We start from the raw sequence: 288,358 nt of genomic DNA, 5'->3' as shown, positions 1-288,358 counted from the left end.
ATGGACTGCAGCACACCAGGCTTCCCAGCTCTTCACTGTCTCCCAGAGTTTGCTCAAACTCATGTTCATTGAGTAGGTAATGCCATCCAACCATCTCATCCTCTGTCGTCCCCTTCTCCTCCTGCCCTCAGTCTTTCCCAGCACTGTGGTCTTTTCCAGTGAGTTAGCTCTTCACATCAGGTGGCCAAAGTATTGGAGCTTCAGCTTCAGCATCAGTCCTTCCAATAAACATTCAGGGTTGATTTCCTTTAGGTTTGACTGGTTTGATCTCCTTATTGTCCAAGGAACTCTTAAGAGTCTTCTCTAACACCACAGTTTGAAAGCATCAGTTCTTCATTGGAGTAGCAACTTCAAAGTTCCTTACATACCAGATCTGAAACCAGAAGTCTTTCTAGTTCATTCTGAGTGAAAAACAAACAAAACTTTGCAAAGGTAGAAGCAGTCAAATACAAACAAATGTGACAAAAGAAGTCCTAATTCCGAAGGCCCACTTTAAGAAGAAAAACACTGAAACAAGAGGGAAAATCAGTGTTGTTCACCCACGCTCTGACATAACACTTGGCTTTTTCTCTTCTGTTTCATTCTCAAAATAAATGATTAAAAAATTATTTTGGCCACAGACTACCTACTTTTATCTATTTGTTTTCTATATATAAGTCTGGAGTTCAGGCTTTCGGTTGTCCAAACCTACACCCACTCCCATCTGACTTACACTTTTAAAATTTATTTCTCAGACCTTTCACTTTGTTCTTCCTTATTATGTATGAGAAAAAAACTAAGGCTTGAAACAAGTGCATTTCCTTCCAACAACCGAAGACCTTCCAGGATTGGGTAATTGCAGTGTATTAGAATGAAAGGCTAATAAAACCCCCAATGTAAATATTTTAGTAGTTTGCTAAAGAAAGAACCCTCAAATATTATGTAGAAGACAGTTTAGAATGAGGTTTAAAAAGCTCCATATAAAAACCTGTTTGACCTGTTAAAACAGGTGCAGACAATCACAATTCCCTATTAAAAGATATAATGAGAAAAACCTGTAAATTCAAGACAAATGCATTGGCCATGAGAACTCCAAATCAATAGATGGTGAATTATTAGCTACTTCTAGTGTTCAGAGCCAAACAGACCCCAGTCACTTTCTGTCAGTTGACAGGAAACTGGGGAATCAGTATCTATGTACCTTCCCAGGGAAGGGAGACTTCTTGGCAGAAGTTTAGGCTTTATCCTTAATCCATCATAGTTGGACCACTCATTTGCCTTTTGAGATATCACTTCCATTAATTGTAAAATGATGTAGTGCATTAAGAAATGTAGCTAAAATTTTTTAAGTAAATATGCTAATACTGACCTTTAATTTCATGTAGCAAAATGAGTTAATGTAGCAATAATGCTAAATAATTACTTGGATCAAAAGTTAAGACACAGTTCATCAAAGTACAAAATTGATACAGAAAGTACAGATTAACCTTCCACTAGTACTCCCTTGTTGGAGAAGGCAATGGCACCCCACTCCAGTACTCTTGCCTGGAAAATCCCATGGACAGAGGAGCCTGGAAGGCTGCAGTCCATGGGGTCGCTGAGGGTCGGACATGACTGAGCGACTTCACTTTTACTTTTCACTTTCATGCATTGGAGAAGGAAATGGCAACCCACTCCAGTGTTCTTGCCTGGAGAATCCCAGGGACGGGGGAGCCTGGTGGGCTGGCATCTATGGGGTCGCACAGAGTCGGACACGACTGAAGTGACTTAGCAGCAGCACTCCCTTATAGAGATTTGGTTCTATTGTTAGGATAACTGCTTTTCCTCAAAACCCCACAAATTCCAGTTACTGAAACGAACACAGACTCACACACTTATTTATTTACATAAATATGTATTAATTCTTTTTCAAATTATATTCCCAATTTGGTTGTTCCAGAATATTGAGCAGATTCTCTGTACTACATTAGGTCCCTGTTGACTATCCATTTTAAATGTAGTGGTCACACACTAATTTAAATGAATCTCTAAGACATTTTCTCCTAAAGACATAGTGAATATTGGAATTTAAGCCTAAATAATTTTGGTGTATAAACAATCCTTCAACTATGTTCTTCCCCACTCACCTTTGACACTGATGGAATAATAGAATGAATAATTTTCAACAGCAATGACAGATGTGCTGATAAACAGAACTAGAGCTGAATTGTATTTTGATTGGCAAATATTGGCACAAATGCTAAAAAAAAAAAAAAAAAATCTATCTTGCAATTAGCCCCTATGAAATTAAAGTTGTAATTTACCAAAAGTTATAAAGAGTAGGCTTTATTTGTTTTATTTTTAAAAAAAATACAGAGTAGAATGGCGGTTACCAGGGACCAAGATAAATACGGACATGTCAGTCAAAGGATGCAAACTTCCAATAATAAGATGAATAAATCTGGGCGTGTGATGTACAGCATGTTGAATACAGTTCAGTTAACAACACTGTGTTATATACTTGACAGTTGCTAGCATTGGAGAAGGAAATGGCAACCCACTCCAGTGTTCTTGCCTAGAGAATCCCAGGGATGGGGGAGGCTGGTGGGCTGCCGTCTATGGGGTCGCACAGAGTCGGACACGACTGAAGCAACTTAGCAGCAGTAGCAGCAGCAAACTAACACTATGATGGTCATCGTTTTGTAATACATAAGTATATCAAATCAACACCTTAAATTTACACAGTGCTTCATGGCAATTATATCTCAATAAAGCTGGAAATTAGATTAAGTGGTAAAAAAAAAAAATAGTTAGCCACAATACATTGCCTGACTATCATGTTTGTCAGAGTTCCGTAAGCTAACAAAAACAAGACGATTTTCAAAACAACCATCTCTTTTCCCTTCTGCCTCTTCAATGACAGCAGATACTAGGGGCTTATTAATATTCTACAGGAAAAGTTGTATAAATCAACTTGTGTTCATAAGTAATCCTCTTGTGGAGAAGAAATCTTTATTTTGTCTTGTCTCATTTAGGGCGGATGCTCCACTGTCCTTGGGGGGACCAAAAAAGCATTAGGGTGTCCTTGAACAGACTAAGCTTCTTTCCTACTAAGGAGACCTCACCAGGCATTGCATTTATACTTAGCAGTGTTGCCTGACTGTTCTCTGGCCATGGAGACACAGAGTAAAATTAAACATCCTAACCAGACATTTGATGATGATTTTACATTATCTCGTCAATTAGGTTTTTAGAAATTTTTAGAAATTTTAAATACCTATAAAAGTAGGCATTTGTTGTTGTTCAGTCGCTCAGTCGTGTCTGACTCTTTACGACCCCATGGACTGCAGCAGCACATCAAGCTTCCCTGTCCTTCACCCTCTACCTGAACTTGCTCAAACTCATGTCCATTGAGTCGATGATGCAATCCAACCATCTCATTCTCTGTCGTCCCCTTTTCCTCCTACCTTCAGTCTTTCCCAGCATTAGAGTCTTTTCTAATGAGTCAGCTCTTCACATCAGGTGGCTGAAATATTGGAACTTCAGTTTCAGCGTCAGTCCTTCCAATGAATATTCAGGTTTGATTTCCTATAGGATTGACTGGTTTGATCTCCTTGCAGTCCAAGGGACTTTTAAGCTGCTAAGTCACTTCAGTCGTGTCCGACTCTGTGCGACCCCATAGATGGCAGCCCACCAGGCTCCCCCATCCCTGGGATTCTCCAGGCAAGAACACTGGAGTGGGTTGCCATTTCCTTCTCCAGGGACTCTTAAGAGTCTTCTCAAATACTATAGTTCAAGACCATCAATTCTTCAGCATTCAGCCTTCTTTATGGTCCAGCTCTCACATATATACATGACTACTGGAAAAACCATAGCTTTGACTATACAGACCTTTGTTGGAAAAGTAATGTCTCTGCTTTTTAATATGCTGTCTAGGTTTGTCATAGCTTTCCTTCCAAGGAGCAAGCGTCTTTTAATTTCATGGCTGCAGTCACCATCTCAGTGATGTTAGAGCCCAAGAAAATAAAGTCTGTCACTGTTTCCATTGATTCTCCATCTATTTGTCATGAAGTGATGGGACCAGATGCCATGATTTTCATTTTTTGAATGTTGAAGCCAGCTTTTTCACTTTCCTCTTTCACTTTCATCACGAGGTTCTTTAGTTTCTCTTCTCTTTCTGCCATAAGGGTGGTGTCATCTGCATATCTGAGGTTATCAATGTTTCTCCCAGCAATCTTAATTCCAGCTTGTGCTTCATCCAACCAGGCATTTCTCATGATGTACTCTGCATATAAGTTCAATAAGCAGAGTGACAGTATACTGCCTTGACGTATTTCTTTCCCAATTTGGAACCAGTCCATTGTTCCATGTCCGCTTCTAACTGTTGCTTCTTGACCTGCATGCAGGTTTTGCAGGAGACAGGTCAGGTGGTCTGGTATTCCCATCTCTTTCAGAATTTTCCACAGTTTGTTGTGATCCACACAGTCAAAAGCTTTAGCATAGTCAGTGAAGCAGAAGTACATGTTTTTCTTTTGCTTTTTCTATGATCCAGCAGATGTTGGCAGTTTGATCTCTGGTTCCTCTGCCTTTTCTAAATCCAGATTGAATATCTGGGGCTTCTCAGTTCTGTACTGTTGAAGCTTGGCTTGGAGAATTTTGAACATTACTTTGTTAGCATGTGAAATGAGTGCAGTTATGCGGTAGTTTGAACATTCAGCATTGCCCTTCTGTGAACTGGAATGAAAACTGACCTTTTCCAGTCCTGTGGCCACTGCTGAGTTTTCCAAATTTGCTGGCATATTGAATGCAGCACTTTAACAGTATCGTTTTTTCAGATTTGAAGTAGCTCAACTGGAATTCCATCACCTCCACTAACTTTGATTGTAGTGATGCTTCCTAAGGCCCACTTGACTTCGCACTCCAAGATGTCTGGCTCTAGGTCAGTGATCACACCATCATGGTTATCTGGGTCATGAAGATCTTTTTTGTATAGTTCTTCTGTGTATTCTTGCCACCTCTTCTTAATATCTTCTGTTTCTGTGAGGTTCATACCATTTTTTCCCTTTATTGTGCCATCTTTACATGAAATGTTCCCTTGGTATCTCTAATTTTCTTAAAGAGATCTCTAGTCTTTCCCATTCTATTGTTTTCCTCTATTTCTTTGCATTGTTCACTTAGGAAGACTTTCTTATCTCTCCTTGCTATTTTTTGGAACTCTGCATTCAGACGGGTATATATATTTCCTTTCCTCCTTTGTTTTCCCTTCTCTTACTTTCTCAGCTATTTGTAAGGCCTTCTCAGAGAACCATTTTGCCTTTTTGCATTTCTTTTCCTTGGAGATGGTTTTGATCACCACCTCTTGTACAGTGTTATAAACCTCCATCCGTAATTCTTCAGGCACTCAGTTTATCAGATTTACTCCCTTGAATCTATGTCATTTCCACCGTATAATCATAAGGAATTTGATTTAGGTCATATCTGAATGGCCTAGAGGTTTTCCCTACATTCTTCAGTTTAAGTCTGAATTTTGCAATAAGGAGTTCGTGATCTGAGCCAGTCAGCTCCAGGTCTTGTTTTTGCTGACTGTATAGAGTTTCTCCATCTTTGGCCACAAAGAATATAATCCATCTAATTTCGTTGTTGACCATCTGGTGATGTCCATGTGCAGAATCTTCTCTTGTGTTGTTGGAAGAGTGTGTTTGCTATGACCAGTGCATTCTCTTGGCAAAGCTCTGTTAGCCTTTGTCTGGCTTCATTCTGTACTCCAAGGCCAAACTAGCCTGTTACTCCAGGTATTTCTTGATTTCTTACTTTTGCATTCCAGTCCCCTATAATGAAAAAGACATCTTTTTGGTGTCAGTTCTACAAGGTCTTGTAGGTCTTTATAGAACCATTCAACTTCAGCTTCTTCGGCATTAGTGGTTGGGGCATAGACTTGGATTACTGTGATGTTGAATGGTTTGCCTTGGAAATGAACAGAAATTATTTTGGGTTTTTTTGAGATTGCACCCAAACACTGCATTTTGGACTTTTGTTGACTATGAGGGCTACTCCATTTCTTCTAAGGGATTCTTGCCCTCAATAGTAGATATAATGGTCATCTGAATTAAATTTGTCCATTCCTTTCTATTTTAGTTCACTGATTCCTGAAATGTCATTGTTTACTCTTGGCATCTCCTATTTGACCACTTCCAATTTACCCAACATGTACTAATGTTGATCCATGTACCCAACATTCCGGGTTCCTATGCAGTATTGTTCTTAATAGCATCAGACTTTACTTTCAGCACCAGACATATCCACAACTGGGCTTTGTTTCCACTTTGGCTCAGCTTCCTCATTCCTTCTGTAGCTGTTTCTCCACCCTTCTGGGCACCTACCAACCTGAGGAGTTCATCTTTCAGTGTCATGTATTTTTGCCTTTTCATACTGTTCATGGGGTTCTCAAGACAATCCTAAAGTGGTTTTGCCATTCCATCCTCCAGTGGGCCACATTCTGTCAGAACTCTCCACCATGACCCATCTGTCTTGGGTGTCCCTACACGGCATGGCTCATAGTTTCATTTGAGTTAGACAAGGCTGTGATCCATGTGGTCAGTTTGGTTAGTTTCCTGTGACTATGGTTTTCATTCTTTCTGCCCTCTGATGAATAAGGATAAGAGGCTTGTGGAAGCTTCCTGATGGGAGGGACTGGCTCTCGGGAAAAGTGGGTCTTGCTCTGGTGGGCAGTGCCATGCTCAGTAAATCTTTAATCCAATTTTCTGCTGTGGGCTGTGTTCCCTCCCTATAGTTTGGTATATAATATAATAAACTTCACATCCCTGTCACTGAGCTTCAATAGATATCAACTCATTGCCAATCTTATTTTATCTATGCTCCCTTGAATTTCCCTCCTACATAATTTTAAGCAAAACCTAGACATCATACAACTTGAACTGTATCTATCTCTAAAAGGCAAGGATTTCCTCTCTCATTCTTTTTTTTTTTTTTTAATAAACATATCCCAATACCATTGCAACAACTAAAAAGAATAAAGTCCTTAGCATCACACTTTCCTCATCTATGTCACTAAGTTTGCCCCCAGCAAGTTCCTCTGGCTGCATATCTAGAATCTCTTAAATGGCTATTCGACATTCCCATGGTCAGCTGTTTCTTCCATAACCCTATTTACAAAGTATTGAAATTTCACTTCCATGTTATCACTTTTTGTTGCTGCTACATTTTTCTCTTTTTTGGCCAATGCCCTCTTTTCCATTTTTGTAAAGTGGTATGCGGGTTTATCCCTGAGAGACCAGGAGGCACACCACCACACACTCCACACCGTACTGTTTTCAAGTGTACTGAGTAAGAGTTGCACAGAGGCCTGTTACCAACAGACTTTAAAAGAAGGGGCATGATTGATCACTGAGCATGATGCAAATCTGCAGATATGGAGGGCTGACTGCATTCACTGTACTGCGCCATTTTGTCTTAAGGGACATGAGCAGCCATGGATTTTGGTATCCACAGGGGCTCCTGGAATGGATCCGTGTAGATACTGAGGGATGACTCAAGAGTTGTAGACAGAAGAGCTAGTAGTGATATTTGTATTTTATCCAATTATTCACCATCAATATACTGTGTCAACTGATATTTGAACCATGCTGCTGAGGGACTGTTATTATTGAACTAAACTCTTGTGAAGGAAATTTATTTGTGTCTAAATGGTATAAAAAGGACTGCCGATAGTTTGTCTGAATGAAGATCCAATTAAGGTTTACTTATTGTAATTGGTTCATGTATCTTATGAGTTCCTTTCTAGATTCTCTCTCCATTTTCTTTCTTTTTTTTTTTTTTCATGCAATTTGCTGGTTGGAGAAACCAGGTTGTTTATCTTTTACAGTTTTCCAGAGTCTGGATTTTGCTGTATTCTTCTCTACAGAGTTGTTTAACAAGTTTCTGTACTCCTCCTCATTTCATGTAAACTAGCGGTTAGATCAACAAAGGCTTTAGGCTGGCTCCTAAGCCCTTTTGAAAAACCGTAATAGGTTTTGATTTGATTTAAGTCATACCTGAATGGCCTAGTGGTTTTCCCTACTTCCTTCAATTTAAGTCTGAATTTTGCAATAAGGAGCTCGTGATCTGAGCCACAGTCTGCTCCAGGTCTCTTTTTTGCTGACTGTACATAGCTTCTCCATCTTTGGCTGCAAAGAATATAATCAATCTGATTTTGGTATTGACCATCCGATGCTGTCCATGCATAGAGTCCTCTCTTGTGTTGTTGTAAATTCCCTATGATGAAGAGGATATCTTTTTGGTATTAGTTCTAGGTCTTGTAGGCCTTCGTTAGAGCCTTTCAACTTCAGCTTCTTTGAAATTAGTGGTTGGGGCATAGACTTGGATTACTGTGATGTTGAATGGTTTGCCTTGGAAACCAACAGAGATCATTCTGTCATTTTGAGATTGCACCCAAGCACTGTGTTTCGGACTCTTGTTGATTGTGAGGGCAACTCCATTTTTTCTAAGGGATTCTTGTCCACAATAGAATATATAATGGTCATCAGAATGAAATTTGCCCATTCCTATCCACTTTAGTTCACTGATTCCTAAAATGTTGATGTTCACTCTTGCCATCTCCTGCTTGACCACATGCAATTTATTTTGATTCATGGACCTAACATTCCAGGTTCCTATTAAATATTGTTCTTAATAGCACTAGACTTTACTTTCATCATGAGACACATCCACAGCTGAGAGACATTTCCACTTTGGCCCAGCCTCTTCATTCTTTCTGGAGCTATTTTGCCTCTCTTCTCCAGTAGCATATTGGACATCTTCCTACCTGGGAGGCTCATCTTTTGGTGTCATAACTTTTTGCCTTTTATACTGTTCATACTTCCTGATGGCTCAGATGGTAAAGCGTCTGCCTACAATGCAGGAGACCCAGGTTCAATCCCTGGGTTGGGAAGATACCCTGGAGAAGGAAATGGCAACCCACTCCAGTATTCTTGCCTGGAAAATCCCATGGACGGAGGAGCCTGGTTGGCTACTGTCCATGGGGTCGCAAAGAGTTGGACATGACTGACTGAGCAACTTTACTACTTACTTACTGAGGTTTTTGAGGCAAGAATTAAGTGGTTTGCCATTCCTTGTCCAGTGGACCATGTTTTGTCTGAACTCTCCACCATGACCCACTGATCTTGGGTCCCCTGCATGGCATGGCTAGTAGATTCCTTAAGTTACACAAGGCTGTGATCCATGTGATCAGTTTGATTAGCTTTCTGTGATTATGGTTTTCCTTTTGGAGGCTGTGGGATTATGGATCTTGCTTCTTGATGGGAGAGACTGGCTGTGGGGAAAATTGGTTCTTGCTCTGGTGGGCAGGGCCATGCTCAGTAAATCTTTAATCTGATTGTCAGCTGATGGGTGGGGCTGTGCTCCCTCTCTGTTTGCTGTTTGGCCTGAGGTGATTCCATCCTGGAGTCTACAGGCTCTATGGTAAGGCTACTGGTAACCTCCAAAAAGGACTCAGGAGTGACCACAGGACTGAAAAAAGTCAGTTTTCATTTCAATCCCAAAGATAGGCAATGTCAGAGAATGTTCAAACTACCACACAATTGCACTCATTTCACATGCTAGCAAGATTATGCTAAAAATCCTTCAAGCTAGGCTTCAGCAGTATGTGAACCAAGGACTGCCAGAAGCACAAGCTGGATTTAGAAAAGGCAGAGGAACCAGAGATCAAATTGCCAACATCTGCTGGATCATAGAAAAAGCAAGGGAATTAAAAAAAAAAAAATCTACTTCTGTCTCATTGACTATGCTAAAGCCTTTGACTATGTGGATCACAACAAACTGTGGAAAATTCTTCAAGAGATGGGAATACCAGATCACATTACCTGTCTGCTAAGAACCTGTATACAGGACGGGAAGCAATAGTTAAAACCGGACATGGAACAACAGACTGGTTCAAAATTGGGAAAGGAGTACGTCAAGGCTGTATATTGTCATCCTGCTTATTTAACTTATATGCAGAGTACATCATGTGAAATGCCAAGCTGGGTGACTCATAAGCTGAAATCAAGATTGCCAGGAGAAATATCAACAACAGATATGCAGATGATACTACTTTAATGGCAGAAAGCAAAGAGGAACTAAAGAGTCTCTTGGTGAAGGTGAAAGAGGAGAATGAAAAAGCTGGTTTGAAACTCAACATTCAGGAAATGAAGATCATGGCATCTGGTCCCATCACTTCATGGCAAATAGATGGGAAAAAGTGGAAACAATGATAGATTTTATTTTCTTGGGTTCTGAAATCACTGCAGATTGTAACTGCAGCCATGAAATTAAAAGACCTTGCTCCTTGGAACAAAAGCTATGACAAACCTAGTCAACAGAGACATCACTTTGCCAACAAAGGTTTGTAAAGTCAAAGCTGTGGTTTTTCCAGCAGTCATGTATATATGTGAGTTGGACCGTAAAGAAGACTGAGTGCCAAAGAATTGATGCTTTTGAATTGTGGTACTGGAGAAGACTCTTCCCCTGGACAACAAGGAGATCAAACCAGTCAGTCCTAAAGGAAATCAGCCCTGAATATTCATTGGAATGACTGATGCTAAAGCTGGAGCTCCAAATTTCAGCCACCTGATGTGAAGAGCCAACTCACTGGAAAATACCCTGATGCTGGAAAAGATTGAGGGCAGGATAAGAAGCGGGTGACAGAGGATGAGATGGTTGGATGGCTTCACAGGCTCAATGGACATGAGTTAGCGTGAACTCTGGGAGGTAGTGAAGGACAGAGGAGCGTGGCGTGGTGCAGTTTGCGGTTGCAAAGAGTCGGACATGATTTAGTGACTGAACAACAATTGGTATGATAGTTTTCTTGCATTTTGCTGTGATGAGCTATCTTCAGCTTACTTGTACATGTTCTAAGCTCACTTGCAGACATGGGACTCACCAGTTCTTCAGAAACCCAGGTTCCTTTCAGTAGGAAATGGTATTTGAAGACCAAAATTTGGTCACTAGAGTTTCTCCTTGCTATAGAATTGGTCACTGGATTGGTTCTTTCAGTGGGTTGAGCTAAGAAATAGATACAGATAAAATACGTAATGAAGTTGAACTGAGCAAAAAAGTACATCTCTGTATACTTCTGTTTCTCTTTCTATGTTTATGTCTGTGTCTCTGTTTCTATATCTTCTATAATGAAAATATGTTATAAGGTCATACTGCTATTTCCCATCCAATTTCAGGACTGTAGGGTTTTTACTTACCTTTCTTTTATCTTCTGTTTACATTTTGTTTCTACCGTGCCAAGAATCCCGTTTCTCAAAAACACTAATAGTGATAAAAAAAATTAAGGTATTACGTAATTATTCTCTGGCTCACCATTTCAAAATAGTAGTACCAGGTGGCACAGTGGTAAAGAACCCATCTACCAGTGCTGGAGATGCAAGAGACGTGGGTTTGATCCTAGGGCGGGGAATATCCCCAGGAGTAGGAAACGGAACCCCACTCCTCTATTCTTGCCTGGAAAATCCCATGGACAGAGGAGCCTGGTGGGCTGCAGTCCATGGGGTCACAGAGTTGGTCGCAACTGAGCACGCACACAGACACACCAGCACTACTTTTAATTTCCTTTTCCTATTTATCCCTTGCAGTTTTTTTTTTTTTTTCCTCCTCGTATTAGGGTATATTCCAGAAGATAGGTGCAGGCACATTTCTTTGCTTTACAGTCACTTGGAATAATTCCTGGCTGTGTGATTATGCTGCCTGCTGGAGATACGTTTAGGTTCCTTTGGTTTTTCTTTGCTGTCTTTTTTTTTTTTTTCTGGTTCTCTCTGGTAAACTAGTCTGCCTACTTCATTGTTCTTAAGGAGCTACCAAGCTGCTCTCATTGGCTTCCCACCTAAATCTTCGATGTTTCTGAAAATGCCTTCAGGCTTGAGCTTCTGTTCCCAAAGCTTCTGTTCCTTTGGGGAGAGTTCTGTCTTGGTGATGTGGCCTCTCCATTTGGGCTAAGTCTCTGAGTCACTGCTCCAGAGCTAGGGGCAAGCAATTTCCTACTGACCCAGCTTTATAGCAAGTTATCGAGCTCAGTCTGGTCTTCTAAGCTTGCCTTGCCTGATTAAGAACCTCTGCCCTTTGAAATAGCTAGTGGGAGAGCTCTCAGGGCCAGAGGGTTCTAGGCTGCCACATCTGGGAAGCTCCTCTGCCCTAGAATGGGCACCATGCGGGGAGGGGAGCAGGGTGCCCCCTGACCTCTCCATTGCCCTCATCTCAAATTTAGCCTCTGTGACACAGACCTGCAGGCTGGCAGAGTGTGAAATGGTGCTGGCCCACACCTCTGGGTATGTGGGCCATACTGCAGGCCTAGGCTGTGAACTGGGGGGAAAGGGAACCCCAGCTTCTTGACTGCAACATGCCAGAGTATAGCTTCTGTCATACCAAGCTCAGGAAGGGATATGGGAGCAAGTTATGGCTGAATAGCTATGGACTTTTGTTGTTCTTAATAGACTGATTATATTTTCTTGAATAAATGTTTCTTCATTTGCTGTATACCATTAGTCCAGAGACTTTAAATGGTTGTTTGATCATTTTTACCAGTACCTTTTGTTTCCCTGAGAGCAGGTCCACAAGTTCATCACCTGCCTATTCCAGAAGGTGTCCTCCAGCTAAATGCTAATTCCTGTGGTTTTCAGCTTTTCTGATCTTTCTTCCCTCAGTTAACTCTTATTTTCCCACTGAATTTGTGCCAGGTGCTGTTCATAGACAGTTCTCATTTTGTTCCTCACACAATCTCTGTGGATGAGGTTCATAATTCTGTGAGGCTCAGAGGTTACAGGTCTTTCCAAAAATCACATCTGACTGGATTATGAGCCATTGGAAGTTTACATTCATTTCTAATCAGAGAGAAGTCAGCTGACAGTTTACCATAGAAAGAGAGAATCACTTTCTAGTTACAGTTTCCACTTTAGGGAGCTTACCAGCCCTGTATTTCCTTCCCACTAAGTCCCAAACTGCTGAAAATCTCTTCAGAAAAACAGAATGCTCACAGCAGGAAAAAGCTCATGTTTTCTAGCACTACCGAGATCAGACTTGTGGCTATGTTATTGATTTGTGATAGTCTTTACTAACCCTGAGGGCTTCCCTTGTGGCTCAGCTGGTAAAGAATCTGCCTGTAGTGCCGGAAACCTGGGTTCAATCCCTGGGTTGGGAAGATCCCCTGGAGAAGGGAAAGGCTACCTACTTCAGTATTCTGGCCTGGAGAATTCCATGGACTGTATAGTCCATGGGGTCCCAAAGAGTCGGATACCACTGAGCAACTTTCCCTCACTCACTCACTCATTAACACTGAACTACCTACTATAACCCAGAGTCTTCAAAGGTACTAACAAGGGCCTTGGATGGACTTGTATCCATAGTTTCTCAATCTGTTTAAGGGGATGTTGTGTGTGCGAAGTCACTTCAGTCATATCTGACTCTGCGACCCTTTGGAATTGGCCCACAAGGCTCCTCTGTCCATGGGATTCTCCATTCAGGAATATTGGAATGGGTTGCCATGCCTTCCTCCTGGGGATCTTCCTGACCCAGGGATCGAACCCATGTCTTTTATGTCTCCTGCATTGGCAGGTGGGTTATTTAACACTAGTTACTGAAGAACTTAACAAAGCTTTTAACATGCAAAGTGCATTTTCAATTAAGAGTAGAATATCATGTGCTATATTTCCCACTTTATTTGGTTGTGCAGCCCCATTTCCTTGCACCATTGACACTTGGAGGGAAGATTGGCCTAAAACATTTATTCAGTAAGAAAAGGGTATGAGAAATCCTTACCAATGGCTGGAAGATACTTGCATATCAACAGTATTTCCATCTGCCATCCTTAGAGTCTGCTTTGGATGATAGTACCTACTTTTTGTCTCAAAGGGAGAACATATGTGCAAATTTTGAGTTGCTGTGAGCAGGGTTCTGTGAGGGTATATCCAACTTCCTGTTGAAGCCTAATCTGCACTTCTGTGTGGAGAACTCTGAAATAACCTCCCAGACTTCCTGTTGATCTTAAGACATGGAGAAACTCACTTTGGGGCTGGTAGTTAACTTTGCCATGACAAGAACACCCTGTTCTATCTTCCAGTGCCAAGCATGGGTGCATTATTCATAATAGGAGTTTAATAAATATTTTAAATACCAAGTTAATGCACAATTCAAAGTCTAGCTTCCCTCCGCAAACAGGGAAATCAGTTCTGAGGAGAGAGAATGAAAGAGCCTTTGCTGTTTGGTCCCCCCATGTGAGTGCCCGGTGGATCTGACCAGGATTGCAAAAAGTTCTGTCCTTCCGAGAGCTCCAAAACCCAGTCCCCGCAAAGCTATCGGAACTGTCTCCACAGAGATGTTGTGGTTTAGTCGCTAAGTTGTGTCTGACTGTTTGTGACCCCATGGACTACAGCCCACCGGGCTTCTCTGTCTGTAGGATTTCCCAGGCAAGAATAGTGGAGTGGGCTGCCATTTCCTTCTCCAGGGGATCTTCCAGACCCAGGGATCAAAGCCAGGTCTCCTGTGCTACAGGCAGTCTCCTTTATTGCAGGCAGATTCTTTACAGACTGAACCATCAGGGAAGCCCCCATTTCTTCACAGAGATGGTAACCTGAAAGAACTAGACCACTGTTTCTCAGAATGTGGGCCTGAGGCCCGTAGCATCATACATTAACTATAAGCTTGTTAGACATTCATGTTCCACTTCCCCAACCTACTGAATTAGAATCACTGGCCCAGGAAACTGTTTTAACAAATCTTTCAGGTGACTCTTATTCACATTAAAGTTTAAAAAACACACTATCCTTTAAGGTAAAAATGATTGCTATGATCTGAATGTTTGTGTCCCCATAAATTCATATGTTGCAACTCTAATCTCAATGTGAAGCTATTAGGAGGTGGAGCCTTTGGGAGGTGATGAGGTCATGAGGGTGGAGCCTTCATGAAGAGACTTAGTACCCATATAAACAAGATCCCAGAATGCTCTCTGGTCCTTTTCTGATGAGGATGCGGTGAGAAGAGGGCTGTGTATGAACCAGAAGGCAGCTCTTGCCAGACCCCAGATCTGCTGGCACCTTATCTTAGACTTCCCAGCCTCTCGAAATGTAAGAAATAAATTTCTGTTGTGGTATTTTTTTGTATAGCTTGAACTAAGAGAATGATAATTATCAGGGTGGTGGTTGTGAAAACTGGATGAACATGAAAAAAAAATCTGGAGAATTTGAGGAAACACTGAGACAAAGCCTGTTTCAAAGCAATTAAAGAAGAATCTTGGGAGAATGGAGTTAGGTTGTTGATAGCTAAAAGGCTCCTCAGGTGATTCTAATGTGCAGCTAACTGAAAACCATTGACCTTGTATCCTGGGCGGTCAAGGAAGCAGAAGAGCTAGGATTCTCAGGAGACCAGTGGAACACCACAGCAGTGACTAGGGAGACTGAGCTTGTCAACCAAGTGACATTAGATAACCTGTAGCTGCAGCTACAGAATTTTCTACCCAAGCAATTGCAGGTTATGTCATGTTACTTATCAGATAACGTATTTCTTTCCATAGACAAAATATTGTCTCATAATCTAGCTGAGAAAACCGCTTGGCCTTCCCTTAACCCTTTCTTGAAAATTTCCTCAAAATTATCAATTCCAGAAATGAGAAATGAATCTTATCTAATTCCCTGCCTTAATTCATTCTAGAAAAGTGATGATCCATTTTCTTTAAGACTCTACTTAAGGCCTCTTTACTGAGTCTCCCTTTTGATTTGAACAATTAGCAGCCCTCATTCCATCTTAGTGTTACATATGAGGACATAAGTCTCTGCTCTGTAGGTGAGGGTGGTTTATGCCAGTGTATGTGAAAGTGTGTGTTGCCAGGGTGGGAGAGGTGGTGTCATAAATGCCTTAGATCATATCTCTATGGACTTTCATGATATTTCTGATTCCTGTGACCTGGTGACTTTGGTTGTGACTCATCTTGACTAATACTCTTTTCAAAAACACTGCACTAAAGGCCAGCTCAAAAACTCTAGGAGCCTGTCCAAGTTTTAGTTGAGGAACAATTCCCCACCCTCAGAGGCGTTCATTGAGCAATTTTTGTTAGCACTTGTTTTCCGAGTTCCCAGATTACTCATTTTGAAGTTCAACTACCCAGAAACTTTCTTCTAATCCCTCAATAAGAATCAAACAATAAAGACAATCAGTATCAAGGATAAGGGCTAGCATGTGGGGTGGTCCCATCTTAGCTGTGATGCTATAGGAAAGCAATGGGAGGAGAGAAGCCAGGCAATTGAGTAATCCTACTGGGGCATCCCAACTCCCATCTGAGTAGGTGTATTAGTTGGGCTTTTCAAGGTCAGAAGAAGGAATCCTATATGTAGCATATCACCTTCAGTAATGAGATTTTATTGTCAGAATATGTGAGAACTTAGGGTAAGATGGGAAATTTCCTCATTAGCTGCACAGTTCCTCCTGGTCCCAGGGCCTCAGTGTTGGAATGAGGAAGCACAATAGACTTCTTACCTATAATCAAAGGGCAGAGAAGTAATGTGTCTTGTCTTCACTCCTCTTGCACAATACGAGTCAGCTTTCAGCTTCTCACTGGGAGGTTCCGCAACTAGAACTGGTTCCCCATATTTCACTTCTTTGGTCAGTTTCTTCAGTATTAGGGATTTTTGACCTGAGGCTTTGGGGATTCACAAACCCTCTGGAATTATAGGCCAAAATGAAAGTCTGTCCCTATGTGCATTTTCTTGGGAAATGATAATCTATTTCCAAAGGGCCCTTAATCCTTGCTTCAGTTAACTGTGGCTGGTGGAACAGATTTGGACTTTATGCATGGCACATGACAATGTAGGCAGGAATGAGTTCATTGGAATCCTTACCCTCAATAGGGGTCCATGACATGGCAGCAACCGGAGGCTTCAGAGACCCCTCTGTAGCTGGTCACAGAACAATAGGCTGTGTGAGGTAATTCTCTCACCTCTCTAATCTGGATTCTGATGTTTCCTCTAGTCTTTCTGGTAGTCAAAGAAATCCCCCCTTCTGACTGCATGCTCTCATACACCGCCCCCTGACTCAATAAGCAGATGTAGAAAACTTTTCTTCTCTGGTTCTATCAGTTCAGTTCAGTCACTCAGTTGTGTCCAACTCAGCGACCCCATGGACTGCAGCACGCCAGGCCTCCCTGTCCATCACCAACACCCAGAGTTTACTCAAGCTCTCCATTGAATCGGTGCCATCCAACCATCTCATCCTCTGTCGTCCCCTTCTCCTCTTGCCTTCAATCTTTTCCAGCATCAGGGTCTTTTCAAATGACTCAGTTCTTCCCATCAGGTGGCCGAAGTATTGGAGTTTTAGCTTCAGCATCAGTCCTTCCAACGAATATTCGAGACTGATTTACTTCAGGATGGACTGGTTGGCTCTCCTTGCAGTCCAACGGACTGTCGAGTCTTCTCCAACACCACAGTTCAAAAGCATCAATTCTTTGGTGCTCAGCTTTCTTTAGAGTCCAACTCTCACACCCATACATGACTACTGGAAAAACCATAGCTTTGACTTGACAGACCTTTGTTGGCAAAGGAATGTCCCTGCTTTTTAATATGCTGTCTAGGTTGGTCATAACTTTTCTTCTAAGGAACAGGCATCTTTTAATTTGATGGCTGCAGTCACCATCTGCAATGATTTTGTAGCCCAAGAAAATAAAGTCTCTCACTGTTTCACTGTTTCCCCATCTATTTGCCATGAAGTAATGGGACCAGATAAGGCTGTGGTCCATGTGATCAGATAGGCTAGTTTTCTGTGATTATGGTTTCAGTGTGTCTGCCCTCTGATGCCCTCTCGCAACACCTACCATCTTACTTGGGTATCTCTTCATGGCTGCTCCAGCAAAGCACAACCATTGCTCCTTACCTTGGACAAGTCACCCCTCCTGACTTTGAACCTGGAGTAGCTCCTCTCGGCGCTCCTGCACCTGTGCAACCACCGCTCCTTGGACGTGGGGTTGCTCCTCTCAGCCGATGCCCCGACCCTGGACGTGGGGTAGCTCTTCTGGGCCACTGCCCCTGGCTTCGGCCATGGGGTAGCTCGTCTCAGCCACTGCCCCTCACCTTGAATGTGGGGTAGCTCCTCTTGGCCGCTTCTGTGCTGTTGCAGCCTGGTGCTCTTGGTTGCTGCCCCTTTCACCCATGTTTAGTCTTCATCAAGGTCCCAACATTTCCTTCAACACTTGCTCTACTGAAACCAGCTCCCCACTGAAGATCTGCTTCCTCTGAAGTACTCTCAAGTGGTGGCTGCTTTCTGAAACCATAATCACAGAAAACTAGCCAATCTGATCACACTGACCACAGCCTTGTCTAACTCAATGAAACTAAGCCATGCCGTGTGGGGCCACCTAAGACAGGAGGGTTGTGGTGGAGAGGTCTGACAGAATGTGGTCCATTGGAGAAGGGAATGGCAAACCACTTCTGTATTCTTGCCTTGAGAACCCCATGAACAGTATAAAAAGGCAAAATGATACGATACTGAAAGAGGAACTCCCCAGGTAGGTAGGTGCCCAATATGCTACTGGAGATCAGTGGAAAAATAACTCCAGAAAAAATGAAGGGATGGTGCCAAAGCATAAACAATACCCAGCTGTGGATGTGACTGGTGATAGAAGCAAGGTCTGATGCTGTAAAGAGAAATATTGCATAGGAACCTGGAATGTTAGGTCCATGAATCAAGGCAAATTGGAAGTGGTCAAACAGGAGATGGCAAGAGTGAATGTCAACATTCTAGGAATTAGCGAACTAAAATGGACTGGAATGGATGAATTTAATTCAGATGACCATTATCTCTACTACTGTGGGCAGGAATCCCTTAGGAAAAATGGAGTCGCCATCATGGTCAACAAAAGAGTCCGAAATGCAGTTCTTGGATGCAATCTCAAAAACGACAGAATGGTCTCTGTTCGTTTCCAAGGCAAACCGTGATATTGAATTCACAGTAATCCAAGTCTGTGCCCCAACCAGTAACACTGAAGAAGCTGAAGTTCAACAGTTCTATGAAGACCTACAAGACCTTTTAGAACTAACACCCAAAAAAGATGTCCTTTTCATGATAGGGGACTGGAATGCAAAAGTAGGAAGTCAAGAAACACCTGGAGTAACAGGCAAATTTGGCCTTGGAACACGGAATGAAGCAGGGCAAAGGCTAATAGAGCTTTGCCAAGAGAACTTAGCAAACACCCTCTTCCAACAACACAAGAGAAGACTCTACACATGGGCATCACCAGATGGTCAACACCGAAATTAGATTGATTATATTTTTTGCAGCCAAAGATGGAGAAGCTCTATACAGTCAGCAAAAACAAAACCGGGAGCTGACTGTGGCTCAGATCATGAACTCGTTATTGCCAAATTCAGACTTAAATAGACCATTCAGGTATGACCTAAATCAAATCCCTTATGACTATACAGTGGAAGTGAGAAACAGATTTAAGGGACCAGATCTCACAGACAGAGTGCCTGATGAACTATGGACAGAGGTTTGTGACATTGCAGGAGACAGGGATCAAGACCATCCCCATGGAAAAGAAATGCAAAAAAGCAAAATGGCTGTCTGGGGAGGCCTGACAAATAGCTGTGAAAAGAAGAGAAGCGAAAAGCAAAGGAGAAAAGGAAAGATATAAGCATCTGAATGCAGAGTTCCAAAGAACAGCAAGGAGAGTTAAGAAAGCCTTCCTCAGTGGTCAATGCAAAGAAATAGAGGAAAACAACAGAATGGGAAAGACTAGAGATCTCTTCAAGAAAATTAGAGATACCAAGGGAACATTTCATGCAAAGATGGGCTCAATAAAGGATAGAAATAGTATGCACCTAACAGAAGCAGAAGATATTAAGAAGAGGTGGCAAGAATACACAGAAGAACTGTACAGAAAAGATCTTCATAACCAAGATAATCATGATGGTGTGATCACTGACCTAGAGCCAGACATCCTGGAATGTGAAGTGAAGTGGGCCTTAGCAAGCATCACTACAAACAAAGCTAGTGGAGTTGATGGAATTCCAGTTGAGCTATTTCAAATCCTGAAAGATGATGCTGTGAAAGTGCTGCATTCAATGTGCCAGCACATTTGGAAAACTCAGCAGTGGCCACAGGACTGGAAAAGGTCAGTTTTCATTCCAATCCCAAAGAAAGGCAATGCCAAAGAATGCTCAAACTACCACACAATTGCACTCATCTCACACGCTAGTAAAGTAATGCTCAAAATTCTCCAAGCCAGGCTTCAGCAATACGTGAACCATGAACTTCCAGATGTTCAAGCTGGATTTAGAAAAGGCAGAGGAACCAGAGATCAAATGGCCAACATCTGCTGGATCATGGAAAAAGCAAGAGAGTTCCAGAAAAACATCTATTTCTGCTTTATTGACTATGCCAAAGCCTTTGACTGTGTGGATCACAATAAACTGTGGAAAACTCTGAAAGAGATGGGAATACCAGACCACCTAACCTGCCTCTTGGGAAATCTATATGTAGGTCAGGAAGCAACAGTTAGAACTGGACATGGAACAACAGACTTGTTCCAAATCAGGAAAGGAGTATGTCAAGGCTATATACTGTCACCCTGCTTATTTAACTTATATGCAGAATACATCATGAGAAACACTGGGCTGGAAGAAGCACAAGCTGGAAACATGATTGCCAGGAAAATATCAATAACCTCAGATATTCAGATGATACCACCCTTATGGCAGAAAGTGAAGAGGAACTCAAAAGCCTCTTGATGAAAGTGAAAGAGGAGAGTGAAAAAGTTGGCTTAAAGCTTAACATTCAGAAAACGAAGATCATGGCATCTGGTCCCATCACTTCATGGGAAATAGATGGGAAAACAGTGGGAGCAGTGTCAGACTTTGCTTTTTGGGCTCCAAAATCACTGCAGATGGTGATTGCAGCCATGAAATTAAAAGACGCTTACTCCTTGGAAGGAATGTTAAGACCAACCTAGATAGCATATTCAAAAGCAGAGACATTACTTTGCCAACAAAGGTTCGTCTAGTCAAGGCTATGGTTTTTCCTGTGGTCATGTATGGATGTGAGAGTTGGACTGTGAAGAAAGCTGAGTGATGAAGAATTGATGCTTTTGAACTGTGGTGTTGGAGAAGACTCTTGAGAGTCCCTTGGACTGCAAGGAGATCCAACCAATCCATCCTAAAGGAAATCAGTCCCGGGTGTTCATTGGAAGGACTGTTGCTGAGGCTGAAACTCCCAATACTTTGGCCACCTCATTGGGGGCAGGCAGAGAAGGGGATGACCGAGGATGAGATGGTTGGATGGCATCACCAACTCGATGGACATGAGTTTGGGTAAATTCCAGGAGTTGGTGATGGACAGGGAAGCATGGCGTGTTGTGATTCGTGGGGTCACAAAGAGTCGGACATGACTGAGCAACTGAACTGAACTGATTGAATGAGACCAGATGCCATGATCATAGTTTTCTGAATGTTGAGCTTTAAGCCAACTTTTCACTCTCCTCCTTCACTTTCGTCAAGAGGATCTTTTGTTCTTCTTCACTTTCTGCCGTAAGGGTGGTGTCATCTGCATATCTGAGGTTATTGATATTTCTCCCGACAATCTTGATTCCAGGTTGTGCTTCATCCAGCCCAGCATATCTCTTGATGTACTCTGCATGTAAGTTAAATAAGCAGGGTGACAATATACAGCCTTGACGTACTCCTTTCCCTATTTGGAACCAGTCTGTTGTTCCAAGTCTGGTTCTAACTGTTGCTTCTTTATGCACATACAAATTTCTCAGGAGGCAGGCCAGGTGGTCAGGTATTCCCATCTCTTGAAGAATTTTCCCAGTTTGTAGTGATCCACATAGTCAAACACTTTGGTATAGTCAATGAAACAATAGTAGATGTTTTCCTGGAAGTCTCTTGCTTTTTTAATGATCCAACAGATGTGGGCATTTTGATCTCTGGTTCCTCTGCCTTTTCTAAATCCAGCTTGAACATCTGGAATTTCACAGTTCACGTATTATTGAAGCCTGGCTTGAAGAATTTTGAGCATTACTTTACTAGCATGTGAGATGAATGCTCCAGTACATGGAGCATTCTTTGTCATTGCCTTTCTTTGGGATTGGAATGAAAACTGACCTTTTCCAGTCCTGTGGCCACTGATGAGTTTTCCATATCTGCTGGCATATTGAGTGCAGCACTTCCACAGCATCATCTTTAATATTTGAAATAGCTCAAATGGGATTCCATCACCTCCACCAGCTTTGTACATAGTTATGCTTCCTTTGGCCCACTTCACTTCATACACCAAGATATCTGGCTCTAGGTGAGTGATCACACCATCATGATTATCTGAGTCATGAAGATCTTTTTAGTATAGTTCTTCTGGGTATTCTTGCCACCTCTTCTTAATATCTTCTGCTTCTGTTAGGTCCATACCACTTCTGTCCTTTATTGTGCTCATCCTTGCATGAAATATTCTGTGGTATCTCTAATATTCTTGAAGAGATCACTAGTATTTCCCTTTCTATTATTTTTCTCTATTTCTTTGCACTGATCACTGAGGAAGGCTTTCTTATCTCTTCTTGCTATTCTTTGGAACTCTGCATTCAAATGGGTGTATCTTTCTTTATCTCCTTTGCCATTAGCTTCTCTTCTTTTCTCAGCTATTTGTAAGGCCTCCCCAGACAGCCATTTTGCATTTTTGCATTTCTTTTCCTTGGGGATGGTCCTGATCCCTGTCTCCTATACAATGTCAGGAAGCTCTGTCCATATTTCTTCAGGCACTCTGTCCATCAGATCTAATCCCTTCAATCTATTTCTCACTTCCACTGTATAATCATAAGTGAAAGTGAAGTCACTCAGTCGTGTCTGACTCTTTGTGACCCCATGGACGGTAGCCTACCAGGCTTCTCAGTCCATGGAATTTTCCAGGCACGAGTACTGGAGTGGGTGGCCATTTCCTTCTCCAGGGGATCTTCCCGACCCAGGGATTGAACCCGGGTCTCCCACATTGCAGGCAGACGCCTTACCATCTGAGCCACCAGGGAAGCCCCATATAATCATAAAGGATGTGATTTACGTCATACCTGAATGGTCTAGTGGGTTTCCCTACTTTCTTCAGTTTAAGTCTGATTTTGGCAAGAATGAATTTATGATCTTAGCCCCAGTCAGCTCTGGGTCTTGTTTTTGCTGACTGTATAGAGCTTCTCCATCTTTGGCCACAAAGAATATAATCAATGTGATTTTGTTGTTGGCCATCTGGTGATGTGTATGTGTAGAGGCTTTTCTTTTCTTGTTGGAAAAGGGTGTTTGCTATGACCAGTGCATTCTCTTCAGTTCAGTTCAGTTCAGTTGCTCAGTTGTATCTGACTCTTTGCATTTTCTTGGCAAAGCTCTATTAGCCTTTGCCCTGCTTCATTCTGTACTTTAAGGCCAAATTTGCCTTTTACTCCAGGTATTTCTTGACTTCCTACTTTTGCATTCCAGTCCCCTATAATGAAAAGGACATCTCTTTTGGGTGTTAGTTTTAGAAGGTCTTATAGGTCTTCATAGAACTGTTCAGCTTCAGCTTCTTTGGCATTAGTGGTTGGGACATAGATTTGGATTACTGTGATATTGAATGGTTTGCCTTGGAAAGAAACAGAGACCATTTTGTCATTTTTGAGATTGCATCCAAATACTGCATTTCGGACTCTTGTTAATTATGATGGCTACTCCATTTCTTCTAAGGGATTCCTGCCCATAGTAGTAGATATAATGGTCATCTGAGTTAAATTCATCTATTCCAGTCCATTTTAGTTCGTTGATTGCTAAAATGTTGATGTTCACTCTTGCCATCTCCTGTTTGACCACTTCCAATTTGCCTTGATTCATGGACCTAACATTCCAGGTTCCTATGCAATATTGCTCTTTTCAGCATCAGACTTTACTTCCCTCACCATTCACATCCACAACTGGGTGTTGTTTTTGCTTTGACTCTGTCTCTTCATTCTTTCGGGAGTTGTTTCTCCACTGATCTCCAGTAGCATATTGGGCACCTACCAACCTGGGAAGTTCATCTTTCAGTGTCCTATCTATTTGCCTTTTCATAATGTTCATGGGGTTCTCAAGGCAAGAATACTGAAGTGGTTTGCCATTGCATTCTCCAGTGGACCACATTTTGTCAGAACTCGACACCATGACCCATCTTGGGTGGCCCTACACGGCATGGCTCTTAGTTTCATTGAATTAAACAAGGCTGTGGTCCATATGATCAGATTGCTTAGTTTTCTGTGATTATGGTTTTCAGTCTGCCCTCTGATGGAGAAGGATAAGAAGCTTATGGAAGCTTCCTGATGGGAGAGACTGGCTGAGGGGGCAATCTTGTTCTGATGGGTGGGGCCATGTTCAGTAAATCTTTAATCCAGTTTTCTGTTGATGGGTGGGACCGTGTTCCCTCCCTGTTATTTACCTGGGGCCAAACTATGGTGGAGGTAATGAAAATAATTGGGATTTCCTTCAAAAGGTTCCATACATGCACTTCTACACTCAGTGCCCCAACGCTGCCGCAGGACACTGCCGACCCAGGCCTCTGCCAGAGACTATGAACACTCATGGGCAAGTCTGGGTCAGTCTCTTATGGGGTCACTGCTCCTTTCTCCTGGGTCCTTGTTTTGCTTGTGCCCTCCAAGAGTCTATTTCTCAGTCCTGTGTAAGTTCTGGCGGCTCTATGGTGGGGTTAATGGCGACCTCCTCCAAGAGGGCTTAAGCCATACCCAGGTCTGCTGCCCCAGAGCCCCTGCCCCTGCAACAGGCCACTGCTGACCCATACCTCCACAGGAGACACTCAAACACAGTTCTGGCTCAGTCTCTGTGGGGTCTCTGGGTCCTGGTGCGCACAAGGTTTGTTTGAGCCCTCCGAGCATCTCTGGTGGGTATGGGGTTTGATTCTAAACATGATTTCGCCCCTCCTACCATCTTGCTGGGGCTTCTTCTTTGCCCTTGGACATGGGGTATCTCTTCACAGTCGCTCCAGCACCACACAGTCGCCACTCCAGCACCAGGCAGCTGCCGCTCTGTGGCAGCTGTGATTCTATGGTAAATAAGTTTCACAGTGTTCAAATAGATGCTGTGTGATGACCTTAACAATGGATTCCCTAGTTGCTGCACTCAGTTCTAATTTCCTCCCAAGGATCAAGGTTGAATAAGTGAAAGCCATCCGGGATTTTCACTTTATAGAGAACAGACAGTTTAGATACCAACCTCTCACACTTTGTAGTAAAGATTTTACGGCTGTATATACAGAGAGTTCCAGGCAATCCTAAAGGTTTCTCTGGCCCATGCCTCTGTGCAGAGGTAAGTTTTTACCTCCAACAGGGTTTTCATTATATCTGGTGTTGGCTTAGGTTTCCTCAATGGCTCATTGGTAAAGAATGCACCTGCAATGCAGAAGATACAGGATATATGGATTCACCCGCTGGGTCAGGAAGATCCCCTGGAGTAGGAAATGGCAACCCCCTCCAGTATGCTTGCCTGGGAAATCCCATGGACAGAAGAGCCTGGTGGGCCACAGTCCATAGGGTCACATGGAGTTGGACATGACTGAACACGCACACATGGCTGGGTAATGTTTACTCAGACCCAATCATCAGTGTTATCAAAACAAGTGAATAGCGAGTCTAAGACGAAAGTCCAAATGCTTTTCTTCAGTTACAAAGATGACATGGATGACATGAACTCATGTTGTTTTTTTAGTCAGTTATTCTAAGTCAACTCCACTTACCTGTGGATGTAAACAATCACTTTCACAACCAGGGCTCTGCTAAAGTAAGTGGAAAGGAGATTGGGTGTTGTTTTCCTTTGGAGTGACGCAATGCTGGTTCAAATTCAATCTGATGTCATTAACTCTGTAAGTGATTTAACCAGCAGCACCTCACAAAGCTAACCGAAGCCAGGAAATAAAAATATATTCATCAGAGTTTTCAGTTCATTGATACTGAAAAGGTTTAGGACTTGATAAAATGAAAATATTATGAGGGTCTTTACAAATTTTTAAGAAAAATCTGTTGATAACAGGTATGGTCAGTGCTCAATTCCTTTGGTATCAGTGATCATTGCTAATTTTTGCAGGACCTTACTCTTGAAAGTGCTTCCCTGCTGACTTAGATGGTAAAGAATCTGTCTGGAAGGCAGGTGACCTGGGTTTGACCCCTGAGTTAGGAAGATCCCCTGGATAATGGCATGGCTACCCACTCTAATATTCTCGCCTGGAGAATTCAATGCACAGAGGGGCCTGGCAGGCTACAGTCTATGGGGTCACAAAGAGTAGAACATGACTGAATGACTGACACTTACTTTTTACTTTCTCGTGCAAAGATTAATGGAACTGTAATAAATACTCTTAACTTTTCATCCTTCAAGAAACCTGAAGTCTTTTTTAAAAAATAATGAAAATTCATTTCAGTTTAAAAGGCATTTAGGGCTTTCATTTATATTTTCTGCATATGTTTTGGAGGATGGATTATTTTTAATGTTTATTAAAATCAAATCTTTTATTACAATTTTCTATTAAGGTAAAGAAAAAAGCCAATATTTCCATAACATGCTCTACATAAATCTTGAATACAGCTGCAGAGAAGACATACATTTTACTTCTCTTCCTGAAGCTGGAAAGGGTTAGAACAATTCTTATAGTAAATCAAGAAGAAAGAAAACCCTTGAGGCAAGACAGGTCAACACAGCCAGCTGGCTTTATATTTTATCTTCTCAGCATTCTTTTAAAAACTTTTGTAGTTCTGCTGCTGATCCTACCTTTCATATTGCTGTTTGTTTAGTTTTTAAAGGGCTTGGTTCTTTTTATTTGAACACACATCCCATTTGTTGGAAGAACTTCTACTAAATTATCTCATCAGCTCCCACCAAATTTTCTTTTCATGGCTCTTGTTGTCTAGGTTATAAGAACCCATGGCAAACATGAGAGGCCCTGAAGGAATGTGTGACAATCTTCCCGAAACAGTATTTCCTGGATCCAGTGAGATCTTTGCCTCCAGGAAGCGGCAGGGAGAAGGTAGGTTGCCCTGTGCATTGTCTTGCGTAGTGGATGGGTTTTTCTTTAAAGTAGCCATGTCAAGTGCTGCCTCAGGGTCTAACTGACACCAAGCTGAGGGGTTGGCAGAATGTTCTTAATGTGATGTAAGTAACTCTCCTGCAGGCACATCTCAGATGGTATTTACCTTATGATTTCCATGCTGTTTAGTACATCCTCTCAGAGCCTAGGAAGTTGTCTGCTATTTCCCTCAGGACAAACGGGTTATTGCTTTCAAGCTTCTTTGCTCTGAAAACAAAAATCATTTTAAAAAGCCTTATTTCAGTGACTAGTTTTATTTCCTCTAATGAACAGTGCTTGCCAGCGCAACTGTGCATCACTGCATTAGGCTAACATGGCCAATGGCACGCATGAGACCCTCACCTGTCCCTAGGTTATCTGTCTTTGAAGTGCAGCCCCTCTTTTAGTTAGAGGGGAACTTGGAGAGAATAAAGAGTCTATTTTCTTGTACTTTTAAAACATAAAGTGTTGTTTTAATTTAAATACTACCATGCACTCACCGGAGAAGGCAATGGCACCCCACTCCAGTACTCTTGCCTGGAAAATCCCATGGATGGAGGAGCCTGGTGGGCTACATACAGTCCATGGGGTCATTAAGTGTCAGACACGACTGAGCGACTTCACTTTCACTTTTCACTTTCCTGCATTGGAGAAGGAAATGTCAACCCACTCCAGTGTTCTTGCCTGGAGAATCCCAGGGACGGGGGAGCCTGGTGGGCTGCTGTCTATGGGGTCGCACAGAGTCGGACACAACTGAAGCGACTTAGCAGCAGCAGCAACCATGCACTCATAATTTGTTTTTTTTTTTTTTTTTAAATGATATATAAATCAGAGGGAAAAATATAAAGAAATGCCATCTTCTAGGTTTGAATGAAGCAGGCTTTTTCCTGAAATTAAGGAAATTATTGAGTTTTGCTCATGTGTCATGGAAAGATGGAAGAGTTAAATGCCCAGGCTCTGCATCAGGGGACTTGTTTAATAATGTGATGCACCCTGGGAAAGTCTTCACTTTGAAACTCAATATGAAACTTACTCCTTGCACCAAAAGGATCAGAGAAGAAAGCTAGCTCCCCAAGAAATCTAGGTGGAATGCTTAATGAACCTTATGATATTGCTGATATTAACCACTTTTGCTCCCCCCAAAAAGAAAAATTTCATATTATTCAACACAAGAGAATCAAGCTTCTATAAGAGGTAGTGTGGCCATTTCCACTTTTTCCTTTCTCATATGCTTGAGCAGAAATTCCCAGCAAGGAGTAAAACTTGCTCTCTTCCCAGGAGAGACAAGAAATTGTTTTTCCCTTCCTCATCCTCTGCAGTATCACAAAATACCTTGAAGTATCCTATGAGATCTCAGCATTATGTCGGCTCTCTCTTAGGATCCAGCCTTCTCCATCCCAACTGGCCTCAACTTTCTCTCCTAATCAAGCCTCGTATATTTGCAGGGATAGAGGGAGGTAGGGGCAGACCTCCTGATGTTTTTCTCTACATGTACAAAATTATTTTTCCATAAGATAAGTTTATTTTTCTCAATGTTTTTTTTTTCATGCCTTGGGTTATGGAACTCCTTCAGTATTGTTAGTGATATATATCTATAACCTTAACTGTTTATTTCAGTTAAGATTGTTTTATAATGAGTGTAGGCCAAGCAAGCATCATTCCTTACATAATGCTGCTGTTTAATGAGTGTGTGCCTGTCTAGGTGTGTTACATGCTACATAAATTTTGGCTTTTCTAGAGTGTGTCTCAGGGTATATTCATCTGACTCAACTACTTCTATGTTCTTGGCTTTCTGTCAGTAAAGCTAATAGCAGTGTGTGCTTGATCCCCTCACCAGGTGTTACACTGAGCACCTATCCCCTGGCATGGGGAAATAGCTTCTCATTTCTTCAGGCAAATGTTTAGCAGGCCAAGCCAATTTGCCATTAGTTTCCACCTTGAACAATCTTGTCTTTAATAGAATCTCCAACACTCAAAATGAAAGAGCTTCTAGATCACTATCAAATTCTTCTCAAAAATTTTTAATATTGATACCATTGTATCTTTTGATTAACAGGATTTTTAAAAAGAGAGATCATGTATTATAAGTTTCCTGGGAATGCTAAAACAAAGTAACAGACTGAGTAGAACAAACAACTGAAACTTACTCTGTCACAGTTCTAGAATGCTAAAAGTCCAAAATCAAGTTGTTGGCAGGGCCATGCTCTCTCTGAAGGCTCTGGGGGGGATCATTCCTGGCCTCTTCCTAGCTTCTGGTAGGCGCCGGCAATCCTGGGTGTTCCTTGGCTTGTAAATGCATCACTCTAGTCTCTGCCACTGTTATCACATGGCGTTCTCCTTCTGTATCTTTGTGTGTGGGAATTTCCCTCTTATAAGGGCACCAGGCACTGGATTAAGTACCACCACCTTCATCCTCAACTTGAGGTGATCTCTCCTGCCAAGATACTCTTTCCAGATAAGGTCATATTCACGTGTTTGTTCACTCACATGGATGTAGACTTTGGGCGGACATAACTTTGTACAGGTAATCTTGAAGATATTCTTCTAAATATTCTAAATCCCTTTAAACTAAATGTTGTTCAGATAAATACCTAGACAGAAATGATCACTGTTACATCCCAAGCTCTGTAAGTGTCAGTTATATTCTTTTAATAAATGCTTAGAATCTGTCAGATGCCATGGACAGAAATGGACGCTAGGGAGACAATGATAAACCAGAGACATGGTATCCCTGTTTCCAAGAAGCTTATGTTATAGTTGAGGGAGAGAGATACAACTGTAATTTCACTGTGCTCACAGGCAGTATATATTGGGAAGTGACTACGTGCTGGCCTCTGAGGATGACAAAAGGGAAACGAGAATAAAAATCCATGCCCTCCTAGGACTTACCTTCTACTGGTAGAGAGACAATGCATAATAAGTAAGCAAAATCATTATAGCTAGCGATAAATTCCATGAAGAAATAAAAGGCAGAGCAAAAAAAAAAAAAAAGTGGTGTGGGGTGTCCTTTTGATCTGAGCCTGAAGGAAGCCAGGGTATGAGTCTCATGAATGTCTTAATTCAGTGTTCTAGTGGGAGGAACTGGAGGTAAAGGAAGTTCCTGGTACATTTAGGAACAGCAGGAGGCACTGTGGCCTCTGGGAGTCATTCAGGAAAGAACAGAAAGAATGGAGCCATAGCCTGGAGCTGCGATAGAGCCCAGTAAATGACCATAAGATACTATAACTCTAGGGACTTCCCCGGTGGTGCAGTGTTTAAGACTGGGCCATGGGTTTGATCCCTGGTTGGGGAGTTAAAATCCGGCAGGCTGTGCTATACAGCCAAAGTTTTTAAAAAAAGAAAAAAAAAATACTATTGCGCAGAACATAAAAGATTCTACCGGCAGTGCAGGAGACACAGGAGATGTGGGTTCCAACCCTGGCTCAGGAAAGTGCCCTGGAGGAGGAAATGTGAGCTCACTCCAGTATTCTTGCCAGGAAATTCCATGGACAGAGGAACCTGGTGGGCTACAGTTCATGGGATCTCAAACAGTGGGACATGACTAAGCACATACAGAGCACAACTAAAAGCAGTTGTGCTAGAAGCAGTCTGAGGGTTTTTGAGCAGGAGAGTGATTTGGATTTGATAGGGAAACCCCTTAGCTATTGTGTCAGTAATGGGTGGGAAAGGCAGGTGGATTTTTGACTACAAAGCCAATGGGATTCAGGTAGTGAAAATTCTGTGAGATAATCTTGACCTGAAGGAGAGGAGGGGTGTGAAGGAAGGTAATTCTGTTGGGCAACTAGTAGCCAGGGAAGGCCTCCCTGAGGATTTTATGTCTTAAGCTCTTATGTGAATAAGCTGAAGTGGCCAGCCTTCTAAAAATCTTGAGGGATCAGACATTGGAAGGCTCTAAGTCTGGTGTGTTGAAGGATAGACAAGACAGCTGGAAGCTGGAAGATGCAGCCTAGAAAGCCAGCAGATACACCCTAGGGCTCAAGGGGGAGGAGGCAGGGCAGCGGCAGGCCGGCCCTGTGGGTCCTGTCTTAGTTCCCTGAGCTTCCTCAGAGCACTAGAGGGGGCTCGAGGCTCTGCGACTGCCTCCAGGACCAGGATCCTGTCCCTGAGCCCTTGGAGTCACTGCATTGCAAGGCACAGCAGCATTCCTCAATGTAAGAAGGAGTGACCAGTTTCTGAGATAAATTCATTTAGAGGATGTCCCCCTTTAAAGCATTGTAACTCATAATTCTAAAACACCTATGTCTTTCACACAACCAAACCATTTCCAGGAATCTGTCCTGCAGAAACATCATTGGTAATACTCAAATACAGAGTATGAAGATTTTTACTGTGTCCTTGATTACATTGGGAAAAAATTTTAAGAAAAAAGTCTCCTTCATTGTTTTCTCAATTCCTGACTTTTTCTCATTAAAAAAATCTGGGTTGACTATGCATTCTAATCTCATTTTTCTAATTCTCTTGATTATATTTTCATATACTTAGTTTTGTCAAAAGCTAATTGAAATATAATAAAATATGGATCAACCTTATACCCAATACAAAAAAAGAAAACTTTTTTAAAACATAAATGAAAATAATTGAAGGTACATAGTGGTTTCTCACTGTGGTTCACTTTGACAGATAAATGGCTAGCTTCACAAAATTGTCTGTTTTCTTAGTGAATCAAGAGCTCTCTTCTTTGCTCATGAAATACAGATCTCTTCTGATTGCCGGTAATATTGTGGACTAAATGATTAAATGAACAATTGAATGATAATTCTTTCCTTGTACGCAACCCAAGAAAGTAAATGTGGGGGAAAATATACCCATGACTCAAACCCCAAATTTCATTTAAGGAAAGAGAAATCACATATTAGTAATGATTTTGGCACATACAGTAAGAGATAAAATACAGGATAAAATACAGAAGGGGAGGAGAGGAAACCCTGGAACAGTCTGAATAAAGCCCATCAATAGGAAAATATGTGAATAAATTATGGTACATATATAAGATGGACGTCTGTGAAGCTATTAAAAAGAAAGTATTGGATCTGTATTTTCTGACTTAGAAAAATGTTCACAGTACATTTTTTCAAGTGGTAGACTGGCCTGTAGAAATAATATGTAAATAGAAAGCATAGTGCTATGTAACATTCTAAAATGATTTTTTAAAAACCCATTATATGGTGATGGAAATGTTTGTATCTTAATTATAGTGCTGGTTTCATGAGTATATACAACTGTTAAAATTTGTGGAATTTTACTTTAAATGAATGCAGTTTATTTTACATAAATTATTCCTCAATAACATTGAAAAAAATTCCACTCCTAAAAAATCCTGAAATGACTAGATTTGTATAAACAAAGGAAGAAAGTAAAGTTACAGTGTTTACATAGGGATGAATTTGGAGAGGATGATGCCTATCTATAATCTTGTAGTAGCCTTAGCCTCAAGCCACTATGAAGCCAAAATATCTTAATGTGAAGATGCAGATTTGTCAACAGAGCTGACCTAGGTAAATATCCAGTAGTCATGTATGGATGTGAGAGTTGGACTATAAAGAAAGCTGAGCACCAAAGAATTGATGCTTTTGAACTGTGGTGTTGGAGAAGACTCTTGAGAGTCCCTTGGACTGCAAGGAGATCCAACCAGTCCATCCTAAAGGAAATCAGCCCTGAATATTCATTGGAAGGACTGATGCTGAAGCTGAAACTCTAATACTTTGGCTACCTGAAGTGAAGAACTGACTCATTTGAAAAGACCCTGATTCATTTGACTCATTTGACTAACTCATTTGAAAAGATTGAAGGCAGGAGGAGAAGGGGATGACAGAGGATGAGATGGTTGGATGGCATCACCAACTCAATGGACATGAGTTTGAGTAAACTCCAGGAGTTGGTGATAGACAGGGAGGCCTGGCATGCTGCAATCCATGGGGTTGCAAAGAGTCGAACATGACTGAATGACTGAACTGAACTGAAGTAAGGAAGTAGTTCCCATGTTCCTTCTACAATTTTGTGCATGAATGAGAAAGTGAGAGATGAAGAGGGCATGGTGGTGGTCAACTGCAATTAAACCTAAGCCAGAGATTGGATCATCAACCAAAGGGTCATAATCCTTTTATAGCCAGTCTTGGAACACTGTGGAAGAGCAAGATCTTTGAGGTTGTTGCTGCTGCTGCTAAGTCACCTCAGTCGTGTCCGACTCTGTGTGGCCCCATAGACGGCAGCCCACCAGGCTCCTCCGTCCCTGGGATTCTCCAAGCAAGAACACTGGAGTGGATTGCCATTTCCTTCTCCAATGCGCAAAAGTGAAAAGTGAAAGTGAAGTTGCTCAGTCATGTCCGACTCTTCAGGACCCTCTGGACTGAGGCCTACAAGGCTCCTCCGCTCATGGGATTTTCCAGGCAAGAGTACTGGAGCGGGGTGCCATCACCTTCTCTGCTTAAAATTTTTGGTAAAAATTTTAAGTAAGTAATTTTAAGTATATTGGTTGTTAACACCATGGGAGTTGAATAAGATTCTTCAGGAAAATTTTAGTGAGTAGAAGAGCAAGTGCAAAGGGAGGTTGTGCTTGAACTTTTGAGTTGAATCAATAGAGATTCCAGCAAGGGAAGCTGAGAAGCAACCACTACAGTAGAAGGAAGACCGAAAGAACTTGGTGTTTTGGGGGGACCCTGGAAGGAGAAAGTGTTTTTGTGGTGGCAGTGGTGGGGGAGGAGGAAGAGGTAGAGGAATTACCAGTAGTGACAAGTACACCATGGAAATGTAGTAATTTAAGGCTTAAAGACTGCCCATTGGTTCTGGGAGTTAGATCATAGGCAATTTGGGAAATAGCAATTTCATTAATAGAATGAACACAGAGCACACAATTAGGGGAGAAAAAAGCTGGATGAAAAGACATGGGAAGAGATGTCAGTTGCTAGAGGTGGTTCTTTTTTTTTTTTTTTAATGAGGGTTTTTTTTTTTTTTCTTGGCTTACATGTGGGATTAAGGGCAAGAACAGCAATGAAGGAATATCAAGGAGACCAAGCAGGTCATGGAAAGGAGCTAGGTTCTGGGCAGTCATATGGGTGAGAGGGAAAACCTTATTTTGTGATAAGAAGTATGTTAGTTCGGGTTCTCCAAGAATCAGACAGCAAGATGTGATTGGGTATGTAAGATCCACTGGGGAAGACACTTATTTATGAAGGATAAGGAGGAGCGAGTGGAGGTGGGGAGAGCTTTCAGACCTTGGTGATCTGACACCTGTGAAAGGAAGGAGGATTAGGTAGGAAGTGTCTCATCTCTAACACAATTCCAAGGAAGCTTTGGGCAAGCCTATGGAGTGCCAGAGTTGCTAGTTAAAGAAGTTCTGTGTCTCATAGGAACCGGCCGGTTAGTATCTCTTAGTTTACTCCCTGCCTGAGAGGCAGCATGTGGGCATTGTGACCTCAAAGCAGTGCAAGCATGGACCCCCAGGGGCAGCAGCTGGAGTCCTCAGGGATCCTGCTTGCTGCAGTGGGGAACCTGGGCGGTGCATTTTCATGGTGAAGTGTTGGTACAGCTGTGGCTGTATTGGGATGTTGAGAAAAGATAACAGGAAGATAAGGGAATTTTCATCTGGCAGCCTCATTTTTTTCTTTGAAGTGTGGAGCTTTATGGTTTAAACTGGCTAAAATGAGAAAAGAGGAGCGAACAGAGTTGGGGAAGGGACTTGTGTGCTGAAGGTTTAGAATAGCAGAAACTGGGGGAAGATAAATGATTTTGTGCCAAGTAAGGTGTCATTGAGAATGGAAATGTAATGGACTGTGCTGGGTAGTGGAACTAACAAGACATAAATGTACTTTCCTCTGGAGGGATGTAGTAGAACAAAGAAAGATGATCTTGTGAGTGATCCCTTTTCTGTTAATACCACCTCTGGTTCCAAGGCTGCTTCATGTTTAGACTTCTTAAGTTATTAGTAAGTTATCAAAGGAGAAAAAGAGAGCTCTGTAGCTCAGACGGTAAAGCGTCTGCCTACAATGTGGGAGACCCGGGTTTGATCCCTGGGTTGGGAAGATCCCCTGGAGAACGAAATGACAACCCACTCCAGTATTCTTGCCTGGAAAATCCCATGGACAGAGGAGCCTGGTAGGCTACGGTCCATGGGGTTGCAAAGAGTCCGACACGACTGAGTGACTTCACTTTCACTTTTCATCCTTCATTTAATTAAATATAAATATAAATATATATATATATATATATCTTTACAGGTGACTCAGTGGTAAAGAACCTGCTTGCCAATGCAGTTGTAGGAGATGTGGGTTCAATCCCTGAATCGGGAAGATCCCTTGGAGGAGAAAATGGCAACCCACTCCTGTATTCTTGACTGAAAAATTCCATGGACAGAGGAGCCTGGCTGGCTACAGTCCAAGGGGTCAAAAAGAGTTGCATATGATGGAGCACATGTGCACACACACACAAACACACACATATTTTTTTATATATGTACACACATATTTCCTTATATATATATATACATATTTTATATGTATGTATGTATATATACATATTTATTAAGCATTTCCTGTGTATAAAGCACAGAGGGAGACATACAGATGGTTTTCTGCCCTCAAGGAATGTGTAACATTGAACAAGGGAGACTATGAAGGTGGCCTAGGAGAGGCACAAGTCAAGTCTATGGGATTACAGAAGAGGTACAGAGCCACGTGGGTGGGAGATAATAGGGCAAGTGGGTAGATCAAGAAAGTATTTGTGGAGATGGCTTTGGGTTGGGACTCGTGGAATGCAGAGAGTTGTGGCTGGGTTGTTATCTTTGGTATCTAAAATAGTAATGGGTGCTGACCCTTCTCCCCATTTGCAGTCTTCTAATTCAGGAACTTGAGCTGGGCCAAATGGTGACCACTCATTCCTAGACTGATAATCAGCTGCTCACTCTTTAAATCTACTGTCTCATGCCCAATTTCAGCACAGTTGGGTAAATTGTTGTTCATACACCCCACAAGCTTTTGGGGATCTCTTCCACTTGCTGTTGTTGTTCAGTCACTAAGTTGTATCCAACTCTTTGTGACCCCTTGGACTGCAGCATGCCAGGCTTCCTGTCCTTCACTGTCTCCTGGAGTTTGCTCAGATTTGTGTCTACTGAGTCAGTGATGCCAACTAACCATCTCATCCTCTGCCGCCCTCTTTCTCCTTTTACATTCAGTCTTTCCCAGCATCAGGGTCTTTTCCAGTGAGTCAGCTTTTTGCATCAGGTGGCCAAACTGTTGGAGCTTCAGCTTTAGAATTAGTCCTTCCAATGAATATTCAGGGTTGATTTCCTTTAGGATTGACTGGTTTGATCTCCTTGCAGTCCAGGGACACTCAAGAGTATTCTCCAGTACCACAATTCAAAAGCATCAATTCTTTGGCTCTCAGCCTTCTTTGTGGTCCAACTCTCATATCCATATATAACTACTGGATAAACCATAGCTCTGATTATATGGGGCTTTGTCAGTAAAGTGATGTTTTTTCTTTTTAATATGCTGCCTAGGTTTGTCATAGCTTCCAAGGAGCAAGCATCTTTTAATTTAATGGCTGCAGTCACCAGTGATTTTGGAGCCCAAGAAAATAAAATCTGTCACTGCTTCCACTTTTTCCCCTTCTATTTGCCATGATATAATGGGACCAGATTCCCATCCCTTATTTCCTGAGCTTAACAGATGCTGCTGCATTTTGTACATCCTGCACATTTTCACATTTTGCATATTTGCACAATGCCATCTTCCATCGACTCGTTTCTCTCCCTTCGGCGGTGATAACTTTATGGTCAGGAAACTACCCTTGGTACCTTGTAGTCTCGGTGCAGGGCCTTAGTTATCCCCTTGGTTGTCTTACTGCCGGTGAGTCTGTAAATCACAGTCAAGGCCTGTGTTTGGAGAGGAAGGGAAGTAGGTAATCCTGCTGTATTATCGAATTCACCTTAACCAGTAAGTCCACTACCTTGAGTGTAGGTTCTTATCTTTGTCCCTTTGGGCAGCCAAAACAAAAATACCATAGAGTGGGTGATTTGTAACAACAGAAATCTGTTTATGTCAGTTTTGGAGCCTGGGAAGTCCCAGATGAAGTCACTGGCAGAATCATGTCTCATGAGGGACTAGTTTGTAGACAGCTGTTTTTTACCCCTGTGTCCTCACGTGGCAGAAGGGACAAAGGAGCACTTTGATATCTCTTATTTGAGCACTAATCCCATTCAAGAGAAACCTAACTTCAAGACCTAATCACCTCCCAAATTGCTCCCTCCTAAAACCATCACACTGGGGATTATGTTTCAACGTAAGAATCTGAGGAGACACAAATTCGGACTATAGCATTTCTTCACTTTGGGTCCTTGTGTTTGCTTCCCAGTGTCTGAGACTCCAGTTAGTTATGACTGGATTATGGCTGTATGGACTATAGCTGTATTATGATATGTGGAACTATTTGAAGTTTTTACCCCTCAGTAAAAAGCCTCTTACATTGTTTCAGTAACTTGGGATGAAAACTACTGCAAGATTCAAATATAACAGTGTATAGCCAGGGCCTCTGTCTTATAAGGTAAAAATGAATCTCCGTTTTTTTTGGGAAATGTACTTACTGATCAGAATGGAGATTGTTTAATGCTATTGCTAAGTTCTTCAGATGAAGCTTAATACAGCCCATCTGTATTAAGCTTAAGCTAGTCCAACTAGCTGTACCTAGCCTTATTATCTTCATTGTTAATGCTACACAGTAGACTGCAGTCCAGGAAACATGTTTAAGACTCTTCACACTTCATTAAAATTCACTCTAGGCATCACAATGTCATACAGAAATATTAGTAAATAGTTGTGAGTGAAATTAAAGTTATAGACCCCTTGCCAACATAAACCCCTCCAAGAGACTTTTCTGATGGCCAAGCACTCAGATGACCAGTGCTTAGATGTTTCATAATTGGTGATTTTTCATCATTTCTGAAGGTTAATATTTTGCTCTCCATTTAGAGGTAAAACCGTGAGGACCAAGATTTCAGTTCTAACAGTTCTAATTTCCACTCATTACATAGCTACCATTGGTCTATCAGGGTTCCTTTTATTCAGAGAAAAAATATTTTCTTTTAGGAAACTTTGTGAAGGTCAACAGAACACAGAGTAGATTTATTTTAATAATCCTTTTGTATTAGCAGTATTTACTTTAAGGATTATTAAGATCTCTTTTCCTCCCAGGTAGCAAGCTGGGTTGTTGCCACAGCAGAACAAAAAGTGGAGATTGTTAGTGTTGGAGAAAAGGCCGGAAACTTAATGTCATAAAGGAAAGGAAGATGCAGTCAGCTAGGACCCGAGAGGAGCTGAGGAAAGGGCTTGGAAGGAGGTTTGCTCTTCTTTCTTAGATGTGGTACATCCTTCCATGTGAGATACTTTTCCAACCCATATGAAAATTCACTTTTCATTTTTCATAGGTCTAACTCAAGTTTTTTCTTTGCACTTTATTCTTTGAGGTTTGGGGAGGTGAGCCATCCTCCCTTGGTTTAAGATTATTACCTTTTTAACTTTCAATTTGTAGAGTCTCTGACTGTCTGGGTCTACACACAGAGGCCATTCAGAGCTCCATTTCAACAAATGATGGCATCTTGGATTCAGTAATTCTCTAGAGCACCAGAATTTGACAATTCTTCTCAAAATATTTTCCAAACAGTGTTTAAAACCATCCTTTTCATTAGATTAAGTGCCAGGTAGACAGGCATGGCCAAACACTTTCCATGCAGCCTTCACAAAGAATCATCTAAGACATGGATGATTGATTAAGCCATGGTTATAGGAAGTTCACATAATATTTGACCACCTCTTGTTTGCTTGTGACTGCTAGGTTACTTGTGACATTGGGCTGGCATCCTACCTTTAGACATCATTATTCCTACCTGTAATGTATAATAAAAGGATTACTTGGTCAGTGTCTCAAAACAACCAATTTATAGACCACTGAAGCCCATTGGTGGATCATGTCCAAGTTCATCCCTGAATTTCATCATAACATAAACTTTGGTGGCTGGGTCCTCTTCCTTTTTCCTTCCTCTGAGTCACTCTTAGAAATTTTTACAGTTTATGTAAATGGCTAGTTCTCAGGCCTAGGGTTAAAAATATGCCAAAGAAATTTACCATAAGGTTTAAGTTTGAGGATATTATCTTATATTGACTCATTCCAAACCTTCAATCATTTGTCTCAGTGGTTGCAGAATATACAGTAGCTACAGCATGTGATGAGAGATATGGGATACTTATCCAGAAGCCTTCATGACCCCAGACCAGTTCTACCTCTGTACCCCTAAAATTTGACCCTAGGAGACCTTAACCAGTGTCTTTTGCCCGAAGGAGAAGAATCTGAATGAGTCACTGCTTTGCTTTCTGAGCCAGTCCACCATGGCTTAACCTATATGACCATCTTATCCATCCTACCTACAGCCAGAAGCACCACCTTAGCAAGAAATTTGCAGACGTGGCATTACCAATGAACCTGAGATGATTTAGTCTATATTGTTGTTCAGCGGAGAAAGCAATGGCAAGCCACTCCAGTACTCTTGCCTAGAAAATCCCATGGATGGAGGAGCCTGGTAGGCTGCAGTCCATGGAGTCGCTACAAGTCGGATGAGAATGAGCGACTTCACTTTCACTTTTCACTTTCACACAATGGAGAAGGCAATGGCAACTCACTCCAGTGTTCTTGCCTGGAGAATCCCAGGGATGGCAGAGCCTGGTGGGCTGCCGTCTATGGGGTCGCACAGAGTCGGACACGACTGAAGCGACTTAGCAGCAGCAGCAGCAGTTGTTGTTCAGTTGCTTAGTTGTGTCCAACTCTGCAGCCCCATGGACTGTAGCATGCCAGGCTTCCCTGTCCTTCACTATCTCCCGGAGTTTGCTCAAACTCATAGCAATCCAACCATCTTATCCTCTGTCGCCCCCTTCTCTACCTGCCCTCAATCTTTCCCAGCTTCAGAATCTTTTCCAAAGAGTTGGCTCTTTGCATCAGGTGTCCAAAGTATTGAAGCTACAGCTTCAGCATCATTCCTTCCAAAGAATATTCAGGATTGACTTCCTTTAGTATTGACTGGTCTTGGATTGATCTCCTTGAAGTCCAAGGACTCTCAAGAGTCTTCTCCAACACTACAATTCAAAAACATCAATTCCTCAGCACTCAACTTTCTTTATGGTCCCAACTCTCACATCTGTACATGACTGCTTGAAAAAACCATAGCTTTGACTATATGGACTGTTGTTGGCAAAGTGAGATCTCTGCTTTTTAATACCTATCTAGGTTGATCATAGCTTTCCTCCCAAGAAACAAGCATCTTTTAATTTCATGGCTTCAGTCACCATTCTCAGTGATTTTGGAGCCCAAGAAGATAAAGTCTGTCACTATTTCCATTGCTTCCCAATTTATTTGCCGTGAAGTGATGGGACTGGATGCCATGGTCTTCATTTTTTGAATGTTGAGTTTTAAGCCAACTTTTTCACTCTCCTCTTTCACCTTCATGAAGAGGCTCTTTAGTGTGGTGTTATCTGAATATCTGAGGTTATTGATATTTCTCCTGGCAATCTTGATTCCAGCTTGAGCTTCATCTAGCCTGGCATTTCTCATATATAAGTTCAATAAGCAGGGTGACAATATATAGTCCTGATGTACTCCTTTCCCAATTTGGACCCAGCCCATTGTTCCATGTTTAGTTCTAACTGTTGCTTCTTGACCTGCATATAGGTTTCACAGGAGGCAGATGAGGTGGTCTGGTATTCCCATCTCTTGAAGAATTTTCCACAGTTTGTTGTTATCGTCACAGTCAAAGGCTTTAGTGTAGTCAGTGAAGCAGAAGTAGATATTTTTCTGGAATTCTTTTGCTTTTTCTATGATACAATGGATGTTGGCAATTTGGTTTCTGGTTCCTCTGCCTTTTCTCAATCCAGCTTGTTTGTTTGTATTGTGAGTGTGTAGTTGCTCAGTTGTGTCCAACTCTTTGCAACCCTCTGGGCTGTAGCCATCCAGGCTTCTTTGTCCATGGGATTCTTCAGGCAAGAATACTGGAGTGGTTGCCATGCCCCTCTCCAAGGGATCTTCCCAATCCAGGAATAGAACCTGTTTCTCCTGCATTGCAGATGGATTCTTTACCCACTAGCCATTGGGGAAGGCTTAATCAAAATAAAGTTTGAAAAACTCTGGTAGAGTTAAGACTGAATTCTCTTTTTTTTTCTATATAAAAATTTATAGTATTATTGCCACATTAAAAGGAAAAAAAATGCTATATGGTCCATGAAGAGTATAATCCTTAGACTGCAACTTTTATTTCATTTTTTGGGTAACAACTTTTCTGAAGTATAATACACCTATGGCCTTCCCTGTGGCACAAGCAGTAAAGAATCTCCCTGCAATGCAGGAGACCTGGGTTCGATCCCTGGGTTGAGAAAGCTACCCACTCCAGGATGTTTCCCTGGAAAATTCCATGGACAGAGAAGCCTGGCAGACTACAGTCCATTAGACTGAGCAACTAACACTTTTACTTTCTTTCAATGCACCTATATGTAGGATAACATACAATTGTTCCATTTAAAACTATTATAATTCAGTGATTTTTAGTGCATTAATAATTGTATTGTAACCATAACCAAAATCAACTTGAGATATCTTTTTCACCTCAAAAAGAAACCCTACAACCTTCAGCTATCACCTCCCTCAATTTTCTGTCTCCCCTAGGCCTAAGCAACGGCTAATCTACTCTGTCTCTACATATTGTTGTGTTTTTTTTTTTAAGTACATAGTGTTTTGTAAGAAGATTTTAAAAATCTTTTTTAAAAAACAATTAAAAATGGTTTCTTATTATATTCTCTAGCTTGAATTTCCTTGTTTCAATTCCATGGTGTGGAGAAACAGACACTGCTTCCTGTTCTCTGCACTCCAGTTGGCCCAGCACCCGTAAGTAAACAGACTAATTTATTTCAAAATTAAGGCAAAACAGAATACAATTTTGTTCTTTCTGGCTGCAGTGGGTCTCCAATGCTGCACGCAGGCTTTCTCTAGTTCCTGCAAGCAGGGCTTCTCACTGTGGTGGCTTCTCTTGTAGAGCACAGGTTCTAGGGCACAGGTGCTTCGATAGCTGCAGCTCACGGGCTTAGATGCTGTGAGGCATGTGCGTTTCTCCTGGGCCATGGATCAAACCTGTATTCTCTGCATTGGCAGGTGGATTCTTAACCACTGGGGACCTGGGAAGTCCCTCAAATATAATTTTCAACTCTCTATATTATATCAAGCATTACACTGAAAAGGAAAGGGAGATCTGTGCAATGAGTAGAGAATGTCTGATTAGTTTTAGATAGACTTTCTTTCCTTTTTACAAAACTTGATCCTTGATTGTGTCTGGCATGGTATAGTTGCAAGTTATATTACTTAGAACTCAATCTCAAGAGACAGAAGTCTCACTCATACTGGCTTGAGGAAAATGAGAATTCACTGACTAGTGTGAGCTTACGGTTCTTAGGTGCTGCCGTATTAGGTGCTCAGACCCTATTAGCAAGGCTCAGTCTTGTGCTCTCTGCTTTTCTTTGCTGACTTCATTCTAAGGCAGACCTGCTCCTTAAGGTGGCAAGGTGGCTGCCAGTAGCTCCAGACTTAACAATATATCCTCTCAGCAACCTTAGTAGTGGGGATAATACCTCTGTGTGAACGAGAAACATTGTTCTAGAATTGAGTGTTCTTTGGCTCTGACTGGCCTGAACTGTGTCACATGCCAACTCTTGATGCTGGAGGGAGCGTCAGCTCTGCCTGGTCCACATGACAGAAAAGGGAAGGAATTATTTCCTAGGGGAAATTGTGTGCGTAAGCAGAAGTGATCAAGGGGATGCTTTTGGGGAAGATAAAATGAAAGGATAATGATTAAAGACCACTGCAGTATGATTCATAAAATCTGAGTTTTAGCCTATTTGTCGCTAAGTAGTTTTATTATCTGAAGCACATCACTTATTCTGTAAGCATTGGTTCCCAATTTTGTAAAATTATAGACGTCTATAAGTAGTCTTTAATGATCTCTGTTTAAAATTCAAATTCAGTGATGAGCTGGCTAGATATTTTGGTATTAAATGACTAACCCTGATTTTCTTTGATAAAATCAGGACAGTGACTTTCACGGAATAGAAATGTATCCTACAGCAAGCATAGTTCTGTCTGGAGTCATGAGGTTGTGTGCTGTCTTTGATACTGAATGTTAACTAGAGGAATGCAAGGTTTCTAACTCCGTTTGGAACTCTCCAGTCAGTTTAAGGAAGTTTAATCCCTTATTATTTAGAAGAAGTCATACTGGATATCATGTTACTTCCAGTGCTTTCTGTATGTTTATGTCAACCCTGTGGTGTTAAAGAATCAATAAAGTCTTAGAAGTAGCAGAAATCAATTAGAAAAATGAGATAAAAGTTGCTAGTATAAATGAACTTTCCAATATGCTTTTTTGAAAAGGAGTTATCATCATATGCTAGCAACTGCAGAAGTGAACTGGAGAAAAGAGTGAACCTAAAAGAAGGGTCTTACGATAATTGGTGTGAGCCATGATGAGCAGTCCACATCGACAACTGGGCCAGCTCAGGATGTGATGAGAGGAGCTGGGAAAGACCTTGGTGGGCTGGGGAAACAGTCTTCATGTTTGGGTGTAGCGCATGAATTCATTTTCTCAACTAGAGGTTCTAGCTTTGGGTGTTAAAGTCCTTTTTAAAATAAGTTTTCAATAAAAATGGAAATATTAGATCATTGAGATTCAGGTATCAATTAAAAGTCAAGAAAATTATAAGTCTTTAAAAAATTCCAACAAAACATGCTTCATCTGTCTGTAATACTAGCAACAAACTTCTTGGCTTTTACTTTGATATAAATGAGTCACTTGTGTGGGGCTTCAAAGAAGCACATCTTTAATTTAGGACAGGCTCTTAGCTTGGACATAAATGGCAGGTACTGGGTAGGCAGACATTTTTCACAATCCAAAGAATGCACCATTCATATGGAATTCAATATAAATGGTGTACACGGAAGCATAAGTCTGTTGAAAGTGAAAGTCACTCAGTCAAGTCCTACTATTTGTGAACTCATGGATTATACCATCCATGGAATTCACCAGACCAGAATACTGAAGTGGGTAGCTGTTCCCTTCTCCAGGGGATCTTCCCAATCCAGGGATCAAACCCTGGTCTCCCGCATTACAGGCAGATTCTTTACCAACTGAGCCACTAGGGAAGTCCATAAGTCTATTGGGGTCTTTTTAAAGACACTATATTGTCAGATTCTACAATATCCAGGTTGGCCATTCCCAAGGGGAAATACAGTTTGATTTGAAGTTAAAAAGCAGGCATTCAATCTCAGGTCTACCCTCAAAGTACAATATGCTTCCATGAATTTGGCCACGTTTTTGAAAAATCTAAAGTGGTTATAAAGTATTGATATATCAAGGAAAGTGTGAGAAGGGGCAAAATAATGATCCATGTTGCCACTGCAAGTGTCCAGTAAGTGGGGCAGTTGGTAGACATGAACCTAGATGTAGGCTTATACTGGAATGCTTATGTGTGTACAAACATACTACAAGATTTCCGTGACTGACATGAGTGCCCAGGCATGAACACTGTATGAAGAATTACTTGGTACAGTAACGTGCTTCAGGTACTTTGGGTAAACATTAGGTTTAAAGGTAAAAGTACTGTGTAAGTATTTATAGGATTAAGTGAGTTGTATATTAATATTAGCACCTCAAAGGGAGGGAGATAAGATGGTGGTATGGTCACCCCACAGAGGGTTCCACAGTTGGAACCCTCCACCCAAAATTTGGCTCGGATATCAAAACTGATGAACACACACACATCCAAGAAACTAGGAAAGGTTTATTACTTATATGATGAGGTCTTCTACGCAAAGTAGGGTGGGCTCCCATGCAAGTCCCAGAGCAAGTCCTGCTTTCAGTCAGGGAGGGCTTGTGGTTATATGGTGGTGAAGTGGTGGGGCTATGGTTAATGATTTGTTTGTATGGGTGGGGATTACATGATTTGAACTTCTCATCAGTGCTAAAGGAAGGAGAATCCAAGCTTTCTTATCAGCTTGCCCAGATGTGGGTAGGGGGAGAGGGGAGTGGTGGAGCTTGAAAGCAGCCAGCAGTCAGATTCAATGGTTAGTGCTTTATATGTCCTGAGAAATCTGTACCTAATCTAAAGTTAAAGGTTTTTGCCTAGAGTTTCTTTTAGAAGTTCTGTGCTTTTGCTTCTTAGATTTAGGTCTATACCCCATTTGAGTTGATTTTTATATATGATGTAAAGTAAGGATTGAGGTTTTTTTTTTTACCTTTTTGCGTTTTACATATTGATATGAAATTGTGTCAGTACCATTTATTGTAAAGAGGATCTTTTCCCCATTGACTTACTTTTCAAAATCAGGTTGGCTTTTTTTTTGGTCCTATTTCCATAAAAGTTTTATATTCAGTTTGTAAAATCTTAAAAACAACAATAACAACCACAACAACAATGGGGATTTTGGTGGAGATTGCTTTGAATCTGTGAGTAATCTTGGGGAGAATGGATATCTAAAAAATACTAGCTCTCTTCATCCACTGGCATAGTATATAACTCTCCATTTTTCTGAGTCCTCATTTATTTTCACATTGCTTTACAGTTTTCAGTGTACATGCCTTACATACATATTTTATTGGAGGTATTTCTAACTTTTGTTCATTTAGATGATGTTATAAATAAGGTATCTTTTAAAATTTTCATTTGCCACTATATAAAATTGCTATTGATTTTTTTCTCTTTTCTTTTTTTTTTCAAAATTGAAATATAATTGATATATAACATTATTTAGTTTTTAGGTTTAACACATAAAAAATCAATATATGTATATGTATTGATATATTGTGAAATGATGACCACAATAAATTTAGGTAACACCCATCACTATACATAATTACTTTTTTTCTTTTGATGAGCACTTTTTAAGAATTATTGGTAACTTTCAAATATATAATAGAGTATTATTAATTATAGTCCCCATGCTGTACATTACATTTCCTGGTCTTGTTTAATTTTATAGCTGGAATTTTATACCTTTTGACATCCCTAACCCGTTTCACTTCCTGACTCTGCTTATGGCAACCACTAATCTCTTTTCTATATTGATGAGAGGTTTTTTTTTGTTTGTTTGTTTTTTAAGATCCCACACATACATGATATCATACAATATTTGTCTTTCTCTATTTGACTTATTTAATTTAGCAAAATCCTCTCAAGGCCCATCCACGTTGTCACAAATGGCAGATCACCTTCGTTTTTAATGGCTGAATAGTGTGGCACTGTCTATATATGCCACAGTTTCTTTATCCATTTACTCATTAATGGTCACTTAAGTTGTCTCCCTATCTTGGTTATTATAATTAATACTTCAGTAAACATGGGGGTGCAGAAAGCTTTTTGAGATGATTTATTTTCATTCTGAGAGAATTTTAAAGCACTATTCTATTAGTAAATTTCAAATATATAGTCAAGTATCATTATAGTAGCCATACTGTACATGGCACCCCCAGCACTGACTTATTTTGTAACTGGAAATTTGTACCTTTTGGCCACCTTCACTCATGTCACCCACCTATCCCCTACCCTACCCGCCACCTCTGACAACCACCAGCCTGTTTGCTGTACCCATAAATTTTATTTTTTTATAAGATTCCCCAAGTGGAATTGCTAAATCATATGATAATTCTATTTTTAGTTTTTTGAGGAACCTTCATACTGTTTTCTATATGTACCAATTTACATTCTCATCAATAGTGAATAAGTGTTCCCTTTTCTATAATACTTGCGGTCAGAACTAAGGCAATTTGGGCACCCATCTTTTAGGTGTGTGTGCTGGTTCCCTCGAGGGTACTACTAGCTACATGGGGCAGGCAGGAAGGAGGTGGCGGGTAAGGTGTCTGCTGGGCCTCTCTCATCTCTGGGAAGGATGGCACTTACCCCTAGTGAGTAGTGAAAGGCGCTCAGTCAACATGATATATAATTTATATGTACATAAATTATTTGATGTAGTAATTCCACATTAAATAGAAAAGTGTTAGCTGATCAGTTGTGTCTGACCCTTTGTGATCCCATGGACTGTATCCCGACAAGCTCTTCTGTCCATGGAATTCTCCAGGCAAGAATACTGGGGTGGGTAGCCATTCCCTTCTCCAGGGGATCTTCCCGACCCAGGGATGGAACCCAGATCTCCTGCATTACAAGCAGGTTCGTTACTGTCTGAGTCACCAGGGAAGCCCACATTCAGCCCTACGTGTATGTTAAATTAGAATTTTGGCCCTCAGGCAGTAGCTTTTAAAGTCTGCAAATGTATTTTATTCAAGGAAAGACTAGGAAATGGGCATTTTTTGCTGCTCCCTCAGAGCTTAACCCTGGTGACAGCTACAGTGAATGCTTGTGCTGTTAGAGTCTTGTGGGTCTTGTGGACCTGAGCTGTTAGGTTTCAGAGGTAGGTATTTTGGGGGCCCACTCATGTGGGAGACTTAACATTGAAGTACTAGATTGGGGTCTAAACTCTTTGCTTCTCAGGGAGAAGCTTGGAGTTGAGGGCTCCCTCCCAACTGTATGGCAGTCTGCTGGGGGAAGGTTAATGGCACTCCCTTTTCTACCAGTTTCCATGTGGCTTTTCTCATTTGCCTGATGTGTAGGAATTGCTCAGCTAATTTCTGGATTTCTTTGGGAAGAAATTTTTCCATGTGTAGTTGTTCATTCACTGCATCCATGGGAAGAGGGGTGATAGTTTAGGAAACTCCTGTGTCCCCATTTTAAAAGGTCTCCATGGTTTTCATTTTTTTAAGTGCCTTTGTCGACTAAAAATTAGTCACAACCTGAGAACAGAGAGTTATTTTATTTAGTGGAAGTGTTTAGGATTCTGAGCCCGGGAGACAGCATCTCAGAAGCTCTGAGAAAACTGCTTCAAAGAGGCAGGGTGGGGGGTCAGCCTATATACAAGTTTGCAACAAAGGGAGCAGGCAGTTTGAACATCAAAGATCAGGTGTCAAGTTAAAGAATTTGGCATTCTGTGTATGGGAAGATGCAAGTCTCTGGGCTCACTGAATTCGTTCCTTTCATATACACCTCAGCTACCTGGGGCCAAATCCTGTTTCCTTGTTCACCTTAAGGAGTGACAGATGGCTGCTTCTTGAATCCCTCCAAGCTCCTCAGCAGTCACTGTGAGGGATGGTGACATTTGCTGGATCACAGTTTTGGGAGGCCTTATTCACATTTGGAGGCCAGAAATCAATGATGGCTGTGACATTTCTTATTTATTGATATGTCAGGAGATATTTTCATTTCACAGTCCCTCTTCATGTTCATAAAGTCAACCATATTTGGGAGACATTTCATGACCATTTTGTTTTGGCACTGGGAGGCTCATCCCAGGTCAGGGAAAGGTCCTCGTTGATGCGTCACTCCAAGTGTTAATTTCCAGATTAGGCCCATGGATAAATAATGAAAGATTCTCTGGATCTTCTACCTTTTAACCAAACAGGATCCAGGAGATAGTTTCTTTATTGCCTCTTCCCATACCTAGAATCATGCTATTACTATTATTTTATAAATGTGATCTAAGATATTTAGCTACCATTAATTTTGGCTGGAGGCCTGGTTATACATTATGTAATACAAAAAACAACAATCATAAAATAAACAGAGTACAAGTAATATAGCTAATAACTGACAAAGTTGCAAATAGGGATTTAAGCCATGAGCTTGCAGAACCAGACCGTCTTTTCTAAAATATCACCAAGACTAGGAAGTGGATCATCTAGGGCAGCAATCTGATTTTTCATGTGAGTCATTAAATGTGCTACATTAGAGGATTCATCTGGTACATAAACACAGCATTCTATTTGAATTATAGTACAGGTGCCCCCTTAAGATGTTGTAAGGATATCAAGGGCCATACAATTTTGTAAGACATCTTTTCTCATCATAGAGACCTCAGAATTTAGTAGGCTAATAGTCTGGTTGCTATCATTTAATGTGTTCTGAGTGAATTTTTTTAGGGTTTCAATGTGAGAAATAACATTTTCTAATCCTACTGAAGGCACAAAAGTAGCTGCTAAATGATCATACCAGTGAAATACACATCTCTTGGCTCATTGGGCTCATAATGGTGGTAAATTTGCTGGAGTCATATCTAAATTTGTATGTAAGTGGCTTTGAGCCCAAGAAAATCCTAAAGTACAGCTTCCTAGCTATCCTGGTCAGAGAAGGCAATGGCACCCCACTCCAGTACTCTTGCCTAGAAAATCCCATGGATGGAGGAGCCTGGTAGGCTGCAGTCCATGGGGTTGCTAAGAGTCGGACACGACTGAACGACTTCACTTTCACTTTCACTTTCATGCATTGGAGAAGGAAATGGCAACCCACTCCAGTGTTCTTGCCTGGAGAATCCCAGGGACAGAGGAGCCTGGTAGGAGGCCGTCTATGGGGTTGCACAGAGTCGGACACGACTGAAGCGACTTAGCAGCAGCAGCAGCAGCAGCAGCTATCCTGGTGGAAGCTAGGGCCAAAGACTGAACCCATGCACCTATTGAATCCCATGAAGCTATTGAATCCCATTAGGTGCCAGCCAGTATATTTCTGGATATTTGACCCAATCTGTACCATACCAGTCGCTGTCTTTAAGAGAAATGGTATATTGGTAGTTTTCATAAGGAACCCATCCTAATTTTCTGGTTATATTTGTATGATTTAATTGTTCCCAGAATAGGGGGGCCTTTAGGCTTAGATGACATAGCCTGGTGTTAACCCGGTAAATCTATCCCAAACTGAGGAAGCGTCCCTCCTAATAGTCTAGAGTTTGCATTTTTTTTTTTTTAATTGGAATTTTGTTTGTTGCTCTGATTGAGCTTGAATAACCTTAAGAGAAAATTCATATTTATGTCCAGGGTCAGAATAAGCATATTTGATTGGCCAAGTGAGTAGATCCCCTCTAGTGATATCATTGGTAGACAGACAGAAATATAATTCCTTTCTTCTAAAATAAACTTTCTAAGAGCCATCTAATCAGAGCCTTGGAGGGGAGAAACCCACCAAGGTAAAGCAGTAGTACTGACACATCAAGGTAAAATGGAAGTACTGGAAGCAGGTGACTGACCACAAACCCAACAATTTGATTGATTTCTAAAATCTGCATAAGATCATGCCCATGATAGAAACACATTTGATTTACTGGTAAGAGTCAAAGAAACCAAGAAGAAAACGTTATGAACTATCCTACAGGTCAGGTCCAGCATCTTGGGACAGCCATCTGTTTCCGATATCGTCATCGTCTTGTCCTGGCATTGCTGTTTTCTTATTATCAAAGTATTGCTTTAAGGTGAGTTTGAGGTCAGCAGGTCTCTTCACAGACCAGCCTGGTACAGGGGCCATTTTTAGTTGGGAAATACGAAGTCAAGAGTCAGTTGCTTTCAGTTTTGCTGCACATGAGCTAGTCAAAAGAACCTGATAAGGGCCCTTCCATCTAGATTGGAGGGAGTCCTTTAAAAGATCTTTTCTAATATACATAATCTCCTGATTTTAAGATATGGGACATTTGATCTTCATTTAAGGATAGATTACTACGATAAGCTTCAGAAACAACTTTAGAATGACTTGTCAATAATTTGATTAAATCCTTGCAATAATGTATCTCCCTTAAGTAATATAGGATCATATAGCCTTTCATCCTCCCGGCTGCCGCCCTTGGCCTCGGGCTTAGGGGCGTGGGGTATCTCCTCCTGGCCACCGCCCCTAACCTCTGACACGAGGTAACTCCTCTCCTCACCGCCCTTGACCTCAGATGTGGGGTAACTCCTCTCATCGCCGCCCCTGACCTCGGACATTGGGTATCTCCTCTCGGCCCAGCAACCCCATGCCTGAGGCCAGGGGCGGTGGGTGGGAGGACCAACCCCACGTCCAAGGAGCCGTGGCTGCGCAGGCGCAGGAGGGCCTAGAGGAGCTATTCCATGTTGAAGGTCAGAAGGGCGGCAGTGAGGAGATACCCCTCATCCAAGGTAAGGAGCAATGGCTGTGCTTTGCTGGAGCAGCTGTGAAGAGATACCCCATGCCCAAGGTAAGAGAAACCCAAGTAAGACGGTAGGTGTTGCAAGAGGGCATCAGAGGGCAAACACACTGAAACCATACTCACAGAAACTAGTCAATCTAATCACACTAGGACCACAGCCTTGTCTAACTCAATGAAACTAAGCTATGCCCATGGGGCAACCCAAGATTGGTGGGTCATGGTGGAGAGATCTGACAGAATGTGGTCCACTGGAGAAGGGAATGGCAAACCACTTCAGTATTCTTGCCTTGAGAACCCCATGAACAGTATGAAAAGGCAAAATGATATGATACTGAAAGAGAAACTCCCCAGGTCAGTAGGTGCCTAATATGCTACTGGAGATCAGTGGAGAAATAACTCCAGAAAGAGTGAAGGGATGGAGCCAAAGCAAAAAGAATACCCAGCTGTGGATGTGACTGGTGATAGAAGCAAGGTCCGATGCTGTAAAGAGCAATATTGCATAGGAACCTGGAATGTCAGGTCCATGAATCAAGGCAAATTGGAAGTGGTCAAACAAGAGATGGCAAGAGTGAATGTTGACATTCTAGGAATCAGTGAACTGAAATGGACTGGATGGGTGACTTTAACTCAGATGACCATTATATCTACTACTGCGGGCAGGAATCCCTCAGAAGAAATGGAGTGGCCATCATGGTCAACAAAAGAGTCTGAAATACAGTACTTGGATGCAATTTCAAAAACGACAGAATGATCTCTGTTCGTTTCCAAGGCAAACCATTCAATATCACAGTAATCCAAGTCTATGCCCCAACCAGTATCGCTGAAGAAGCTGAAGTTGAACGGTTCTATGAAGACCTACAAGACCTTTTAGAACTAACACCCAAAAAAAGATGTCCTTTTCATGATAGGGGACTGGAATGCAAAAATAGGAAGTCAAGAAACACCTGGAGTAAGAGGCAAATTTGGCCTTGGAATACGGAATGAAGCAGGGCAAAGTCTAATAGAATTTTGCCAAGAAAATGCACTGGTCATAACAAACACTCTCTTCCAACAATACAAGAGAAGACTCTATACATGGACATCACCAGATGGTCAACACCGAAATCTGATTGATTATATCCTTTGCAGCCAAAGATGGAGAAGCTCTATACAGTCAGCAAAAACAAGACCAGGAGCTGACTGTGGCTCAGACCATGAACTCCTTATTGCCAAATTCAGACTTAAATTGAAGAAAGTAGGGAAAACCACTAGACCATTCAGGTATGACCTAAATCAAATCCCTTATGATTATACAGTGGAAGTGAGAAATAGATTTAAGGGCCTAGATCTGATAGATAGAGTGCCTGATGAACTATGGAATGAGGTTCATGACATTGTACAGGAGACAGGGATCAAGACCATCCCCATGGAAAAGAAATGCAAAAAAGCGAAATGGCTGTCTGGGGAGGCCTTACAAATAGCTGTGAAAAGAGAAGTGAAAAGCAAAGGAGAAAAGGGAAGATATAAACATCTGAATGCAGAGTTCCAAAGAATAGCAAGAAGAGATAAGAAAGCCTTCTTCAGCGATCAATGCAAAGAAATAGAGGAAAACAACAGAATGGGGAAGACTAGGGATCTCTTCAAGAAAATCAGAGATACCAAAGGAACATTTCATGCAAAGATGGGCTCAATAAAGGACAGAAATGGTATGGACCTAACAGAAGCAGAAGATATTAAGAAGACATGGCAATAATACACAGAAGAACTGTACAGAAAAGATCTTCATGACCCAGATAATCACAATGGTGTGATCACTGACCTAGAGCCAGACATCCTGGAATGTGAAGTCAAATGGGCCTTAGAAAGCATCACTACAAACAAAGCTAGTGGAGGTGATGGAATTCCAGTTGAGCTATTCCAAATCCTGAAAGATGATGCTGTGAAAGTGTTGCACTCAATATGCCAGCACATTTGGAAAACTCAGCAGTGGCCACAGGACTGGAAAAGGTCAGTTTTCATTCCAATCCCAAAGAAAGGCAATGCCAAAGAATGCTCAAACTACTGCACAATTGCACTCATCTCACACGCTAGTAAAGTAATGCTCAAAATTCTCCAAGCCAGGCTTCAGCAATATGTGAACCATGAATTTCCTGATGTTCAAGCTGGTTTTAGAAAAGGCAGAAGAACCAGAGATCAAATGGCCAACATCCGCTGGATCATGGAAAAAGCAAGAGAGTTCCAGAAAAGCATCTGTTTCTGCTTTATTGACTATGCCAAAGCCTTTGACTGTGTGGATCACAAGAAACTGTGGAAAATTCTTCAAGAGATGGGAATACCAGACCACCTGACCTGCCTCTTGAGAAATTTGTATGCAGGTCAGGAAGCAACAGTTAGAACTGGACATGGAGCAACAGACTGGTTCCAAATAGGAAAAGGAGTTCATCAAGGCTGTCTATTGTCACCCTGTTTATTTAACTTATATGCAGAGTACATCATGAGAAACATTGGACTGGAAGAAACACAAGCTGGAATCAAGATTGCCAGGAGAAATATCAATAACCTCAGATATGCAGATGACACCACCCTTATGGCAGAAAGTGAAGAGGAACTCAAAAGCCTCTTGATGAAAGTGAAAGTGGAGAGTGAAAAAGTTGGCTTAAAGCTCAACATTCAGAAAACGAAGACCATGACATCCGGTCCCATCACTTCATGGGAAATAGATGGGGAAACAGTGTCAGACTTTATTTTTCTGGGCTCCAAAATCACTACAGATGGTGACTTCAGCCATGAAATTAAAAGACGCTTACTCCTTGGAAGGAAAGTTATGACCAACCTAGATAGCATATTCAAAAGCAGAGACATTACTTTGCCAACAAAGGTCCATCTAGTCAAGGCTATGGTTTTTCCTGTCATGTATGGATGTGAGAGTTGGACTGTGAAGAAGGCTGAGTGCTAAAGAATTGATGCTTTTGAACTGTGGTATTGGAGAAGACTCTTGAGAGTCCCTTGGACTGCAAGGAGATCCAACCAGTCCATTCTGAAGGAGATCAGCCCTGGGATTTCTTTGGAAGGAATGATGCTAAAGCTGAAACTCCAATACTTTGGCCACCTCATGCAAAGAGTTGACTCATTGGAAAAGACTCTGATGCTGGGAGGGATTGGGGGCAAGAGGAGAAGGGGATGACAGAGGATGAGATGGCCGGATGGCATCACTGACTCAGTGGATGTGAGTCTGGGTGAATTCCGGGAGTTGGTGATGGACAGGGAGGCCTGGCATGCTGCGATTCATGGGGTCGCAAGGAGTTGGACATGACTGAGCGACTGATCTGATCTGATCTGACCTGACTACATTTCAGACTGTTTGTTGACTGTGAGGGCTACTCCATTTCTTCAAAGGCATTCTTGCCCACAGTAGTAGATATAATGGTCATCTGATTTAAAATTTCCCATTCCAGTCTATTTTAGTTCACTGATTCCCAAAATTTGATGTTCATTCTTGCCATCTCCTGTTTGACCACTTCCAGTTTACTTTGATTCATGAACCTTGACCACTTCCAATTTACTTTGATTCGTGAACCTAATATTCCAGATTCCTATACACTATTGTTCTTTATAGCATCAGATTTTACTTTCACCACCAGACACATCCATAACTGGGCATTGTTTCCTCCTTGGCCTAGCCTCTTCATTCTTTCTGGAGCTATTTCTCTGGTCTTCTCCAGTAGCATATTGGGCACCTACTAAACTGGGGAGTTCATCTTTCACTGTCACATCTGTTTGTATAATGTGTACACAGACATAAACAAATGAGATCTAATGGCTTTACTTAAAGCTTAGATATGAGCTTTACATATATAAGGTATCTTTTTTTTTAAACAGGTATTATAATGTTGTTGTAAATTCATTAGTTAGCAGTTGGAATATCTTAAAGTTGCTTGCTCAGATGATTAAGGCTTACTATGTTAGGTTTGGCTGAGGAAACATTTTTAGCAGTTTCGATTTAATACTGGCACTTTTTTTCAGCTCAATCTTGCAGATCCTGTCAGCTTAACTGGGGCTTAGTCTAGGTCCTTGCGACCTGTATTCATATCCTGGTTTACATATTTGCGAGGCAAAGGCAATTCTTTAGTTTTTCATAGAATGATTGTGTCGCCTAAAGTTTTCAGTTCAGTTCAGTCACTCAGTCGTGTCCGACTCTCCTGACCCCATGGACTGCAGCACGCCAGGCCTCCCTGTCCATCACTAACTCCCAGAGTTTACTCAAACTCATGTCCGTTGAGTTGGTGATGCCACCCAATAATCTCATCCTGTCATCACCTTCTCCTCCTGCCTTCAATCTTTCCCAGCATCAGGATCTTTTCAAATGACTCAGTTCTTCACATAAGATGGCCAAAATATTGGAATTTCAGCTTAAGCATCAGTCCTTCCAATGAATATTCAGGACTGATTTCCTTTAGGATGGACTGGTTTGATCTCCTTGCAGTCCAAGGGACTCTCAAGAGTCTTCTCCAACACCACAGTTAAAAAGCATCAATTCTTCAGTGCTCAGCTTTCTTAATAGTCCAACTCTCACATCCATACATGACTACTGGAAAAACCATGGCTTTGACTAGACAGACTTTTGTTGACAAAGTAATGTCTGTGCTTTTTAATATGCTGTCTAGGTTGCTCATAACTTTTCTTTCAAGGAGCAAGTGTCTTTTAATTTCATGGCTGCAGTCACTATCTGCAGTGATTTTGGAGCCCCCAAAAATAAAATATCACTGTTTCCATTGTTTCCCCATCTATTTGCCATGAAGTGATGAGACTGGATGCCATGATCTTAGTTTTCTGAATGTTGAGTTTTAAGCCAACTTTTTCACTCTCCTCTTTCACTTTCATCAAGAGGCTCTTTAGTTCTTCTTTGCTTTCTGCCATAATGGTGGTGTCATCTGCCTATCTCAGGTTATTGATATTTCTCCCCTCAATCTTGATTCCAGGTTGTGCTTCATCCAGCCCAGCATTTCTCATGATGTACTCTGCATATAAGTTAAATAAGCAGGGTGACAATATACAGCCTTGACATACTCCTTTCCTGATTTTGAACCAGTCTGTTTGTTCCATATCCAGTCTAACTGTTGCTTCTTGACCTACATACAGATTTTTCAGGAGGCGGTCAGGTGGTCTGATATTCCCATCTCTTGAAAAATATTCCACAGTGTGTTGTGGTCCACACAGTCAAAGGCTTTGGCATAGTCAGTAAAGCAGAAGTGGATGTTTTTCTGGAACTCTTCTGCTTTTTTGATGATTCAAGGGATATTGGCAGTTTGATCTCTGGTTGCTCTGCCTTTTCTAAATCCAGCCTGAATATGTGGCACGGGTGGGTTTGATCCCTGGATTGGGAAGACCCCCAATGATATCATATGGTATTTGTCTTTCTCTTTCTGACTTATTTTGCTTAGTATGATAATCGGTGGGTCCATCCATGTAGCTGCAGATGGCATTATTTCATTCTTTTCAATGGCTGAGTGCTATTCCATTACATACATAATGGAATAACATAAAATATTTATGTGAAAGTGTTAGTCTCTCAGTCATGTCCAACTCTTTGAGACCCAATGAACTGGCTATTCTGTCCATGCAATTCTCCAGGCAAGAATACTAGAGTTGGTAGACATTCCCTTCTCCAAGGGATCTTCTGACCAAGGTTTGAACCCAGGTCTCCCACATTGCAGACAGATTTTTTACCATCAGAGCCACCAGGGAAGCCCAAATAGTTTTATATACTATTTATTCCATTATATAGATATATTCTATTATATGTGTGTGTATAAACACACACACACACATACACATACACATGTCTGCTAAAAAAGATGTACAACGTGAGAGTTGCAAGTTAAGTCTTATTGGGGGCAAAATGAGGACTGCAGTTGGGAGACAGCACCTCCGATACCTCTGAGAAACTGCTCCAAAGAGGTCATGGGGAAAGGTCAATATAAATGATGCTGGTGAAGGGAGAGTTCGCACAACCACTTACCTTACAAAAGGTTTTCTGTTAGTCACAAGGAGCTAATGTCGCCATGAAGGGATTTAGTGCTTTTCTAGATACAAGGAGATGAAAGGATTGGGATCATAAAATCAGTTCCTGAAAATATCTATCTAGAGACCTGTTCCACCAGTTTTCCTGGAACACAATGTGTCTCATTCTCTACCCTGAACTCCCTTCAGTGCATGTCAAAGGTCAATGGCTGCAGCAGCACCAGATTGTCTCTGTAGAGGCAGATGACAAATACCCTTGGCAAGGGCCAATGTGTAGTTCACACATACCACACAACAACACACACACATACCCCACATATTAATTATCTGTTCACCGGTTGATAGACATTTAGGTTGTTTCCATGTCTTGGCTACTGTAAATAGTGCTGCTATGAATGTACAGATGCATCTATCTTTTTGAATTAGAGTTTATCTAGGTATATGCCCAAGACGCAGGATTGCTGGATCCAAGCCAGGCTTCAGCAATATGTGAACCGTGAACTTCCTGATGTTCAAGCTGGTTTTAGAAAAGGCAGAGGAACCAGAGATCAAATTGCCAACATCTGCTGGATCATCGAAAAAGCAAGAGAATTCCAGAAAAACATCTATTTCTGCTTTATTGACTATGCCAAAGCCTTTGACTGTGTGGATCACAAGAAACTGTGGAAAATTCTTCAAGAGATGGGAATACCAGACCACCTGATCTGCCTCTTGAGAAATTTGTATGCAGGTCAGGAAGCACCAGTTAGAACTGGACATGGAGCAACAGACTGGTTCCAAATAGGAAAAGGAGTACGTCAAGGCTGTCTATTGTCACCCTGTTTATTTAACTTATATGCAGAGTACATCATGAGAAACATTGGACTGGAAGAAACACAAGCTGGAATCAAGATTGCCGGGAGAAATATCAATAACCTCAGATATGCAGATGACACCACCCTTATGGCAGAAAGTGAAGAGGAACTCAAAAGCCTCTTGATGAAAGTGAAAGTGGAGAGTGAAAAAGTTGGCTTAAAACTCAACATTCAGAAAACGAAGATCATGGCATCCGGTCCCATCACTTCATGGGAAATGGATGGGGAAACAGTGGAAACAGTGTCAGACTTTATTTTTCTGGGCTCCAAAATCACTACAGATGGTGACTGCAGCCATGACATTAAAAGGCACTTACTCCTTGGAAGGAAAGTTATGACCAACCTAGATAGCATATTCAAAAGCAGAGACATTACTTTGCCAACAAAGGTTCGTCTAGTCAAGGCTATGGTTTTTCCTGTCATGTATGGATGTGAGAGTTGGACTGTGAAGAAGGCTGAGCACCGAAGAATTGATACTTTTGAACTGTGGTGTTGGAGAAGACTCTTGAGAGTCCCTTGGACTGCAAGGAGATCCAACCAGTCCATTCTGAAGGAGATCAGCCCTGGGATTTCTTTGGAAGGAATGATGCTAAAGCTGAAACTCCAGTACTTTGGCCACCTCATGCGAAGAGTTGACTCCTTGGAAAAGACTCTGATGCTGCGAGGAATTGGGGGCAAGAGGAGAAGGGGACGACAGAGGATGAGATGGCTGGATGGCATCACTGACTCGATGGACGTGAGTCTGGGTGAACTCCGGGAGATGGTGATGGACTGGGAGGCCTTGCGTGCTGCGATTCATGGGGTCGCAAAGAGTCGAACATGACTGAGCGACTGATCTGATCTGATCTGATGGTCATACTGTTTTTAGTTTTGTGAGGAACCTCCATACTGTTTTCCATAATGGCATACCAATTTACATTCCCACCAACATCATAAGAAGGTTTCCTTCTCTTCATACCCTGTCTAATATTTATCATTTGTAGACATTTTAAGAGCTTCCTTTGTAGCTCAGTTGGTAAAGAATCTGACTACAATGCAGGAGACCCAGGTTCCATTCCTTGGTTCGGAAGATCCCCTGGAGAAGGAAATGGCAACCCACTCCAGTATTCTTGCCTGGAGAATCCCATGGACTGTAACCTGCCAGGCTCTTCTGTCCATGAGGTCACAAGAGTTGAACACGACTTAGCAACAAACCACCACCACCACCAGACATTTTAATAATGGCCATTCTAACCAGTGTGAGATGGTACATCATTTTTGTTTTGATTTGCATTTCTCTAATAATTAGTGATGATGAGCATCTTTTCATGTGCCTGTTGGCCATCTATATGTCTTTGGAGAAATGTCTATTCAGATCTTCTGCTCATTTTTCAATTAGGCTATTTGAGGTTTTTAGTTATTGGGTTTTATGAGTTGTTTGTATATTAAACGCTTGTTGGTCACATCATTTGCAAATATTTTCTTCCAGTAGGTAGATGGTCTTTTTGTTCATGGTTTCGTTTGCTGTGCAAAAGCATAAAAGTTAGATTAGGTCCCATTTGTTTGCTTTTGCTTTTATTTCTTTTACCTTGGGAGACTGATATAGGAAAATATTTGTTTTGTTGTTGTTCAGTGCTGTGTGTGACTCTTTGTGATCCCATGGACTGCAGCATGCCAGCCTTCCCTATCCTTCACTATCTCCTAGAGTTTGCTCAAATTCGTGTTCATTGAGTTGATGATGCTATCTAACTATCTCACCCTCTGCCACCCCCCTCCTTTTGCTTTCAGTCTTTCCTAGCATCAGTCTTTTCCAGTGAGTTGGCTCTTCCTATCAGGTGGCCAAAGTATTGGAGCCTCAGCCTCAGTCCTTCCAGTGAATATTCAGGGTTGATTTCCTTTAGGATTGACTGGTTTGATCTCTTTGCAGTCCAAGGGACTCTCAAGAATCTTCTCCAGCACTGCAATTTGAAGATATCAATTCTTTAGTGCTAAGCCTTCTTTATGGTCCAGCTCTAATATCCATACATGACTACTGGAAAAACCATAGCTTTGACTAGGTGGACCTTTGTCAGCAAAGTGATGTTTTTGCTTTTTAATATGCTGTCTAGGTTTTGTTACTGAATTGCAAGTCCATGTGCCTGACACACAGCGAGGCCCATCGATATGTCGACTAAATAAGATGTATAACTTGAGAGTTGCGAGTTAAGTTTTATCTGGGGCAAAATGAGGACTGCTGCCCGGGAGGCAGCATCTCAGATAGCTCTGAGAGACTGCTCCAAAGTGGCAGTGGGGGAAGGTCAATATATAAGGTTTTGGTGAAGGGGGAGTTCAATATCAGGAAGCACTTGTTTTACAAAAGTTTCTTTGTTAGTCATGAGGATCTGATGTCACCATGAAGAAATTTAGTGCCTCTCTAGATATGAGGAGATGCAAGGATTGAGATCATAAAATCTGTTCCTAAAAACATCCAACTATCTAAAGACCTGTCCCACCAGATTCCCTGGAGCACAGAGTGCCTCACTCCACCCTGACCTCCCTCAGGGGTTGTTGAAGGGCCACAGCTATAGGCACTGGTTTTAATCTCCTTAGAGGCAGGTGGCAAATGCCTTTGTTGTTCAGTCATTGTCAATGCTCTTGGTAAGTGCCAATTTGTAGTTGACAGATACTAAAACATTAGACTTTGGAACAGAAAGTTTATTACAGATTCATACAAAGAGGTGGCTCATGCCCTAAGAACCCCAAAGTTACTGCAAGCTTTCAGCAAGCCATTTTAAAAGCAAAAGGTGAGGGAGGGGCATGGTTAGTTATTGCTACCTTCATGGTGTCAGATCCTTTGATCTTGAGGTCTGGTCATGGTCAGGTAACAATGTTCCTGTAAATCTATACAAAATGAATGTTATTCTCTCTCTTGACAAGAAAGGGCATGGTTCCAATGTACAACTTTCACCCTCCAAGATCTCAGGCCTGGCTAAGAGGAGGCAAATCTCAGTTGGCAGCTCCTTCAGGACCAAGTTTCCACATTCTGCCCAGCTGACACCCCTGAGGGAGCCAGGCACGCAACCCAACTGGCCCTCAGTCTTCTCAGGATGCCCAAATGGGGAGACCAGGTCTCACAGACTGCGATCAAGGCATATGGCCACTGCTATTCAGTTGCAGAGACAGGGATGGGGGAGAGGTTCACCGCTCCTCAAGGCTAGTGGAGGGCCTCGGTGAGGTCCCTGGAGCCTTGCAGGATGTTCCCTGGAGCCTCCAGCACTGACCCAAGCCTGGGTGAGCTGAAGGGTCTTCAGGAGGAGGCCTGAATCTGCCTCTTACTTCCTTCTCTACCTGATGACCACCACACCACTAACCCTTTGCTGAATCGCTTCTCTAAATGCCCCTCATTGACAGTTACTTGTGGGGAAGGCCCACTACATCACTGACCAATAACAGAGCTGAACAGTTAATGGTTTCTCATTGACAATTGGTTGCTTGTAGGCAGGCCCCACTGAGGCAGCAACCAATGGCTGAGCAAGATTTATTGCCTGGTAACAGGGTGGGGAGTCATCAGGCACAGCAATGGCTGCCTGCTAAGGGCTGTGCTCATCCTGCTCTGTTACAGTTTGTCATAGCTTTCCTTCCAAGGAGCAAGTGTCTTTTAAAAAATTTCATGGCTGCAGTCATCATCCACAGTGATTTTGGAGCCCAGGAAAATAAAAATCTGTCACTGCTTCCACTTTTTCCCACCTGTTTGCCATGAAGGGATGGCATGCCATGATCTTAGTCTTTTCCTCGTTGAGTTTTAAGCCAGCTTTTAGTGTCTTCTTTCACCCTCATCAAGAGGCTCTTCACTTTCTGCCATTAGAGTAGTATCATCTGCATATATCTGAGGTTGTTGATATTTCTCTCAGCTATCTTGATTCCGCAGGTGATTCATCAAGCCTGGCATTTCTCATGATGTACTCTGCATATAAGTTAAATAAGCAGGGTAACAATATACAGCTTGGTCATTCTCCCTTCCCAATTTTGAACTGGTCCATTGTTACATGTAAGGCTCTAACTGTTGCTTCTAGGTAAGGCAGTTTGGTATTCCTATATCTTTAAGAACTTTTCACAGTTTGTTGTGATCCACACAGTGAAAGGTTTCAGTGTTGTCAATGAAGCAGAAGGAGATGTTTTTTGGAATTCCTTTGGTTTCTCTATGGTTCAACAAATGTTGCCAATTCAATCTCTGGTTCCTCTGCCTTTTCTAAACCCAGTTTGTGCCTTTGGAAGTTCTTGGTACACGTACTACTGAAGCTAGCTTGAAAGATTTTGAGCATAATCTTACTAGTATGTGAAACGATCCCAGTTGTATCGTAGCTTGAACATTTTTTGGCACTGCCCTTCTTTGGGATTGGAATATTAACTGACCTTTTCCAACCTTGTGGCCACTGCTGAATTTTCCAAATTTGCTGACATATTGAGTACAGCATTTCAACAGCATCATCTTTTAGGATTTGAAATAGCTCAGCTGGAATTCCATCACCTCTGTTAGCCTTGTTTGTCATAATTCTTCCTAAGACTCATTTGTTTTCAAACTTCAGGATGTCTTATTATATCTGTCCCTTTCTCCCTCTCCCCAGACAATCACCTTGCCTTCTTGCATTTCTTTTTCTTTGGGATGGTTTTCATCACCACCTCCTGTACGGTGTTATGAACTTCTGTCCATAGTTCTTTAGGCACTCTATCTACCAGATCTAACCCCTTGAATCTGTTTATCACCTCCCCTGTGTAATCATAAGAGGTTTGCTTTCCTGAATGGCCCAGTGGTTTCCCTTACTTTCTACCCTTGAAGTCTGAATTTTGCCGTAAGCAGCTCATGATCTAAGCCACAGTCAGCTCCAGGTCTTGTTTTTGCTGACTGTATAGATCTTATCCATCTTTGATGGCAAAGAATATAATCAATCTGATTTCTGTATTGACCATTTGGTGATGTCCATGTGTAGAGTTGTCTCTTGTGTTCTTAGAAAAGGGAGTTTGCTATGACCAGTATGTTCTCTTGACAAAACTCTGTTAGCTTTTGCCCTGCTTCATTTTGTACTCCAAGGCCAGAGTTCCTATTACTCCAGGTATCTCTTGGGTTTCCTAGCACCACTTGCTATAAAAACTGTCTTTTCTCCTTTGTGAATTCTTCCCTCCTTTATTAAAGATTAATTGCCCGTAGGTGTGTGGCTTTATTTCTGGGTCCTCTATTCTTTTCCATGGGTGCATATGCCTGTTTCTGTGCCAATGCCACCATGTTTTTGATTACTGTTGCCTTGTAGTATTGGAGAAGGCAATGGCACCCCACTCCAGTACTCTTGCCCGGAAAATCCCATGGATGGAGGAGCCTGGTAGGCTGCAATCCATGGGGTCGCTAAGAGACAGACACGACTGAGCGACTTCACTTTCACTTTTCACTTTCATGCATTGGAGAAGGAAATGGCAACCCACTCCAGTGTTCTTGCCTGGAGAATCCCAGGGACGGCGGAGCCTGGTGGGCTGCCGTCTCTGGGGTCGCACAGAGTCGGACACGACTGAAGTGACTTAGCAGCAGCCTTGTAGTATAGCCTGAAGTCCAGGAGAGTTATACCTCCTGCTTTGTTCTTTCTCCTCAGGATTGCTTTGGCAGTTATGAGTCTTTTATTGTTCTATATAAATTTTAGGATTATTTGTTCTAGTGAAAAGTATCATAGATAATTTGATAGGGATCACATTAAATCTGTAGATTGCTTTGGGTAGTGTGATTATTTCAACAATATTCTTTCAATACAAGAGTATGGGTTATCTTTCCATTTCTATGAATCATCTTCAATTTCCTTTATTAATGTTTTCAGTTCTTAGCATATATATCTTTCACCTCCTTGATGAAGGAGTTTATTTCTTCAAGTTTATTTCTAAGTATTTAATTTGGAAGGTGTTTAAAAAAAATTTTTTTTTAATTTTAATTGGCAGATAATTGCTTTACAATTTTGTGTAAGACAGGGTGTGCTTTTTTAAAGGATTGCTTGTTTACATTCACCTTTTGTTACTTCATTGTTAATAAAGAGATGCAACCAAGTTCTGTGTGTTAATCTTGGATCCTGCTACCTTGCTGAATTCATTTGTCAGTTTTAGTAGATTTTGTGTGAAGTCTTTAGGGTTTTCTATATATAATATCATATTGTCTACATATAATGACAATTTTACATTTTCCGTACCAGTTTGAATATCTTTTTTTTTTTTTCTTTGTGGATATGCTAGTGGAAAGTCATCTCAGATTTTGTCTGTCTGTAGTTTTTAATTTCACTGTTACTTTTTGGAGGATATTTTCACTGCATGTAGGATACTAAGTTGACAATTGTTTTGCTTTTAGCAATTTAAGGATGTCATTCCATTTATTACGGTTTACATTGTTTCTTATGAGAAACCAGCAAAAAATCTTGTCTTTATTTCCTGATATGCATGTGTCTTTTTTTTTTTTTTTTCTGGCTGTTTTTTAATACTTTCTTGATATTATTAATTTTTAGCAACTAGATTATTATATGTTTTCAAGTAGTTTATTTTGTGTTTATCCTCCTTGAGATTTGTTGAATATTTGGGACCTGTGGGTTTATAGTTTGCAAAACCTCTGGAAAACTTCAGCCGTTCTTTCTTTCAGTACGCCTGTGTGTGTACCTGCTTTGTGTCTCTAACTACACTGTTCTTAGACGGCCTGCTATTTTCCCAGAGGTCAATGAGGCTTGGTTAATTAAAAAAATTTTTTTCTTTCTGCTTCAATTTGGATGGTTTCATTTTATATACTGAATTTTCATTTCCCGAAGTTCCATTTGATTCTTTTTTTTTTTTTCTTTTTTTTTTTCTTTTTTTTTTTTAAATTTTTTATTCCTTTATTTCTCATGTGTTCCCCATCCTGAACCCTCCTCCCTCTTCCCTCCCCATACCATCCCTCTGGGTCGTCCCAGTGCACCAGCCCCAAGCATCCAGCATCGTGCATTGAACCTGGACTGGCATCTCGTTTCATACATGACATTTCACATGTTTCAATGCCATTCTCCCAAATCTTCCCACCCTCTCCCTCTCCCACAGAGTCCATAAGCCTGTTCTATACATCAGTGTCTCTTTTGCTGTCTCGTATACAGGGTTATCGTTACCATCTTTCTAAATTCCATATATATGCGTTCATATACTGTATTGGTGTTTTTCCTTCTGGCTTACTTCACTCTGTATAATAGGCTCCAGTTTCATCCCCCTCATTAGAACTGATTCAAATGTATTCTTTTTAATGGCTGAGTAATACTCCATTGTGTATATGTACCACAGCTTTCTTATCCATTCATCTGCTGATGGACATGTAGGTTGCTTCCATGTCCTGGCTATTATAAACAGTGCTGTGATGAACATTGGGGTACACGTGTCTCTTTCCCTTCTGGTTTCCTCAGTGTGTATGCCGAGCAGTGGGATTGCTGGATCATAAGGCAGTTCTATTTCCAGTTTTTTAAGGAATCTCCACACTGTTCTCCATAGTGGCTGTACTAGTTTGCATTCCCACCAACAGTGTAAGAGGGTTCCCTTTTCTCCACACCCTCTCCAGCATTTATTATTTGTAGACTTTTGGATCGCAGCCATTCTGACTGGTGTGAAATGGTATCTCATAGTGGTTTTGATTTGCATTTCTCTGATAATGAGTGATGTTGAGCATCTTTTCATGTGTTTTCTTTTTCTCATCTGATTGCTATGTCTAAGACTTTCAATACTATGTTGAGAAGTAGTGAGAACAGGCATCCTTCCCTTGTTCCAGATTTTTGGGGGAAGGTTTTCAGCTTTTCATGTTGAATATTTTATGGGCTTGTGTTTGTCATAGATTTGGTTTCCCTGGTGGCTCAGCTGGTAAAGAGTCCGCCTACAATGTGGGAGACCTGGGTTCAATCCGTGGGTTGGCAATCCCCTGGAGAAGGGAATGGCTACCCACTCCAGTATTCTGGCCTGGAGAGTTTCATGGACTGTATAGTCCATAGGGTCGCAAAGAGTTGGACATGACTGAGTGACTTTCGCTTCACTTTTGTCATAGATAGCTTTTATTATGTTGAGATATGTTCCCTCTATACCTACTTTGGTAAGAGTTTTTATTGTGAATGGATGTTGAATTTTATTGAATGTTTTCTGTATCTGTTGAGATGAATGTGTAAAAGGTTTTGGCTTTTCTTTTGTTGATGTGGTGTATCACATTGACTAATCTGCATATGTTGAACCATCCTTGTGAACTTGGGATGAGTCTCGGTTGTGGTATACGATCTTTTTTATGTGTTGTTGGATTTGAGTTTGCTGATATTTTGTTGAGAATTTTAAAATCTGTATTCATCAAAGATGTTGGTCTCTAATTTTATTTTTTTGACTTCCCTGGTGGCTCAGAGGGTAAAGCGTATGCCTACAATCCAGGAGACCTGGGTTCAATCCCTGGGTTGGGAAGATCTCCTGGAGAAGGAAATGGCAACCCACTCCAGTATTCTTGCCTGAAAAATCCCATGGACGGAGGAGCCTGCTAGGCTACAGTCCATGGGGTCGCAAAGAGTCGGACATGACCGAGCAACTTCATTTTTTAATTTTTTTAATAATATCCTTGTCTGGTTTTGGTATTGGGGTGATGGTGGCTTCATAGGATGTCTTTGAGAGTATTCCTTCCTCTTCAGCCTTTTGAAAGAATTTGAGAAGGATAGTTATAAGTTCTTTGTTGTATGAATGATAGAATTCAGCTGTGAAGCTATCAGGCCCTGGACTTTTGTTTGTAGGCAGTTTTTTTAAATTACTGATTCTGTTTCTTCTAGTGATTGTTCTTTTCAAGTTATTTAGTTATTCTTGATTCAGTTTTGGTGGGCTGTATGTTTCTAGAAAATGGTCCATTTCTTCTAAGTTGAAAATCTGTTGGCAAATAATTGTTCATAATTCTATTATGATTTTTGTATTTCTATTGTATCTTGTGATTTCTCCTCTTTCATTTAATATTTTGTTTAATTGGAACTTTTTACTTTTGGGTAAGCTTGAACAGAGGTTTGTCAGTTTTGTTTACCCTTTCAAAGAACCAGCTCTTGGTTTTATTTTTTCCTGTTGTTCTTAATCTCTATTTTATTACTTTCCTCTCTGATCTTTATGATCTCCTTTCTTCTGCTGACTTAAGATTTTCTTTGTTCTTCCTTTTCTAATTCTTTTAGGTGGTGGGTTAGGTTGTTTATTTGAGATTTTTCCTTGTTTTTTTTTTTTTTTTTTTAAAGAAGGGACTGTATCACTATGAACTTCCCTCTAAGAACTGTTTTTGCTGCATCCCATAGATCTTTTATGATTGTGTTTTCACTGTCATTTACCTCAAGGTATGTTAAAATTTCTTCTTTGATTTTGTCATTGACTCATTGATGTTTTAGTAACATGTTGTTTAGTTTCCATGTAATTTTTTTTCTCGTTTATTTTTCTATTGATTTCTAGTTTTATGCTATTGTGGTTGGAAAAGATATTTGAAATAATTTCCATATTCTTATAATTTTTGAGGCTTATTTTGTGCCCTGGTATGTGCACTTGAAAAGAATGTATATTCTACTTCTCTTGAATGTAATGTCTTGAAAATATCAATTAAGTATAACTGTTCTATTATATAATTTAGGATCTCTATTGCTTTATTGATTTTCTGTCTCAAAGATCTGTCCATTGATATAAGTGGGGTTTTAAACTCACTTACTATTGATTTATTTCGGTTCATTTCTCCCTTTATGTCATTTAATATTTGTTTTATATATTTGGGTGTTCCTGTATGGGGTGTAATTACATTGACGAGTGTAGTATCCTTGCCTTGTATCCATCCTTTTTTCATTATGTAGTGCCCTCATCTTTCTTTATAGCCTTTGTTTTACAGTTTATTTTGTTTGATATGAGTATTGCAACCCCCACTTTCTTATTTGTTTGCATGAAATATCTTTTCCCACCCTTTCACTTTTCATCAACATGTGTCCTTTGCCCTAAAGTGGGTCTCTTGTAGGCAGCGTGTTGGAGGCTCTTGCTTTTTTTATTTTTTAAATTCAATCTGCCATTCAGTGTTTTTTGATTGGAGCATTTGGTTCATTGACATTCAAGGTAATTATTGGTAGAGATGTATTTATTGTCATTTTAAACCTTGTTTGTCTGTTGATTTTATATTTCTTCTTTTGCCCTTTTCTTTTTCCTTTTGTAGTTTACTTTTCTTTTGTATTATGTTTATGTTCTTTTTGATTTCTATGAATATGTTGTATGTTTTTGATTTGTGGATAGCCTCTTTTTCAGGTATGTTTACACCTTCCTATATCTACTTGCCTTAGGCTAGTAGTTGTATAGACTCAAACACATTCTAGGAAAAAAAAATCTATATTTTCTTATTCTCCTCTTCCCTTCATTTTCTTACTTTGATGTCCTCTTTTACATCTTCATGTTCATCCTTTTGTTGCCCATTGTGGTTATCATTGCTTTCACTTCTGTCTACTGGCTTATTTAAGTGATTTACTTTCCAGTTGTATTTTTCTCTTTTCTATATAGATTCTTACTTCTTTTCTGTTTAGGGAAGACCTTTCAGCATTTCCTTTAGGATAGGTTTGGTATTACTTTATTCTTTTAGTTTCTGCATTTCTGAGAAATTCTTTCTCTTTCTCTACTCTGAATCATAATCTTGCTGGTTAGAATATCCTAGTTTGCAGATTTTCCCCTTTCAGGACATTGAATATATCTTACTACTCCCTTCTGGTCTGCAACCATTTCTGTAGGTAAATCAGCTTATAGCCTTATAGGGTTCCCTTGTATTTAAACTCTTTTTCTCTTGCTGCCTTTAGAATCCTCTCTTTTAAAAAATGTATTTATTTTTCTTTTTTTTTTTTTTTTTATTGGAGTACAATGGCTGTACAATTTATGCTGGTCTCTGCCACACATTAACATGAATCAGCCACAGGTATACATATGTCCCGTCTCTCTTGAACCTCCTTCTACCTCCCACCCCATCCCAACCCTCTAGGTTAGAATCCTCTTATTTTTAACTTTTGATATTTTTATTATAATATGTGTTGGTGTAGGTCTGTTTGGGACCCTCTGTGCTTCCTGTACCTGGATATATATTTCCTTCTTAAGGTTTAGGAAGTTGTTGGCCATAATTTCTTCAAATATGTTTTCAGTCTCCTTTTCTCTTTCTTCTGAAATCACTGTTATGCATAGATTGACGTGCTTTTTATTATCCACAGGTCTTTTATATTGCTTTCATTTTTTTCATTTGGCTTTCTGTCTACTATTCTGATTGAGTGATTTCCCTTATTCTATCTTTCAGGAACCTTATTTGTTCTTTTGCATTATTCATTCTGCTGTTCAATGCCTTTAGCTCAGCTTTCATCTCAGCTGAAATTTTTCCTGTTTTTTTTTTTTTTCTCCTAGTTTCTTTTTATAGTACTCTGCATTTCTGTTGACAGACTTTCTTAGTCCATATAGTATTTTCATTATCTCCTTTTTGAGTTCATTGAATTTTAAATTGAAGAAATCTGTTTTGTTTGTTCTTTCAGGGGAATTCTCTTGACCTTTTAATTAGGCATAGTTTCTCTGCTTCTTCATTTTACTTAAATTTCTCTTGCTGTATGAGTTTAGGAGGAACAATTTCCCACTGTGGTCCTAGAGGGCTGTTTTTATGTGGGAGTATCCTGTGTAGCCCTAGCCTGTGTGGGTTTAATATTTTTTGGTGTGAGGACTGTTTTAGTGTACTTGCCTGCCAGTTCTTTTCTCGGTGTATGCTGGACATTATCCCCTTGTAGGAGGTGTGACTGGTGTTGTGGTGATCAGAGCCTGCCCTGGTTATTGAGTGGGTCCTTCTTTGTGCTCTGTGGTTGCCTGGATCTGTTCCCTAGCTGTTGGAGTGGAAGCCCCCAGATCTGTTTCTGAGCTGCAGTGCCAGGCAGATGAGAATAGAGCACTCCCACTGGGAGAGGAGCCAGAGTGTTTCTCTGCTAGAGCTGTTTACCAGCGAGTGTGCTCTGCTGTGTCACCTGTCACTCGTTGTGCTGATACACGAGGCACACCGTTGTTGGCCCCATCGGTTGGCCCCATCTCAACCTTAGAATGCCAGTGGTTGGCCTTGGTGTCCCTCAGTTGTTGTTTTCACAAGTCTACTAGCACGGATCCACTAAAGTCATGTCCTGGGACTGTAGTAGTCGAGCACCTGGACCCACTGTGGGAGCTCTTGAGGCAGTTCAGACTCTGGCCCAGCCCAGCCCCCATGCACATGCCCTGTGGCAGCCCCCATTGTCCGCTCGGATGTCTTACAGATGTTGAATCTACAAAGCTGGTGTTGGAAGTGTAAATTTGCAACCTTCTGGGAGAGATTTTAGCCCTGCTTTCTAAGTCATGTGGCTCCTGGGGCTCACCTGTGGTTTCAGCCTCACCTCTGTGAGTGGGCAACCCATTGGCATCTGCTCCCAGAGCTGGCTGAGGTGGCAGCTGGGGTGTGAGAGCCCACAGAGGCAGGAGTGCCCCTAAAGTGGTGGCTGAGGCAAGTTCTCGGGGAGTCCACATTGTGGCAGGGGCTGGTGCTTGGAAAAAGAGGCTATAATGGCAGCCCCTCCCCTCCCTTCACACACCACTTAACAATGGTGCTTTGCTTCTGTGGTGGTTCTGGGCTTCTTCTGTGAACACCCCTAGTTGTGGCCTACACTCTCCAGCCCCTTTTGGCTGTTTCTGCACAGCCAGTAGCGGTTCTCTCCCTGGGTCTGTCCTCTAAACCCTGAGTTCCAGCACCCAGCCCTGGCCTGTACCAATGGACACACCCATCTCAAGCTGGGGCTTGCAGGGTGGTGGCAGGGACCATTTGTACAGGTCTCTCTCTGTTCTGCCTACTGTAAACCAGTTGTTGCTCTTTCCACTGAAACTTCCTGTCTATATTGACCTATATTGACCATTCTTCCTGCCAGTAAGAGGGCTTCTCAGGGTACAGGAACATTTCCTCTTTTTCAATTGTCTCCCAGAGATGCAGGTCCTATCCTTCTTCTTGTTCCTTTTTTCCTTTCATCCTACCTGATTGTGTGGAGATCTTTCTTTTCCTTTCAAATGTTTGAGGTCTTCTGCTGGTTTCAGTAGGTGTTCTGTGAGGGCTGTTCCATTTGTAAATACATTGTTGATGTATTTGTGGGAGGAGGTGAGTTCCATGTCCTTGTACCCTGCCATGTTTTCGTGCAAGACTTTAGATCCTGCAAGTGATAGAAAGCTGAGATGTCACCAAACTTCTGAAAAGGAGTTATGTGAACTCTTGGTGTTTACTTTCTAATGAAGGTTTTTTTTAAAACATGTTAAATATGAGGCACAATTTGATCTAAGATTCTTTCATAATCACCTGATAGTGAGGTTGAGGAAAGTAATTATCCCTTGAAAGTGAAAGTGAAATAAAGCAAAGTCACTCAGTTGTGTCTGACTCTTTGCAACCCCATGGACTGTAGCCTACCATGCTCCTCAGTCCATGGAATTTTCCAGGCAAGAGTACTGGAGTGGGTTGCCATTTCCTTCCTCAGGGGATCTTCCCAACCCAAGGATCAAACCCAAGTCTCCTCCATTGCAAGAGGATCCTTTACTGTCTCAGCCACCAGGGAAGCCCTGATTATCCCTTACCCACCTTTAATTGTAGGTAGCTATTGGTATTTACCAAAAAACCTAAGAGTTGTGCATGACTGATTTATAACAGGCTCCAAAGTAGTTAACAGTCTTTATAAAAATGATTATTAAAACGTACTAGATGTATAAATAGAAAATAAGATTAAAAACTATGAAATCACTCAAGTAACTTTTTTCTGTCCACAATATCCATCTTTAGAAACATCAAAAAACTTCAATCACAGCCTTAAGTCACAGAGTCAGGTAGGTCATGATTGAAAGAAACTTTCAGTGTCATTCAGGATAGTCCTTTAATTTGTTATTGTCTTTCCCTAGACCTTTGATTTAATTGTTCCAAGGATTAATCAAGATCCTCTATGAAATCTCTCTCAAGTTCTGATCAATCCTTTGTTCTCTCCATTGAACCGTAAGGTTTAATTATTACAAATTTTATCTGTGCAGATAAAATTTCATCTGTTTACCCATAGACTTTTGTTTGCTCAGCTGAATTTGTCTAGAACTTTAAGATCACACTTTCTAATGTTTTGACCATATAACAGATTCTCAGTGGTATTTACTTTTCATCAGTTCATTTGATCTTTATAAAATGCTATGAATTAAGTATTATCTCCATTATTCAGATAAGGAACTTGGAGTCAGAAATGTAAGTAATTTCCCCAACATCATTCTTGGTAAATGAAGAAGTTGTTACTCAAACCCAAGTCTATATACAGAGTCAAAACTCTTGATATTATAAACTATATGATACAATAAAATATGATACTGTTTCTCAATCTGTTAGGTGGGACAGTATATGAGATTTAACACAGTACCCATCATAAATATATTTAGATCAATAAACATCTAATTTAGTAGTAAATAATCTTTTCTTTTTTCTTTTGCCATTTTAGATGGATACTTTTTAGCTTTTGAAGTTTAAACTAATTGGCCATGAAAATTTTGCAAAATACTAAAGACTTCTCTTCTGCAAGGGAAAAGAACTTGGGTGGGCAGGAAATGATGGAAGTAGGGAAGAAAAGACCAAAGAAAGGGTGGCAGAACTCCAGAGTCCAAAAAACTGGGGGTCCACTAGGAAACATGATTGGAAAGAGAAGCCAGTGTTTAGAGGGAAGAGCCATTGCAAGGGGCCTCATTTGGATGCTTAGGAACATGGATGAGCAGGGTGTTTACAGGCTGATGGTTCACACTTTCCACTTGCCAGTTCTTTTTCTTTGGTCTTTGCCTTACTATTATCAGTCTAATCCATACCATGAACTCAAGGACCTCTAAAATCCCAAATGAAAAACATTGTTATCTATGGTGGTGGTGGTGGTGGTGAGGATAAGAAGCCATTACATACTTTCTTAAGAGGATTTTAAACTGAACTTGGCTTCCTGGTTAGTCTAGTCCACCATCATATCATCACATTTTTATCAGTTCTTGTGAAATAGTTATATGCCTATTATTGTTCTACTATACAGTAGTACTAGGTATTGGAGGTAAAAAGAAATGAGTAAGGTATGAATCATCTTTGTCTACAGGAAACAGAGTACCTTGTGTTTGGTTGATATTAAATATTTGTCACATTTCATTTTCATTCAGAGTTCCTGGACTCAGCTAGGATTAGCTGGATGAAGTATCTCTTCACCAAAACGTCAATCTTCAGCCTGTGTTTCTTTTTCACTGTCTACTTTTCTAGCTTTTGTGTATTTTCTTCTTGGATTTTTTGCTTCTTCCTCACTTCCTGTACCAGCATGGTGTCTTTGACTGTTCCCCTCCCAGCACCGGGCACCTAGGGCGTCACTTGATTTTGAGGGACCCTTGTCCTTTATCCTATCTGATAGCTTCCTTCCAACTAAATGTAGGGATTCTGGTGCCAGCCCTCAGTGTTCAGTTGAGAAGAATAAAAGAAAAACAACTAATCTGAGGTTACTTGAGGTACTTGATAAATTATAGAAGCAAAGATTTCTGGAGTTAGAAGTTACTTTCATTCCAAATCAAAAGCCTAAGCTAAGGAAAGTTAGGTGTCACAAGGCTGATGATACAGGTCACTCAAGGGGGTACAACAGGAATTTTTTTACTTCAGTTCAGGTATTCTCTTTACTAAAGCACAAAATGCCACAATATATATCACATCTTAAGACAGTTTAGAGATGAGAAAGAGTGGAGCAGGCAAAGCTTGCCTCACCTCTCAAATGACACCATGCAACTTATGCTACATCTTATGCTGGTTCCTGTTTCCTTATGTGGCCAGTCTTGAACGTTCCAGGGTAAAGTGAATAAATTGTCTGAAAGAGCTAAACAACAAGCTGATCTGACAAGACCAACTCAAGCTGCTTTTGCTTTTAAAAAATATTTTAGCTAAAATATATTTTGACGTAAACACTCCTTGAAGGATTTGTCTGGCAGAAAATAGAACATTGATTGTAAATGGCCTCTTGGCACAGAGGCCCAGAAATCAAAGGAATTTAGAGAAGAAAATTCTCCAAACCAGTGGCAGTTATTTGTATGTTGTTTCCAGGTCAGAGGGCCAAATGTATACACCAGAACTTTCCAGATTAAAAGGGCAGGTATATATTTCAAACAGCTTGTCACCTTCTCTCTCTCTCTCTCTCTCTCTCTTTATTTTTCCTGGGATTTTTTGTTTGATTGCATTATATCTATAGATTTGAGACAAACTGACTCAATGTTGTGTTCCTAGCCACTAAAATGCTGTGTCTCTACATTTATTTTACAATATTTTGTATTGTTCAGCATATATGATTTATACTTATTTGTTACATTTATCCCTATATTTTATTATATAATATATAATAAATTAATATATATTTATATATAATAAATATTATATAATTAATAATATATAACATATGTATTCTATATATTTGATGCTATAGTAAATGACATTGTTTTCCTTTTGCTTATTTGTAAAATATAAAGATACAATTGACTTTTTTGTACACTGGCCTTATATGTTGGAGCTTACTAAATTCACTTATTAGTTACAGAGGCTCTATTTTAGATTCCTTAGGATTTTCTGTGTATATGATCATGTCGTCTGCAAATAATGACAGTTTAACTTCTTCCATCTCAATATGTAGGGCTTTGTTTTGTATGTACCTATTTTCAGTAAAAGTGGTAAGAGTATCTTTACCTTCTCTTGATTTTAGGGGAGTATATGATTTTTTCACCATTAGGTGTGATATTGGCTGTTGGTTTTTCCTAAATGTCCTTTCACAGGTTGAGGTAGTTACCTTCTGTTCCTTGTCTCCTGAAAGTGTCTGTCGTGGGTCGGTGTTAAATTTTATGAGATAGTTTTCTAAATCTATTTAGATGATCTTTTGATTTTTTTTTATATTTAGTAAGTATGCTGAGTTGATTTTTTCCAGCTTTCTTGAAATACAATTTATGAAAAATATTGTGTAAATTTAATGTCATCACAATGATATATGTACACAATCTGAAACAATTACCACAATAACTTTAGTTAACGTATTTTTCATCTCACATAGTTACGTTGTGTATGTGTTAAAGAGAGAGAGATAAGAACTTTTAAGATCTACTCTCTCAGCAGCTTTCAAATATATAATACATTATTGTTAACTACAGGACCATGCTGTACATTACCTTCCCAGGGCTTATTTATATTATAACTGGAAGTTTGTACTTTTTTACCCCCTTTACTTATTTCCCCAAGGTCTCAGCTCTTATCTCTGGCAACTGCCAACCTTTTTTCTGTTTTTCTGAGTTTGACTTTGTAGATTCCACATGTAAGTTAGAGTATATAATATTTGTCTTCTCCAACTTATTTCCTTTACCAGAATGCCCTCAAGGTCCATCTATGGTGCCTTGGCAAGATTTATTTCTTTTTTTATGGCTGAATGATATTCCATTGTTATATCTACCACAATTTCTTTGATTCATTCATCCATAGATGGACACTTAGGTTATCCACAGCTTGGCTATTGTGAATAATGCTGCACTGAACATGGAGGTACAGATACTTTTTTTGAGTTAGTATTTTCTTTTCCTCCAGGTAAATACCCAGAATTGGAACTGTTGGATCATATAGGAGTTCTGCTTTTAATTAATTAATTAAAAGTATAGTTGATTTATGGAGAAGGGAATGGCAACCCACCCTAGTATTCTTGCCTGGAGAATTCCATGGACAGAGGAGCCCAGTGGGCTACAGTCTGGGGTCACAAAGAGTTGGACACGACTGAGTGGCTAACACGCACACACACATACTTGATTTAGAATGTTGTGTTAATTTCTGCTGTACAACTAAGTGATTCAGTTATACACATATACATACATATTTTCTTTTTTACTATTCGTTCACATTATGATTTACTATAGAATATTGAGAATAGTTCTCTGTACGTTAGGACCTTTTTGTTTATCCATTCTGTATATAATAATTTACATCTACTAACCCAAACCTCCCACTCTATCTTTCCCCCAAATTCCCCCTTCCTAGTCAACCACAAGTCTGTTCTGTATGTCTGTGAGTATGTGTCTAAATCACAGATAGGTTCGTTTGTGTCATAATTTAAATTTCACACATAAGTGATACATGGTATTTGTGTTTCTCTATGTGACCGGTTTTGACTTCAATTATTATGATATTTGTAGGTGCATCCATGTTGCTGCAAATGGCATTATTTCATTCTTTGTTTTGGCTGAGTAGTATTTTGTTGTATATATGGACCACATCTTCTTTATCCATTCATCTATTGATGGACATTTAGGTTGTTTCTATATCTTGGCTGTTGTGAATGTAATGAACATGGAGGTGCATGTATCTTTTTTAATTATAGTTTTGTCTGGATATATGGACAGGAATAGGATTGCTGGATCACCTAGTAATTCTATTTTTAGTTGTCTGAGGAACTTCCATACTATTTTCTGTAGTGGCTGTACCAACTTACATTCCCATATTCAGAGTAGGAAGGTTCCCATATCTCCATACCCTATCCAGCATTTTTTATTTGTAGACCTCGTGGTTGTTGTTCAGTCACTAAGTCATGTCTGACTCTTTGTGACCCCATGGACTGCACCACGCCAGGCTTCTCTGTCCTTCACTATCTCCCAGAGTTTGCTCTAACTCATGTCCATTGAGTCGGTGAAGCCATCCAACCATCTTGTCCTCTGTCACCCCCTTCTACTATTGCCTTCAATCTTTCCCAGCCTCAGGGTCTTTTTCAGTGAGTTGGATCTTTGCATCAGGTGGCCAAAGTAATAGAGCTTCAGCTTCAGCATTGGTCCTTCCAATGCATATTTGGGATTGATTTTCTTTAGGATAGACTGATTTGATCTCCTTGCTACCCAGGGGATTCTCAAGAGTCTTCTTCAGCACCGCAATTCAAAAGCATCGATTCTTTGGCCTTAGTTTTACAAATGTTTAATTTTAAATCAGCTGTTTCACTCTCCTGTTTCACCCTTATCAATAACCTCCTTAGTCCCTGTTCACTTTCTGCCATTAGAGTGGTATCATCTGCATACCCGAGGCTGTCGATATGTCTCTAGGCAATTTGATTCACTCTTGTGAGTCATCCAGCCTGGCATTTTGCATGATGTACTCTGCATGTAAGTCAAATAAACAGGGTGACAATATACAACCTTGTCTTACTCCTTTCTCAATTTTGAACCAGTCCATTGTTCTATGTCCAGTCCTAACTGTTGTGTCTTGACCTGCACACAGATGTCTCAGGAGGCAGGTAAGGTGGTCTGGTAGTCCCATCTCTTTTAAGAATTTTCCAGTTTGTTGTGGTCCACACACTCAAAGGCTTTCATGTAGTAAATGAAGCAGAAGTAGATTTTTGTGTGTGTAATTGCTTTGCTTTTTCTATGATCCAGCAGTTGTTGGCAATTTGATTCCTGGTTGCTCTGCCTTTTCTAAATCCAGCTTGTGCATCTGGAAGTTCTCAGTTCATGTACTGTTGAAGCCTAGCTTGAAGGATTTTGAGCATTACCTTGCTAGCATGTGAAATGAGCACAGGTGTATGGTAGTTAGAACTTTTTTTGGCATTGCCCTTCTTTGGGACTGGAATGAAAAACTAACTTTTGCAGTCCTGTGGTCACTGCTGAGTTTTCCAAATTTGCTGACGTATTTAATGCAGCACTTTCACAGCATCATCTTTTAAGATTTGAAATAGCTCAGCTGGAATTGTATCACCTCCACTAGCTTTGTTCGTAGTAATGTTTTCTAAGGCCCACTTGACTTCACACTCTAGGATTTTTGGTTCTAGATGAATAACCACACCATTGTGGTTATCCAGGTCATTAAGACCTTTTTGTATAGTTTTCCTGTGTACTCTTGGCACCTCTTCTTAATATCTTCTGTTTCTGTTAGGTCCTTACCCTTTCTGTCCTTTATCACTCCCATCTTTGCGTGAAAGATATATCCCCTTTGTATCTCCAATTTTCTTGAACAGATCTCTAGTCTTACCCATTCTATTGTTTTCCTATATTTCTTTTCACTGTTCACTTAGGAAGGCTTTCTTATCTCTCCTTGCTATTTTCTTGAACTCTGCATTCTGTTGGTGTATCTTTCCCTCTATCCTTTGCCTTTTGCTTCTCTTCTATTCTCAGCTATTTGTAAGGCCTCCTCAAACAACCACTTAACCTCCTTGCATTTGTTTTTCTTGGGGATGGTTTTGGTCATCACCTCCCACTCACTGTTATGAACTTCCATCCATGGTTCTTCAGGCATTCTGTCTACCAGATCTAATCTCTTGAATCTATTTGCCACCTCCACTGTAAAATAATAAGAGTTTTGATTTAGGTCATACCTTAATGGTCTAGTTGTCTCCCCTACTTTCTTTAATTTAAGGCTGAATTTTGCAATAAGGAGTTCATGATCTGAGCCACAGTCAGCTCTGGTTCTTGTTTTGCTAACTATACAGAGATTTTCTATCTTCAGCTGCAAAGAATATAATTAATCTGATTTTGGTGTTGACCATCTGTTGATGTCCATGCGTAGAGTCATCTCTTGTGTTATCGGGAGAGGGTGTTTGCTATGACCAGTGCATTCTCCTGGCCAAACTCTATTAGCCTTTGCCATGCTTCATTTTGTACTCCCAGGCCAAATTTGCCCGTTATTGTGGATATCTCTTGACTTCCTACTTTTGCATTACAACCCCCTACAATGAAGAGGACATATTTTTTGATGTTAGTTTAAGAAGGTCTTGTAAGTCTTCATAGAACCGTTCAACTTCACTTTCATTGGCATTTGTCATTGGGGCATAGACTTGGATTACTGTAATGTTGCATGGTTTCCCTTGGAAACAAACTAAGATCATTCTGTCATTTTTGAGATTGCACCCAAGTACTGCATTTTGAACTCTTCTGTTGACTGAGGGCTACTCTATTTCTTCTAAGGGATTCTTGCCCACAGTAGTAGATATAATAGTCATCTGAATTAAATTCGCCCATTACTGTCCATTTTAGTTCACTGATTCCTAAAATGTTGATGTTCACTCTTGCCATCTCCTGCTTGACCACATCCCATTTACCTTGATTTACCTAACATGAATCAAGGTTCCTATTCAGTATTGTTCTTTACAGCATCAGACTTTACTTTCACCACCAGACTCATCCACAACTGAACTTCGTTTTCACTTTGGCCTAGCCTCTTCTTTCTTTCTGGAGCTATTTCTCTGCCCTTCCCCAGTAGCATTTTGGACACCTACTGACATGGGGGGCTCATCTCTTGGTGTCACGTTTTGTTTGCCTTTTCATACTGTTCATGGGATTCTCACAGCAAGAACACTAAAATGGCTTGCCATTCCCTTCTCCAGTGGACCAAGACATTTTAATGATGGCCATCCCGACCAGGGTGAGGTGGTACCTCATTGTAGTTTTGATTTTCACTGCTCTATTATTATTTAGCAGTGTTGAACATCTTTTCATGGGCATATTGGCCATTTGTATGTCTTTTTTGGATAAATATGTATTTTGGTCTTCTGCCCATTTTTTGATTGGCTTGTTTCTTTGTTGAGCTGTAAGAGCTGTTTGTATATTTTGGAAATTAATCCCTTGTCAGTCACATCATTTGCACAATATTTTCACAATTTGTCACAATATTTTGTCCCATTCTATAGGTTGGCTTTTCATTTTGTTTATGGTTCCCTTTGCTGTGCAAAAGTTTGAAAGTTTATTTTTGCTTTTATTTCTATTGCCTTCAGAGACTGACTTAAGAAAATATTGATATGATGTATGTCAGAGAATGTTTTCCTATGGTCCCTTCTAGGAATTTTATGGTGTCATATCTTAGGTTTAAGTCTTTAAGTCATTTTGAATTTATTTTTGTGTATGGTGTGAAGGTGTGTTCTAATTTTATTGATTTACATGCAGTTGTTCAACTTTCCCAAAACCACTTGCTGAAAAGACTTTGTTTTTCCCATTATATAGTCTTGCCTCTGTTGTCAAAGATTAATTGTCCATAGGGGAGTGGGTTTCTTTCTGGGCTCTCAGAAAGTTGGTCCATACATCTGTTTTTGTGCCAATTCCATGCTGTTTTGATTATTGTGCTTTGTAGTATTGTCTGAAGTCTGGGAGGCTTATGCCTCCTGCTTTGCTCTTTTTCTTCAGGATTTCTTTGGCAATTTTGGGGGTCTTTTATGGTTTAATATAAATTTTAGGATTATTTGTTCTAGTTCACTGAAAACTGTTATGGGTAATTTGACAGAAAGAAAGTGAAAGTCGCTCAGTCATGTCCGACTATTTGTGACTGCATGGACTACACAGTCCATGGGATTCTGCAGGCCAAATCACTGGAGTGGGTAGGGATCTCATTAAATATGTGGATTGCTTTGGGTAGTATGACTATTTCAACAATATTAATTCTTCCAATCCACAAGCATGGGGTATCTTTCCATTTCTTTGAATTATCTTCAGTTTCTTTTATTAATGTTTTATAGTTCTTATAATTCTTTCACCTCTCACCTTCTTGGTTAGGTTTATTCCTAAATACTTTATTTTGGTGGGTGTGATTTTAAAAAGTATTGTTCTTTTACATTCCCTTAATGATATTTCATTGTTAGTGTAAAGAAATGCTACCAGTTTTTATGTGTTAATCTTATATCCTTCTACCTTGCTGAAATTGTTGATCATTTCTAATAGTTTTTGTGTGGAGTCTTTAGGGCTTTTTCCATATATAGTATCTCATCGTCTGCATATAATGACAATTTTATTTCTTCCCTTATAATTTGGATATCTTTTATTTTTGTTTTGTGGTCTGATTGCTGTGGCTAGGACTTTCAATACTATTGGAAGAGGTTATGAAAAAACCCAAACTAACTTTTTAGCCAACTCAATATTTTGAATAGAAGAGGTGAGAGTGGGTGTCCTTCGCTTGTTCTGTATTTTAGCAGGAAGGCTTTCAACTTTTCACCAATGAGTGTTATATTGACTGTGGTTTGTCATTGATAGTTTTTATTATGTTGACATGTGTTCCTTCTATACCCATTCAGTAAGAGTTTTCATCATGAATGGATGTTGAATTTTGTCAAGTGTTTTTTCTTTTTCTTTTTTTTTTTTATGCTGTGTCCATTATTTGTTTTCTTTCTTTTTTTTTTTTAAACTTTACAATATTGTATTAGTTTTGCCAAATATTGAAATGAATCCACCACAGGTATACCTGTGTTCCCCATCCTGAACCCTCCTCCCTCCTCCCTCCCCATACCCTCCCTCTGGGTCGTCCCAGTGCACCAGCCCCAAGCATCCAGTATCGTGCATCAAACCTGGACTGGTGACTCGTTTCATACATGATATTATACATGTTTCAATGCCATCCTCCCAAATCTCCCCACCCTCTTCCTCTCCCACAGAGTCCATAAGACTGATCTATACATCAGTGTCTCTTTTGCTGTCTCGTACACAGGGTTATTGTTACCATCTTTCTAAATTCCATATATATGCGTTAGTATACTGTATTGGTGTTTTTCTTTCTGGCTTACTTCACTCTGTATAATAGGTTCCAGTTTCATCCATCTCATTAGAACTGATTCAAATGTATTCTTTTTAATGGCTGAGTAATACTCCATTGTGTATATGTACCACAGCTTTCTTATCCATTCATCTGCTGATGGACATCTAGGTTGCTTCCATGTCCTGGCTATTACAAACAGTGCTGCGATGAACATTGGGGTGCATGTGTCTCTTTCCCTTCTGGTTTCCTCAGTGTGTATGCCCAGCAGTGGGATTGCTGGATCATACGGCAGTTCTATTTCCAGTTTTTTAAGGAATCTCCACACTGTTCTCCATAGTGGCTGTACTAGTTTGCATTCCCACCAACAGTGTAAGAGGGTTCCCTTTTCTCCATACCCTCTCCAGCATTTATTGCTTGTAGACTTTTGGATCGCAGCCATTCTGACTGGTGTGAAATGGTACCTCATAGTGGTTTTGATTTGCATTTCTCTGATAATGAGTGATGTTGAGCATCTTTTCATGTGTTTGTTAGCCCTCTGTATGTCTTCTTTGGAGAAATGTCTATTTAGTTCTTTGGCCCATTTTTTGATTGGGTCATTTATTTTTCTGGAGTTGAGCTGTAGGAGTTGCTTGTATATTTTTGAGATTAGTTGTTTGTCAGTTGCTTCATTTGCTATTATTTTCTCCCATTCTGAAGGTTGTCTTTTCACCTTGCTGATAGTTTCCTTTGTTGTGCAGAAGCTTTTAAGTTTAATTAGGTCCCATTTGTTTATTTTTGCTTTTATTTCCAATATTCTGGGAGGTGGGTCATAGAGGATCCTGCTGTGATGTATGTCGGAGAGTGTTTTGCCTATGTTCTCCTCTAGGAGTTTTATAGTTTCTGGTCTTACATTGAGATCTTTAATCCATTTTGAGTTTATTTTTGTGTATGGTGTTACAAAGTGTTCTAGTTTCATTCTTTTACAAGTGGTTGACCAGTTTTCCCAGCACCACTTGTTAAAGAGATTGTCTTTAATCCATTGTATATTCTTGCCTCCTTTGTCAAAGATAAGGTGTCCATAGGTGTGTGGATTTATCTCTGGGCTTTCTATTTTGTTCCACTGATCTATATTTCTGTCTTTGTGCCAGTACCATACTGTCTTGATAACTGTGGCTTTGTAATAGAGCCTAAAGTCAGGTAGGTTGATTCCTCCAGTTCCATTCTTCTTTCTCAAGATAGCTTTGGCTATTCGAGGTTTTTTTGTATTTCCATACAAATTGTGAAATTATTTGTTCTAGCTCTGTGAAGAATACCGTTGGTAGCTTGATAGGGATTGCATTGAATCTATAAATTGCTTTGGGTAGTATACTCATTTTCACTATATTGATTCTTCCAATCCATGAACATGGTATATTTCTCCATCTATTAGTGTCCTCTTTGATTTCTTTCACCAGTGTTTTATAGTTTTCTATATATAGGTCTTTAGTTTCTTTAGGTAGATATATTCCTAAGTATTTTATTCTTTCCTTTGCAATGGTGAATGGAATTGTTTCCTTAATTTCTCTTTCTGTTTTCTCATTATTAGTGTATAGGAATGCAAGGGATTTCTGTGTGTTGATTTTATATCCTGCAACTTTACTATAATCATTGATTAGTTATAGTAATTTTCTGGTGGAGTCTTTAGGGTTTTCTATGTAGAGGATCATGTCATCTGCAAATAGTGAGAGTTTTACTTCTTCTTTTCCAATTTGGATTCCTTTTATTTCTTTTTCTGCTCTGATTGCTGTGGCCAAAACTTCCAAAAGTATGTTGAATAGTAATGGTGAAAGTGGGCACCCTTGTCTTGTTCCTGACTTTAGAGGAAATGCTTTCAATTTTTCACCATTGAGGATAATGTTTGCTGTGGGTTTGTCATATATAGCTTTTATTATGTTGAGGTATGTTCCTTCTATTCCTGCTTTCTGGAGAGTTTTTTATCATAAATGGATGCTGGATTTTATCAAAGGCTTTCTCTGTATCTATTGAGATAATCATATGGTTTTTATTTTTCAATTTGTTAATGTGGTGTATTACATTGATTGATTTGCAGATATTGAAGAATCCTTGCATCCCTGGGAAAAACCCACTTGGTCATGGTGTATGATCTTTTTAATGTGTTGTTGGATTCTGATTGCTAGAATTTTGTTAAGGATTTTTGCATCTATGTTAACCAGTGATATTGGCCTGTAGTTTTCTTTTTTTGTGGGATCTTTGTCAGGTTTTGGTATTAGGGTGATGGTGGCCTCATAGAATGAGTTGGACATTTTAACAGTATTGAATTTTCAATCTGTGAGCACACAGAATCTCTCTTATTTGTGCCCTTTTCAGTTTCTCTCATTACTGTCTTACTTTTCAGTGTACAGGTCTTTTACCTCCTTGGTTAAATTTATTCCTAGGTATTTTGTTGTTTTTAGGGCAGTTGTAAAATAATTGATTTCTTAATTTCTCTGATACGTTCTTGATTTCCTTAAAATATAACCCAAGTAACTTTTTTCAGGGGGATTTATTTAGCTGATACTCTTATTAAAGTATCAGAATGTGTAGGAACAACTGTCAGGATTTCTGATTTTCCTATTGTGCTTTTCTTTCTGGAACAAGAATAATCCTCATTTTTTTTTTTCCCCAATGAAGTCATTGAAACCAAAGATATTACATGGTGTCTTAGCCTTCTGGCTAGAACTGCAGCTCTTGACTTGATAAGTCAATGTTATCTTCTAATATCTATTATATTAAGGACAGAATAGATAAGGTATGTATCTGATATCCGTTCTCCATGTATTTCCATAGTCCTCTTTCTCAAATTAACAATGGCATCTTGGTCTATAACAACTATTTATTTGTAGTAAAAACCAAACTAACAGGATTATCTATTCACTAATTTATTGCTTTCACATCTGTGGAATGTTCTCTTGAGAAAAATATTACAAAAGGGATCAAATTCAGAAAGTATCACATAACTTCATAGAGAAAGTTTTGTGTAATAGCTCATAGTTGTTAGGAATAAATGCCTAAATCAGGTGTTGGCTATGTCTAGTCAACTGAAGTTAATTTGCATTAAGTATTGACTGCACAGGAAAAAAAAATTATGAAAGTTCAGCCTTTTCTATAAAAATTGGCTTTTTTCATGAATAATCAGATTTTATGACGTGTACTTCTTTTTTGCAACTGCAAAATGTGTTAGGTATATTTAGAAGCTCATCATCAAGTTAACATAAAAGGAAAATACAATTTGCTAATGTGTTATAGTTATCAATTTCCAAGTAGATATTTGTTTTAATTAGGTGTTTTATACAACTCTAGTAGAATCTGATGCTCATAATACAGCTGTTAGTATTTGTGAGTTTATTACAACTTGATGGGATGTTGGAATGCCACAAAGACTTACGGGACATAATTCATTACTTTTTATGTGCGAGGAGGTAACTAGGAACATTGTATTGTTACCTCATTTTAATGCTCAAGGACAACTTGTAGGCTTGTCATGATCCTACGTAACTATTGTGGAATCTGGGTCAGAGAGTCTTAGGTCACACAGCTAATAAATGTTAGTGCTTAATTCAGTCACAAGGCTGTATAACACCAAAGACCTTTTTACCCCTGAAGCACCCTGACCGTCACCATTAATGGTATGGAGCTTCAAAGACTTGTGGCCATGACCCACAGAAAGTTATATTTGACATCACAGTCCAGTTCTTACATCCATGTATCTACACAATTAAACAAAAGCTTCACAAAAAATTCTTTTATTGACTGTGATACCATGATGTGCTCTGATATTTTCTTTTCTATTTTCAAAAAATGGTAGTTGTGATTACCTAAATTGATAAAATGACCCATTACCAGGTTTTCATGTGTATTTTGAAAACTCCTAATCTAAATGCCCTCTTTAGACATCTTGCAGTCTACTATCCAATTATGTAAGTATATGTGTTGAATTACTAACCAATCAAAACTATATGGATAGGTTACTAGATGTCATCTTAATAATGTATTGCAAATTTGTTTTTTCTCTTTTCTGGTCCTTGACTATCATAATGAGATCTATATCTTCAGAAAAATTGGCAATATAAAACAATGCCTTATCACTAAAAAAATAAAATTCAATATAATCAAAGGTGTATTTTAGCAGGACAACATGCCCCAGAGCCACCTCAGTCTGGGTATGTTGGTCTATGATATGGAGAGCATTGAGTTTTGTCCCCAAGATTAATGTCTTTCTGTGAAACACTTGAGAGTATCAAATACCACCAGGGCACCAAGAATTTAAGTCCAGCTCAAAGGCGTTATTGTGTTCAAGCCTGACTATTTCTTCCAGCCTCTCTCTCTCCTACTTACCCTCAGTCCCTTGCTCTAGTTCTATTTCCTGTTACAAGGTCCATGCTGTACACCCAAGGATGGCAGAGATGAAGCCTAGGCTGACAGGTACTGGAACTGATCTCTTCCTTGATTCTTCCTCCACTTCACTATACATTTTTTTAAAGATACTTGCAAAATGTAATATAGTTTTCATGCACATGTGTATACTTTAAATAACCATTCTGGCTAAGAAAGGACTTTAAATACTCTAAGATAAGCAAATGATTGTTGGTATATAATTATACTTTTTTTGGTAAAAGTATGAAAAATTTGTTTTCAATGAGCACTTCATTCCAAGAGCTCCACTGAAATGTTTATTCTAGTTTAAACCAACTAATACTTTGTAACAAAAGTCTTCTCTGAAGAGCTACGGAAATACAAACATGGAGGACCAGTTTAAATGGCTCTAAATTGAATACAGATATCTTTTGCATGGATAAACTACTAAAAGCAATAAAAACTACAGCCAAGTTATTTCACTAATTCAATATTTTATTTGGTGTCAAGGCATATAACTTTTAGTTATGTCATTAGTAATTTGAGAAGAAAGTCTAGAAAATATCGATTGTGCCACTAGAAGAGGGAGTTAACTTATTTATTGAAGCATTTACAGTTATTCTTTTTTATATCTACTTAGGTACAAAACTTTTGTAAGAAAGATAACACTTTTATTGCATTATATAAGTTCATATTTACAGGAGTCATAACACAAACCCATAAGCATAAATATACATGATGCAACCATTAAAAGTTTTGAAACTGAAAACTAGAGTTAAACAGGCAAAATACTTAATATGGCTTTTAAGAAAAGTAACTGTTTAGAAATGATTTGTTATTGCCCCGTTCTAGTCGTTTCTCATCAAGTGAACATAAAATTATGATCTCTTTAAAATGATACATGTTATCTAAGCCAATGCTGTACACATTTTTAATGCAGTATGCAATGATGCATAGCTTTCTTAAATGTACATATGTACATATGTATAGATATACAGTACACAGTTGTTTTAATACCCCTGAACATCTTGAGTAAAACTATTATGACTTTTCTATTATAAAACTACTTGAAAAGTGGGTATAACTTCTTGGTATTGCAGTTCAATTTGACAGAATTGAAAAAAAAAAGTTGGTTATAAATATTCTTTACAAAAAATTGAATAGTGGTCCCGCACTCATCGTTTATATTGCAGTGAAAACGTTTGATTCATTTAAAGGTATTTACATCTTGTTGTCCTTGGTTTCTGTGTGAAATATACAGAAGAATGAGAATACTGTAGGCAGGCCTATTTGCTAGATTTTTCTACTTGTTCATTTTTGCGTAGGTTCCAAATCTCTTGAGTTGTTGTTTATTTCTATTTGCCTTGTATTACTGCTGCTGCTGCTTCTTTTGGTGTTCTGGGAACACTGGGTGACTTTACTTCTAGGAACAGGAAGAAAAGATTTAACTCTTGAAACACCCAACTCAGTCTTTGATTTACTGTTGCTGCATTCGGTTGTTTGATGGCTGCTGAGAGGACTGACCTCCTGTAAGAAAGGAAAACAGAACAGCTTAATTTGACATTGTTCCCAACTTCTGTGATCGGTACTAACTTTCTCCTCTCTGTATGAGTTTCTCCCTTAACATAGGTTCTCATGGCGGGGGTGGGGGGAAGACAGGAGAGAAGTTGAATGCTTAATGTCCTGTAGACTCGCGGTCTGATCTCCACTAGGTCCTTTGTGGTGCCATAGATAGGAGTCAGTTAAACTAGTGCTTGAATCTGGAGTCTCCTCCTCAACAGAAGTTGTATGAAGTCTTAGGCCTGAGGAAATCAAACTGGACTACTCCAACCAACTATTTGTAAGCAGTTCTACAATGCAATATACCTTGAGTGTGTCACTGAATTTTTCTGCCTTTAGATCTAACTGAACTATTACTCACATATTCTGAATGTTTATCAGACAAGCACTGTTCCTGGTGCTTGGCTCACAGTAGAGAATGTAAAAGGGCACCATCCTTGTGCTAATGGAGCTTCTGCAGTAGTGAACTGTTTCCTGGTGATGCATCTGTAACTAGGGAGCTCAAGATCTTTAATTCTTGGAAACTGCATGCTAGCATTCTTCGAGTACTTCTGAACCCTTCTGATCACCTGGTCCAGGCCTCTTTTTGCCCATGAGGAAACACAGTTGGACAGGTAAGAGCGACTCATGATGCTGCAATAAGACCTTTTACTCACAGCGTTTTCCCTGATCGTGAGCTCACTTGGGTAGGTCCCCCTTCATGTTTACCAATCAGCAGAACTCAAGTGAGTGGTGAAGTAAGGAAGAAGGAAGGGTGGACATGGACATGGGGAGGTGTAGAGGATGGTCTGAAATAGTAAGTTATATGTAACATAAGTTACGTGAAGTTCAAGGACATAATTTGGAAAGAAATGGGTAGAAAATGCGAATGATGGATCAAAGGTATGTGCTACAGAACAGGTCTAAGCCCTGATTGCACATGAGAGTCACCAAGCTTTTAAAAACTCCAACGTCCAGGTTGTACTTTAGACCAATTATATCAGAACCTCTAGGGCATGTGGTCTGGGTACAAGGGATTAAAAAACAAATCCTCAAATAGTTTTCATGATGCAACCAAAATGGGAATTTCTGCTTTAGGGGACTGAATTTTCATCTCCATAAGAAGAAAACATTTATTATTATATATTCTATGGATGACTTAAATATGTATTTATGTAAATATGGGCTTTTCTGTTTAAGAAGGCTGGCTGACAAGCTGCCTGATTAACAGGCCCCTCTCTGACCACACAGGAGAAAATGATTTCAGCTAACACAGAGAGCTTTTCCTCCTAAAGGGAATTACTTCCTGATAACAGAAGAAACTGGGCATCTAACCAAGAAATGCTCATTGCCTTTATCAGGATAGAAAAGGCCTGAGCCTGTGAAGGGTTCAGGAATCTGGCAAATGCCAAATGAGTACTACGTCGCCCTCTGGTGGCAGGTTCTACGAAAACAACTGATCATCGGGGAATAGTCTTTAGAATGCTCAATGGGCAAAGAAATAGAAGGCGAGCCCAAGGAATGTGTTCTGAACCATAGTTCAGGGACAGCCCCTGAACAAAAATGTATTCCATCCAGAACCAGAGTTATCAGCAGGGACCCCAGGTGTCACCTCCTCAGTCATTCTTATCTGTTCCCAACGATGCTTTTGCTGTGCTTCTAAGCCATTCCTAATTAGGGGTGGGGGGAATCACAGAGAGGAACAAATACTATATAGAGTAAGCCACACAGGCCATGTTCTTCTTTGTAGATTGTCATGTTGTATGTTTTTATATAAGACCCCAGGCTTGTTAATATTTCCCCCAACACACACAGCTTCACAGGAAACTAGTCAGGACTGAAAGCTACTGAAGCCGGGAGCCCAGGCTGTCAGAGGAGGATTAATAATGGGATAGTCTCACCACGCTCGCTGTTTAATCCTGCTCTTGCACTCCCTCTCCCCACAGGTCTGTGTTAGCTGCCATGTGAGGGGACGTGAACCACAGTGGACATAGCTTGGTGAGCAAACCACACATTATTAAATACGTCTTACAAAATGGACCGCCTCAAAAAAGCACTACTGGGTAAGAAGTATTTTTATTGTTTCCGTTCACTCAGTAGTACCATACTGGGCCATCTCATCTTTTGGCATTTATTAACCAATCATAAAAGTTATTTCAAGAGGGTAAGGAACTCTATGGGAATCCTGGCTCATTCTGATTTGCTTGCAAAGGATATTCTGTCTCTGAAACATGCATGGTATGGGAAGTTCATGTATGTGTAGATTTTTCTGTTATCACTCAGCATTAACTCCAGTTTTTGAAAATGGTACTCAAAAGAAATTCAATGTTCCATTTTAAAATACAGCAAAGAAGAGAGACGTTACATTAGTTCTAGGTTTGGCATAAACTAGTGAAAACAAATAGAAGAGATAGTAAAAATTTTGGAATCCAATTTTTTGGCATCAAATAGAAGAGGGGGAAGTAATGCTTTTCTATGTGATTCCTTCAAGCTATTAGCCAAACAAACAGTACTTTTTTCTAACCTTGATTACCTAGTGAACACTTACACCTTTATCCTGATTATATCCCTGCTATAGTGTAAAAGTAACTTTGTAATGCACATTGAAAGATTTGTAAAGTCAATTTTACAACAATCCTTCTTTGTCCCATTTTGGAGGGAAAAGGGACACTTACCTTTTGTGACACTGGCATTCTTGGATTATTAACAGTTGCTGAAAACACAGGGTTGTTTCCTGAACTATCAAACCTCCTTAAATCATCCCTGGAATCAGCAATCTGGAAAATACACAATTTATCAAGTCATGTTTTCACAGGTAAACTGTGACATACTCAAGGTAAGATGTAAAGTCACTGTGGAAAACCCACAGTGAGAACTGTGGTCCTTGTCTGTCAGAAGCTTAGGTCCTAAAATGCTCACATAAGGACTTTAAGCTTTCATGTGAAACTAACAGCAAATGCATGAGACACAGTTTCTAAGGGAAAAAAAAAAAAGAGTCTTTTAAAGTCATAAGAAGACAACCAGATAAGCTCTATTTAAAAAAAAAAATACTTGGCACAAAATGAAAGGATATAACGTTTGCAAGCTTTTTCATTGTAACCTTATTTTTCCAGGGTTAACTATTTCAACTCACTTCCAGTAAGATTAAATAAGCTAGTGAGTTCTTTATCCCTAGTAGACTGTCCAAATACAACAGGTGAGTTTTGGGGTAGAACCTGCACAAGTTATAACTACCTTCTTTTGCTCCCTTTCAAGCAAAAGGCCCTTATCAAGGAAGCGTGGTAAAAAACTGCTGCAGATATCAGAGTGCAAAAACAGGTTGAACTTGATGCTGTTAATGCTTCAAGATTTTGGGTCACTGATTTCCATCTTTGGATCTCAAATTTCACAGTTTAAGCAAATTACACAGGCTACTTATTTTTTCTTATTTTATAAGTACAGTTGTTCCCCGCTGCAGAATGCAAGTCTGCTGCCATGCTCTTACTGATTGGTGATGGCCAAAGTTAGGGATATGGAAAGGAAAAGGTGGTATTGGTTTAATTTGTGGTAGCACACCACATGCAGCTTTCACTTTGGGTTTTTCAGAGAAGCTGTGCTAAATAGAGCTCCCTTGTTGTATAAGTGTTTTAAGCAAGGTAATGGAAGTTTTGATTTGGAGCTTTAGTCATACTATTTGATAAGGGATTTCTCTCAGGGAAAGAGCTATGATGTGGCTCCAAGAAGTCTGTCTGCTGCTGGGGGAGCCACTCAAGGCCCTCCGCACTGTGTCCTGCTTACCTTGCTTATATCAGATTCAGATTTGCTAGAGCACATGCTCTGAAGTTCCTTGACAAGATCTGCTTCATCATCCGAACCCAGAGAGAGTCTTTGATCCAGATTCAAGGTCAATGACAGATCATTCTCTAAAGACCTACCACAGATTTCAGAAAAGAGTTTTTCAAACCCAGAGCAACCATCCAACTTCCAATATGGAAACCTAGACCCCTTTCTGGGGGATTTGTGGAGCAAAAAAGTTTTTAACATCCTTTAAAGGCATCCATAAATATCACTTTATACAACAACCCATTCCCATCTGATTTTGGTAACTCCCCGTCAGAATTCTCAATAGGATAAAATGTTACTACACAAAGAAATCCACTTTGACTTACAATATTCCAGTCTCCTTACTCTTCCCTTTCCTTCGCTGTCCCCAAGGATGACACTAAACACGCTGGTGTGGGGGGCAGTGTGACAATGGAGTAAATGTCAATTTATCACTTTTTATTGGCAACGTGACCATGGGTTGGGTTTCTTTTTTGTACTCAACACCTCAGTTCCTGGGTTCCCTTCTATCAAATGCCTTGTGCTACATCATAGGGTTATTACAAATACTGTATAGGCTGTTGAATACAACAGACCTAACAGTGGGCCTGGCACAAACAAGCATGTGACAGATTCATTGACCCCCTACCCCTCTTGTAATTCTGTGAACCAGGGTCCTAAATGTCACCTGCCAAGTTACAGGGTACACAACTTATTGGCTATACAAGGCCCTATTTACAAACTAGCTAAGCATTTTTATTCTATGATAAATCTTTATTTCAGTTTATAAATTTGGAAGCATAATTGACAATTCCCTAGCAGCAGCATGAGGAAAAAAAATAAGTCATGTTATGTTTCTGTAACTCTGTCATTAAAATCATCAGTCCTCTAAAGCCTGTTTAAAAGTTCACAAATACAGGATTTTACCATATCTTTGTGAACTGTATTAATAATATCAAACTTGATACAAAATCAAATCAATGATATTTCTAATCTTTCACCAAACTAAAAGCAAAATAGGCTTTGTATTTTTTTTAGATTTCATTCATTCGATTTCAGCTTAATACTAGCATTTGAATTACCTCTATTGCTTTTTAAAAAATTATATTCACAGCATAACAGTTGCACAGACTAATGCTTCCCAGGGGGCGCTAGTGGTAAAGAACCCACCTGCCAATGCAGGAGACATAAGAGATGAGGGTTGGATTGCTGGGTCTGGAAGATCCCCTGAGGGCAGGGTGACCCACTCCAGTATTCTTGTCTGGAGAATCCGATGGAGAGAGGAGCCTTGCGGGCTACAGTCCATGGGGTGGCAAAGAGTTGGACACGACTGAGGTGACTTAGCACACACACGATGAGAATGTGTACTGTTTGTTATGAGTTAAATCTGCAGGGGAAACTTACTTTTGGTTTGACAGCGAAGCATTCCTGTTACAATTCAGCTGTAATATAGTGTTACTTTTGATACCTGTTTAAAGAAAAAAAAGCAGTCATTTCCATAGACTGTCCCTGCGGATCTTGAACTCTGTATTTAAAAGAAATAGTCTCTTCATATTGTTTTTGGATTAAATCCATTTCTTGAGGCCCTGTGGAAGCCTAGGGAATGCGCAAAGACCTCATGTATATTTATGACTAAAATCAATACAACTCACACCACCTGAGGCTCAATTCAGGAATCCTAAACTCCACTTTCATCAGTGGATCCTATTCTAATCAGGCAAGTCCCCACAACCTTAGGCCTTTGTTCTCCAAGTGCCTAAAAGAGGGTTAATACCTGCCTTTTGAAGATGGTAATCCCTTTGTTTGCCTTCCAAGGGATCCTGACTGTGTAGACCCAACACAGTTTTTGATGTGTGGGCCCCATGATGTATTACAGTGCAGGTATAGAAACAACTTTTGATTGCTTTGCATTTTACAGAAAACTAAATAGGAAAAGTAAACAAAAAGTCACAGCATTAAAACAAACGCTGCATATCATACCAATGTTTTTCTAACTGCAAATTTCAACCCATTTAAAAAAAAACAGAATAGGAAACACCGGATTGCACAGCTTGTATGTAGTAAATATATAAGTTGGTATCCATTTACAGAGACATGCAAATGCATAGGTCTGTGTGTACTGGTCCAGCTTTAAAATACATTTCTCACTGTGGCTTATGGTCAAAAGTTTGAGAAACACTAAACCATTTTAGATTCAAAATGTCTTTCTATAATATTCTACATTTTATAAATGCATTAATACAGCTGCTTCTGAGTAGATTCTAAAATTGTATGAATGGTGCTAGCATGATTAAAGAATGATTTTGAGAAGTCTGTCGAATTTGGTATATCCCGATTAAAAGCAGATCATCAGAAGGTCTGTACATTTCCTCATCCACACTTTTGTCCTTACTGTCAGAAAGCATTAATTAGTAGCTTTTCCCTAATTAGCACGGAAGTGCCTAAGCTTGGACTCTGCCCTCCAGAAGCAGTGACCATCATCTCAGGTTTAGGTTTCCCTGGTTTAGGTCAGGACAGAAAAGGGCTGTGTCTTTATCAAATTTTATGAGCTTCCCTAGTGGTCTGCATGGAATGCAAGAGAGTTCTATTTTGGTATTTTTTAAAACAATGATGTCCAAAAATATCAACCCAAACACTGTTGTAATAATTTTGTATGAAGTGCAATTATTGGACAAGGTGACTATTATAAAAAAAATTAAAACTAGAGGCATGTCCACCTTTGGTTGTTAACCAACCAGTGGTTTATTCACCTAAACCCTGGCCAACGCGTTTTGCAAATCTCTATGTTGATGTCAAACTATGGTTGTATACAGTTTTATTCACCTTTCAATTAAGTTTTTGTGTTTGAAGGAACATTTGATATATCCACTAGTTCTGCAACTAATAAATATTATAAACTTAAACTAATTTATAATTCAGCTTTTAGCCAAATATATATTTCCAAGTTAGATTTATCTCCATAATACTGTTTAAAGTTCATATTCACTTATGGATTTTGTCTGACAATCTACAGTACTGCAATATATATTGACAATGCTTACTGTTTAGGTACTCACTTAGCTCAGGAAAGCAGTTGGTCCTGAATCCTACAGGGATTCTAATGAACTTGGAAGTGACACAGTGAAGAGCCTGCATAGGTGTCCTTATTTGAGTACCAGGATTATTATGAGTGGCACAGACTGAAGAAATCAGCACTGGACTCATAAGAAACAAAAACATGGATTGCAGAAACCCCCGTTTGTAGGAGCAGTGGTTTGGAGCAGGTGATCAAAGGGATCTGAGTCTCAATTGTGCCATCTGTAAATGGAGACGACAGTCCTCACTGTCGAGCTCTTTTGGATACTTTCCAAGGATAAACAGGTATAATCCTTGTTACAGAAAGTCAGCTGAGGGAGTCTCTTTGCTCTATTGGGGGGCTACAGTCTAATGATTTTATTCCCTGGAGCAAACACTCTAACTTTAGGAAGTAAGGGCAAGCCTCGGAGATCAAAATGTATCCTATTATAAATAACACTTACCTTTACAATGAGAGTTTACATATTTTTTTCAGTGACTATCCATTCAATTACTTTAAAACTTATTACTTACGTGACTTTAAGTCATAACTTATGATCACATACTTAGGGTAATCACACAACTCTGGCATGTATTGATATAGTTAAAATCGCATTAGTTTTTATTAAAAATCAATACAATCTGCCATATGAAAAATATGGTAACAAAAGCAACTGTTTAGGATTTTAGACATCATATTCCTTTCACTTAGGAACCCCACTGCTGTAAAGCTGCCATGTGTGCGTGCCTGCTAAGTTTCTTCAGTCATGTCTGACTCTTTGTGACCCCATAGACTGCACCCCGCCAGGCTACTCTGTCCTGGGGATTCTTCAGGCAAGAATACTGGAGTGAGTTGCCATTTAGTGTGGGGTACAAGGGGCTCCTGAAGACGTAAAGTTAGTTACATGTATCAGAGATCCATAATGCATATGAGGTTGGAACATCTTTTCATTCTTACTCAAATATGATATCTTTTAGGGGAGGATATGAACAAAGCTAGTGGAGGTGATGGAATTCCAGTTAAGCTATTTTAAACACTAAAAGATGATGCTGTGAAAGTGCTGCACTCAATATGCCAGCAAATTTGGAGAACTCAGCAGTGGCCACAGAACTGGAAACGGTCACTTTTCATTCTAATCCCAAAGAAAGGCAAATGCCAAAGAATGCTCAAACTACCGCACAATTGCACTCAACTCTCACACTAGTAATGTTCAAAATTCTCCAAGCCAGGCTTCAACAATATGTGAAGCATGAACTTCCAGATGTTCAAGCTGGATTTAGAAAAGGCAGAGGAACCAGAGATCAAATTGTCAACATCCACTGGATCATCAAAAAAGCAAGAGAGTTCCAGAAAAACATCTATTTCTGTTTTATTGACTATGCCAAAGCCTTTGACTGTGTGGATCACAACAAACTGTGGAAAATTCTTCAAGAGATGGGAATACCAGACCACCTGACCTGCCTCCTGAGAAACCTATATGAAGGTTAAGAAGGAACATTTAGAACTGGACATGGATAACAGACTGGTTCCAAATCAGGAAAGGAGTACATCAAAGCTTTATATTGTCACCCTGCTTATTTAACTTATATGCAGGGTACATCATGAGAAATGCCAGACTGGATGAAGCACAAGCTGGAATCAAGATTGCCAAGAGAAATATCAATATCCTCAGATACGCAGATGACACCACCCTTATGACAGAAAGTAAAGAAGAACTAAAAAGGCTCTTGATGAAAATGAAAGAGGAGAGTGAAAAAGTTGGCTTAAAGCTCAACATTCAGAAAACTAAGATCAAGGCATCCGGTCCCATCACTTCATGGCAAATAGATGGGGAAACAGTGGAAACAGTGACAGACTTTATTTTCTTGGGCCTCAAAATCACTGCAGATGGTGACTGCAGCCATGAAATGAAAAGACACCTGCTCCTTGGAAGAAAAGTTATGACCAACCTAGACAGCATATTAAAAAGCAGAGACATTACTTTGCCAAAAAAGGTCCATCTAGTCAAACCTTTGGTTTTTCCAGTGGTCATGTATGGATGTGAGAGTTGGACTGTAAAGAAAGCTGAGCACTGAAGAACTGATGCTTTTGAACTGTGGTGTTGGAGAAGACTCTTGAGAGTCCCTTGGACTGCAAGGAGATCCAACCAGTCCATCTAAAGGAAATCAGTCCTGAATATTCATTGGAAGGACTGATGCTAAGCTCTGATTTCCATACTTTAGCCACCTGATGCAAAGAACTGAGTCATTTGAAAAGACCCTGATGCTGGGAATGATTGAAAGCGAGAGATGAAGGGGACAACAGAGGATGAGATGGTTGGATGGCATCACCAACTCAACGGACATGAGTTTGAGTAAGCTCCAGGAGTTAGTGATGGACAGGGAAGCCTGGCGTCTGCAGTCCATGGGGTGGCAAAGAGTCAGACATGACTGAACTGAACTGAGGGAGGATATTTTAAACAACTGATTATCCTAATATCAAAGCCATAAGGAACAGGTCTAATAATTTATTAGAATGAAATTCTGTCGGGGAGCGATTTTTATCTCCTGTTTTCACTGCTCTATTTCTAGTGTTTAGAAGAAAACTTGGTACACGGCATACATCTCATGTAGGAAGAAATATGTGAAGCTGACTCACTTATAAACACCTTAAACTGGTATTAAATATGTCTATAATCAAATAACACATACTTCTAAAAGTTTAAGGTTCACTTCTGAACGCACATTTGCCTATTTCTTTCTTTTTATGTGTCAGCTTTTATTACATAAATATAATTGTGTGGATCCCAAGAAAATCAAATTACTGAAAAGCAGATGATCATTAACATGGTAAAGATAAATTTAATTTCAGAATTCTAGTATGAATGGTTTTTTTCAGGTAGGGGACTCTCAACTATTTGTGGAATGTACCTACCACATGCTTTATTCCATGAAAAATACACATTGAAATCCTCAAAATTTTGCTTTGTTGAATGCATAGTAATAAACATAAAGCACACTGGCATTCAGAAACCACCTCATGGGTACACACGTCTCATGCCTGCCCCCTTACCTTCTTCACTCAAGTCTGGCTTGTTCCAGGTGGGTGAAGAGAACCGGCCAGACTTCTTGCGAGGACTGGTGCTCACCTTTCTCCAGGCACCACTCTCTTTCTTCTTGCTGCAACTGCTGTAACTTGAAACTATGGACAGAGGGAAGCTTCCTCCTTTGAAATCAGCTGTATGCTGGTCCAGCTCTGAAACAACATAAACCACATTTTGCCAGAAGGACAGAAGCAAGAGCGCAGTTACACAGAGTCAAGCAAAATCCAACATTTCTAACACTTAAAGAAATAGCCTCTTCAAAATCAGGGGCCTATCATACCCAAGCAGGGGTTTGCCAACCAGCAAACATTACTTTGAAGTCTGGTATTTAAACATGAGCCAGGAATTAAGAGAGAGCAAGTGAGTTAATTTTAAAGCAGTGCTGTGTAACATCCATTACATGGAGATAATCTCACTGGTTACAAAGAGAGAAAATAGAGTTCCCTAAAAGCCAGTTCAAGCAAGCATTACATAATAGCGAATTTCCTCTCCTCCCAGCATAAACCCACATACCTGCTCTCTGGAGGGGACAGCCATGCAGAACAGCTTTATTAAGCAAAATGCTGAGAGCAGCTCTAACTACAGCCTGCTGCCCTTGGCTGGGGTTTTTAGTTGTTTGCCCAAGGCCGGGCTGTCTTTTCACAGAGGCTCTTGACAATATTGCTTCTTGAACTCTGGGTGCAATGACAGCATTCCATAGCTTAGACATCCACCTTCCAAGAGAGGGTTCACAGTTAGGACCCAGGCTCCCAGGAATCACACACAACTCTACCCGGGACAGAGCTGAAGACCCTGAACAAAGCCTAAGGGTTTCTATGGATAGGCTACCTTTCCCAGGTTGTTTCAGAATAAGTGAAATTATCTAACACCAAAACAGTTTGAATGTGCTTTACAAATAACAATGTATTTCTAATGAAACTGTTTACCTGTTTCTGTTTTTCTTTGTAAGATCCTGGAGCACTAGAGTGCTGAATAAATGAATGCACAAATAAATACATGGAAAGGGAAAAATACATGGAAAACTTTACAGACTAAAGAAATCTGGAGGAAAAAAGATTTCCTGAAAATCTGTGTCTAAATAGCTTAAACTTATTTGCCATTTTCCTTACTAAGATACATATGTTTTTTAGTATTTCTGAAATTGGGATACATTTTATGATCACTGGCAAATTAAATCTTCCTGCTCTGCAGGGGCTTGGTGTCTACACATGGCAGGTGAGCCCTGAAGAGAGGGGATGGGGTCAACCAGCCACTGCCTCAGGTGGACTGCATTAATAGCTGTAGCTGTTGCAGGGCTTTAATTGAAATTTAGAGCACTCAATGCCAATCAAAATTCCTTCAAAAAAGATTATACTTTGTTGTAGTATTAAAAAAACAGTTAGCATTAAAAGCTGTAGACAAAACTATATCACCTAGAATAGGAACTGTTAAAACTATTACCTAGTATCAAGTTTCTCTGTTAATGTAGAGTGACATGTAATTCCGGGAAAAAAAAAAGAAAGAAAAGCAAACAGTTACTCCTAAAGGTGCTGAGGAGGTAAAGATATAAGCTTTGGCTAAAAAAAAAAAAAAAAAGTAAGAAAATTTTAGAAAGGCAGTTCCTTAATACGGCTGTTGGGAGATAAGTTTCCATGGCATTTCTGTATTCTCGTGTCAGCTGTTTTCCTGGATTGTCTTTTCAAGGATGTTAGCAGTGTACACAGACTTGGGAAGTAGAGATAATGTCTCCTTCTGGAGCAGAGGGCAGATTGTTTCCTGACCAGGATGATGAAAGTTATGGTTCCTTCCAGGGCAAAGGGTGGGCAGATTTACCAGCATCCCCCATTAGAAGATGGGGTGATTCCACATTTTGCTGCTAAAGCCAGCATCCACCTGGGCTGGTACGCATCACCCTGTGGGACCTGAGGAGCCGGGGAAACCACTGCAGACAGTTCAGATGGCTGGGCTGCGGCTGGGCTCTGAGTGATGAGGAGCGGGCCTCTGACCCAGCATCCTGCACCCAGCAGGCTAACCTGTCAGCTTGCAAAGAGGGTACAAGTCTCAGAGCCTCTAGTTTTTGACAATGACTGTGCTGCAGACAGGAAAAACCAAATATGGCTCCTAAGAATCTTGAGATTCTGGATGTCAGGGGCAAAAAAGGCTCAGATGTAATCATGATACTGAGAGAATCGGGTAATTATATGAATAAATGTACTGCTTTTTAACAAGAAATTACTATGTATTTTTTAATACAGTACTCCTCCCTCAATTAACTGTTATTAAATTGATAGTTTGTGTTACAATAGAGAAGACATTTTACTTGCATCCCTTGCTTTCCAAAATAGATTTCTGCCCAGGATGCCAGAAAGTACAGAATCAAATCTAACAGCGAATCACAGAACCCTTACTAAGGAAGTCGGACGGTGACAAATTCCTTCCTCCTTTCAACTTCCTTCTGATATTCTATGTCATTAACCTTCCTATATGTATGTCTATTTTTATAAGCTGCTACAAAGGAAAATATAGTAAGTTTATAAGTCTACTCTGTCCATGGAATTCTCCAGGCAAGAATACTTGAGTGTGTATCATTCCCTTCTCCAGGGGATCTTCCTCACCCAAGGATTGAACCCGGGCCTCGTGCATTGCAAGCAGATTCTTACCATCTGAGCTACTACTCATGTAAGTGTATAAGTATCATTAATAAAAGAGCAAGCTTTTCAATTCATCAGTAGAATGTGTTTTATTTTTTTGGTTACAGGGTACTTGACTGAATTTCTTATGTGGGCCTTCCTCAGGAGACACTGCACAGCAAGCCACATATGGATCTGATGAGAGTTTTGAAAACAGAGGAAACCTACGATCTATCTAGTCTTAGCAAAAATTGTTTCCTTAGGAACTACCCAACACACAAGTCATGGTCGTCCTCTGACAAGAGGGCAGGGCTCCACTTCCCATGTTGACGATAGCAGTGGCATAGCTTTCTCACTCTCACACACTCCCACCTGGCCAGGGCTCTACTTTAAATACTTTAAAGGCAAAGAAGGACTGATGACACTCACTTCACTGTTGCTTGGGTGTGCCCCGGGACTACAGGACAAGACAGGAAATGCTGTGGCCCGAGAAGTGCTTCCGGCGTGCCCAGGCGGGCCAGGCACGAGTTGAGCTGGCGCCACACGGCCAGGGCCCAGTCGACCGTCTTGCACACGGGGTCGCAGGGAGAGGGCACCTGACCTCTGAACTGGAGACAGAGAGGAGGAAGACAGGGCTTGGGTTAGCACAGTGCTCGTTGTCCTGTTGTTTCTAACCATTCGAAATTAAAGCTATAAAAATTTATAAAACAAAACTGTAGCCAAATCTAGTCTTACCTTCACTTGGGGTGGGTGAAGGGATTAGTTAATAATATACCCTGTTGTGTGTGTTAGTGTGAAATACAGATCTGCAGTTTGTTACATCAAATGAAAAGATGCAGACGTGACAGCGAAGCGAGACACCCTGGATGAGGTGTCTTACTTGGATGAATTCTTAAACATCAGTGCTGGAAGAAATCATTTTTCACATGTGTACAGAATATCTCACAAGGACTTGCAAATAGTAGGTGTTCAAAAAAGGATTTTGAATAAATGACATAAAAATGACATTAAATATTTTAATATGGATAAGTGATAAGATGGCATATTGCAATCTATGGCATGTTCACTTTGTCTTATTTTTAATTTCCCTAGAAGGAAAGTCTCAGCTAAAATGCTACCTTAAAATGCACACAACTATGCTAGCATGAAGACATGTTTTCTAATTTAAAAGTGAAGAGTTTAAGTAATGCTGTGTAACACACGGTGGAATGGGAGCAGGTCTTTTTAGAATTATATCTTATACAAGAGCCCCTTTTTGGTACTACAGAGGATTCACAAAAGGACAAAGATTTATATACTACGAAGAGAAATCTCTCAAATATTTAGAAGTCAGATATAGCAATTAACTATTTTTATAAGAAATACATTCATGTAAATCTCTACTTTACCAAGGAATTATGATATTAAGACTGAGGATAATATGTGAATGTTTGTATATCCTACATCAAGGGACAGAATTTGGCACAGAAAAAAATGCAAGAGTGGTTCAGTAATTCTAGCAGCTTCATTAAAGTAACATCCCTGTGTCACACGAGGATTTGGGATCTGTTATAATATCCCATTTTTTGAAAAGAGGATCATATTTCTCCCACTTTTTCTGATAGTCTTCCAGTGAAAATGAGATCATGGCTACAATTAATAGATGAATATTACTTTCCTTGGCTTTCTCTGGTGGCTCAGACAGTAAAGAATCTGCCCGCAATGCAGGAGGCCCAGGTTCAGTCCCTGGGTGGGTAAGATCCCCTGGAGAAGGGAATGGCAATCCACTCCAGTATTCTTGCCTGGAGAATTCCATGGACAGAGGATCCTGGTGGGCTACAGTCCATGGGGTTGCAAAGAGTCAGACACAAAAGAGTGACCAACACTTTCTTTTGCTTTCAATTTCCTACTAAAGGTACAATTATTTTTTATTAAATACTAGAAGCTTTGTCTCCTCCAAAAAATACGTTTATTTTTATTCCTGTGAGAAACTGGAAGAAGAAATTTTGATCACATGCCAGCGTGCTTCTAAGCACCCCCGTTATTTGGCTCCATCCTGCAGTTACACGATTTCTGTTGTTTTGCAGTTGTCTTCATTCCCACTGTACATCTACCCCAGGAATCCATTTTATTAACCTACTTGAAGTGACTCCTGGTAAATTAAACACATTGCCCTTCCTCCCCACTTTCTGTTCCTTACAGCACACCCCACTTGCCCATCCTCAAGCACAATGGAGGAAAGTGTAGAGCTTGAAGAGAACTTTCTTTTCAAAATAAGTAAAATCAATCCTTTTCAAACTATGTTTACCAGAGAGCCGGAAGAGAGAGAGGGTTAGGAAAGATTTCAAGGAAGATTAGCATGGCCCCTGCGCAAGAAAGACACAGAAATTGGTGAAGCATTCCATGTTTTTCTCTTAGATAAACCAGGCACTTTGCTGTGTCAGGGTAGGTTCCTCCTTGATGAAATAATGCAGCCTTCTGGTGAGAATGGGGGAGGCTATGCATATTTGAGGAGCAATGGGTAGAAATCTCTATATCTCCCTTTCGATTTTATTGTAAACCGAAAATTGCTCTAAAAATAATAAAGTCTTTAAGAAAAATACTGGTATCTTTTGCAGTTCTTTAGGTGAGTTTTTTAGCAGTAAGATTTAAATATTAATAGTGATGAAGTTAATGGAAGCATCACTGATGTGAAAAGCTACAAAACCCATGACTGTCTTTATCTCACCTTTCTTCTTATTGGCTGAGGTCATATAATAGATGTGCTTTGGTCAAAAGCATATATTTATGATCAGGCAACTGACTTTAGCAGAGCTTGGGGCAGACGATTTCTGATTCAATTAGGAACTTCAGGTACTAATTGAAATCACCAATGGTAGGGACTGTCACTGAATTACCAACGGCATTCCCGCTGCACCCTTCTCCCTCCACCACCCTCCCCAGCCCTCCTCTATGAATGCATGTACATTCACATGCTCTAACACAACAGACATAGCGATTTTGTTCAGGAACTTGGTGGCGCACTCTGGTGTTGGGAAGATAGCTCTAGCCAAGGTCTATGGCAGAAGGGTGGGCATGAAACCAGTTCTGGTTAATGAACCATTAAGGGGAAGTCTTCTGATTCTGGGAGTTTCAGAAAAAGATGCTGTTCCCCCTGATAAGGAGGAGGCAAAAGCAGCCTAAGTTCCCTCTCGAACAGCTCGGCATCCTGCTCCCTACCTGTGAACAAGTCTGTGTGAGGGTGTGGTGCCCGAAGCCCTGCAGAAACCAGGCAGTCCTGAAGAGAGGCCAAGAGATTCACCCAGACCTGGGACCTGGCATCACGGTGTGAATGGACATCAGCAACACCTACCGCAAGGCATCTGGTTATGTAAGGGAAAAAAGCCTTTTTTTGTGTGTGAAGCAGCTAACAGTGGGGTGTCATATTACCTACAGCTTAAACTCCTCTGCTGATACAATGAAGATCCTGTCCTCCCAGTGTGGCCCACTGTGCAGGATTAAACAATAAAATCTTGCTAAATCAAGCTCTTTTATTTCAAATCCACCCAGACACTTAGCTACTGGCCTAATTTAAGAATACGACATTAGAGAATAATGTGCTCAATTTGGTAAGTACACTAAATTAATTTTGTTACTTTGATAGAATGAAGAATATTTACTATGAAAAATCACTAAAAGTGATTATTCTTCTTAAAAATGTGTCAACAGAGATTTCTAATTTTTTCATATGACTTTTTAAAAGTTACTATAATGCAATGTAACAAATATTAAAACTAGATTGAGTAGATGGATAATGAAGGCTCCAAGGAAACAGTAGCTTTTCCTTAAGAAGAATGATTAATTTTCTAATCTAGTCTCAGCATTTAAACTCAGGGAGACCCCTTGAGAATGGTTAATTAAAACAGTAAAACCTATCTGCTTATTTTGGAGGGGGGGCCCCCATCATCTTAGTTTCCCAACGAGGATCAAACCTGCATCCCTTGCACTCAAAGCTCAGAGTCTGAACCACTGAACCATCAGGGACTTCTATTTGTTTTTTTAAAAATACTTGACATAGTATAGGTACTGCTATGAGTTTTACATGCATTATCCTATTTAACCCTTAAAGTGTTAGTCGCTCAGTTGTGTCCAACTCTTTATGACCCCATGGACTGCAGCCTGCCAGGTTCCTCTGTCCAAAGGATTTTTCCAGGCAAGAATACTGGAGTGGGTTGCCAAGCCCTCCTCCAGGGGATCTTCCTGACCCAGGGATTGAACCTGAGTCTCCTGAAAACCCAATCTCCTGCACTGCAGGCAGATTCTTTACTGTCTTAGCCACCAGGGAAGCCCCACTTGACGCTTGCCTATCCCCAGTTTTTACTTGCCAGAAGCCACACAGTAAGTGGCAGAGGTCAAGCCCAGGTTGCCTGACAGCAATGCCAGGGAATGTCAAGGACTCTCTCCCAACAATGGGCTGTGTGTGGTCTGTTACCTTATTCACAACCTTCCTCCTGAGGAACCTCTGCAGCAGCCCCTGCATGGGCTCGCCGTCCCAGCGCAGCTGCACCCAGCGGAAATGCTGCTGCACCAGCAAGTCGGAGCCCTGGAGACAGGCCTTGGCGATTGTTCCCATCAGAAAGCAGTTCTCATGAAAGTAGTAGCATTCAGACATTCCGTTTCCTAAAACAAACCAAAGCAGCAGTCCAACATCAGGAAACCATAGCAGGGAACAAGTCCAAACAAGTGAAGGAAAGACGGCCACGAAGCGTAACGTGTGCTCCAGGGGACAGAGAGATTAGAAAGCTCTTAAAGCCGCTGGCTTCTTGGGGTGGTCTCTCCACTATCTTTACCTTTTTGGAAGGTACAGGGGCTTTCAGTGCTGTGATTTTCCAGAGGTCCCAAAAAGTCCCCCAGTAACTCAGACAATGAAGATTTTTCCAAGTTCTCTAAGATGACGATGATTTTCTTGTTAGCAGGAGATTGTTTCACTGGGATCAGACACGCTGGGGTCAAAACAGAAATTCAATGATTAAAATGTATCAGTGATTAAATGATCAATGATTAAAACATAAAATGACAGAAATGTACAAACTTGTAAAAGTTTATGTGTTAGCAAAGATGTGACACGGCACTCTGACATAGCTGGGAAAGTATAAAGACTCTGGGAAACAGTTTGAAATTACTGAATACAGCTGAGGATACCCCCGCACACAATGACCCAACATTAACTAGTTCCGTAACAGATCCCAAACGGAATCAACCCAAATGTCCACCAACAACAGAGTAGAAAGTACGTTCCTACAATGGATTTGAAAATGAACAAACTGTAGCTACAAGCAGCCACACGGAAGATGGTCACAAATGGTATATTAAGAAACAAATCACACAAGGATACAAATGATATGACACCATCATTTACAGTTCATGAAACATACACTTTAAAACATGAACATATACTTTAGGAATTCGTAGACAGTAAAACTGTTTTTAAAAAGCAAAGAAATGATGACAAAAGCGAGACTAGTGGCTACCTCTAGAAGGAAGGGTTTGTGAACAAGGGTGTGGCACGTGGGCCCATTCTGGAAGCTAGAGATGTTCTATTTTGTGACCTGGTCAGTGGCTAAGTTATCATTTTATTTTAAATTATTCATTGATCTATAAAAATAGGTAGTATGTATTTTATAGATGGATATTTCAGAATACAAAGGGTCAAAATCCTTCAATGAGGATTGAACACTTTAAATTTATTTTAATAAATTTAATCCTTTAAATTACACATATGTAAAATGTTCATAAAATTATGGAGACAGGACCTCAGAGACAAGCAGATCCCTCCTTTCATTTCATAGATCTCAGAGATGTTAAGGAGATTTGACGAAGGCTTCAGAAACAGTGATAAGGAAGGACCATAATCTGGGTCTTGTGATTCTTATTTTAGGGGTCCTCACACTAAAGACGGGGGGCCTGAACTGCATAAATGGAGTATTATTATATGTATTAGACAAATCGGTAGATAAAATGTAACTGAAAGATTGCCTGGGCACCTGCTAAGCACTCAAATGTTAATACGGTAATTGAAATACATCTATAATACTTGCTAGATAGCAAAGAATAAAAAATTTATATCACTTTTTAATATTTTAGAAGATTCTAAGATGCCAGAGTCTTAGCTAAACTAACCTTGAGAAAAGATCAATTTAGAATACTCAGCAGTGATTCTGTCAAGTAGTTCCACTTTCCACAAACACTTATGATAGGACATTATAACCACTCCGCCTCTGTGTTACTCTAGACACAAATGCATTGTCAGTTTCAAGAGAACTCCTTGAACACTGTAAATTAATCTCTTCTGAGATGGAAATAACTTTTCTGGATGCTACAAAGCTTTAAAAACTAAAAGACCAGAAACAAAACCGGCTGCCTCTCCGTCGAGTTGTCTGTGGGGGTGGGTGCACTAGCACTTGGCATGTGCCACGTCCCCTCAACACAGCTCCTCAATAAAGAGCACTAACACATTCTGTGCTTCTCAGGGTCACATGTTATTTCAGAACTACACTTATTATGGAAGTATGATGGCTTTACCAGCCCAGCTGGTAAAGAATCCGCCTGCAATGCAGGAGAACCTAGTTCGATTCCTGGGTCAGGAAGATCTCCTGGAGGAGGGCATGGCAACCCACTGCAGCATTCTTGTATAGGGGCATTCTACGAACAGAGAAGCCTGGCAGGCTACAGTCCATGGGGTCGCAAAGAGTCAGACACAACTGAGCCACTAAGTACACATGATAAACCAATAGTTTTTTTAAAAAGAATAATGATAAGCTAACAAATTTTTATAACCATTGATTAAAAAAAAAAAAGGCTGAATGGCTTATGTATCTGCTTTCTGTAACTAAGGACTGAAGGTCTCCAGTTTTCCCTTGATCTGGATTAAGTGTACAGCTAGTTCCAGTGGCCTTGAAGCTGCTACATCCAGCTAGAATGTGTCTGCAGGAACACAAAATTTGTTATTTAGTTGCTCAGTCATGCCCAACTCTTCTGTGACCCTGTGGACTGTAGCCTATCAGGCTCCTCTGTCCATGGGGTTCTCCAGGCAAGAATACTGGAGTGGGGCTGCCATGCCCTCCTCCAGGGATCTTCCCGACACAGGGATCAAACCCACATTTCCTGCACTGGCAGGCGGATTCTTTACCACTGAGCCACCAGGGACGTGTTTGGCTAGTTCTAACAGCTTTGAAGCTGTGCGTCCAGCTAGAACGTGCCTACAGGAACATGTAATTGCATCTCAACAACGTCTTCCACTGCCCCTTGCCTGTGTACTGTGCTAAGCACTGTGGCACAGTGCTGGAGGTGACTGATTCTAACTGGGGGAATGCGGCATTTTAAACTGGACCCATTATGAAGAATGGCATCTTGATAGATCGGAAGAAGGCTTTCTAGGTTTAAGAAATGGCACAGGTGGGAGAATGGACTCTAGGCAGAGCTCAGTCCTTGAAGGGACTGGAACCTCAAACTAAGGTTAGAGTAGTTTCAAGAGTGGCATGAAGGCAAGCTCAAAGCTGACCCAGGCCTCCAGAATGGGCTGGGAGCTCGGGGGAAAGCCACATCAGTGTGGTGGAATCCAGGAGCCCCATCTGTGGGCAGCAGGGTGGCAGGCAGTGTCCTCATTCTGCGCCACACTCTGCAGTCACCTGGGATGCATCCCCAGAGGCCGGGATGCAGTCGATCAGTGCTGGGCCTGGGGCACTGGCGTTTCATGGGCAGCCTGCATGCAACTGGTTGAAATGAAGTCTCAGAAGCCAGCCACGAATGCAAAGTGGGAGGCCCGGGATGTCATGCTGAAAGGGAGACACTACCAGCTCTGGGAATCAGTGGAAATCTTTAAGGGCGGGGGGGAAACATGATTTGGCTCCTCCTCTGAGATCTTGCTATGGTGAGTAGAATTGATGGGAGAGTAAAGAAACAAGAGAACACATCTACAGGCTCTTACTGCTGACGTGAGGACAGCGGGTAACAGGAGCCTCCTCCAGGGCCAAGGCTCAGAACAAAAGGGTATTCTGAGATGAGTGAGCAAAGCTCAGTGGAAAAGACCCTGATGCTGGGAAAGATTGAGGGCAGGAGGAGAAGGGGGTGACAGGATGAGATGGTTGCATGGCAGCAGCAACTCAATGGACATGAGTTTGAGTAAACTCTGGGAGACAGTGAAGGACAGGGAAGCCTGGCATCCTGCAGTTATGTGGTTGCAAAGAGTTGGACACGACAGTGACTAAACAATAACAAAGCTCAGTGGTTGACCGTCTTGAGAGAGGGGCAGAGAGGGAGTATCAGAGGCAACTCAGAAGTTCTCACTGGAGGAGCAGCCATGCAGTGAATGAAGGCAGAGAGCACATGAGCGGGAGCACACTTGAGGTGGTGGTGATGGGCTATGTCTCAAGCCTGAGTGTCTGATGAGTGAGGCATCTCTCCTGAGATGTCCAGCAGGGGCTGGACCAGAGGAGGGAGGCAGCAAGGAAGGATTCAAGCTGGAGATAAATGAGTTTATAGGATTGTAGGAGATCTCCTGGAAAAAGAAGCCGACTCATTCTCCCAGGTCCATAAGCAAGGACTGTATTTATAGCGAGTGACTCAATTTGTCCCATATTTAACGCACAGCTTGTGCCCTAGACAAAAAGTACATGGGGTGCTGTTCGTAACAGTTGGCTTGGGTTTCCATCTCAATTTTGTTGATATCGGTCTCCCCTAAGGTATCGATCCCAGGTCAAACAGACTGGGTTGTTTTTTGGTGAAAACCTTTGTCTTCAACACTCCCGATTGCATATGTTCAATTTTTCCTCCTTCTCCATCTGACCACTTAAGTTCAACATCCTAAAACAAGTTCGTCCAAATGTAAATTTCACTTTAGTTGTGAATTAGCATGTCTAGTTCACAGAGAAGGCAATGGCACCCCACTCCAGTACTCTTGCTTGGAAAATCCCATGGATGGAGGAGCTTGTTAGGCTGCAATCCATGGGGTCACTAAGAGTCAGACACGACTGAGCGACTTCACTTTCATTTTTCACTTTCATGCATTGGAGAAGGAAATGGCAGTCCACTCCAGTGTTCTTGCCTGGAGAATCCCAGGGATGGGGGAGCCTGGTGGGCTGCCGTCTATGGGGTCGCACAGAGTCAGACACGACTGAAGTGACTTAGCATAGCATAGCATAGCATAGCATGTCTAGTTCAAGTTATTTAACATGGATTCATTTCTATAATATTAACCAACCACAGAAGCAAAAACTCATCACACCTTTGGGTTTGAAGGATTATTCAGCCTTTGATCAGGGTTTATGGAGACACAAGATGGCTACTCATGCCATATTATACCTGGAGATTTCTTCTGGCCTGTTGTGGGAAAGTTGACCATTTAAATTCCCTTTGTCCTCTGCTAATTCAAAACCCCATTTCTGAAACTATCTCTTTTAGTCCTTCTTTCTTCTAACTTGATAGGTGTATCATCTCTGCTCCTCCCCAGAGATCAGTATAATCTTAATCAGATATCTCCTGGGCTAGGCTCAGGGCTATAGTTCAGTTTTGCACACCTTTGTTTTCAAAGTTCTGGATAGCTAAGTCCTAGAGCAAGACTCACTGGTTTAAAAATAATGTATCACATTTATAGTTAAACCCAAATCACTCCATGTCTAAGGTGAGGCCAAGTCCACACTCTCCTCTTTGGGGATGGACGTGGCCCATGTTTTACACCGTCCATTTAAAACAAGGCTCTGTGGGGATGATGCTCTGAGTCCAGAGGAGAAGCAAGGGAAAGGTCTGCAAAGAGCCTCTAGCAATGTAGGGTCCAAGGAGGAAATCTCATTTATGTAGACTTCAATTACATATGATATTATTACAGTAATTCCATCTTTATTTCTTTGGAAGTAGAAAGTTTTCTCAGGAATTCTAAGCATTGTTTTAAAATACCAAATGAGTGTTTATTTTTTTTTTTCTTACTACTACTGTCACATGTAATTTAAAAAAATATCTGTCTTGCTAACCTAACTCAATACCTTATACTGAGGAGAAGTTTGACCCATTCTAATACACGTTCACACCCTCCTTACCAAATAACTGAGCCATGTGACATGACTGCTGCTGCTGCTGCTAAGTCACTCAGTCGTGTCCGACTCTGTGCGACCCCAGAGATGGCAGCCCACCAGGCTCCCCCGTCCCTGGGATTCTCCAGGCAAGAACACTGGAGTGGGCTGCCATTGCCTTCTCCAATGCATGAAAGTGGAAAGTGAAAAGTGAAAAGGGAAAGTGAAGTCGCTCAGTCGTGTCCGACTCTTAGCGACCCCATGGACTTCAGCCCACCAGGCTCCTCTGTCCATGGGATTTTCCAGGCAAGAGTACTGGAGTGGGGTGCCATCGCCTTCTCCATGTGACATGACAGTTTCTCACAAAGGCCAACACGAGGAGGAAGATGTTATTTAAAATGAACAAAATATCCATCGCAGGTGTAAGTGCTATGTCATTCTTCTTGGACTGATCTTCTGTTCTACATTCCTGTCTTCACTGGTACCATTTCAGAATCCATGTAAGTTTTAGATTCTTAAAACTAGTAATTTTTAAAAATCTGCTACTCTTCCTTCTTGTATTTTGTTGCTCATACACTTCTTTTATTCATTCTCTGTCTCTTTTCACTGGCTTTCTTCTACAGAATCATAGAGAGGAACATATATGGAAATGTATGTGCTATGCCCATTGGAAGAGGAAAGCTCAACGTTCTTCAGTCAGCTCAATTCAGTTCAGTCGCTCAGTCGTGTCCGACTCTTTGCGACTCCATGAATTGCAGCACGCCAGGCCTCCCTGTCCATCACCAACTCCCGGAGTTCACTCAGACTCACGTCCATCGAGTCGGTGATGCCATCCAGCCATCTCATCTTCTGTCGTCCCCTGCTCCTCCTGTCCCCAATCCCTCCCAGCATCAGAGTCTTTTCCAATGAGTCAATTCTTCGCATGAGGTGGCCAAAATACTGGAGTTTCAGCTTTAGCATCATTCCTTCCAGGACCAATCTCCTTTAGGATGGGCTGGTTGGATCTCCTTGCAGTCCAAGAAGACTCTCAAGAGTCTTCTCCAACACCACAGTTCAAAAGCATCAATTCTTCGGCGCTCAGCTTTCTTCACAGTTCAACTCTCACATCCATACATGACCACTGGAAAACGCATAGTCTTGACTAGACGGACCTTTGTTGGCAAAATAATGTCTCCAGCTAAATCTACGTAGTTTAAACTTTTTTTTTTTTTTTAGAAAATAAGGTTAAAAACTAGGAATACGTTTAGAACACCTTATGAATCAGCACATCCTCATATGGCAGTTGTATTATTCAATCAATTTACTTTCTTGGTTAAAAAAAGAGAGACTAGGGGATAGATATTTTCTATCCCATTAGTATTCTAAAAGCTTAAGTAGAATAGCCTTGAAGCTCCTCCTCTCTAACCCAGATCTCTGCCTTCTTTACTCTGTCCTTTTTCATCACCCTTTCTTTTACCACAAAAGAAAATTCCCTGCTGAGGGCTTTCTGCACGACACACAGTGACACCACACTGTCCCCAGATCCTTCCCTCTGGCTCACTTGCGATTCCCTGGTACTGCCTCAGGAGTTTCTGGTGTCCCCGTCTACTCACAATGTACTTCCCCATGATCTCCTCACTGGCCACCTGTCAAGAGCAGTGGGTCCTGCTGCCGTGAAAATGACGGTGACAATGGATGGAGTTTCAGAAGCTGAGGATGGACAGCAGCGAGGCAGAGATCTGAAGCCAGACTGCAGTGTTCCTGACATGACATGCAGAGACCTCCAGTGTCTATTCTGGGGACACTAGAGTATAATCGTAGGAAATTGTCATGAGCAGCTTTACATTTTAGGGTGAGCCTTCTGGAAGCCTGCAGAGGGCTTCTGAAAGGAGAGAGAGCAGAAGAACAAGAAGGGTTAGTGCCACAGTCCCTTGAGCAAGAGATGACAGGTGGCAGGTGGACTGGAGAGCGGGAGGTGGAGATGAGATAGGGGAAACAGATTCAAGAGGAACGAGGACTGACTAGATGCGGGGAAGAAGGCGAATGAGGAACCTCCAATATGCTCCGCTTGCTAACGGGTAACTGCATTCAAGGTCTTAGCAGGTAGAAGTCTTGTGTTTGTGTCTTATTTGTGCTATTAAAAAAAAAAAGGATATTTGATACTTGTAAATTATTGAGCCAAATACAGAATAAAAATCCTTTACTACGTGGAGATGCTATACTATTCCCTACATAAGAGAGTAGATTTTTTGGACTCAGTCTATCATTTGAAAACCTTTCTGAAATCCAATTCATTCTGTTTTTATGCCCTGTCATCAAGTACGGCCTCAACAACTCCTACACTCTCTTTTTTCTTTCTAGCTTCACTGTAAGCAAGCTCTTCTACTTGCTGACAACTAAGTGTGATTAACATTCCATTTTTCTTTGCCTATTTCTTATATCAGGAGATTCAGCCATTCACTCAACAAGTAATTATTGGCAATCAGTGTACAAAGTGAAATAGAAGAAAAAGCTACATTCCTAGCCTTCAAGGAGCTCATACTATGTGTCGGTGAACATAAAAGCCCAAATAAGCCTCACTGCCTTGAACTATAGCTGGGTGGGACTCAGAGGTAAACAAAGCTTACTGCTCTTCATCAGAGGTAGTTGTCATATCTGGAGAGATCAGACAAGCCTTTATTTGGGGTGTCCTTAGAGTACGACTTCCCTGGTGGCTCAGACGGTTAAGCGTCTGCTACAATGTGGGAGACCCGGGTTCGATCCCTGGGTCAGGAAGATCCCCTAGAGAAGGAAATGGCAATCCATTCCATTACTATTGCCTGGAAAATCCCATGGAATGAGAAGCCTGGTAGGCTACAATCCATGGGGTCCCAAAGAGTCGGACACAACTGAGCGACTTCACTTCACTTCAGAGTATTTAAAACAGGGACTGCCATGTCTTATTTTAACTAGTCATGTACAACACAGTACTTTACTGGGAACCTGCCATGCGGTAGTCATGGTATGTGTGTGTGTAGGGGGCGGGGGAAATGAAAGTTTGTGTGTTTATTCTAGATGAAATTTCAGAGTAATTCTAGATGAAGGCTGCAGAATAAACAAAGATGTGGAGAGTAGAAAAGCAAAGGACATGTGAGGAAGAAATACTATATTCTGCTGGAGCTTAGATATCTATTTTTTTAAAGAGTCAGATATTCCAAAGAAGATGTACAAATGGCCAACAAGTACATGAAAACAGGCTCAGCATCACTAACCGTCTGGGAAATGCACAAATCCACATCGATCAAAAACACAATGAGATATCACTTAACAACTGTTAGAAAGGCTATCACTAAACAGAGTTAACAAACGGTAATGATGTATAGAAAAGGGAACCCTTGGGCACTCTTGGTGGGAATATAAATTGGTGCAGCCACTGTGGAAAACAGTATGGAGGGTCCTCAAAAACCTAAAAAACAGAAGTAGCATATGATCCAGCAATATCACTTCTGGGCATATCTCCCAAGGGAATGAAATCAGGATCTTGAAGCAATATCTGCACACCTGTGTCCATCACAGCATTATTCACAGAAGACAAAATATGGAAACAATCTAACCATCCATCAAGAGCTGAATGAATAACAAAAATGTGGCTACACTAGGATATGATTCAGCCATGAGAAAGAAAGAGATTCTGCTGTCTAGACAACATGGATGGACCTTGAGGGCATTATGTTAGGGGAGGTAAATCAGACAGAGTGAAACAAATACTGCATGGTATTCTTGTATGTAGAATCTAAAAATGCCAAACTGATGAAACCAAGTAGAATGGAGGTTGTCAAAGTCTGGAGGGTGAGGGAAATGAGATGCCAGTCAGAGGACACAAACTTTCAGTTATAAGATGAATAAGTTTGGGGGGGGTTAATACTGTATTTATTATACACTTGAAAATTGCTGAGAGAGTAGACAGTAAATGTTCTCACTGCAAGAAAGAAATGGTAATTATATGAGGTGATGGAAATTCTAGCTAATGATACAGTGGTAATCATTTTGTAATATTTGGGTATCATATCAACACCCTGTATCCCTTGCACTTACTGTTATATCTCAAAAAATTAAAAAAGGTCAAATAAACAGATTAAGTGGAACAATGTCCTAGAATGGAAGACAGAGTGGCACTGACTTTGTTCGGTGGGTGATGGAAGAATGGACAGGAATCACGAAGAGCTTCTAATCAGGGGTCTGGTGATCTGTGAAGGATGTTCAGGGAGAAGAAAAGGAGGGCAGAGCAGCCACTTACAGGTAAGTAGACAAGACAGAGTAAAAGGAGGCATGAAGTAGGATGGTCCTGACGGGGATGGATGAAAAAGGCCCACTGAGGCCCACTTGGCAGGACGAGACCGTGGACTGGCTGTGCGACAGGAGTGAGTGCTCCGTGAATCAGAGGACCTGGGGGGTTCTAGATGGTCTTAACATAGCTTTAAAAATTAAGATAGTTGAAAACACTGAAGAACAAACTCCCAAATTTTCACATAAAACTTGGGTTTCTTGCTTCTTCCTGCAAGTCACAAAACCCATGAAATTGCATCTCCACTCAGCTGCTTAGAGCTGAGAGCTGCTGTTCTCATGGAGATAGGGACAGGCTTCCCTCCCTCCTGCCCCCACCAGCCTGCTTCACTCCTTTGTGTAGCTTACGGCACTTGTGGGCATTTAGGTTTTCAGGTCTGCCAACGCGACCTGAGTTCCAAGTGTGGGGGCCAAGAGACTCACTGAATTGGGAAATTAGGAAGAAGAGTTATTTTTAGAAAGGTGCTCCTCAAAGATTTAGAAACGCTGAGCTGGTCACCTTAGCATCCTTCTTGACCTAACTCACTGTTTTCAGCCTTTTTTTTTTTTTTTTAAGCTAAGCTTAGAACAGAGTTCAGTCTAATTGCTGTTTACCCTGATAGGACAAGACACACCATGTTTTAACTTCTTACTCTGAAATGAAGAAAGACTGAATATTGAAAAAGTATAGGGGGTTTTTGCTATAAAACTAAGGGGGGAAAATGGGGGGCGCAGATGAGTTTTTGAGGAGCAGCAGCAGGCAGTGATTGAGGTCAGGTTCAGGATTCTGACTGCTTGGTTTATGTCTGCACTGCTGTGTCCTCGCTGTGGCGTCCATGGGCCAGCACTTAACCTCTTGTCTCAAGTGTTTATAAACCAGGGAGGTTAGAATAGGGCTTAAGTGTGTTAGTCACTCAGTTGTGTTTGACTCTATGTGACCCCATGGACTGTAGCCTGCCAGGCTCCTCTAAACATGGAATACTCCAGGCAAGAATACTGGACTGGGTTGCCATTACCTTCTCCAGGGGATCTTCCTGACCCAGGGATTGAATCTGGGTCTCCTGTATTGCAGGCAGATTCTTTACTGTCTGAGCTACCAGGGAAGCCCCAAATAGGGCTTACCAGAGACAAAGCTTAGTAAACATTAGCTTTTATTAGTATTGTCAGAGAAAACAGTTTTCTGTCACTTACTCTCACTACTTTCTGGCAAAGAATCGCCTGAGTACTACAGCAACATTCAGATTCTGGTGGAGTTTTCCTGTCCCCAAAATGTGCTTCTATGTCTGTGGACTCCCCAGTCTGTCTCTAAATTGCCTCTTAATTGTATTTCTTGGCTTAGGAACTCCTGGTAATTTCCATCTTCCTCAGCCTGGTCACCAGCTACAGGGTATCTCCCTTGATCACAGGTCCAAAGATGAGAATCGCCCCTTCCCCTAAAGAAGAGACCTGAATTTGCACTTTATTGCATCCTAACTCAGCTCACAACCACCTCTCTCCTTCACCCCATCCCCAGGTTCTCTGAGGTTTTGAGCCCATAGAGACCAGAGGCTGCTCCATTTCAGTTTTGTTTCACTAGTCATTTATACTCTACAGGGTTATACTAACTGTGCCTGTGCTGGAGATGGGGGTGTTAAGCTCTGGAGCCTAAGATGGGGAATTCACGAAAATGCTGCATTAATTAATATGTTTAAATCACGGTTCTGCTGCTGTGTAGTTTGTGGCAAGTTACTGAAGCTCTTCATGCCTGTTTCCTCACCTTTGAAATGGAGATAATAATGCCGACTCAAGGGGCTTCCCTGGTGGTCCAGTGGTTGACAGTCCAGCTGCCCATGAGGAGACATGGGTTTGATCTCTGGCCAGGAAAGATCCCACATGCCATGAGGCAACTAAGCCTGTGCACCACCACTACTGAAGCCTGGGCACCCTACAGACTGTGAGCTACAAGAGAAACCTGAAACTAACACAACATTGTAAATCAACTATAACTCCAGTAAAAAAAAAAGTTTTTAAATGCTGGTGCCCATTCCACACTTCAGACAAATTAAACTAGAATCTCCAAGAGTGGGGAAAAAACCCAACTTGCATAGGGTTGTTGTGGAGACCGAGTGTGCTCACTTAGTCATGTCTGCCTCTTTGCAACCCTTTGGACTGTAGCCCGTCAGGCTCTTCTGTCCATGGAATTTTCCACGCAAGAATACTGGAGCAGGTTGTCATTTCCTACTCTAGGGGATCTTCCAGACCCAGGAATGGAACCCATGTCACATTACAGGAGGATTCTTTACCTGCTGAGCCACCGGGGAAGTCCAAATGAGTTAGTTAATGTGTGGTTTGTGTTTAGCCAAGTGCTGGTCAATGGCATACTAAGAATGAAGTGGAGGAAGCAGTGCACCCCAGGTGCAACAACAAGGGGTGCTCTGTTGTACAGAATTTATGAATAATAAAATTTACTAAAAAGTCAATCACTTATTACCACTGTGCAATTAATTCAAAACTGCACCAATGACACAACAGTTTCACTAAGGTGGACTGCTCCCACCACCCACCCCCTCCTTTGGTATCCTCTAGTGCCAGTTATATACTACACTTCAAACAGATAATTTATAAACAGAATGCAGGATGCAGAACAGATGCAATGACATGTACATAAGTGTCTTTTTACAAGTGTCACCAGGGTTCCCAGTTTTCATCCCATAGCTGCGGCATAATTGAACAGTCTACTTAAATTTATCCCTAAGCACAACATTTTTTCCTTGCAATGGCTTAATTGACAAAACATGCCTTTTGGTTATCACAATTCAGTTTGCTGAGATGGTCTTACCACTACTGATGAACAGATCTACTAGCTGTTCCTTGGAGAAATCAGCATCCACTTCAGCTCTCACTATTTCACAGGGGAATCCTGCAGCCATTTGTCTGTGCTGTGATAAGAAGAGTGTGGTTAGTTCTGAACTCTTTCGGATTTTCAAAGAAAAGGAGAGGGTATGTGGTCAACCCATACCTTCAGGCAGAGTGCAAGCTGATGGGCGATGTAGTCTTGCAAGCTCCCTTCTGGGCCATGGAAAATGACATTATGATATTGCTCGACCTATTAATAAACCCAGAGAAGATCTTGGTAAAACTATTAGAAGATAAATATTAAATTATTGGTTTATTTACACTGTGTAGAATATCCTTTCTGATTGTTTTCCGCCTTTCAAAAGATTAAAAGTATTTTTCTAGGGATTGGCTTCATTCACTGGGCATATGGCCTTTCATTTTAATGTGAACACTGACAAACATAGTATTTTACACTTTACACAGTTGCTGCTGCTGCTAAGTCACTTCAGTCGTCTGTGCGACCCCACAGCCGGCAGCCCACCAGGCTCCCCGTCCCTGGGATTCTCCAGGCAAGAACACTGGAGTGGGTTGCCATTCCCTTCTCCAATGCAGGAAAGTGAAAAGTGAAAGTGAAGCCACTCAGTCGTGTCTGACTCTTCTCGACCCCATGGACTGAAGCCTACCAGGCTCCTCCATCCTGGAGTGGGTTGCCATTGCCTTCTCTGAATTTTACACAGTATTTACATGTTTATAGCAAGAGAGGGCCTTTTTTGAAAAAGTATACTCCTTTCTTTCCTCCATTTTCTACACTGAGGTTCAGTATACTACCTGGGAACACAGTTCCTAGTGTATTTTGTCCCTTATAGATATTCTATAATTTTTTATTTATTATTATCCTTTACAGATGCTCTTTAGTTCAAATTTTCCCAATGCTTATCTTACTTTTCAGAGGTTAAAATCGCAGTGAATGTTTTTCAGGAAATTTTAGACAACACAAAGAAAAATAAAGAAGCAGAATAAAAATCACCAAAGCAACCACTATAATATGGTTCATGTTTCCTTCCAGTTTTCTTCTCTGCACAGTTGATATGCATGTATTTGGTTTTTAAGCATACAGGAGTGCCATCTTTTTACACCTATTGTATATCAGAGAATACCTTTGTGTTGACTTTTTACATAAAGGACATCTTAATGAGAATAAAATACTTGGATCAACTCTTTTTATGATCCCACTGAATTTCAGAAATCTAGGTAGAGTCTGGCTGATCACTTTTCCTTTGTTAAAAAAATAAAAAGTCTCCTTCCTGGAAGCCTATAGTGATTTTAAAAACTCTTTATCCCCATGTATAAAAATATCTCAATTAAGAACAGGTGGAGATGTAGTGGGTGCTAAGATGGAAAGTCAATGAATGATGTTTTACGCAGGACAAGGGCAATGATGTTTAGAGTGAAATTGGGGTGGAGATCAGCCTCCCACACCTCCATAATCCAGCGCTGTGCTCCCATGCTGGGGAGGTTTCTTCCTAGAAAGGTTTGGCAGAAAAGGACCCACACAGGTGAAGCACCAACCTAACCAGTACCGTTGACAAAGTTCATACGAGGACTGAAGATTGAGCCACCCAGACTTAGAAATGTGTTAAGACACGACAGGTCTTTTCTCTCTTTTTAATCTGCGATGGGACGACGTAAGGACATGGATGTGTATCTTTGTGCTGCCGTTGCTCTGCTGTGCTCTGATCAGTTTGTCCCTTTTATATAACAGGGAAGGTCACATCCTAGAGGGTGACCAGAGTGGACTTTTGTGAAGACAGTGACTATGCACCTGGATCCTTACAGGAAAAGGCAGATTCTGAGATATGAAAGGAAGGCTTGAGGGAAAGCCCTTAGTATGGAAGGAAAAGGGAACTCCTTCCTTACCTGGGGCCTTTAAGACCTGAGCTTTGGCCTCCCAGGAGACCCTGACATGTTTAGACGAACTCCTAGGAAGGGAAGGGAAACCAGGCTTGACCACTAGGTGTCAGACAATGGGCTGAGGAAGGAAGTGATCCTAAAGGGGCCCCTTGAGGTTGCACTGGGGACTGAGTTTTAGGCTCTGAAAGACAATTTACCTGGTAGCCGCCAGTGATTTCATCTTATTTTAAATATTATTCTACCACTGTTAAGCCTTCAATAAAAAAGGGAAGAGTTGGATTCACAGTGAGGGTAGGGCAGCAACAGAGAGACTAGCGTGTCTGGAAGAAGAATGGCAGTGGCTGCAGCTGCCTGACAAACATCAGGATCCTAAAATGAGAGGCTGAGCTCAGCAGCGACTGGCCTGGGCTGTTTTCCGTGGAACCGCGACTCTGAAAACCAAGCAGTGGTAAAGGTGCCAGCCAGGACCAAGCCTGGGACAGGGCCTCCCTCAGAGACACAGGAGAGATAACATCCCAGAGAGTTAAGCTGAGGCTCTGCTTCTAGGTAGTGAGGCCGTGGCACCACAAGACTTCAGGGGTAAGCTTTTATTAAAGAAGAATTATTACAGCACAGTCTGTTCTCATTTGTACCTATGTGATAGGGGGGAAGCTTGGGGATACACAGATTGTTCTTGTCATTAAAAATTGTTGCCCATTGCCCAGATTTATCTAATTACGGTCTCTTTCTTCCAATTTTAAATGAAATAGGGTAAATTCTTTGGACATGTGCAAACTTTTTTCAGCTTGGAAATTTTGTCTTCCATTATGCTTTTGTTAATTTCTCCTCTTCTAGTTCTAAGGCACACCTGTAAGGCTTAAGTTCCCTTGCTGTGCTCTGTGAGGACACCTGTCCCTTCATCATTACCCTAACTCTGTCCTCTTCTACACTCACAACCCTGAATGGAACTTTCTCGTACCACCTCTGTTCTGCTCTTTATGATCTCAAGTACAATTTCAATGAGGCCATTGCATTTTGGGTTGTTCTTTGTTGGGGTCCTTGCCTCATCCATCTGCTTTCCAACCCTTTTCCTTTTCATCTTATCCTGCCCTCCACCATGGCTTTCTTGCTCTGCTTTCACAATCTATCTCCTTGCATCCTCTAGAGAATGAACATAATCGCCCAAAGTTCTTTGTTCTTTTTTTGAAAGTTATTTTTAAGCTGTGTTCTTCTCAGTTTTCAGGAAGGTTTTGTTCTTTTCTGCAGTATTCTTCCATAGTATAATGTTAAGTTGTCATGGGTATTTATCTACTGTGAAGCGACAGGAAGAATTCTGCAGTAAAGCAGGATGTGTGGACCATTACTGATTTCACTCACTGCCCACTGATCTTCCAGCTGAATTAGGTCACTAGACGGATGGCAGGCTGGTGTATAACATTTCTAGTTAAACTCCAGGATCCAGCACTGGCTGCTGTGGACTAAGGTCCTGCTGTTTCCCTTGGGAGACAAGTGCATGAGCTGAACTGCAGACCCGGGAAGCAGGATGCTCCTGTACCCAGCCCATTGAGAGTGCAGATAGAATATGCTTCCCGATGCAGCACAGTCTCATCAAAGCCTGTGATCTCTGCTCAGGGATTTCTAGGATCCAACCTCTGAACAGCTGCGGAAGGACCTGTGCTGCCGGGGTGGAGCAAAGTATCATGGTGCTGCCAAAAGCAGAAGCAGTGAAGGAGGTATGCTCAATTTTCTAACTGCTAGTAAATCTTGCTTTTTTTTTGAATCATTAGTAAAGATGGATAAGAGAAAGATAACAATATTTTCCTATCTCATCTCAGGTAGGCCTCAAATAAATAAACCTGACAATCTCTTGCTCCTCAAGTTAGTGAAAAAATTTTCTAGATTCTTGCCCAAGGAAGACCTCAGTTCTATTTTCCTCTGTTACTATGAAGCTTTATCCCTTTTTAAAAGTACTTTAGTGGGAAATTGTGTGTTAGGTGCTGCTTGGCAGGTGCAATTTTAAAGCAGAAATCTTGAGCTCTCCAAATTAATCCCAAATTGCCATGAATTACTGGGTAGAAATTCTCTCACCAAGAATGGATAGTTTCACACTAGTGAAACAGACACAGATTTTCAAGGTTTACTGAACAGTCTGTGCTGTGTGCTGCACTTAGTCGATCAGTCGTGTCTGACTCTCTGTGACCCCATGGATTGTAGTCTGCCAGGCTCCTCTGTCCATGGGCATTCTCCTGGCAAGAATACTGAAGTGGGTTGTCATGCCCTCCTCCAGGGGATCTTCCCAACCCAGGTCTCCTGCATTGCAGGCAGATTCTTTACCAGCTGAGCCACCAGGGAAGCCCAAGAATACTGGAGTGGGTAGCCTATCTCTTCTCCAGTGGATGTTCTCGACCCAGGAATCAAACCAGGGCTCCTGCATTGCAGGCGAATTCTTTACCAGCTAAACTACCAGGGAAGTCCACTGAGATTTTCAACTAATACTGCTATTTAATCTTGTCTCACTTTTGAAAACAAGTTTAGCCATCCTGTCAAACTGCCTACATTTTCTTAAGATTGACTTTGAAGTCATGTAACAGCAAGAGACCCAACTTCACAGATAAGCCGTCTTCAATTCCAGCACCTCATTTGTTCTCAGACTGTTGGTTCTCAGGAAAGACAGAAAAATTTTACTGAAAGGCCATTCACTAGTAGTAAGCATGTCTGTTCACACAGTCTTACATCCTTTCCAGAATATAGATAAATAAATTCAGTAAGTAAATCAAGGTAAAAGACTTCTAGATCATTCAGACATTCTAATGCAAGCATCCTATTAGTGGGTTTCTACTTATTTCACGCATTATCTATTTTTTTGTGAATGATATTTTGTTCTAGCTCATCAAATGATACAGTTGTGTTGGTTACCATTTAAGAGCTGAACAGAAAAATTTATTATGGAAGCCCCTTGCTATATTTAAACTGGTGAAAACATGCAAAACTATGCCAAGAAAACATATTTATCTGTTTTGGAGTTACCATGTTATTTCTCCAAATAGCAAGGCCTGAGGTTTAAAAAATACACATGCTCCATGCTTCCAGCAGAGGGCAGCTCTAAAGATAGACAGATAGGTAGACAGGAAGGTAAACAGATTAGGGGAGGCGGGGGTAGTAAATAGTTTAACTATGTTGAAAGGAGATCTGCTTTTTGAAACCCAACTTCTAAAAGGTGAATTGTAGTCCCCAGATTTATCTTCTAAGTGCGTGCTTACAGTGTGACATTTCTGCCTATTAGTAAAGGGACACAGGGCTTGTTATCACAATTGGTACCAATCCCTTTTATTCTTGTGTCTTCAGAGCCTATTCAGGAAGCTCTCATCACATGCCAATTAGTGCTTTGTGAGGCAAGTGAATTCTGGATAAATGGAGACAATGACCTTCACAAAGGCCCATCTATCCCTTTATCTTTGTTTCCCTCCACAGTGTTTTTCTGCAGAATGGAGTTTACCCGAGGGGCTGTCGTCCTGTTACAGCCAATGTGGCACCTGCAATGTGTTTTCAGATTGTGGCATTATTTTAAAGCAATCAACTTCAATGTTTGGTCAGAGTTTCACTTGTCTGAGGAAAAGCTTCTACTACCTGAGACAGTTTTTAGGCCAAGCTGTGCTGAGATGCTGAACTCAAAAAAGAACGAAAAATAAAAGGTCTTTACGGAGCTAATGAAACTGGGATGGCTATAGGTTAAAGGGTCATGCTTTATAGCTAAGACTTTCATTACAACCTCTCTGAAAACTTAATTTTAAAGAACTAATTTATATATGACTTCAGAGCCACACAGAATATAGTTACTGTCAACTTACTCATGTAGAATCCCCCCAAATAATACTGGAACATCCAGCATCAGGCATAACCAGAGCCGGGGGCCTTTCATGCTAGTGTTTTTAGGCATTTGCTGAGGTCTCTATTTATAGAATAGGTACAAAGAATGATGGAATTCAAGAAAAATTCCAGTTCACATACAGAGAGACACCCACACTATATGCTTTCAAAAATGAGCTTCAGTTCAGTTCAGTCACTCAGTTGTGTCTGACTCTGACCCCAGGGACTGCAGCATGCCAGGCTTCCCTGTTCATCACCAATCACAGAGCCTACTCAAACTCATGCCCATCATGTCAGTGATGCCATCCAACCATCTCATCCTCTGTCATCCCCTTCTCCTCCTGCCTTCAATCTTTCCTAGCATCAGGGTCTTTTCCAATGAGCCAGTTCTTCATATCAGGTGGCCAAAGTATTGGAGCTTCAGCTTCAGCATCAGTCCTTCCAATGAATATTCAGGACTGATTTCCTTTAGGATGGACTGGTTGGATCTCCTTGCTGTCTAAGGGACTGTCAAAAGTCTTCTCCAACACCACAGTTCAAAAGCATCAATTCCTCCGCACTCAACTTTCTTTATAATCCAACTCTCATATGCATACATGCTAGCTGGCTGCATACCAGCCCCTCCCCGCCAGGAGGCAGAGAGGCAGGCTTGTGACAGCCAGAGCTGGAAGGCAAGGGGCTGCTACAATCTCAGCCCCAGAGGTGACATCTTCCACCAAACTGTGAGCAGGCTCCCAGCTGCTAACCTGTCTTCCTGAGATCCTGGATGCCTGACATCCACCAGGAGGGCCGCAACCTGAGATCAGCTCTCCAGAGGAGACACATAGCACACCTGAGACAGTGCTCTCGCGGCGTGTCCAGGAAACCAAGCAGCCGAGACTGGGGAGGTGATTTGCCAAGCACCTGGTTGCCTGAGCTTCTTAGACCTGGGAAGGGCACAAAACACACACCCAACCCACAGAGACTGAGCCAGAAGTGTCTGAGTGTCTTCTGTAGAGGCACAGGTCAGCAGTGGCCTGCCGCAGGGGCTCTGGGTGCAGCAGACCTGGGTATGGCATAAGCCGTCATGGAGGAGGTCGCCATTAACCACACCATAGAACCACCAGAACTCACACAGGACTGGGGAAACAGACTCTTGGAGGGCACAAACAGAACCTTGTATACACCAGGACCCAGGAGAAAGGAGCAGTGACCTCACAAGAGACTGCCCCAGACTTGCCGTGAGTGTCCAGGAGTCTCCGGCAGAGGTGTGGGTCAGCAGTGGCCTGCTGCAGGGTTGGGGGCACTGAGTGCAGCAGTGCATGCATGGGATCTTTTGAAGGAAGTCGCCGTTATCTTCATTACCTCCACCATAGTTTGGCCTTAGGTCAAGCAACAGGGAGGGAACACAGCCTCGCCCATCAACAGAGTATTTGATTAAACTTTTATTGAACACAGCTCCACCAATCAGAACAAGACCCAGTTTCCCCCTCAGTCAGTCTCTCCCAGTAGGAACCTTCCATAAGCCTCTTATCCCTATCCATCAGAGGGCAGATAGAATGAAAACCACAATCACAGAAAACTAACCAAACTGATCACATGGACCACAGCCTTGTCTAACTCAATGAAACTATGAGCCATGCTTTGTATGGCCATCCAAGACGGACGGGTCATGGTGGAGAGTTCTGACAAAACGTGGTCCCCTGGAGAAGGGAATGGCAAACCACTTCAGTATTCTTGCCTTGAGAACCCCATGAACAGTATGAACAAATGAGCTTATGGAAACCATAAAAGCCAAGATCAGACTTGATTACTAACTTTGAATAAAGACAGGCCATTACACACTAGCACAAAAGTAGTAACTTGGGTATATAACTATTTAAAAAGACTGTAAGATATAAGTCTTAGATATAATTTCCTCCTTATCACCTGGCCTCTAGCACTCCTGAACTCTTCCTGCCCCAGGTTTTCCACTAGGACCTGACCCGGTATTGTCCCTCCATGCCCTGAAAAGGGGCTGATAAGCCTTTATGGGCAATGTTAAGATATATAACCATCATTTATAGCATCATTTCTATGGGAATATAGCAAATTTATTTTGGGACTATATGAAGATTAAGTAGAACCTCCTAGTGATGATTCTTGATGATGAGCATGGCACATACTGAAGTGGACAGTCAATGTAATTCTCAAGAATCGTGTTCATAGGGATTCAGAGTTCTACATTTAAAAACAGGTATCAGATAAGGCTGATCTACTCAAGTATTTTTCTACTTTAATAGTTATTCACAGTCACTGAATTATTAAATTATGGAGTTATTAATAAGCTAATAAAAGTTGCAAACTGGCTTAGAGAAAAGTTTGAGATAAAAAAATTCAACTATTATAATAAGTTATTAGTGATTCAAACTCAATTAAGTTAAATGCCTCCTTATTAACTCAAGGATGGAGACTTAAAATGCACTTGTATTCTTTAACTATTCAGCGAAAGAACAATATATAAAATTAACATCATTTAAATAAAAAAAAGTCTGATTTAAAGGTTTCACTCCATTTGGTTTTCTGCATGAGTGCTTCAATACATGAATTCTACTTACCCCATTTACACATACTGTGCTTCCCATATGGATCAGCTGTAAAGAATCCACCTGCCAATGCAGGAGACGTGGGTTCAATCCCTGGGTAAGGAAGATCCCCTAGAGGAGGAAATGGCAACCCACTCCACTATTCTTGCCTAGGAAAAAATCCCATGGACAGAAAAGCCTGGCGGGCTTCAGTCCACGGGTTCTCAAAGAGCAGAACACAACTGAGTGACTGAGCATGTGCTAAGTTGCTTCAATCAGGTCCGACTCTTTGAGACTCTATGGATTGTAGCCCTTCAGGCCCCTCTGTCCATGGGATTCTCTAGGCAAGAATACGGGAGTGGATTGCCATTTCCTTCTCCAGGGGATCTTTCTGACCCAGAGATGGAAGCCGTGTTTCTTATGTCTACTTGCACTGGCACGCATGTTCTTTACCACTAACGCCACCTGGGAAGCCCTAACCACACACACATACAGTAAAACCGTTTACTACAACCATGTCTAATCCAATAGATCAATAACTAGCATAAGAATGGAAGGCAGCCTAGGTTCCATTCCTTAGGTGCTACCACTTTCTCCCTGAGGATCCTGAGCAAATAGTCTTGGTCTGTTCACCTTTAAAATGAGAGTAACTGGTATAAGTAGCCATGTCATAGAAGGATTAAAGGAAACCATCTATATACTTATAACAAAGCTTGGCATACACAGGCATGCTGGTCTGGTTCCAGACCACTGCAGTAAAGTATCTCAATAAAGCAAGTCACATGACTTTCTCGGTTGCCAGTGAATATAAAATTTATGTGTTTTTTTTTTTTTAATAAAATTTATGTTTACACCATACTGTCATCTATTAAATGTTTAAAAAGCAATGTGCATACCCTAATCCACTGTGCCACCTGGGAAGCCCAATTAAAAAAGACTTTATTGCTAAAAAATGCTAACCATCATCTGGGCCTTCAGCCAGTAGTAGTGGTAGGAATATCAAAGATCATGGATCACAGATCACCATGACAAACCTAATAATGAAAAAAATTTGAAATATTGGGAGAATTACCATAAGAAACAGGAAATGAGCAAATGCTGGTGGAAAATAGTGGCAACAGACTTCCCCACACAGGACTGTCAACAAACCTTCAATTTGTTGTTAAAAAAAAATTAAAATAAAGCAGTATCTACAAAGTCCAATAAAACAAGGTATGCCTAAAATAAATACTCAAAACTCGGGTATTACTAGGTTTCCATGTCTACTGTATAGATTGTCAACACTTCAGTTATTGTGGTGTATGTTCCTCTAGCTCAAATCCTACCAGCAGCTTCCTATCATAACTGGAATAAAATTCAAAGTCCCTGCTTTGGTCCTGCATGATCTGGCTTCTGGTCATCTCTCAAACCTCACTGCCAGCCTAGACACATCTGTACCAGCTGTTCTTTCTGCTTCAGATACCCTCCTCAAGGCTTCTACCTTCACTTCATTTAGTTTTCTGTCTATGCATCATAATAGAAAGATTTCTCCTAATAACTCCATTCAAAAGCTCTTTCTGCCACCCCTTTCATTAGCTCTTTACCTCCTTATCTGCTCTATTTCTCCTTACACTTATAATTAGTACTGGATATCACGTTACAGATGTATTTATCCATCTGGGGCAGATACTGTACACATACTTACACAGCTTACAGTGTAAGCTCCATGAGGTCAAGGAATGCAGCTTATACATAGCTATATCCTAAGTTTCTAAAACACTGCCTGCATTTAGGAGCTTCTCAACAAATAACAACCAAATTAAATAACTAAACAGGATATAAGAATACATCACAGATGGCCAATCTCCATAAAGGGTTTATAATCTTTTATAGAAGGAGAATGGAGGAGGACACAGCAACCCACTCCAGTATTTTTGCCTGGAGAATCACATGGACAGGGGAGCCTGGCAGGCTGCAGTCCATAGGGTCACAGAGAGTTAGACACCACTGCAGTGACTTAGCATGTACGCAAAGAAGGAGAAACAGTCACAATGACTATGTGTTTGTTATCCTTGCCTGTTTTTATTTAGTTGCTAAGTCATGTCCAACTCTTCTGTGATCTTCCCGACCCAGGGATCAAACCCACACATCTCCTGCATTGGCTTGCAGATTCTCCACCAACTGAGCCACCAGGGTCACTTTAAATTTTAAAGTGATTGCTTCGATCCCTTGGTCAGGAAGATCCCCTAGAGGAGGGCACGGCAACCCACTCCAATATTCTTGCCTGGAAAATCCCATGGACAGAGGAGCCTGGTGGGCTACAGTCCAAAGAGCTGCAAAGAGTCGGACACAACTGAAGTGACTTAGCACGCATGCAGTATGACTAGCAGAAATTCCATTTGACTGAGCCAGTCAGTCAAGACTAATGTACAGTTGTAATCTGGTTGCATCACCTTTCTAGTCATTTTATCATCTCAACAGGTGATTGAAAAGCCCTGATTCTACCCACTGATATTACTGAGAGCCTAGACTCACATTCCTGAAATCCAGTTGGTCACATAACTTTAACCTTCACTGAAGCAAAGGAATAAGACAGCTTTCTTTCCCGTTTCCATGTAACCCTCAGGCTTTCTTTGATCCTTCATAGAGAGAGGAGCAAATAGCAAAAAAAAAAAGAGCGAGAGAGAGAGAAGGGCTGGGGGTGGGGTGGGTGGAGAAAGTATCAGATTTAGAAGACACTCTGTCTCCTAAATTGTGAAGCCTTTGAATGTTTATATGCTGTTTTTAGAAAGGTCAATCCCAGTGGTAAACCTAGCTAGATCAATGGAAAGATTTTGAAAACTTCTTTCCATCAGGATCAAAGACGTCAATTCAGTTAATGGAAACAACTTGTGTAAAGGGTCAGAGTCAAAGCCATTCATTTTTTTTTTTAAGCTTTCCAAATTAAGGCAAGATGATGGTTCAATGTTTTATACCTTCAATATTAGTTTGAGATGCATTTCACATGCAGAGACATATGTGTGTGTCAGGGACTTGCTGACACAAGGCTTTATCGCTCACTGGTTTGTGGTAAGTGGCTCACGGCCTTGAGCATGTTCTTACCTCTCTGCTTCTTCAGGTTCCTGGTCTATAAGATGGACAGTGTTGGCCACCTCATACTGCCTGGCACATGATAAGTACTGGACAAATGCAAAGCATTAAATCTATCCATTTTGTATCTAGAATTTGCTACTCTTTCCTGATAATCATATTCCCTTCTTCCTTTTAATAACAGAACTTCCTTTTAATAACAGTTTTAGCTGAATGCCTGGTTGCCCAGCAAGTCCACACTCCCAGTTTGGTGTGAACACGTGTCTAATTCCTTGGGCAGGAAGGGTGTGTGCAGCTTCTCTGAAAGGCAGGGACTTGCCCTCCTGGCTCTCCTCCCTCAGGCTGGACCCTGGGAGCACTGACTGACTGACCAAGCCCACACATGACCCCTAAGGGTGAGGAGCTTGGGAGAGAGATGGAACTGAGACCCTGAGACCCTGCACCTTCTGCCTCCCTGGGCCCCTCACATATGCTGGGACTCCTATGTTTGAGAAAATAAACTTCTGTACTGTCCAAGCTATAATTGCTTCTGTTGAAGTGGCAAACCAATATAATACTAACGCTAGCATATTTACTTAATTTTAAATTGAGTAGGTTTACAGCCAGGCATCTTGATAGCTACAGTCATTCTCTTCCATATTAATGAGCAATTACTTGATGCCAAGTCTTTGTTAGGAAAAGACACCCTCCTCCTGCCCAAACTATAAAAGTTGGCAGGTTACATGCAGTCTCTCGGTCCCAGCAATTTCCAGGCAAGATACCAGCAGTTTTCCAGGGAGGGGGCCCTGGAAAGGTCATGAGCTCAGAGCACAGGGGAAGGAGGGGCTCACACAGCTCTCAACGTAAAACTGAGCAACCAACTAATCCTCACTGGGGCCAGGAGCGTAAGACTCCACCTGGCAGGTCCACCTACCAGTCTGAGGTAGTTCTGCAGCATCTGAAGAGGGATCATAGACGCGTAGGTCACACTACTGAGGCAGCCCTCCTGAGGCCCTGAGAAAAGGAAACACACAGAAGGAAGATGGGCTCTTCACGTCAACTGTAAGAATGATCAAAACCTAACAGAGCCGAATGTAAGATACAAGATGGTTATTGACTTCTGTAGGCAGAGCTGACATGTGGCCAAGAGGAACCAGTGTGCCTTTACCATCGTGAAAATGCTGACACCTTGGACTGGCTGAGAAACAGCCCCTGCCGTGGCTCCCAAGAGTTCCTCAGCTGGCCTGAACTCCCCCAGGGGGAGCCCACCTATCCCCTGTCAATCACGACCAGGACCTTCACATCCAGGTTCCAACACTGTAGCTTGTATCTTCTCCGATTGCTGGATTCAATATTCTACTGCTTATAAGCCATGTATAATACCAATCCTCAGAAGTTCTAGCTTTGCCAGCATCAATGTACAGGTGCATTCCCAAATTCTGACCCCCACATCCACCCCCTTCTGTGTGCTGCCTGCCACTCTCTCAACATGGCGTTCGAGCCTGAAGGAATTTTCTGGAATGGTCTCAGGCTTTTTTTTTAAAAAAAAACTTAGGTCAAATAATCAAATAAAACTTTATTAGTTGAAACTGAATTTTTAAAAGCTCCATTCCCAAACCTGGGAAATACATGATAAAATCAGTAGCCTTTTAGCATTAAGGGCTGGGAAACTGAGAATTCCTATACTACTTACTAGCTGCACACACTCAGAAAAGAACATCAGTCTCTCTGAACCTCAACTTCCTTATACATAAAATGAGGATAAACAGAGATACCTATCTTAATTACGCTGTTGTAAGGATTACATGAACTTATACTTGTCATGTTCTGTAAACAGCAGGACCAAGCACACAGTAGATGCTCACTGAAGATTAGCTTGTACCATAATAATCACATTCGTCATACGCTGTACTTGACAGCAATAAGACACTTCTCTTAACATGGTATCTGTCACTTTCTTATCAGCACATCAGCTTTTTCCTAATGAGAAATGCAATCAGAGTTGCAGCAATCAGTGATCAGAACAGACATCATCACAGGTGTCAAAAATATGGCTTTTGATTTTTCTTCTCCTTAGTCAAATATTTCAAAAAATATCTAACTACTCAGTAATGGGAGTCATGCATGCATGGCTTGGGGACACAGGACAAAACCATGAATCATGAAACACTCATGATGCAAACTCTCAACATCGCCTCAGTTTGGAATACCCTTACCTGACAAAAGCACAGTGACCTGCTCTGCTTTATTCGTTCTCATGAAGTCCCATGGGGACTGGGTGAAGCTCTGACCTGCTGACCATGGCACATTTCCTAGTTCAAAAAAAGGTAAAAGGAAATATCAAGAGACGCTTAAAAGGAATTCTTATAAGAGTCAATGTACACTCTCCTGTGTGAGACCCTAGAGGACTCTAGAGCTTGGACTGTCAGAGACACAGACTATGGAAAGGGTCACACAAAGGGTTAACTCCAGCATAACTTTCACTGACAGTCAGTGGGAGGCCTGCAAGCTATAGGGATTGAACAAAATCGAGAATGCAAATATAAACAATATGTCCAGGGTGTAGTTTTTAAGAACAAAGGACATGACACCCTTCCATGGTTCCTCCAGTGCCTGCTTCACAAAGCTGGAGCACGTTGAATGAGGCCAGAGATCCTTTATGATCTGGTCCCTGACACCCTTTCCAACACATTTTTGGATTCACAGGCAACTTCAGGGGCTCAGAATATATCAAACCTTTCACAGTCTGGGCTCTCTGCTCACTCCTGCTCAGAAAAAACGGCCCCGCTCTGTAAGTGTCCATTCTGGGGAGGGAGCAGTCATAAGCACTTACATTCATCCCTTCCTTCCATAGATCAATTCCTAAATGCCTGTCCTCTGCACGCCCCCAAAATGCATATATAGCTCACCTGTAACTCACTGTTTCTCTGTTGCCCTTGGTCCCTTTAATCCAGCTTAGGTTATTGATACAGTACAGTTTCTCATATACATACATAATAACAGTATTATGGAGGCATACCTCCTTTTATTGTGCTTGCTTTTTTGCATGTTGCAGTTATTGTTATTTACAAACTGAAGATTCTTGATCTTGCACGGATCAAGTCTATCAGTGCCATTTTTCCAACAGCCCATTTGCTCACTTTGTGCCTGTGTCACATTTTTGGTAATTTCCACAATATTTCAAATGTTTTCACTCTCATTATATATGTTATGGTGATCTGTGATCAGTGATCTTTGATGTTACTACTGCAAAAAGATTATAACTTGCTGAAGGTTCAGATGATGGCAAGCACTTTTTAGCAAAAGTTTTTAATTTAGTATGTATAGTTTTTTAGACATTGCTACTGTACACTTAATAAACTGCAGTACATTGTAAGTAATTTTTATTTGCACTGAGAAACCAAAAAATACATGTGACTTGATTTATATTGGGAAACTTTTATTGCTGTGGTCTGGAACTGAACTTGTAGTATCCCTGAGGTATGCCTGTAGTCCCCAGTCATCAAGTGGCCACAGCCAGGTACCAAACTAAAGACCTAGCCCACTGAACTCAATGATTTTTTTAGATACGAAATGCTACTTGGGTTCCCAAGTACTCAGGGATAATAATGAACACCAGAACAGACTGGCCTTCGCACCCACTGCTCACAGAAGTACATGGATCTGACGGTGGTGAACACCTGCCTTCCCCCAGTTTCCGGATTAGCCGGATGAGCGCTGATGACGGAGGGCCTTTTCCTTCAAAGCAGGGCTGCGCTGACTTCGTTTATTGGAAGTCAGAAGACCCACAGATCCCTGGGCAGACCCACACTTTAAATAACACTGCACCTGTGGGCAAATGAGGTCCTGAGAATCATTTGACTTCCTTTTCTAAATGTACTTCTAAAATGATATAATAATTCTGTAATAATCATTTTAAGATCGTAACAATCCATAAAATTAAATGGTGAATAATCTGCTTCAAAAATGAGTGGATGTATATATTTTCAGAGTGATGTAGGGTATATGTCTGAACAGAATGAAACACTTTCTAATACAAGCTGATACATTAATCACATGCTGAGACCTGCCCTTTCCTCAATCTTGACTCATCTTTTGCAACATGGTGCTATTGAAAATACACAGACTTTCCTATCAGACAGACTGGGATTTGAGAATTAACTGCTTTGTTCCTTAGCCGTGTGACCTCAGGCAAGTTATCTTGTAACTAGTTATCTGTAAATGAGCCTGCTGTAAGGACTCAGTGAGGTCTGTATATAAATATAGCTCCCAGCACAGTCCTGACACCACAGGAGGTTCCCCATAGATGTCAGATCTCCGAGTTCAACAGGAAAGAGACTAACCAGGACAACTAACATTTATAGTACATGTATTATGCTCACCAGAAGGCAAATCTTATCTTTTTAAATTCTTCAGAGTCCCATCAAACAGAAACAACCAGTTATCACCCCGACTCCTCCCAAGTGGGAGGCTTGACTACCTCTTCATTCAAGTGCTTCTTCTAACTCTCGCCTGAAGGTAAGGTGTTCCTGCTCTTCTGTATCTCTGGCGCAGTCCAAGTACAAACTTGGAGCTGTGTTCAGAGCCTGTGCATTAGCAAGCAGCTGCAATGTGGTTAGTTTCTTGCATTTATCAAAACAGCAAGTGCAATCACAAAGCCTCATCAAGGGCTTTCATGTTCTTCACTCTCTGGGTATTATTTGAGGTGTAAAAGCATTTTTATACCAACAGGCAACATTATGTAATGGCTGCATTATGAACACTCGAGGTTTCCAGTGCCAGCAGCTGCCACAAGTGAGCTCTGAATGTATTTAATCAACGAACTATGAATCAGGTTAGGGAGCCCGTAAACATAAATAAACCCAGAAATTTAACTTTCCCTTCATTGCAGGACTGCTGATACCTAAGGTGATGGATCGCACACTGCTTGCACTGAGCCCAATGCTGGAGTCGGTGGTGCTACTAAACGTCATGTCTTCCAGGCTCCACCATCCATCAGAAGAGATTGCTTGGAAATGGTTTGTCAGAGCTTGACTCACTGCTTTTGAAAAATCATCCCATGATGTCTGTTTGCGAATATTTAAAGCACATATTGTGCTTTCACATTCAAAGTCATCAGCACCGCAGTTGCCTGGTTCAGTCTCACCCACTGAAATCCTTAAGGGTATTTTAAGAGCATCTGTTGGAAGAAAAAAAAAAAAATTAGGGAAAAGAAATCCTGATAGGAAGCAAACCAGCAAAAATTTTACACAAAAAAGAAACAGATATAAACATTTTGAAAACAAAGCAAAGGACAGCCATCCTTTTTAAACATCGAATGAATGTTTGTTTATTGGAGTAAATTTTGGTCTCCCAATCTCTTCATAGTTTCTTTGGAATCATGTTGCTTGAGCTCTTTATCTTTGTCTATTTGGCCGGTTCTATTTCCTGATTCCTTTGCTGGGCAAGATTCTCATATTCTTTCAAAAAGTGTCAGAGAAAATTGGAGCCCTCTCTTGACCCTGAACTCTCAACTGCCCATTCTCCTCACCTTCCTTGAAAACATCATGAAGAAGAGGGGTTACTGCTGAATAGGTCAGCGTGCTGAGGACAGTGGCTTCAGGGTCACAGACTTTGGACTTGGCCTCAGGATCACCTTCTACTAGTCATCTGCCCTTGCCTTACGTGCTCTATGCCCCAATTTCTCTATAAAATGGAAGGAAGGCACAAGTGAGTTGCTATGAAGAGTAAATGAATTTGTGTTTGGAGGGGCTTTAACACACTACTAGTATAACACATTATCTGTTAACACACTATCTTACAAGAACTAGTAGGTACTTGATAAACGGTGAACAGTACAGAAAAAGCTTTTAAAATAAGCCTTCCAATCTCTCTGTGATACCAACTGGCGTATTCCCCCAGGTGGGCAGCACTCATGCACTTCTGTTCCCATGAACTGAATTATGTGCAGAAGCCACTTGTGTTTAGTCCCAATCTTCATGTCTGTTGAACACAAACCCTAATTAGTAAATTAAATATTCCAGATACTGAAGAAATGAGTTCCTACTTCTAGAAAATCAGAACACTTCTAAAACTGAACAAAGGAGTTGCTATAAAAGTTTTTAATGTGACATGGATGAGATGGCTAAATAAAATTAGAAAAAAATTTAAATGTCCTGAGACAGATACTGTCATTAGTTTGCTTCATAAATATGTTTAACTCCTCAAACACTAGAAACCACAGATGAAACATTAAAGGTGTGATCTATTCAAGTAAGAATACATGGCACTTCGATCAGGAGAACCATATTAATATGAAGAGCTTCACCTAGAAGTTGATGAAAGAATTACTTGGTGTGTTTTAAATTAAAACAAAATGTTTAAAAATATGTTATTTTTATGATCCCCTTCTTAAACTTTTCTTCTTTTTCCATTAACTAACCAACCTGTTGTTCAGTTGCTAAGTCTTATCTGACTCATTGTGACCCCAAGGACTGTAGCATGCCAGGCTCCTCTGTCCTAAACTATTTCCCAGACTTTGCTCAAATTCATGTCTGTTGAGTCAGTGATGCTATCTAAACATCTCATCCTCTGCCACTGCTTTCTCTGTTTGCCTTCAATCTTTTCCAGCATCAGGCTTCTCTTGTGGCTCAGCTGGTAAAGAATATGCCTGCATGAGGGAGACTTGGGTTCGATCCCTGGGTTGGGAAGATCCTCTGGAGAAGGCAAAGGCTATCCACTCCAGTATCCTTGCCTGGAGAATTTCATGGACTCTATAGACCAAATTCAGACTTAAATTGAATAAAGTAGGGGAAACCACTAGACCATTCAGGTATGACCTAAATCAAATCCCTTATGATAATACAGTGGAAGTAAGAAATAGATTTAAGGGACTAGATCTGATAGACAGAGTGCCTGATGAACTATGGACGGAGGTTCGTGACACTGTACAGGAGACAGGGATCAAGACCATCCCCATGGAAAAGAAATGCAAAAAAGCAAAATGGCTGTCTGGGGAGGGCTTACAAATAGCTGTGAATAGAAGCCAAGCGAAAACCAAGGAGAAAAGGAAAGATATCTGAATGCAGAGTTCCAAAGAATAGCAAGGAGAGATAAGAAAGCCTTCCTCAGCGATCAATGCAAAGAAATAGATGAACACAACAGAATGGGAAAGTCTAGAGATCTCTTCAAGAAAATTAGAGAGACCAAGGGAACATTTCATGCAAAGATGGGTACAATAAAGGACAGAAATGGTAGGGACATAACAGAAGCAGAAGATATTAAGAAGAGGTGGCAAGAATACAAAGAACTGTACAAAAAAGATCTTCACAAACCAGATAATCACAATAGTGTGATCACTCACCTAGAGCCAGACATCCTGGAATGTGAAGTCAAGTGGACCTTAGCATCACTGTGAACAAAACTAGTGGAGGTGATGGAACTCCAGTTGAGCTATTTCAAATCCTAAAAGATGATGCTGTGAAAGTGCTGCACTCAATATGTCAGCAAATTTGGAAAACTCAGCAGTGGCCACAGGACTGGAAAAGGTCAGTTTTCATTCCAATCCCAAAGAAAGGCAGTGCCAAAGAATGATCAAACTACCACACAATTGCACTCATCTCACATGCTAGTAAAGTAATGCTCAAAATTCTCCAAGCCAGGCTTCAGCAATACGTGAACTGTGAACTTCCAGATGTTCAAGCTGGTTTTAGAAAAGGCAGAAGAACCAGAGATCAAATGGCCAACATCTGCTGGATCATGGAAAAAGCAAGAGAGTTCCAGAAAAACATCTATTTCTGCTTTATTGACTATGCCAAAGCCTTTGACTGTATGGATCACAATAACCTGTGGAAAATTCTGAAAGAGATGGGGATACCAGACCACCTGACCTGCCTCTTGAGAAACCAGTATGCAGGTCAGGAAGCAATAGTTACAACTGGACATGGAACAGCAGACCTGTTCCCAATAGGAAAAGGAGTACGTCAAGGCTGTATATTGTCACCCTGCTTATTTAACTTATATGCAGAGTATATCATGAGAAACATTGGGCTGGAAGAAGCACAAGCTGGAATCAAGATTGCTGGAAGAAATACCAATAACCTCAGATATGCAGATGACACCACCCTTATGGCAGAAAGTGAAGAGGAACTCAAAAAGCTCTTGATGAAAGTAAAAGAGGAGAGTGAAAAAGTTGGCTTAAAGCTCAACATTCAGAAAATGAAGATCATGGCATCCGGTCCCATCACTTCATGGGAAATAGATGAGGAAACAGTGGAAACAGTGTCAGACTTTATTTTGGGGGGCTCCAAAATCACTGCAGATGGTGACTGCAGCCATGAAATTACAAGACGCTTACGCCTTGAAAGGAAAGTTATGACCAACCTAGATAGCATATTCAAAAGCAGAGACATTACTTTGCCAACAAAGGTCCATCTAGTCAAGGCTATGGTTTTTCCAGTGGTCATGTATGGATTGAGAGTTGAACTGTGAAGAAAGTTGAGCGCCAAAGAGTTGATGCTTTTGAACTGTGGTGTTGGAGAAGACTCTTGAGAGTCCCTTGGACTGTAAAGAGATCCAACCAGTCCATCCTAAAGGAGATCAGTCCTGGGTGTTCATTGGAAGGTCTGATGCTGAAGCTGAAACTCCAATACTTTGGCCACCTCATGCAAAGAGTTGACTCATTAGAAAAGACCCTGATGCTGGGAAGGATTGGGGGCAGGAGGAGAAGGGGACAACACAGGATGAGATGGCTGGATGGCATCACCGACTCAATGGACATGAGTTTGGGTAAACTCCGGGAGTTGGTGATGGACAGGGCGGCCTGGCATGCTGGGATTCATGGGGTCGCAAAGAGTCGGCTATGACTGAGCGATTGAATTGAACTGATTGTCCATGGGGTTGCAAAAAGTCAGACAGGGCTGAACAACTTTCACTTTCACTTTCCCAGCATCAGGGTCTTTTCCAATGAATCGGCATTTCCCATCAGGTGGTCAAATACTGGAGCTTCAGCATCAGTCCTTCCAGTGAATATTCAGGGCTGATTTCCTTTAGGATTGACTGGTTTGATCTCTGGGCAGTCCAAGGGACTCTCAAGAATCTTCCACAGGACCACAGCTAGAAAACATCCATTTTTTGACACTCAGCCTTTTTTATGGTCCAACTCTCACATCCGTACATGACTTTTGGGAAAACCCTAGCTTTGACTCTATGGACAAAGTGACGGCTCTGCTTTTTAATACATCGTCTAGGTTTGTCATAGCTTTCCTTCCAAGGAGCAAGCGTCTTCATGACTGCAGTCACCGTCTACAGTGATTTTGGAGCCCAAGAAAATAAAGTTTCTCACTGTTTCCAAAAGGACCAGATGCCAAGGTCTTAGTTTTTTGAATGTTGAGTTTTAACCCAGGTTTTTCACTCTCCTCTTTCACCCTCATCAAGAAGCCCTTTAGTTCCTCTCCACCTTCTGCCATTGCCATTAGAGTTCTATCCTCTGCATATCTGAGCTTATTGATATTTCTCCTGGCAGTCTTGATTCCAGCTTATGATCCATCCAGCCCAGCATTTTGCGGGACGTACTCTGCATGTGTACATGCTAAGGTGCTTCAGTTTTGTCTGACTCTTTGTGACCGCATGGGCTATAGCCGGCCAGGCACCTCTGTCCATGGGATTCTCCAGGCAAGAACATTGGAATGGGTTGCCACGCCCTCTTTCAGAGACAGAAACCCTACCTCTTATGTCTTTTGCATTGGCAGGCAGGTTATTTACCATTAGCGCCACTTGGGAGGCCCAGTTACTGTGAACAAGAAGTTAAATAAGCAGGGTGACAGTAGATAGCCTTGATATACTCCTTTCCCTATTTTGAACCAGTCAACTACTCTGTGTCCGGTTCTAACTCATGCTTCTTGACCTGCATACTGGTTTCTCAGCAGACAGGTAAGGGAGTCTGGTACTCCCCTCTCTTTAACAAGTTTTAACAAACTGTTGGGATCCACACAGTCAAAGACTTAACATACTCAATGAAGCAGAAATAGATGCTTTTTCAGGAATTCCCTTGCTTTTTCTGTGATCCAAAGGATATTGGCAATTTGGTCTCTGGTTCCTCTGCCTTTTCTAAATCTAGCTTATACATCTGGAAGTTCTCGGTTCACATACTCTTGAAGCCTAGCTTGAAGAATTTTGAGCATAACCTTGCAAACATGCAAAATGAGGGCAACTGTACAGTAGTTTGAATATCTATGGCATTGCTCTTCTCTGGGGCTGGAATGAAAATTAACCTTTTCTAGTCCTATGGCCACTGCTGAGTTTTCCAAATTTGCTGACATATTGAATGCAGCACTTCAACAGCATCATTTTTTAGGATTTTAAATAGCTCAACTGGAATTCCTTCACCTCTACTAGCTTTGCTTGTAGTAATGCTTCCTAAGGCCCACTTAATTTCACACTCCAGGATGTCTGGCTGTAGGTGAGTTACCACACCATCGTGGTTATCTGGGTCATTAAGACCTTTCTTGTATAGTTCTTTGGTGTATTCTTGCCCCCTCTTCTTAATCTCTTCTGCTTCTGTTAGGTCCTTACCATTTCTGTCTTTTATCATGCACCATCCTCACATGAAATGTTCCCTTGATATTTCCAAGTTTCTTGAAGTGATCTCTGGTATTTCCCATTCTATTGTTTACTTCTTCGCACTGTTCATTTATGAAGGGTTTCTTATCGTTCCTTGCTATTCTCTGGAACTCTGCATTCAGTTGGGTATATCTTTCCTTTTCTCCTTTGCCCTTCACTTCTCTTCTTTCTCAGCTATTTGTAAAGCCTCCTCAGACAACCACTTTGCCATCCTGCATTTCTTTTTCTTTGGTATGGTTTTGATCACTAACTCCTGTACAATGTTATGAACCTCTGTCCATAGTTCTTCAGACACTCTATCAGATCTACTCCTTTGAAGCTAGTCGTCACCATCACTGTATAATCATACGGGATTTGATTTAGGTCATACCTGAATGGCCTAATGGTTTTCCCTACTTTCTTTAATTAAAGCCTAAGTTTTGCAATAAGAAGCCCATGATGTGAGCCACAGGCAGCTCCAGGTCTTGTTTTTTTGCTGACTATATAGAGTTTCTCCATCTGGGTCTGTGAAGAACATAATCAATCTGATATTGGTATTGACCACCTGGTGATGTCCACATATAGTCATATCTTGGGTTGTTGGAAAATGGTATTTGCTATGACCGGTGTGTTCTCTTAAGAAAACTCTTATTAGCCTTTGCCCTGCTTCTTTATTTTGTACTCTGAGGCCAAACTTGCCTGTTATTCTGGGTCTCTCTTGACTTCCTACTTTTGCATTCAAATCCCCTATGATGAAAAGACATCTTTTTTTGGTGTTGGTTCTAGAAAGTCTTGTAATTCTTCATAGAAGCAGTCAGCTTCAGCTTCTTCTGCATCAGTGGTTGGCACACTGACTTGGATTACTGTGATGCTGAATGGTTTGCTTTGGAAATTCACTGAGATCATTCTATCATTTTTGAGATTGCACCGAAGTATTGCATATTGGACTCTATGAGGGCTAATGCATTTTTTCTAAGTGAGTCTTGCCCACAGTAGTAGATGCAATGGTCATCTGAATTAAATTTGCCCATTCTTGTCCATTTCAGTCACTGATTGCTAAGATGTTGATGTTCAATCTTGCCATCTCCTGCTTGACCACGTCCAATTTACCTTGATTCATGGACCTAACATTCCAGGTTCCTATGCAATACTGTTCTTTACTGCATCAGACTTTACTTTCACCACCAGACACATCCACAACTGAGCATCATTTCTGCTTCAGCCCAGACATTTCATTCTTCCTGGAGCTATTAGTAATTGCCCTCTGCTCTTCCTCTGTAGCATATTGGACACCTTCTCACACAGAGGGCTCCTCTTCCGGTGTTGTATCTGTTTGCCTCTTCATACTGTTGATTGGGTTCTCTTGGCAAAAAATACTTCTTCCTGCAGTGGACCACATTTTATCTTAACTCTTCACTATGACCCATTCATCTTGGGTGGCCCTGCATGGCAAGGCTCATGGCTTCACTGAGTTATGCAAGCCCTTTCACCACAAGAAGCCTGTGATCCATGAAGGGGAAATGACCAATTACTAGATTTTTATTTTCAGTCTTTACTCAACAGCTTCCAACATAACTGATCTCTCTGCTCTTCAATTCACTCCTCATGGATTTCCTCACATTTCACTGGTCATCCTCTAATGTTGTTCCTTTGCTGGCCCCTTCCCTGTTTGCTGCTGCTCAGTCACTTCAGTCGTGTCCAACTCTGTGCAACCCCATAAGACAGCAGCCCACCAGGCTCCGCTGTCCCTGGGATTCTCCAGGCAAGAACACTGGAGTGGGTTGCCATTTCCTTCTCCAATGCATGAAAGTGAAAAGTCAAAGTGAAGTCGCTCAGTCATGTTCGACTCTTCGCAACCCCATGGACTCCAGCCTACCAGGCTCCTCCGTCCATGGGATTTTCCAGGCAAGAGTACTGGAGTGGGGTGCCATTTTGCAGACTTCTTAATAATAGAGTCTGGCAAGGCTCATTTATTTCTCTTATTTTTTTTATCTGTGTTCACTGCCTTCATAACCTAATCCAGTTCCATGACTTTAAAAACTATCTCTAGACTGCTGATTCTCAGATATGTAAACCCAGCTCATACCCATCTTCAGAATTCTTGCTTATCTGATACCTCCTACAGAGACACCCTAAAAGATGTCTCAAATTCATAATTCAAAATGTAACTCCTGATCTTTGTCGACAAAATCAGCTTCACCCACAGCCTTTCCCTTGACAGCTGAGGGCAACGCTATACTGCCAGTTGTTCAGGCTGAAAATCTTGGGCGTTATCCATAAATCCCCTCTCTCGTAATTCACAGTCAGTGATTAGGAAGTTCTGTTGGCTTATCCTTAGCTATATCCAGAACCCACATGTCCTTATCTACTACGATCCTGAACTGAGACGTCATTATTGGCTATATTAGGCCTGTGACTTCCTAGTTGATGGTTGACAAAGCAGTTAGAGACACCATTATAATGTACACCATTCTTATTAGGGACATTGCCAGGATTCGCTTTTACAATTATTATGAGATTCCTTTGATTTTATCTTTTCTTAGTAACCATTTAAGCAATTTTTTTGGAATACAGTTGATTTACAATGTTGTATTAGTTAGAAGCTCACTTATGTCTAAGTCAATAAAAGCAAATTCTATCATGAAATAGCTAACAAATATCTTTTTTAATAGGGTAGGATTGCTTATAATGTTCCTAAATTTAAAAAAGGACAGAAATTCTTAAAAAAAAAATGTACACCAGGTCCCATCACTCCTATGCTCAAACACTGAAATAGCTACCTTAAGTCCCCAAAATGGCTCCACCCTCCTGCCCTCCTGTAAATTCTTTGACCTGTCTTCCTATTTCCTTCCCTCACTCATTCCAACCCGGTCATTCAGCCCTGAGTGCCGTTCCTCAAACACACAGATAGGCTCCTACTTGTTAGGGCATCAGTCCACTTGACACTCTGCCTGGAAAGTTCTTACCTGAGAGAGTCTCAGAGCTACCCCTTCCTCACCTCCAAGTGTTTGCTCAGATGTCTTAGTGGTGAGGCTACCTGCCTATCATTTTAAAAATTGAAACCTACCCTCTCACTCCCCATCCCTCTTGGTCTTTTATGTAGCACATATTATCATCTCACATACTATATAATGAATCATTTCTTCTGTTTATTGTTCATTTTCTGTCTCAGTGTTAGAATGTAAGCTCAAGACCAACTACTGAGAGGGCTGGCTGACTGGATGGGGTGAGTGATCATCCTGACATAAGAGGTCGGACTATTTCATTTGATCTGGCACTCCAGGTTGGTAGGTGCCCAATATGCTACTGAAGATCAGTGGAGAAATAACTTCAGAAAGAATGAAGGGATGGAGCCAAAGCAAAAACAACACCCAGTTGTGGATATGACTGGTGAGAGAAGCAAGGTACAATGCTGTAAAGAGCATTATTGCATAGGAACCTAGAATGTTCCTATGAATGGTCCATGAATCAGAGCAAACTGGAAGTGGTCAAACAGGAGGTGGCAAGAGTGAACGTTGACATTCTAGGAATCAGCGAACTAAAATGGACTGGAATGGGTGAATTTAACTCAGATGGCCATTATATCTACTACTGTGGGCAGGAATCCCTTAGAGGAAATGGAGTCACCATCATGGTCAACAAAAGAGTCTGAAATGCAGTACTTGGATGCAAAAAAAAAAAGCCTCCTGATGAACGTGAAAGAGGAGAGTGAAAAAGTTGTCTTCAAACTCAACATTCAGAAAACTAAGATGGCACCTGGTCCTGTCACTTCATGGCAAATAGATGGGGAAACAGTGGAAACAGTGGCTGACTTTATTTTTTGGGGGGCTCCAAAATCACTGCAGATGGTGACTGCAGCCATGAAATTAAAAGACGCTTCCTCCTTGGAAGGAAAGTTATGACCAACCTAGATAGCATATTCAAAAGCAGAGACATTACTTTGCCAACAAAGGTCTGTCTAGTCAAGGCTATGGTTTTTCTAATAGTCATGTATGGATGTGAGAGTTGGAGTATAAAGAAAGCTGAGCGATGAAGTATTGATGCTTTTGAACTGTGCTGTTGGAGAAGACTCTTGAGAGTCCCTTGGACTACAAGGCAATCCAACCAGTCCATCCTAAAGGAGGTCAGTCCTGGGTGTTCACTGGAAGGACTGATGTTGAAGCTGAAACTCCAATACTTTGGCCACCTGATGGGAAGAGCTGACTCATTTGAAAAGACTCTGATGCTGGGAAAGATTGAGGGCAGGAGGAGAAGGGGACGACAGAGGATGAGATGGTTGGATGGCATCACCGACTCAATGGACATGAGTTTGGGTGGACTCCGGGAGTTGGTGATTGACAGGGATGCATGGAATGCTACAGTTTATGGGGTCACAAAGAGTTGGACACAATTGAGCGACTGAAATGAACTGAGAACTCCATATTCACACACCCGCAAGTGAAACTTTCACAGCATGTGCTGAGAAGCATATACTCTTAGAGCTACAATGGAATCAAAAGGTTATCTTCCTAGACAGGCAGGCAACCAGATATTGAGAGATAACTGACCTGCCTACATTCACACAGACAGCTAATAGCAAACTAGTTGGCCATGATTTTTTTTTTTTGTACCTTCCTAGTCTCGTGTCTAGAAAGATAATCTAAGTCAGAAGAAAAAAAGCAATGATTATTAAATACTGTCCAAGGTCAAAGACTAGAAAGAGCTAGCACTGTTTCAGTAATTCTGTAAAAAGCCATTCTACATGGAAAAATAAAAGTATCCCATTTATAATCAGTGTTTCTATAGCAGCTAGTGTTGAATGGAAGTTAAGAAGAGAATGAGAAAACTGAAGCTGCATCAGCATCTTCCCCACAGTCCCAGAGGCCCCTGCATTGTGGATGCAGGACAAGCCGCGCAGCTGCACAGGCACTCACTCAGATTCTCCAGCAGGTGCTTGCAGTCATCAGTAGCAACATCGTGTGCGGTCCGATTACACTTATCTCTTCTTTCCGGCTCCAGCCCTCCGTGCCTACACAAGACTTCTAGGCAGTTCTGTGAAGACAAGAACTCCATTACCTCCTGTCCAAATGAATCAACTCAAGTGAAAACTCCAAGGGAAGATTCAGCGACCTGTGGCAAGCCAATCAGGAATTCTCGATCAGAAAGCTTATTTCTTTTCCAACAATCCAAATATACAGATTAATCTAAACACTGTCTCCAAGTAAAAAGCAAAGAGGGCTTCATTTACATGTGATTCACAGGATCAAAACACTGCTGCTCTTAGAACAGCCTCTTAGGTTCCAAGAGAAAAACTGGCTTACTAATCACTCAGTTTGCAGAGTGCCATTAAGGAAAAAAGACTTGGGCAGACAGTATCCTTTTATGGTAATCTGGAAATACAAAAAGACTTCTGCTACAACCGAATGCCCAGCATTGTCTTCTAGACCAGGTATTGTCTTCCTGGTCATAAAAGTGCAGAGTTCAAATTCTGTCCCAGAGTCCTTGTAACCACAAATATATTTTGGATCTTATGTTGTCTTATTTTTTATTTGAAAATTATATGTAAATACCATATTGACTGAGGTTTTAGAAAAACACTCTCAATAGACATGGAAGTTACGTGCCCTTGCTTTTTAAGTTTCTTCTGTATTGCTCCAGGGAGTCTCCACTCAAAAGGTATCACTAGCCTTTGAGGTGAAAGGTCTTGGTTTTCCAAAGTTTTTCGATTCAAAGTGGTAGACAGACAATATATATATATGCAAACATTTTCAAGTAAGTGCATGGCAGGATACTACATTGGGATATTTATCAAGGAGCTCTGCTATTTCAACTTCTATTACTTCCTGATTTGTCTCCTGATTTCCCATCAAAGTAAGCACAAAATGGAATAAACCAGAAACCATGAAAAGGAACTAACAACCAAAACAAGCACTGTTCTTGTCATCACTTCCCTACACGTACACACACACTTACACACTTACACACACACACACACACACACACACACACACAGGCTTTGGGCAGACTTTCACTTTTGACAACACAGTAAACAAGGAGTCTGAGCAGCTTTCCCTAATCTTGCTGTAAGATACTTTTTTGTGTGTTTTATAAAACATGTTTTCCTTACTGATGTAAGGAAAATACATACATAATATCTATGTAGAAAAGTACATAAATAAGTGTGAAGCTTGCAGAATTACCACAAAGTGAACATACTTGTGGGAGGAGTATTCTGGAAGCCCCCTTAATGTTCCATCTCAACCACTAATCCCTCCTTTCTCCTCACAAAGGCAGCTACTATTATGATTTCTAAGATGGGAAGTCCACTTAGCCTGTTTTAAGAGTTTTATATAAATGGAACCATATTACAGGTACACTTTTATATCTGGCTTCTTTTCAATCACCATAATACTATAAAATTCATACATGTATTAGGAATAGTTATAATTCAATTCATCCTATTTTAAAATTACTGTGTATCACATGGATATACCACAGTTCATCTCTACTCTTGTTGGTGGGCATTTGGGTTCTACTATGGACATTCTGATACGTGTCCTTTGGCAGACACAGGTACACATTTCTATTGGGTATACATACAGAGTCGGTCTGCTGGGGCACAGGGTATGCAGACGTTCTGTATCTGTGTATACTGCAAAGAGCTTTTAAAAGTGGCTATACCAAACTCCACTCCCCCCAGGAGTATATCTGAGTTCCAGTTGCTTCCTATTGCCTCCTAAACATATTTTAAATGCAATCATAGTCCACGAGGAAATACAAGGAATGCATAAGGGTCAGAAAGAAAAAGAGTAAGCTGAGATCACCAAGTAAGTGAAATATGAAAAGGAAGCCAGTGCTGATTTAATATAGGGGCTCTTTTTGGATGCTTGAGGGGATGGGAGACAAGGCCTCGGTACCTGCAAAATGGAGGAGCTGAGCCAGAGGACCTTTGAATAAAGAAAATCTGTTTGCCTGCAAAGGGATTAACTGACAGCGTTTATCACTGCTGCTGTCGAGGCTGGAGGAATCTCCTCTAACAATCAAGTCTGGCTTTCATAGATCTGGGGTTCAAGTTTTAAAAAATCACTAAGCTAAGAAATGAACTAAAAACTAAGCCAAATAAATAAATAATAGTTTTTATCCCATTGATATTACTAATTTGTACAACATCAGTAAATGCATGAGAGTTAATGAAATTGACTCAAATGAAAGATTCAAGCAGAATGAAATCTGAGCACTAAACTTCATGAATTCTCAGATGATAAGAGACAGAAATAATACATTTATTACACAAGTTAGTACTTGTAGCAAAAACAGGTTAGAGGTAAAACAGACCTGGTGTCTTATCCTGCCAATATAAATGATTTTTATCTGACTTTTGGTAAATTATTTAACATTTTTCTGCTTCAGTTTCCTTATCTGTGTCTCATATATCTATATTTCAAAAGGTTGTTAGGTGATTTAAATGAAAAGCTAGTAATTTATATTCTTGGCACATAGAACACTCTCAATATTTATTAGCTTGCTGTATTTGTTACAATCAACATAATCATCACTAATTAGAAAACAGCCCAAGTATTCAAGTAAGTGGTGAGGAATTATAGCACATCAACAAATGTCACAATTCTAGGTGATGTTAGTTCAAATTAGAAACAGAAATGATAAAAGATGCAACCAAAATTTGCAAGATTCAAGTCCACCTATAAGGTGGGTTGTGTATAATTATTATAGTCAGGCAGATCAGTAGGCAATAATCTAAGCAGTGGCTTTCTCTATAAGGAAGCACAGAATGTCAGAAAGACAGCAGGATAAGGCATATCCAAATGGGGCCACAACTGTGAGTTTCCCAGCACTCTGCTGAGCTCCATGGGGAACACAAAGAAGATGAGAACTTTACCTAACCAACACTTAACAACAGCAGCTACAAAAACTATTCAAGCACATGCTAAGCGCCAGGCACCGTTACAAGACTGCACGTGTATTTAGTGCTCATCAAACCTCACAACGTTATGAAATAGGAACTAAGCACCTGCATGCCAGGAGCTGTGTCAAGACCCCAGGGTTGTGACGATGAATAAGGTAACAGTTCTGTTTCTCCGGCAGAAACATGACATGTTGTCAAGAGTCATGAGGAAAACATGCAGGAAAGGGGGCCTATGGAAGTGAGGGGCAAAGTTTTACTCAGCAGAAGAAGAAGCGGGAAAGGTAGAGAAAAACATCTAAGCTCTCTCACTGATGGGTGGGATCTGAGCGAAGAGAACAAATGCTGTGATGCCAACTGCTGTTTCTGGACACGGATTCTCAGGGGACCTAAACTGGGCAGACTATTCCAAGGGATGTAGAGCAAGTAGTCCAGATGACTAAGTCTAAGTTAAAGTGCTATTAACCACAACATAGATACATGTCTCTAGCGAGCAGAAACTTTAAAAGACAGTGGGCTTTGGTTTCGGCTTCTATTTTCACTCACATCCCAATTGCCAGAACTTAGGTAGGCAGCCACGGTCATCTTCCAGGAAGCTGGAAAATGTAGTCTTTATTTGGGGCTGAACTCTGAGAGGTTTGTTATTGTAGAAGAGGGGAGAAGGGATGTTTAGGGTCAATGAACCACCTCTGTCAGTGGCCTTTAAGAGCTGAGAAGAAAGGTACCAGTGCCAGGTAGACTAAGAAGAACACTCACGTCCAAAGAGCTAGAGATAAGATCCAGCTCAGGGCAGGAAACCTGAGACACTGAGCTTGGGCAGAGGGAGTGGGAGGGAATTCAGTCCGCAAATGCACAGGTGAGGTCCAGCACCCACGTCAGGAACAACCTTGGGATGTGGCTGTGCCCACTGCTGGGCAGAGCAGGGGAGATGGAGAAACAACACGATGGGTAACAACAGCTGAGGAAGCAGAGATTTAGGGGGGAGACGAAGGTGGCTGGAGTTAGCCAGGAAGGGCTGAGGGTGAGGGAGCATGACTCTTTGCAGGAGACAGAAGGATACGTCTGGGTAGACAAGTGCCGTGATCAACTCAGTTCTGAAAACCAACTAGTGAGTTTGGAAGACATACTGAAAAACAAAGTGACAGGAAGGAGACCGGTTAAGAGAGAACTGTCATAAAATTTACTCATTTACTCCTTGATTCAACAAACGTTTAGTACCCGTGGGCCAGAGGCTGCTGAGCACAATATATACAATGATGAAAGTGATTTTTTTGGAGGCAGTGGAGAGGGAAGCGGGTATATAAATAATTCCAGTAAAGAACAAGCTCCCTAAGTGAAGTGTGAAGAGGTACCCTGGGAGCAATGAACTCCTGGAAGCCAAGACCTAAGCTGAGATGTTTTCCAGGCAGGGAGGGGTCAGGACAGAAGGGGCCATTTGGGGTAATGGGAACAGCAGATGCAAAGGCAGGGAGAGGAGACAGCACAGGATGTCTGCAGGATTCGAGCAGAGAGCACAGGGGAGAAGGAGCCAGGAGTGTGCTGGTGCAAAGAGGCTGAGGCCAGAGCTGGAAGGGACCTGACTGTCACGTACAGGGCTGGCACTCATCTTCGAAGTGACAGAAAGATCAGTTATCCTTGGAAAGATGAGGGGTAAAATACACAACCAACTAGAAAGGTCCCTCTCAAAGCAGCATAAAGGAGGTGGTGAGACTGGAGATGGGGAGACCACAGCAGCCTATGCAAGTTCAGACAGCCTGTGATAAGGGCTCCCAGAGGGACATCCTGGAATGTGTTTAAAAACACAGCCTCCTCTTTGTTCATGCACTCATTTATAAAGGAATAAAATCTAGAATTGTATCCATCATTTGAACTCAGTAACTTAGGAAGATGGAGCAAGAGACACAAATGTCAGATGATGTTACTGGATTAAGAGAGGAGGAACAGAGATGCATTATAAACACAGAAGTCTGGGGACACATCCTCATGGAGCTGTTTGGTGGAAATAAATGTGAATATGGCCATCAGTAGGGCTTCCTGGATGGCTCAGCAGTAAAGAAGCAACCTGCAATGCATGAGACTTGCAGGAGATATGGGTTCAATCCCTGGTCAGGAAGATCCCCTGGAGAAGGAAATGGCAACCCACTCCAATATTCTTGCCTGGGAAATCCCATGGACAGAGGAGCCTGGCGGGCTACAGTCCATGGGGTCACAAAGAGCTGGACACAACTGAGTGACTAAACACCACCATCACCACTATAGATAGATAGCAATGGCCATCGATAGGGTTACCGTACATCTGTCTGAACTAAGACACTTTTAGGAGTAAAAGGGGGCACTGTTAATGGTTCCATTGGGATGATGGGCATCCACAAGGGCTGTATTGGGCCAACTGGGCTATCAAGGAGATGCCCTGTAAATCGTGGGCTTCCTACACAGGATCTTCCTGAAAGGACTGACGATGTGAATAAGTGGCTAGAGAGAAGATTTTGGAACCTCTACAGATTATATTCTGGGGACCAGTAAGATCATTCAAGGGGGAAAGTATAGAGTGAGAGCAGAAAAAGGGTCAAATTAGATCCATGAAAGGTGTCAGTGGAAAACACTGGAAAACACTGGAAGTGCAGCTCTTCAGTGAGGGGTGGGAGCACAACTCTGGTTGGCCAAGTTTATGTGAGAATCCTTTAGGATCCTGTCAGTGAGTCACTGGTGGTTAAATTAAGCAAGTGTGCAACGCTCTGCACTGGACATTCTGGAATGAGGTTTTAAAAAAGAGCCTTTCCTTTGTCTACACACAGTTGAGTCAATCTGGCCTTTTCAAAAATAATCTTATAAAAATTAAGGGGAAAATAGTCAAGGAGAATCAAAAGCACAAAAAATAAAAGACTCCAAAGACTGGATTTCTATTTACCATGATTAGCATCTAGTCCCAAAGATTTGGTCCAACCTCACAAATTATCCTGTCTTTGTCTTTTCTAGCCAGGTACCCAACTCTCTGTGACAAGAAAGAATTTTAAGGACTCCTATCATTTTTTTTCTTCTTTGTAGGCGTGACCTAGGGAGAGAAAATCTACATTGTAGGGCTCTATGTGGGCCTCTGCACTTAAGATACACACCTCATGCAGACCATCCAGTTAGGGCGGATGCTAGAATGTGGGAGGAAATGCCTGGGATTCACCTGGTTAAGAGCTAAAAAGGCATCAGTCAGTCTACAATCCCAGAACAATGCGAGAACAGCATAAAGATGGCAACAAGAGGACCACTGCCTGACCAGAGGACCACGGGCCTGCTTAGGGATGACCTCTAGGATGGTGGAAAATAAATGACTAGAAAGCAGGTAAAAAGCCAGGTGGGAGATCTGGGCTTGGGAAGAGTTATTGTAGAAGCCACAGTTGAAGTTGAAAGACTGGATAAATTCTTAAAAATAGGACTAGGCAGCTAGGATGGCTTGGGAGTTTCCTAGGGTTAAAAAAGAAAAAACAGAAAAAAAACAAAGAAAAAGTCTGATCATCAAATTCAGAAGGGAAGCAAGGAAGGGGCAGTGTTGTGGAAGCCAAGGAGAGGTCTGCATTAGAATCAACATGTTAAACAACCCAGAAAGACTGAGTAAGAACAGGAGTGATAGGTAGCCTCCGCCTTTGGCAATATGTAAGCTAGAGTTAAAATCTACTCCTGGACTTACAACATGCAGAGTCCCTCAAATTAAGAATCTGTTGTATGAGAGCTTTGACAACCAGATGCTCAAATCCAGATACTCTCCCTAATCTATTTCTGCTGCAGGAACTTGATGTGTCAAAGTTCTCATGACAGAACACAGAGTTTCACTAAGACATTCTTCTATCTACGCACACTGAGTGATGAAAACAAGTTTATCCTCAGTGACGAGTTCGGCCGTGCAGTAGTCACAGACCAGCTTTAGAGAGAGCTACGCTGGTTACCAAAGACCAAATGGTGATTATAAATTGCTTAGTCATTGGGAAAAAGACCAAGAACTAAGTGGAAAAAGGACTGACTGAGGAACCTGATCTTCTATGAATTGACTTTGGGGAATTAGTTATGCGATTTCCCAAAACTGAAACTTTTTCATCTGCAAGGCAAGGGGGTTGGAATAGATGAGCTATGTGTCTTCAAGCTCCAAAATCCCACGTTTGTCAGTTGAGAAACATGTGGAAACTGAAGTGATATTCTTGGGTAACAATGCGCTACTACCTTATGTAGATCGGACACATGTATGCTATGGTAGAAAAAAAAAAACATACATCTTTTAAGCCCTACTGTGGTCAGTGTAGAATCTCTTCACCCACACAATGATTAACTCAGGATTGTAATGTATTTTTTCTGAAAACTACTCTTAGCAACTTAGTTGTGAATAGACTACCTCTCTGGACAACTATCTCAGCCACGATATAAACACTGTATTAGGCAAAGGATGCAAAAATATCTTCCAATACCCATGACTAGGAAGGCAGGCTGAGTGGTATCGTGTGAAGAGTAATGAAACCAGACAATCTGGTCTTCATTCCCAATGTCTATTCATCTCTCCATAGTTTGAAGTGAAGTGAAGTCGTTCAGTCGTGTCTGACTCTTTGCGACCCCGTGGACCGTAGCCTACCAGGCTTCTCCGTCCATGGGATTCTCCAGGCAAGAGTACTGGAGTGGGTTACCATTTCCTTCTCCAGGGGATCTTCCCGACCCAGGAATCGAACCCGGGTCTCCCGCATTGGGGGCAGACGCTTTAACCTCTGAGCCACCAGGGAAGTTCCATAGTTTAAATGTCCTAATTGTAATGAAGAAGTAAGCCTGCAAGACAAAGTATCTACTCCAGGGCAAAAAAAAAAAAAAAAAAGCCTGTTATTTTAATCTATTATTTTTCTTTGCAGTGTGTCAATGTTGTCAGCCACGCTTACTTTCTAAAATCTCTCTTCTTATTCAAAATTTATTTATTTATTTTTTTCCTCCAATTTTATTTATTTTTTTTTTTTTAAACTTTACATAATTGTATTAGTTTTGCCAAATATCAAAATGAATCCGCCACAGGTTCAAAATTTATCTTAAATTCTTAAAATAAGAGACTATTGGAAGAGTCATATTAGATATGAGAAATTCTATTTCCCTTGACAGAGCATCCACGTTGCCAAGGGCCTGGGAATCCATGAAGATACCATCTTCAGCCATGAAACCACCAAGCCTAATGAGGAGTTCATAAAGGAGGAGCTGAGTGGCACCATAAGCCCCCACCCTAAAGGGTTACTCAACCTGGAGGGAGAGCTCCTCTCAGTGATGCTCAGGTTTCATATTCTTTTTTTCTTGCCTTCAGGTTGAGCGTATGAACAGCCTACCACTGTCAGTAACCTTTCACATTATACTCTGAGATTTTCTAGAAGAGGGAGGTAAGTAAAAAAACCACCCCTGCAACATACATTTTCTCCATCAAATGAGATTCACTGTCCTAGATTACTTATGCCTATTCAAATTTAAGCCTTTCATATTTCCCATCTTTGCCTTCCAAGTACTTTTATGTCAAATGTCATTGCATTCCATTCAAATCAATACACAAATATCAAGCTCATATAATTACTGTAGGTTTTTTTTTTTTTAAAGGATAATCGGGAGTAAACTACTACTACCAAGCAATACCTCCACACTGGACTGACTCATTCCTGTTTCTCACTTGTTTCAAAAACACCCAAGTCCAAGATGAACAGCTTCTGCTCTAGATCATAACACAGGAAGTTACCAACCAGGAGCTCCAAATGCACATTTCTAGCTATTTCCAGATATCTCCATCTGGATGAACACGTCCCAGCATTAAATTCAGCATGCCTAAACCCACATTCTATCTGCTGGATCACAACAACACCTCTTCTTTCCTCTTTCTGGGAACGTAACTATGATCCTTCTATTCATCCCATTCATTCAATGCGTCTAATCTGTCTGCAGTTCTTGGACATTTCTACTCTGTGACCTCTCTTATGATTTCTACCAGTCTCATCATCTTTCACCTAGTCTCTCTCCCTGCCATCAACGTTCTCATAATCCCAAATCTTCTAAATGTCATTGCTCAATCAAGCAATTTAAACTATAGAGATGATTCTTTTGTTCCTTTGTACGAACTTTTCAACAGTTTTACTGTCTAGTAAATAAAACTCAGTGCATCACCGAAGGCCTGTGCCATACTATGAAACTCCTAGTCTTGTCTTCTCACCACTCTTCATAGCTCAACTGGAGCCTCTCTACTTCCATACCATTCCTACTGTTCCCTGCATCTGAACTACTCTCCTCTCCCAGTGATGGGTGACAAATGTAACCCAGCCTGCAAGGCCAAAATCATTTCTATCTCCTCCAGAATGAGTCATTTCTGAGCCTAATATTCCACGGCTCTGCTCCCTGAAATACATGCATTCTGTCTTGCAAAAAATAAGAATTTACATTTTTGTATTGTTTCAAATACATGTCTACTATCCTTGTTTTAAATTTTCTGTGCTTCTCTTATCCTATGCTTGTCTTGTATTTTGCACTCCTGCCACTGAACTAGGAGTTACCTTATCACATAAATGATTCCTACAAATGTTAGCTTCCATAATGCCTTGCACTCAGCTTCCTGATAGCTTTTCATTGTTAAAGCAATATTGCTAAAGTGATTTAAATGGAAAAAGAAGCATGAATGGATGGCTTCCTATGCCATGTTATTTCTTTAATAATCACAATCTTTCTCGAAAGAGTGAAATCTAGAACTCTCTCTTATGAATCATGAGACAGCACAGAGAGTGCATAGTGAGGGAGTTGAGAGTACAGAACATGTGTACCTGAATCCTGGTTCTCCCTCAAAATTATTGCATGGCCTTGGTACTAACTCAAACAATCTTGAGGCCTCAATCAATATCCAATTTCTCTTCCTAATTTTAATGAGATAAAATGTCTGGAATTACTCCCACATTTGTTAACAAACTCCAAACTGATTTTTATGACATCTCATATACGCTTGATGGTAAATATCTGCTGGACAAAAAATATAGTTGGTTCTTACTGGAAGCTGATCATTTCCAAAAATAGTGCTGCTCAGTCTCCAATTAGTCAAGCAAAATACACTCAGCCAACAGCAGCCAACTTTGCCACTCACCAAATTACAACTGTATAATGAGGCCAGCTGCTACCAGACACACCTTAAAACCCTTTGAAGCAGCAATATGGGCAGCAGTCCAGCCTTCACTGTCAGCGTGGTTGATGAGGTCTGCAGGAACAACAGGCTTGGATGTGCCTTCATGATGCTCTTCTTCTTGATCCAAGTCTAAGATGGCCAACCCGGGCTCCTCCTGCAACTTGTTTCCATGGGCTGGGGCTCTGTGGTACATAAGAAGCTTGAGGCTGTCCACATTACCAGTGTCCACGGCTGCATGAATTGGTGTCCAGCCATCCTGAAAATAAAACAACCAGGGGGAAGGAGTTGATTACAACATGAATGTTGAGAGCAGTGTTATTTAAAGTTCACATCTAAATATTCTTGGCCATGGACCACTGAGACAGGAAAAGCAGGCATTCCAATCCTGAATATCATCGATGAGCTAGGTTCTCTCAGACCTCTGTCAATTAGTGCCTTTTCCATAGCTCTGACTCATGTCTGCTATTTTGTAAGAGTTTCTTCTTAACACTCAACCATTTGGAGTGAGTTAGTAATACCCAGCCTGGTAAATATGCATTATATATGGTAAAACAAAATCTCAACTTAATATTATGAAAGAATGAACTTCAGCATACACATTTTTAAAAATTTATATCCAAATATAATAAGCCAACTCTACTTATAGGGAAGTGTGCTAATTTTAGTCATCTTAAAATTTTATGCCACTGATTCCAGAAGGAAAGATTCTAGATAATATGGAAAAGGCAGACATAAAGGAAAAACAAAGTCAAATAACTTTATCTATCGGCCTCTATGGGCCTCTCTGGGATTGCAGATGGACACTGGTAAATGCAAGCTTAGAAACTGTTCCAACTAAAATATTGGGCCCATTCTCTAGAACATATTACTTTGAAGCCCCAATCATCCACTTAGCTGGTTGTTAGAACAGACTCAGAATTTTTTTTTTTTAGGGTAGCAGTTCTCAAAGTGTGGTTCCCTGATCCGCACCATCAGCACCAACTGTGAACTTGTTAGAAATGTAAATTGTTGAGCCTCATCCCAGACTACTGAATCAGAAATCTCAAGGGGTGGGGCCCTGCATTCTGTTTTACCAGCCGTCTGGGCAACTCTGATGCACTGAAGTTTGACAAACTCTATTCTAAGGAAAATCTTGATCCCCTCTGTTCAGTTCAGTTCAGTCGCTCAGTCATGTCCAACTCTTTGCAACCCCATGAATCGCAGCACGCCAGGTCTCCCTGTCCATCACCAACTCCCGGAGTTCACCCAGACTCACGTCCATCGAGTCAGTGATGCCATCCAGCCATCTCATCCTCTGTCGTCCCCTTCTCCTCCCGCCCCCAATCCCTCCCAGTATCAGAGTCTTTTCCAATAAGTCAACTCTTCGCATGAGGTGGCCAAAGTACTGGAGTTTCAGCTTCAGCATCATTCCCTCCAAAGAAATCCCAGGGCTGATCTCCTTCAGAATGGACTGCTTGGATCTCCTTGTAGTCCAAGGGACTCTCAAGAGTCTTCTCCAACACCACAGTTCAAAAGCATCAATTCTTCAGCGCTCAGCCTTCTTCACAGTCCAACTCTCACATCCATACATGACCACAGGAAAAACCATAGCCTTGACTAGACAGACTTTTGTTGGCAAAGTAATGTCTCTGCTTTTGAATATGCTATCTAGGTTGGTCATAACTTTCCTTCCAAGGAGTAAGCGTCTTTTAATTTCATGGCTGCAGTCACCATCTGCAGTGATTTTGGAGCCCAAAAAAATAAAGTCTGACACTGTTTTAACTGTTTCCCCATCTATTTCCCATGAAGTGATGGGATCACATGCCATGATCTTCGTTTTCTGAATGTTGAGCTTTAAGCCAACTTTTTCACTCTCCACTTTCACTTTCATCAAGAGGCTTTTTAGTTCCTCTTCACTTTCTGCCATAAGGGTGATATCATCTGCATATCTGAGATTTTTGATTATTGATATTTCTCCCGGCAATCTTGATTCCAGATTGTGTTTCTTCCAGTCTAGGGTTTCTCATGATGTACTCAGCACAGAAGTTAAATAAGCAGGGTGACAATATACAGCCTTGACATACTCCTTTTTCTATTTGGAACCAGTCTGTTGTTCCATGTCCAGTTCTAACTGTTGCTTCCTGACCTGCATACAGATTTCTCAAGAGGTCTGATATCCCCATCTCTTTCAGAATTTTCCACAGTTGATTGTGATCCACACAGTCAAAAGCTTCGGCATAGTCAATAAAGCAGAAATAGATGTTTTTCTGGAACTCTCTTGCTTTTTCCATGATCCAGCAGATATTGGCAATTTGATCTCTGGTTCCTCTGCCTTTTCTAAAACCAGCTTGAACATCTGGAAGTTCACGGTTCACGTATTGCTGAAGCCTGGCTTGGAGAATTTTGAGCATTACTTTACTAGCATGTGAGATGAGTGCAATTGTGTGGTAGTTTGAGCATTCTTTGGCATTGCCTTTCTTTGGGATTAGAATGAAAACTGACCTTTTCCAGTCCTGTGGCCACTGCTGAGTTTTCCAAATGTGCTGGCATATTGAGTGCAGCACTTTCACAGCATCATCTTTCAGGATTTGAAATAGCTCAACTGGAATTCCATCACCTCCACTAGCTTTGTTCGTAGTGATGCTTTCTAAGGCCCAATTGACTTCACATTCCAGGATGTCTGGCTCTAGGTGAGTGATCACACCATCGTAATTATCTGGGTCATGAAGATCTTTTTTGTACAGTTCTTCTGTGTATTCTTGCCACCTCTTCTTAACATCTTCTGCTTCTGTTAGGTCCATACCATTTCTGTCCTTTATTGAGCCCATCTTTGCATGAAATGTTCCCTTGGTCTCTCTAATTTTCTTGAAGAGATCTCTAGTCTTTCCCATTCTGTTGTTTTCCTCTATTTCTTTGCATTGATCACTGAGGAAGGCTTTCTTTTCTTGCTGTTCTTTGGAACTCTGCATTCAGATGCTTGTATCTTTCCTTTTCTCCTTTGCTTTTCGCTTTTCTTCTATTCACAGCTATTTGTAAGGCCTCCCCAGACAGCCATTTTGCTTTTTTGCATTTCTTTTCCATGGGGATGGTCTTGATCCCTGTCTGCTGTGCAATGTCACAAACCTCTGTAGTCTCTCATTTTTATATAGAGAGATGTCTGCCTTCTACTCAGGTATCCATCTTCATTAGATTTTTAAGACTATCATAAAAGAATTGATGATTATTTCTGTGATACGTATTTTGGTTTTATTTTCCCTCTAGCCTATTTTTTTTTTTTTTCATTTGGTATTTCATACTGCTACACTAAATTTTTTCCAATGAATAGAACTGATGCTTTTGAACTGTGGTGCTGGAGAAGACTCTTGAGAGTCCCTTTGTCTGCAAGTAGATCAAACCAGTCCATCCTAAAGGAAATCCGTCCTGAATATTCATTGGAAGGACTGATGCTGGAAACTCCAATACTTTGGCTACCTGATGCAAAGAACTGACTCACTGGAAAAGACCCTGATGCTGGGAAAGACTGAAGGTGGGAGGAGAAGGGGATGACAGAGGATGAGATGGTTGGATGGCATCACCGACTCGATGGACGTGAGTCTGAGTAAGCTCCAGGAGTTGGTAATGGACAGGTAAGCCTGGCAAGCTGCAGTCCATGGAGTCACAAAGAGTCAGACACGACTGAGTGACTGAACTGGACTGAATTGAATTGATAGTACACTTCAAAAAACAAAAATAATGGGGTAGAAGACAGAGAGGAAAACAGACAATAAATGGTAACAATCTACATTTAGACTGAGTCATCTGATCATTTGCTAAAGCTCTTCCTCAATGTTGTGGCTTTTTCTCTGGTTCTGTACTTCACATCATCAGAATCAACTTGGCTAAGGCAAGACCATGGCTGGCAGTAGCTGGAATATCACATAGTCCTTGGGAATATCCCACGCAGGCAAAGTGTTTCATAGCTTGTTCTTTGTTGGGCTGTGGATACCTTTCCTTGGGAATCAGCCTTAATTAGGCAATAGAGTGTAAGTGCTCTTGACCTTCCTTATATTACAAAGGCCATGTAATCATTTCAGAAAAACTTAAAATCCTTCATTCCCCTTTGATTTCTTATTAAAAGTTGTGCGAAATAATTAATTATTCCCTTAAGGTCCTTTATCAATTATGCTGTTTATCTCTGTACTTTGGAGCCTCTGTACTTCTAAAGATTTCATTCAGTTCATCGACAATTAGTTTGAGAGCATGGATTTCTGTGTTCTCTAACTTACAGGATGTGACTTCAATTTTTATGTTGCACTACTTATTTTTCATTCAGATATTGATGTAAAATTCATTCCTTTTTCATATATAAGGTAGAATTTTATAATAAGTATGTGTGCTGCTGCTGCTGCTAAGTCACCTCAGCGTGTCCGACTCTGTGCGACCCCACAGACGGAAGCCCACCAGGCTCCCCCGTCCCTGGGATTGTCCAAGCAAGAACACTGGAGTGGGTTGCCATTTCCTTCTCCAATGCATGAAAGTGAAAAGTGAAACTGAAGTCGCTCAGTCGTGTCTGACTCTTAGCGACCCCATGGACTGCAGCCCACCAGGCTCCTCCATCCATGGGATTCTCCAGGCAAGAGTACTGGAGTGGGGTGCCACTGCCTCCTCCGTAAGTATGTGTAGTACCACAGATTTCTTAAATATATAAAACAACATGAAAAAGAGTAACACTGGACTATTTTCTCAGATTTTCAAAAAATAAATAGAAAGTAAAGAAAAAAAGCTCTAGCCCTAGGACTCAATGGAAAATGTCTATACCTAGCTTATATTACATTCCTATTATACTATTATTTGTGAGTTTACTTTTGAAAACTTAAGAAAATCCAGTATCTAAGAGTGACCTTAAAATATACAATATACCTTTCTATCCTAGAAAATTTTAAGGGTGATTCCTGTGAAATGGATGCACAGTATAGTTAATTCTCTATTAACAGAAGAAATCCAAGGTTCAGATAATCTTGGCAATTAAGATGTCTACACTTGTCATTCATCATGAATATGCTATAGGGTGGTAATTATTATACTTTTAACCTCCTGGGAAACTGCAGGAAAAAAATTCCTGAGCCCAGTGAAGAGTGGGTCCCATAAACCTGCCAGCCCTTAGATGGGCCCCCACTGAAGAAATGCATGTCAGGGTGTGAAGGGCTGATTCTTGGTCTTCAAGTCTATCATGATAGGATGATAAAGGCCAACTTAGGACGGCGAATGGAGGAACTTGTTTCAAATGCATTTTTGTGTGCTGAGGCAGAAGTCGTATCAAAGGACTGTTCTTGTGAATCAGACTCTACATTTCTTCAATTTCTAAATCCGGCTTCACCTGTGCACCCAGTACAGCAGGCAGCAGGACTGTGTGGGACGGAGTCAAAGCTACTTCAACCTATTAGGTTCCATACTGGACTTCCACACACAGTGCTTCAAGTTCTGAGGCAAATTAAACAATGACCTTGAACTCTGTGAGACGCTGCATAATCTCAGCAAAAACAAAGGTCAGCTCTGTGAGGAATAGTGAGCACAAATAACCTTCCTCTAAGTCCTGCCAATGGGCACTGTCCTGCCACAAATCTGCTTCCTGTTTATACACATTACAAGTGAGCACTACTGTGGATGATGACGACAACTCAATGAATGACAGCTGACCTTTGTCGATGGCTTACAAGTCCCTGGTACTACACCGACTACCTCTAAAAAGAAAGGCTAACTAACAAGCTTTGAATAATCAGATAAACAGAGGTCAGACCATGAGGATCCAACATATTCAAAGCAAAACAAAACTTTAAACAAAACAAAGCAACCTGTATTTTAACTTATTTTATTTTTTGAACTGCAGAGTTTGCAGACATATTGTAATTAGAGGACAAAATACAAAATACAGGTACTCACTCTGGTTTTTACACTTCGGTCAGTTCCAGCTTCCAACAAGAGTTTAATACATTCTTTATTTCCATTTTTACAGGCCAGGTATAGAGGTGTCTGTCCTCCATCAGCAGCATGATTAATATTAGCATCATATGCAATTAATAATTCTACACACCTAAACACAACAGTATGATTAATTATATACAAACTCAGTTTGACGTCTGAAGTACCACTTGACCAAGATATTAAAAAAAGCAAATACTGCTAGAGGAATTCTGTATCTTTATTTATTACATGAATTATTATATATATATAATCTCAATTATTACTGGTCTTATTATATAGATACTATTTTAAGAAGGCTGGAAGATATTTTAATTACTCCCATGAAAATTTAAAACAACAGCTTTGATCAAGGGTGAATACCTGGTTTACGACACTTCTCTGTAAACAACCTATAAAAGTAGAGTCCTTGGAATATGTTTAACTGTGCTTGACATATATATTATTTGTGGTTCAAAATAGTTTGAACCTGGAAAAGAGTCAGGCTGCTGAGTCATTCTGAGATTTTCACTTGAGAAAATAATTATAAATAGCGCAGACAGCAGGGCACCATGTGCCTCCACTATAAAAGGCAGGGAGACGGAGGAAAGGGCCATTTGGGGGAGAAAAGGCAGCAAAGGCTGTTTTGCCCCCCTGCAATGGGGCTAGTTTACAAGGAAAAAAGACACAGTTCAGCAGAAATACATTGCCCCGAGAATCAGGAAGGACAGCAATGAGGTGAATTCAAGACTTCATGGCACTTAGGAACTGACTACAGTTTGCAAAATTAGATGAGAATAAATTTAGAAAAGAGGAATAAATCATAACCCAGTGAAGAAGCAATGAACATCTTTGGGTTTTTGCTCAGAGGCAGGCTTTCTCTTGGCTTCCTCTGGCAACATTCGATTTGTTTATACGTTAGAAAAAATAAGTTACATATTGATGTGTATCTCATATACATTTAAATTAACCAAGCCTCCCTGCCTTTCCCCGGGGTTCTCCCTTTTTGCAAATCCATCCGTGCCTCCATTCCCATGACTGCTACACTATCCAAGCAAGTAGCCCTACAGATTGCCTACTGGCAGGAAAGGCAAAGGATAGTCCAGAAGAAGAATCTTTTCTGGAGGACTCAGAATACATGCAAAAAGGCGGCAGCAAAATCAACAGTTCTGATCAGCAATAATAAATTCAGAGTGATGAGATATATGTTCAACATGCAGAAAAAAAGTAATACATATATTAAGGATGCATTTTGAACTTTTAAAAATTCATATTTACAAAAGAATGACAGCAGTGTGAAACTGAAAAACCTTATGTCAAGAATTCTGAGATTTGTTAATTGCTTAACGCTAATTAATGTTTGTTAATGAAACATTTCTGTTCGGATAGTAAAAGTTAAAAGTTGAAAACAGCTTTCATCCTCCGCAGACTACCATTTCAGCACAGGCAAAGAAAGCAATTTAGCTATATTCTATCAATATTATTAAAATATCACTTGATTACAAAAAGTTATCTCTCTATTCAACTGACTTATTTAAGCAACTGAAGAAATCACTGCTAAACTTATGTATATTCTAATTACAGGCTCTTTTTGATTTTGTGCTCTAACTTCTTTAAGCATGTAAGTTCCTGCTTCAATTTTTTTTAAAAATGATAAAGCAAGGTGCATACTCGAACAATTTATAATAATAAATAACGTGTGTGTGTGTTGAGGTGGTGGAAAATAGTGAACAATGAAGTGTGTAACAATCCATTACATAACCACATACACAGTAGACTGTCCATATGTGCAGGTTTCACATTTATGAGTTCAACCAACCCCAGATGGAAAATACTTGGAAAAAAAATCCTAGGAAGTTACAAAAAGCAAAACCTGAATTTGCCACATGCTCGCAGCTATTTACATAGCATTTACATTGTATTAGGTATTATAAGTAACCAGAGATGATTTAAAGTGTACAGGGGGATGTGCGTAGATTATATGTAAATACTGCAGCATTTTATATAACAGACTCAGAGTATTCTCGCATTGTGGCATCTGTGGGTGGTCCTGGAACCAATCCCCCACAGACAGGAGGGATGACTTTATGTTGATAGGCTAAAAATAATCTTCCTCTTCGGAAGCAAGTTCATTCACACGAGGTTTGGAAACAGCATATTCCTCTTCTTCACTTCCCAATATACAACTATCTATTATTAAGAAGAGCAAATTTAGGATCCTCCTTTGCATTTAAATTCTCAAAGATGTTTAGTTGAATTTACTTGCCAAAGGATCTTAAGTACTAGTTTACACATTCAGCCAGAACTAAAATATATGTGCAAATCATAAAGAGGCTCTTTTCATGAAGGGGAAAAAAAGGGATTAAGAGCATCACTTACTTGAAATGTCCCTGAGCAGCTGCAGCACACAAGGGTGTGAAGCCATTTTTATCAGCAGCATTGACTTGGGCTTCTGCATTCAGCAGCAATCTCACACAGTCTATGGATTTTAATAGAAAGCCATTTTAATTTCCCACTTAGATTCACCATGAGCCAAATTCTATACAGGCTGTAGACAGATACTAACCCCAAGGGACCTCTCTCATGCACAGCTCATCTGACATTTCTTTCAGGGTCGATATAAGATTCCACAGGCTATTATGAAGGAAAAGAAGCCTCTTTCCCCCAGGATCATATACCCCAGACTCATCAACTAAGACAAGGTTTCTTTCATTTTTGGGGGGCGCCCGGGGGAAGAGTGACTGATGAGCGAAAGGAGAGTCGTATGTCAGAGAATGTTTTACCAGGTTTCTCCATCAGACAATCCCAGAAAAAAATGTTACTGGATGGAAAATAAAATTCTTTGACTAAACTGAAATACCATTCTTGGTATTTAAATAGTTAAATCTTACTTTCTGGTGTTTAATTTAATCATTAAAATGCTTTCATGTTGTGGTCATCTTAGACTTAACTCCCTGAATGAATATTAAGGAGAACCTCTAGAAAGTCACCAGACTCAAGCATGAATACCACTTAGACCTACGTTCCACATGTTATTTACTAGACTGCATTTCTCTATATTAGAGGAAATTCCTACTGTACTTTGGAAGAAGTACTCCAAAACAGTTTTAAAATAATGAGTTCTCATACTGTAGTTCCCTAGAATGTTCTATGCAGCCCACTGGAACACACTGAAGCTCTGAAACTTCCAAGAAAGCCACATTATGTGAATTCACCAAGGATCACATGGCTTATATATGCCTACTATCTAACTTTGCATTTGCCATCAGATCATGTCTTTATTTGCACTATTGTTATGTTTTAGTATATTTGACTATAAGATTTGCTTTTTAAGGAACAAGATTAATTCCCCAACTTCATCAATATGTCGTGTATAGTTGCACAACCTCTCAGTTCTCTTAAAAAATTCAAATAACTATAAATTGGTTCTAACTACAGAACAATTTCAGACCCATGATCTTTCCTAACTACTAAAACTTTCCCTCACTGCAGCATATGCTAAAGCCCTACGGCTTTACTTTCACAGACATCAGCCATTTCTAAGTGACAAATTAGGGCTATTTTGTCCTGGCCAAAGCGATCACAGATGGGGGCTTTATTCAAAATGTGTTTTACAGTTACTAGACCCCAAACTTCTAGGCACACAATACATTTTACTGTGCATAAAACAAAGACAACTTTTTGCTAGCTGCAAAATTTTACATTGTTACTGAACTGTCCAAATTGGATTTTTAAATGTTTACAAAACTTTAAATCATGTAAAAAAAAAAGTTTTTTATTTCACCTGGAAGAGAAAATGTGAAATAGTAATTTTGCTCATAATAATGGCTACAGTGCTTTTAACTCATCATCCTTTTGCAAGAGGGTGATACAGTGAAGTAAGAAGGTACCATCTTTACCTGTATGTCCATTCTTAGCAGCAGAATACAAGGCAGAATGGCCATCTTCACAGGAGTAATTAATGTCCAGTCCTTCTTCATTAAGCAGCATTGATAATAAAGTGACATTTCCCTGGGCAGCAGCTTGCTGAAGAAGGGTGGGCCTGCCAGCCAGGGGGGCAGGACCACCACTCATTAGCAAAGGGGTTAGGGAGGGTGACCAGCCTGTGGGTTAAAGTGACCCTAGTTAGAGAGTAGGAGCAAGGATAAGAGACAGATATTAACCATTCCTTTCCAAATTACACACACACACAGACACATGAACACGTACCCCTAGAGGATTAAGTGGTTTCTAATATGACCAATCTGTTAATATTTACTTTAGCATACATCTGTACTGTTATTTCAATCTTATATCTGTTACTAGTTAAATTAATATACATAGTGACAAATTATTTTTAGTTGTCAGTCTTCTACAGATAAGCGTTAAAGTGGCGATTGGTTTCAGGAAACAAGAAGGCTGTCTTGTTTTAAAAGTTCGAGCTCCTCCTCAGGATTCCAAAACAAACTGAATTTTACAACTATGTACAGATTTTCTCAGTTTTGTTATTAACTGAAAGATATCTTTAGGCACAAGACAGAAATAATTCTAAAAAACAGAAAATTTCCTTTTTTCTACAACGTTTCCAAGGTACTTAATTTATAAATTTTATATAAACCATTGAGATGGACCAAATACCGTGAAGGAATATTTACATTCTTTGAATTCCCTTATTTGGGAAGAAAAATAGTGGGCGGCCAACTATTAAGTATTAAGAACTAATAGAAGCACAACATACATAGAATATACCAGCACAAATACTCAATACACAAAGGAAGACTATATCATCTGGCCATCTTCACATTTTGTACCAAAAACTTTTAATCAGCTAACAAAACAGGACACTCTACCATATAATTTTAACAAAAGTCATAAGAGTTATCATAGTTAGGATTTCTCATCAGTATTTAGCAGCTTTAGAAGAGAATCTGTTAAGTGTGTGAAGTCGGCTGCATATAGCATGGAAAATTTTCTGAATTCTTCCTTGATCAAAAGGCTGTAAAAACAGTAAAGTAAAAATGTTTATTTAATGTAATATATAGGTATTTAGTGTATTTTAGGCTTAAATATAGTTAACTTTCAAAATAAGTCATTTTTCCTTCTTCCTTAAAATCTGAAAGTAAAGCCCCAAAAATCTGAAAGTAAAGTTGATGTGTATATGGGGGTATGTGTGCACATATTCACTCCTGGGGTACACTTTCTACATCTGTCTAGTAACAGTCTCTGCAGTTAAGATACAATGATAGACCTTTACTATGCATCTTTACTACCTCGGTACCAGGATAATATTCTGAGTACATGGGTGTTATATTAATACATAATAAACTTATCATTGAATCTTAAATTACTGACCTTAAATTATTTCAGTAAAGATTAAAAAGGTGAATATCAAAGTATTCCTCAGAACTTTAAAAATTCTTCAGAAAAACACCAAAGCAGTTTCTACAAATGAAACTGACTGCTTATTAGAAACTGGATATTACATCTTCAATTATTTGGATCTCTGGGTAATTTATTGCTTTTACTCAGACTATAATAACATTAAAATTCAAATGCTCATAAAATTAGATATTTATCTAAACTCTATGATATTTTCCCATTGATATTCATTAGCTCTTCTTACAAAAGTAACATTTTTTACTTCATACTTACAAGAAGGCTCCTCTCTGGTACATTTTACCTTTTGTATTTTCTTAAAAACAAACAAAAAAACAAGCCCACAAAAATTAAATCAGTACTTATTAGAAATGGATGATAAACAGAGAAATTATAAATACCCAGGTATGAAACCTGGACTGCAAAGCAAGCACAAAGGCAATCCGAGGGCACTGGCATGTGCTTCTCTGTGAACAGGAGGGACCACCCCACACTCTTGCTTGTCCAGCTCCCCCGCCTTCCTTCCTCCCAACCTCCAGCCCCGTCCCCTCGCTCCCTCAGTATCTCCAACTCAAACCGGGGGTGGGGGCGGTCCTCAGTTCTCCATATCCTTTTAGGAATATGAACAGGTACATATTAAATAGTTTGCCATTCTTTTGAGTTTTGTTTTCATTTTTCTTTTTTTTCAGATGATTCTAGCCATTTGGGACAATTAAAATATAAATATATTTTAACTGTTTTTTTATGGAAATATTCAATTATGGATATAATTTCCTGGGAAATCTGATTTCTAATGCTAAGCTATCTTAAAGACAAAATATTTTATTCAAAAATTTTCTCAATCTTTAGACCACCCAAGAATCTTATAGTTCTGTAATATAAAGACTCCAGAAGAATATATATCAATTCTCTTATTTTCTTCTTTTAAATATATTGAAAAAGTCTTTAAAAATGAAAATCACTTTATAAATACCAAGTATTCTTAAAGTTAAAAATTCTTAAATGTATTCTTAAGTACATTTTTTATCTCCACTACCACTTCCAATTTTCTCCAGGCTCAGGAAGCTTAAATTACTATAATAAATCCTGTTATAAATATGGGAAAAATAAAACTTCACCATGAGACTTTGTTCATGTGAAATTCCCCACAATGATCAAAATTATAATATTTAGTTGACTGGTTAAGTAATGGTTAAGTAATGCCTGAACAGACCTGCAGTCATATAGCTACTTTAATGACCCTAGCAAAGGGTCATTCAGCTACAGTGTCATATGCAAACATTAGTACAAGTGAGCATCTTGCAGAACATGCAGTGATGAAGGGAACAGACAGAACGTGCAATAGCAGAGGAGTTGAGAACAGCTTCCGGCATCAGCTTCAGAGTGTGGAGAAGGTTAATCTCATTCATAGCTCAGAGGGATCTCATTTTCTGACTTAGTCTTTAAGCCAATCAAACATGGAGAAGAATTTTTTTTATGCATGTTTACCTACGGAAAAAAATCTGAACCAAATCAAATAAAATGTATCAAACAACTTTTTTAAGAAAAAGGAAAAAAAAAAAAAAACTCCAAGGGTATGGAAACCCAGTTGCCCGGAGTGATTTTTGGTTTAGGCTTCTGTTCATCGAACAATTGATGTGTCCGTGTGACAAGTTCAGGAGCAGCAAGAAGTTCTAATCTGTTTGGAACTTTAAATTCTAAACATTTTGAATTATTTAAATTTTACTTAAATAATAAAACTGTTAACGCTTGGCCATAAAGTGTTATTTAAAAATTTTACATTTGGCTCTAAAAGGGCTAACTGAGTTAATGTACAAAACAATTCATCAAAGTGATATCCTTTGTCATTGCAATTCTCTTCAGTGCTTTAATCATCATTGTTTATCATAGATATAAGCTGATGTAGAAATGTAGATTTTTAGGGTTTCAAAGATAATGGGATCTAGAATTCCAAGAAGGGAGAGGTAGTGAACTACTACTTGAAAAATTCAACAGGCAAGTTTAACACATCTTTTTGGTTTGGAACTATTATTACTTTTTTTGGTTCAGTGCTTTCATTTTTAGATGAAAAAACTAATGACTCAGAGAGAATCTGCTCTTTAGGGTAATACCTAGAAAGGAGCAGAAATGGACTAACACTGCCTCTTTACACTCAGCCCAGTGCTCTTTTCACCACTGACCCTGGAGCACACATCCCCCAGGTATTTGGGAGGTGCATGTGTCCCCGTTTCCTACTCTCTGATCATAATGACACTAGTAACTGTTGACCAGATGAAAACCCTTCAATGAGCCTATGCTTTGGAGAGGTACATGCTCACCCAGGCGAGGCAGATTAAGAAGCAGGATGGAGGGCACTCTGGTGCTTCCCAAGTTGCAATGGGCATGGCAGCCAAAAGGGGGGCATGTAAGTGGAAAGAGAGTTGAAATCTTCTACCTTATTCACAAAGTTTCTGTTGACCTACATCCACAGCTGAGTTAAACACCCCAACTATGCAACTATAATAACATTTCTATCTCCCCTAGTAGACTGGATGTTCGGCAAATGCTTGCTGATACCTAAACAAATTCCACTGCCTCCTTTTTCCTCCTAATAAACTACATCTTCTAATCAAATGACATGGCAGGCTGTTATGCCACCAAAGGTAACCTTGCAGTGGTCGAACTGCAAAATCAGAGAAGAGAAAATGAGGAACCAGTTTCATGGATCTTCTGTGACTGCTGTTTCTTTGGTTCTACAATTTATGCTCTCTTGCTTTCTACACACGAGCAAGGGCTTTTTTTTTTTTTTTTTTTTTCAGAGGAGCTATGATTCTTTTATCCAAAATCCTAGACAGGTCATTTTGGTGAATATATAATGGACTAGAATTCTATGACTCCAGAGGTTAACTTACATGCTGCTGACAAAACATTCTTCAGTCATGGATCCTGATTTTAAAGCTTTTCCACTGAAACCAAAGGGCTCTAGGAGCTGAACCCTGGAGCACAGTAATGACCCAGGCAGCCACTGGCAAAGCATCAGGGTACAAAGCAAAGATGGCTTTTTTTTTTTAAGTGAAAAAATGTACATATCACAGGAAGTGTCTGTGTTTCACAGTCCATGCATTTACGTCAACAGCACTGCCAGGGCTCCAAACATTTTTGGAACTTGTGTTCTGTGAGTACCTTAGGTCCACACAGCACATTCTCTGATGCTCCTGAATAGTAGCAAAAATTCCTCCTTTGAGGGTAGATTTAACTTGCTGGAAAAGGGCCGTGAGAAAGGCCATCCAGTTCAATAGTACCATTTTGGATTAAAAAATAAGATATCACAAAGCAACACTGAAGTCAATTCTAAAGCAAATTTTCAAAATACAAGCAGTAATAGTACCTCTATTTATTCATCAGTCATGCTGCTCTAAGCTCAATACCACATTCTTTGCATGTTATGATATTAAATCCTAACAGCCACATTCCCCAATATGCACAGCATAAGCTCCATATGAAGGATGAGAAAATTTGCTCAGTTCAAGAAAAACCACCCAAAACACAGAGCTGTAAATGCCAGAGCCTAGATTCCAATGCAGACCTAACTAACATCAAATCCATGCTGTTTCCAATTTCCAATTTTGCCCCTTAATGTATGAACCTAACATCTCAAGGAATTGACTATTTAGGAGACAGCTTATAACTGTAACAAGCAGTCTTGTTACACTGCTCTCACTACCTGATAATTAGCAAGTACAGTGCTACCTTCTTTTCTTATTTCTATGCTTCTCCCTAAATCTTAAAAAAAAAACACAGCTCAAATCTTCCTTTAATTCTTAAAAGTTCTCTCTCATTCAGATCCAACAGCCTCTGCTAAGCACCAACATCCTGGGGTAGGAGAGACCCTGCAAAGTTCCATCAAAACTTTGGCACTGTAACATTATTTTAGAGCCACTTTTAGTCAGTGAAGAACTGCTGCTGCTGCTGCTGCTAAGTCGCTTCAGTCGTGTCCGACTCTGTTCGACCCCATAGATGGCAGCCCAACAGGCTCCCCCATCCCTGGGATTCTCCAGACAAGAACACTGGAGTGGGTTGCCATTTCCTTCTCCAATGCATGAAAGTGAAAAGTGAAAGGGAAGTCGCTCAGTCGTGTCCGGCTCTTAGCGACTCCATGGACTGCAGCCTACCAGGCTCCTCCGTCCATGGGATTTTCCAGGCGAGAGTACTGGAGTGGGGTGCCATTGCCTTCTCCACAAATGCCAATAAAAAGCAATGCTTCCTTTAGCACTATAAAACAAAAAGGGAAAAATCTAGTTCTTTATCAACTCGTTGTTCAAGAGTCCCAGATTCAGTGACTTTATGAACCACATCTGCAATGGAAACCTCCAATACAGCCCACGTGCTATGTCACCCATCTGTGCTTAAGTGTTAGCGCTAAACAAAGTAAAACAACTTTTGAAGTAAACTTTGAATAGAGGTTTATAAGCACACACACTATTTTTGAGGTTAAAAAAGGCAACACCAAACTGATATTAAAACATAGAATATACCAATTACAGAACACCTCTAATCAATTTGATAACCCAAAGTAGACTGTAGTGTTAATAACTACCTGAAAGCATTCTTTCAAATAAGCCATCTCAGAAGGGGTAGAATTGAACACATGCTGTCTGGAGATGGCTAATAGTGAAATCTTGTGAGATAAATATTTTATAAGAAAGATGAGTCTTTCCTCCCATGGAAATGCTTCAGTTTCTCTAAATTAATGGTCTCCGTGTGCTCCAAACCACTGCTTTCAGGTTATTTTTAAAAGAAGAAAGCACTCAGCATAACAAAACCGCAATTCATATAGCAAGATGAATCACCATACCCTGGAGCCTTCAAAGAAAATCACACACAAAAAAAAAAAGAAGGGAAAGAAATAGAAAAAAAAAGTATCAGATTAAAAAAAAAAAAGTTTTAAGGCAATGTGAAGGAAATGAAGGCAAGTGAGAGAACAGGCCACATTCTTAAAGAAGGATATAACATTTCAATCCCTTTACCTGATGCTGTTACCAGGAGGCTGTCAGAGGCACCTGCTCTACGGGATGAGGCACTAACAGGGTTTATGGAAGAGCGAAAGGCAGTGGTGGTGGGAATGACAAGGGAACTTTCTGAACATGCAGGTTGGTTCAGTCCAGGGGTTTCAGCAGGCCAGGCACCCACCTGAGATGTGGCCAGGGCTGAAACGGCACAGCCTGCGGGTGCCACAGTTAAATCTATGGATGGTTTTGGTGGCAGCTGAGGGGAGGAAGATTTAGAGAGATTCTCCTCATTTATTACCCTGTTCCCTTGTGGCAAACTGGAAGGAGGCGAAGCCACAGTTTTGTTATCAGCTTTGATCCCTGTGCTGGAGGCCCTGCTGCTATCCATGATAACCTTGAGTTGGGGGTGCGGTGGAGAAGGAGTTTGGGAGAGCCCTGGCTTTTTTGGAGGGATGGGAGGAGGGTTTCCTCTGTCAACTCGGGCCCCACCAGGAGTCTTTAAACTGGTTCGACCAACCGGGGGGTAGGTGCCAACGTCCCCCGTCGGGGACGCTCCAGGTCTCGGGGGTGCTCCCGCCGGGGGGCTTGTAAATCTCGACAGTGCTTGGGTCACAGTATTCCGAGCAAGCTGTTTGGCCACTAGGTTGTCACGACTTGTAGGAGAGACTTCTCTGGATGGAGGGCTTTGGGTGGTGTTTCCATTTTGGTCTGGGTCATTAGCATTACTGCCCTGAAATCGAAATCGAGCCGCTTGGATGCGTGGGTTCAGACCCGGATGCAGAGGCGCGCTGGCACTCGGTGAATGTAAACTGTGCGGAGGCGGTGCGGGCGTGTGCCCGGAGGCCGGGGAAACTGCACTGGGTAGTGGGCTTGGGCTACTGGTTAAATCTGGTGTTGAGCCGGTGCTCGGTCCATTTTCCTCAATTCTGTTTGCACTTGGAGGTGGGACAGTGGGCAGAGAGGAGCCTATCAAGTCACCATGGGAAACCTGCCTCTCGATACCCGGTCTGACCGAGGCGGCACTGGGGCAGGCATTCCCCTTGGCACCGGCGGAGACTAGGGGGCTCCCCGTGGCAGGCTTTACGGGCACGCTCAAAGGCAACTTCTTCAGGGGCTCAGCAGTCTCCACCACTAGGTCTGTCTGGCACGCAACAGATCTTGTCATTGGGCCTTCTGTTGCCACAGATATGGACACCAAACGTCTATCTTTTGTCTTCCGGGGGAGGGAGAGGCTCGGTTTGCTGTCATTTCCCTTTTTCAGCTGCTCGATCATCTTCTTCATCTTGTCTATCTCCTCTTTGAGGTCAGTGGTGTGTGCTTCTTCTCGGTGCAGCTTGGCACGAAGCTGTTCCCGCTCCGTGTCAAACTCCGAGAGCTGCTTTTCCATCTGAGCTTCCATTTCTGTGCTTCTTCGTTTCTCCGTGGCGAGTTCCTCCTCTAACGCACTGGTCTTTTTCTTCTCCTCTTCCAGTTTGGCCATCACCTCTTCCAGCTTCTGGGCCTCCTCTAGGACTTTCCCGGAGAGCTGCTTGCACTCCTTGACCAGCATCAGGACCACGTGCTTGTTCTTGCCTCGCTCCTCCTCCAGGCGGGCAGCCAACTTCTTGTGCTCCTGCTCAAGTGCTTGGAGCTGAAGCTTCTCCATCTCCAGCTGAAAGAAATGCACAGGACAACCCTGATTAATAGGCAGAGGATTCTTTTCAGCCAAAGATGGGGAGAGATTTGTATTAAACTTTATAACAACTGTATGGTCTGGGTTAGCTAAGGCGCGAGATTTCTGAAATGAGTTGGGAGATGATGGATAATATTTTAGAGACTCATTAAAATGATAAAATAGATGTTAATGGTTTTATAAAAAACATCTCAATCATAGCAACAGAAAAAATTTTTAATGTAAGTTAACTATAGAAAAGGAGAAGGGTAATTTGATGCTTCAAATCACAACACATAGTTCAGAAAGGTCTGCTTCTGTAAAAACAGAACTCTGGTAGAGAACTTTTTATTTTTAATGTTTAATGCCTTAGAATTACTAATCTTTGAGGCACTGTAAAATGAAAAGTGCTGAAAACAGAGGACTTCAGTTAAATTCTAAACTCCTATACTTGCTAATCATATTACTTAGCTTTTTTTTTTTTTTGGCAATCTACTTTGAGGTTACAAGTGAGGATTTGCTGGAAAGGTCATGTAAAATCATATATGAAAGTTATTTTAATTCATATATAAGAAATATTAGAAATATCGTCATGGGACTTCCCTGGCTGTCCAATGGTTAGGACTCTGTGCTTCCACTGCAGGAGGCACAGGTTCCAACAGTAGTGGGGGAACTAAGATCTCAAATGCCATGTGGTGCAACCAAACAAATAAAAAATATAATCAGTATCAGTGAACCCCAAGTCTGACTTCCTCTCTTTCAGTTCCCCTTTGCCCACTTGGGTCCCATGACACTGGTCTCCCTGATGTTTCCTGAACGTCATCCTGCCTCAGGGTCTTTGGTCTTGTCTGTCTGCATAGAAATTCCACCATGACCCATCACACAGGGCTCCTGCACTGAGGAGTTTGTGTACTGCACAAGGGTGGTCGGCTGCAAGGGTGCTCAGATGCTCAGTCATGTCTGACTCTGTGACCCCAGGGACTGTAGGCCTCAGGCTCCTCATCCATGGGATTCTCCACGCAAGAATGCTGGACTAGGGTACTGCAAGGGTGAGAGGAACCAAAATCCAGCTCTCACCATTGTCTGCCCAGGCCTGGGGCTGCATCTGCCTGGAAAGAAGAGCACTTTTTCCTTCAGGAGGAGGGTCTGTCTGCTCATTGAGCCGTAGACCCTAGGATTTAGGCTTCTCAAAACAACATTTGCCTAGTTGATCAGCACAGAGAAGGAGATTTTAAAAACCTTTTTACCTCCACCTGGGCTTTTCTAATAAGCACCAAAACACCCAATGGCACAAAAGCCTGGCTGTTTTACTCCTTCCGCCCTCTGCTCAACTGTCACCCTCACAGTGAGGCTGCCTTCACCACCCTGTGGAAGACAGTCCTTTCCATCCTTTAGTGAATCACCCTTTGGTTGGCACCTGCCTACCCCCAACTAGAACAGGACTCATGAGGGCAGGGACTGTCTTCTTTGCTGCTGTGTCTGAATTAATGAAATTAACACAGTTCATAGAAACATCAATCTTCCAAACAACCGTGGGAGGGCCTTTCTGATACACAGATACAATTCTAACATCTTCACCCAAGTTTCTCACTTCTCTCCAGGGAATGCGCCATGAAGTGCTTGTGAGGGATACATCTCAAGCTGGGCTGTAGCAGCCAAGCGGGTCCAATGCCTTGTCTTCCCAACTAGAGACAATGTCTTCATGGTGGTCCATAAAGGGGCTTACAGATCATCAAGGTAAAAGCAGATCTACCCAATTAAAGACATGGAAAGAACTCACCTATCCTCAGAGGTTAAACACAAATATACTCTCAAGAGAGACAGTAATTATTTAACTTGGCTTTAAGTAATCAATAACAGAGACAGGAAATGCTCGCATGATCCATCAGTTGAGAATGTGTTCCTGTTCCTCACCATTAAATCCACTCCTCCATCCCCCTTAGTCAGACATGAGACCAAAAGCAAAGAATGGCTCACTGCCCAGTGGACAGTCAGAGGCATTATTCATTTATTTGGGGATCCTTCTGGCTTTGAAGAAGTCACTGAATAGCACTGCAATAGGTCCTATAAAGAGGTGATCAGGAATCCAAATAATTCCCCAAGAATAATTAGAGACACTTGTCCATACACATACACTCTATTGTATATGAAATTTGGGGGTTGACTTCATAAGTAGATTAGGTAATATTTGAAGAACAATAGTGCTGTCCTATACTTGATTTATACCTGTATTTTATTCATCTGGGTGCCTCACAGAAAGTTGAACTTATTCATAGCTAAAGCACTTTTAATTCTTCTAAATGCATTAAAGTAAGTTGCTATGGAAGACATACAGAAAGTTAGAAGTATAGAGAAAATATTCAATAGGTTTTGTATTACTCCCCCTTCCAAATTCGTATAGCAACCAACGTAGGAAGAGAGCACAAATCAGGTCAATTTTCATCTTATTTTTAAAATATATGATTTTCATAACCTACCTCGATGTGGAAAAAAAAACATTGTCTTCTAGAATTGAAGGGCCACTTGCACTTTACAGAACAGCCAAATAGAGGACAAGTCAGTGATTTCCCTGATGTGATCCAGTGGATCAGTGTCAGGATCCTGGCATTCATTTACGGCTCCAACTGTTTCAAGTTTTCCTCACCCCACCACACATGCAGCCCATGGTATTTCTATACTGGGTCATCTCACTCTATTTTTGAAACAACTTCCATCTCTTACATTTTAGCATCGAATTAAAGACTCGATTCTAATCTAATCAACTCAACTAATCTCAGGTATCTAAACAGAAAACTATACTTCTAGAAAAGCAGCCATTAGTCTTTTTTATCTGTGTTCTTCCATCATTCGTGCCTTATAAATCCTATCTCAGACAAACATGCGTCTTTTAATCTCACTACAGATAGCAGAGCACAGAGAAAATCACATAATTGATGTGCCTACTACACATGGCTCCCAACTCAATTGAGTTCTGAGCCCCCATCATCAATCACTCTACCTAACTCTGTTTAGCTTCCTCTACCATTTACTATTTCAGGGGATATTTAAACCTCTGTCATTCTCCCCAATACTTCACCCAATGACAACTAAGTGACTCTCAGTCTCCCCTAACAGACTCTTTGATCAAGAACATTCAGACTAACTCATTCCCTGCACATCCTGTCTCCTCCCTTAACCATTTTTATGGCCATATCAATCCATTCATCCTTCCTTTCACTCTAAGGGAAAGATGTTTCCAACTGCTGAAGGTCAGACTTTCTTCAACAATTAACTTCATTATTCCTGTCACCTCTGACTTGCTCCATTAGTGATCACACTGCTCTGTATAAACATTAAACATCCCCCTCTCTATCTGCTCCTTCCAATAAGCATATAAATGTACTCCAAAACTCAAAAAATAATTTTTATATTTAAAAAATGTCCTTGACTATTCTGACCCAAAAATAAAGTTCTTCTGTTTTAAACAGTAAGAAGTGTAGTTACAGCATGCGTGCATGCTCAATCATGTCTGACTCTCTGTGATTGCATGGGCTGTAGCCCACCAAGCTCCTCTGTCCATGGAAATCTCCAGGCAAGAATACTGGAGTGGGTTGCTATTTCCTACTCCAGGTGATCTTCCTGACCCAGGGACTGAACTTGCATCTCTTGTATCTTCTCATTGGCAGGCTGATTCTTTACCACTTGCTACCTGGGAAGCCAAGAAGTACAATACTAAGTTCTAATCCCACCTTCTTGGCTGTGTAACCTTGGTAAGTTTTCCCTCTGAAGGAGGGTTCTTTTAACTGCACAATAGAAGAAAAATAGTGACTACATTACAGGATTAAACAAGGCAACACATGTATTTACCATTGTGTGTGGCACTAAAAAGTGTTAGCTTTGTGCTATTTCAAAACATCAGTTTTGCTCAGTGTTTTCGCTGTGAAAAGACATTTACATGCAAACAAGGAGCTAGAGAATGGACTGTACTAAACACATAGATGATGTCTTTATAAGTCAGACAGTAATTACAACAATACAAAGTACATCAGAGAAAGTTTCACTATCAGTAATGGTGAAACAACTTTTATTAGACTACCTACTCATGCAGATAATAATGATAAACCCTTGAAACAATATTAAGAAAATACCTGTTTGAAGACTCTGGAGAGCAATAAAACTGACAGAAATAGGAAAGGAGTATACCCTCCCGTTAGAAAGAAACCAACAGCACTGGATGAGATTTGCCCTTGGACAGCTTTTCTGCTGCTGCTGCTAAGTCGCTTCAGTCGTGTCCGACTCTGTGCAACCGCATAGACGGCAGCTCACCAGGCTCCCCTGTCCCTGGGATTCTCCAGGCAAGAACACTGGAGTGGGTTGCCATTTCCTTCTCCAATGCATAAAAGTGAAAAGTGAAAGTGAAGTCGCTCAGTTGGGTCCGACTCTTAGCGACCCCATGGACTGCAGCCTACCAGGCTCCTCTGTCCATGGGATTTTCCAGGCAAGGGTACTGGAGTGGGGTGCCATGGACAGCTTTTCAGGTGAGGGCTATTCCCTGTCCTGACAGCACTGACAACAAGAGCTCAAGCACAAAGCATCCCTGATGCTGGCCTGAGGAGCCAGAGGATGAAATGAAAGCTGCTGCAACTACCCTCACCAGTGTCACCGGTAGACTCTTGAGTTACAGGTTTGTATGAGAAAGTCCAGGCTTCCCAGGTGGCACTACTGGTAAAGAACCTGCTGCCCGTGCAGGAGGTGCAAGAGACACGGGCTTGATCCCTGGGCCAGGAAGATCCCCAGGAGGAGGGCATGGCAACCTACTCCAGTACTCTTGTCTGGAGAACCCAATGAACAGTGGAGCCTGGCTGCTACAGTCCACAGGGTCATAAAGAGATGGACATGACTTAGCATGCAAGCACAGGAGAGAGTCCACACTTAATCACAGAGGCTACTACTGAGCAACTAACAGAAATGAGCAAATATTTTAGCTATCGCCAACTGCAAAAAGTCAGAGTTTAGACTATGAATCTAATCAGGTTAACTACTTACACTCTTTGGAAGATAACAGACTCCACAGTCTCTGTACCACATCATCCACAATGTCTAGTATGCATTAAAAATTATTGGACATGCAAAAAAAGTTTTAAGTGATCCATAAGATAAATGTACTCAAATAGAAACTGAGCTTAAGGTGACTTCTACTGAAATTAGCAGACAAGAACCCTAAAGCAGCCATTTTCAAAGAAAACACGGTCGTGGTGATGGAACAAAATGGGAGTCTTGGCATAGGAATGGAAACTAGAAACAAATGGAAAATCTATAAAAGAATAATATCTAAAATGGAAAAATACGTCTTAATGAGCTTAATAGAAGATTTGAAAGAGGAAAATTAAAAAAGCACAGAAAAAAACCAATGATTTGAAAACAGAGCAAAAGGAAGTTATCCAATTTTGAGAAACAATAAAAGTGAACTGAAAAAGTGAAGAGCATCTCACTGTAGGACAATATAAAGTGGTCTAAATTCCACAGAACTGGATTTCCAGAAATAGAAGAAAACTATATTAAAAGAAAATATGGCCAAAATTCACAAATTTGGTTTAAAAAAAAAAAAAATATATATATATATATATATATCCAGGAAGCTCAGAAATCCCAAAGCAGGATAAATATAAAGAAAACCATAACTAGGACATCATAGTAAAACCAATGAAAACAAAACTAACAAATAACCTTGAAGCAGCCAGAGAAAAACACACATTACACACAGAGAAACTACATTATAGATGATGGCTGAATCATTCTCTGAAATACATGAAGCGAGATCGGACAGAAGTAAAGGGGGAAATAAACAAATTTCTAATAACAATCATATCTTGCTAAAGATCTAGATTGAAATATCAGCAGGAATATAGTAGCTGTGGATAATACTATGGAAAACACCTGGCCTGACTGATGCTATGGAACAGAACACCCAAGGACTACAGATGACACACTCGTTGCACTATTAAAAACCAACAAAAAATTACAAGACTAAAATCTTACAGAATATACTCTCTGACCGCAGGAGAATTAAATTATAAATCACAATAAGATATTAATAACACCCCAAAATTCAAAATTAAAACACACTTCTAAATAGTACAGAAGTTTAAGAAGAAATCACAAGGGAAATTAGAAAACATTTGAACTAATTGAAAATAAAATAATATATCAAAGTTTGTTGGATGTAGTGCAAAAGGAGTACTCAAAGGCAGATAAAGCAGAAAATACACAGAAAATTACATTGATAATTGCTTTAGAAGAATTGTCTCCCAAAGAAGACATACAGATGTCTAACAGGCACATGAAAAGATGCTTGTTACTGCTAATTATTCAGTTCAGTTCAGTCGCTCAGTCGTGTCCGACTCTCTGCAACCCCATGAATTGCAGCTCGCCAGGCCTCAGCTATTTGCAGCAACATGGATGGATGGACCTACAGATCATCACATTAAGTTAAGGAAGTCAGAAAGAAAAAGACATACAATAGGCTGTCACTCACATGTGGAACCTAAAGTACGACACAAATGAACCTATCTACAAACCAAAAACAGACTCACAGACACAGAGGACAGACTTGTGCTTGCCAAGGAGGGAGGAGAGGAGGCTGGGAGCGTTGCCTCAGCAGATATAAATTATTATATACAGGATGGATAAGCAAATTCCTATTGTACAGCACAAGGAACTATATTCAATATCCTGTGGTAAAATCATAATGGAAAAGCATATGAAAATGAAAATATAACTGTATAACTGAGTTACTTTGCCAATAGAGCAGAAATTAAACACAATATTGTAAGTCAACTATATTTCAGTAAAATTTTTTTAAAAAGTTTTGTCTCAAATTAATTATCTAAGTGTTACCTTAGAAAGTTAGGAAAAGTGAACAAAATACAAAGTGAAAAGAAAGAAATAACAAAGGTTAGAAATAGCACAGGTAAGAAATCAATGAAAATACAAGAGACAACAAATGAGAGAGAAATTTACAAAGCCAAAAGTTGGTTTTAATCTAAAATATCATTAACATTGTTAAAAAACAGGATGGGGAGCACATTTATATCTGTGGCAGATTCATTTTGATATTTGGCAAAACTAATACAATTATGTAAAGTTTAAAAATAAAATAAAATTTTAAAAAAAAAGGAAAAAAAAAACAGATTAAGAAACAGATATAAAAAAACACAAATAACAGGAATAAAGGATGGGGTAACACTATGAAATGAACATTAAAAAGATAATGATGAAAACCCTTGTGTCAAAACATTCAACAAATCAAATTCCTCTGAAGCATACAACTTTCAGAACTGACATAAGATGGAGTAAAAGAATGGAATAGCTTTATATCTTCAAAAGAAACTGAATTTACAAATAAAAATTTTCCCCTAAAGAAAACCCTCAACTCATATGAGGGTAACTTCAACCAAACATCAAAACCAAACCTATATATACTCTTTCAAAAAAGAGAAGGGAATACTTCCAATTTCCTTTATGAATCCAGAATTACTTTCATATCAAAAGAATTATTTTAAAATTCACAGAAAAATTACCACTCGTGAACACAGAAACAAAACTCTGCAGCAAGATACAGGCAAACTGAATCCAGTAATATTTAAAAAGAATGATAAAAGGTTACCCACTGAAGTTAACTACAGGAATCCAAGTTGGTTTAATATTTGAAAAGCAATTAGTAAGATTCATCGCATTAACAAAATAAAGAGAAAAATCATGACCACAGCCATAGATGCAGATAAACCATTTTACAAAATTCAAAACCCATTCATGATAAAAACTACTCAATAAAGAATACAATGAAACCTCAATGAGATAAAAGACATCTATAAAAAAGCACAGCTAGCATCATACTTAACCATTAAACAGCCTGTTTTCTCCCTAAGAAAAGGAAAGGCCTTTGAAGTCTTCACTCACTGCTTCTGATCAACATTGTTCTGATGGTTCTGGGCTCTGGTCAGTGAAATGATGGGGAAAAGAGAAGGGGAAGGCAGGTAGGCAATTTGGAAAGGAAGAATTAAAATGTGTTTTATTCACAGATAACATGCTTATTTACCTACAAAATCATATAAAATATACACAACAACTGCTAAATCTAATAAGCAAGTTTAGCAAGATCACAGGATACAATGTCAACATGCAAAAATCAATTGAGTACCTGCACACTAGCAACAAATGTTTGTCAAAAATAATGTGTTTATTATAGCACCGAATATTTAGAAATAAGCCTAACAAAAGACATTTAATACTACTAAACTAAAAACAATAAAACACTGCTGAAAGAAACCACAAAGATCTCAACAAATCAAGAGAAATACTATAATCATGGATTGGAAGACTCAATATTGTTAAAGATGTCAATTCTCAACATATTTAAAGGTCAATGAAATTTCATCCCTGAAAACTTTCAAAGAAAACTTTCATGGAAATGCAAACAATCTAGAACAGACAAGACAATTTTCATAAATAAAAACAAAGTTGAAAGACTTACAGTTTGTACACAGAAGGCTCATTATTTCATTGCAGTCATCTTTTTTACCTAAAGTTGCAGTACAGAGATAAGACTAATCCACGATAAAAAAAAAAAAAAAAAATCAGAGGCGTGTTCAGTGGCTGCCTGAAGTGGTGGAGATAATTATTGAGAAGATACTCCAGGAAACTTTGAGTGGTAATGGAAATATTTTCTATCTTTTAAGAGGTACAGGTTACACAAGTATATGCATTTTTAAAACATCAATTTGTGCACTTATGCAAATTTTACTTTAAAGTGAGATTTAATGTAAATATCTCTTTAAAGGGGATAAACAATAGTGAATTTCAGGTTTGCATTTTTGCCTTTTTTACAGTGCTATGGATTCTGTGTTCTGTGTTGCGCTGTGCTTAGTCACTCAGTCGTGTCTGACCTTTTGTGACCCCATGGACCCGCAGCCCTTAAGGCTCCTCTGTCCATGGGTATTCTCTAGGCAAGAATACTGAAGTGGGTTACCATGCCCTCGTTCAAGGCATCTCCCCAACACAGGGATCAAACTCAGGTCTCTCATATTGTAGGCAGATTCTTTACAATCTGAGTCACCAAAGAAGCCCAAGAATACTGGAGTGGGTAGCCTATCCCTTCTCCAGGGGATCTTCCTGACCCAGGAATCAAACCAGGGTCTCCTGCATTGAAGTCGTATTCTTTACCAGCCAAGGTACCAGGGAAGCCCTGTGGGTTCTAGGCTGCAGTAAATGAGTAATATAGTGAAGTATAATAGCTGACAGCTTTCTCACTGTTGGAAGAGCTAGTTCTAAATAAAGGATAAGAATGTACCCTTTGGATTAAAATCAGAGGTGTCAGTAAGTATGAACTCACTATAGATAAATGAAGATACAGATATGTGTGTATATAAAATGTTTATGAATATTATAAGTATGCATAATTTCCTAGCTCTAGATTCACTTTTTTTTTTTTTTTTAATTTTATTTTATTTTTAAACTTTACATAATTGTATTAGTTTTGCCAAACATCAAAATGAATCCACCACAGGTATACATGTGTTCCCCATCCTGAACCCTCCTCCCTCCTCCCTCCCCATACCATCCCTCTGGGCATACACACTGAGGAAACCAGAAGGGAAAGAGACACGTGTACCCCAATGTTCATCGCAGCACTGTTTATAATAGCCAAGACATGGAAGCAACCTAGATGTCCATCAGCAGATGAATGGATAAGAAAGCTGTGGTACATATACACAATGGAGTATTACTCAGCCATTAAAAAGAATACATTTGAATCAGTTCTAATGAGGTGGATGAAACTGGAGTCTAGATTCACTTCTACTTTCCATTAGAAAGGAATGAAAATAACAGCTCCTGTATGTAATAGCTAATCCCAGGGGTTGGGATAAGACAAGTGTATGATAGCCTGTAAGAAAAAAAAAATCCTTTTGTAATAAGAATGTGCTATAGGAATTATGGGAATATATCAAAAGGAGTAGCTTAAAAGGGCTCTCAAAGGCCAAATCTGGGACAATTTTGAGCAGTGATCCAGGGTCTGTGGACCTGATGGTTAGGGCTGGGAACAGACTTTCTCCCCAGTTCAACTGCACTCTATTGTGATTATGAAGGAACCATGCCCTTTGTGTATAAAGATTATTGAGTTCCAGTTTATTCTGCTATACTACTGTCCAATTTATATCTACTCACAACCACTTTCAAGTAATGGCTCAGGGGAAATTTTGCATGGAGCAGTATCACCAACTACTACTAAGTCGCTTCAGTCGTGTCCGACTCTGTGCGACCCCACAGACGGCAGCCCATCAGGCTCCACCATCCTTGGGATTCTCCAGGCAAGAACCCTGGAGTGGGTTGCCATTTCCTCCTCCAATGCATGAAAGTGAAAAGTGAAAGTGAAGTTGCTCAGTTGTGTCTGACTCTTAGTGACCCCATGGACTGCAGCCCACCAGGCACCTCCATCCATGGGATTTTCCAGGCCAAGAGTACTGGAGTGGGGTGTCATTGCCTTCTCTGAGTATCACCAAAGCCTTTTGCAAAAAAGCAGCAAGTTGTATGGAAGAGCTTAGAAGAGCCAACACAGCTTCACTGGTAGTGAGAAAGTGGGTGGTTCCTCCAAGAATAGCACCCAGACTGGGAGCCATGAATGAAGAGGCACCAAACAATTGTTTTTCCAGAATGAAAGGGAAAACTATGTAGGAGGGAGCGGAGCAGCAATGTAAAGGCAATTAGTTCTAATTCGAAGTGGAAAAGAGAGAGGAAAGCAATTCTGGTCATTTGTAAAAGGAGAAAGCAGACTGCATGTCTGTCACAATCACAAAACACTTTTATGACATCTAATCATATTTCTTAATGCTCCCTCAAATCTTTTAACACTCACTGCACCCTCTTCCTCTTTTCTACAGGGTCACCCCCACCGGCAACTGCCCAGTCCTGGTAAACAAGTACATAATAGTAAGATGCAGGAGATTTTCTTCCTTATTGGAGCTGTAACAACCAGTCAGTCGGCTGTTAGGCTCTGCACTTCTCATCTGCCCCTTCCTCTTGATCTAGAGTTTCAAGAGAAGACATGGATAAGGGAAACTATTCTCCCCTACATGTCCTGGCTCAAAGCTGCAGATCTCAGTCTCCAGCTCCCCTTAATGCTTGCTCTACAGTGCTCCCTGGGGAGTCAAAATGCATTTTGAACTGTAATAATGAGTTATACAAAAACAGACTCAGGAAGGAGTTGAAAACAATCACTCATGTACAAAGAAGCTGATATACTCTTCCTAAAAATGTTATTTTAGATGTTTCTCTACCATGTTATCCTTGAACAAAAGTCTAGAAAACAATGTAAAATTAAATTACATTTGTATGTTATAACCATGAAGCAGAAAACAGTGAGTACAAATAGCAGAATGAATTACAATTATTTACAATGTGAAGAAAGAGGCATATGAAATAAAACATGTTTTCATTGCTCTTTTCTGGTGCATTCATCATTTCTTTGGTTGACTAACAGCTGAAACTCCTTTCTATGTCAGGGGAACTTTGCACTGATGGTTCTCTCCTGTGGTAGTTAAAATACAGCCAATAGTTGCTTTCCTGGTCTTGTAGCTAAGGAGAACGCATGTGGCCTGAGCTTGGCCAATCAAATGCACCTACTCTTAGGCATCAATTAGGAAACAAGTGACGCAAAGAAGCAGGGCTAGGGGAAGCACCACCCAAGACCCAGAGCAGTGATGGCAGTGGTGCGTCTGGTATCAGCCAGCTTCAGTATCCAGCTCAGTAGAAGGATCAGCCACTGCAGATTAGATCTACAGTGAGCATTTGTCAGAGATGCTGGCTGCTAAGAGCTGGTCCCCGAGTTCCCCCAGCCATGCTCTACCATGCTGGTAGCCAACAAATAAATGCTCTTTCCGATGAACTCCATGAATACTGGAACTGCTTTGTGACTACACATTCTGCCTGATGCATCTACTGTTATGCAACTGACCTCACTGTGCTGAGCTGCCACCTAAGAGGTTGTTTCTGTTTTGTTTTTAGTCGCTTTGGTCATATCCAACTCTTTTACGACCCCATGGACTGCAGCCTGCCAGGCTCCTCTGTCCAAGGGAGGTCCAAGGCAAGAATACTGGAGTGGTTTGCCATTTCCTTTTCTAGGGGATCTTCTCAATCTAGGGACAGAACCGGCATCTCCTGCATTGCAGGCAGATTCCTTACTGCAAAGCCACCAGGGAAGCCCTACCTAGAAGGAGCTCTATCTAATACACAGAACTACTTTGAGTTTTTCCTCTGGTGAAAAAAAATGCCCCCTTCTGAATTTCCTGGTTGTTATTTTTGCTTTTTTTCTTCTATAAGCTCTGCTCAAATTAAAAGATGTTTTCTATTTCCAGGCTAGAAATTATACTATGTATGAATAAAATGACTGAAAATAAATTAGAACAGAAGCTGTATCACCAGATGATGCACAAGATAAAAAGTAAAAACCCAAATAATAACCACCTGGGTTACTGCCTCTAACTGGTATATTACCAGAGGCAAATTTCCCCATGATGATTACCCATTAGTTTATGCAAAGTGGCTTGAGGCTCAGTCCATTTGCCAAATTGACTCTTGCCCAAATTTTCCTGGCAGGCAAATTACCAGTTAACCCTCCTATTAGTAGTCTCAGCAGGAACCAATGCATGAATGAGTGCTAAGCTTCTTCTCCCGCCTAGAGAGGCCAAGCAGAGCAGTGTTCAGGCCAAATGTCTTAGAATCACCACAGAGCTCTGCCCAGTGTCAGATAATAAATACTTGAACTGAAGATAATCGGACCTTTGCTTTCCCTGACTTTTGCTCTGGCAGTGATTTGATGACCTGGGTTCATTTAAAATAAAGGATTTCTGTGTCTTAATGCTTTTAGATTTCTAAAGCTGCCATTTATTCTACATGTAAGAGACCTGACGATGTCTGGTTACTATATTTACTCTCAAGAGTAGAGGTGACAGGTAATTTTATTGCTGAAATGACTCTGGTCTTATCAGCTGCTATGTTATCTTATTTTCTTCATAAATAAAGATCCAGGATTAGAGTACAAACAGTTACTCTCCTCACACGTTACAGGCTACTGGATAGAATATCCTTTAGGGACAAAAGGTAGCACTGCCATTCAGAAAGACCCTTCACTGAGACGGCACAGCCAGTCAATGTGGCCATAAAGGACCTCTGTGTCTCCGTAATACGCGGGAGACAGATCATTGGCTCATTCCATACCAGCCTCTCAGGACCCATAGGACAGAAACAATTTCCTTTCACTTCCAGCCAGGTTGGAAATAACCCAGGCATTCAGAAACAAACAGGATGTAAGCTGATTAAAAAAAAAAAATCAACTAGATAATAAGAGCTTTGATTCAACTCAGAATTGAACTCAAAGCTTTGATTCAACTTTTTTTCCTCTCTTATAATGATAGATAAAATGCAAAACTGAAGTAAAATTTGGTAAAGCATGCATTGTATGTATTGGATGAAAACTACAACAAAAACAAAATATTTTCTTGATTTTTGATAATACAGCACAACCCCAGCAGACGTACTTTATTATGAAATAGCTCATTTGACACATTAAGAGTGTAATTGAAATGTGTCTCATCCAAGACATACAAGTGAGCCTTAGTGACATCAACGGAAACACACTGGCTCTTAGCTTATATGGTTTGTGGGGATTTTTGAAAAGCTCTAGAGATCTCAGTGGTTGTCTGCAGGACTTTGTAGATGGTATGTAGAGCCCAGAGTAAAACGGTGTGATTCGGTCTCACATGCAGGGAAGACCGTCTATTCTTTATTATTTACTCATGCTTTAGTTTTCTACCATGTGCATACTGAGCAAAGGTTTGATTTTATTCAACACCTATCCCAGAGCACCAGCAAATATATATTACTGCAAAGAAATAATTACAGGGAGAAAGCCCACACAGTCATTAATTTATAATGACAGCATCATAAATATTTATATAGTATAGTGCATTCAGGTTAACTGTTAATCAGGTGTTAAATGTGAGCTATAACAAATTCTCTGAAAAGGACAAATAGAAGACTTATTTTATGTTTTAATAATGGTTGGAAGAACATACTACTTTTAATTCTAATCATACCAGACATCATTACCTTCTCTGTCTTCCTCACTCTTTTCAAATAAAGGGAATCAGTCATCTCAGCAGTGTATCAGAAGGACAAAAATTTAAACTTCTATTTCCTTATGGTTGATCACAGAAAGCTTTCATCGCTTAGGACTCTTTGAAGCATGTGCTCAGTGCAATAAATGTGTATTTGTGTTGCTGGGGGAGGTGAGGCAGGCGGAGGAGGTTGGTTTTAATGAAACACATGTGAGCAGGAGCCTGGAGGTCTGCAGCAGACACTCAGACCCCAGAGGCGAGTTTGAGACGAACCAGAACTTCAAATGACATGTTGTGAGACTGCATTATACTAAGCAAACTTTCATTCTATTCTCATACTATTTTCATTAAAAAATAATAATAATTTCTAATTGCAAAGAAATATAAGAGACAGAAGCTAGATAAAGAAAGTTGGGGATGCCACCATATGATCAGTCCTGGTTGCATTACTGGATCACCCATTGAGCAGTTAAGCATGCCTTAGGGCATTAGGAAACAGACTCTCCCTCCAAAAATCCCTATTTTAATGAAAGCATCATAGTAACTATTATAAGAAACATAATTTTTCATACTTCTTTTATGATTTAGTGTTATTTTTGAGTTACATTTGAGAAGGGTCTCCATAGTTTGTCGGTATTTTGCATTCCTGAAAATACAGCATTTAAGAACAAAACCACCACCTCGGAAGTGGTCTCCTCATTCTACACTGTGTTATGGGAAGAAAGACTATTGGAAAGTCTCAATACCTTCTTTTGTCTGCTCTCAGCAGCAGCCAGCTGTGTGGACATCCTTTCTTGCATTTTTCTGCAGTGTGCCATGACTGCTTCGAGGATGGAGAGGGGGTTGGTACAAACTGGCTTCTTCTCTTTATCGCTGGCACCTGCTTCATAGTCTCTCTGTAGTGCCAGGAATGGGTCATTTAAATTAAATCTCCCATACCGTTCCTGGATAAATACCTCCTTCCTGCGAGCCTAGAACAAAATCAGAGGAATGTATTCAGGAAAAGAAATGAAAATATACAGAAAAATATTTATATGAAGTTTTGTAGATACTGCTCCAAATGGCATTCACAACCGTCATGAGTCATGGCTTACGTGTGATGTCAGGTGGTGAGAAGTAAGGAGATTGTGACCTCAAACCCTGGCCAGTCTGCCAAGCTATGTTCAAAAGTTCTTCCTTTAAGAATATAGTCTTTTAAATTGCAAAAGATGCAAAAACAGTTTTTTTCTCATGATGCAGACCCCTTCAAGGTTCTGAATTTTAGGTGCAGTCTTTTCTCATTTAAAGTAAAATAAATATCAACAATTAAAATAATTTTTATAACAAAAAAATAAAAAACAGGCAAAATAATGTTTACAGAACTTATATTTCACATAATCTTCACCATGTTAAGTCACAAAATATAAATCTCCAAGTTTTGTATAGTCAGAAAGAATTTTATAAATATTTGAAGAAAATATTTCATGAATTTTTTAATGTCAAAAATCACAACATTCACATTTTGTGAAATGTGACCAACTACCAAAAAAAAAAAAAAAAACCCAGAAAATTAGGAAGATGCAAATGTCTTCTCATAACTGAAGGACATTAAAATATAGTTCATAGAATCCCAGGGAAGAATGTAACCTCATTTTACTTTAAATGTCAGTCCATCAGCGTCAAAGTTAATTTCACATCCACTTGGCACTAAATGCAATTTTCTATAATTAGCCTACAATGGCCTTTGCATAAAATGGAAAATAGCAGGAAAATAGTATTAGGAATATATTGAAAATGAGCAACGTTTTCTTAACTCAGGTCATTCGGAATAGCTACTAGAAAAAAATTATTCTATGCCACTGCCAGTGGAAAAACTAAATTACTTTACAATAAATCAAGCTTAATTTTCCAAAATGTCAAAGATGTTTTCTAAAGAAATATTACATACATTTCCTTAATTTAAACCAACTGCACTGACCAACTCAACTTTTCCATTTTAAGACCACTATCAGCAAGCCAACAAGTAGATAAACACGAATGCAAATGACAAGTGAGAAAATGTAACATTTCTTTTCCTATTACCAGATTAGAAAATATAATTTAAGAAAAGTCCAATTCACCATAAAATTTAAGCTATCTTTCAGAGGATTATTTTAAACTTAAAAAATCAAAGTGGTTTGTAAGTCAAAAAACATTTGGTATTTCTAGATTCTTCAATTATATAATCAATGCACTAAATAAGTATTATTTTAGAGATGCAATTACAAAAGCAATTTCCTTTTATCCTAACTTTTTTCTTTTAATTTTTATTCAATGTGGTGATTCATCTTTCACCCCTGAGTGAACACTTGGGATAGTCCCCATGGTTTTTCTAATCATTTCTATCTGATATAATACCTATGCTGCTAAGTCGTTCCAGTTATGTCCAACTCTGTGTGACCCAATGGACGGCAGCCCACCAGGCTCCCCGGTCCCTGGGATTCTCCAGGCAAGAACACTGGAGTGGGTTGCCATTTCCTTCTCCAATGCATGAAAGTGAAAAGTGAAAGTGAAGTCGCTCAGTTGGGTCCGACTCCTAGCGACCCCATGGACTGCAGCCTACCAGGCTCCTCTGTCCATGGGATTTTCCAGGCAAGAGTACTGGAGTAGGGTGCCATTGCCTTCTCCAATAATACCTATAGTCACTTTAAAATATAAAAATCTCAATTTGGTTTTTAGAATATCCAACTTCAGTGGTATGATGGCTTCTCTTCCCCAGCTAGGATCTGCACCACCTGGGAAGGAAGTGTTTAAGAAAACCTGTCTTCTTTCATTCAATTTTCTCCCTGTCTTTCCTAGTTATTTTCATCCTCTCCAGATTGGAAGGGACCAGAGGTAAAGGATGAAGATGGAAGTGAGGGGAACAGGAGCCCTCTACCTGAATGGTTCAGTCGATAAACTGGCCTTACCGGCTGAAACTTACATTTTAACAACCAATTAAAATTACTTCTTCCTGAGATGAAGGGAAAAGCAACTAGATGGGGCAGGATGCACAGCATTCTCTCCAGAGAAATGCCCCTGGATAAAAATCCTTTCTCTCTTGAATCTCCAACAATTAGATTTTTTATACCCTCAATGTGGGTTAGGAGTTTAAAAGTCAAATGTGGATTTCAAATTTCTTCTGAAAATCTGGCATCTTGGTCCTCATTTTAGCATCCATATTTATTATTATATAGGTCCCCTGCTGAAACTTACATTTTAAGCAGGGGTTCTCATTTTTCAACTATGGAAGTATTTCTTTTAACATTATTGTAAGAAGTCTACCTTTCTTAGTACATCTTTCTTTGTAGCAGAGTTCTTAATCTTGAATGTACCACATTACTTTTAATAAGGGTAGATCAATATAAAAGTATTAATATTTAAGGATACTGTGTAATAAAAAGGACTTGAAATGTGTATAATACTGAGTTTGAAGAGCCCTTTCCCTAAAAAAAGGAATAGCTGAATGTGCAGATAACTTCTTGGATTATGCATCAGAATTACTTGAGAATGAAATGCATTTCAGGGAAATGAGTCATTATGAAGCCACATGCTAACTATAATTATAAAAACAGACTCAAACTCTTAAACCACTGATAAATAAAAACATAATTTCATCAGAATCTGAAGTTATATAGAATCCTGAGAAAGTTGTAAGCAAAAAATAAAAACATGGCCATTATTAATGGAGGATCTGACATACAGAGTTCCTACTTTTGGCTTTCATTGTTTTGTAAGATCAACTGAAGTAGGTTGGACTCAATTAGCAAAAATAAAAGGAAAAGTACTTTAGCTATTCAGCTTTTTCTACAGCATATAATCCTCTTGGGGGGGGGGAACCCTAAAAACTTGAATCGTAGGTCACAATTACAACATATCACCAATTAATTTTAGAACATATTGACAAACATCACATTAGTTTGTCTTTTTTTTATCTTTTAAAATTTTTTTTTATATTTTTAATTTTATTTTTAAACTTTACAATATTGTATTGGTTTTGCCAAATATCGAAATGAATCCACCACAGGTATACATGTGTTCCCCATCCTGAATTCTCCTCCCTCCTCCCTCCCCATACCATCCCTCTGGGTCGTCCCAGTGCACCAGCCCCAAGCATCCAGTATCGTGCATCGAACCTGGACTGGCGACTCGTTCCATATATGATATTATATGTATTTCAATGCCATTCTCCCAAATCATCCCGCCCTCCCCCTCTCCCACAGAGTCCAAAAGACTGTTCTATACATCAGTGTCTCTTCTGCTGTCTCATATACAGGGTTATTGTTACCATCTTTCTAAATTCCATATATATACATTAGTATACTGTATTGGTGTTTTTCCTTCTGGCTTACTTCACTCTGTATAATAGGCTCCAGTTTCATCCACCTCATTAGAACTGATTCAAATGTATTCTTTTTAATGGCTGAGTAGTACTCCATTGTGTATATGTACCATAGCTTTCTTATCCATTCATCTGCTGATGGACATCTAGGTTGCTTCCATGTCCTGGCTATTATAAACAGTGCTGCGATGAACATTGGGGTACACGTGTCTCTTTCAATTCTGGTTTCCTCAGTGTGTATGCCCAGCAGTTGGATTGCTGGATCATAAGGCAGTTCTATTTGTCTTCTGAAAAGCTGGAATGATTTTGTAACATTAAAAAGTATTAGTAAAAGGTAAATTTTACTAAGAGCTTATTTTTTATTGCAAGATGTTTCCCATTCATTTTCTCCTAAAATTAAGTTCAGGAGAGAACCACTTTTCCAATTCACATTTTACAGACAAGCAGACTGAGGCTTAGAAAGATTAACTTCCTCTCCTAAGGTCATTTCAACAGGAGCTAGTATTCAACCCAGGCAGTATTACTTTAAAGACTACTCTGAAGCATTTTGTAATTTATGACTAGAGTATTCTGGAATAGTAGAAAGGGCTTCAAAAATTATTACTGCTTACAACATTATTCAGATCAATACAAAGAAATAGTAATGAAGTTTGAAAGACAAAAATATGACAATATTCTAAGTAATTAAATTTTCCATATGCTCTATATGTACTTTCACAGTTGCTGACCATACACCAACATAATGTAATCAAACTTACACGTTTTTTTTCCCCTCAAGATTCATTCTTCAGAGAGTACTACATAAGTGCAAAATACAATCCAATTAAAAAAATGGTTCCTAAATATGCTTTTCCCCAAAAGCAGCATATTATCAAAAGGCACTGAGTATCTGAAAACTAAAAAAAAAAAAACCACCAAAACCCACTAGCATTAATACAGATCTAAGTGCAAGAAGACTGCGGAGGGATTCGGTCTTCAGCTCCAGCCTACACAAGGCAGGGGCCATTACCAAGGGTGCCAGGGATACACAAGCACAAGGGGTGATCCAAACGATGAGCCCAGCCTGACTAGATGGACTTTCACAGTGATTAATATGAGGCAGTGCTTGGGTAGAAACACTGAAACAAGTATGAAAACCACTTGGGCCTGCAATCAACACTGCCTTCCAGGAGTGAACCAGAAATGAACACTGCCCCTCCACACCGCAAATCCAGACTCCACATCAGGCTTCATGAACAGAAAAGATCTGTCAATCAGAAGCAGACAATCTCTGGACTACTGGGCTCACTTCTGGGTGAAATATTTAAAGAATGATCAATACAAAAAGGACTTGAAGATAGAACTGAATAGAAAAAGAAAACAGGAATGCTCAAAAGACTTATAGAAGCATGATAAATCTTTCAATATCTGAAGTCATTTCATCTTTACAGAAGTATTTAACTACTTTCATTATTCTCAAGGAATAGAATTATTGCCATTATAAAAAGGAATGTTTAAGGGTCAAAGCTGTTCCAAAGTAATAATAGGCTGCACTGGATTTGTGAAATCTGTCTGGCAGCGTTTCAAACATCGGCTGAAATGGTAGAAATGGGGTGGGTGCAGAGTCTCAAAAATTAGGCAGGCCGTCTGCTTCTAAACTGCTACACTCCTCTCAAACCCTGAAATACTATTATTCAATATCAAGAGGGATGGAATTTTTTTCCAAGCAGCCAACATGAGAATTTATCTGCTGCTGCTGCTCCTAAGTTGCTTCAGTCGTGTCCAACTCTGTGCGATCCCATAGACGGCAGCCCACCAGGCTCCCCCGTCCCTGGGATTCCCCAGGCAAGAACACTGGAGTGGGTTGCCACTTCCCTCTCCAATGCATGAAAGTGAAACGTGAAAAAGTGAAGTCGCTCAGTCGTGCCCGACTCGGAAAAAAATCCTACCTGCAAATAAATGTCATTCTAGGAGTGAGTTTACACATTCATACACAGTGTGTATGCATGTGAACACACACACACGCATACATAGTACTTGAGTGGACTGTAGAGGGTGGAACAACCATGTGAAAGCTACAGTCTTTTGGAGAACGACATTCATTGCCCTTCAGTGATTACAAAGGCTTAGAAATTCACTAGCCAGGAACAAAATGTAACTTTCTGGACTAAAGAATGTCAAAAAGTCTGAGTAATCAGTCCAGTGAGCACATTTCAAACATCACTGATATGTGCCAAGACATACATGGGACACAGGAAAGGAAGGCGTGTCATGAACTTGCCTGCAAGGCAGGAGGAGGATGTCATGGAGCTGTCACAACAGCCTACCTGCTCATGGACAAAATAATCTGGATGTGCAGAAATTGTCATGCCAGTTACATACATAATAAATATTGTGAACCATATATTATGAGTGACTTAGATTTACCTGGTGCCTGAGGTTAAAATCTGGAAGTCATACTTCAATAAATGATCTATTTTCTCACAGGCAAGTAGACCATTCTAACAGTATCTGTGAAATGGTTTGATTTCATAGAAACCAGAGCCAGAAGTAATCTGTCAGTCCTTTATTATGACCCTGCCTGCCACTTAACCACCTTGCAAATAACCATCAGTGTTCATCTCAGCTAGAAATACGGCCCACATTCAACTGTAAAAATAAGATTACCCTTATTCCCTAACTAGGTCAAGAATGGCACATCATGCCTCATTGTTCTGCTCTCTTGCTTAGAGTAGACATTATTACATTCTCAACACACTTTAAGCCGAATCCAGGATAAATCCTATTTATCTTAATACATCTCTCCAGGCAGTCACCATCCATCAATCAGAACTGGAGCACAGATGAACCAACCTGCCAACTCTGCCCTGGGCAGTTAATTGCTGCGAACTGCTGTATCTTTACCTCTGTGTGTTTGATCAGCCGTGTCCAGCTCTTTCCGATACCATGGACTATATAGCCTGCCTGACTCCTCTGTCCATGGGATTCTCCAGGCAAGAAAACTGGAGTGGGTTGCCATTTCCTACTCCAGGGGATCTTCCCCACCCAGGGAATGAATCAGGGTCTCCTGGATCTCCTGCACTGGCAGGCAGATTATCTACAACTGCTAGACAGTTAAAACCATGCCTTTTATGTCTCTAACAATGAGCTACCAGTTTAAAACCCCATGTATACCAATTATTTATTTAAGGCTGCAGAAATAATGGTTCTATTACTGGGATTAGTCATGCACAATGACTTATAAAACTTCCATATCAAAAAACAATTTTAAATTTTATAAAAGAGGCATTATTACTCAATGTTAATAGAAAAAAAAAAAGTAAGTGTGCTTATCCAAACCTATAAGCTTACTTGACATACTCTACATTTTGATTTAAAATACAGTTTGCTAAACTTTGGAAAATATAATAAAAGGAAAAAAAAGGAACAAAAAGATCCATGATTCAATTACCAGAAAGTAGTCACTATTAAGATTTCCTGGTACTCTACAATTTATGTTTTACAAGCATGTATTTAATACCAAAAACAGTTATCAAGGACTTAAGGGAGTATGTTTCAAGTAAACTTTCTCATTTAGTTTGCTAAACAGTTCCTATTTCAATGATCTACATCAATATTTAATAGCATTCCACATATGAATCCTTATATACTAAAAAAAAATCTTAGTTTATCACTTACTTTACTTTCAACTGTTCTAACATACCTACAGGTAAAATGTGGGAATATTAAATTCACTGAAACAGAATTACTGGGTTAAAAGATAAAACCATTTTCGTATGAAAGGATTTTTCAATATCTGCAAATCGACTAAGGTGATATCCCTCATCAATAGATTAAATAAAAACCATATGATCATTTCAATAGATGCAGAAAAAGCTTCTGACAAAATCCAACATCCATTTGTGATTAAAAAAAAAAAAAAAACTCTCCAGAAAGTGGGCATAGAGGTACTATCAGTTCAGTGCAGTTGCTCAGTCGTGTCTGACTCTTTGCGACCCCATGAATCGCAGCACACCAGGCCTCCCTGTCCATCACCAACTCCTGGAGTTCACTCAAACTCACGTCCATCGAGTCAGTGATGCCACCCAGCCATCTCATCCTCTGTTGTCCCCTTCTCCTCTTGCCCCCAATCCCTCCCAGCATTAGTCTTTTCCAATGAGTCAACTCTTCGCATGAGGTGGCCAAAGTACTGGAGTTTCAGCTTTAGCATCATTCCTTCCAAAGAAATCCCAGGGCTGATCTCCTTCAGAATGGACTGGTTGGATCTCCTTGCAGTCCAAGGGACTCTCAAGAGTCTTCTCCAATACCACAGTTCAAAAGCATCAATTCTTCGGCACTCAGCTTTCTTCACAGTCCAGCTCTCACATACATACATGACTACTGGAAAAACCACAGCCTTGACTAGATGGGCCTTTGTTGGCAAAGTAATGTCTCTGCTTTTGAATATGCTATCTAGGTTGGTCATAACTTTCCTTTTAAGGAGTAAGTGTCTTTTAATTTCATGGCTGCAGTCACTATCTGCAGTGATTTTGGAGCCCCCCAAAATAAAGTCTGACACTGTGTCCACTGTTTCCCCATCTATTTCCCATGAAGTGATGGGACTGGATGCCACGATCGTTTTCTGAATGTTGAGCTTTAAGCCAACTTTTTCACTCTCCACTTTCACTTTCATTAAGAGGCTTTTGAGTTCATCTTCACTTTCTGCCATAAGGGTGGTGTCATCTGCATATCTGAGTTTATTGATATTTCTCCCGGCAATCTTGATTCCAGCTTGTGCTTCTTCCAGCCCAGCGTTTCTCATGATGTACTCTGCATATAGGTTAAATAAGCAGGGTGATAATATACAGCCTTGACGTACTCCTTTTCCTATTTGGAACCAGTCTGTTGTTCCATGTCCAGTTCTAACTGTTGCTTCCTGACCTGCATATAGGTTTCTATATAGCATTCTATATAGGTTTCTATATAGAGTACTATAGCGGTACTATAGCTCACCATAATGAAGACCTTTTGAAATACATTACCAAATTCCTCTTTAGTGGGGAGTCTGTCAATTTTATTCCCATCAGCAGTAGTGATTTTGTGTCTACAGTTATGACAGAGATTGGTCCATATTTTCCTTCTTTATTTTTTAAAACTCTTTGTTTGAGGATTAGGATACTTCTAATCTTAACTTATATGCAGAGTATATATATATATTTATATTATATTATATTTAACTTATATGCAGAGTATATCATGCAAAACGCTGGGCTGGATGATTCACAAGCTGGAATCAAGATTGCTGGGTGAAATACCAACAACCTCATATATGCAGATGATACCACTTTAAAGGCAGAAAACAAAGAGGAAATAAAGAGCCTCTTGATGAAGGTGAAAGAGGAGAGTAAAAAAGCTGGCTTAAAATTCAACATTCAAAAAATGAAGATCATAACATTTGGTCCTGTCACTTCATGGCAAATAGATGGGGAAAAAGCAGAAACAGTGGCAGATTTTCTTTTCTTGGGCTCCAGAATCACTGCAGATGGTGACGGCAGACATGAAATTAAAAACACCTGCTCTTTGGAAGACAGGCTATGACAAACCCAGGCAGCATATTAAAAAGCAGAGACATCACATTGTGGACAAAGGTCTGTATAGTCAAAGCTGTGGTTTTTTCCAGCTATCACGTACAGATCTCTGAGAGTTGGAAGCATAAAGAAGGCTATGTGCTGAATAATTGATGGTTTTGAACTGTGGTGCTGGAGAAGACTCTTGAGGGTCCCTAGGATACAAAGGAGATCAAACCTTTGTTTTGATCCTTTTCCTTTTCCTTTCCCTAAAGGAAATCAATCCTGAATATTCACTGGAAGGACTGATGCTGAAGCTAAAGTTCCAATCCTTTGGCCACCTGAGGAGCAGAGCTGACTCATTGGAAAAGACCCTGATGTTGGGAAAGACTGAAGACAAGAGGAGAAGAGGAGGGCAGAGGATGAGATGGTTGGATGGCATCACTGACTCAATAGACATGAGTTTGAGCAAGCTCTGGGAGTTGGTGATGGACAGGGAAGCCTGGTGTGCTGCAGTCCATGGGGTTGCAAAGAGTCGGACATGACTTAGTGACTGAACAACAACAACTGCAAAAAAATGATTTGGGCCATGATGCTCCCTTTTGCATTTTCTGATAAGTTTTGTATATATTAGTATTGTTTATTTGTTGAATGTTTGATGGCATTTATCAGTGCAACCTTTGAGCTTGGAGTTGTTTTTAGGGGAAGGTTTTTTATAATGAATTATAAAAACAGACATACAGCCATTTGGAATTTTATTTCTTCCTATATCAACTTTGTAAGTTCTATTTTTCAAGAAATGTGACCAATTCCTCTAGGGGTATTGAAGTTTTTCACCTTATTCACTTACTATCACTTTAATGTCTGTAGGATCTGTAGTGATAATACTTTTTTTCATTCCTAATATTGGTGAAGGAAGTTGGCCTTAGGAAGCATCACTACAAACAAAGCAACTGGAGGTGATGGAATTCCATTTGAACTATTTCAAATCCTAAAAGATGATGCTGTCAAAGTATTGCACTCAATATGCCAGCAAATTTGGAAAACTCGGCAGTGGCCACAGGACTGGAAAAGGCCAGTTTTCATTACTATACCAAAGAAGGGCAATTTCAAAGAACGTTCAAACTAATGCACAGTTGCACTCATCTCACACGCTAGCAAAGTAATGCTCAAAATTCTCCAAGTTAGGGCTTCTGCAGTACGTGAATCAAGAACATCCAGATGTTCAAGCTGGTTTTAGAAAAGGCAGAGAAACCAGAGATCAAATTGCCAACATCCGTTGGATCATAGACAAAGCAAGAGAATTGAAAAAAAAAAAAATTTGCTTCATTGACTATACTAAAATCTTTGTGGGGATCACAGCAAACTGTGGAAAATTCTTAAAGAGATGGGAATACAGATCACCTGACATGCCTCCTAAGAAATCTGTATGTAGGTCAAGAAGCAACAGTTAGAATTGGACATGGAACAACAGACTGGTTCCAAACTGGGAAAAGAGTACGTCAAGGCTATATACTGTCACCTTGCTTACTGAACTTATATGCAGAGTACATCATGTGAAATGCCAGGCTGGATGAAGCACAAGCTGGAATCAAGACTACTGCGAGAACTATCAGTAACCTCAGATATACACATGACACCACCCTCATGGCAGAAAGTGAAGAGGAGCTAAAGAGCCTCTTGCTGAGGATGCAAAAGGAGAGTGAAACAGCTGGCTTAAAACTTAACTTTCAAAAAACAAAGATCATGGCATCCGGTCCCATCACTTTATGGCAAATAGATAGGGAAACAATGGAAACAGTGACAGATTTTATTTTCTTGGACTCCAAAACCACTGCAGATAGTGACTGCAGCCATGGAATTAAAAGATGCTTGCTCCTTGGAAGAAAAGCTATGACCAACCTAGACAAAGCTATGTTTTACCTAGTAGTCATGTGTGGATGTGAGAATTGGACCATAAAGAAGGCTGAGTGCTGAAGAATTGATGCTTTTGAATTGTGGTATTGGAGAAGACTCTTGAGAGTTCCTTGGACTTGCAAGGACATCCAACCAGTCCATCCTAAAGGAAATCAGTCCTGATATTTATTGGAAGGACTGATGCTGAAGCTCCAATTCTTTGGCCACCTGATGAGAAGGACCGATTCATTGGAAAAGAGCCTGATGCTGGGAAAGATTGAAGGCAGGAGGAGAAGGGGACGACAGTGGATGAGATGGTTGGATGGCATTATGGACTCAATGGACATAAGTCTGAGTAAGCTCTGGGAGTTGGTGATGGACAGGGAAGCCTGGCATGCTCAGTCCATGAGATCGTAAAGAGTCAGGCATGGATGAGCGACTGAACAAGAACAAAAATTAGTTATTTGTGTTCTCTTGTTCTTGCTTATTTTAATCAGGAATAAGTCAATTTTGTTGATTTTTTTCAACAAGCCAGTTTTTAGCTTTGTTAATTTTCTATTGCATATTTTGTACTTTTCTCATTGCTGCTATTTAGCAACAAAAAATTTTCCTTCTACTTATGTTTATTTTGCTCTCCTCCTTGTAGTTTCTTAAAGTAGAATCTCAGGCCACCGATTTGTATATCTTTCTCCTTTTTAATACAAGCATTTAAAGCTCTCAATTTTCCTACAAACATGGTTTTAGCTATATTTCAAATATTTTGATGCTGTATTTTAATGCCACTCATTTTCCAATTTTGTGATTCTGTCTTTGTCACACAGAAGTTTCTTTTTTTCCAAAACTTTACATATATTTGGAATTTCCCCTGAGAGATATTAAAACCTACTGTGATTATGAAATTCTCTATTTCTCTCTTGAATTCTGTCAACTTTTGCTTCATGTATTTTGAGGTATGTTATTAGTTATATTGAAGAAGAAAATGGTAACCCACTCCAGTATGCGTGCCTGGATAATTCCATGGTCAGAGGAGCCTGGCAGGCTACAGTCCGTGGGGTTGCAAAGAGTTGGACACGACGGAGCAAGTGAACAACAAATCCTTTTATTATTATGAATTGCCTTACTTTTATAATACTGGGTCTTGTTTATATATTTTATTCTATTTCATTTATCTTTCTATCCATAATTCTCCAGTACAAAAGTTTTAATTTGTATTATTAAATGCCACCCACCAAAAGAACAAGCCTCCTTCACAATATGTTTCTATAAATTTCTTTGCTATGCTAACAGTTTATTGTCCCAGATGAGATTGAGACGTATAAACTTCTAAAAAGTAAAACAATGATAACTTTGATTGAAATCATGTATAAATTAGAAACACATTTGAAAACAGAGGGCCTTTTTCATAAAATTAACTCTTGCCATGGAAAGTATCTTTTCCTTTATTAAAATTTGCTTTTATATCTTACAGTTTTCTATTTTCAAATTGATTAGCCTAACTTTGAGAATAAAAAGATACTTTGGACAAATCTTTGGAAATATTCCCACTTTTCTAATTATCTCTGCATAGTACATACACTGATTAAAATTGCTAAAGCAGTAGTTCTTAGTCCTAACTGCTCATCAGAATCATCTATATAACTCTGCAAACACTGGGTTTTGGTCCAACACATTCAGTAAGTCTACCAAGATTCTCCTAAGTATGCTGATGCCCCAGTCAAGGATAAGAATAACCAATTTCTTGCTTATCTCTACACTTTTCTACCATTATTTCAAGTATTTTTATGCTTATTCTCTACTACGCATATCTCTAGGTCACTTACTTTTCAAGCAGCTTTTGGATGGGAATGCTTTCTATCTGTACCAGTCTTTAGATGATTTCTACTTCCTTCTTACATTTACATTGTCTGGGTAAAAACATTCTCAAGGGGCCATCCTAAGATTCCTTCCGTATCCAATAGTACACAGGAGCAAGTCCAAAGCCAAGGAGGATTTTCTCCCTTTCAGGTAAGCCTCCTGTTTCTCTGCCTGATTAAGTCGATTCTTTCTCCATCCTTAAAATTAAGAAATAACACTTAAGATTATTCCTGGTGTTGGCTGGTATTATCCTGGCATGTAGCTTTTTCATCTAAAGACTCCGCTACATCTTGGTTACAGCCATCCATTTCATTTGTTCTAGTCTTCTCTGCGTGAGTGCATGCTCAGCCATGTCCACCTCTCTGCAACCCTATGGGCTGCAGCCTGCCAGGCTCCTCTGTCCATGGGATTTTCCAGGCAAGAACACTGGAGTGGGTTGCCTTTTCCTCCTTCAGGGGATCTTCCTGACCCAGGGACTGAACCTGAGTCTCTTGCACTGCAGGTGGAGACTTTTACTGCTGAGCCCTTTTTGAGGAGCATCAATTTTTCTCCAGCAGATCTCCATTCTCTATGCTCCACATACATGTATCTTCATTTCTATTTTGTCCCTTTAATCCCTTCCTCCGGGTTCTGGGAAATTCAAAACTGGATTCAGGTTTTTTTATAGTGCCAATTTTTGTTCCCCTCTCACTTCTAACATATATTTTCATTTCCCTAGGACATTTTAAATTCTCATGACAACCATATTAGGTAGGTACTGCTGTCTTCACACTATAGATAAAAACAATGAAGCACTGAGTGGGCAAGGCGCTTGTCCAGGGTTGTGTGGCTAGAAGGGGTGCAGCCAGGGCTCTCTCCAGCCTCCAAGATACAGGCTCCATTCTGAGATTTTTTCCCCTTAGCTTTGTAGCAGTTGTCTCTCCATCACAATCTGGCTTACCCACCATTCAGTCTAATTTCAGAGCCTCTATTTCCTTGAATTTTAAGACACAAAGCAGATGCTCTCTAAAAATTACTTTCTAAAATTTACTTCTCATGTTAATTTTTGTCAGATGGAGGTTGTTCCTTTGCATTTCAAGTGTTATCTTCCTTGTTCTACGCTGCAAAACTCTTCATAGGCCTTACAGATTTTTCTTTTTATTTTCCTAGTATCTGCTGACTCCATCTTTGGATCAGTGGGAGTCAACACAGATCTGGTTTTTAACCATAAGCAGGTAGGTAGAAGCTCCCTGAGTATCTTTACTCTCCATCTGAACTGCTATTAAAATTCTTCTCGAATATGGTGAACAGTGAGCAGACGGGTGCAAATTTACGTTGCAATGCTGCTTTCAGCTGAGAAGAGTGACGGCCCCTGCGAGAGATATGGCTCCTGTTGCGTGGCCCCAACCCTGCGTGTTAAGGACAAGGAGTCTCTTTGGCTGAACTTGTTCCCTAGGTATGAGGGCATGTCTTTGGCATCCTCAGTCCTGAGAAAATATCAGGGAGTAGCCTGGACGCCCAGATAAGCTCTCTGGTTGTTGCAGCAATCCTGCTTTCTGACACTTCTCCTTTGTGTCACAGAAGGGATTTCAATTGGCAACTCCCTACTTATCCCCCAGCCTGCCCTCACCTCCCCAGATCCTAGGAGGTAGGAGTGGGCTGGCTCTTTCTAAGTTACAGGTCCGCCTCCTGAGAGGGCATCATAGGGACCCAGGAAGTGAGTCAGTTCCCCTTCATCTCAACATTCTACCAAGCAGATATTCCTTTATTTTGGGGGTTATGGGGAGTGCATCTGTTGAGAGTGGGCTCAGCGATCAAGGTATATACACCCAGGCTGGTTACTTGACTCCCTTGGGTCTTCTCTGGTTTCATAAGAGAATACATAACCCAGGAAGTTGTCACTGTTTTTTTGAAGGATTAAATGAAATAACACAGGGAAGGCACTTGGCTCGGTGTCTGGAAGATAGTGTGTGTGTAATAAATAATGAAGTGAAGTGAAGAAGTCAAGTCACTCAGTCGTTTCTGACTCTGAGACACTGTGGACTGTAGCCTGCCAGGCTCCTCCATCCATGGGATTGGGTTGCCATTCCTTCTCCAGGGATCTTCCTGACCCAGGGCTCAAACCTGGGTCTCCCACACTGCAGGCAGACTCTTTATGGTCTGAGACACCTTCAATGTATGCCAGTTTACTAATGATAACATTCTTTCTAGCTTGCAAGTTTTTGCTTATTTTTGTATCCTTTAGCCTATCTCCTTAGAGAAATGAGAAGTTAGGAGTCAGAGGCCAGTACCAAGTCGAGTCACCATGTTAGTTATAGCTCCAGGGCATTTATCAAGCTTCTAGTACATTGGGTGATTGTGTTCATGTGTGCATTCACACCTTTAGAACTATTCTGCCTCTTCAGTTGCATCATAATCCTTAAGGCAAATGTCCTGTGCTCCTAAGGGTCCATTATTCTAGACTCTCCTCCGTGTACTGAGGGTGTGCTCATGAGATGCTACACATGCAGCAAAAGCGACTTATCATGTCAGTTGATGGAAATGAACTCACCATCCAACACTTAAATGCGTATGAATATGACATTCCAGCAACAGAGAAGACGTAGATAATACAGTCCTTTGAGATATTTTTAAAAGATTACAGTGCAAAATACAAAGACCTAGAACAAAATACAATAGAATCCTATTTCAAATACCACTTTTTAATATGTGAAATTGGTTCTAATGTAAGTTCAATGATGTGTTCTCAAACACCACATTTACAGCGAGAAGATACTGTTGAGCCATTAACTTGATAAGCTTTGCCCCCATTAATGAATGCATTTTTCTACTCTCAGGGTAAATTTAGATGTCAACATGTAAAGATTCTATTTGTAGCCTTACAGTAACAAATGTATACTAGCCATTCATTTGTTGAAGCTGTAAATCGTATCTTTAAGTTTTCTAAAATTTCTCAGTTCAGTTCAGTTCAGTCGCTCAGTCGTGTCTGACTCTTTGTGACCCCATGAATCGCAGCACGCCAGGCCTCCCTGTCCATCACCAACTCCCAGATTTCACTCAGACTCACGTCCATCAAGTCAGTGATGCCATCCAGCCATCTCATCCTCTGTCATCCCCTTCTCCTTCTGCCCCCAATCCCTCCCAACATCAGAGTCTTTTCCAATGAGTCAACAAGTTTCTAGATATTAAATAAATTGAAAGAATTTTTCCAATAAAATATATAACCCCATCAAAAACCTAACAAAGTTTGTTACCGTACAGTGAACTAGCAAAACAGCAGCTGCTGGAAAACACTGCTTAGAAGAACATCTGTCAGAAAATATGTTTCTGGTGATTAAAAAAATATAAAATTTTACTCAATCATTGATATTAAAGCATTTGCAAATAAGACTTCTGTAGAGTGGTCGGAGACTATCCAGAGAAGCAGTGACCACTTCTGGGGACTGAATATTTCTGTACCAAGCACACTGGCAGGAATTTGGCAGTTACTCTCCTTCATGTTTGCTGGACCGAATTCCTGTTTTGAAAATTCTCAAACAGGTTTTTCTCCTGTTTGCATGTTATTCACATTATCATGACCACTGAAGCATTTTCTGATTTGGCTTCAATCACCTAGAACTTTGGACTCATAATAAGAAAAACAAAACCAGCATTAAACACCTTGTCTAAAATGAACATACAAGTAGTTACCCAAACAAACAAAAAGAGACCAACCTCAAGAGAAAGGAAGGTAGCTTACTTGAAGGATTTCATTATTTTTGGAATAATATAGTTTACCAATGTGGTAATTCCAGAAATGCCTACTTATTTGTGATTCAAGTGAAGAAATGTGCAAATAGTAGTGGGTATGGGAACAGTGTTAACATAATCTTACCCTTGCAAAAAAATTTAAAAAGTGAAAAACAAAGAAAGAAAGGCAGTGTTTTCTCCTAGGGACAATATAACAGATAATTTCTGTGGGCAGAGGTTGTGATTAAAAATTTAAAATATGGTCCCTTTTATAGCTGCAGGAAACATAAGCTGGCGCAGTTAAAAATAAAATTCCCCAGGACATAAAGAGAGAATGATGATGACAATGTGCTCTCGGGGCTGCATCCCCTCCCACTTTCCAATGGATCCAGCCTTGGTCACTGAGAGAAATTCACTAATGCAAGCCCTGCTGAGTATCTGGAAAACATAAACAGAAAGATCTCAACATTCTCACCTTCTACCAGCTGAAGATGACTCACTCCATATCAACAGCCATCAAGGGAAATGGAAAGTCGATGATTTGAAGGCAGTCTTCATTCAAACTCTATCAGTAATTTGACCACCATTAAATGTTTCCCAATCTAAAAGAAAGTACCTTCTGCTACTTCCCGCAGCAAACCAGAAAACATGGCTCACTACACAGATCTCTGGGCAGCCCTGGGAGAAAGCAGAGTCCCTGGAGGGCAGGTTCATCAGATGCCTGCAGTGAAAGATGGTGTGGGGTGCCTCTGAGATGGTGGCAGATGTGCAAACCTTGCGTCAGACACTCCTAGTTTCTCTTAAGTCAGAGTCAGGGGTCTAGCAGGCAAAACGTGAGGGGAAGAGCTTATCTTCTTCAAGGGACGGGCAGATCTCAGGAGGAGAAGTTTCACTGGCAGGAAGAGGGTAAGAATCCGTTTAAGACCACACAATTTCATCTTCCTGCACTGTATTTGATGCAAGAATAGCTGTGAAAATACTTTATACACTACTAACTATGGTGCCCAGGTTGTTTGGTGTTACTAATATAAAGTTGAATAGGTCATTTATCACAGGTTTGTGGTAGCTCACATCATGAAAATGTTCAACTACTTATGTTTCTGCTCGATTTTTCTTTTTGCTTTACATCATTTATTCCTTGAGAATTCATTAGGCAACGTCTATGCATGGGCCATTTTCCTCTAGCGATTGGCTACCCCTGCCTTCTTTATTCTGCTTTGTGGGCAAAAAGGGGAGAGCGTTGCTGCTTTTCTTAAATAGTCTGTAATAGAGAGTAAATTACAGAACGCTGTAAACATGTGCTACACATTACGAAACAGTGAGAGTACGGCGTCTCCTCCAAAGGATGTTAGGCCAAGACGAATGGTAATCATTTCCTGAGTCTCCAACATGATTTATGATGGGCTGTGATCAATTTCTGAAAAGAGTAAACCTAAACTATTATTTTTAAAGCCTATTCTTCTAAGAATCCACTTTCTCTTCTCCAAGCTATGCCACCCACTTTCTCAGTGAAAAGTGAGTGCTGGTCTGAAAGCGTCTGGGGCCTCAGAGTAGACACACTCCTTCTAGGTGGCACATGGCAGCGCTCGCTGGGATCTGCTGCAGGAAGGGGGTCAGGACCCTGCCATTCCCACCCCCTCTATCCCGGAGCCACTGCCGAAGGCATCTGCTTCCCTCCTTTAATACCCTTAGTCTCCTATTAGTGTTCCTGGAGAACCCCAGGACAGTAAAAACAACAAAGTTAGGATGGGATTAAGGTCATTCCCCCTCTGCAGAAAACATGTCAGTTCTTAAAGTCTGGTCAATTGGACAGAAGTGCTGTTCAAGTAGAACTAAAGCCTGTGGTCACAGCCCCTCAGCCAGAGCAGACAACACTATCATTCATGCTGAAGACAAGCATTCTCAGCTGATGATGACTACAACATCAGATGATGCTATGAACCTCCCGGAAGACACACATCCCTAGAAGCAACAGGACTAGGAACAGGCTTCCACACACACTCGTTCAACCACTGCTGCTAACCAACAGGAAAGGACCTGGGTATAATTTACCTGTCTCTGTGCTTTAGTAAATGCCCCCAATAGGAATCACAGCCACAGCACTGGTCATAGCCATCCGACCTTCAACATGACCAACCTTACTAAGCACCAGAACTTATAAGACAGGAGCCTTCAGAGCATCTGAGGCATCGCAATAGTTGTCTGAGCTGACCCGGTGCAGCGGTGCATTTAGGAGATCCCTCTAAAATATCATCATGCTTGACAGTAGACTCACGGACAGCTTTGCCTGTATAGTCTATTTTTAAATATTGGTACCAGGCACATGGATACTCACAGCTGTGTTTGAGAAGTAAATGATAACATGCACTTGAGATTAAGCCTAGCATCCACGAAACAGTTCCACTCCGTTACATATAAACAACTGTACCAACAGGAAAACCTACCAAAATGACCAGAATATCAATTTATGCAAGAAAAATGTTCATAGCCCATTTATACAGTAATTCTTTTTGAAGTTGATTTAGCACCAGTCTTCATATTACTATTTCTCAATGTTCAAATGGCCCTTGCAAACAACAGATTTTTTTAAACACACAAAGAACACATATGGAGCATAAAACAGGCAATCAAATTCACTTTATGTCCAGGAGGATAATAATGGAAGAACAGTGATCTGTTATAAGGGTTTTGCTGTGATTCTACTGAGTCAAGGTCATGCTAGGAGGCCAAGAGCAAATGCTCGATGGATGTCTTCTAAGGTCAATCATCAGCTGCTGCTGCTGCTGCTGCTAAGTCACTTCAGTCGTGTCCGACTCTGCACAACCCCATAGATGGCAGCCCACTGGGCTTCACCGTCCCTGGGGTTCTCCAAGCAAGAACACTGGAGTGGGTTGCCATTTCCTTCTCCAATGCATGAAAGTAAAGAGTGAAAGTGAAGTCCCTCAGTCGTGTCCAACTCTTAGCGACCCCATGGACTGCAGCCCACCAGGCTCCTCCATCCACGGGATTTTCCAGGCAAGAGTACTGGAGTGCGGTGCCAGTGCCTTCTCTGCAGTACAATACAATAAGAATCTACCCTACAATTAATAAACCTGTGCACCCACACCTGAGCGAAAGGACAATGACACAGTGAAACAAATTTTGCATCTAGCATTCCTATTCTTTTCTTCCCCTTCAAGAACTAGATTTGAAAATAAGAGTAAAGAATTAGAACTCGAAGTATAGAGCCACTGGAAGGAATGCTGTCCTCAGAGCTGATGCATTATTTGGAGGGAGAAAGGGCCCAGGGAACCATCAGAGTCACTAAAACTGCTGATGGCTTTCCAACGGCTTTCCAATAGCACTGGCTTAATTCTCCCTTTACCATAAAGCCATGCCAGCAGCATCAGAACCACTCCTTGCTGGCTCAGTGACTCTGGAGGCTGCTTGATCCCCTCAGGAAATAAACTGAGAAAGTAGTCATTGTTTTTGTTTTTGTTTCACAAGAAGGTAACAGGAGCTTGCAACCCCATGGACTGCAGCCTACCAGACTCCTCCATCCATGGGATTTTCCAGGCAAGAGTACTGGAGTGGGTGCCATTGCCTTCTCTGATATTTAAACTACCTTTTGCAAATGAACAGCCTAGATTACCAAATGGTCAAAGAATCCTATGGGCTAGGAAAAGGTTAATGATGTTTCAAAATGTAAGCTTTTTTTTAATAGGGTAAGGTAAGGTAAAATTCTAACTGTGGATGAAATATGTGTCACTTAGGACACTTTCAGGTAGCATCACCGACTCAATGGACATGAACTTGAGCAAACTTTGGAAGATAGTGAAGGACAGGGAAGCCTGGCATATAGCAGTCCAGGGGGTCACCAAAAGTCAGATATTAAACAACTTAATGACTGAACAATAACAGGACACTTTCATTTTCAATTCCAACACTTAGATAAAGATAAAACATAAAATGACTTCTCAATGATTTTAGTGCCCCTCTTCACTGAGAACTTTGCCGTCATCCAGGAGGCCCTAAACTGTATGGATGAGCAGAAGGGTCGGAGCTCACAATGTCCTAACATCTTTGGCTCCAACAGCCTTCACCCCTTTTCCTCTCCATCCAGGGTAGAGCTCAAGTTTCTCCAGATGCTTCTATTTTTTCAGACCATTAGTCCTCAGTACTGTCAGCTTGGCTCCACCCAGAATCTGCCGTCTGTGTCTCTCAGGAGGCTGAGCCGTGCTGAAGCATCAACAGCCTATTTTAAAGCCAATACACACTTGAAGTCTCCAAACTCACCTGGGCCCAAGGAGTCAAGGCTACTAGAGGTTCCATGAATGAAAACAGCTTGGAGCAGGCCTATGCACCACGAGTCTCTGGTTCCATGGTGGATATTCGAAACCTTCTCTGTGCTCCTAACCCATCCTCGTCCCCTCATGGCACTCAGCCCTGCTTTCTTCTTCATGCTGGAGATCATTTTTTCCCTTAGTACTCTCAAAGTTCTGTTCCCTCCCTTACAGTCTTTCTCAAAGGAAACAATTTCTTTTTCCCACTTCTTTTCTGTAGTCTGTCTATGCCTGGCTTTTCCTCTCCAAATCCTTTTATCTCTAAATTGCTACCAACAGTACTCTGTGAACAGTACAGTTTCTTGTAGGACTTCCCTGGCGGTCCAGTGGTTAAGACTCCACACTTCCATGCAGGGGGCATGGGTTTAATCCCTGGTAGGGGAGCTAGGATCCAGCATGCTTTGTAGCTAAAAAAAAAAAAAAAAACGACTTCTTACAGACTTGTAAATTCAATTGCCACTAAAAATTTTACCCTGGGTCTTTCAAACCCAGAAAAATTGGTGAGCATCAAACTGAAGTCTTCATCTTCTCCACCAAGCACCTCTTACCACACCCTGCTTTGGTTATGGCACCACCACACTTCACATGCAACCTGAGTATCAACAGGTAATTGCATCCCTCTCGTTCCCACAGGGGTCAGTCAAGACCTAACGTTGTTGTTTAGTTACTAACTGATGTCCGACTCTTTAAGACCCTGTGGACTGTAGCCTGCCAGGGTCCTCTGTGCATGGGATTATCCAGACAACAATATTGGAGTGGGCTGCCATTTCCTTCTCCAGGGGATCTTCCTGACCCAGGGATGGAACCTGCTTCTCCTGCATTGGCAGGCGGGTTCTTTATGGCTCAGTGGTAAAGAATCCACAGGCCAATGCAGGAGACTTGGGTTTGATCCCTGGGTCAGGAAGATCCCCTAGAAAAAGAAATGACAACCCACTCCAGTATTCTAACCTGGAAAATCCCATGGACAGAGAAGCCTGTCCATGGGGTACAGTCTATGGGGTCACATAACAGCCAGACATGACTTAGCGACTAAATAGCAGCACCATCCCAGCCACCTCTTTCTTACTCAAGCCGCTTGTCATCTTTCTCACTAACACTTGCGATGGTCTCCTGCTTGGTCTCCACATCTCCAGTGGTGATACCTCACCAATCAGTATCAGTCTCTTTGCTGACCAAAATGATTGCCTGGAAATGCAGGTCAAAGATACCACTGTATTGCTCAAGAGCTGTCAAGAACTCTTCATTACTGAACAATTAAGCCCAAACCTCATCAAAGTCTTCCATGAGCTGACCCGTGTTCTCTCTCTCCTCTCATTTTTCACATTCTATTGCCCACCTTCCTTCTCTTCACCTCCTAAGCTTTGTGTTAACTATATTTTCTTATTTTCTGTATTCTTGCTGTTCTAACATCTAACTCATCGATGAGGGGACGACTGTTCCTCTCAGGGCTAGTCAGTTTGTAGAGAGAGCCAATGACTGCAAATGTGACTTTCCTGTGCAAACCAACCAATCTGCAGCCCAAACCCCACACCTCCCCCACCTTTATCACCTCCTTTATCAAAGCCTCCCTCATTAATAAACCCACTATCCCCCACTCTAATCACTCCAGGAACAGGTTTGGACAACAAGTGGCAGTCCCTATTTCCTGGAGCTTTTTGAAAATTCCAACTACTCAACACTAAGCCTGCTTTCCTCACCTTATACATTCCTTCCCACAGAAACCGTAATAAAGACTTTCTGCCCCTCCTGATTCTTCTGCCTCCAGACTGACCCTGATGCTTCCCCACATGGCCCTTCATGGCTATGCTGTGCTTTCTATATCTCAGGATCTAAGCATAAAAAATTTCTTCTATCAAGGCAGTCATTGCCATGTCTGTGTCTTATCATATCTGATTAAAACAAATCCGGGGTAGTGAGCTACCCTGGTAGCTCAGTGATAAAGAATCTACTTGCCAATGCAGGAGACACGGGTTCAATCCTTCCAGGAAGACCCCACACGCCACGGAGCAACGTGAAGCCCAAGCACCACAACTACTGAGCCTGTGCACCCTAGAGCCTGTGCTCGGCAACAAGAGGGTAGCCCTTGCTCACTGCAACTAGAGAAAAGCCCGAGCAGTACTGAAGACCAAGCGCAGACAAAAATAAATAAATAAAACCAATCCTGGGTACATTTTAAAACAAGTTCCAACCACAAAAGTATTCACAAGGCCTTCCGTTCACCATGCTGTTTCAGAGCACTGTGTACAGAGCTGCTGTTGTATTTTTCCAGTGAGACTGAGTTTCTAGTTCGTCTCTCTCTGTAAAGCTTTCCTGACCACGCCTGCACCAATGCCCAGTCCTTTCTCTCTGTGCCGCCACTGTCTTTTGTATACAGCTCTCAGCCGAACACCTGTGATTTCACCATAACACTGTTACTCACTTAAAAATGCCTCTCTCCCCTCCTAGTGAAAGTGAAGTCACTCAGTCGTATCCAACTCTTAGCGACTCCATGGACCGCAGCCCACCAGGCTCCTCCATCCATGGGATTTTCCAGGCAAGAGTACTGGAGTGGGGTGCCATTGCCTTCTCCACTCCCCTCCTAGACTAGGCTATAAACTACAAGAAAGAGACTGGGCCCTCCTCATGTTTATCATGAATACTGAGCTAAGCACACAATAAACAATGAATTCTTTATGAATTAGTTTAAATGTACATCAGGGTTTCCCAGGTGGCACTAGTGGTAAAGAGCCCTCCTGCCAACACAGGAGACATAAGAGAAGTGGCTTTGATCCCTGGGTCGAGAAGATCCTCTGGAGTAGGAAATGGCAACCCACTCCCATACTTTTGCCTGGAGAATCCCATGGACAGAGAAGCCTGGCAGGCTACAGTCCACAGGGTTGCAAAGAGTCAGACTCAACTGAAGTGACTAAGCACAAACATCAATAGTGTTAGTACTGAGTAGTGCTAGTGACTAGCTTTGCTCCTTTGAAATAAAGCTTTCTGATTAAGAATTTCCAGCTGGAAGAAAAAAGGTTAATCAGTAACAGCTTTGTACACAGCTTATTCTCAGCCACATAAACTATTCAAAGAAATATAGACAGAGATAGATACAACAGATCTTAACATAGCTTAGTCAAATATATGGACTTTAGAATGTATTTTGTACATACATTTGACTAAGAGTATGTGATACAAATTTAGAATCATAATATCTCTAAAAACTAGAGAGAACAAACTGATTCTGAGCTGCCTGAGAATTTAGGCTAATTTTGTTTTTTTCTCCCTACCTAGGATTCTTATGGAGAAGGCAATGGCACCCCACTCCAGTACTCTTGCCTGGAAAATCCCATGGATGGAGGAGCCTGGTAGGCCGTAGTCCATGGGGTCGCTAAGAGCTGGACACGACTGAGTGACTTCCCTTTCACTTTTCACTTTCATGCATTGGAGAAGGAAATGGCAACCCACTCCAGTGTTCTTGCCTGGAGAACCCCAGGGACGGGGGAGCCTGGTGGGCTTCCATCTATGGGGTCGCACAGAGTCGGACACAACTGAAGTGACTTAGCAGCAGCAGCAGCAGGATTCTTATAATCCACTCCAGTTAGGAACTGATACAAAGCACAGAGTGAAACAAACTGATCTCTCTTTTCTTCCTCATGATAGATAATTTAAAATTTCAATGCAGGGTTGTAAGAATGCAAGATAAGTACATAGTTTGAGGGATAGAATATTTCCGTATGTCAACATACTAAAGAAGTATGAAATTAACATTTAAAATGAACAAGTGTTACTTTTTAAAGTGCTAATCATAAATTTCTCCATCTTAAATTAACATCTGTAGCAGTCTCATTTACAGCATTCAAGTCTGTTGCTTTCAAGAAATGATGAGCTTTTATAATTTGTTCCATTTTCTTTTCAACACAGGAACAGGAATACACTAATTCTTTGGTCCACTTGGAAGGTGTTAAGTTGGGTTTACTTATCTTCCCTCATAGCTCAGGTGGTAAAGAATCCACCTGCAATGCGGGAAACCCTGGTTTGATTTCCTGGGTCAGGAAGATCCCCCAGAGAAGGGATAGGCCACCCACTGCAATATTTGTGGGCTTCCCTGGTGGCTCAGGTGGTAAAGAATCCACCTCCAATGCAGCAGACTGGAGTTCAATCCCTGGGTTGGGAAGCTCCTCCTCCCCTGGAGGAGGGCATGGCAACCCACCCCAGTATTCTTGCCTGGAGAATCCCCATGGAGTGGGGAGCCTGGCAGGCTGTGGTCCATGGAGTGGCAAAGAGTCGGACATGACTGAGCGACTAAGCACATACCTACCTATCTTCTCAGAACCAAATAATTCTGGCCCTTTAAAAGCTACACAAGCAAAAGGTTAAGGTTTTACTTATTTAGAGGTGCCTCTTTGAAATGCCTCAGAGTTATACAACAGTGTTCCAATTTTCCCACTCTCCAGATAATTGCCGGCATTAATAAAAGGAAAAACAGCTTACAGTGCTCACATCCTCAGGTGGAATTCTGAAACCAAGAGGGCCAGAAACTGCTGTGCATGGATGGATGCTGTAACTTCCCAGCCTCCTACAAGGGATGGCTGAAGCTCCGTCTGAACAGTGTTTGCAGGAGACAGCCTCCCACTGAACCCCAGGGACAGCACAGTGAACCGTGAGGGTGACTCGTCCACAAGAAAGATGGGCACGCTAACCTGCACTGCTCTTCTTCCTTAAAGCGAGCGGGTCTGGCTAAGACTGCAGACACTGAAGCTTCTAGGGAGGGAAAGCCATATAATTCAGTCCAGGATACAGACTCTGGTCTCCAACTGCCTGGATCTGGATGTTGGTCCTATCATTTCCTAGCTTGCTAACCACTATAAGCCTTGGTTTCTCGGGTGTACAGTAAAGATAATGACACCTAAGTCACAGAACTGCTCTAAGTCTTAAAGAGATAATTAATGTACAGTTGCCCAGCATGTTGCTTGCCACAAGGACAAGTGTTCAGTTCTGTTGCTCTCAGTAAGAGGAGAATTTATATACCACTTATCAAGTGCCCAGGCTAAGACTGGGCCCAGTAGTTGGTTACAGAAGGCTTCATTACCAAGGTGATGCTTCTACTTCTTCCTGCTATGTCAAGTTTTAAACACAAGCCATGCTCTTGGACTGTTTTTCCAAAAGATTATTTTTAAAGCAGTTTTATATTCACAGAAAAATTGAGCAGAACACGCAGAGATTTCCCATACACCTTCTGCACCTACGAACGCACAGCCTCCCCCATTATCAACGAGTCCCACCACAGTGGCGTATTTGGTACAACTGATAAATCTGTATTGACACAACATGACGGCAAGTACATGGTCTGCCTGTGGGGTTATTCTTGGTCTAGTACGTTTTCTGGGTTTGGACAAATGCATGACATAAATCGATCATTACAGAATCATATAGAGTGGTTCTGACGCTCTGTGTTCTGCATCTTCACCTGTCTCCCCACTCCTCATTCCTGCCACAACCACTGATCTTCTGACCATCTCTGTGTTGCCTTTTCCAGAACTTCGTGGTATACTTGGAATCATGAAGAATGCAGCCTTTTAAGACTGGCTTCCTTCACTAAGTAATCCTCACTTAAGGTTCCTCCATGTCTTTTTATGGCTTGACAGCTCATTTCTTTTCAGTACTGAACAATATTCTATTGTTTGGATGTATCCCAATTTTTCCATTCACCCACTGAAGGGCATCTTGGCTGCCTCCTGGTTTTCAAAATTATGAATAAATCTCTGTGAATGTAAGTTTTCAACTCCTTTGGGTAAATACCAAGGAGCATAATTTCTGGAGTAGGTACAAGTATGTTTAGCTTTGTAAGAAACCTCCAAAGTGGAGTACCAAAAGCAGCTGTACCATTTTGCATTCTTATCACAATAAATGAGCATTCCTGCTGTTCCACATCCTCAGCAACACTTGGTATTGCCAGTGTTTGGATTTTGGCTCTTCTCATAGTGTGTAATGATGCTAAATTTGTATCATTTCATGGGGTTTCCCCCATTATATTTTTCTTTATAAAACTGAACAAGGTGATCTTTAAGAATACAATGGAAAGAGTTAATAAATGTAACTCTTGTACAAGATAACCTAATTCTCCAATTTACCAATGTACTTTTCAGAGAGACCAGAGCCAGTCTTTGCCTGAGTAGACTTAACCTGAAGGAATAAATCATAATTGAGAAATGGAGTAAGACCGAGTTCTGATCAACATCATTTGCATCTTTGTGTCCAGTCTGACCTGGAAGCTAGACTTACTGCTGTAATTGTTAAATTATATGAGCCAATCTATTTCTTGGGAATTATCTGGTTTCTGTCATTTGTAACAACAACAAAAAAATTCTCAATAACAAGGCACTGAACTCCACACTTTCATAACACCACCACCAACAATAAAACAACAAAATGTTCTGTTTTAACATCTGCTGGCCTAATAAACTTTGTTTTCTCACCACCATGAACCTTCTCTGAAAGCATCTTTTCCAGATTTTTTTTTGCCACACCAGTGCAGCATGTGGGATCTTAGTTAACTGTCCAAAGTTCAAACCTGTACCCCTTGCATTGGAAGCTCAGAGTCTTAAATAACTGGACCACCAGGGAAGTCCCTTCCAGATTCTGATTTCTACTTCTCTTGTGTTGATATACCTGGCTACCTTCTTTGCTCTTAAACTCTTCCTCATTGGCCCTAACCAGTCTCTCCAGTAAAGAAAATGCCAAGTAAAGGATCAGGCATAATCCTTATAAAAAGGATGGTCTAAAAGCCCCAGAAAGGGACATCCACCTAGAGCTGCAGCCACAAGGTCCCTCATCAACTGATCTCTGCCTGCCTTTCCAGCCTCACCCCTTACTGTGCTGCCCCCTAAACTAGCCCAGTTCAACCCAGCCAACCTACACAGATCATGACACGAACAAATCATTGTTTAAAACAACAAAATTTTGGTATAGCTTATTATGTGGCTACAGTTAACTGTAATACTGCTCTGTGCTGTGCTATGTCGCTCAGTTGTATCTGACTCTTTGCAACCCCATGGACTATAGCCCACCAGGCTCCTCTGTCCATGGGGATTCTCCAGGCAAGAATACTGGAGTGGGTTGCCAGGCCCTCCTCCAGGGGATTTTCCCATCCCAGGGATCGAACCCAGGTCTCCTACATTGCAGGCAGATTTTTTACCACCTGAGTCACCAAGGAAGCCCAAGAATACTGAAGTGGGTCACCTATCTTCTCCAGGGGATCTTCCTGACCCAGGAATCAAACCGCAGTCTCCTGCATTGCAGGCAGATACTTTACCAGCTGAGCTACCAGAGAAGCCCAATATTGCCCTAAGGGACACAATCTCCCAAGGGGAGACATTCCACCTAGAGGTAAGCACAGTGTAACAAGATGCTTAGTTTAATGCTTTCTACAAACACTCAATTGTTTACTGCTTTCTACAAACCCTCCCAAGCATCAAGAGTCCATCTCTGGTGTGAGCAACCGCCATGGTGAAAAGGACAAAAACCAAACTCTGAGCCCAAAGATCAGAGATCTGCCATTAACATCAGAAGAGACGTGACCCGCTGAACTACAGTTTCCCACTGAGTAAACAGGAATGTTATAAAGAATACGTGGCACAAAACAGAAGCAAGGTCTCCAATGCTAATATTATTAAACAGCTTAACGTCGTATCTGCCACCTTGTTTGGGAGTAAGGCTACGGGCAAATTTTCTCTTCAGACATTAGTTAATCATTACAAAAAGAATAGAAAGAAGAATTTTTAAAAATCATTAACATGTATTAACTCTGCATTGCTCACAGGCCCAATCTTTGAAAACTATCCTAGCTATTAAAAGGATTTATATACTCAAATTCAGACTTTCTAACAAATGACCAGCTATTTAACAAGTGATCTAGCTTGGAAGATTTGAAGCAGAAATTCTCTGAAATCTACTATTTAATTTATAGGGTTCCACTTTTATATATCACCTTTGAATCTCCTTTTACAAAAACATTCATGAGAACACTGACATATAAAATACTGAAAGAAACTGCCCTAGAATACAGATTTCAGGATTTACTATAGTTTCTCTAGGCTTGTTTATATAAATCTTTTTAATAATAAGCAGTTATGAAGCAGCTGGGAACCACTGTGCCATTTTATTATTTAGAATTTCTTAATTTCTTTAAAGTGTTTCTACATTCTTGTTTAATAATGTATATGAATGTTCCAAATGGGAGTCCTTAAAAAAAAAATCCTCCAAAATACAATCTATACAAGTTCATTTCCCAGAGAAGTATTAAAATTCATTTCCAGGCCTTTCCTAACTACCCTGCCTAAAACAGGAGCCTACCTACTATTCTCTTAATACAAAATCTGGTCACAAATAGTAATTTTCCCCACAGTCTGTTTCCCTCACCCCATCTCCCTATCTGGCACACCATAAGGGCTATGACTATTGGGAGTTTGCACACATAGCCTCATTAAATCCTGAAAACCACATTGAGAGCTGTTTCACATCCCATTTGTCAGAGTGGTAAACTGAGATTGAAGGTATGGGAATACATTTCCTAAAGTCACACAGCTAATAAAGGCAAAGACCACATTAACACCATGGAAACAGCTTAATAATGCATCTTGTAGCTTAGTAAAATCCTCTAGAAAAGATAAAGGGATCACAGTAAATGAAAAACTTCAACACACATAACATATGATTATATTCAATATGCTAATAAATCATTCATGTTAATGGGATCAAGCACTTTTGTTAATGTCTTCTTGTGAGCATGTTCAGCCACATGGTTTTAAAAAATGCTACTTCTATCTAAAAAAGAAATAAGGTCAAGCCTCTGACTTCAGGAGCCTGATGATAAAAGGGCAGGAATCCAGAGTCTGATCTTGGTTCAACACTTGGTTCCAGTCCCGCCGGACCCTGGTCACGTGGCCACCTCCCTACACTTCAGCTTTATCACCTACAGCATCATTACCTCAGGGTTCCCACAAAATAACCCATCTTTACTTCTACAAAATCACCCTAAAATGTTTTCTTAAAATAGGCTCTATCTATAAAATTTTATGACTATTTATTACTATAAAATAATCAAATCTGATTAGTCTAAACTTCCAAAGGTATGACTCAAATTATTCTCCCAACTCTGAAAGAGTCAATCCTAATTTTTGTGGGGTATAAAAATTAATAAACACATACACATATGCTAACATATATGTATGTATACAAACAAGTACATATACACACACAAAAAAACACCTGTTCACACATTCCACAAATATTTAGGGTGCATGTTAAAGGTTTCAAAGAGTGAAAAGTACACTACACATCATAGCTTTCTTGAACCTGTAGGCTTTCGAAACATTTCTAACTCCAGAAACAGGCTAAAAGGGGAAAGATTTTTCTTTTGTGAAAAGCAGAACCTTTAGCAATCCCAACCCCTGTCAAAGACGCAAGGGGGACGGGGTATTTTTGATTCCTGTCAGTATTCAGTGTCAAGTCGAGGTCAGGCACGTCACAAGATCAAAAAAAGATTTCTCCTCTGCCCTCTCCGTGTCTTCCCCACACCTGTAACCTACTGCCACACAGGGGCATCCCTTCTAAGCACACCAGGGACACTGCCCCGTCATTGCCTACAGTTGTAGCTTGCTGCAGCTGCAAAGAGTATGGTTCTCTCTCTTTGGAGAGGTTCTCTTGTGGGCAATTATTTGGAGCATCATTAGACAAAGCTATGTTTTCCAGCAGGAAATTTGAGCTGTATGGGCAAACCCTAAGTAATCAAGAGAGACTGCTCAGCATGGGCTCTGGAGGAAGAATGGGTCTAAACAGGTCACAGCTAAACACGAACAAGCTGTATTTCAAAACCCAAATTATCTGACCAGTGATTTTACGTTTCAATCCCCGGATCTCTTCATACTCAAAAATTATTAAAAACCCAAAGAGCTTCTACTTATGCAGGCTGTAGCTATTGCTACTTATCTTAAAAGAAATTAAGACTAAGAACATTAATGTCTACTCATTATTTTGAAGCAATAATAAAACCATACTGCACAACATAAATTTTTATGGGAAAAAAATCACTGTATTTTTCAAACCAAAGTGGCATTGTTTTATATTTCTGCAAATCTCTTAAACAACTGGTATAACAGAAAACAATCAGATTTTCATGCCTGCTTCTTCATTTGATCTGTTACAAAAATCATACATCATAAAGCCTGAAAAATTCTTAGTGTATACTCATGATAGGATGAGACTGAAAAAAGAAAATGTCTTCTATTATTAAGAAAATCGTGTTGATCTCCTAAACTACTTACAAGGGTCTTGTGGATTCTGGGGACAATGAACCACACTTTGATAGCTGCTCCTCCAAACTCTACTACTCTCTGTCTTTATTTCCCTTTCATCCTCACCCTTTCATTAAGTCTTTGGAACATTTCAGACTTGTATGTTTCGCTACAGAGAATGAAGGGCCCTCTACAGACACACTTGTTCCAGAACACTAATGAGACAGGAGCAACTTCCAAACATCAAATGGCAACGTGGTGGTAGCCTCAGGACCCTAAAATAGTCTGTTCCATACTTCTCCAAGGATAAATTAAGTCTCAAATACAAAAAGACAGACTTTTCATGGAACCCCTTCTTTCCACCAGAAATGACATGTATAAGAATGGGGAAAAAGAAGCTTGATGAATACATGATTATATGCCACATGCAGAAAGTTAGAGACACTAACTGATGTGGTTAGATGAAAGATCACTTTTTCCCTCCATCATGGTTGAAAAATGACGGGGTACAAAAGAATAGAATATCAAGGCATAAAAGAGGAAAAACAGAACAGTAACAATTTAGAAGTAATTGCCATTAGTATCACAACTAGGACAGCAAATGGCATGAATGCTATAAGCAGAGAATAAACACAAGAACCAACAGCTGCTCTGGCTTGGTGGAGAACAAGGTAAAAGGGACACCTGATCAGAGCACAGTTTCTTTCTTGCAGGCTTTAAGGAATCACACTAACCACTAACTCATCTCTACCACAGAATGATGGCAGAAGCAGGAAGAAGGTACTATACAGTGTAGGAAAGTACTCCAGGCTCCCTAGAAATGTAGACTCAACACCCGAGAACCAAGTAATACATAAAAGCTATCCTCCCCATTGGCTCTATCACCTATGGAAGAAGAGAGAGATAGCAAAAAATGCATTAACCTAAAATCAAAAATAAATGAGCATTTTTGTATGCCATGAAAAAAGGAAAAACAGGATACACTATGTCTATGTCTATACAATATTTATTAATCTAGCCTCCTTGTGACCTCAGGGACTGTAGCCTATGAAGCTCCTCTGTCCATGGGATTTTCCTGACGAGTACACTGTAAATGGGTTGGGTTGCCATTTCCTCCTCTAGGGGATCCTTCCTAACCCAGGAATTAATCCCACGTCCTACTGTGTCTCCTGCATGGCAGGCAGATTCTTTACCACTGAGCCCCCAGGGAAGCCCCTTGATATAAAAGTACACATCCATCTAAATCCATTCATTCAACAAATATTTATCAAGCCAGGAGCCATGAAGCAGTGAACAAAACAAAATCCTTACTCTCAAGGAGCTTATGTTCCAGTGGGAAAATGAAAACAAACATGGAGATATGTTAAACATGTAAAAATATATACCATATCAAATGCTAATATATGTAATAGACCTAAATGAATCAAGAAAGAAGGAAGAGGACCAATCTGATGTGGAGAGGGTGGCAATATGAACAGGACGGATGACATTTCAACAAAGACCTTCAAAGGGCAAGGGAAGGAGGCCACAGGTCTATTCAGAAGAGCTTTCTGGGCAGAGAGAACAGCAAACGCAAAAGCCCCAAGGCTGGAACAGGCAACAGGGCCAGTAGAGCCGCAGAAGAGTCAGGAAAAGGTAGTACGAGATAGGGTGGGGGTGGGGGTCATTCAGTCTTGAGGCCCCTGATAGGCCTTTTACTCAGAAAGTGGCAACTAAAGGGATGATAGCTGAAGGATAACATGACCTGACTCCTGTTTTAACAGGAGCACTCTGACTGGGATCTAATACAGGGAAGTATCAGTGGAGATGGCAGAAGCAGTTAGGTTGTGTATCTTACAGTTAAGAGTCAATAAGATTTATAGAGAGACTGGATACAGAGTGTGAGAGAAAAGAGAGGAACCAAGTCTTACTCTGAGGTTGTTTCTTCATTCGTTTTGTTTTGTTTTTTTTCCTGGCAACTACAAAGTGGGGTTGACTCTTGGTAGAGAGAGTGCTGGGAAAACCCTGATTAGAGGAGGTCCAAGGGAGGGAGAGTGGAAGGAAAGGAATGGCGTCAGCTAGCTGACAACTATTTCAGGGAGTTTTGCTGTAACACAGCAGAAGGAAATGAAGCACCAGTGGGAGGCAAGGCCAATTTGAGGAAAAATTTGATGACACAGAAGGGTTGGGAATAATTGCTGAAGAGGTGTCCCTGAATATTTGAGAAGGCACGGAAGTGGGTGCACATGGGCCAGCAGAGCCTGAGCCAGAAACAAGGGCAGTCTGCCCACAGTGAGAGGAGGAAAAACGAGCGTGGGGACAGATGCCTGCGTTGGTCCATGCGCCGGTGAGAGAGGATGGCAGTTCTTTCTGATTGCCTCTACACTCTCAGTGAAACGGAACGCAGCCCAGAGTGAAGCAAAGGGAGGAGGTGCTGAAGCAAGGTCTCCACAGGGGAAGCAAGCGCAAAAGCATCTAGAGGAACAGGTGAGGAAAGCACTAAGAAATGTGCTGCCACCGCCAACCAGCACCAAGGGCCAACGTGAGGCACAAATGGTCAGGAATTTAAAGTGAGTCCAGTCAGCAGGGCGGGATGCTTTCGCTCCAGGCTGTGCTACCCTGTGGGTGTGGACATGAGGTCGGCAGAGAATTGAATTCAACAAGCATGGGGATTTGCTAAGCGAACAGGGCAAACTGAGAAGACCAAGGGAACTGGGGGGATCTGCAAAGGAGGAACTGCAGCTAGACCTCATGTAATTTAACACGTGGAAGGAGACTTCCAGTCGTTGAGGTTTCATTAAATAAACGACATGCGGTGACTAAAAATCACAATGTTGATAAATATCTAGTGACATATACATAATATGCTGGGAAAAACAGGTTATACAAATTATTATGTAGTGCATGATTGCATTTTGAGAGATATATACAATGTACCCTCATTAATGCAGATACAAATGGTTACTTCTGAATGAAGGCTGAGTTTCATTTTTGATGCCTTTTTAAGACATTCTACAAAGAACATATGTTGCTTCAATAATTACGAAATAGGCACACTATTTTAAATAGCATAACTTAAAATTCTTTGTAAATTGTCACTTAAATCTGCACCCACTTAAATTACAGGTTTTAGTTTATATGAATAGGTCATTCTAAAATCATTAACAGGTGTTACCAAGATGCATTAAGATGACACAGCAAATGTATCTGATTGGACTGTGAATCTCCTTGGAAGGCTTTCCAAGCTAAAACATTTCTAAAAGATACCCATCACAAAGGCTCTTGTTCAGCTAGTATGCAGAAGATGGTGTAATGGATGTCATATGTCTTGGCTAGTTAGGAATCCTTGATTTACTGGGGCCTCTGTAATGCTATTAACATTTTGAAAATCATTTCTGCCTACCACTAAAAGAAAAATAGCAGATTAGAGAATATAGAGGAATAATTAGGTTTCATTGCTTCAGTCCTATAAAATACAGTACAGTCAAAAAGGCTATAATTGATAAGCCCTAAAATTACTGAAAATGCTTGATAAAAATGAAGAATATAAAACAATCTTGAATAACGGGGTTACAGTTACATTATGGAGTTAAGATTATCAATGAATTTTAAAGTCAGAATTTATCAAATGATATATGTTTCTATTAAGAAAAGTTAGTATAACTTCTAGTACCTGAAGAATTAAAACAGTTATTAGTGAGGAAAACTGACAGAGAGAAAGACTGATTCCATACTGGTCCTATCAAATATGTACAAAACAAAAATAAAACAAAACTGTGATTTTAAAACATCATACAATATTACTGATACAGTTAGGTCAATGATTGTCATATTTTATGAAGCTTATATAAACTTTCAATTCTAATAAATATTTTTACTAGTAAAACCTTTTAAAAGTTGTTCTGTTATTATTCCTAATGGGGAATCTTCACTTTGTTGTTAAAAATGTCAAGATTTAAAAGCTAGCTACTTTGTTTCACTTAAAATACTAATTTTTAATTCAGTTACTATAGTTGGTTTAATTTAGGTAAGGTAGCCTAACTTGATATGACAGTGAATATTTACCAACAGTTACATTTGGTTAGTTACAATTTGAAAACATGCTATCCTGTCTGGAGACAGGCAGAGAGTAGCAACAAGGCCTTGTAAAAATCCATACACAGTCCACTGGCAGGAAGAAACACATGAGTAACAAAATTCTAGATTGCAGGGTTACCAAAGTGCTTGTAACATTTTAAACCATTTGAGGTGTGCTGGAAAAAATGTGGCACAAACTAGTTTTCAAAGCATGAACAGTTACAATAAAGGGAATTGGAAAGTCTAAAACCAACCATGTGGAAAACTGATAAGCTTGCAAACTGATGAACTTCCAAAATGAAGTCAGTTGATTAGAGGAAATATTCAGCAAAATTATTACAGTGCTAGAATGTGGTACATACAGTGTTTAATGTCAACCAACAGTTCCTGAACTACAAAGTATATTCATAAATTTGTGACATAAAAATGTTTGTTCCAGGCAGTCGCTGGACATTCTTAGAAACTGTTATAAGCCAAAGTTATTTAATGTGAATTCTCATTTTCTTTTGGAAACACTTACATAAACTATTTTCATGCTTTTCTGTTCCACATTCATTCTTATAGCTACTGCTCTGTCTAACCATGTTTGAATATAAATGATTTGTTCTGTCTGAAAAACGTGTACAATAAACTGATTAAACAAGGAACATTCGTAAATGATAGATCATATTAGCAAATGGTTTGAAGGTTACTCAGCCCATCTGTTTATTTAGAGGATCATCTGACTGCCTCCTTCACAAGCAACTCCCGGGGGGAAGCTATGCATTAACCCCCTGCTGCCTGCCCACCTCCCCCCACCTGACCTTCTTCCCTTCCACCCTGGCTACCTCACCTAAGCATTCTGCCTCTTACTCATGCCCTGGATGCTAGGCACAAGCAGTCACTTGCTCTTCCTATCACATTTTACGTGGACATTGATAAACACACCTCCCATTTGAAGGTGCACTACAGAAAATTTCAGGACTTTCCTGGTGGGACAGTGGGTAAGAATTTGCCCACCATGGCAGGACATGAGTTCAATCCCTGGTCGGGGAAGATCCCACATGTCACAGAGCAACTAAGTCCATAAGCCACAACTACTAAGCCCACGCATTGCAACTACTGAAGCCGGTGTGTCGCAGAGCCCATGCTCTGCAACAAAAGAAGCCACTGCAATGAGAAGCCCTCATACTGCAACAAAGAGTAGGCCCTGCTTGCTGCAATAGAGAAAGCCCGTGTGGAGCAACAAAGACCCAGGGCAATCAAACATAAAACAAAATATATAATTAATTAATAAAAAAGAAAAGAAAGACATTTTCAACCCCAGCAACCAGCAGTCTGTCTTCCCTGAGGAAGTAATCAGCACGGCACTTTTTCTTATGAACAACACAAATCATGTAACTTGCCTGTTACTATTTTATTTTTCCCATCAGGAAGCATAGAGCCCCAACTTTTACTTCAACTTGGTGGCTCAGCTTCTGTTATATGTACTGGGCCCCCACGTAAGATTTCATGAGAAGAAAAGGTCTTATGACTACAAGGTTTGTAAGCCCCTGTTTTAGCTCCTAATCTTGATTTTCACATGCTTGTATCTTTCATCTTGCTGTTTTTATTCTTGTAAGCCACCTTAAATCCTCTGTGGAACAATCAGGGGTATAAAAGTTTTCAATAAAAATGATCACACAGACTGTGACAGAATATCCATTTTTATACACAGTTCTTAATGTTTCGATAACATGTTTTATTTTAGCCCAACAATTCTAGAAAGCTTCTTTAGCACAATTCCCACAACTTCTTTGAGAACATGTCTGGGTTGAGTCACTTAATGATGGTTTTTGGAGAAGCTGTCCTGAGGCCAGTCACTGGCTGTCTTTTTCTCATCAAAATCTGTCCACAACTAGAAAAAGCATTAGACCCTAATTTGCTGGCCATTCTGCTTACTGCACAAAAAGCCTCTTCAGCCGTCAGGGATTTCAATCAGGACCAAGGATTTAAGAGCACCCTGATTTTATGTTACATAAAACACATCTGGCCTTACAGTGAGTGACCATTTGTCAGATCAATGGCTCTAAAACTTGAGTACCAATCAATCACCCGAAGGGCTTGTGAGACCACAGAGTAGACTGTGTTCCACCCCCAAAGTTTCTGAGTTAGCTGGTCTATAGTGTAAGTCTAAATATTTGCATTCCTTTTTAATATAAATTTCAGGTATACAGCAAATCACTGTAGATGGTAACTGAGTTATGAAATTAAAAGATGCTTCCTCCTTGGAAGAAACTCTATAGCCAAACCTAGACAGCATATTAAAAAGCAGAGACATTACTTTGCTGACAAAGGTCTGTATCAAAGCTATGTTTTTTCAGTAGTCACGTGTGGATGCAAGAGTTGGACCCTAAGAAGGCTGAGTGCTGAAGAATCAGTATTTTTGAACTTAGAGGAGACTCTTGAGAGTCTCTTGGACAGTAAGAAGATCAAACCAATCAATCCTAAAGGAAATCAATGCTGAATATTCATTGGAAGGACTGATGCTGAAGTTGAAGCTCCAATACTTTGGCCACCTGATGAGAAAATCTGACTTATTAGAAAGACCCTGATGCTGGGAAGATTGAAGGCAGGAGAAGGGGACAACAGAGGATGAGATGGTTGGATGACATCATTGACTCAATGGACATGAGTTTGAGCAAGCACCAGGAGTTGGTGATGGACAACGAAGCCTGGCATGCTGCAGTCCATGGGATCACAAAGAGTCCTGAACAACTGAGTCTACATGACTGAGCAACTGAACTGAATACAGCATTATAATTCAACATCTGTATACAAAACAGTGTGATCGCCATCACAGATCTAGCTGTTACCCACCACCATCTAGTTGACTCCCTTCACCCATCTTGCTCGCCCAGCAGAGTCTTTCTTCTTCTCCTCTGGTACCCACCCACCTGGTCCCCAAATCTATGAGATTTTTCTTTTTGTTTGCTCATCTGTTTTAGATTCACATATGAGTAAAATCGTTTGGTATTTGCCTTTCTCTGATTTTTTTCAATTAACACACTAATTTTTAAAACAAGTTCCTAGGTGACGCAGAAAGCGCTGGCCTGGAAACCACACTTTGAAAATCAATGCTTTGGGGTCAGTCCATTTCCCTGCTTAGACATCTTTAGGGACTCTGCCCTATGTACTCTATTAGTCACACAGATGTTTCAGCTTGGCCTTCAAAACCTCATTGACTGAGCCTGTCCTTGTTGCCGTTCAGTCACTAAGTTGTGTCCAACTCTTGTTGCAGCATATCAAGCTTCCCTTGTCCTTCACTATCTCCCTGAGTTTGCTCAAACTCATATCCATTCAATCAGTGATGCCATCGGACCATCTCATCTTCTGTTGTCCCCTTCTCCTGCCCTCAGTCTTTCCCAGCAGCATCCTGTCCTAGGCCCCACTGAAGTGCATAGCCTGTGCTCCAGGCCTCCTTATTCCCTCTCTGCCCAGAGTACACAAATCCTGTGCTCATGTTGTCTGACTCACATCCACTTCTTGTTGCTCTAATTATTACTTGCTCTAGAAATTAATCATTCTTCAGAAGACTCCTAGAACACCACCTCGTCCCAGAAACCAACCACCTTCATTAAAACTCTTTCATCTATGCTTTACATCTATGCTTTACAAGCCCGCCATGCATTATAATCAGTAGCCTTGGCAGAGTTATCTTCCACCAGATTATATAGGAGAGTGGTTAGGAAGATGCACTTAGAGTCAGGGAGGGCAGAGTTCAAGTTTTGGCTCCACACTTGTCAGCTGCATGACACAGAACATATTTCTTAACCACGAGCCTTAAAGTGAGGTAACAATAGATCGCCTTCCAGCGACAATGCTGAGAATTAAATGAGATAATCTACATACAGCCCTAGGTAGCACTCCTGGCAGACAGGGCTCAGGAAAAATCACTTTTCTGGAGTTGGTCAAATATTATCCCAAATTCTCTGCCACTCCGGCCAGGTGGTCAGGTCTACATCTCTTCCCTTTGAATCTGATTCCTGTGACTGCCTGACAGAATACAGCAGAAAGTGACTTTGTGACCAAGAGTTTAAGGCACTAGAAGATGCTACTTCCTGTCTGCTAGGATGTTTACTGATGGATCCCAGCTACCCTGTGACAAGGAAGCCGAAGCAACCCATGGAGAGGAACCCAAGCCCAGAGCTGAGAGTCCCACTGCCCTCCCAGCAGCCAGCACATGAAGGAGCCATCCTGAAGCAGGTTCTCCAGTCCCGGCCTCTCTCCTCCTCCCACTGCCACGTGAGGAGCAGATGGCAATGTTCCTACACAGCCCAGTCTCAACTGCAGACATGGGAGCAAAATAAAGGACTGGTATTCTTTAAAACCATTAAGCCTCCAAGTGGTTTGTAACATAGCCACAGATGACAAAGCCAGGAACATAGTATTATCTTTGCACCCTTTCTCCTCTCCCGCTGACAGGATCATAGGTTAGGACCTTTGAGGGTGCTGATCACAAGATTCAGACATTCCTAGAGGGAAAATTCTCCCAGGGGATCGCTCTTTGTGAGTAAACACAGGACTCCCTGAGAAAGAATTCAAAGTAACCGAAGAAAAACCCAACCTCAGTCCTCATCTCCACTAACCCCCTCTAAAGTTGCAGCAGAACCCTAAGGAACTGAGGCTTCAATAATTATAAAGGGAACTTAAAAATTAATAACTCTATAAAGTCAGTGGTACAAATAGCAATACTGCTTTGTAATCTCAAGTAACCCAATGAGCGCTAAATAAGGGAGTCTAACATCCACTTTGAACAGGAAGAAATTCATGAGGCCACCATCTGCATGAGAGCAAAGAGCAGAAGGAGACAGAGCATAGCAGTTGATACACAAAGTGAAACAACTTTTGGAGGGAGCTGCACAAAATCTAGTGACACATAGTAAGTATGGACCAAACGAGAGAAATATGGTTATTTACCTTTTCATTAAATATGTTAGAAATGTTATTATGTTGCTATTGTTAGTGCTCTTATTTTGACCCTATTTTCATATAACCTTCTAAAATGGATCTTAAAACCTAACAGTTATGGTACCTAATCTTAGTGGCCAGTATTTCTCCTTTGCTTCATTTATCACAAATGTGACTTGCTAATTATGGTTAACCTCCTCTCCTAGACAATAAATCCCTTGAGGAAGGGACTGGCTAGTTTCCACTCTTTCCAGTGTCCAGCACAAGGCATGACGGAAAATACTCAGTAAGTATTTGCTGGGTGAAGGTTGAATGATCAGCAGTTAAAAAGCTGTTCGGAGAACTAGAGTTGATGCCTACTTACCTGAGTATGAATTCACATGGGGCATAAACACAATATCCTTTTTACAAAAAAAGGGTTTATACCCTGACACTGAAATTGCTTTAGCAGTAACTGGTTGCTGTCATAAGTCAGAAAATAATGCTCTATTATGCTGGAAGTTATTTATATTCACAATCGCTTCTACATCTATTCAAGTCCCTTTAATTCATGAGGCATTTCACCTACATTTAGAGCCATCACCTAGAAATCAGAGTTTTACAGAACCCACACTTTTAAAAATGTCAGTTGTAATTGCTTCCTCAGATAACTTCTCTCCCTTTTTCTGTCAATCTATTCCCAAAAGTGGTTAAAAGTGTTTAATGTCCCTTAAACACTGTTTTTATCATATCATTTCCTATTTCAAAGCCTACAGTTAATCTAAATAGGCAACTATTTGACATTTAAACTTATTAAAAAGTGAATGTATTAACAATTCCTATTAAGGGTTTCTGAAGTTCTTCCATTGATTGTCCAACTTACCACCCCTCCAAACCAAATTCATATTGTATTGCCATTCCCCAAATAGGCACAAAATCTGTGGATTTAACCAAGCAGAGATGATGGAAGGTTTGTTCTGAATTTCACCAGTGAGGTCTCATTATTTTGTCAAGACACTATACAAGGAAGCTCACACACACTTTTCAGAGTGTCTATGAAAGGCTTATGCCCCAGTCACTCATGGAGAAAGACACAGCAATAGAAAATCTTTGTCAATCTCTAATTTTTAGGGATTATTTAAAATAATCTAATCTAAAATTGACACTGTTTCCACTGTTTCCCCATCTATCTGCCATGAAGTGATGGGACCGGATGCCATGATCTTTGTTTTCTGAATGTTGAGCTTTAAGCCAACTTTTTCACTCTCCTCTTTCACTTTCATCAAGAGGCTTTCTAGTTCTTCTTCACTTTCTGCCATTAAGGGTGGTGTCATCTGCATATCTGAGGTTATTGATATTTCTCACAGCAATCTTGATTCCAGCTTGTGCTTCTTCCAGCCCAGCGTTTCTCATGATGTACTCTGCATAGAAGTTAAATAAGCAGGGCGACAGTATACAGCCTTGATATACTCCTTTTCCTATTTGGAACCAGTCTGTTGTTCCATGTCCAGTTCTAACAGTTGCTTCCTGACCTGCATACAGGTTTCTCAAGAGGCAGGTCAGGTGGTCTGATATTCCCATCTCGATGGACAGGGAGGCCTGGCGTGCTGCGATTTATGGGGTCGCAAAAAGTCGGATACGACAGAGTGACTGAACTGAACTGAATCTAAAACTACTTTCTATTGACTTAGCCTTTGTGAAAGGAAATCTAAACTTTTTAACAAGGCCAATGATATATCTGCATTTTAATACATTAGTTACTAAGAATATTACACTCCTCTCTGGGAGCGAATCTATCATTACCTGGCTATATAATTTCATTTTATGAATTCCTTACAACTGCTATTAATTGGAAAAAAAAATCAAAGGATTATATAAGTCAAATAACTCAATATAACAGCCGTTCATGGAAACCAAACTAAATTCCTATCTAAAGGCTCAATTTATCACCTGCCATTTTCCCAGATGCAGATGAAAAAAGAAACAAGTTGATTAAATACAGAAAAAAATATCAAAAAGTGAAATGTAACCACAAGAGGCAGATTTAACAATGACTGAAATGTGGGAAGATGATCAGGACAGAAATAGCAGTTCCTTAGCTACTGCCTCCTCATCTGTTTCAGAAATCTCCATCATTTTCTTAAATTTGGGTCACGCGGCATTCACACACGCTTCATAATGTTCTCAGGCAGAAGATGAGAATACCCTTACTACAGAACTTTTCTGTATTTGGTGTGATAACTAGTGAGAAGAAGAAAACATTTCAAAAAAAAAAATGATGCTCTTCTACTTATCATAAATGCCAATCAATAAGATCTTAGAAGTCTTGCAGGATTTATTTCTGTTTATAATTACCTGCAGTCAATTGGGAGGGAACAACCCATGATTAAAAAGGAGCCTTTCTAATAACAATTTCTGTGTAAATATCAAAAGCTGCACAGAAATTGAAACTACAATCAACTACAGGTGTGTGGGGAATGTTCTGGGAATTCACAGCATTTAAAGTAAAATAAAAGTTCCATGAATGACAACCTCCAGCTCTAGTAAAATGATTAGTGTCATTAATGCTGTCTTTGAAGCAGAGGCATATGGTGAGAGCCAATGTTAGGAGTCAAACAGAAGATGGCTTATTTTCCTTGGAGGCTGTTTCACCACTCCTAATGTGGTCAAGCAATTTCACAGAGATGACAGGAGATAATATATGTGAAGTGCTGGTATGTAATAAAAATTCGATAATGTTAAGTCCCATTCCATCTCCATGTCCTGCTCCAAATTTGCCTGCTGGAAACTGCAGCAAACCTCAGGATTCCTTGGAAGAATGAGTCAAATGGAATCAACCCTTTTCTTGATTTTGGTTTGCCTACTGCCTAGACCACAATCATGGGGTGAAGGAAGGAGGTTGTAGAAAAGAAATTGTTTTAGTTTGAAAGGACTGAACCACCTCCCTCCTCTTCACTTCTAGATGGCTGGGAACAGAGGCGGTTGTAAACAATTATTCATGCCAAGTTTAAAACAACGTCACTGAAAATCAAAGATTTAACATAAAGAGTATGCTGCCTAAATATGGAGATGTGGAGAACAGACTGACAAGCTGCAGGATAAGTATTTATAACAGTTCATAGATCTAACTGTTATCACACCATTCCTACACACTTAGAAAGTGACTTTTTAAAATAATTAACAACATGTATTATCCTATTCCCAAAACAGTTCAGAAGTTTTCAAAATCCCTAAGCCCTCTTTTGGTGGTTGAGGGGGGCGGGTGGTGGTGGTGGGTAACTCCACTTTAGAAAACATTGTCTGGACAACACTTGACAAGTAACTCCTCTCCACTCAGGACCTATGTGGCCACCATAGAGCCCCCAGAAACGATGCTGACTCCAGCTCCTTTCAGCCTGTGGTATGATCATTCAAAATATCCACCTGATTTCCTACTACGGCTTATTTTTCTGCCTGCCTTAGGCTTGCTGTGAGGATAAATTAGTAGCCTGCTGCTGCTGCTAAGTCGCTTCAGTCATGTCCGACTCTGTGTGACCCCAGAGACGGTAGCCCACAAGGCTCCCCCGTCCCTGGGATTCTCCAGGCAAGAACACTGGAGTGGGTTGCCATTTCCTTCTCCAATGCATGAAAGTGAAAAGTGAAAGTGAAATCGCTCAGTCATGTCCAACTCTTTGCGACCCCATGGACTGCAGCCTACCAGGCTCCTCCGTCCATAGGATTTTCCAGGCAAGAGTACTAGATAAACTTTAGTTTTCATCTGGCAAAGTCTGACTTCAGGAGTCAGAATTCTATCCTGAGAAATAAAAAGCAATGCCTACTTTATGAGACAGGAAGCAGGTGACCAAGATCTATCCTATAACTTTCAAAGTGTGAGAAGGAGGAGAAAGGGCAGGGGAAAATCTTTATACCAACACAGATTGAGATTCAAATGCAAATAATTTTTTCAAGCACCTACTCTGTGCCAGATCCTTTGCCAGCATATTATCTTGTTTAATCCTTACAATTCGAGCAAACCTACAACTGTGTATTAAGGCCAAAGAGATGTGCTATGAAATCATCCATCCAACCCCATTTACCTGGGATTTTAAAAAAAGTCTTTCATAAAGGCAGAAGAGCCGCAGTACCCAGAGAGCAGCACACAGGTGGCCCTTTCCTTCTTACTTGGTGAGAAGCAATCTACGCTGTGTATATACACAGCCATGTCCAATGTTCTTTACTGGTAAGTTAAGATTTCCCAAGGGTTTCCTATTTGCAATATTTCAGCCATTAGGAGATAATGGCTAATACCCATAGGAGATGCAATTCCACTTTAAGTAAGGTGCCTAGTGCAGTGCCTACACTGAGAGAGGACTGTTCATGGTCTGTTTTCCATGGAAGAATGTCACGAAAAGGGTTCTGGGCTGCTGGAGGGCTTTTCAGCTCTAGCATTTTATTTTTGTAAGGGATAATTATGTGAGCATAAGCCCTGTAATGGTCCACTTAAAACAGGCCAACATAGATGTCCTAGAGCAGAACAAATTCTGACCATGTTGAAATGTATTTTACATTCTTGCCAGGTCACCTTTAGTACATGTGAAGCAATCTTTTGCTATTTTACCCAACCCTATGTGAAAAAGTTGAAAAGGAATTTGATTTTATAACAGGTCTTCAGAAATTTATAGGACTCTTATGCTATGAAAGAGGTCTTTTAGCAAAATTCATGAATGGAGGGGAACTGGATTGGAAAAAATGCAAGTGAAGACAGAATTTTGCCTTTCAAAAAATTTCAAGTGGGGAATTTACCTTATCAATCTTATTTTAGGTGCACAAGCCCTTAACTAAAAACTGTAATCAGCTCATCTTAACGGTTTGAAGAAAAACACTGTTCATTGCTAAGTGACAAAGTTAATGAGGAAGCACATTTTCCATGCCCTCTTAAAGGGCAATAATTGTCAGCATCTGAGGTGTTCACATTTCTTAGACAACCGCTCTGACAGTCTGCCTTTCCTATGGCTCTCCTGCAGACTTTTGTCTGCCCAGCAGTTAGGGTGTTCTTTGTCATTTTTTCCCTTGAAAATGGTGACAAGCTGAAAATATTTACATTTAATAAATTAAAATGTATGCAAAAATAGAATGCACAATAATGTTGAATTTGCCAAAAAGATGCCTTTCATAGCACATCAATTCACTGGCATTCTCAAGCTTAAACAAACCAACAGCTGACTACTTGACCCAGGATGAAATCCAGTCTTTCTATGACCCTCACCCTCCAGCATGGTCTGGCCTCAGCCTCGATCTGCATCTGACCTTGTGCCATTCTCTCCTGCTCTCTGAGCTCCTGAAGCTCCCATCACCTGTCAGTCTCCTTCCTCTCCAAAGGGCTCCCTTTGCCTGAACACTCTTCTTCCAACTGGACTCTCAATATCTCTCCAAGTCTCAGGGACTGTCACTTCTTCAGAGAAGCCTTTTCTGACCCTTCACCTCTCTAATAGTCTTTCCTTTCTTTCATAATCATAATTTGTACTTAGATACTGTGTTCATTGGTTTAATGTCAATCTCTCTCACTAGACCCTAAGATCCTTGAGGAAGAAAGCAACTGTACTCCAATAAAAAATTAAAAAAAAAAAATAAGATTCATGAAAAAGAAATCATATCCCTTTGTCCACCACCCTGGAAGCCCAGGACATGTCTGAAGACAATAAACATCTGTTGAAGGAATGGATGCTGGATCTCCTCATCTTCCCCCACCCTGTCCAAGTACACTAGAAATATGGGATACAGCCTTTCCTTATTTGTTCAACAACAATTTATTTTTTAACTCAGAAAACTGAATGACAAAACCTGAAACCTCTTCATTTTTCTTCCCCAAATAACCACAATCAAAGAGAAGGAGGCAAAATTTTGAGTACTGTTTTAGACCCTTGTTTTTTTCTTCTTACAATCAAGACAGAATTAGTCATGCATGTGGCAAAGTAAATTCCCACAAGAATCCACGACTTGTAGTTTAGCCACTGAGGGTTAAGATGAGATGGCCGAAATGTTATCCGACTGCCTCCAGGGAAGACCCTTCATTTTCAGATTTCAAGGAGCTAGTTCTAAAAACGAACTGTTAATTCAACTGATAGTTCCACACATTGTGATAATCTTCGAAGTGTAGAAAAACACACTCTTGGTTTCATACCATTTGTAACCTTGAGTCTATCCTGCACACAGTGTGGATCAGATGGTACATTACTGAGCTAGGAAACTTCCTCTTTAGCTTGTTCTCACAATATCCTGCTCATTTATTAATAATCAGCAAGAAAATGTTACTTGAGTGACTTCAGTTACTTATTAAATGGTAGTGATAAAACACTGCTTTCATGGCATCTTTACCTTCTTTTTTTTTTCATATGATTCCACTCATATAATTTTTTTGATGTACAGTTGCTGTAAAATATTCTGTAAGTTGCAAGTATATAATACAGTGATTCACAATTTCTTAAGGTTATACTCCATTTATAGTCATCATAAAATAATGATATATTCCCTGTCATGTTGTACAATCTATCCTTAGAGCTTATTTTATACCTAATAGTTTGTATCTCATCTCCTACCCCTAGTATAAAAAAAGCAGTATTTTGCCTCGTAGTCTTCTATTTTTTTTTCCTTTCACTAATAGTAACTGGTCATCAGGGAAAGTAAAGTCTCTCAGAAGAATCAAAATTGGTATTTCTTGTTTGCCCTACTAAACCAAATACAATGCTACTTAAAAATCATCAGCTATTACATATTATGAAAATTCATTTGCTTGCAGAAAAGAACACATCTGGTCAACTCGCTTCCTTTTTCTAAACATAGAAGAAAAGGCGTTATCTCCACAGACAGGGAAGGAAACAATTCATGTCTCATGAATTCAGCTCTGCTCAGCAAACTCACTGGTTAATTAAAATAAACAGCACAAAAAGGGTACATTTTGGTCAATCAATTGCCTGCAACCACAGGAGAATTCTGAAATACAAAAGGCTGTATGTTTTACTTAGCTGAAACCAGAATGTTGTTCTTTTATCATTATTTCGCAGACGTGTCATTTGAGGACAATCCTCACAATACTCGGTAGTATACGCGTAGCTGCTTTCAAAAGGAGTGGCAACATTATTCTATTTAACGCTTTCATTTTATTTAAAAAGACTGACTTTGTTCTATGTAAAGATCCCAGCACTGAACCAGATGGCCATTATGGTTTTTGAATTTTAAAAATAAAACATTTAAGTTCTGCCTAAGAAACTATAATGCTATCTGGTGTGTTTTGAGAGTCATGAGATTTGTTAAAATGGACATTTTCAGATTAATATTTAGCTTTGAGAAAAAAATCTCTCCCAGGAAAATCCCTGTATCATAACAAAATATATCTGAATCATTAAAGTTCTTACATTTATTTTAGCAAATACAGTTTTGAAAGTGGCATTTCCTTAACCAGTTTTAGTTTACAGCAGTGTTTCCCAAGGAGGGGTGACTTGGAGACCTTCTTGTCTGTCACACTAGGGAGGTGCTGCTGGCATCTGGTGAGCAGACAGAGGCCAGGGAGGCTACGGAGCATCCTAGAGGGCAGAAGACAGCTTCCTCCCTGCAACCCCCATCCCCATCACCTGGTCCCAAATGTCAATTATGCTGAGGTGGAAAAAATGCTTTAGAGCAAAACCATTACAACTGCTTTTTAATTGAGTTTTGAACTCAATGGAAAGACCAGGTTTTCAAAAAGGGATATTTTCTAGACAAAATACATACTGAGTCACAGTCCGAGAAAAGTATAACTCAGGCCAAAATGACACTACTCAGAACTATATAAACTCCAGATATAAGAATTCTCTAAATGAACACAATCTTGGTATGTAATGAAGCTCCACTGATACTCGGTTCACACTTATACAAAGTAGGCACTCAACAAATATTTACAGAGGGAAGTAGAAAAAGAAGGATCTTCTTGTACTGTACCCCAGGACACTGTATATGGTAACATTAAATCAAGATAATGCTCTGTATTGGGTTGTTGTCCTGTGCTCAGTCTGCCTGACTCTTTGCAACTCTACAGACTACAGCCCAACCAGGCTCCTCTGTCCTTGGGATTTTCCCAGCAAGAATACTGGGGTGGGTTGCCATGCCCTCTTCCAGGGGATCTTCCTGACCCAGGGATTGAACCCATGTCTACTGTATTGGCAGGTGGATTCTTTGCCACTGAACCACATGGGAAGCCTGTATTGGGTAGTTAGAGGCCATCTAACCTCCTCCCTTCCTCCCTAGCACTAGCAAGTAGCCAGCCAGTGCCATTTTCCAGTTTCCTATGCAGCTACCTGTGTCTACAAAAGTTCTCACTAATGCATGTGTGTGCACTGCTTAGAGGAATCTGTTTGTTCATTTCCTCTCTTGCCCCCACCCCTTGCCATAGGTTGGGATGCAGAGGTGGCACTGCCCAAGTTTCAACCATACAGAGGAAGCTAATGCCCTAAGGAGAGCAGTAAGCTAGAAATCACCTGAGTGGTTGAAGACTCCCTGGCATAAAGCTGTCTCTCCAGCAGAAATCATTCATCTGCAGAATTGTAGGTGAGAAATGAACCACTTACTTAATCAATTATACTTTAGGTCCCTTCGTGGCAGCAGCCTGCACAAGTCAATTCTATAATCTGATATCCACTATGATCTAAGGGCTACAAATGCTTTCTATCCAGGGAAATGTTAAACTGGCTAATTTTTAAAGTTTCAGTGCAAGTAATATCTGAAAATCTGGATGATGTGGTTCCTCTATAGTGACTATAGATTAAGAGGAAGAACTGCTCTGTCTGTTAATAGTGCTAATTCTTTTATCCAATCTACGTGGAAAAAATAAGCAAATCTGGTGGTTCCTGCCCAAGGAATTCATTGTTTCAATGATAAGATATTTACATAAACATACTTCTCTGGTGGCTCAGATGGTAAAGATCTGCCTGCAATGCAGGAGACCCAGGTTCGATCCCTGGGTTGGGAAGATCCCCTGGAGGAGGGAATGGCAACCCACTCCAGTATTCTTGCCTGGAGAATTCTATGGACAGAGGAGCCTGGCTAGACATAGTCCATGGGATCGCAAAGGGCTGGACACCACTGAGCAACTAACACATACATGCTAATGACACTGGCTAACACACACACAAGACAATTTTCACTCGTCAAATTTTGTAATTGCATCATTTTCTTCTCCCTGTGTTTGTCTCCCCTTTGACTTAAGATGCTGGTAAAAATACCAGTAGCAACAGGGAAAATGAAGTGAGGGATAGAAGATTTCACAAACTAAACACTGAGCATTGAAACAATGATTTATGGACTAAGTTGTAGATTCAAATTTGAATATTCAATTATATTTTATTCAAAAGGTTCTGTGTCTATCTTGGTTTTCAGAAAATGCAAATGCTTCTCTCTGAGCACCCTTCTTTATTAAAATTCAAAGTATTTTCCTTTAGACTTGATTTGATACTGAATATACTTGGGGAAACAGTGGAAACAGTGTCAGACTTTATTTTTCTGGGCTCTAAAATCACTACAGATGGTGACTACAGCCATGAAATTAAAAGACGCTTACTCCTTGGAAGGAAAGTTATGACCAACCTAGATAGCATATTCAAAAGCAGATGCATTACTTTGCCAACAAAGGCCCATCTAGTCAAGGCTGTGGTTTTTCCTGTGGTCATGTATGGATGTGAGAGTTGGACTGTGAAGAAGGCTGAGCGCTGAAGAATTGATACTTTTGAACTGTGGTGTTGGAGAAGACTCTTGAGAGTCCCTTGGACTGCAAGGAGATCCAACCAGTCCATTCTGAAGGAGATCAGCCCTGGGATTTCTTTGGAAGGACTGATGCTAAAGCTGAAACTCCAGTACTTTGGCCACCTCATGCGAAGAGTTGATTCATTGGAAAAGACTCTGATGCTGGGAGGGATTGGGGGCAGGAGGAGAAGGGGACAACAGAGGATGAGATGGCTGGATGGCCTCACTGTCTCGATGGACATGAGTCTCAGTGAATTCCAGGAGTTGGTGATGGACAGGGAGGCCTGGCGTGCTGTGATTCATGGGGTCGCGAAGAGTCAGACACGACTGAGCGACTGATCTGATCTGATACTTATTCAATGATTTATTTCTACTTTATGTGAATGAGAGGGAAATCATTGAGAAACAAAGTATTTCTTATATGATGAAATTATAACATTTCAGTTAAGCAGCTTTATGCAATTCAGATTTTCCATTAATATTGCTTTTTAAAATATAATTTCCCCCAATAAAAATTAATGTGTTGAATATTACATGTAATAAGGCCATAAGCTTATTGAAAAATATTTTTACCTTAAACATATGAAAACAGTAAAAGTATCAAAATATATACTGCAATTTCCTAACATCTTTCTCCCAAAAATGTATTTACGGATTGTCCTAACAAGGCTAAGGCAATTAATTCAATGATTTATGCAACGTTTATGGTAACTTGACTATATCTTATAACTTGACCATATCTTGCCATATCTAACTTGATCATAACTTATCCAGAGCCATCAAGATAACATGATTAAAAAAGTAAAATAACACAGTTTGGTCTGAAATACCTTTTTAACATTTGTTAAATTCTAAAGAATTTTAATGCCTCACAACAGAATCATTTCTAAATCTTAAAGTTTAGAGTACAAATTAGGCAACATCTACCTTAAAAAAAAATCACAATTTATATATTAATTCAAAAATCTTCACTATTCTCAGAGAAATTACTTTTGACTTTATCTTTAAACAAAATGTATTTCTCCCAACTGAATACTTACTGAGTAGATTCTGACTTTTTATTTAGGAATAAATTTCTTACAAAATGAAAGTTTCACTTTCTCTCTCCTTCCCAGTTTCTTTCTGGGGCATTAGCCAGTCACTAACTTATACTCCGCTATTAAAAGAAAAGGCAACTAAAGGACACATCTGGACCCAAGTAAATATTTCACTAGTTTCACCAGCTCTAACAAATGCCCCCAAGGGAACAGCCAATCAGTAAATCACCAGAGTGAGTCTACAACAGGTATGTGAAAACAACATTATTACCTACTCCTAGAAATTCAATCATCTACACAAATCAATCACGATTCCCAATTTTAAAAAGTGACCAAAAAAACCTCAAGAATTTCCAAACACACCAAGTTTAAGCATGCCACGTTTTCAACCTGAAGTAAGTCACAATTTCTTTGGACTTCCTTTTTGTCTGAGTCTATGTATAAGAGAGACTGGTGGTGCTCTACAGGCTAGTACCCGAGGAGGCATTCTTGAAACGGGTGAAAACAGTGTCGCAGTGAGTGGCACTTAGGAAGCAGGGCTGGGGCCTGCCACATATCCAGGAGCTGTCCCAAGTCCCCCACAATTTTCCCTCCGCTCACTCCTTTCACTAGGACCTTCAGGATGACTCTCTGAGCCCACAGAGGATCTTCTTTCCACACATAAACAAGCTGTTTTAATTCAGCTTTCAGATCAGATCAGATCAGTCACTCAGTCGTGTCCGACTCTTCGCGACCCCATGAATCGCAGCACACCAGGCCTCCCTGTCCATCACCAACTCCCAAAGTTCACTGAGACTCACGTCCATCGAGACAGTGATGCCATCCAGCCATCTCATCCTCTGTCGTCCCCTTCTCCTCCTGCCCCCAATCCCTCCCAGCATCAGGGTCTTTTCCAATGAATCAACTCTTCGCATGAGGTGGCCAAAATACTGGAGTTTCAGCTTTAGCATCAGTCCTTCCAAAGAAATCCCAGGGCTGATCTCCTTCAGAATGGACTAGTTGGATCTCCTTGCAGTCCAAGGGACTCTCAAGAGTCTTCTCCAACACCACAGTTCAAAAGTATCAATTCTTCAGCGCTCAGCCTTCTTCACAGTCCAACTCTCACATCCATACATGACCACAGGAAAAACCACAGCCTTGACTAGATGAACCTTTGTTGGCAAAGTAATGTATCTGCTTTTGAATATGCTATCTAGGTTGGTCATAACTTTCCTTCCAAAGAGTAAGCGTCTTTTAATTTCATGGCTGTAGTCACCATCTGTAGTGATTTTGGAGCCCAGAAAAATAAAGTCTGACAGTGTTTCCACTGTTTCCCCATCTATTTCCCATGAAGTGGTGGGATCGGATGCCATGATCTTCGTTTTCTGAATGTTGAGCTTTAAGCCAACTTTTTCACTCTCCACTTTCACTTACATCAATGAACACTAAATTATTCATGGTCATCTCCCATGTAAATGTGTGCTTTCGTTTGGAACTTTACCAAGAGTCATTCACTATTTCAGAGAAATCACTTTACCCATGGCAAATCTGTTCCCTGTGTCCCAGTCAATGACATGGCAAGCCTGGATCAGGATTCTTCTGCAATGACTGCATTCATGGCAATGTCATGAGAATAGGTGGGAATACCTACCTAATTTATCTTGTCTTCCAATATAGTCATGCAGCAGTTATATATGGAAATGAATAATATTTTATTATAAATTACTTTCCTGTCACTTTATATCACAATTAGGGCAATGTATTGGCTATTTTTAACATAGCCTACTTATATACACAATTTAGCATACATTTCATTGCAACGTAGTAAAAGGGGAACACAAAGTATTTCATGAAAAACGAGAAACTGGGTCTGATAGATATGCAAACCCTGACCTAGAATACCATCTAAGGCTCCTTGCAGCTCCAGCACTCTTTGATTCTATGAAAAACTTACAGTTTGGCAAACCCTGATCATTAACAAGCCTTTACCTCTGCATAAGTTTGAAAGTATTGCAATTAAGTTAAAAAGATAAATACATGTGGTTGCTAAGGTGACACATAAAAACACAAATGCCACTAAACACTCCAACATGGGTGGAAGCAGAGGGAAATGCCTCGGTGCCGATGACTTTTACAGGTAAACAGAGAGGGACAGGGGGCTTCCCCGTTGGCTCAGTAGTAAAGAACCTGCTTGCAATGCAGGGAACACACATTCAAATCCCTGGGTCAAGAATATCCCATGGAGGAGGAAATAGCAACCCACTCCAGTATTCTTGCCTAGGAAATCCCATGGACAGAGGAGCCTAGTGGGCTACCATCCATGGGGTCGTAGAAGAGTCAGACACGATTGAGAGACTGAGCATGAGAGAGGGACAGAGAAGTATCTAAGGGAGAACTGAAGCGTTCATATCCCTTTAGTCTCAAGAAGCTGCACAACTGGTCTTACAGGTGACTGTTCCTTATTCTCTCCTTGGGCTGAAAGTCATATCCTTGAGTGATGAACTGCCTTAGCATTTCTCCCACAAAGTTCATTCAAGAAAATACACACTGGCAAACAATGCAAGACTCCTGAGAGTCCCTTGGGCTGCAAGGAGATCAACCCAGTCAATCCTAAATGAAATCAACCCTGAATAGTCACTGGAAGGGCTGATGCTGAAGCTCTAATCCTTTGGCCACCTGATGCAAAGAGCTGACTCACTGGAAAAGACCCTGATGCTGGGAAAGATTGAAGGCAGAAGGAGAAGGGGACGACATAGGATGAGATGGCTGCATTGCATCACTGACTCAATGAACATGAGTTTGAGCAAACCCTGGGAGATGGTGAAGGACAGGGAAGCCTGACATGCTGCAGTCCACAGGGTTACAAAGAGTTGGATGTGACTTAGCAACTGAACAACAAAACAATGCAAATGTTCCAAATGTGGAACAGGATGGAAACCTCTCACTACCGAACTGTGCACAGGTTTGCTTAGCAAATCTTATCATTCAAAATTCAACACCCTCAACTCATCACTGGCATGAAGTTGCTATAACCACAATCCATTTTTTTCTGAGACCATCATTTTTTGTCATCAGATTGAAGAATCATTATTATCCCCAGAAAAGCAATTTCCAGGCTGTGAAAATGACTTAAGTCATTACTTCAGGAACTACTGCCCCTTTCCCCACACAACTGGATTCTCAGCACATGCCCCATCTCCATCACGTCTAACCATTCACCTCTCTTACCTCTTTCCCCACTGTATTAGCACCCACATGGGGAACACTGCTGATACATTCCACAAAGTTTCACATGTTAAACTCCCTAAGACAAAGTTTAAGGAACTATCTCCTGGTGAAAAAAATACATCCATACTTCCTGTATAATAAATATATCCCTCTTGATTAAATGACCAAGAATCATGACCTGCTTACATACAAAGTATTAAATATAAAACAGAAAAAAAAAAAAACCCCTCAAGTTTGGCTTATAAACCTAATCTTGGGGGTAACCAATTAGAAAATTCTACATCAAGAAAGTTTAAAAACATTTTTTTAAAGAAAACAAAACTTTGTTGAGGTATTCTAACATACTGGAAGATAATTCTTTGCAAATTATGAAAAATTAAAAATTACTATAAGATCAGATGAAAAAAAGTAATAAAACAATTTAAAGATACATATGTATATATAAAGATTTAGTTTTTAACTCAAGAGTTTCTGAAAATAAGAAATCATTTACAGCTTATATAGGAAGAAAAAACCCTCTACTACCAGCAATTTCTTTTATAAATGATTCATTTAATTTTTCCTCACTGGCCTCACATACATGTAGGATACCAAGCTACAAATTTCCCGAGAACTTATGTCTTTAATCAAAGAAATATGGGAAATATAAAACAATTTCAGAAGCTACAGAGTTTTAATTCTCAAGTTCCTCAAATCAGAGTTTAGAATCATTCTCTCTTTCAACGTCCATCCGACCTGAGGGTTTGTTAGGGGTTATCAAGGTTATGGGTTGGTATTCGGAAGCAGGGGCACATTTTAACCTGATGTAACATTTTAAAGCTACATGACTCAAAAATTAAGAAGCAGCAGCTTTGCCATTGGCCATCTGAGAAAAGAAAGTGACAAAGAAATGGGACTCAGCCCTAGAAGGTTCTTACCCGCAGGGCCTCGATGACGAGGTCTCTGGCCTCCAGCTCCCCTTCCATCACACTGAGGAGCATCCGAAGCTCTGATTTACTGAGGGTATCCACATCAAACTCTTTTTTCTGTAACACAAATTTTAAAAAATGAAAAAGATTCAGAAAGGTATGCAATGGATCACATTTATCCCAATGGCTCAACAAACCCAGGGGACACTGGGGACCCATTCAGCAGCAGACAACGTAGGTTCTGACCTTCTACAAGAAGGGGTTTCCCTGGCAGCTCAGACAGTAAAGAATTTGCCTGCAATGTAGGAAAAGCTGGATTTAAGCCCTGAGTCAGGAAGATCCCCTGGAAAAAGGAATGGCTACCCACTCCAATATTCTTGCCTGGAGAATTCCATGGACAGAGGAGCCTGGTGGGCTATGATTGAGTGACTAACACTTTCACTTTTTATGAGGAGAGGTAAAAACCACACAGACAATATTCCACGTCTCTCCACTAATGAGATCTATTTTCCCAGCCTGACTGCCCACCTGGCTTCAGGATCTCTTCAAATTATACCACAGAAATTTAAAGTCTCTGGAGTCTATATCAAAACAGGCCCAGTCTGTGTTGGGGAGAAGTTACGAGGGTAGCAAAGAAAGCATGACTATATTCCTAGAAGGGCCCCAACATAAAGGCTCCTGGGAGGTTATTATAAATTCCAGAACATCCAATAATAACAGGTCATGTTTATAGAACACTCTGCTGCAGAGGCCACCAGCTAGCAGCCTACAGCCAAATCTGGCCCACAGATGTGTGTTACTTGGGCCACAAAGCCTTTTGTTTTCTCCAGTCAGCACTAAGAAAATCTCAAGATGTCACCAAAAAATCCAGATCACTGGCTTCTCCAAACTCAGATGACCGGGTAACCCCAGATTCACATTCCCACAGGGGAAAAAGTCAGAGAGTCAAGTAGCAGCTGCCCCTTTAGAAGGAACATGCTCTTTGCTACCCCCACAACCACACATGTTCTCTCTCTCTCTCTCTCTCTCTCTCTCTCTCTCACACACACACACACACACACACACACTCCTGCATGCAGGCAATATGACTTTAAGAGGCCAGGCCTGCCACCTCATGGAGTCATCTGGGCTGCTGGTTAGGTGTTTCTGAAGGCCCCGCTATATGCTTTCTTCCACAATGCTTTTGACTTCCTGCATTCCGTAAGGTCAGCCTGATAGGGAGCCGAGGCTGAGATCAGTTATCCCAGGAGGTGATGGCACCATGGCCCTGGGGGTCACAATCCTTACCCACTGCCCATGCAGCCCTGTGCCCTTCTCTACCGTTCCTCCTTGATGACTGCATCCCACTGACACACCACGGCTTTCCATTCTTTTGTTGCCAACTCTGCCCTCTTTCCTCACAACAGCGTTTACAAGCAGGTCTCCTGACAGCCATCTCACAGACGAAGCTGAGAGAGGGCGGGTTAGCATGCTGCCCTCTGGGCCTGGGTGAGTCCACAGCCCCAGCGCCCTCCAAACATGCAGCCCACTCCTCCTTCCCGTCACGACTCATTTGACAAACCCAGTCACCATCCAAAGAACTCCTGAAGAAACAGATTTAACCTGTTAGATCTCTATCATCCCCTCTATTTTTCAAATTAGAAAACCGCAACTCAGGAGTCAGATAATGTACCCAGATCAGAAAGCCAGGAAATGGCAAAACTGCAACCAAGAACTATGACTTGTCTGCATCCTTTGCCAGCATGGTGCCAACATTCTAGAGACGAAAACAGTGCTATTCTATCAATAAGCCAATGAGAACTAGTTTAGCAACTGTGTATCTGACACCATACTATCATTGTGATGACAAACAAGTAAACACAGCAAAGCCTATAAATGACTCCAGGGACTTCCAAACAGGTATGACCAGGTGAATTGGTCACTTCTCAGTTGCAAAAGAACCTTCTGGGAGGACATAATGGTATGAAGGGGAACAGAGACCAGAGCTAACTGGTTCTCTGAATAAGATTTTTAAAGGATCGTACCCTTAAAATTGTTTCTTTTTGCACATACATTCAACAAAGCAGTTATTTGGAAAGGTAGGGGCTAAGGTGGGAAAAAGAGAAAGGAAAACCTGTAGCAAGCCTACAGGATGGGTAGTTCTGGGTGACCTCTGCTTGGAAGATTAACTTAGAGATGTTCATTGTGAAAAATAAAATCCAATATATGAGAGCTCAAATTCTGCTCCCATTACTTAGTGGCGTCACTTAAGCTTTATAACCCAGTTATTCTCAAAATTCAAGCAAAAGAATCACCTGGAGACTTTGTTAACACAGGCCGCTGGGCTTCATCCTTGACGTGTGATTCAGAAAGTCTGAGATGGGGCTGTGAATTTGCCTTTCTATGTGCTCCTGCTACTGTTGGTGGTTTTGGTCCATGGACTACATTTGGAGAAGCATTCTGTAACTTATCTGAGTCTGTTTTCTCATCGGTGTAACAGAAATCCCAACATCTATCCCACAAAGTTCTGGTGAAGATTAAACAGCAGCGTATCAATGACATGCACGCCCACACTCACAGCAGCACTATTCACAGTAGCTAAGACACAGAAGCAACCTAAATGTCCATCGACAGGTGAACAGATAAAGAAGACGTGGCGCATATGTATACAATGGAATACTACTCAGCCATAGAACAGAATGAAATAATACCATCTGCAGCAACATGGATGCAACCAGATTATTATACTAAGTGAAGTCAGTCATACTAAGAGAAAGACAAACACCATATGAGATGACTTATACGTGGAATCTGAAATATGACACGAATGAACCTACCTACAAAACAGCAACAGATTCACAGGCTTACAAAACAGACTTTGAGGCTGCCAAGAGAGAATGGGCTCGGGGAAAGGTGGAGTGGGAGTGTGGGATTAGCAGATGTAAACTATTACATATGGAACAGATAAACAACAAGGTCCTACTGTATAGCAGAGAGAACTATATTCAATACTATATACATATGTATACAAGATGCCTACATATAGGCTTCCCTGGTGACTCGGATGGTAAAGAATTTGCCTGCAATGCAGAAGACCTGGGTTCAATCCCTGGGTCAGGCAGGAAGATCCCCTGGAGGAGGGAATGGCAACCTGGAGAATCCCCATGGACAGAGGAGCCTGGCAAGCTACAGTCCATGGGGTTGCAAGGAGTTGAACACGACTGAGTGGCTAACACACACGTTTGTGTGTATGTGTGTATATATATGTATAATAGAATCACTTTGCTGTACAGTAGAAATTAACTAAACTTCAATTTAAAAAAAGAATGCATCAATGAAGTAAAGGCAGGTGATTGTTATTATTATTAAAGTTGAGAGCTCCCAGATGTTTTAAAAGGGAGGAGTGGGATATTGGCTATGAGCCTATTTCTTTGAAAATCTACCAGCCCAAGTCCAATAAACTCAGTTTATTGACTATGATGAGAGACAGACTCGTTTATCCTGGTTTTTCCCACTGAGATGGGAAAGCAAGCTGCAATTCTTATGTGCTTTAGATGGTAATGTTTTATTAATGCTGCCAGTGGTTCTACAGATTTTAATTAATTGTATATTTTATTGTCCTTGTTTCCCCGAAGCTTCATAAGCAAAGCACTCCACTTTAAAAACTAATAAATTATGAAAGACTTTGCCACGATTTGATTCACATTAGAGTCAGAAGAGCTTGCCCTGGTTCCATCATCATCAACACTGCAACATGTGACCTGCAACCAACATGTCTATTCTTTTTAATGTATTACCATCGATAAAAAGGAAAAGTCATTAAAGAAACAATGTTACAAGGATTCTTGCTAAACAATAAATTGTTACAGAGAATATTAAAAAAAAGTCTGTCTTAATGTATTAAGTGATGCATTGTTTTAAGCCTAGTGCATCTATCTGCCTGCTTCTCTGTCCTCTACCTCTCACCCTTGCTTCCAAACTGAAGGCACTTCTAATTTGTGACCTTCAACAATAAAGATACTATAAGCATATTTCCAAATGGTCATTCTCCAATACTTGATGTTTTCACCTCCTAAACTGGCAAAATAAGAGGAAAAGAAAGTATATGAAATTATGTTATAGGTCTTAGGTATTTCACAAACAGATTCAAAGAATTTTGGTATTTTTAGAAAAATAAAGCCCAGAACCAAAAAAACTCATTAAAAACTCTATTACTATCTCATACAAAGTGTCATTTATCTGCTCTGACACATTTATAGTACAAAAGTACTTAGATACAGAAAAAGCAGTTATTAAAGTCTCTTGGTTTAAGAGTAAAATGATCATTTTAAATTGTACTTTAAACTGCTTTGAGGTATGACTGACACAAAAAATGCTGTACATATTTAATATATACAATTTGATGAGTTTGAAGGTAAGTAAACACCCATGAAACCTTCACCAGAATCTATGCCATAAACAAATCTATCACCTACAAAAGTTTCCTCTCATCCTCTTTACTATTTTTTTTTGTGATAAATCATGTAATATTTGAAAAGACTAACTTGAAAACCTAATTTTCAAAAGAAGATACAAGACAGGATAGATCTAAATGCCACACTCACATAAAAAATAATCAGGATCTACATAAAGGTCCCTAAGCAAATATGACACCCATGCCCTTGTCGCCCAAAAACCAGAGCAGACATGTTCAGAGACTAAACTTTATTACCACTGCAATAGTGAAGTGAAGTCGCTCAGTTGTGTCCGACTCTTTTCAACCCTGTGGGCTGTAGCCTACCAGGCTCCTCTGTCCAGGCAATAGTACTGGAGTGGATTGCCATTTCCTTCTCCAGGGGATCTTCCCAACCCAGGGACTGAACCTGGGTCTCCCGCATTGTAGACAGACGTTTTACCGTCTGAGCCACCAGGGAAGTCTGCGATAGCTTTTCCTAATTAACAGGGAAAAATTCAAATCTCATTTTTTTTTTTTTTTAATGACGGCAAGGCACTCAGACAGAAAAGGAAGAAAAAAATCTGGTAGATTTCAACTCCACAGGCCACTCTCCTGCCTACCATGTTTGATGTTTGCCAGAAAAAGGACTCTAGGAAAAGCACTTCTTAACATCTAGTTTAGAAAATGCAGCACAGGCAGCCTAAACTAATCCTGAGTCTGGTCATCAGATAGAAAGATTTCTTTGGGACATATATACGTGGAAAAGCAGACACAACCTCAAACTCTTACTGTTCAACACAAAAGTCTGCAACACTTTAATTTATCTGGGGCAGGTGTAGGACAGCATTCTCCTGAATATTCTCCTACAAGCTTCCAAAGAAAAAGGAAAAAGGAGAAACATGAAAATAGAAGCTGGCTGAGCTGTCATCTTAAATTGCCAGAACTGAACACTGGCCAATACCCAGTTTCCTCCACTACCACTCTTCCCACACTCTTCCTGAAAGAACAAATCTTAAATACTCTGTTTACACAGGAAATTCAAACTTGGTCATTCAGTCGTGTCCTACTCTTTACGACCCACTGGACTATAACTCGCCAGGCTCCTCTGTCCATGGGGAGTCTCCAGGCAAAAATACTGGAGTGGGTTGCCATTCCCTTCTCCAGGGGATCTTCCCAACCCAGGGATGGGGATGGAATCCGCATCCCCTGTGTCTCTTGCATTGCAGGCAGATTCTCAACCCACTGAGCCACAAAAGGGCCAGAAGACCCTTTAGGAATTAATGGGGTCAGCACATTGATAGGTACAAAAAGAGCCTTTAGAAGTTATGATTATGAGCCGCAGTGGCAGAAGTACCCCTCAGATCTTTGCCCATATGCATCAGCTATGGTGATAATCTAGTGACCAGACACAAAGGCAGACATGCACTCTAGCTCTTCTCAGATACCAAGAGCATCTCCATTTCAAATCTAGTGGGTTGTGCCTACATTTGATCAATGAATTTACAAGGGAGGAAGGGGGGTGTCTGAGAAAGCAGATGGATTGAAAGAACGTTACCTCATCTCTTTGGATCTCAGGTTTCTCAGCAGTAAAATGAGAAAGCTGTACTAAATGATCTCTGAAATCTCTTCCAGCCCCCAAATGTCCTCATTTCACATACCATCAGAGTAACTGGATTATTGGGCTGTGGAAATTTAGGTCATTCCCTGAAGCCTTTGAGAAATATTTGAAGAAAAATTGATTTTTACCTCTTTGCTTAGAAGGTACAGAAATATGTTTTCCTCCCAGTTTAATAGTGAGCTTCCCTTGTGGCTCAGCTGGTAAAGAATCTGACTGCAATGCTGGAGACCGGGGTTCGATCCCTGAGTTGGGAAGATCCCCTGGAGGAGGGAAAGACTACCCACTCCAGTATTCTGGACTGGAGAATTCCATGGACTCTATAGTTCATGGGTTTGCAAAGAGTCAGGCACGATTGAGTGACCTTCACTTTCACTAATAATTAATAATGCATTTAGAACTTTTTGTGTAAGCAAGATTTATGCTTTGGGAATGAATGTAAAAGGTTGTAAAGAAGAGGAAAGCAATGAAACTCATATTGAGACTTCAAGGAGAAAAATCAAAATGTGAAAACTATCATTAACATGGAAAAATTAAATCCAGGTACAAAGAATATTTAAACTCTTTTTAAAATGTGTAGCCAATTATAAAGATTTTTATGATGAAAAGTACATGTGTTCAGGGTCTAAAACTGTATCTCTGCAGTTATGTCTTGCTTTGAGATTATTCCTTCTAGTTTCTTTCTGGTAAGAGTATTCCTGACCAGAGTTGCACACTTCTGATCTTGTTCTTTCTAGTTCTCCTTTCTCCTCTAATTTATCTGAATCCCATTTTCTTCAGGACACAGCTCGAATCTTCCTTCCTTAGGTCTTTTCAGACTCAGAAGTCTCTCACTCTCAAGTCAGTCTTAAGAGTCTGTTCTGTTAGTTTACAGACAAGTAATTATGCCCTGCTTCCTGTGTGTCTTCACTGGTTTATACTTACTTATCCATATTAACTCTCCATCTTCTCACCTCTACTAGATGCGTCAGGACAGCAAGAGCAATTCCATCTTTGAATGATTTTACCTAACATACATGCCTCTCACTTTTGGTATGAAAATGCCTCTTTTGCTCAGTATAAAAACACAAAGCATGTAAAATGGCAAGTTAACAGATACACCAATCTTACTAAGACACAGCGTGATGGCCCACTCTAGGGGCAACTAAGTAACTGATAGGTCATTTTCATTCATTTTTCAAAAATCATTTACAGTAACCTAAAGTAGGGCAACTTGGCATGCGCCTTTAAAGCCACATGCTGAGAACTTGGGCTCAGCTCTCCATGGCCATGCACCTCAAGTCAACCATGCCGCCGGGGGTCTGCCATGCAAGACGAGCAACTCCATGTATTAGAAGGAAGTAAAACCAACAAGTAAACAGACTGACTGTCAGGAAGGAAACCTGGTAAAGGATGTAATTAATTTTAAGTAGGAGAAAAGGGGAATGAAAAGCACAAATATGGCTCAGCCAGGGGTGGCAGCATTTCATAATTAAGGCCAGTTACCTCCCTTCCCTTCTCCCTCTTTCACAATTCCTCTAACCTCCACTTTAACTCTGGAAAAGAAGGACCACATCTCAGATAAAACAAACACCTACTTTCATCGTAGCTCATTTTTTTCCAATATTAACAATACCTCACATGGGACATGGGTCATTTTCACATGTGAGCTGGCACCCAGATCCAGGAACTGTCCTTTAAGAAGCTTAGAATGCATGGAAGACTATCACTTTGATTATCTGTAGGTGGCAAATATCAGCACACTGATTTTCAAGTGAAGAGCTAAGACATGGACAACTAAATGAACCGTCTTACAGTTACAAAGCCCTTCTGTAGAAGAACTCAGGCCTTTGGCATCACCGTGTTGCCCTTTCAATGAAATATAAAAATGTCAGGATCAAATCATTTGCAAACAAGTATCCATTCCACGTAGCAATGTTAACTTCGCTCCACTGCACTTACTGTAACAACATTTTACATTCACGTTCAACGTATTTGGTTATTTATTAACAATTTATTTCAAGAGAACAATTTTTTTCCTCCTGCATTGGCAGGTGGGTTCTTTACCACTAGTGTCACCAAGGAAGCCCCATTTTTTTTTCTAAAATCAAGATTTATACATGGATGGGACCACACTGTGCACAGCATTAATAATATGATGCTGTTATTCTTGAGCAAGTTATTTTAACAAAGTAAAATTTTAAAAATCCTCTGCTATCAATGTCATCATCATCGTCTCTCTTGTACCTGTTCTCCATTTCTTTACCTAATCGTCAAAGACAAGTTTCCTTTTCCATATAATATAAGTCCTGCAAAGGAGCTCCAACAGAGAATACAACCAAGTGTATTCAAAGAAAAGCCACCTTCTAAAGCAATGCTCAGATGTGCTTAGGTGGTAAAGTATGCAGGGGAAGGAGGGAGAGAAACTGGCACCATCCTTCCTGGGCACGTTCAAATTTGAATTCTAGTTCCACACTTGTGGACATCTGCAGACAATTCCAAATGTCCTTCCTGCCCAATCTTTCCTTCTACTCCCTCTTCCTGTTTCCAAGCTTTCCAGCACCTCTCTTGACCCCTTCTCAACCATCCTCCCCCTCCACACACCCTAGTGGGTGATTTGGCCTTGACTCTATTATTAGAAGAATTCAGGATGGGAGGGGTGCAGTTTCATCCCTCCACCACCACATCCCTAGCCTCAATCATTGTTCTGATGAGGGAAAATCTAAAGGGAAAACTAACCATGTTGGAAATTTAATTAAAAAAAATGTAAAGCAGCTGAAATATCATTGAGAAAAGCAGCTTAGAAGGGAACAATATAAAATGAAAACCAACTACCACAAGAACCAGAAGAAGAAGAAACAAGAAGAGCTCGATAACATCTATAATTACTACAAATCACAGGCCAACAGCTTCATTACAATCTTGTAACACATGAAGTAAAATTTCTAGTTAGCCCATCAACATTAAGGATTATGGCCCAGGCTCTTGATGAATGTTCACTTTCTTTATTCAATAAATATTGGTGGAATATCTATCATGTGCCACGTAGTCATGTACGGATATGAGAGTTGGACCATAAAGAATGCTGAGTGCTGAAGAATTGATGCTTTCAAACTGTGGTACTGGAGAAGACTCTTGAGGATCCCCTGGGCAGCAGGGAGATCAAACCAGTTAATCCTGAAGTTAAATCCAGAAAATCTGTTACCTAAATTACCTTGAGATTCTCAACCCTGAATATTCATTCATTGGAAGGACTGATGCTGAAATTCTAATACTTTGGCCACCTGATGCTAAGAGCCAACTCATTGGAAAAGACACTGATGCTGGGAAAGATTGAAGGCAGGATGAGAAGGGGATGACAGAGGATGAGATGGTTGGATGGCATCACCGACTCAATGGACATGCGTATAAGCAAACTCCGGGAGACCGTGAAGGACAGAGAAGGCTGATGTGCTTCAATCCATAGGGTTGCAAAGAGACAAAACTGAGTGACTGAACAACAACAATCTACCATGTGCCTGAAACTGTACTAAGAAACCTCTGCTTTCACAAACAAAATCCACACTGCTCTTTCTTGAGGAAGGAGGCTGCTCTATCCCAGTGAGAGCCTTGCTGTCCATATGATCAACAGCAGATATCTGTACACGGCTAAGTACTAAGCCTGTGAAACATTTCTCACTTCATAAAGTTATGTGAAGCTAAGAGGATAAGACCAAGTGGGAATCTAGGCATGGATTCAATCATAGAAGAGGACAAATATTTTTCTCTCAACTAAGTTACTCCTGTGAGAAATAGAACAATGAGGAAAACAACACTAATGAAGTCCAAAAAACAGATGCAAATAGAAATATACAACCTTTTCAAGAAGAAACAAAGCAGCACCCTGATAAAATCATGTATATTCTTACTTGGGGAATATTTTCGTACATTTTTCCCAACTTCTAAGTGGTTTTTCTAAAGCACATAGTTGAGACTGAAACCTCTATGCTCATCTTTGTCCCAAGTCTCCTCTCAAGGAATCCTGGAAACCAGTCATAATTTCACACTGCTACCTGCAGTCTTCCTGTCCAAGTCCTCCATCCTTCTGTGGAATGCTTCCAGAGCTTTCCACCAGGAATCCTCCCTGTGACTCTTTCCCCAGGTTCTTGCTGCAGTTTTTTTTTTGTGCCTCTCATGACCCCATGGTCTTTGATTTGATTCCCTGGTGCCTGTGAGTTTCTACCACTGCAATGTTTCACTTTAGAACAGCAAAGATGTTACAATATCTCCACCTCTGTATGTGTTTGGTAATGTGTGTTAAATCCAGAAAATTCATTACCTTAATTACCTTGAGATTCTCAAAACTCTATAGCTGCCACATAACTATAATTTTTAAAGAAAGCTTAGCAAAATTGGCTTTTAAAAGTTCTTTCTATTGGGTTTATATTCAATACTGTCACCTGGGAACACAATTTTCAAGGTGCTAGCTGTTAATTTGTTTAACATCACTATTGTGCATTCTTAACAAAATCATTGTTCAAGTTTTTTTTTTTGTCACTATCACCATGACAACAAAATTTTGTATATTAACTGCTCCAGAAAAGCCTAGAAGAACAAGAATGTTGGTCCAGTTCCCAAACATAGCTCTAAAAAGATTTGTGTTTTCCTTTTACTCTTAAATTCTTCGGTGACAATTAAAGGCAGGAAGATTTCTGTCTTCCATGCTGCTTTATCCATTAGGAGTTAGTTTCAAAGTAGAATAGCAATATAGTCGAAGAGACATCACATTTGGCTAAGACACTGAAAATAATCCAGGTCTCCAGCATGGTTCATAGCAAACACTATTAATATGATCCTACTGAAAAATGTAGTTGTTACCTTAGCCTTATACTTCGGATGCTTTCAGGATTTAAACAGCTAAGAACAAGGACCACAACTAAATTTAAAACACTCCACTGAAAATCATATTAAGCTGAAAACTATAAATTAAACTTGTCTCTAAGCAACAATCTAAATAGTCAAAACTTAATGAAAACATTCACTTTCAAAAATAGCCTACCGCTTTGGGTCTCTGTTGGCTCATTACTGCCAAATATACATGTAAAATGCATAATATATAAACTGACTTGAAATAAATTTCAAAAACTCAAAAAAGAAATTATCCACTAAAATAATTAAGTCCTCAGTTGCCATAAACCTAAAATGCATAATCATGCCTTTAAGTTTTAATCATTAGACTAGAGGCAATTATAATGACAAATATTCTTTAATCTAGCTTTTCTTTAATTAAAAAATCAGTCTATAGATCAAGAGGCAGCTATACGCAGATTGTACGTTACTTCAAAGATAAATGTCCAGTTTACCACCTATGAAGCCATCATTAAAATTTCACTAAATACCAAACATTTTTAAAATATTAGATTAAGAATTCTTATTGCATCTCCTCAGAACCCTATAGGAGTCTACGGAAATAAAAAAGGAGTTTCACTTTCACAGGTTTTTCATGGCTATTCTAATCCACCAGGATGAAATGATCAAACCTCTACCTCTAAGCAGTTAAAATACCAGACTCCTGAAAATTTAAACAGCAGAAAGGGAACATTGACCTTCCTAACACAAAAATCTGCTTGTGTCTAAAGCTCTGTTTGTAATTTTACCAAATAAGATGATTTGGTAGCTACTATTTGGTAGTAGGAAGCTACGGACCATAACTCAGCTGTTTTTGTTTAATTATTTGATGATTAAAATACTGAGTGTATAGAAAGAAACCCATTTTAAGTCAATTAAGCAAACAAATTCAACCTTTCTGGGAAACAAGAAAACACACCTCTTTCTTTTCCCTCACTCCCCTCCCCTTACCATCTCTTGGGGATGAAGGTACCCAATCATTTCAACTTCTCAGAGGTTTGTCTTAATAGCTAGCTTCTTTATAGTTAGTACCTTACACAGGGGAACTGATTTCCTGCATCACAGGTAGGTAGGTTTCATATGAAATCTTACGACATTTTCTACGTAGAGAATGAGCCATCAATTTTCCTAAAAGTTTCAAATCAAAACTTGCCAGTTTCACAAGTGGAAAACAGCAGCCCTCCGCCTCAGTGTTTCCTTCTCTCCCTGTTTCTCTTTTCCTTCCCAGGCTCAGCTCTACACATGGCCAAGTAGCTTTCCTCCACATCTCTCCTTCACCTCTCCAGAAAGCCATATCTCCAAACAGAGGAATAGGAAGTTAAAGCAGCCCTGGATGTTCACACCTAGCCATGCCCTCTGCTACTCCTTCACCGACACTGGTCAGGTCACAGGTGGGAAAAACGCCAGGGCGTCCACGCTTGGCTCATGGGATCCCGCCAAGGTTGGAAGGCGCTCCCAGAGCTGCCTTTCTTTGCAGATCCTTGCAGCTCCTCCCGAGCTGTTTCCCAAACCCCCAAAACATTTTCACGCAGGTATTGTGCGACTGGCCTTCCCCCAAGGTAGGGGCTGGAAACTAACCGTTGAACCTCTGTGCACTGGGTATTCTGGGGGTGAAAGGAGGGACCAGCAATAGATGGAAGCTCATTTGGCTTCTAGATCCCAGCGAAGAACAATGTGTTGATACCAGGTGCTGCGCCTCAAACCCGCCGGGGTCTTGGGAAGAACGAGGACATCTCGCCCGCCTCAACCCCAATCATCACCAAGTGATGGGGCAGCAGGCAGCTAGGACCCAAGCGCCCGCGCTCAGCGGCAGCAGCGCCCACAGCTGGGCATGGGGCCGCTCCCAAGGGGCCTCAGGCACGGAAATACACAACACACACACACACACAACACACATACACACACACACAATGGGCATCCCGACACCGGATCGGCGCCGACCCACCGCCCCCACGCAGCTTTCCGGGTCCGTAGAGGGGTGCCAGGCACCCCCGAGACACGCGTCCACAACCACGCGAGCAGCCAGAGGCGAACAATAGGGGGTCAAGTTCGCCAGGAAACACACCCCTGCCCGCGCCCCTGGGCAAACCCGACCGCGGCAGAGGGGGTGCGTGCAGGGGCCGCACAGGACGCACGCATGGAGCCCGGAGAACCGGGCGGACCGGGGTTGCTACCCGCGAGGCGCGCAGAAGACAAACGAGATCCCCAGACCAGGCGACCGCCTCGTCCCGGCCTCCGGGGATGAGGCGACCCCTTGGAGGGGGCACTCCGAGGAGAGGGCACCGGGAAGCGCCCGGGCGTGCAGAGCGCCCCAGGGGGCGCCCAGCCCGGCATCTCATGCCCACCCTGGGACCTCGATTACCGCCGCCTCCGCCGGGGCCCCGGCCGCGTCCTCCGCGGCGCGGGAGAAGTCGGGCTCGCAGCTCGCGCCGTCCGTCGCCATCTTCCTGGTCTAGCGGATCCGAAGGCGAGCTCGGAGCGGCGGCTCCAGGTTCAGCCCTCCCGGCGCGGGCGGCGCTTAACCCGCGGCGGGCCGGGGACGCGGGCGCTCGCAGCCGGGCCGCAGCCGCCGCCGCCGCCGCCGCGCTCCCTCCGCCCCTAGCCGCCGCCCCCGCCGCCTTAACCCGCTGCGCGCCGGCGCGCCGCCCGGTCCCCGCCCCGCCGTGCGCCCAGCGCCGGGCCGGCAGCCATCCGCCCGCTCGTCGAGGTACGAGAACTGGGCACATGCCCAGGCCGGCTTAAGGCCCTGAGCGCAAATAGGAGAATTAAAGCCACAGGGCGAGGTGAAGGAAAAGAAAGAGCCCAGGAGCTGATTCTCCTGACACGGCCCCACGAAAGTGGCGGTGCAAAGACACACAGATTAAATGTCCGGCCTCCGGAATCCGAATTCTCTATTAGAGCAAGTAAGGTCCTTCTCTTCAGTTCCCCCAAGCCCACGTCTAGAAATCGCATAAGGCACCCTTTTCATTTTTTCTTAAAAAAAATTTTTTTCCCCCAACACTGCCGCCAGGACGTTTTTACCCGTTTGGTTTATATGCCTGCCTTTGTTTGATTCTCATTCTCCAAAACCATCAAATTCCCCATCAGAATGTCTGCTACTACCGTTTATTGCGTTACCGGGCCCCTCAACTGTACCTATCTATACAATCTCTTTCCAAAAAGGTGAAAGCAGGCTAACGAAGAAATGTTGTGTCATTACTTGTAAAAGACAGCTCTCTACTCTTAAGAGAATTTAAAAGAATTATCCCCATGTAGTGGGGACACGTAGGGCTTCCCAAGTGGCTCAGTGGTAAAGAATCTGCCTGCCAATGGAGCCACAGGAGAGGCGGGTTGGATCCCTGCATTGGGAGGATCCCCTGGAGAAGGAAATGGCCACCTGCTCCAGTATTCTTGCCTGGAAAATCCGATGGACCCAGGAGCCTGGCAGGTTACAGTCTATGAGACCACAGAAGAGTCAGACACGACTTAGAGACTGACAACAACGAAGTGAGGACACACACACCGGACAAGAACGAGACAAAGCAAAAGCTTGCCTAAAAAGTGATTTTAGGGAATTATAAAGTCTCAGAAGGTATTTCATGTGTGAGTTAGGCCCAAACTCTTCATTTTCCCTCCCCACATCGGTTTCGATTGCTACCCTTTCCTGCCAATTCCTCGGATGTGAAAATCTATCACCTTATCAAGACCATATGGTGTAGGCTTTCCCAAATCTCCAGATCCTAAAAATGTGTTGAAAGCACAAAATCAAATGGAGGCATTCAAGCTACGTTTCAAAGAAGGAAAAGCAAATCACAACCAAATCCTGGACTTGAAATTCTGGAAGATGAATATCTAGTTTGAGGATTACAGATCAGAGTTCATTTTTTTTAAATGGCGGCCTCCTAAATGAAAGCACTTTAATTGCTTCACTTTCCAAATTGGATCTAAATATAAGGCAAAACAGGACAGAGAAAATCTTTTCTGCAAAGGTCCTTAAAGGGGATAATTGATAAACTGTAAAAAGTTCCCTTCCAGAAGAGTGCTACATCCATAAAGAACTTTCACCTGGAATCCTGGGTTAAGCGTCACAGGTTTAGAAATCACTTCCAGCATGTCCTTTAAGCAGAAATGTTCATTTATTTTCTTTTGATTTCTCTCTGGTAGTTCCTCCCTCTCTTATCTGCATGGTTTTCATCCTTATTCATTATACCACTTTCTTTTATCAAATATTTTCTTTGAAATTGCTCAATACTAGAATAACTAGACTCCTTATTAGATAAAAGAAAAGCATTTGATGGTAAAACGTAGATGCTGAGCTGATAGTAAAAATTTTGAGCTGGAACCAAAAGCATTCCTTGTTCTTTTCAAAATGCATTTTCACACCATAAGGTAATATATTTTCTTGATACTGATACTTGATACTGAAATTGAATTACTACCCAAGAAATTAACCAACTGACTTCTGAAAAAATAAGAGTAAACTTCACTTGGGAGTTAAGAACTAGAAATATGACATGACAATATTTCTGGGAAGCAAATCTCATTTATTTTATACATGAAGCTCAACTTAAAAAAATCATCATTGGGAATAAATAGCTTCTATTAGTCTAAATAAAATTAAAACTATCACATCACAAAGAAATCAATCCCTGAGTGTTTTCTTTCCTCTCTCATTTTTTGTTTTTAATGAAAAATAAACAAGTAGGAAAGGAAGAAAGAAAGAAAAAGAAGTCACAGGGCATTTTCTAACTGCCAAAATTCAAGACCTGGGAAGAAAAACAGCATTTTTGTCTCTACCTTAAACCTGCCACTGCACACTGCTAAGGGTTGAAGGAATGTCCCAACCTAGTGCACAGAAGTAGCACACCAGGAGTTAACTCCCTCACTAGTCACCTGGCTGGGGTTGCTTCTCCACCAGGAGGACATTTGATGGATTAACTTCTCTCCTAAATTAGCCTCTGTTGAGATTGCAAATTAACTCAGAAATACTTCTCTTTGCACAAAGACAAGCTCAATTAGAGTCAAACTAAAACAGATCTGAAAGGGTACTGACTTAATGGCTTTAGAAATTAAATCTTTTGAAGCTTCATTAAACAGCTAAAAAATGTACTGCAGAAACCAACACAACATTGCAAAACAATTTTTCCCCCAACTAAAAAAAAAAAAAAAAAGAAGACATCCTAGGGTTTGAATGAACATTTCTGGAAAATGAAAAAAGAAGGGGCGAAAGTATAAGCAGGAAGAAAAGCAATGAATATATATAACAAAATGAATAATGATTTCTAATTAGTAAATTTCTTTTAGCATTAAAATGGAAGGAGAGATATTGAATATTTTACAAACAGAGAAAACTATTGGTTACATTGTCTTCTCCTTTGAGCAAAAGGGATGATCCACTGACAAATGAATTCAGAATTATTTTCTGAATTATTATTTTCTGAATCCTGGAATAAACGTATTTGTGCTGAGCCATAGCACACTCTTCAGAATTCTCTTTTAAAACCAAGGAAATGGGTTTCTGCAGCTAGAAATGCAGACTTTGCTTGGGGAACCAAGTGGTTTTCTGATTAAACCATGACCTTGACCTCACTGGCCACATCCTTCAACCCACTAAACCAAAACCCCAGAGTCTTATACATAATGATGCAGTGTGTGCTTCCTTCCACGTGAAAAGATGAAAGAACTTACACATGTATCAAAACTGGTTCCCTGTTAGAATAAGAAAATTCTTAATTTCAGTCAATGGCAACATTTATGCTAACTCCAAAGAGCAAACCATATGTTACCATGCCTTACTGTTGCCAAATGACAAAATTACTGAGTAGCATATCATTTCTGACTCTATCCATAGGGCTATAGTTATGAAATATAAATATTCCAGACCATACTTATCCCTGTCTACACCGCAGTGGCCAACCTGGGAAGCCCCAGATCTTGACATAAGAAATTCTAACAAAAGAGCACAGATGAGCTTTGATTGCCCTGTATCTATCACATGTTTTTGAAACCAAGACATTGCCAGAAATGAGTTTTCATATGACCTAACTACATTCCCTCTTAGTCAACTTGTCATTATCTGCATGTGCTCAGGCTCTTTGTGGATTTCTCAGTATATTTAACCCTAATCTAGTTAGCCACTCTTGTCAACAACCTATGGTTTTGGAAGGCCGCCTCCACCAACTGCAGTTGGTGTGTGCCAAGGGAATGCAAGCTAATTTTACCTAAACTAAAAGCAAAATATAATTAGGAAATTAAACATGCCAGGTAGACGCAAGCCAAAACTAAACATAAATATATTATTATAATCACTCCCAGGCCCTTTTAACACCACCTCTAGTTGGGAACTGCATTTGGTCATTCAACGCTAAAGCAATGTCCAAATACAAGATTTTTTTGAAGAGTTAAGGTTTTAGTAAGAACATTATTCCCCAGTTTGGTCACTCTAAGAACAGAAACTCAGGCTAATATAGAATACAGTAGTGTTGCTTCACTTCTATTTGTGTGCTTAGTCTCTCAGTCGTGTCCGACTCTTTGTGACCCCATGGGCTGTGTAGCCTGTCAGGCTCATCCATCCGTGGGGATTCTCCAGGCAAGAATACTGGAGTGGGTTCCCATTCCTTCCTCCAGGGAATCTTGCCAACACAGGGATCAAACCCAGGTCTTCTGCATTGTGGGTAGATTCTTTACTGTCTGAGCCACCAGGGAAGCACTTCCATTTAATATTGTTAAAATCTTCAACTATTATTTGCTGGTTGGACTCTTATCTGCAGAAGTCATTTCCAAGAGTTAGTTTAGTGCAAAACTATTATGGAAAAACAATTTTAACAAAGAAATCTAACCCATTGCTGTCCCTCATCCACCTGAATTGGAAATGAATCTGACTGTTTCCGTTTATTCAGCCTCTTTAGCAACCTCAGAAGCCTGCCTTATGTAGTTACTAGGCAACCACCAAAGCAGGGGTGTTTATACCATTAGGCATTAATTATAGAGAGCTTTATTTTTCTTAGAAAGTTTAAAAACTATTTAAATAGATTATGAGAGCAGACCCTTTTCTCCTCTGATGAGGAATGCAGAGCTAGCTCTAAAATCAAAACTGAGATTTTCTTTTCACTATGGGGTGTGCATTGTTCAATTCAAAGGTAAATGTAGTACTTGAAGAATTGATAAGGAAACTAAAGATGATGGCCTTAAATCTTCATAAATATGTAGATGGAATGTATGATTGACTTAGTGATGATTTACTTCTGACACAAAATGCAAAATAAGGGTCTTCTTTGGCGGTTCAGTGATTGAGACTCTGTGCTTCTCCTGCAAGGAGCACAGAGCACAGGTTCAATCCCTGGTCTAGGAAATAAGATCCCACATACTGCGCAGTCTGTGTGTGCATGGGGCGGGGGGTGGGGGGGCTGGTTAGTGGGTGGGAAAGATGTGTAAAACAAACAAAAACATGCAAGAGAAAAGCTGTAAGTATATAGCTCGCTAATGGAAACTTGTGAAATAAACAATACACCACTGTTTCCCAGACAATTGTCATCATTAGCCATATACCAAGTTAATGGAGTTTGAAATATTTTGGGAATTTTTGAGACATAAATTCCACCTTATACTGCCCCAAATCTCACTTTATGACAATAGTTGTTGGTCTACATTTTTTTTAACTGATTCAAATCTGTTGGCCTTTTTTAAAAGTGCCTGAAAATATGATGTCATTATTTGAAAAGGCATACTATAAATATACGTAGCAGACATTATTCAATTAACCAAACAAAATAAAATTTAAGTCAAAACATGAATAAAGCAATGTCATAGCTAGACTTGAAGGCTTGGTCTTATTTATGATTCAAGAATTTAAAGAAAATAACCATTGGTGTTGCTATTTTCATCCTAGGGAAAGTGAAGTCACCTATAGAATAATCAAGAAAAATACGTCTGAAAAATCAACATTAAGGTTTAAGTAGTCTGGGATTTTACTATAACAATTAAAGACATTTAACCACTGAAGTCGTTTTGTTAACAATAAGATTTTTTTTTTTTTAATGGAAAACAGAAATAGCCACCTACTAGCCATTACTATCAGTCAAAATCCCTTTATTACATCACTTGATTTTCATGAGTTATTACTTTGAGCATTAACTTCTTCTTTGTTAAAAATCAATTCAGTTGAGATGTATGTCTTCCCTTTAGTAGTATCTGCTAAAGCGAAAGTGAAGTTGCTCAGTTGTGTCCAACTCTTTGTGACCCCATGGACTGTAGCCTACCACACTCCTCCATCCATGGGATTTTCCAGGCAAGAGTACTGGAGTGGATTGCCATTTCCATCTCTTCCCAGCCCAGGGATTGAACCCAGGTCTCCCGCATTGTAAGCAGATGCTTTACCATCTGAGTCACCAGGGAAGTCCTACTATCTGCTAAGGACCTCACTTTGTCAGTGTTCAGCTTCCAATTCCTGATCACAGACTATCCAAAAGGCATGATGCTCTCTGGGTCACAAGACACGTTTATTTGACATTTTCTGCTTTGATCAGCTCTCCACCCTCACCCCATGTGGCCACAGATACCCATGGGGACAGTGATGGGGAATTTAAATTTAAAATTTTAAATTTGAGCAGAATCTGCTCAAAACCCCTGAATGTGAGCAGTGGGTAAAGGCACTCCATTTACAAATACCACATTGTATGGTTCTATTTCCTCTACAGAATCATTTTTAGAGCCGTAGAACCAAACAAAAAAACGTAATCATAGATTCAAATGGGAGAAGTAAAGCAATAAAGCTTCTGAAAGGGAAATATTTTCATGAACTTGTAAATCAAAACATAAGTCCTTACTTTTAATACAATCCAATTTACCAATTTTTTGCCTCTCTGATTAGTGTTTTGTGTCCTGTTTATTAAATCTTTGTTCAACTCCTGCCCCTTTCAGATGCTGTTTTCTGTTGCTTTTTAAAAGCCTCATCATGCACATGCCCAGCTTAGAAATCAGCCTAATGTTTAAGAGGAAATTGTATACAGAATATTTGGACTCTTTTTCTGAAGTTTCTTATTCTCTGGGGTTTTGTTCTTCATCTCTCAGACACTGTGGCAACCCCCACATCTTGACCTGTCTCTTTAGCCCAGTAAAACTCATCTTTATTCCCCAACTGACCTCTATGCCATCCCGAGCACTTCACTCAAGAATCATTGTTCTGGAAATCCTGCCTGTATTCACTACACATCAAGGCTTTCTAACAGTCGTTTCATGTATCAATATGTTGTTTCACTTGTTTAATTTTCAGTAAGACGATTGGTCCAATATTAGGGACTCTGTCATGACTGGAACTGAAAAACACATGTCCCTACTTTTAGAGAGTGTTTCGAATTAATGGAACTTCCTAGTGTTCCCTTTCCTAAGTGGATTGCTCCAGGACAGTATTACTTGTTTTCTCAGTCTAGAGATTGGGGTGGAGCCAGTTTAGACTCTCTAGTTGCCAATGACGAACAGAATCCAGGCACTGATCTGCTACCTCATCTACAGTCAGACATGAAAAACTGTGTTGGCAATAAAGGATGACATTGCAGAAGTAGAACTAATATGACATACAAATTCTAATCCTAGTCTTTAAAGGGTAGCAATGTTCCTCTTATTTCTAGGGAGTAGCATGCCTACATAGGTTTCAGAAAATAAGAAAAAAGTTAAAAGATTTAAAGGGAAGAGGAAGAACAGAGTGAGGGGTGGCCTTGGGTTTGCCTCAGCTAAGAGACTGATGGAAATTGAATGCCTTTCAAAGAACAAAGGTATTTCAAATGTGAAGATTCCAATACCTTCTGGGAACCTTTAGCAGATCTTTCAGACTTCAGGGTCGAAAGAAGATCGGTGGGTTTGCCAGAACATTACTCCAAGCCTGCATACCTAACACAGGCTCCAACACATGATGTGCAGTCAGTCATATTTAATCAAATGAATTCAACAAAACCAATGCTGGATAGATGGGAAGACAGATGAATAAACAGATGAAATATTATTTTCTTTTTCATGTGATGGTCCCTTTGGCACTGCAGTACAACTTACTGATTTCTTCTCAGAAAAAAAGAAAATGTAATGCATAAAACAAAATGTAGGCCAAACAACAACGAAGAAAACTAGTTATATTCAAGAATTCTGCAAATACAAATTTGTAACGCAGAAACAGATGTGCTTCATTCTTTCACAGTAAATAAGAAGATACAGTGGTAGGCCCACAATTAACATAATTTTGAACTTTCCATGAATATAAATAATACTTTCAAAGTTCTACAACAATTTTATGTATTAAGATTTTAAATAATCTATAACTTCTACTGTGACAAAGTCACAGTTACCACCAGGTGTACTGTGGTCTTTGGCTTAAATTCATAATTGAAGTAAATACTGTTGGTGATTATCTTCTTTGCAGCTAAAGATGGAGAAGCTCTATACAGTCAGCAAAAACAAGACTGGGAGCTGACTGTGGCTCAGATCATGAACTTCTTATTGCCAAATTCATACTTAAACAGAAGAAAGTGGAGAAAACAACTAGATCACTCAAGTATGACCTAAATCAAATCCCTTATGATTATACAGTGGAAGTGAGAAATAGATTTAAGGGACTAGATCTGGTAGATAGAGTGCCTGTTGAACTATGGACAGAGGTTCGTGACATTGTACAGGAGACAGGGATCAAGACCATCTCCATGAAAAAGAAATGCAAAAAAGCAAAATGGCTGTCTGAGGAGGCCTTACAAATAGCTGTGAAAAGAAGGGAAGTGAAAAGCAAAGGAGAAAAGGAAAGATATACCCATTTGAATGCAGAGTTCCACAGAATAGCAAGAAGAGACAAGAAAGCCTTCCTCAGCGATCAATGCAAAGAAATAGAGGAAAACAACAGAATGGGAAAGACTAGCGATCTCTTCAAGAAAATCAGAGATACCAAGGGAACATTTCATGCAAAGATGGGCTCGATAAAGGACAGAAATGGTAGGGACCTAACAGAAGCTGAAGATATTAAGAGGTGGCAGAAATACACAGAAGAACTGTACAAAAAAGATCTTCACAACCCAGATAATCACGATGGTGTGATCACTCACCTAGAGCCAGACATCCTGGAATGTGAAGTGAAATGGGCCTTAGGAAGCATCACTACGAACAAAGCTAGTGGAGGTGATGGAATTCCAGTTAAGCTATTTCAAATCCTAAAAGATGATGCTGTGAAAGTGCTGCACTCAATACACCAGCAAATTTGGAAAACTGAACAGTGGCCACAGGACTGGAAAAGGTCAGTTTTCATTCCAATCCCAAAGAAAGACAATGCCAAAGAATGCTCAGACTACCACACAATTGCACTCATCTCACACGCTGGTAAAGTAACGCTCAAAATTCTCCAAGCCAAGCTTCAGCAATATGTGAACCGTGAACTTCCAGATGTTCAAGCTGGTTTTAGAAAAGGCAGAGGAACCAGAGATCAAATTTCCAACATCCGCTGGATCATGGAAAAAGCAAGAGAGTTCCAGAAAAACATCTATTTCTGCTTTATTGACTATGCCAAAGCCTTTGACTGTGTGGACCACCATAAACTGTGGAAAATTCTGAAAGAGATGGGAATACCAGACCACCTGACCTGCCTCTTAACAAACCTATATACAGGTCAGGAAGCAACAGTTAGAACTGGACATGGAACAACAGACTGGTTCCAAATAGGAAAAGGAGTATATTAAGGCTGTATATTGTCACCCTGCTTATTTAACTTATATGCAGAGTACATCATGAGAAATGCTGGACTGGAAGAAGCACAAGCTGGAATCAAGATTGCTGGGAGAAATATCAATAACCTCAGATATGCAGATGACACCACCCTTATGGCAGAAAGTGAAGAAGAACAAAAGAGCCTCTTGATGAAAGTGAAAGAGGAGAGTAAAAAAGTTGACTTAAAGCTCAACATTCAGAAAACAAAGATCATGGCATCTGGTCCCATCACTTCATGGCAAATAGATGGGGAACCAGTGGAAACAGTGGCTGACTTTATTTTTTTGGGCTCCAAAATAACTGCAGATGGTGACTACAGCCATGAAATTAAAAGACGCTTACTCCTTGGAAGGAAAGTTATGACCAACCTAAAAAGCATATTGAAAAGCAAAGATATTACTTTGTCAACAAAGGTCCATCTAGTCAAGGCTATGGTTTTTCCAGTGGTCACATATGGATGTGAGAGTTGTACCATAAAGAAAGCTGAGTGCTGAAGAATTGATGCTTCTCAACTGTGGGGTTGGAGAAGACTCTTGAGAGTCCCTTGGACTGCAAGGAGATCCAACCAGTCCATCCTAAAGGAGGTCAGTCCTGGGTGTTCATTGGAAGGACGAATGTTGAAGCTGAAACTCCAATACTTTGGCCACGTGATGCGAAGAGCTGACTCATTTGAAAAAACCCTGATGCTGGGAAAGATTGAGGGCAGGAGGAAAAGGGGACGACAGAGGATGAGATAGATGGTTGGATGGCATCACCAACTCAATGGACATGAGTTTGGGTGGACTCCAGCAGTTGGTGATGGACAGGGAGGCCTTTTGTGCTGCAGTTCATGGGGTTGCAAAGAGTCAGACATGACTGAGCGACTGAATTGAACCGACTGTTGGTGAGAGCTTGGTGGATCATGAAAATACAATTTTTTAATTTTTATTTTTATAGACTTCCAATGGAATTCTATCCACAAACACAATGGTTTCAGAAGCTCACTCTACAGCTATTCGGCAGAGTTCAGATTCTTACACTGAGGTTTCTGCCCAATTTGAGACATTTAAGGAGATCTTTTATGGGGAGAGGTGGGGAAGATTGAAATTTAAGTATGACAGACCAAATAGGGAATTCTGAGAAGGAGAGAAATTTGGAGCCCCAAATGCCCCCACTCCCTGAAAACAAAACAATAACTCAGGTCACATACCCTAGAATAGTGATGAAGTGCAAGTTTACATGATTAAGAGACTCTTCCTATGACCCTGGGCAAGTACTTCCCTCAGTTATCCATCTGTTAAGTGTAGGCATAATGGAGATCCCCTCTGCAGGGTTGCTGAAGAAGTTAAATCAATTCATTAATTTACAGTTCTTTTAACAATGTCTGACCCTCCAGAAAACTCTTACAAAGTCATTACTATTTTCATGTTCTGCATACACCTATTACAAAATGAATAGTCACCCTAATGTGTGAGAAATTTAGGAAAGGAAGAATTTATTGAATGTAATAAAATGATTCTGTATCTATACAATAGTCCTAACAAGGCTACTGGTATAATTTTTTTAGCTTTTAAATCAAATAGTCTAAGTTTTATATTAAATGGTAAAAACTCTCTGTAAGTGCTTGCAAAAGTCATAATACAGAAATATGGGTGGGTCCTATAAGTCAGTTCTGACCAAATGAATGACTGCTGTATTTAAAGCATGACTCTTTTCTCCAATGAGGAAATGTTTTAATTAAATACTACATAGTAATGATTCAGAAACATCCCTAGGGCTCATATTCACCTGGGGTTGAAAACTCTGATCTAGTACAGGTCATTAGGTCCAGACCAGCCTAACCCATTCCAGTGGGTTAGATCCAGTATGCAGATGTATTTTGTTTGACTCACACAGGATTTTGGTTTTTGAAAAAGGAATGAATGGCCAACATTTAAAATTTGAGCCATTTTATATAAATATTCAGCCTTCCAACCTCTCTGATTCAGAGCATCTGAATTCACAGGGTTCACAGCAAGTCCCAGTGAGCCTGAGGAGTGTGCTCACTAGTCTGTCTCTAGAATCTCCACCTACACTGTTTTATTTTCCTTTACTTCTTTTACCTGCTTGTCTTCCATAGAATTTTACCGTCATGATCCCTAAGGCAAAACATTTTCATTTGTGTGGCTCCAACAAGACTTTATGCATTTTATTCATTTCAGTAAAAAGGTAGAGGAAACTTGGACTTAAAAACATCTGAGAGTTGGACCATAAAGAAGGCTGAGCGCCGAAGAATTGATGCTTTTGAACTGTGGTCTTGGAAAACTCTTTAGAGTCTCTTGGACTGCAAGGAGATCCAACCAGTCCATCCTAAAGGAAATCAGTCCTGAATATTTATTGGAAGGACTGATGCTGGAGCTGAAGCTCCAATACTTTGGCTACCTGATGCAAAGAGCTGACCCATTAGAAAAGACCCTGATGCTAGGAAAGATTGAAGGCAGGAGGAGAAGGGGACAACAGAGGATGAGATGGTTGGATGGCATCACCAACTCGATGGACATGAGTTTGAGCAAGCTTCAGTAGATGGTGAAGGACAGGGAAGCCTGGTGTACTGCCGTGCATGGGGTCTCAAAGAGTTGGACACGACTGAACAACAGCAGCAAAGACCTGCTGACATAGCTTGCCATCCACCATCAAAGTACATGCTAACAATTCACAAACTCTCTGAGGTGGGTCAGTGTAAGTGTCTGTTACAGGCTGAATTATGTCTTCCTCAAATTCACTGTTCAAATCCTAAATCCTTGGTTTAGGTACCCTTAGTCCCTCAGGACGGAGAAGGTAATGGCACCCCACTCCAGCACTCTTGCCTGGAAAATCCCATGGATGGAGGAGCCTGGTGGGCTGCAGTCCATGGGGTCGCAAAGAGTCGGACACGACTGAAGCGACTTAGCAGCAGCAGCACCTCAGGATGTGGCTGTATTTGGAAATAGTCTTTATAGAAGTAATTAAGGTAAAATGAAGTCAATCCAACACAACTGGCACCCTTTTAAGAAGAGATTAGGATACAGGCACACACAGAGGGAAGAGGGAAGAAGAGAAGAGGCCTCTGAAGAAAACAATCTACAAACCAAAGAAAGAGCCATCTACAAACTAAGGAGAAAGGCTTCAGAAGAAACCAACCCTGCTGACACCTTGATCTTGGATTTCTAACCTCCAATATTATAAGGAAATCAATTCCTGTTTAAACCACCCAGTCTCTAATACGTTGTTATGGCAGATTAAGCAAATTAATATAGCATCTGTTCTGAATGAACTCATTCTTCCTCTTCTTTCCCACAAGTTACTTTTATATCAACCAACTAACTCATCTCTAGGGTAAGCTGACATCTCTAGGATAAGGAGGAGTTATGGATGTATTTGAGGAAGTGTAGGGAGCCTCGGTGCTTCTTGCTGCAAGTCCTGAAGTGTCTCACAAGTAACTTGTCCCTGATAATAGGCACAGTACTGAAGTTTGCTCCCCACCCCCCGCCTTTTTTTTTCAGTACTGAAAACGAGATCAGATTCAAGGTCATTTCTATATCATTGCACTCACATGATTTTAAATACGCTTAAATAAGTCTGTCTAGCCCAGTAGGAATTCCACAAAGCTTGTCTTATTTATGCCTGCAGGGAAACCCAGATACAAACTTTTCCCACTGATGTGCTAGGACTCAGCACTGCCCACACTACACAACTCCAGGGAACTCTATCTGGTGTTCCCAGTGGCTCCGCTGGGAAAGAAGCCGATGCAGAAGACTCAAGAGACACGGGTTTGATCCCTGGGCAGGAAGATCCCCAAAAGGAAATGGCAACCGGCTCCAGTATTCTTGCCTAGGAAATTCTATGGACAGAGAAGCCGGGCAGGCGATAGTCTGTGTGATCGCAAAGAGTCAGTGACTAAGCGCACGCTCACGCACACACACACGCACACACACACACACGTAAATGGAAGCCCTATACTCTACAGAAGCTGTGAAGGCCAAATAAGATTTTAAAACACTGGTCGTAATTTAAAATGCAGGAGAGTTGTTATTAGAAGACGTGTTTGACCTGAAGCAAGTGATTAATCTTCAGTAAATCTCTTTTTGACACTATCAAGTGGGAATGAACATTTCAACACTTACTTCAGAGAGTTGTTATGAGGATTAAATGAGATTAACATGCACAAGTGCCTCAAATACTAAAAGAGACAGGCAATGAGTATTATGACCTTGAGTTAGCTTCCAGTCCTCGGGTTCAAGTATCCTTTCAGCTGGGCATCTGCAGCCTCACCATTAAGAAATAACACCAGCCCTTGGTTGAGTCAGATCATGGTGGAACTTCTGTGCTATGTGCACACATATTTCTGAGCTCTTATTGAGGAAATACCTGCAAGGCTAAGGCATGGAAGGAGTTTTTCTATCCCTCATTCCCACCTTTTTTTAATAAGTGAAAATTTCCCCTGTCAGAACACATCAAGATACCATGGTGACAATTGCTAGAAGAATGCTAGATTTAGAAAGAAATAAGGTGATCTCAATTCTGTTGCCTGCTACCCAGGCTCAACACCCTAAGCCGAACTCATGCTGGCTAGATGCCTGAAAGTAACCACTTGCCCCAAATATCTTGACCATTCTCTGCTCTAGAAGATAGAATTCCCACTTTCCAAGGTCTTTCAAGGTATGAGCATAGAATTAGGTCACAGCCTTATCTGGGACAAAGATAAATTGGGACAACATTAACAGAGCTTAAAATTTAAAAAAAACAAAAATTGAACTACTCACTTGACTCTAGATCACAGGTCATTAAATCAAATGATTGCAAGGGCTAAGGGCTATGTAAGGTATCTGAATAAGGATGTCCACGTGTGCAACCCAGTAGAGAAGGACAGGGATTTGAACACGTCCAACTGTAAAAGGGAAAAGATTCCTTGAATTGAGTCAAGAAACACAAACCTAGTGATATCAGAGCTTCTAATTTTTCAAGACAAGGAAGAAATTAAATGTTTATATGAAATTTCCCAATTTTAAAAATGTATCTGCAAGTCAGATCTAGCCATGGCTGTCAGTGTCCTGAATGATGAATGCCCTGAATCCAGGAATCATCTCCCTTTGACCTTAAAGTATGGAAAAATGGAAGCGTGCTAACAATGTGTACATCATGTGGCCTCCCCAAGTATCCTCACAGAGTAAACCTCTTCTGGAGGCTAAACAGCTGTGTATTTTAATCAGCAAATCAGAAGGTGCACGTGGAGACCACTCAGGGACCACCTTTGGGGGCATACTGGTGAAGACAGGAAGCTACTCACAAGCTAACATACATGCTTGTGTCCCCTGGGCCCAGCGCACTACCAAGGGCGGTGGGGGGTGGAGTTTTAGGGCTGAATGAATTTTTCCATGTCCTAGTGCTGATTCATAACACTCTTATAATTTTTACTAAAGGCTCTATTAACCAATATAATCTAATGCTTTTCAAGTAGCTATCAAGGCCCCTAACACACAAGATACTAAGCAAATGCAGGAAAATAAATTTGGATTGGGGAGGAAAGAAGAGCAAGGAAAATTCTGGGACATGAAACATTTTCTGAGTTGGGCAGTGCTGTCTGAGTGGAGTGGGCTTCAATGTGGGATCCCATAGCATCTAAAAGTCTCAGAAGCGCTGAGAAATATTTAAAAGCACAAAATAAACTGGGTACCATGATAGCAAAGCTTAACACGGTGGAAACTAACTAACAAATAACTAATAAATAACAAAATCCACTGTAGTTACTATTTAGCTTCAGTTATTTTCATTTGTCAGAAGTATAGTGGTTAATAAAGTACATCTATGAATTAAGGACAGATAGCAATAAAAATGCAATAAATATTGATATTTTATTTCAAAGTCCAGATTTTCCAATCTTAATATCCCTTGAAATTCATTTGTGTATTCCCCTAATTATCTTTAGAGTGAATCACAAATTTTCATTTATTAGAAGTATCCACACAGCAATATTTCCTGCTTCTCAGGAGAGGAGTGGTGAATTTTTAATCAATGTTGATTTTGGAACAACATTGTGAAGACTATTTAAAAGGCTTAGATTTTTCCAAATTAATGATTTTGAGGGCCAGCACAGTCAAAACTATAAGTATAAAAAAAGAACAACACACAGTTACATTCAACATTTTTATACTGCTTATAAGTGTCCCTGTTCGTGACCTTTTTTTCTCCAGAAACTAGAAACTCTTTGCTCTCTCCTCTCTGATTGCTGGGACTGAATGAATCTTCTGCAGACTGGGCCTCATCTCAACTCCAATAGCTCTGTCCTCTGTTACCACTTGGAATCTACCCTGTCTCACCATGTGACACTATTTGATTATTCTAATGTATGTATGGACATCACCAGTTGGTCAATACCAAAATCAGATTGATTATATTCTTTACACCCAAAGATGGAGCTCTATATTGTCAGCAAAAACAAGACCGGGAGCTGACTGTTGCTCAGATCATGAACTCATTATTGCCAAATTCAGACCTAAATTGAAGAAAGTAGGAAAACCACTAGGCCATTTATGTTTGACCTAAATCATATCCCTTACGATTACACAATGGAAGTGACAAACAGATTCAAGGGATTAGATCTGAAAGACAAAGTGCCTGAAGAACTAAGGATGGAGGTTTGTGATCTTGTATAGGAGGCAGATCAAGACTATACCCAAGAAAAAGAAATCCAAAAAGGCAAAATGGTTGTCTGAGGAGGGAGGCCTTACAAATAGCTGAGAAAAGAAGATAAGTGAAAGGCAAAGGAGAAAAGGAAAGATATACCCATCTGAATGCAGAGTTCCAAAGAATAGCAAGGAGAGATAAGAAAGCCTTCCTCAGTGATCAATGTGAAGAAATAGAGCAAAACAATAGAATGCAAAAGACTAGAGATCTCTTCAAGAAAATTAGTGACACCAAGGGGAAATTTCAGCAAAGATGAGCACAATAAAGGACAGACATGCTATGGACCTAACAGAAGCAGAAGAGATTAAGAAAAGGTGGCAAGAATACAAAGAAGAACTATACAAAAAAGATCTTTATGACCCAGATAATCACAATGGTGTGATCACTCACCTAGAGCCAGACATCCTAGAATGCAAAGTCAAATGGGCCTTAGAAAGCATCACTACAAACAAATCTAGTGGAGGTGATGGAATTCCAGTTGAGCTATTTTAAATCCTAAAAGATGATGCTGTGAAAGTGCTGCATTCAATATGCCAGCAAATTTGGAAAACTGAACAGTGGCCACAGGATTGGAAAAGGTCGGTTTTCATTCCAATCCCAAAGAAAGGCAATGCCAACAAATGCTCAAACTACCACACAATTGCATTCATCGCACATGCTAGCAAAGTAATGATCAAAATTCTACAAGCCAGGCTTCAACAGTATGTGAACCATGAACTTCCAGATGTTTAAGCTGGATTTAGAAAAGGCAGAGGAACCAGAGATCAAATTGCCAACATCTGTTGGATCATGGAAAAAGCAAGAGAGTTCCAGAAAAACATCTCTTTCTGCTTTATTGACTATGCCAAATTCTTTGACTGTGTGGATCACAGCAGACTGTGGAAAATTCTTAAAGAGATGGAAATACCAAACCACCTTACCTGTCTTCTGAAAAATATGTATGCAGGTCAAGAAGCAACAGTTAGAACTGGACATGGATAATACACTGGTTCCAAATCAGGAAAGGAGTACATCAAGGCTGTATACTGTCACCCTGCTTATTTAACTTATATGCAGAGTACATCATGAGAAATTCTGGACTGGATGAAGCACATGCTGGAATCAAGATTGCTGGGAGAAATATCAATAACTTCAGATACTCAAATGACACCACCCTTATGGAAGAAAGCAAAGAAAAACTAAAGAGCCTCTTGATGAAAGTGAAAGTGGAGAGTGAAAAGTTGGCTTAAAACTCAACATTCAAAAAATGAAGATCATGGCATCTGGTCCCATCACTTCATGGCAAATAGATGGGGAAACAATGTAAACAGTGAGAGACTTTATTTTTGGGGGGCTCCAAAATCACTGCAGATGATGCCTGCAGCCATGAAATAAAACGACGTTTGCTTCTTAGAAGAAAAGCTATGACCAACCTAGGCAGCATATTAAAAAGCAGAGATATTTGCTGACAAAGGTCCATCAAAGCCTTGGTTTTTCCAGTAGTTATGTATGGATGTGAGAGTTGGACTATAAAGAAAGCTGAGCGCTGAAGAATTGATGCTTTTGAACTGTGGTGTTGGAGAAGACTCTTGAGAGTCCCTTGGACTGCAAGGAGTTCAAACCAGTCAATCCTAAAGGAAATCAGTCCTGAATATTCATTGGAAGAACTGATGCTGAAGCTGAAACTCCAGTACTTTGGGCACCTGATGCGAAGAGTTGACTCATTGAAAAAGACCCTGATGCTGGGAAAGATTGAAGGCAGGAGAAGGGGATGACAGAGGATGGGATGGTTGGATGGCATCACTGATGCGATGGACATGAGTTTGAACAAGCTCTGGGAATTGGTGATGGACAGGGAAGCCTGCCATGCTGCAGTCCATGGGGTCTCAGTCAGTCAGACACAACTGAGTGACTGAACTGAACTGAATATATGTGTTGGCAAACTTTTTCTGTAAAATGCTAGGCAGTAAACATTTTAGGCCTGTGTACCATACATTGTAACAATAACTCAACTCTCTGCTATGCAATGTGAGAACAGCTATAACTGTTGGGCCAGAGTTGTCCTGCAAGTTGTATTTTGCTTACCCCATTCTAATAGAAAATGATGTACTTTTTTGCATTATTTATATTTAAAACTTGTCTTCCCAAACAGATAAGTTCCCTATAGACAGTGCAATCTATATCCTGTTTTGCAACATCTCTAGACTCTGGCCAACAAGGTTTGGATCTTTATATAGGCTTGATGAACATTTGTTCCTGACTATTGGCTAATTGTTTGATTTTGTGTGTTGGGGGTGGGTGGTATAGTCTCAGAAAATGAGAGAATCTTTTAATGGAAGAGACCTTGGCTGCCATCTACCCTCTAACTTAGTAGATGAAACCAAGGCCCAGATGGACTTGTGATTTTAGCCATGCAGGGGGTTACAGGTTATGCCTCGAGCATAAATGCACTCTAGTGATCACAACTTTATCAGCCTTCTTTTAACATCCAAATGAAATAAAGTGAGCTCTCATCCCACGCAGCTCAAGCATGCTCTGTTCCTCCACGCCTTTATATTGCTAAGAATTTCCTAGAGGTAATGTCAGTCTCCTGCTATTCCCTTACCAACTGCTCTGAATTCTTACCTTTTGACCCCCTGCCCTCAAATCTTCTAATCATGCCATGGTTTTCTTTTTTCCTGCACAGCGGAAAAATCTATTTCAGTTTTCCATCATGAAAGACTTCATGTCTCAAACCTAAGATGCCTTTTAATAAATGTGATTTGGATATACATCCTCTCAAAACATCTGGTTATTTCCAGCATCCAGGAAGATGGTTCAATTTTAGTTTGGGGATTTCAAGTCATAAAAACAATTGCTTTTCAAAACATGAAATTGCATTGTTTTGCTAAATATGCCTTTTCTTACTACACACACTGCTCATAACTCAAGAGATTCTAATTCCCATCTCCAAACCCAGGAATCCATGCCTCCGTGGTAAGAATCACTGTGCCTAAAGGAACTGAATATAGCCCCAGCTCTAGCAGAAAATCCATAATATATTTACAGACTGAGAAGGCTCCAATTTGAGATAACGGATTATGGTCACATTTTGCCACTTTTGGAGTCACACACAAAGCAGGCAGCCAATTTTACATAGTTCATTAGAGGGAAGTAAAGCATCTTAGCACCCCTACTGACATAGATTTGATGCTCAAAGTGATCTCAGGGTGTGTGCATAATCAAAGCCTTCAGACTCCCAGCAAATAGCAATAAGAACTCTCATCTAAAGAAACTACACTGCAGTGCAGATCACTGGAAACAATAATGGATTAATGGAACTGAGGGTCAAAACAAAAAGATGGCCTAGAACAGAGGTTATTCTCTCAACTATGCCTGGCTACTGATGGTCATGAAATCTTCAAAAGGAATGAACTGAATACAGTAGCAATACCCTTCAGATAACATTTGTGGTTGTCAAGTATCATGACATCTGAATAGAATTTCTTCTTCTGCAGTACAGGTTCCCTAATTCTCAACTAATTCTTCTGATGATTCATCAAAATATTATAATGTAGCTATCTAAGCTGGGGAATAAAACCTGGGAATAACCTTTGACTTTTTACCTTGGGTTTTACATTACATAAGATTTACATTATGTCTCCAAGTGCTGTTATATGTTATATTGGATATTTAGCCTACATAAATTTCAAAAGACTGTAAATTGGTTCGTATATGGCCTTTTATTGCTAGTGGTAAAGAACCTACTTACCAGTGCAGGAGATGTAAGTGATGCATGTTCAATCCCAGGGTCAGAAAGATTCCCTGGAGGAGGGCATGGCAACCCACTCCAGTATTCTTGCCTGGAGAATCCCATGGACAGAGGAGTCTGGCAGGCTACTGTCCATAGGGTCCTAAGGAGTCAGACACGATTGCAGCGACTTTGCATGCATGTACACATGTATCACCTATACAACAGAATGTGGCAGAGGAAATACTATGTGTTCTCTGAGCCCCATTCAATCCCACAGGAAGATGACATTTCTTAACCTGACAGGTAGTTCCACCGGGGTAGAGTGACTGGTTCTGGTAACTTAGCCATAAACAGAGTTGACACATACAACCTCCAAGCCAAAGGGCAGAGAACAGCTGTGATCTCTCTTCTCTTACTCAGAGATCTAGAAGTCAACAGTTCTACCTGGCATAGAGACAAGGTATGTTCTCAAGTCAGCACCTGATGAGATCTGCTGGGAGTAAGAAAAATGTTCATTTTATTACACCACTGAGCTATGGGCAGAAATTTATCACCACAATGTCACATAGCCTATCCTGACAAGGAAATTGGGGGGAAAAAGAAGATATTATGAATTTGATATTTACATAATTGGGAAAAAATAAAAGTAAAATACAATTAAAGGTTTGAATTAGAAAACATTTGAAATTAAATACAGTTTTGAGACATTCTGTAATATTCAGTACCTGGGGATAATAAACTATGTTAATGAGGCTAATGACCCTCTTAGACTGCATGAAAGTCATACAATAAATTTTGAGAAGGTGAGAATAAAATTAATGGATCTTAAGATTTAAAGCCTTTTGATTTAAAAGGATAAAACTAATTTTAAGGCCTTTTGACTTAAAGAGAGAGTTAATCTTATTCAGCATTAGACCCTAAAAATTACAGAAAATACATAAAACTATTTATATTATAAACAGTTAATTTATTTTATATACATTTATATTATATAAATTAGACTATATAGCCTCCATTCTTAATTTACTTCATGACCTTTCTCCACTTTAAAGAATATTAGTTTAGAAATACAAGGATAAACTCCAGAAGCAACAGAAACAAGATTTAGATGGACAATTGCTGCTGGAATGTAGAATATAGAGATGGGAGAGGGGCTGCTGTTTTTCATTATAAGCTCGTGCCTTCAGAAATATGTACACATATCACTCCGTAAAATCAGATTGTTTTCAAGAGTATTGAGGGATGGAGATTTGATGAAGGCAGTCAAAAGGTACAAAGTTCCAATTATAAGATAAATAAGTACTAGTGATGTAATATACACCATGATTAATATAATTAATACTGCTATATGTTATAGATGAAAGTTGTTAAGAGAGCAAATTCTAAAACTTCTCATCCCAAGGAAAAATATCTTTTTCTATTTCATTAATTCTGTATCTATATGAGATGATGGATGTCCATTAAACTTTTTATGATGAAAAAAAAAGGAATACTAGTTTGCAATGCTCTAGGTCAGGGGTTGTCCAATTATGACTTGCAGCCTAAATCTAGCCTGCTGTCCCTTTCTGTAAATAAACTTTTGATGGAACCCAGTCATTAATTTATGTACTGTCTATGGCTGCTTTTGCTCTGCAACGGCTGAATTGAGCAGGTGCAATGGAGACTGTATGGTCTGCAAAGCCTAAAATCTTTACTGGTTTTTCCAGTAGTCATGTATGGATGTGCAAGTTGGACGATAAAGAAAGCTGAACGCTGAAGAATTGATGCTTTTGAACTATCGTGTTGGAGAAGACTCTTGAGAGTCCCTTGGACAGCAAGAAAATCCAACCAGTCCATCCTAAAGGAAATCAGTCCTGAATATTCATTGGAAGGACTGATGCTGAAGCTGAAACTCCAATACTTCGGCCAACAGATGTGAAGAACTGACTCATTGGAAAAGACCCTGATGCTGGGAAAGACTGAAGGCGGGAGGAGAAGGGGACGACAGAGGATGAGATGGTTGGATGGCATCACCAACTCAATGGACATGAATTTATGTAAGCTCCAGGAGTTGGTGATGGACAGGGAAGTCTGGCGTGCTGCAGTCCATGGAGTCACAAAGAGTCGGACATGACTGAGTGACTGAACTGACTGACTGCCAGCCCTTTATAGAAAAAGTTTACTGAACACTATATTAGGGAAAGGAAAATGACAGCAAAAATGCAAAAACAAACACAAAAGTTTGTCCTTTGAATCCTAGGGAATTTTCCATGGTATTTTTAACTATATGCAATTTTCATCACAGCCCTGACTTGAGAACCTGTAGCTGCAGTGGATTGAATGTTTGTATTCCCTGTAAATTCGTATGCAGAACCCCTTGGCCCAGTATGATGACATTTGAGGGTGGGGTCTTGGGGAGGGGATTAGGTCATAAGGGTGGAACTCATGAAAGATATTAGCGCTCACAAAATCTTTTAAGAGGTTGGAGAGCTAGCGAACTCTCTGCCCTGTGAGAACATAGAGAGAAGAAAGCCATCCATAAGTGAGAAGCAGGGCACTCACCCAGAGCCTGCCCATGCTCGCTCTCTGATCTTGGGCCTCCAGAACTAGGAGAAATATATCCCCGTTCTTTCTAAGTCACTCAGTCTCTGGTTCTTTGTTATAGCAGCCTGAACGAAGACACACGCAGAGGATGGGAGATCACAACAGCTGGGCTGGTTATCTCAAGTTCTGAGTGAGACGAATAAAAAGCAGCTTATATTTTACCATATACGAGGTTCATCTTCAACATATGGCTGTGTTGCTTTTAATTCTTCTGAGCTGTCTTGCACGTTATTGTTAGAATAACCTGTTTATTGGTAAGATTTCCAATAAGTAGCTCTTCTGTGTTTTGTCTTCCCTTTGATAACATTCAGCAGTTTTCTAATGCCCATGGTATCAGACACTTCTGCTCCCTGTAACCTAACTAGCCTTTTCAAGATATTCTTATTTTTCATCAGTCCATAAAGTTCTCTCTTTCTGTGTCACTTAGATGTCAATTTTCACTCCTTTTCTTATATACTCTATGATGGAGAATTGCATTTTCCCATAAGTGACAGGTAGCATGACTACAATGCTTTAAACAAGTGCTAATATTTTCCTCCTGTATAATAAGAAATTGAGAAGTAAGAAACTACTGGTGTAAACAAAGCTTCAACAATTTGGGTCTTATATTTCTTGAATTCTCTGGGCTTTCCCCTCATGGTCACAAAATGGCTACTACAGCATCAGTCATCATAATCGTATTCAAACAGAAATAAAAGAGAAAGGGGAAAGTACAGCTGTCCCTTTTAGTAAGGAAGCAAAAATTTGTTAGAAACTCTCAAGGACAATTCTATTCATGTGACATATTATCCAGAACGAAAATTCACAGTCATGTGACCACTTCTGGCTGCGACAAAAAGCCTAGAAAAGCATTTGGGGAGGACACCCAACAGGGTCTGCTATATATAATTAAGTCATTTCTGCTTCTGTGTTCTTGTGCATATTCTTTCCCTACATACAATGCTCCCTCTATCTCTCCTTTTTCCAAACTTTTTTTTTCCCCCCTCAATGGCCAGCTTTACATTTCATCTCTTTTATTAGGCACACCCTAAAACTTCCAATCACTATTCTCTTCCCTTTCTCTGAACATGTTTTTCACATACAGACACATAAAACATTTTTGTTTTTAAAAACAAAAGTATTCTCTACTTAAAGTCACATGCATTTGTTATTTTCCTGATGAAATACTTAGTTCTTGATAGCAAGACTGCATCTTCTATTAAGTATCTTCTACAAAAGTCAGTCTTTTTTTAGGTAAAATTAGACAATCTATAAGAGATACATTCTTTTTATTCAACTATGAGATTATGTTTCAAAAAACCTCATTTATCTTATCACTGATTTTTTTTTTAATATGACATGAATTGTGGTTTTACAGTAATCAGACTGAGCCTTTAAATCAACACAAGTGTGACTTTAAGGTTATACTGTGTACATATTGATACATTTAAGATTGTTAATACAAGAAAGATACTAACTTTAAAATGCAATGTATTTTTACACCATTAAAATTATTTTTGGACCATTTGGAGGCTGATTACTCTGCTTACTGAACTGTAAGAATTCTAATTCATGTATACCACATGGTAGGCGAGCTTACTGATACTTCCTACAAATGTAGATTAGCCAGGTTTGGGTTCTTAAATAACTCAAGAGTGCGTGTGTGCCTCTCAGTCACGTTAGTTTTGTCTGACTCTTTGCAATCCCATGGACTGTAGCCCTGCCAGGTTCCTCTGCCCATGGAACTTTCCAGGTAAGAATACTGAAGTGGGTTGCCATTCCCTCCTCTAGGGGTTCTTTCCAACCCAGGTCTCCTGCATTGCAGGCAGATTCTTTACTGCTCGGCCACCGGGGAAGCCCAACACGAGAGACTGGAATTAAAAAAAAAAAATCCCTCTCTGGGCCTCCTAATTTTCAAAAGCTTTGTAGCATTTGATTCCTCAAAATGTAAATCTTGCTTTTCCCCCCACTCTTTTAAAGGGCCTTGTGTTTTCCTTTCTGAACTTATAAATGTTCTTATATTTTCTTTGTCATGTGAAATATATACCTTTCCCTCACGTCAGAATAATTCTTTATCCAAACAACTGGGAACTGTTTTAATTTCCTGGGTGGAGATTTGAATTGCTGCATATAGTTTGTAATAACGCACGTAATTGCCAATGTTGGGAGACTTTTGAACAAAAGGTGAAATAGAAATTAATGGAGGGAATTCATAGCTGATTTAAATCTAAGTATTGGGTACCAATGTCATTTTAGAACAAAGGCCCCTTCAACACAAACACACTTTTAAGAGGGTACCGAAAGTCTGAAGTAGGAGAAGCTGTAGGGCCCTAGGGTACAGATATGTGATGTTGAAAGCAGCAGGTGGGCAACAGGGAGCGATTGGAGAATGTGCCTGACTCTTGGCCTGCTTCTCAGGGAGCAGGAGGCTTTTGCATTGAGAAATAAACCATGCACCTTTTGAAGTTATGCCACATCAATCGCAGGTCTTTATATACTGATTAACTGCCTCTCTCAGCAAGAAGGATGAGCCAACTAGACCTCTCAGTACAAAAGAAACCAGTTTGGCAGCTTGTGAATTAACCCTTCTATTGCCAGGCAAACTATTTTTCAGGATAATGAAAACAAATGCTTCAGAAGATAGGCTGGCAAAAATACATGATAATTATCTTCTAGCTAAACTTTTATCAAGTTCATCACCTAATACGATCTAAGGTCATTATCTAATAACCTAGAGTGGCTGCTAGAGGTGGTAAAGGATGGGAGAATTAACAAATTGAAACTTTCTTGTGCAGCAGTTGGCAGTAATCCGAATCCATCTGAGACATGGAACAGACATGGATTTACCCAAGACTGTTGCATGCTTGATGTTTGGGAGAACTGAGTTGTCTAATATCACATGTGTCATTTTCTAGAGTAATGGTTCTATAATATTAAAGTGCCTACAAATCACCTGAGCATCTTATTAAACCACCTATGTTGATGCACTACCTCTGGTCAGGTCCTGGGTCACTGTATTTCCAGCAATCACCCAGCTATGAGGCTGCTGCTGGTCTATGGACCACACCATGAAGTAACATGTTACCACAGGACTCTTAGCCTTAACTCATCTGTCTTAACCTATGCTCCAAAGCATGTAACCTTTGTTCTCCTCAATCATATGGGGTTTCTTCATTTCTATAGCCTCTCCTACTCTTAGCTCCAGATGTGGCTATACAAGATTAGTGGTGGCCTTCCCAGATGTGCTCTGTCGGTAGATATAGGGAGGTCCCTGGGGGACTGCAGGTCCAACTGTATTATTTTAAAAAAACAGAGGGATTGATTTGTTAAAGCCTCATATAAATTCAAGAGCTGACTCATCGGAAAAGACCCTGATGCTGGGGAAGATTGAAGAAAGAAGAAGGGGACAGCAGAGGATGAAATGGTTAGATAGCATCACCGACTCAATGGACATGAATTTGAGCAAACTCCAGCAGATAGTGGAGGACAGAGGAGCTGGTGTGCTACAGTCTATGGGATTGCAAAGAGATGGACATGACTTAGGGAGTGAACAACAACAAATAAATTCAAACATATCAAAGAGAACAAGTAGAGAGAGTGGAAGACTTTATAACATTAAAAAACTCACCTAAGCATATGAATTTTCTAACTTCTTTGGCATATGCAGAACATATTTTAGGCAAAAAAATACAAGAATGAATTTGCATGCAACAATATACCCGTGGTGTTAAGTAACTTACCCAGTTCTGCCGCTTGGATTGACACCCAAACAGAGAGCAGTAATCATGCCTTACTTTTGTATATTTAGTTACAGGGCACTGCTGCATGCATTATCTCTTTAATCCCTATAATAACCCTCTGATGTAGGTGTTATTCTCATTTTACAGATGAAGAAACAGAAACTGGGAGGTTCCATGCCTAATTTCCCAGCCAATAGATGGCAAATTTTGGATTTAATGCAATGGCTTTCAGCCTTGGGGGCATATTGAAATCACTGGCAGAGCTCAAACAATACCTGAGTCCCACCCTCAGACATTCAGAGATAACTGGTTTAGGGAGTGGCCCAGGCATAAGGATTTTTTAAAGCTTCTTGTTGAGTCTAATACAGGATTTCTCAGTCTCAACACTCTGGGCATTTGAGGATAATTCTTTGGTGAGGAGGGCTGTTCTGTGCATTGTAGGGTATTTAGCAGCATCTAGATGTTAATGGCATCTCTCCAGTTGGAAGAACTCAGTGTCTCCAGACATGGCCATATGGCCATATATTCCCTGGGAAGTAGGATCACCTAGCTGAGAAGTACAAAGCTATGAGTGGATTATTGACAGATAGCTACAGCAGCAGCAGCAACTACCAGTTTGTTAATTTCTTAATTTACTCATGTCCAGGGAAGTGAAACAATTCTTCGTATCAGAGGCCAAGTTCAGTTGCATCTGACTCTTTTCCACCCCATGCACTGCAGCACGCCAGGCCTCCCTGTCCATCATCAACTCCTGGAGTTTACTGAAACTCATGTCTACTGAGTTGGTGATGCCATCCAACCATCTCATCGTCTGTTGTCCCCTTTTCCTCCTGCCTTCAATCTTTCCCAGCATCAGAATCTTTTCCAGTGAGTCAGTTCTTCGCATCAGGTGGCAAAAGTATTGGAGTTTCAGCTTCAGCATCAGTCCTTCCTGGAGAAGGACTTACCTGCCTTAATTTTAGTGACATACTAGCAACCACAACAGGAGAAGGCAATGGCACCCCACTCCAGTACTCTTGCCTGGAAAATCCCATGGACAGCGGAGCCTGGAGGGCTGCAGTCCATGGGGTCGCTAGGAATCAGACACAACTGAGATACTTCACTTTCACACATTGGAGAAGGAAATGGCAACCCACTGCAGTGTTCTTGCCTGGAGAATCCCAGGGATGGACGAGTCTGGTGGGCTGCCGTCTATGGGGTCGCACAGAGTCGGACACGACTGAAGCAACTTAGCAGCAGCATCAGTCCTTTTAATTAATATTCAGGACTGATTTCCTTTAGGGTGGACTGGTTGGATCTCCTTGCAGTCCAAGGGAATCTCAAGAGTTTTCTCCAACACCACAGGAGTGTATTTTTGCAGTACTATATTTATTTGATGATTATCTGATATAAAAAGACAAAAGAAAGTTCTGTTCACGTGTAGTTTTTTTAGTTCACTCAATCACATGTTCTTAGTGTTACCACATGCTGGGCCAGTATTTCCCAATCTTGCTTGATGATAAGGATCACCTGGAATGCTTGTTAAAACAACAAGATTCCTAGGCCTTAGCTCAGAACTACTCCATTAGAATTTCCAGGGAGAGGCCAGAAAATCCAGGTAATTTAACAAGTGCCCTAAGGTAAGCCATATTATCTGGGAACTTTGGGAAAAACTGTGTAAGGCAAAGGGAATTCAGAGAGAAACAATCCCCTCCCCCATGGAGATATAACCAAACAGCTGTAAGTCATGACACTAAGAACAGAATTACAAGTGTGTACGAGCCCAGAGCACAGTGTCTGGGTGTCAGGAACACCTTTTTTCAGTTGGGGAAGCATTGCTCAGAGAAAGGTATATGTAGGAGATGTTGTCTGTCTTAAATCACCAGGACTCAGCTTTAAATGTTCATTTCAGGTAGAGAAAGTCAACAAGAGAAAAACCCTTCTGGTTATGATTTCTAGTTCCTGAGCTTGTAGCCATGCAAATAGAAGTTCAATAAATATCTATCCTTTGATCAACTTTCAGTCTAAGGCTCATTCACCATAAAGTTCTCGTGCCAATCATTCCATAAACGAAGTATTATCCTCAGATGAACATGAGAAGAAAATTTGCCTGGGCCAGAAGTTTGCAGACAGATTAACATTTTGCATCTCATTTAAGCACTCCCTCACTCAGATTTCTTCTCCATATATATATATATATATATATGTATAAAGGTATATATATACATAAAGATATATATATATATATATATATAAAGGTACTCGAAAGTTTTTATTAGAAGTTGAGTTACAAGCTTCCCTGGTGGCTCAGTGGGGAAGAATCTGCCTGCCAATGCAGGACACATGAGTTCAATCCTGTGCTCCACAACAGAAGCCACCACAATGTGAAGCCCTGGCACAGCAACTCGAGAGCAGCTTCCACTGGTCACAGCTAGAGAAAAGCTCACATAGCAGTGAAGACCCCCCAGCACAGCCAAAAATAAGTTATTAAAAAAAATTGAGTTACTACAGGATTGCTAGTGCACATAAAAGGATACAACAAGCTTCTCCAGAGAATTCGTGGCAATGTGAATAGCCTTCCCAGATTGTGCAGAGGACCTACCACTAGATGATGACAGCACTGGCACTGCAAAGCAAGTGCAAGATCTGGGGACATCTCCGAATGTTCTTCCTGCTCCTAAGGCCACTTCCCAGGAAGTCCGATAAGATGAGGCTGGTTCTAGAAGAAAGAGGCCAACTCAGATATCATCTCAAGATGTCTTTATACAACTACCCACTCACCATTTCCCTCAACCTTATTTCTTATGCTTTTTCACAGGATTTATCGTTCCTTGATGTTTATTATTTATCTGTTTGTTATTTCTCTTTCCCCTACTAGACTGTAAATTCTACTAGGTCAGAGACTTTTCTAGTCTTACTCACTTTTGAAACCCCAACATCTAATAAATATCCTTTATGCATAGTAGCCACTCATCAAACATCTGTCGAATAGTAAAATAAGTTATTTATTCACCTAGGGCTTCCCTGATTGCCCAGGTGGTAAAGAATCTGCCTGCAATGTGGGAGACCTAGGTTTAATCCCTGGGTTGGGAAGATCCCCTGGAGGAGGGCATGGCAACCCACTCCAGGATTCTTACCTGGAGAATACCCATGGACAGAAAAGCCTGGCGGGCTATAATCCATGAGGTCCCAAAAAGCCAGACATGACCGAGAGACTAACACTTTGACTATTCATCTAGAATCTTGGTTTTCTTCTTTGTAGACTCAACATGCTTGCCATTAGTTGTCAATATCTAACTCTCTCTGGGCTGTAATGTTTATTACATCAAAGATACTGTCTATCTTGTTTTATATTTATCCCCTGGGACCAACATGTAGTAGATGCTTAGTAATTATCTATTGATTTTTTTAAATTTTATTTTATTTTTAAAATTTACACAATTGTATTAGTTTTGCCAAATATCAAAATGAATCCGCCACAGGTATACCTGTGTTCCCCATCCTGAACCCTCCTCCCTCCTCCCTCCCCATACCATCCCTCTGGGTCATCCCAGTGCACTAGCCCCAAGCATCCAGTATCGTGCATCGAACCTGGACTGGCATCTCGTTTCATACATGATATTTTACATGTTTCAATGCCATTCTCCCAAATCTTCCCACCCTCTCCCTCTCCCATAGAGTCCATAAGACTGTTCTATAGTAGATCAATGAGTGAATACGTGAATCAATACAGGCGGCCAGCACTAAATAGCTTTAATCTCATGAACTCTGCTTCTCCAGCAGTATGGTCACTATCAGCATTGACATTTGGTTCAGCAAATTCCAGAACTGAGCAGCGCTGATTATTAGAGCAGTCAGCTTATCCTGTGACAGTGTAAGACTAGAAATGGCTAATAAATAATCCTGCAACACTTGGAGTAAAAAAAAAAAAAGTCAAGGAAGGAAAATCCTTGTATCAGTGACAGGGAACCTGTTTGAAATAGTTGGTCAGTATAAATGAAACAGGGGCTTCCCAGTTGGCTCAGTGGTAAAGAATCCACCTGCCAATGTAGGAGTCATAAGAGATGTATGTTCAATCCCTGGGTTGGGAAGAGTCCCTGGAGGAGGAAATGGTACCCCATTCCAGTATTCTTGCCTGGAAAATCCCACTGACAAAGGAGACTGGTGGATTACAGTCCATGAGGTCACAAAAGAGTTGGACATGACTGAGCATCTGAGCACATGGATGAAACAGACAGCCTTGCTAGTCAAGAAAAGTGACTGTCTAGTGGGGAGACAGCAAAGGTATGGGAGTTCAGCCTAATGATTTAGACTGAACCCTGAAAACTCATTGGAAGTCATTGATGAGGTCCTCTCACTTAGCAGCAGCAGCAGTAAGCCTTCTACCATAGGAAGTCACTTCCAACCTGAAAAGGGATTCCATAAGAAAAGAGGGTTATCTGTTGACATCACCTTCAAACTAAGACCTGCTTCATGCTCAGGATACAACTGTATTCTGGAATCCTTGGCTCTTGAAAAAACAAGTCCTGATTTTTCCAGAGCAGTCATTGTTGATGACTTCAAATATGCCTTACAACATCCTTTTCCATTATTGCCACACATAGAATATGATATTATTTGAATGGCACAGTTGGATAAATAGACCAGGCCACTCTACCTGCCGACTCAAGGGCCCAGGAGAGCAGGACATCAGGCACACTGAGAACTCTTTTTGTAAAGTAGCAATTAGGCTGCAGCTCACTGTTTAGAAGTTTTGTACTTGCAGATACAATCCATCATGGAGGGGTTACTTCATGTCAGGTTTTTCTTTTAGCCAAGAAATATTTACTGAGTACCTACTATGTTCCAGGTTCTTTTCAAATCCAGGGACAAAACAGAGACCTCTCTCTTATGAAGATTACATTCTAGTAAGGTGAGACAAAAACAGACAAATAAACCTATGTTAGGTGTTGATCAAGTGCTAAGAAAGTATATCCACCAGGTTAAGCAGAAGGGAAAGCCATGGTGTGGATGCAGAGATGGGAGCAATTTTATCTAGACAGTGAGAGAGTATCTGTTAGTTTCCTATTGTTGCTGTAGCAAGTAGCCACAAGCTTAATGGTCAAAATCAATACAAATTTATTACCTTACAGTTCTGGAGGTGAGAAGTCTGAAATGGATTGGTAGGGCTGCATTCCTTCTAGATGTTCTGGTGGGTGAGGGGTGGAGGAGGAGGGGGAGGTGGGTGGTGGTTGATCCATTTCCTTGCCTTTTTCAGCTTCTAGAGGCTTCCTCCACTTTGAAAGCGAGCACGGGAACATCTTCAGATCTCCTCCCCTTCTTCCACTCACTCCTTCTTATAAGGACCCCTGTTTCTATTGGACCCACCCACACAGCCTTGGAGAATTGCCTCAACAGCTATAACTGAATCACAGGTGTAGTCTATCTGGCTATATAAGGTAACATAGTCACAGGTTCCAAGAATTAGGAAGTCAACCTCTTTGCTGCAGCAGGAAGGGGGAGGGCGGAATTGGGATTATTCTACCTACCACAGTAGGATTCTCTGGTAAGGTGGCACTTAAGCAACAGCCCTCCATCAAGGTGCAGGAGAGCCATGTAGATATCAGGAACTGAGGGTTCTCGGCCCTGGGAGCAGCAATGCAAAGACCCTGTGGAGGGAGTGGGCCCAGTGTGCTTCAGGATGGAGAAGGAGCCTAGTGTGCCTGAGTGGAGAGAGAAGGGGAATTGTGGTAGGAAAAAGGTCAGAGGGATAGCTGCAGATTGGGTAACATGAGGTTGGGGGAGTCCAGGTGGGTCATATCAGAACCACTTGGGTAACCTACTTCGATCCTCACAGCAACCAGGTAAAGAAGCTGCTGTTATTTGTCTCACTTTTATTAGTAAGAGAAGAGGCTTAGTAAAGTGCAACCGGCTCGAGGTTACACAGCTTCCAAGTGCTAAAGCCAAGTTTTTGTCTGCACCAGGGCTTCCCTGGTGGCTTAGATGGTAAAGAATCTGCCTGCCATGCAGGAGACCCAGGTTCTATCCCTGGGTCAGGGAGATCCTCTGGAGAAGGGAATGGCTACCCACTCCAGTATTCTTGCCTGGGAAATCCCATAAACAGAGGAGCCTGGTGGGCTATAATCCATAGGGTCTCAAAGTATTGGACACGACTGAGCAACTAACACACGCACACAATTGATTTCAGAGTGTTCACACACAACCCCTCTACCAGCTGCCTCTTTATGTTCTGAAGTTTGAAGAACCAGCATTGAAGGGGAGCTGACAATCCTGGAACAAGGATTTACAGGAACAAGAAGATCTACTAACGTGGAGAAATATCCATGTCCTTCTGAGTCATTACTTCAGTTGTGACTCAGAAGCTGTATCAGTGGGACCAAATAGCTCCTACCAATTCCCCGTGTGACAACAAAATTAAGAGTTGTGGTTGCTACTGCTAAGTCGCTTCAGTCGTGTCTGACTCTGTGCGACCCCATAGACGGCAGCCCACCAGATTCCCCGTCCCTGGGATTCTCCAGGCAAGAACACTGGAGTGGGTTGCCATTTCCTTCTCCAATGCATGAAAGTGAAAAGTGAAAGTGAAGTGGCTCAGTCGTGTCCAACTTCTCGCAACCCCATGGACTGCAGCCCAGATTTTCCAGGCAAGAGTACTGGAGTGGGGTGCCATTGCCTTCTCCTGCTGTGGTTGCTAGTATTTCGCTAAAATTAAGGCAGGTAAGCATTTTGTCCTTTCAGATTCACTATCCATAATATAAACTGTAATACAGAGTTGTAAACATAACTTGCTATTGAAAAATATAAGAGAGCTTCAGACTGATACGAATTTTTAAAACAGAAAAATGGGGCATTGTGTCATCAGAAGACACTATATTAAAAGATTATCTGAAGCTTCTGTATAATAGTATGTTGTCCTGGTACATGGGTGTGCGTGCATGCCTGCATGTGAGCACACATACAGGAGTGTGCACACACATTTTCTGATATTTGATTGGCAACTTTCGTTAGAAAGGCAGAGGGCCTTTGTTTTTGCATGGCATTTATTAGTTCTTTTCCTGTAGCTCACAGTTTTTGCCACATTCCCTGGTAAAAGATGAGATGTCTTGGGATGATTTTGAAGGTTGTGTCCCAGAGGGGCTCCTGGAAAGAATAAAAGGTTTCTAGAGATTTCTTAGTCACAGTGAAGTCTTTTTTTCCTGATTCCTGTGCCCAGTGAGTGCA

At 40.7% G+C, this 288,358-nt stretch overlaps 1 protein-coding gene and 2 non-coding genes across 5 annotated transcripts; 2 read left to right on the top strand and 1 right to left on the bottom strand.

The window, feature by feature from the left end:
• The first annotated feature begins 8,833 nt into the window (after positions 1-8,833).
• Positions 8,834-8,906, top strand: TRNAC-ACA (transfer RNA cysteine (anticodon ACA)). The gene has a single exon. It is a non-coding gene; the product is annotated as a tRNA-Cys (tRNA).
• A 77,398-nt stretch (positions 8,907-86,304) lies between these two features.
• Positions 86,305-255,208, bottom strand: CTTNBP2 (cortactin binding protein 2). Of its 3 annotated transcripts, XM_005205448.5 has the most exons (23): positions 255,117-255,208; positions 241,869-241,976; positions 186,825-187,049; positions 170,296-171,928; positions 163,834-164,037; positions 162,314-162,413; positions 159,917-160,067; positions 154,023-154,274; positions 143,876-143,993; positions 133,288-133,563; positions 130,601-130,696; positions 129,319-129,398; positions 117,218-117,304; positions 117,038-117,137; positions 104,725-104,877; positions 104,367-104,554; positions 100,346-100,524; positions 97,821-98,020; positions 97,277-97,459; positions 92,575-92,638; positions 91,147-91,279; positions 90,045-90,146; positions 86,305-87,357 (listed from the first exon to the last, which is right to left on the bottom strand). In XM_005205448.5, the coding sequence occupies exons 1-23, from the start codon at positions 255,195-255,197 to the stop codon at positions 87,142-87,144; spliced, it is 4,929 nt and encodes a 1,642-aa protein (XP_005205505.2). In that variant the 5' UTR covers positions 255,198-255,208; the 3' UTR covers positions 86,305-87,141. The 3 variants fall into 3 exon arrangements, with proteins under 3 accessions (XP_005205505.2, XP_059741845.1, XP_059741844.1); XM_059885861.1 differs by lacking the exons at positions 86,305-87,357; positions 91,147-91,279 and having other exon boundaries at positions 90,058-90,146; XM_059885862.1 differs by lacking the exons at positions 186,825-187,049; positions 241,869-241,976; positions 255,117-255,208 and having other exon boundaries at positions 170,459-170,542.
• On the top strand, positions 102,199-102,306 carry LOC112446543 (U6 spliceosomal RNA). The gene has a single exon (XR_003034546.1). It is a non-coding gene; the product is annotated as a U6 spliceosomal RNA (small nuclear RNA).
• Positions 255,209-288,358: the final 33,150 nt, after the last annotated feature.

This window comes from Bos taurus, chromosome 4 (genome assembly GCF_002263795.3).
Source record: "Bos taurus isolate L1 Dominette 01449 registration number 42190680 breed Hereford chromosome 4, ARS-UCD2.0, whole genome shotgun sequence".
NCBI lineage: Eukaryota > Metazoa > Chordata > Mammalia > Artiodactyla > Bovidae > Bos > Bos taurus.
This window is presented reverse-complemented; position numbering and strand designations above follow the sequence as displayed.

Coding starts and splice junctions, on each gene's coding strand:
- CTTNBP2 (XM_005205448.5), bottom strand. CDS start 255,197: ATGGCGACGGACGGCGCGAGCTGCGAGCCCGACTTCTCCCGCGCCGCG. Junction 143,994..154,022: donor CTGCTTCAAAGGGTTTTAAG/GTGTGTCTGGTA, acceptor TTGTCTTCACAG/AACTGCCTAGAAGTCTTGTG. Junction 90,147..91,146: donor CTGAATCTGATATAAGCAAG/GTAAGCAGGACA, acceptor TGTATTTTCCAG/ATTGCTGATTCCAGGGATGA.